The 202,104-nt window shown below is 38.5% G+C and overlaps 7 protein-coding genes across 18 annotated transcripts; 4 read left to right on the forward strand and 3 right to left on the reverse strand.

The window, feature by feature from the left end:
• Positions 1 to 2,614: 2,614 nt before the first annotated feature.
• On the reverse strand, positions 2,615 to 10,592 carry LOC117963630 (N-acylethanolamine-hydrolyzing acid amidase-like). The gene is made up of 11 exons (XM_034904437.2): positions 10,254 to 10,592; positions 9,114 to 9,278; positions 7,944 to 8,070; positions 7,335 to 7,425; positions 6,150 to 6,226; positions 5,664 to 5,836; positions 5,376 to 5,438; positions 4,649 to 4,715; positions 4,210 to 4,238; positions 3,767 to 3,882; positions 2,615 to 3,126 (listed from the first exon to the last, which is right to left on the reverse strand). The coding sequence occupies exons 1-10, from the start codon at positions 10,466 to 10,468 to the stop codon at positions 3,807 to 3,809; spliced, it is 1,083 nt and encodes a 360-aa protein (XP_034760328.2). The 5' UTR covers positions 10,469 to 10,592; the 3' UTR covers positions 2,615 to 3,126; positions 3,767 to 3,806.
• A 1,547-nt stretch (positions 10,593 to 12,139) lies between these two features.
• On the reverse strand, positions 12,140 to 25,478 carry LOC131698596 (protein SDA1 homolog). Its single transcript, XM_058991003.1, has 22 exons — positions 25,217 to 25,478; positions 24,493 to 24,597; positions 23,839 to 23,937; positions 23,161 to 23,271; positions 23,001 to 23,072; positions 22,750 to 22,850; positions 22,204 to 22,261; positions 21,432 to 21,506; positions 21,193 to 21,294; positions 20,229 to 20,298; positions 18,933 to 19,036; positions 18,283 to 18,340; positions 18,105 to 18,163; positions 16,932 to 17,008; positions 16,466 to 16,563; positions 16,020 to 16,096; positions 15,658 to 15,778; positions 15,233 to 15,330; positions 14,209 to 14,393; positions 13,530 to 13,614; positions 12,959 to 13,120; positions 12,140 to 12,453 (listed from the first exon to the last, which is right to left on the reverse strand). The coding sequence occupies exons 1-22, from the start codon at positions 25,304 to 25,306 to the stop codon at positions 12,403 to 12,405; spliced, it is 2,058 nt and encodes a 685-aa protein (XP_058846986.1). The 5' UTR covers positions 25,307 to 25,478; the 3' UTR covers positions 12,140 to 12,402.
• LOC117963632 (flavin reductase (NADPH)-like) lies at positions 25,433 to 31,864 on the forward strand. Of its 2 annotated transcripts, none has more exons than XM_058991031.1 (5): positions 25,433 to 25,540; positions 29,357 to 29,499; positions 29,585 to 29,786; positions 30,345 to 30,512; positions 31,449 to 31,864. In XM_058991031.1, exons 2-5 carry the CDS (start codon positions 29,365 to 29,367, stop codon positions 31,604 to 31,606), a joined length of 663 nt encoding a protein of 220 aa, XP_058847014.1. In that variant the 5' UTR covers positions 25,433 to 25,540; positions 29,357 to 29,364; the 3' UTR covers positions 31,607 to 31,864. The 2 variants fall into 2 exon arrangements, with proteins under 2 accessions (XP_058847014.1, XP_034760334.1); XM_034904443.2 differs by lacking the exon at positions 25,433 to 25,540 and adding an exon at positions 28,054 to 28,222.
• A 6,701-nt stretch (positions 31,865 to 38,565) lies between these two features.
• LOC117963615 (kelch-like protein 8) lies at positions 38,566 to 53,157 on the forward strand. Its single transcript, XM_034904357.2, has 10 exons — positions 38,566 to 38,662; positions 43,864 to 44,083; positions 45,091 to 45,639; positions 45,947 to 46,133; positions 46,586 to 46,729; positions 47,675 to 47,786; positions 48,933 to 49,101; positions 50,029 to 50,188; positions 50,747 to 50,948; positions 51,601 to 53,157. The coding sequence occupies exons 2-10, from the start codon at positions 43,886 to 43,888 to the stop codon at positions 51,722 to 51,724; spliced, it is 1,845 nt and encodes a 614-aa protein (XP_034760248.1). The 5' UTR covers positions 38,566 to 38,662; positions 43,864 to 43,885; the 3' UTR covers positions 51,725 to 53,157.
• A 2,290-nt stretch (positions 53,158 to 55,447) lies between these two features.
• LOC117409185 (macrophage mannose receptor 1-like) lies at positions 55,448 to 96,928 on the forward strand. Its single transcript, XM_059006998.1, has 50 exons — positions 55,448 to 55,559; positions 57,217 to 57,374; positions 57,815 to 57,930; positions 58,116 to 58,249; positions 58,736 to 58,959; positions 59,424 to 59,539; positions 60,057 to 60,175; positions 60,636 to 60,771; positions 61,529 to 61,611; positions 62,151 to 62,270; positions 62,423 to 62,524; positions 62,972 to 63,130; positions 63,787 to 63,869; positions 64,069 to 64,216; positions 64,823 to 64,867; positions 64,964 to 65,131; positions 65,983 to 66,102; positions 69,739 to 69,849; positions 70,422 to 70,457; positions 71,165 to 71,299; positions 71,655 to 71,801; positions 73,160 to 73,294; positions 73,733 to 73,881; positions 74,681 to 74,825; positions 74,947 to 75,001; positions 75,219 to 75,285; positions 75,735 to 75,868; positions 76,417 to 76,460; positions 76,629 to 76,802; positions 77,375 to 77,529; positions 78,334 to 78,447; positions 78,913 to 79,028; positions 79,798 to 79,952; positions 80,508 to 80,713; positions 81,386 to 81,560; positions 83,595 to 83,813; positions 84,776 to 84,945; positions 86,309 to 86,379; positions 86,662 to 86,762; positions 86,931 to 87,050; positions 87,845 to 87,991; positions 88,290 to 88,444; positions 90,070 to 90,169; positions 90,668 to 90,912; positions 91,628 to 91,811; positions 92,262 to 92,510; positions 92,879 to 93,061; positions 94,067 to 94,129; positions 94,525 to 94,643; positions 96,534 to 96,928. Exons 1-50 carry the CDS (start codon positions 55,448 to 55,450, stop codon positions 96,576 to 96,578), a joined length of 6,567 nt encoding a protein of 2,188 aa, XP_058862981.1. The 3' UTR covers positions 96,579 to 96,928.
• Positions 96,929 to 99,153: 2,225 nt separating this feature from the next.
• LOC117400839 (AF4/FMR2 family member 1-like) lies at positions 99,154 to 189,007 on the reverse strand. Of its 10 annotated transcripts, none has more exons than XM_058991078.1 (20): positions 188,776 to 189,007; positions 177,389 to 177,453; positions 138,970 to 139,090; positions 137,238 to 138,104; positions 124,530 to 124,571; positions 123,405 to 123,491; positions 122,963 to 122,999; positions 122,404 to 122,458; positions 118,903 to 119,074; positions 114,442 to 115,353; positions 113,073 to 113,170; positions 111,567 to 111,783; positions 111,088 to 111,182; positions 110,745 to 110,808; positions 110,262 to 110,398; positions 109,542 to 109,613; positions 107,751 to 107,844; positions 107,605 to 107,648; positions 107,226 to 107,449; positions 99,154 to 105,048 (listed from the first exon to the last, which is right to left on the reverse strand). In XM_058991078.1, the coding sequence occupies exons 2-20, from the start codon at positions 177,421 to 177,423 to the stop codon at positions 104,927 to 104,929; spliced, it is 3,495 nt and encodes a 1,164-aa protein (XP_058847061.1). In that variant the 5' UTR covers positions 177,424 to 177,453; positions 188,776 to 189,007; the 3' UTR covers positions 99,154 to 104,926. The 10 variants fall into 10 exon arrangements, 8 of the variants coding, with proteins under 8 accessions (XP_058847061.1, XP_058847111.1, XP_058847081.1 ...); XM_058991128.1 differs by having other exon boundaries at positions 107,226 to 107,446; positions 118,909 to 119,074; positions 188,656 to 189,007; XM_058991098.1 differs by having other exon boundaries at positions 118,909 to 119,074; positions 188,656 to 189,007.
• Positions 189,008 to 189,027: 20 nt separating this feature from the next.
• Positions 189,028 to 198,747, forward strand: LOC117406819 (uncharacterized). Of its 2 annotated transcripts, XM_058991054.1 has the most exons (4): positions 189,028 to 189,600; positions 189,919 to 196,466; positions 196,785 to 197,663; positions 198,676 to 198,747. In XM_058991054.1, exon 2 carries the CDS (start codon positions 190,207 to 190,209, stop codon positions 196,111 to 196,113), a length of 5,907 nt encoding a protein of 1,968 aa, XP_058847037.1. In that variant the 5' UTR covers positions 189,028 to 189,600; positions 189,919 to 190,206; the 3' UTR covers positions 196,114 to 196,466; positions 196,785 to 197,663; positions 198,676 to 198,747. The 2 variants fall into 2 exon arrangements, with proteins under 2 accessions (XP_058847037.1, XP_058847044.1); XM_058991061.1 differs by lacking the exon at positions 196,785 to 197,663 and having other exon boundaries at positions 189,028 to 196,466.
• Positions 198,748 to 202,104: the final 3,357 nt, after the last annotated feature.

Consider the following 202,104-nt stretch of genomic DNA (forward strand, 5'->3'; position numbering starts at 1 on the left):
GAGGCTTTTTTGAAGGCAGAGGGAAAGATACCAGAAAGTCGAGTGGTGTTGAGGAGGGAGGAGATGAAGGGGAGTAGAGCAGGAGCAGCAGCTTGAAAGAGGTGAGTGGGGAGGGGGTCCAATGCACACGTGGTGGGTTTGTGACCCTGGAGCAGGGAGGAGAGGTCAGAGTCTGAGAGGGGCAAGAAGGTGGAGAAGGAGGGCGAGTTAGTAGGGGATGTAGTGGGTGTAGGGGTTGGAGCAGGAGGGGGTGCGGGGGAGGGAGAGGTGTTAAAGAGTTTGCGGATATCTGAGATTTTAGAAGAGAAGAAGGAGGCGAAGTCATCAAGGGAGATAGAGGAGGGAGGAGGGTTTAGGAGGGAGGAGAAGGTAGAGAATAGTTTACATGGGTTGTTAGTGGAGGCTTGGATTACAGATTGGAAATAAGCACATTTAGCAGAGGAGAAGGAGGAGAGGAGAGTGAGGTAAAGGTCTAGGGCAGCAGGGAGTTTGGTTCTCTTCCATTTCTTTTCAGCAGATCGCAGTGCGATTCTTGCCGAGCGGAGCGCCGAGGAGAGCTAGGGATGGGGAGGGGAGGGGCGAGCAGGTCGGGAGGTGAGGGGACAGAGGGAGTCAAGGGAGGAGGTGAGTGAGGAGAAAAGGGTGGAGGTAGCAGAGTCTACGGAGAGTTGTGAAAAGGAGTCGATAGGAGGGAGGTGAGAGAGAGCAGTGGAGGCAAGGACAGAGGGGGAGAGAGATCGGAGGTTACGGCGAGAGGTGACAGTGGGGGTAGGAGGAGCAGGGAGAAAGGGGAGAGACAGAGAAAAAGAGATGAAATAGTGATCAGAGAGTTAACATCCTGACAACTTTTTACACTTATAAGTTTAAAGTCTGTTTCAAAGGTCTTTTCAACGTCAGTTCCAGTTTCTTTTGTGCTCCATACGGCATCAGCCATATTATTATTATTATTATTATTATTATTATTATTATAGTGAAACAGACTTTAAACTTATAAGTGTAAAAAGTTGTCAGAAATGAAAAGGGCAGACCCAACAGAGCTCTTTTCAAAATGTCCGCTCTAGTGCACTGGGGGTTGAGATCTGTCCTCTAAATCACTGCAGGATGAGCAATAAAAAAAAAAAAAAAACATAACAGGTGCTCTGGCTTTTCTGTTCCGTACCACATGATGGATTGTTATTGCTGTGTTACCTGTGTCACTCACTATCAGTGCACTAGAGCGGACATTTTGAAAAGACATTGAAACAGACTTTAAAGTTATATGTGTAAAAAGTTGTCAGGATGTTAACAATGAAAAAAGAAATGACAGGTATGTTATTTAAACAGTTGTAGCAACACGTGGGGACGTGTAATGCTATATTTTTAGGAACCCCGCTACTTACTCTTTAACTTGTATCATGCATTTCTCCAGGAGGTTACTGTATAAGGATGGATTTGATACCATCACTACTTACTCTGTATCTAAAAATGTCTAGGTCAAATGAAAATTGTGTACCAAAGGAAGCAGTAGTCCTACCTTTTTCCCCTTGCATAATCTTATGTAGTGACCTCCCCTAAAGACTGACATTCTTTGCAGCCCAGGAGACACTGCTGAGGCGAAATGACCCAGGAAGTGAAACAGTAACAGACTACCTGACAGTAAGGCATGCAAAGATGATGTGGTACAGATATCACAATTCTGAAATTAACATACATGTGTGCTTTAACTTTCAGAGGGATGCTGGCAGTTTCAATATTGAGTTGGAATTTCCATCAAAGTTCTTTGGCATTCCAAGACTTCTACTGACATCTGGTGGAATAATATTGTTAGAAATAATAAAGATAAACTCCTGCATCGCTAGCATTCTATCAGCACCATCAATCTACTGAGGGCACACTGTGTACTGAACATGATATAACCGTATTATATATAGTAGACTGATATATACAGCCATTTGAAATGTATTTGTATTAGGTTTCTTGCATAAGATCATTTGTATCAGAATGTCACAATAATATTAGTGTCAAACTAGTCCTCAAGGCCCTCAGGGTCTTCTGGTTTTCATTCCAACTTACAAGCTCTCAGTTAACTTCACTAATTGTTCAATTGGACATATTTTTTTCAAAGGTCCTTTACAGTTGATGATTTAGAAAATGCACTTGAGTCCAGGTACCCTACCTATAAAACATTTTGAGGCCTGGAGAGAAGTGTTAAATTTGTCCAATAATCAAATAATTAGACCAATTCATAGTAATTCAGAACTCGGATGGAATGAAAGCCAGAAGACGCTGCAGCCCTTGAGCCATACTGTTTAATTATATATATGGTAGGTTGCTGTAAGATCCTCGCTGATTTTCATCCCACTCAAGGTCAGACTGTGAGCCCATCTGAGCTAGACTGGATCTCAGCTTGGCCCGCACGGCCGCTTATACAGTATTCTATATCGGGTATGCTTGTTGTGTATACCCTGCTATATAACAAGCATTGAGGATAGCCGTATACTGGACCCCTTGAGGGGCTTGTGGGTTATCCTGCATATCCTCATTCGTGGAATAACTACAGTACTTTATTACATTTCATGGTGTTTCCTCTATATGTTGCATATACCACCGTACAATAATATAAACTACATTCATATTTGGTAAAAAAAAAGTATATTTTTTATTGTTTTAAAAGTAAAACAAAAAGAAGAAAGCAAAACTGAAGTAATCAATGTTATTCTTGTTATAATAACAGAATAAGTCTTATTACTTTTGGGACATGGAGATCTTGACACAGCTAGCAACACAAGAGAAACATTTCAGCTTGATATGCGGGTTGTATAGAAACCCAGTTGTTAGATGTGGCCGGGGTCCAGCCCAAGCAGTGAAACATTAGAAAACCTGGTCATGACAATAACCCAGTAAGTTAATGCAATACTGTATGGAAAACTGTAAGCACTGAAAAAATGTCTTTATACAGAGTACGAAAAGGGGCATAAGAAAAAAGTGGCCTTAAAAAAAGCCAGATGCACAATAACTATTTAAATGTGCAATGGTTTAACACAAAAAAATAATAATAATAATAATTGTTTTAGCATAATAAAAATAGATGATTTCCTATATTTCTAACCAATGATTAGTCTTCATTCATCAGGTCTGCTCAATGACCTATAAAAAGACCAGAAAATCAAATAGCTCATTTAACATACAGAGTTAATAAAAATGAAAGTATGTATCTTAAATTAGACAGTGTCTAGTGTCCACATTTTTGGATATTTTAAGTTTATTCCTTTAATTGTACAGTTTTACTTGTGCAACAACTGTAAGATAATAATAAAACGCACGGGCCTCCTTCAGTTAATAAACACAAACGACTTCACCCACAGAACTGCTGCACAACAACAGCATCAAATACTGAGCAAATCAGACGGACCTCCAGATTTCAAATTGCTCTGATTTGTGAAAAGCAGATACTGGGCTTATACAGCATGTCACCAAAAATTCGCTCTATAAATGAGCTTTATTGAGATTACATTATCTCTCTGTAAACACAGGAGAAGGTAGGTAAAGATGTAAATGCATGACTTGGCATTTTAAAGGTTTTTTTTTTTTATAGTGTTTTGTTCTGCAAATGAGTTTGAATCTTTGCATGTGACTTAGTAGATGAATAATTCCATGTATGATTGAGTCTGTGGTGTGACTGCAAGGTGAAGCACGGAATTCAGAGAGAAGATTTTATATACCGGGGCTGAACTTGTAACCTTTGAGTAGGATTTGTTACTCACAGATTTATTTTTTAAATACATACCTTTTTGTTCTTTTTTTAAAACAGCAATAACTAAAAAGCACTATGTTTTCTTTCTAACTTCTGTCCGGTACATTTCTGGGAAAGCTGCACTCATGACAGTTGTATAAATGGTGATACTAAATGCAAGAATAAAGAAAAAACAAGGTTTTATTATACATTAATATAACGAGAATCTATAGAATTAAAACTAGCTTCTTGTTTGGGTAGAAAAAACAGTATCACAGCACAGATGATACAGACTGAAGTGATAAAGCACAGCACACTCTTTTATATAAAATCATTACTTACAGATACGTCCCTGTGCAAGCTCTCTTATCTGTCATGAGGTGAATCTTAGTTAAATTACAGTGATGTATGCTCTGGTATCTAACTGTAACTGTACATAGAGTTTATTTAAGAAAAACTACATTATTCTGTATTGCTTTCAAAAGCTTTATACGCACCTGTTAAGGGTTGGCTTCACAGACAATACCTGTAAAACACGCACACATGTCATTATTTTTTAAGATCAATACAAATGTCACATAGTTCTACTAAAATAATTTTAACAAGACCAAAACATGACCACATGTGCCCAAGAAAATAACAGCAGTATGCCAAAGCAAATGTTCTACCACACTCGATGAAGTGTAATCATCTGCGAGCCTCTGGAAGTTATTCTATCATTCCTCATCATTCATGGAATAAAACTGATTCAACGCAAGATTCAGGCAGTAACCTCTATTCCTAACACAGTTTCAACAACAAAAAAGCCCCAAGATACATGTATAGCCTTCAACCACACAGCTAATCAGGGCTCAAGAAAGAAGATAAAATGATTTTTAGAATTGTTATCTGTCAAAAAAAAAACCATACATACAAATAAAAAAAAAAAGTAATTACTTTAAAAAGAGTATCCAAATTGATATTCTCTTGCCCAGTAGCATTGAGTGCCTTGATGGCAGGAGTCCTATGAAAAACACAATGACAAAGAAAGTTGTGTTTATATCATCAGTGTTATTTTCTATTCAAATTTTGTGATCACATGTGGCACTCAAGAAAGCTTTTGGATTGGCAACAATGGGTTAAAGTTCTCTGTGAGCTTCCCCATTATTGCAGTTTTGGAACTCAGGCCAAGTGCAATAACTCACTGCACGAGCCAGACCAACCACACTTATAGATACAGTACATTTTTAAGCAACAAGATCTGACTAGTAACACAAAGGTAGCGGGGATGTTAGGGGTGCTTAACAAACAGAACAAACACCTGCTGGCTATGAACATTAACCCTTGAACTGTACCATATGGTCACCATTAGTTTCCAATTTACACTTAACACTTCTTTATATATATATATATACACACACAAGTTTTTGCTCAAAAGAGCAAACTTCCCAACATTTCAGTACATTTATCATACCTTTGTCGATGGAAAGTGTGTTTGAAAACAAACAGTGGAGGTACTTTTGATGCCATGGCAACTACATTCACTTATTTTTATTTAAATGTGTTAGACTTTTGTCTGTGACGGTATATGTATGTATATATATTCTCCCCATAGTAGCACATACCTGGTTTTACAGCCCCAAATGTATTTACATTATATAGTAACTGTCAGGAGAATAAATACCTTCGGTCATCAAACGGAGGAGGGGTGGTCCAGTGGTCGTAGTTGGTCTCCACTTGGTACCAGCTGTATCAAGACAGAAAGAAAATGAAATGAACAGATGTGCTGTACTTTAACTTCTTCGTACACAGTTATCAGGTTTAACATGAGTCCCTTTATTATACAACATACTTGGCTGTAGCTTTCAAAACAGCCCTTAATAAGCAACGGCCATGAAAACCCATACTTACACTAACCACAGCCTACTCACCTCTTAATATCGGTTTAACAAGAATCTGTTACAGGACTTACCGTCCATTCACAGGATCAAGAGGCCAGATATCAGCAGGTCCTTCCCTGTTTCTGGTCACCACCACTCCTTGGTTGGGTCTGGCACCTGCGACGATGTAATAGACATCTGCAATGATGGGGATCTTGGCCAGTTTCATTACTGCGTCCTCAAAGTCTTCAGCTTCCTCAAGAGTCTAAAGAAAAAACATGCATCAAGATCAGTGACAAGACCTTCTGTATTTAAGTGGGGTTTTTTTTTCCCAAGATTAACATTCAAGGCACTTTCCACCAAGTTCAAAAGAGAGCAAAGGACCTTCAATTTACTGTAGAGAACAACCCCAGTAAAAACAAAAGTACAGCGTGTGACGATCAGCTACTGAGAATCTGCATTCACCCTCTCACTGCCAGATCCATTTCACATCTTATAATGTACACACTTGAAAGGAAACAGGGGAAGCTGTGAAGAAATAATGAAAAAGTGGAAACAGGAAATGCACGCCGACTTACATTCCTCATAAGCCAGCTGACAGGTGTATTTTTCCGCACAAATGCAGCAAACGCATTCTCCCACCAATAGCCTTGGGCTGCAAACAAAACAGAAAGGTTCAGTTCTAAGTAAACCCAGGTGTCAATTTCAAGTAATTTGTGTCAATACAAATATACAGGGTTGTTTGTAAACTACTCACTATAGGAAACAAAATATTACACGACATTATTAGACAGCAAGTTCCGGACATAACACCATTGGATTTCTTTCTATGGGGCCACATTGAAAAGCAGAGTGAATCATGGAACAAGATAATGAACTCATTTGGGACAGAACGTGCAAACACTCGGTATTCTGGAAAATGTTCCAGAAATATGTCCTTTAATAATGTTTTTTTTTTTTTTTTTCATGTGGTGTGTTGTTTATGTATCACTCTGTATAACCAAAGCTGCATGTTTTTCATTTGGCAAACCAAGACTGTTGGCTATTAAGTTAATGTATCTTTCACCTGCTGCTTTGGAACAAAAAGAATCCAGTGTGAAAATGTCACAGAAATAGAAAACTAGATACAAATAAGTCTACTACAGATACTAGCACCAGGAACGGTAGAACAAGACAAAAGCATGATTTTTTAAAAGCAAGATTTAATACAATGATCTAAGTATCACTTTCTCTTACACATACACTGTGTGGTCCAGTGGTTAAAGAAAAGGGCTTGTAACTAGGAGGTCCCCTGGTTCAAATCCCACCTCAACCACTGACTCATTGGGTAAACCTGAGCAAGTCATTTAACCTCCTTGTGCGCCATCTTTCGGGTCAGACATAATTATAAGTGACTCTGCAGCTGATGCATAGTTCACACACCCTAGTCTCTGCAAGTCACCTTGGATAAAGGCGTCTGCTAAATAAACAAATAATAATAATATTATTATTCTAAGTAGAGGGCAGGATGTCCAATCACAGGTGTCACAAATGCCTGTACCTCTCTTATCAACTTTGCAATCACGGACTTATAGTAACTATTTGTATGATTTTCAGTTGCTGATGTGATTGATGATTAATGGTATGTACTGACTGTATCTCTTGTAACAACAAATAAATAAATACAAAATGGTTAAACAAGTATAAAAACAGGCCATAGACAAAGAAAAAATACAATGATGGAAATGATAAGAATCATTGTAAAGATTAGCTGAGATACCTACCACGTTCATCTCCAGAAATTGTGAACTTGTTGGAACTCTGTCCAGTCCACAGGCCTACTAAGCCAACGAATGTCGTTCCTTTGTAAGCCACCTGTTAAATATATTGGCTATGATAAACAGAGATGAATAACAGACTAGCCAGTTAAAATATCTAGATTATACCTATATTAACTGAAAATGTTACAACATCTGGTCCTTTTGCCACTTAGTCAAGATGACTATTTCCTACCTCTCTATCCCAGTGGTTCTCAAACTGGCATCTGGGGAGGTTGCCCAGGACAAGGTTGCATTGGCTTGGTGTGAGTTTTTCTGTTGGCCACTGGATACTACTGCTTTGTATGTCTTACAGGTAGAGGCAACACATGGTGAGCAATAAGACTCTAGCAATACCACTATGGGTAATAGCCTGTAACAAGTGCAGTTGAATTAACTGCTGAACCATTTGTCTTGAAATACCACACCTCCACAGTACTTTCCACAGCAGCAGTTAAACGTTAAATGTGACCACCTTGTTTGCACTTCTTCTAACTGATACTAAAAAACACTTCTGAGATGTAACGATTCGGGTTTGGCATGGCTGTAGGAGCATGTCATTGGGCTGAAAGGTACCTGTCCATTTCGTATAAACTGGACATCAACTGTAATATTTCTCAGAATATCATCATGTTCGTAATCCAGGTTCCTGCCATGGTAAATGTTTCCTTTAGTATCCTGAGAAACAATACTGGTGCAGAACCTGTGGGGAGAGAACACAGGAGAGATGTTGCAACCCGGCAGTCCTGTTTCATAGATTTCAATAATGAAGCTCCATTACTGGGGCATTCTGATATGCAGCCTTAAAAGCAATAAAAAAGGGAAGGAGAGCATTGCATTGAAAAGCAATAAATGACAGTAAAGACACAGTTTACTGGTTCTGAACACAATGAAGCCCTGCTTTAATCCAGGGGCGTCCAGTCATGGTTAATGAGTAAATCAACCACTTCACTTTCTGGAGGCAGGTTTAATTGGTTCAATTAAACAATTTAGAACAGGGTTAGACAATCAGATGAGTGTCAATTGGGCTAATTTAGCATTTCAAGTGAAGAAACAGCTGCTTGGCTTTGTGATGATTGCTGCTTTTCTTAAACTCTGTGGGGAACAGCAGTCCACACAAATCCAAGCAGCTGGTTCTTCAGTTGTCTCTCTTGGAATGGTAAGTTAGCACAATCAACACTAATGACCCTATGAAGAGCTTGATCTGATTTTATCAAGTAATCGGTTGGTGCTGCACTATTTCTTATATAAGAAATAATTTAAAAAAAACAACTAACACAGTTTTGTTTATTTGTTTGTTTGTTTTTTTAAATACAGGCCTACTGATTTATTATGATGATGTTAAAGTTTGTGTTTCAAAGCAACAATAAACTCTCTTTAGCAAAATCCAATGATTATTTATTTATTTATTTATTTATTAGGGTTCATAGCCTTAATTTCATAATTAAGTAAATGTATAGATGTCATGTAAAAAAAAGAACTTCTCTAAAAGTGAAGTTCCCCTTTTACACAACACTTCTGGTAACTCATTCACTGTCATTTATTAACCACAAGAAGTAGAATTGAGCAAGACTTTCTTGTTCCTATGTCTTAATGAAAACGTTCTTATGTTTTAAACTAATTAAAATGAAGTCCCTTTACTAGCTGTTAAGTACCTCAGCTGTGCCCTCTGTGCACACTACACCATGTATTCTGATGTCAAAACAGTGAAAGAATACAAGCTCCTTCCTTAGTCTGTATACATACGCAGTTGTCTCGTAGGCAAAATTCAAGAGAACAACGTCCCCAATGCTCAGTCCGAAGCCTGTGGCCACTCCACGGATCTCCCCTGCATAGGGCTGTGGGAAGAACTCCTCTAGGGCAGCTGCTATCGGCTCCACAGCACGATGAACCCACTTTGGAACTGTGGAACTGTAATACAAAACAAACACACTACACCGTGGCTGTACAGAAGGTACACCTCTACAGTAATCACTGCGAACAATCCCTGTTATTTAGCCTTTATATTTCCTATGTTAAATCCCCAGACCAAAAGTCCTTAAAAACAGTCCCTTGTAAGGAATTTATGCAGCTGGCTGGTTGAAAATTTATGCCAGCGATACAGGGCATGATATTATAAGAGCATTTTGCATGACAGGAATGCGGAAGAGAACTGCCAACAACACGACAGGTTACTAGGAAGAAGTTTTTTATATAAATCAAATTCAGTACAAAGTTGAATTCAGCTGAATACTGTGTTTTCAAACGCTGCCTCCTGGATGATGCTGATGTTGACCACCCAACATTCTCTTTGGTTTTGCTAAACTTTTCTGACACCAAACTATCAATTCGCTTCCTGTACAGTATTTATTAGGACTCCCCAGGTGGAAGGATACATAGGGTTTTCAAAATGAAAATAAAGTTTGGAAAACAAAACGCTCTACAGAAAATGTATTAGAATGTTGTGCAAATTGGATTTTTTTTTTTTTTAAAAGGCTTGGTTCTAATAACCCCTTTAGGTAATGCTGTTTATTAAAACATATATTGACATGTTTGTCTGAGATTTTAGTTCTGCTTTTAGGCAGCACCATTTCTTAATTAATGTTGTACTGTATACTTTGGCTCTCCACTCAGAAACCAAGTCATGGCTTATATGTCAACGTAAAAAAATGTATTACGCTCTGCAAGTGTGCAAAACTTCCTAATAATAGATATGAGTTCCTAGTATGCTCTGAACCGTATATACTTTTCATTGTCGGTAAATTTACAGCAGTTATACCAACCGTATTTTTATTTATTCAAGCTGTAGTACAATGACAATGCACTTTACGTGACAATACCGCAGCTTTTAGCGAGACATTTATCATAAAACACATATAGATTTTTTCTTGTCCTGTAGCTACTTACTCTATTACTTGAGCTGCAGCTTTCCTCATAAAAGCTCCATCAAAATGTTTCGTCAGTGGTAACCACCGCTCTTCTGGCGGCTGATCCAAGCTAATATTAAACTGTGGAGGAGAAAAGTCTGCATCGCTGACCCTGCTAAAGCCGAGCAGGACCGCCGACCACAGTAGCAACATTCTACTGTAGCAATTACACAGGTTTGACAAGCAAGCTGACATGGTATGGCCTTTTCTAAATACAGTAAATAGAAGTGAGTGAGCAGAAACGGTAGTGACCGCCCCTGTGAGGGCGGAAGTAGTTAATGCGCCTTGCTTTTTGTTTTCTTTTACTCCATGTTAAAATGGAAAGGGGGAAAAAAAATATTAGGTGCTTGACACAGCGAATAGATCAAGACAATAGCATTAGCATACTATATATTTTAGCATGCACTCCACTCCATAAAACCTATTAGGGGATTTACGCTGTTGCTTACGTCACTCACTTGAGCATAATGACATATAGGTGGTATATGGCCAGCCAGAATTGCATTTTAAGATATCATGAATTATTTATAGATATCTGAAAATCCAGGTATCTTTAAATGAATGCGAGATATCTGGAAATAGCCCCTTTTGAAATATCTAAAAATGAAATAAATATATCTCAAATTGATTTACAGGTATCTTTAAATAATGTTTTGCTAGCATGGTACGCTAAACTGTATGAGATATCTCGAAATAACTTCCCGTTCATTTAAAAGACATCTCAAAATCATTTTAAGATATCTTAAAATATTTAGTTATCTGAAATGATTTAGAGATATGTATAAATTAATTTTAGATATCTCTAAATGATCATTTGGCTTGCCATAATGCGGGAGCTTAGGTCCTAGGGGCTGACGTTGTTCAATTGACATCATGCAACTTTACAAATTCTTATATAAGTACAGGATAAATAACTGTGTTGTCCTACACGTGTTTAATGCTCAATGTTATGTATATAAGCAGAGCAATTTGACATATTTGTACACAATATTGAATAAAAAAATAAATAAACAGGTAAAAATGTAACGGGAACTATTTATGGAATAGAAGTTGGATAGCATCTTTAGTCTCCGCAATGACCTATGACCTCCTATAACTAGTTAAGTGTTTAATGCTACCCAAACTGTTATATAAATAGGCAGATCCTACAGCATATGCAAAACAGCTTTCTAAGGATAAGTTTCTATTGTGACTATCTTGTGGAAGAAAACTCTTCAGTGCTTTAAACATTACAGGGTCAATACACCTGATCTAAACAGTGGCAGATATAAATACCACCACTTTTTAAACATTACAAATAAGTCCAAACCTGGCATTTAAAATTACCTTTAAAAGACAAACATTCTTGAGACACAGTTATAGTAGTTTGCTTTTACAAAATGTGCTTCTTTTACAATTTAAAAGCGGTGCGCCACAGTTCAGATCAACTTAATAGACATTTGTTTTACAACAATATCTTACCTTTTACCTACAGGGCACAGCACGGCACCAGTGTAATTAGTACTGAATCCTGTGCCCCCCACACCCAAATAAAAAGTTAGTAGAACTTTACGGTACAATTATAAAGAAAAAATTCACAGACCACCTCCAATACAGAATAAAATGCTGGCTGGTGCATATACATGGTGTAAATGGAAGCAGTGATACTCCGCAAGGTGCACTGCTTGTTCAATATATATATAAATATATAAAATCTGCTTTGCATGCAATGAGGTGAACTAACAATGGGAGATTGTCACGATTCAGCTTAAACTTCTTGCTAACCAAAATAAATCATCCTTACTGAGCACAACAATGTATTCAATATACTGTACGTGCGGTAATATGTATTATACAGCATATACAAAATTGTAAGCAAGACAAACATTAACTGAAGTTTAAATCTAGATTTGTTTTTGTTTAATAGAACAGTTTTTGGAACACCTTTATGATACAACATACTGGTACAGTCAGTCTAACTCACACATTCAAAACTGTGTATAACAATCACAGATAGGTATACGCTGGTATCAGGGTGAAAGTAGAAAGTTCCTTAAATAGAATAATGTAAGCTACTCGGCTTCTATTTCATTGTCCTCTCAGCAGTGCACAGAATGTTTTAATTGTTGCTGTTCTGGGTAGAATGGCTGTTATTTCATATGCATTCTTTTCTTTTTCAAGAGAGCATCACGTAGAGCAACCTGAAAACAAACAAGCAAGGATACAGTTAGAAAATATACAACAAAAGCAAAAAAGACAACAGTAAGAAAACTATTCTATTACAGACGCTAGAAACTATTCGGGCTAGTCAAATGTGTAGCACAAACCACCACTGAAAACAAATACCAGGGAACACCACAGTGGGAGCAGAGGGCATAAAAACCCTACCTATTTATTTATTTTATTTTAAACTGATAAAGGCACTAGGCAAAACATTTGTCTACTTGACCTAATTTCTAATAGCATTGACCTTATAATCTATGATTGAGCGTTATTGTAGTTAAGAATTCTGTTTAAATAACAACCACCATCTAAGACTAAAAATGCTGTTACTATGGGATTACAATATCTATAAAGAGTTTATGTTACTTAATTTACCTCCTTGCAAGAGTTCAGATTTGCCAACTGTTATCTTAACACAGACAGTCCACATATTTGCCTTTGTATGTAATGTACATACTAAATGACGCTTGAATTCAGGGTTACCTGCTTATCTCTAAATGAGCGCTTGTTTTTAGTCCGCACGTTCTGGCTGTATCTCATCATCATGAAACTCTTATGCTTCTTCTTGTCCTTGTTAGTGGTGCTGGCGTAGGGATTCAGTTTACCCCTTTTCTTCCCAAATTCGCTCCTGTCGGTTCTTCCAGCCTGATTAAAAACATAGGAGGCATTATAACCCACAGGATATGCTTCCAATACCAGATGTAGTTGATGGTTTATCCAAGTCAAATAAGTAATTCTTCCACTCAGGTATCCTAGAGTATGTTATTGAGAAACTGCCAAAATGATGAAAAAGGACAGAGCAGTCTCTGGAATTCTGGAAGGTTTGAGATTTTAAGTTCTGGGTTCTCCTGTACAATGAAATTCATCTCCACAGTTTTAGGTCGAATAAATTTTATTTGTTGTCTATAATTCATTTTTTTTCATGATTAAAGTCAACTTATTTAACTGCCTATCACAGAAACGATTTCTACTTAATAAAGGAAAAATACACATTAGTGAGCAGGAAGCACTGAACTCTAAATTGATGTTCAAATCTACAGGGTAAATTTCTCACCATTGCTGTTGCCAGTCTTGTTTCCTTGTCAGATTTGGGTTTCTTATGCAGATACTCAATATCTCTCAAAGTAAGCAGTTCCCCTCTGAAAAAAATAAAACAAAAAGGTAATACTATATTTACAGTTCATTATAATATATATATATATATTTTACTTGTATGTGTATGAAACACAAGCAAATTCAGCAATTTTGTCTCTGGACTAATGCATTAAAAGAACTGACAGTTAGGTCGCTTTATGAACTGCAGCAGAGCAAGAAAAATATTTCCCAGAAGCCTTTGCACAGGACTCCATACATGGTTTCCAAACAGGAAATATTCCAATGAATCCACCTGCTCTCCTGCAATCACATTCCTACACACACCCTGACATTTAATTATTCTTTCTTGCTCACAGATCTCACGAAGAGTAACAAAACAAATGACCTTACGTGGGAGTGGGGCGAGAGCAAGATATGCTTTGTTCTATATATCAAAAGCCCTGTCTATGGATAATGCATACCCTAAATTAACATAACATAGTAAGTGAAGAATCTAAAGATCTTCAGCACAATAAAAGCACTGATTAGACCACAGACAGGAAAAATCTACAAACATTTGCAACAGTTTTATCCCATGATGTGTGATTTTATACATTTCTTCAGTGACTTAACCTTTGTCCAAATTCAACACTATATACCTGCTTTCGTCGTCACTATCCACATTCTTTCTCTTCTGACCTTTTCCAGGGGCGGCATTCACCTCTTTGGCCATTTGAGCGAGGCGGATTTTCTTGAAATCCTCTTGTGTTAGAAGCCTGCTCACAGTGACAGCGGCTGCTTTTGCTTTTTTCTCCTCTTCAGGAATGCTCTTTAATTTTTCAGCCTGAAACACGGGATTAGATCAGGTCACTGTAATAACTGGACCCCCAGTTTAATTCAGTATGAACTTCCTTAAACTCAGTCCAACAGACTGAAGTCTAACTAGTGGGAACCAATGTCAAGATGTAATCACATTACTCTTATTTTAGACCACTTTAATAATAAACACTGAATTTTAAACATCATGCAAACACAAATTACACGTTTTCTCTGTTGGTTTTGCAATTTAGTTAAGCGACAGGGTGCATTGAGTGTACCAGGAGGCAAGTGTTTCCGAGTGGATACAATCAAAGATTTTTAAACCAGAAAGGGAGACGTCTACCTCCAAGTACACCTGCATCGTCTAGTTATAGCCATTCTCATGCTTTGATCTTTACTTTAAGGTCCTTCTGCATTTTAATAAAATTATTAAATCTGCTTTTCTGCAATGAGTCTGACTTCAGCCAAATCAGTCATTTGGCTTCAGGCTGCTGTGCTCTGCTGTTAATGAGAGGGAGACTGTGAGTTCTCTTGTATATCAAAAGTGGACAGTGCCCTCTATCTCATGATATACAAATGAAATCCTGATGAAACCACTAGGTTTCAAGGCTTGAAAATGTACATGCTAACTAGAATGACATATGCATGCAAAGTAAAGCAAGTTTCCTGTTAAGCAGAAAACAGTTAAAAGAAATCAACAGGAGCACAGTGCCACAGCTCCACCGAGTAGGCACTATGCTTCTAAAAGTGATCAAATATATGTGCGAAAAAGTAATAAGTGCACTGCATACATGTATCACCTCAAACCCTAACATAACCCATTTGACAAGATACTTAAAAAAAAAAAAAATTGAGGACACCAACCACTTCCTGCTGCATTTCATCCGAGGAATGCTGCACATGGATCCATTCTCCATCGTCCTCTTCCTCTTCCTCGCTCATACTGGCACTCTCCCATCCGTCTGAATGTGTGTGGTAAGGAACACATGAGTGAGACAAGCAACATCCTTGCATGTAAAAGACTACACTGCATACATGTTACTGTTAGAACAGATTCAAAAATAATATAAATTAGGTTTTTAATTCTAAAAGAGGGGGAGGGGGATAATATTTGTGCAATATTTCAGCCACATTCTTCTGAAAGATTCAGGTATGCATACTGTAGATTTTAAAATTCATAGCAAGTTTTTTTTTTTGTTTTAATTTATTTTCTGGTTCTACTGTTGCAGAGAAGAAAGGTATTAAAACAATGTTGAAAACTTTGAGGGGACAGAGAATATAACAGGTACCTTCATCAGCGCCCTCCTCTTGTTCGACCTCCAGTACTTCTGCCCCAGGAATGTAGTCTTTAGATTCCAACTCTCCATAGCCAAGAATCTTGGCTTCTATTGAAGCTTCAGTGGGCTTACCCTGAAACCAGAGATTCAATGCAACAGAATAGAGATTTACTGGATTGGAGTGGATTGTATTGGGATATTTGTATTATCAATCCTCTGTCAACTGCAATTAATATACAGTATATTGATTACAGTATATTGCTTTTGAAAATGTGTGTTGAAAAACACAACACATGCTCAACAAAAAATTTAATCTACACCAAGTTTATAGTTTTGTGTTACTGATAGAAAGTTTCTGTGACTCATTTTCTTACCCTATCCCTTTTGTGTAACATCTTGGGATTCAAAGTTCTGAAAAGCTGTATCAGAGCTCTTGCAGACATCATTACATCTAGAACAAAGGAAATAAAGGTTTTGTCTAAACTAACTGTATACAAAATCATATTAAAAACAAAAAACAAAAAAACAACTGTTATTCAATAACTAATTATGAATTAATGCCCATGGTTGGTGGCAGAACGAGGCAAAGGTTTTAAAATCATTATTTACCAATAATGAAGATTTTAATTTTCAGACCTGATTTGGCATGTTCAGCTCATCAGTGCTGATGTGAATCCATTCAAAGACAATGGCCTGAGTTAACCAGAAGTGATAAGTGAAATGGATAGACAAATACTACTGTTGAGTTTGAGGCCAATAAAGGCCAGACAGCCGCACTCATTTTACTGATCAAAAAGAAACAATGAACAGACTGTCTCACTTTTATCTTTATGTCCTTTATACTGCGCCAGGTCCTGGAGAAGGTCCTCTGTCATGGCGAGGGGACACCTGCCAGTCAACTCCTTGATGGCATTGATCCTACAATTAGAAACAGCTTGGGAATGAAGAAACTCAACTTGAAGAATGTTAACCCATTCACATCAAGCCAAACACTGAACTTGATACAGGTACACTACTAGGGTGAAATACGACTCCTTAACCTTGAGTAGATTCATGTGGGCCAACATGTAGAAAATCCCTTTGAACATTTACAGTACATACTGTTTGTGGGAATACTTGTGGCCCTGGCTTTTAGTGACTTACTGTTTACAACTGTGGAAGATAAATTGTATTTAGTTTTTGTATTTTAAGATTGCACAACAAAAACACAAAAAAGAGACACACACAAAATCTGAGTCCTTATTAAATGGGTAGTTCACATAAAAAAAGAATCAATAAATACATACCCCACTGTCATAACTTCTCCAGAGTTTCGGTCTGTGACAAAATTGTTTGCTATGGTCATCATCACTGGCTGGATAATCTGAAAGAACAGTCTGTGTGTTCATTTCAAAAGAATGCTTATACATTAAAGGGCACTAATGAGACAGTGCTGGGTGCAAAACTAACAAAGCAGAGTACAGTTTCTGCTATGGCCAAAAGTTTTTCATCACCCTATAAAATTAGAATGAAACCTGCTAAATAATGTTATGTTAACATTTTTTTATATAAATTTAGTCCAATTATTTTTATTATTTTCTCCCAATTTAGAATGGCCAATTATTTTTTTTAAGCTCAGCTCACCGCTACCACCCCTGCGATGACTCGGTAGGGCGAAGACGAATGCACACTGTCCTCTGAAGAGTGTGCCGTCAACCGACCGCTTTTTTTCACACTGCGGACTCACCATGCAGCCACCCAAGAGCTACAGCGTTGGAGGACAATGCATCTCTCGGGCAGCTTACAGGCAAGCCCGCAGGTGCCTGGCCAGACTTCAGGGGTCGCTGGTGCGCGGTGATCCGAGGACACCCTGGCCGACCTAACCCTTCCCTCCCCCCGGGTGACGCTCGGCCAATTGTGCGCCGCCCCCTGGGAGCTCCCGTCCACGATCGGCTGTGGAATAGCCTGGACTCGAACTCGCGACGTCCAGACTATAGAGCACATCCTGCACGCCACATGGAGCGCTTTTGCTGGATGCGCCACTCTGGAGCCCCTGTTACGTTAACATATTGAATTGCATACCACTTTGTAGTTTTCCACATACTTAACAAAAAACTGACATATTAATAAATGTGACATTTTGAAATCTAACATGAAATACTGTACTACCGGTACTATTACTGCTTCCGGTAGACTTTTGAGATATCATTGTGTAGTTTCCAGGTGATGCAAACCTGGCCACAGCTGTACTCTCGCTAACCCAAATCATGGAGAATGCATGCTAAAAACAGCTGAAAATAACAGCTTCAATACCAATAATAAAAGTATAAAAAACACTAAAAGACTAATACAATTAGGATTAATATTCTGCACAAATCACTGATCTCAAAAGGGTCTGGTCCCAACAACATTGGATTAGTGAAAGTCTATTGCACTAAAGTGACTGAAGTTGTCTTGCTTTTATATAAAATAGTATTTACCTCTGGGGGCACAAGATGATGTGAGGCTTGAGCAGCACAGAGAAGAATTTTTGTAACTTCTAAAAGACATGGATTGAAAAAAAAGTTTTTAAAATCAGATATTTTTGTTAGCATGTTCAAAAAACTATATATCTAACTATCTATATATCTAAATCAATGTTGTAAACAAATACTGTACCTCTCTGGTGTGGCTGAAGGAAACGCTGTATAAAGGGATAGAAGTTGAATAGGAAAAGCTGTAAAAAAAAAAAAAAGAAGTGCTTAATATTGGCAAACAATTACTGTTCAATTCATTCTTCTTACCTCTTAACTGTGCAGCAGACTGCTGGTGCAGAGTAACTCTACTGACACAAACTATTTAATTAGGGGTTTTCTGCAAAGTAGTACTTCACAAAGGTGAACAAAAATGTAAGACTACTTGTGTTGAAGAATGTCCTTACCAAGTTGCATCACTACCTTACATGTAAAAACGTAAGTGTAACATACACTCTTACACTTCCACTATATGCCTGTTGTTGGGCGTACGTACCCCTGTGGTGAATAATAAACACCAAGGGACAATATTTAATAAAATCATTTCAGAAATACTAAAACAGTGTGTAACTGTTGATTTGATATCTAGATAAAGAAGACAATTTGAATAGATGAATCCCCCTCAAAGTACCAATTATTACCATACTGTGTGCTAAAACCCACATTACAACAATTGTATAATACTGTACTATGTTAGATTTATTACTAAACTCCACACATTGATACAAAAGCTATGACTATTCCGGGCAATATTTTGATAAACCAGACTACAGGAAAACAAGAACAACTGGTTACCTCATGGATTCCAACTAATCTTGAAATGAGCTCCATCATCATTATCTTCACCTCAAATCGTTCTTTGGAATTTTCCAGTTGCTTTAAAAGTTTTTCAGCAAAATCTGGAAAGAATAACAGGCAATATTTTCATGAAGACTATCAAGGCTGAATAGTCAAAATATTAAGTTTGAGCAATGAAGACCATTGGGTTAAAGTAGAGTTTGTTTTTGTACCAAAGGCTAATGACAAACGTTGAAAGAGCCACATGGTTTGGGTATGAAATATCAGTTACCTTGACTAATGTATTTTTCTCATCTACATTCACTTCACTTTTTAAACTTTAAAAGGCACCCCTGTGGCCTCGAGAGAGTTCTCAGATTCATGTCTAACCTCAAAGTACACCAAAGTGCGTTCATTATTCCAGTGGTTCCCAACCCCGGTCCTGGGGACCCCCTGTGTCTGCTGGTTTTCATTCCAACCAAGCTCTCAATTACTTAACTAGACCCTTCATTGAACTGATCATTTGCTTAATTCGACCTTTTTAATTGGTTTCAGCTCTTAAACAGTTATATATTTCAACTTGAACTCTGCAATTGTTCAAGAGCTGAAAACAATTAAAAAGGTCTAATTAAGCACATTATCAGTTCAATTAAGGGTCTAGTTCAGGGGTGGACAACCCTGGTCCTGGAGAGCTACAATCCAGCTGGTTTTATAGGTAACCCTTAATCACCAATTTCTAAAGACTTGGAACAATTACATTTTGACTAATTAAGCAGTATTTTTTTTCAATTTAAGTAGTATTTGTTCAATTAAGTAATTTAGAGATAATTTGGAATAAAAACCTGAACACCCTGCAGCTAGTTAAGTAATTGAGAGCTCAGTTGGAATGAAAACCAGCAGACACTGTGGTTTGGGAACCACTGCTGTAGCGGATTCAAATACATCAGAAACAAATATCACATCGAACAAACATGGTATTTCTTACAGGGTTTCCCAATCCTGATAAAGTAACTTGTAATCGGCACCTTTTTAGGAGCTAAGAACAATTTAAACGGTCTAATTAAGCACAATAGTTCAATTAAGGGTTCAATTGAGTAATTGAGAACTCAGTTGGGTTGAAAACCAGAAGACACAGTGGGTCCCCTGGACCAGGATTGGGAAACCCTGCACTGGAGGTACATTCTGATGAACCTCACGTAGGGAGTTAAGACAGGATTCTGAGAGGTACATTGGGTGCTTAAAACTTGTGAGATTGAGAAACATTGAAATCCAATAATCAAGTCAGTGAGCATAACCTTTAGAATGGTATCCTACCTTGAGGATCGTGGATCAGATGGATGGCGGAAAAATTAAATACTTCTACCCTCTTTTTCTTTTTCTGTTTCTGAAGTTGAAAGAAAGCATAATAAATGACCATTATCAAGCTGCTGTGACAGAATGCGAATCCAACATACATGGGTAGCTGAGAGCTTTTTAATATGTATTCTAATTAAACTATACTATACAAGCAGCATGACAAGTGACTGATTTGCCATGTGAAAATCCACGGAAATAACCAATTTCAAACCAGATACTGAGCAGTGATAAGAAATAGCAATGTGACCTGTAATGGCATGACTGTCTAGAACAGGGGTAGGCAACCCTGGTCCTGGAGTGCCACCGACACTTCTTGTTTGTTTTACCCAAGCCCTAATTGATTCAATGATTGCCTTAATTGGTCAGAATTAACATGTGTTCCAGGTATTTAGCGATTGATGATTAAGAGATACCTACAAACCTTCAGGATTGTGGAACTCCAGGACCAGGGTTGCCTACCCCTGAGCTAGAACAGCGGTTCTCAAACCTTTTCAAACCAAGACCACCTTTGAAGCAACTTGGATCCACTGCGAGTCCCTAATAGAACCCCTTAAATATACTAGAATAATAAATCTACAAGTTGATTATTAACAATTAAAAAACATGGTATTCTTAATTAGATGGACTTTCAAAGAACTGAGTCTCTTGCTTGTGATGTGGTTGTTTTGCGACACCCAGTTTGAGTCAGCTTAATCCTGTTCCATTAAAACAACTTTATATTGCTATTTCGTAGTTATAAAAAAAAGGTCCTACAATGGGTATGTACTTTTCACATACTGTACATTTCCACATTGTATTCAATATTTGCATATTTAGTTATACAGTTACAGTGGAAGAGCACCAAGTAAGAATGCTCTCATAAGAACTTGTACAACTGCTAGGAGAACATCTAAAATAAATAAATAAATAAATAAAAACGTACTTTGAGAACTTTCATGGCCTTCTCCATCTTTTTCTTGTTTTTTGTTGTTTTCTTCCCCGTTGAGTATCTTACGATGAGGTCTCGTGCCGACGGCCCTTCTTCCTATGAAGAGACCAGAGAAAATCAGATTAAACAGAAAGAATGCAGAAGCAGGTCACAAGGGTCTCACTTCATTCCCCGGCGGCCACTTTTTCAATCAGCTCCTGCCCACAAACACACACACACATTCCAGGCTCTACCTCGGATTCTGAATCGCTGTCTTTCTTCTCATCTTCATCTTTACCCAAGAAAAATTTTAAAGCACCCACAAGAATCTAAGAGAAAAATAAAATACATAAATAAATATTTTGTATTTTATCCAGAACATTGAGTTATAGGTCAAATTAACAATGGTTAGCAAACTGCAGACTGTTGAAATGGGCGCTGGGAATAAAGATACACATACTGATTGTGTGCAGATGTATGATGGGAGTAGAGGAAATAAACTGTGACGAAAAGATCACTTAGAGCTACAGATAGCACTTGTACTGTGAAAAGACTTCTGGCACGTCCAATTTCCTGAGAAATCCTGGGAAATTCCACCACGTACAGTACTTTCATTGAGATGCCCTCAATTGTATTTTCCTTTAAAAACCTTATTAACTTAGTGTATGAATATACAACCAGTTCCTACACACTGCTCCTAATCACGAAAGGAATGCGAAATGCAGGGATTAAAAATGATGCTGGTGCTTTTTTTCCGGCACCGCTAGATGTATATTTAGAATCTGTGATTGTTACATTAAAGTAAATTAGATCACACGAGAGCTGTAGGGCTTTAAAATCTGTAATGTTTCTACATTTGTTGTATAATGTATACTCTTACAGTTGTGGAAGTGTTGTCTCTTCTGGCACAACCAGTGACCTGCCACCAAAACACTACCCTGGCCTTCCCTAATCGTGGAGAGCATATGATTAATTTTAAAAGAGTTTGAACTTCACATATTTCAAGGGCTGAGTGGTACATCCCACCTTTGTCACTTTTGAGAAGCTTGCTGTTGTTATGACATTGACAGTTTTGGCATCATTCCTGAAAAAGAAGAACATAGGTCGGTTAAAGAACAACATTAACATGTCTAGTCTCATTACACATACATAAAGCGTTGCTCTAGTTTTACTGACATCCTACCTATCTATCTACCTGAACAACAAGACAATACATTTACTTTGTTGATCATCTTTTTATAGTTCGGATACCATGGTTTACTTCAAATCCATGCTGGGTAAAACTTAATAAAAAAAATTATGCAAAAGAAAAAAAAAAAAAAATCATTCTGGGGCATAAAATACAAATGTGATAACCTTTTGTTTTCCATTACAGAATGGGTGCCTCAGTTCTAGTTGTGTGCCTAGAACTAGTTTCAGCTACTTCATAGTGGACATTCTTTATAAAACACACAAACACGTGTTTTAACTAATTCACACTTCAATCCTATCGCACCTGACGTTAAACTTCGGAGCAACATCTTATCGAGGGAAGGAATATTACTGCGAAATCCAGTGAAGATGTTGACTTACCAGATGTTTCTCTTGTAAAGCTCCATCATTACATCAAGCGATATCTTTGCGGCAACTGCATTGCTGTCTCTTAGCATTGTGTACATAAAGTTCTGTAAAGTCTAGAAAGATAAAAACATAATTGGAACCAACAGCCAGATAAATGTGCATGTACTGTCCAAACTAGGGGTGTTGATATGAGACATCACCATTTTCAGGTTCCACGAGTCCTTTGATTATTCAGTAGCTTATTTGCAGGAAAAAGCACTTACTGTGTTAACTTTGTTGTTCTTATGTTTTGCATTGATATTCTTGATGTCAGTCACAATATGGATATACAAGGTCTGCAAGGAAAAAAATGGAAAACGTTCATTTTACAATTTAAAAGAGACCCAGGTTTGATTCGCCAAATTTAGTAGTAAGGGGGTTTACCTTTCTAAGAAGCTTGTCGTGACATCGTAGAAGCTCAAAGAAGAGTTCCAGCAAGCTTGTGGGGTTTAGGAGGTCTTTGTTTCTCAACAAAATCAGGGCTTTACAGAAAGTCTAGGGGGGCAAAATCAATCAGAAATGGTCTGAAGTAAAAGAAGAAAAGCACTTTGGCTTCATAAAAAGCACATTATATGGAACCAATCTAAATATGTCAGTGGCGCTTTTGCTAATTGCCAATAATAATATTCTTCCTCAGCGTAACCCGACAGTCCTTTGCACCGCCTACCACAAGACTCTCAACCCTAAAACCACGATGGACTTGAACGCACATTGTATGCTGCGGTATTTATGTCTGAGTTGCCAACCAATACATTTCTGCTTTTACCAGGCAAACTGTGTTATTGATTCAATCCCTAATTTTGATCTCCAGATTGTTGAATTCACTGGGGCCTATAAAACTGTTCTAAATAGTGGTGGATCTACATATCTGCATTGTGATCATTCACAACTGAGGACCAAGGTTATAAAAATCAAACATCTAACAGAGCAGTAGAGTCTCTGTAGTGCATTTCTGTCTATAAAAGCATATATAACAAAATGCCAACAGGATCCGATTTGGGGATTTAGAAGGACAGTGGTATTTAGATCTGCCAACGTTGATATTAATAGACACGACTTTACCATTCGCAGGTCATGCGCCAAGACTGTGTGGTGGCAGAAAAGCAGCTCCTTCAGCTCCTGGGGAAAGTTGGTGAGCTGCTCTCGATAGCAGTGTCCAACCTGGAAAACAAATCGGATTCATACATCACTTTCACTTACCTTCAAAAGGGTTAAGCCAAGTCACGACTTCAGCTTTAGCACAGAGAGTAGGACGAGAGGGCATAACTGGTAGCTCAGTAAGTTTAGAACACTGTACACTTTCTTTCATGCCTGGAACAGCCTCCCGGGTGAAGTGGTAACATCCAAACCAATAAAAACATTCATTTTGATCCCCTTAGCAGGGGTGAATGATGTGATGGGAAGGGACAGGCCTTGATGGGCTGAACTCTCTTTGTTCCTAAATTTATCATGTTTAAAGCTTACAGGACAACAAAAATGATGGTCCTGTCTGAAGCCTGCATTAAACAATGTATAAACAATGTACATGGCGATATCTTTATTAACATGCGAGTTATATTTACCTAGTACCACTTTACCAAAATGTTTTGTGAGGAATTATCCTTTTAATGAATATCGTATTACTATTATGTAATTAGGGAAGCCACAAATGTTGTCTAGGATTAAGAAACTCATTTAAAGACAACACAGTTGGGAGTACAAATCCAGATTTATTACCTGAGCCAAAAACATGACTAGTTCAGCCAGTTCCTTGTTTGGCTTGTCCGGCTGAAGCTTGAAGATCTGCACATTGGATTGGTAGTGCCTATACTGCTGCAGAAACTGGACAATAAAACAAAAAAGAATAATACCGCGGTTGATACATGATTGGCATAGCAAGAAAACGTGACGTTACCTCCTGTACAATAAACAAATGACACAATGTGTATCAACTCACTGGTAAAGGGATACTGTAATGTAATGTCCCGAGGACAAGACACATTACTGTACAACTTACGTTCTGTGCACTGGTACAGTTTATGGTCAAGACGTTTCCATCCAACCAACATAACACAGAAGCATTCAACAGACGTCTGTGGTTAATTGCTGTTTAAAGGTTGTTTTTTCTTTTTTTTAAGTCTTAACAACCTGATTGGTTCAGGTGATATAACTTTTGTGACTAGATGTAAAATGTACTGAGTAAAAACTTAAAATGACGTTCCATCACTCACATTTAAAAACGGTATCTTTTATTTCAAACACTAAAATGTATTATCTGAAAAAGAACATTATTAGTTGGTTTGTAAACATTATGTAAGAATACAAAACAAAAGTATATTTAAAAAATGACAATAAATAATATTTTCAAAACATTCTGAAATTGAATGTTCTTGATGACACGTCGCGCACCATAATTTTGTCACTGCAATCTAAATGAAAGGTTGATAAAAACACAATTTACCTCTTCCGTGTAGGACTGTGGGTCTCTTTTGATTAAATTCTGCAATTGTGGCAGATTGGTAGGTAGTTTGTTGTTATTTCTTCCCGACATTATTACGGTGAAAGTGCTGTCTGGTGTTAAAAATGTTTTTGTTTTTTTAAAGTTTTTATCTGCATTTCCAACGTGCTCACAAGAAAGACGCCATGTTGCTACGGTTCAGTTTACACATCTACGGGTCACGCACAGAGACAAGCAACAGTATAGACATACGGGTGCAGAATGGCGTTTAGAAATCAACTTTCCAGTTCGAAAATAAGCAGCGCAAGCCAGAGGACACACTACTGGGTAAATACGTTTTTTTAAGGAACAGTGAAATTGTTAAACCGAGAGATGTTTGTATGTACTACCCATATTGTAAATACAACTGGGCAATCGAAGGTATTTATATTCTAAATTAAATTGTAAATCACGCCCCCATTGGAACCTTATTTCACTTCGAAATGGTGTTTCATGTAAGGGTGTAAGCAGTCTAAGTAACAGCTAACAAAAATCGTTTCACAGCAAAAAAAAGATAACCCTTATATTGTATTTTTTATAATGGCTGTTCCATTTGACATATTTTATACATACAGGCCTATTTAATATTTTTGTAAATGGCAATTATTTCCAGTGATTCAAGTAATCTCCCATATCACAATGACATGATTTAGTGTTGTTTTCACGTACGAGGTAAAAAGTGCATGCCTAAACAACTTCAGCTAAGAAAGCAGGGAAGCGCCCATTCAAATCTGATACGTTATGCTGTTTTCGGTCTTTTACATCTTTTTAAAATTGAATTTATCATGTTTGTCCACCATTAAGAAAATAGTATGCAGATATTTATCACATGCAATACATTGGGTCTTACACATATTTTTTTACTTCTGCAACTTTGCGATGGATATTCTCATTTTGTCTTGTTCGTTAAGAATTGTTTTTTTTTTTCTTTTTAGAGAAATTGAATGCCTGTTTCCAGTTTAAGTTTGCACAAGTAATGTATAATTAATGGTAAATGTACCTCTGTTGGACAATAGGAAAACACCCATCAGATTGCAATTGATTGTGCATGTACCAAAATCTGACATCGTACCACTTTCAGTGTGACGATGTACCACTTTCTAACACTACACCTGTGTTTATAAAATGGCTTGGAAATGTTCTGCATCCTGATTGGCTGCTAACATTCCAATGCTGTATTGCAATTTATTTATTTATTTATTTATTTTTTATTAATTAGTCATTTAGCAGACGCGTTTATCCAAAGCTACTTACAGAGACTAGGGGGTAGGGTATGCATCATCAACAACTGCTGCTGCTGCAGTGTCACTTGCAATAGGACCTTGGTTTTACGTCTCATCCGAACGACAGAGCACAAGGAGGTAAGTGGCTTGCTCAGGGTCACACACTGTGAGAGTGGCTGAGCCAGGATTTGAACTGGGAACCTTCTGGTAGCAAGTCCTTTTCTTTAATAACTGGACCACCAATCCTACCTAGTGTTGGGTTATGTCAGTTACACCAGATTTATAAGAAGTATTACTGTAGAAATAGACTTTATATGCATATTGTGGGTCTAGTAAGCTAAATATTTGATCCAATTCATGATGGGATTCTCAGCTGAGTTGTGTGTCTTTTTCAAAGCCGCAGGAATCCATCTGACTGCAGGTTGCTCATATTTTTATTTTGGTGCTTAATTTTATAAAATGAGAAACGTTTTTTGATTATGTATGCCAGGTAGGCCCTACTGCTTAGAAGGTAGACTCATCTTCTTAACATAAGAGGTAATGATTGAGGACCAGGTTCACAGACAAAATCACAGACACATCTATTACTCAACACACTGAACCAGCAAAGAGATTTCATAACACCAGACTACTGTATTGAGTTCGGAGTCAGTCACAGCTTTGTGTTTTATAAGTGGCATAGTAAACCAGATATAATTTTGTTTTCAACTCCAGTTGTATTTTGTGAATCAAAGAACAACGGCCATATTCATGAAGTTAGTGCAGTATACTGATTTGACAGATTGCCAGTGTTACACTTTATCGACTTTATAAAGCTGCTTTGTACATTAAGGGCATGCTAATTTAATGCTGTAGCTGAAGTCTAAAAGTTCATGTCAGAAGACGAAATTCGTTGCAGAGATATTGATCAAACTCATTGTAACCAGTTTCATAAAGTTGAATGCGTCATGTTTTTACGATGCATTTAACTGGTTTGGCATGTTTATTAATATGTTTTTCCATGCCTCGCTATTCATTATTACATTTTGCTCTGCCTTTACTATTGTGCACTTTTATAAGGGGTTTTCTGATTAGATCGTTAATTTATTCCTTCTTATCTATTCTTGCATGTATAAAGTATCCCTTTAAATTTCAGCTGACATAAAAACGCAAAGTAGATCCCTTGACATTAATACAAGTTTACTTAACAAGTTTTGAAAAGCAGACCCTAAATGCCAGCAATATTTGTTCAATCAATACATTAAAAGTAGTAATATCATTTAAAACCTTGGTTAGCTCTCCCTTAAAGATTCCCAACTACTTGGCTTCAGCAACACTTTCATTTTTAAATCGATCACCCACCCTGATACGCGACAGTGGGTTTCCAATGCAATGTGCCTGCGAAGCTCCTTTCCCTGCTAAAGTACTGTACATATTAGGAAGAAAACGTAAGCGCATACATTGAAACACATGCCTACTGCATCCTCATTTGTGCTATTTACATTTTAAATTACATTGCACCATGTGGATATCATACACACTGTCCTTCTTTGAATTCGCAAAGAGCATTGGGTAGCTCTGACAGGAATGGAAACGCCTTTCAAAGTCAGGAATATGCTTTTCCGGGATTAGTACGTCTTTGCTTTCATAACGTTAACTTCTGATTGCTGTATCGTCTCATTTATGTAATGCTGCTCGGTTATTGCTGAGCTTCCGTTAATAAGGAACGAGTGTCTGCTGTACCGGTATCAACTTTAAACGTTGAAATGTAAGTTCCTTTAAATCATATATTTTCTTATGCAGTTGCATTGAGTTTTGTTTGCGTTGTATGTAGCAGTTAAGGTGAACTTCAGGGTTCTGAACAGTAAAATAAATAAATAAATAAATAAAAACCTTCTTGCTATTTTATTTTGTGTTGGTTCATTAGTCATGCAACTGATTTAGGTATGAATTTGCTATACACAATTACATTTTTTAACGTTCTTTTCGGTAATTTAATATGTGTAGATGTTGAGGTTGAGATAACTTTCTATATAACTGACAAATGTTGAACGATGACAGGTGTTCATCAGTCCAAAACAAGGACAACAAAACGAAAGTATATACTTCAGTAAAATGCATGTTTTTTTTCTTTTTTTTCTAAGTATAAACGTGTCAATTACAGTTTATTTTTGACAGAAATTAAAAGTCTTTGATAATTAATGGTTTTTTTTTTTTTTTTAATAATCGGTTTTATTAAAAAAAAAACATAACAGTAACAGTACTCACTGGAACCGGACCCTTGATATTTGTATCCGGTTGTTCCAAAGCTGTCAGATTTTGGTACAAGTGCAATCAATTGCGATCTGATGGCTGTTTTCCTATTGTCAAACAGAGGTACATGTACAATTAATTATACATATATATTTTTTTGCAAACTTAAACAGGAAACAGACAATGAATTTCTCTAAAAAGCAAAAATAAATTCACGACGAACAAGACAAAATGAGAAGTCCACCACAAAGTTGCTCAAGTAAAAGAATGTATTAGACTCAATGCATTGCATATGATAAATATCCGTGTACTATTCTCTCAATGGTGGAAAAATATGATAAATTACGTTAACAACGCTGTAAAAGACTGGAAAATATGATAAATTCAATTTTAAAAAATATGTAAAAGGCTGAAAACAGTATAACATACCAGATTTAAATGGGTGCTTCCCTGCTTTCTTAGCAGAAGTTGTTCAGGCTTTGTTTAGGCATGCGTGAGCAAAATCTTTACCTGAAAATAACAGTACACCGGGTACCTGGTTTCAAAGGAACCAGTTCACACATCTCTACTTTGAACTTCCTGTGTAAATGTTCTGATTCTTGTGAATAAGGCTTGTTTTTTATTGTCAGTGTATCCACTGTTTTTACAGCTTGAAGGATGAAGCTTGCTGTGCTGGGCGCCACAGGGCAAACTGGTCAAAACCTGGTGAAACAGGCATTGCAACAGGGCCACGTGGTCACCGCACTAGTTCGGACTCCAAGCAAACTGACACTTGAACACGATAACTTGAAGGTACAGTACATTTGTTATTTACAAAGCCAGTAGTTAGATTTACTTGAATTATACTGTTAGCTTTTTACTGTATTCAATGTTTCAGGTCATCGAAGCAAACATTTTCTCAGAGGAAAGTCTTACCGCTCACTTCAAAGATCACGATGCTGTAATATCCTGCCTGGGGTTTTCTCCAGCCTTCTTCTCCTACATCACAGGATATACTGATTCCATGAAAGCTGCAGTGAATGCCATGCGACAGGCAAAAGTTAACAGAATGATTGCCATGACATCTTGGTACACTGAACGTAAGTAAAGCTGTATTCAATATAAACAACTTTAACATCAAATTGGAATAAAATCCTTAACGGCTGAAGGTAGAACGTTTGTGAACTGGACTAAGAAGTTTCTTAGTTTTATTGATAATTGAATGTAATGATGTGCCGACCAGTATTAATCAAAACTGAAAGAAACATGTTATTTGTCCAACAACAAAACATCATTATCATCTTGTAGCCTTTTTGCACTTGACCTATTTTATTTGAGCCAATCATATTGTATAATAATGTAAGTTTCCATGCTGTTCAGGGGTTCCGAGACCTGTATGCCTGACTTCCAGGTGTCAGTTTGGTTATATTTCTGTATCTTGGGTTTCCGGACCCTAGTTTGTAAACCCAGGCAAACATGCAAGAAGAGGCCAACACATTTCTCTTTGATGGGATAAACATTGGCAGGGTGTTTGTTTTTTTATCAAGATCAAAACCGCCATTGCGTTGACATGAAAGTACCTTCCTAAATGATTCAGTCCCCCATTTTAAATTGATGGTTATTATTGTATTTTGTTGATGTATTGTGTCTATTCTCAGCTAATTCTGGGACGCAGTCCTCTTACCTGATACGCTTTTTTCTGCTGCCAATGATTCGAAGTGTGCTGACCAATATGCATCAGATGGAAACCTTTTTACAGCAGAATTGTGATGATATTAACTGGACTGTGGTGAGACCTCCTGGGCTTATGAACCAGCCAGCATCAGGTAAAATGTTTGTCTATTCACAGTTGAAAACGACCACTTCACCTTTTCTACTAAAAAGATGTTTTAGGTTATATTTCAGGAAACATCTTGTTAATTTAAAGATGCACTAGGTGTACAATAGGCCCCTTTATCATTTTGCTGTTGTTATCCGTCATTATTTTAACTGTGACCCGAGTGAACCCACTACACTATACATGTAGTTCCTCTGAACCGATTGTTCAACTTGTGACTCTGCATACTTTCATACTATAATGCAGGTGGAGTCAACAGAGTTGAAAGGTCAGAATCACATGGTTTCTCAAGTACAGGAAAAGCACACAGATCAGAAGTCAGTTAAATTGAGCAATAGAGAAAAATGATAAATAATCTTTATTTTAAAACAACAGAACTATTCAGAATGACAAAGAATGCTAAAAAGTGATTGTAGCAAACAAACTAATTTCATAAATCTTGCCAGTTGTGCACTTTCTTCCACTATACAGCTCTTAGATGTGCAGTTTTGAAATAAAAACATATTATATACAACATGCGTTTTCATTTTAAGAAGACATTAATCCAAAACCATGTTGATGGACAGAGTTTCAGGCAATGCTGCACTCCCTTGGAGAGGGACCTTTAATGCCTCTCATTAACCAGCCAGTTGCTGCTTCCCCTATTCACTGACATGCTTTCAGCCAGTAACATGCTTTGATGAGAAGACACTGCTGGGCTGAAAGGACTTAGGAGTGAAGCAGTAGAAGACTTCCTGAGAGTAAAGCATAGGAACTGAGCACTATGTATTACCCAGTGCAGAACCAGAGCTCATGGTTTGAAAATGAAAATACACAAACAGTAAACTCCAGCCTTGCATTGATCTGCAGCAACAAAACAGACATGAACCAAGTTTGTTTGATTTTATATATGTATGTTTAAATTGACCTTATTGATTACTTGCAGCCAAAGAATTCCTAACCCACGAAGGCTACTTTGTCCCTGACTCCAGTGGATATCCAGTCGGAAACTCAGTAGGCCGAGGGGACGTGGCTCGTTTTATGCTGTCGCTTCTCAACAGTAATGCATGGGTCAAAAAGGGTGTGGCTATGACCACAAAATAGCCAGTCTGAAAATAACAGTACACCGGGTACCTGGTTTAAAAGGAACCAGTTCACACATCTCTACTTTGAACTTCCTGTGTAAATGTTCTGATGTCTTAAGAATAGTTATTGTTTTCACACCTTCTGTAAACAATGAAATACAAATACATATTTTTTTTAAAGAACAATTCATGTGTAAGACCATCTCCAACCCAGTAATTTTTCTGTAATGTATGTAACATTTGAAGGTTATTAATTATATACAGATAAATGTTGTAATTATAATTTTCCATGTTGTACTTTTTTTTTGGGGGGGGGGGGGGGTTACGAGTCATAAAAGAGTGTTTCAATATTCCCTGGATGTCTGAAGCAGACCTAAAAGTTAATATACATGGAGCCTTTATTATTATTAATTAGTCATTTAACAGATGCTTTTATCAAAAGCAACTTGCAGAGACTAGGGGGTGAACTATGCATCACAACTGCTGCTGCTGTTACCTTGAATGCAGTACTGTTTGATAGGTCTGTCTGTAATGTTAGGTTATGAAAGAACCACACACACTAAAGGTTATGAAAGAACCACACAGCAATAAGGCATAGAAAGGGTTTTCCTGCTTTGAAACACACGCGGGTGGCATTTGCTACTCAGTACTGTATATTTAACCTACGTGAGCTAAATCCTCAGCATGACTCAACCAAGCAAATCTGGGTCCTGATGTTTTAAATGTGTGTACCTACGTCTCTTGTTATTGCTAGAGACCTGGCAGACACAGAGCTGTAATGCACTGATCACTCAGCACTGCTGTATTGCATTGCCATTCAGCCCTCCTCCAGGGTGTGTTCTCTAGCTAAAAGGGTTCCAAATAGGAAACCTGGCAGTGTTTGAGTTATACACAGCACAACCACCGGCAGTGACTTGGGTCTCATTCCAGTGCTAAGTGTGACGGTCTGCTTGTACAGTATATGAGAATTCCACCCAGCTTGGATGTTGCACACAACATGACAGAGGTGTTTGTAAAATGGAAGGTAATAGAATAGCTATTGTACATTTTATTAAATTAAAAAGAGTTCATACAATACTTTTAATAATTAAAGAACTGAGGTTTGGAATAGGCATCTATCTGCAGGTCTGACATTTTTCGATGACTGTGTTCTGGTTTTAAAATCTGAACCTGATCTAATTTACTGTATATGTGCCTATTTATTACTAGGGACATCCCCTACTATATACACTACTGGTCAAAAGTTTAGAACACCCCCATTTTTCCAGTTTTTATTGAAATTTAAGCAGTTCAAGTCCAGTGAACAACCTGAAATGGTACAAAGGTAAGCGGTAAACTGCCAGAGGTTTAAAAAAAAAGTTTAGGTTACCAAAAACTGAAAAATAATGTACATTTCAGAGTTATACAAAAAGGCCTTTTTCTCAGGGAACAAGTAATGGGTTAACAACTTACAGCTGTTCTGCAGCAATGGAAGTAAATTAAGCCTTGAAAGTTGATGCTAACAATTCCTACAGGTGTCCCAACTTTTGATGATTACTTACAAACCCTCTGTCTGTATAAAAGCAGTGTTGGAACAGACTGTGTTACTACACCCTCTTAAGCATTATTTGGACACTATTGTACTGCAGGAATTAGTGTATTGCTCTCATAATGGCGAGAAAAAGGCAATTAACAAAGGAAGACATACATACCATTATAACCCTTAAAAGTGTAGGTCTTTCCTTTAGAGAAATTGCAAAGAAAGCCAAGGTGTCATTGAGTACAGTTTCCTACACCATCAAAAGGCACTTGGAAACTGGAGGAAACTCTGACAGGAAGAGGTCTGGCAGACCCAAAGCCACAACAGAATCAGAAGACAAGTTTCTGAGAGTCAACAGCTTGCGTGATAGGCGGCTGACAGGACAACAGCTTCAAGCACAGCTTAACACTGGTCGAAGTAAGCAAGTCTCAGTTTCAACTGTGAAGAGAAGACTTCGAGCTGCAGGTTTGACAGGTCGAGTGGCAGTAAGAAAGCCATTGCTAAGATGGCAAAATAAGAAAAAGAGGCTTGCCTGGGCCATGAAGCACCGCCAGTGGACTACTGAAGACTGGAAGAAGGTCTTATGGACCGATGAATCAAAATTTGAAATCTTCGGTTCATCACGCAGGGTTTTTGTACGCCGTCGAGTAGGCGAAAGGATGGTTCCTCGGTGTGTGACACCAACTGTCAAACATGGAGGAGGAAGCATGATGGTCTGGGGCTCTTTTGCTGGATCCAGAGTCGGCAACTTGCACAGAGTGAGTGGCACCCTGAACCAAAACTGCTACCACAGCATTTTGCAGTGCCATGCAATACCCTCTGGTATACGCCTAGTTGGTCAGGGGTTCATCCTACAGCAAGATAATGACCCAAAACATACCTCCAGGCTATGTCAGAACTACCTTAGAAGAAAAGAACAAGACGGTAGGCTTCAAATCATTTATTAACTGGTTTGATCAAGGAGGTGCAGTGGATCAATAAAAAATGTATTGATAAAAGTCAATATTATGAGATCTAACAATCCTGTCTTAGTTGGCAACAATAATAGAAGTCAGGTCTCTTTTAGAGAGTATTCATCAGGTAAAAGGCTAATTCATTACAGTATGTCTTTCACATATGGGAGTCTGGGTTAAAACGGACTTAGATCACAAGTGCAAATGGACATTTTTAAGAGAGCAATGCAATAATTTAACATCATCAAACTAGAAAGATAATTAATGGCTCCTTCCTGCAGATACGTTGTTTCTTTCTAATACAGTGACAGTTACTCCTCTCTGTAAATTTGCTTTGGTGCTGGCTTCCTGTGACAGAGACAGAATGATTCTTGGTGATAAATCTCCCTCCCGACCTGCGAGGGCGCTGTGTAAAGGGAACAGAGTGCTCTGGACTGGATGGCCAGACAATTCAATCCCATGGTTGTTATGGTTAATGCCAACCCGGAAGGAGAATCATATTGTGTATCCTGAGTGTTTTGTTTGTTTTTGTTGTGTCTAATTGTACTTATTTGTTATTATTAGACGGCTAACATGATCTGGAGCTGTCACTATTGGCCAGCACAAAACCCGGACAACACTGCACTTGTTTCACGGTAAATTGTATTTGCACCACAAGCACTACAGCACTCACTTTGGAGTGGTGACCGTGTTTGTATATTGTGTGTGTATTTAATACCGTGTTTATTGTTTCGGGACTGAACCCCTGGGTTAACCTGTGTAGTACACAGCCTTGTGTACTACCATTCATTATTATTTATAGTGGTCAAGTGATTTTGGATTATAAAATAAAACAACATTGCACCTGGATTATCGTTGCCTGTCTGTTATTGATCACTGCATCACTCCTGCACTTGCACACTGCAAACCACTTTGCCACACTTCCAAATAGGGCTCAAGTGTTAACAGTTTAAATAAAATAAAACAGTACCTGACTGGAGTGCAGTTTTACCCACCTACTGGTAAAAATGCAGATTGCATGAAACAGATAACCTGGAACTAAGTTCAGCACAACAGTATAAGCAAAATTCCCTTTCCAGTGTGCCTGCAATTTCAGAGGGGTGTCAAGATGCTCCCTGAGTTAACTTGTTCCAACCGTTGTTCATTCCCAAAAACAACTTTAAAAAGTTGACCCCTTGACCCAATTAGCTATGAGGACACTGAGGTCATGTCCTTGGTTGGTTTTTTGCATCATAAATGCTGATGCTCATATAAAAATGATGGTAAAGTACAAAAGACTCCTTAATTTTCTCTGTTGGTTTGCCATGAAACATAGATTTGTAGGTTGAATAGTAAATACCAAGCAGTCATATAAATACTGCCAGCTATAGCCTGAAACCTAAGTGTGACCTCGGTAGAATGTCAGCTCTGGTTATGGCCCTGTGTGTGGGTGATCAGCAGACAAACGGATGGTACATCAATGGTATGTTAAGAGTGACTATAAAACGTGTACCCAAAATTAAATACAACAAGGCAAAAAGAAAAGACAAAACAACAAGTTGCCATGAACACCACTGTGCGCTGCAGCCACTACCAGGGAGGTCCTGCTGGCACACTTCCTGTCTAGACGTTTTAAATGGGACTAAAAATCCCCCAAACTAATCTTTGCTCTGGATAATAATTAAAACCCTGATCCAAGTTCCACACACGGTGGGCAGAAGTTTTTAGTTTCTCTACACAAGATAGGTTTTGTTGTCCTAGTCCTTGGCTCCTAACCAGCCAGTCAAGGAACCCCAGCCATCCAATCCTCGGCTGCGATTCCCTGTAAACAAGCTCTTCTGGCAGCACGCCTCAGGCAGAACGTCTTGTTCTTAAATAACTATTTACAAAAACACAACACACCACAGTATATACATGTGCAGGGCCTCAGCCATTTAGTTTTCTCTCATTAACAAGTAGTGAGTTGAATATAGGAGGATGTTTTACTGATAATAGAAAAGAACGGTGTGCTAGGTGGAATTTTAAGAGAGCAAATTGGGATTTGTATGCTTTTAAATGTGAGGAGGTCATTAATGATTCATTAGTTTCTAGTGGTGTGGATGTTTTTTTTTTGTGAAAAGGTGACTGCAGCAATTATTAATGTGGCAAATGAGTCAATCCCAATTAATAAACCTAGGAGCGAGGATGCAGTTAGCTAGAAGTTAGAAACAGGGCCTTGGTTACAGTTAAAAATAGTAGGAATTTTGAAGACTTGATGGATTATAAAAAAAGAAGGCCATAGCACAGAGGGTTATTACAAGGGCAAAATAAAAGTAGTTGGAGAAAATGGTGTGGTGAAATCAGTGACACAACATCCATGGGAGATGTGTGGAGGAGAATACAGTTGTATGTTGTATTTCTTGGAAAAAAAAATCAGTTGTTGGCAAAAATTCAAGGGGGATTAAGAAGTAACAGATGTACAATGGACCAGATTTTATGTTTAATGTCAGAGGTTCAAAAGGGGCTTGTTAATAAACAGTATATGGCAGCAGCGTTGTTGGATATTGATAGAGCATTGATTAGGCCTATACTGGATTATGGATGTATGATGTACAAGGAGGTGGTCAGTAAGGATTTGGGAAAACTGGATGGGGTACAAGCTATGGCTCCTAGAGTATGTAGTGGAGCTCTGTGTTCATCTCCGGTTGCAGCATTGCAAGTAGTTACTGGGGAAATGCCACTCTATTTAAGAAGGAAAATGCTGAGAACTGGATGTTGGGTTAAGGTAATGAATGGAGATGGAAATCCTGTGCAAAGTATTTTTGAGCCTTTTTGGGAATATGAGGGAATGAAGAGAAAAAGGAATGTGTATAATAAAACTATTGGGGTAAGAATTGAAAAATATATAGAGGATGAGGAAACACTGAGATACTGTTTAGGAAGGGAGAGATTAAAAAGAGCACAATCTAATATTAGTCTGTGGTGTTTTAAATCTCCTCTGATTGATTTAAGTTTATTGAAAGAAAAAGAGAAGGCAAAGGGCAGAGGTGGATTTTGTAAATGGGCATTGAGATGGGTAAATAATGATTATTGTATATCTTTTACAGATGGGTCAAAAAATACAGATAATGGCAGGATTGCAGCAGCTTATTATATACTGGAATTTGAGGTGGGAAAGCATTTACGTATTACAGATGATGTGTCAATTATGACAGCAGAATTGATAGGGATTATATTGGCATTGCAATGGATTGTAGATGTCAAGGTGAATAGAGCAGTCATCTTCTCAGATTCCTTATCAGGTTTACAGGCAGTTAAAAATGGAGGGGAGGGTGATAGAAGAGATTTAGTGCAGGAAATAATGTATTTATTTTCGGAATGCTGTTTTTTTTAGGTTTGTATATAATTATAGTTTGGATTCCGGCTCATAAATGATGGCATGTGGGCAGCAGTGTGGAGTAGTGGTTAGGGGCTCTGGACTCTTGACCGGAGGGTCGTGGGTTCAATCCCAGGTGGGGGACACTGCTGCTGTACCCTTGAGCAAGGTACTTTACCTAGATTGCTCCAGTAAAAAAAACCCAGCTGTATAAATGGGTAATTGTATGTAAACATAATGTTGTAACAGTTGTAAGTTCCCCTGGATAAGGGCGTCTGCTAAGAAATAAATAATAATAATAAAGGAATAGATGGGAATGAGAGGGTGGATATGTTAGCTAAAATAGCAGTGAAGAAAGAGGAAGTGGATATGGATGTGCAGTGTGGTTTAAATGACTATTATAAAATCACTGAGAAACAGATTATTAATGAATGGCAGAATATATGGGATAAAGAAAAAAGGATAGGAAGTTTTATAAGGCCTAAAGTAAGGTTACAGTTAGGGAAGGGTGGTATGGGTGGAATAGGAAGGAGGAGATAGCATTAATAAGGCTTCTTATACGACATTCAAGACTTAAAGAACACTTATATAGGATTGGAGCGCATGAGACTGGGTTATGTATGGAATGTAGTGTAAAGGAAACAGTAGAGCATATGATGGTTGAACGTGTTAGAAATTGGGAGGTGAGAGAAGATATGTGGAAAGAATTTAGGGCTTTCAATATTTCCAGTATTTTTTTAAAGGTGATGGAGGTAAAATAGATCAAGGTATCGAGTATTGGAAAATATATTAGAAAAAACAGAAGATTTAAATATATATAACATGTAGATATTTTAAAATAAGTGTTCACAGCAGTTTTAATTGACATACCTGACCAGTAGGTTGCGACAATAAGTTTCGACAGAGACTTGTTGGACATAAACTAAATAGAAGTAGTGATCGGTTGTAAAAAACAAAAAAACAAAAAAAAAAAAAACAAAAAAAAAAAAAAAAAAAAGCTCTTCCTAATTACAATTAAAATACTGGTCTGTATTCATAAAGCACGATCGTGCCAGTAAATGCTTAAGGTTGCATTGCATCGTGAATTTAATTCCACTTAAATATTTAGTATAATTGTTTGACACTGTAGCTTTAAAAGAGAATGGCGCGTAATATCTAAAAATAACTACATTACCCAGTGTTCTGTGCACCATTGGCAGCTGTGCGCCGGCGCAGTCAGTGTACAAAACTGGTGAAGTCGAGTGTTCAGTGTTTGTAAGGGAGGATGAGGTAATGTTTAAAATTATTAATTTGTTAGTGATTGTTTAACTGCATGTTTTCTACGAGTAGGAAGAGTAACAACGCATAGGTTTATTGAATGATGATTATTTCACGTATTTTCTTTGCTGTTATTGAAGCAGCCGTGTTGTACTTACTGTGTATTCATTTCCTATTCCAGTATACGGCTGAAACTTGCCAATAAAACCCGACTGTGTTGCAGTTAGTGAAATGTGCAGTTCGTAATACCAATACAATTATGTGGTGTATAATGTATGTTTCTAATTAAAGCCCTTTGTAAAATCGTCTTTATAATTGCGGGATGTTAAGAAAGAAGTGACTGATTTGACCGGTTAAAGATTGCATATTCCTGGTAGTAATTTCAAGGAAATCACAACGCATTATCATTAACGTCCAATTTGTTTTAGTCATGGCAGCTAAAGACCACCCTGTGTGTGAAAATATGTCGATGGTTAGGAACAAAATATGCAGCAGTTCAAAGATAACACTGACAACAGCGATTCTACTTTCTGTTTTGCATTCTGTACTAAATTTGGACGATTATGAATTATTGGTTATGCAATTTATAACCTGCTGCTGCACAGCTAAACTAAATTTGCGTGTAAACAAACAATGTGGTTAACGATGTGTTCAACAAGGTCTACCTTCAGAAAAGTATAATGCGCAAAATATATGGCAAAGGAAGAAGTTACCACATTGTAATGTAAAATTGAATATGAATGTGCAACACTCGCTAGCTCAAAAATTGTTAATGTGTTTTTGTACTGTCTGTATGATATGTATGCATTGCAGAAGACGCATCTTTATAAAGTATTTAAAAGCCAGTATTTTCTCATCACTTCATTATGATACTTGCACTGTGGGTGCATGGAAGGTGTTCGCTTACTGTACCAGAACTTTGAAGACACACTGTGTTCTGTAATTGATCAGCATTCTAATACTATATCTTCAGTGTAGCAGACACTTTGAGGTGTGAAATCTTTTTTTATTTAATTCTGAGAAATAGTAAAACAGACTATACGTCTTCAAATTGCAGTGTTAATACAAGAATCAATAACTCTTAATTAAACGATCTTGTGGACACCCTTGTAAGTTGTATACATTGAGACAAATTAGGATTACATGTAGTAAAGCAGAATATGTAGTCTATTAAAGAGGGCAGAGATGAATTTAAAACGTTGCATTGTAACCTAACAATGAAGAAGTCAGCTCTGTAACCTTACTGATTAATGCAAGGTTTTTCACTGCAGTCAGCTGAAATAGTTTTGCAGAGGCGTTCTTGTTAATAATGTGTTTGGAAATTGTGTACATGTAGCCTACCCTTCCAGATAGATAGTGCTTTTCTGACTCTGCTCCAGAGAGACGGCATTTCTTTGATATTTTCAACAGCATTCACTTTAACTTGTTTCCCTGGATGCTCTATTAGAAATATTTCTTGCAGCAAATACTGCAGGTATGTAGTCTGCTTTATTTAAACCATCATGCACACCTGCTGTAATATAACAGTTTAGTTTACTGTACAAAAATGTAAAGTTGCTGGAAATGCTGCCGTGATCTTGCCTATCACAATGGAGGGGGACTGGTTTATTTAAACTCAACCCTGCCCTTGTTTACAGGCATGCATTTAATGGTACGGTACATTAAACTGTTAGCTGTGTAACACACTTTTTTGCTTCGTAGGAAAGAGCTTGTAGCTGATGGAGGATACATGATAAAATATTTAATGTGTATCGCCAAAATGTTCCTGTGTGGCTTGTGGAAAGTGGTAATCCGGTCTCAGTCCTCAAGCTGCATCCACACTGGACGTGATCGTCACATCTCTTTGGCAGAGGTCGCGTCGCTTTTTTCTCTGATCATGTTTGACTTGCCCTAGATGCATAAAGTACAGTGGCAATGGGGCAAGTCAATGACAATACTATCTACAAGGCTGTGTGATCATGAAACCCACATGACTGGAGACAAGCATATATTCTCTCTCTCTCTCTCTCTCTCAATACACACACACACACAACATACATACACACACAAGGTATTCCATTGGTTTGTATATAATGTCTGAGCCGATATCTTTTGAAAACAAGCCCTGACAACCAATGGAATACCGTGTGTGCATTTAAATGAAAAATGTGCACTTTTTCTGGCTTTTAAAAATGACACAAAAAAGGTCCCGCATTCACACAACCTGAACATGTGAAGTTTTGTGGCGATTCACCAACAAACAAAAATATTATCGAAGTCCTACTACACTATACGTTGTAAAACAAAGCCAGCAATACGTTTGTATTCTATGTGACACATCCCAACTTTACCAAGCTCACAGTTTGGACTATTATGAGCCATATGTGTTCACCGGACTGTTTTAAAAGGAAAAACAGTCCGATCGTTTCCAAGTCGCGTTTGGTGTGGATTGACATTCGGCAATTTCGCTTGCTCGCGTCGAGTGTGGATGCAGCTTCACAGCTAAAACTATCTTTGTGAAATTTAAGCCTAAACTATATAGAACAATAAGGTAAATAGACAACAAAATCACATTTAGGTTACAGTTGATGCTGAAACTGAATAAGGCATTTTCTCCACTGAGCTTCAAGTACTATAGTTTCTGTGATTTAAAACTAAATGAGATGTATTTAATATACAATGTGTGTGTTTGTTTGGCTGGAGTGATGGTAGATTTTTACAGTTGTTACAAAACAGACTGCCTTTGTGTACATCTTGGGCTTTTATTATGTCTGTCAATGCAAGATCAAAAGTCAAGGCAGTTTTCTTCGTAGAGGAATAAATCATTTTAATGGAATAAAACAACTACCCAGAAAAATAATTCCTTAAACTTGGTTCTCTCTAGTGTTTCGTTGTCCTATCCAGAAATGTGTCTTTTGCCTTTATCGTAACTCTGGGGGCCGGGGAAAAAGGAAATGGAACATTAACAGCTTCACCTGTTTCTCTGAGGTTTACGCTTTTGGTAAATCTGACCGTGTGTGTGTGTCTGTGTGAGTAGAGGTCATTTCAGCTTGCCAGCACAAACAAAGGGGAATACAATGTGCAATCTGTTTCACTGCAAATATTTAACAAAGGGAATACTGTAATGTAATTTACATTACTGTAGTTTTAGGATCTTCGATTCAGAACAGGTACTTGGGAAGGAGGAATCTGGCTTCTGTAACTTTTCCCTCAGCTGTACCTTTTTGGCATCTACCCCCTAAATTTCCGGAAAACAAGAACAGAATTCTGAGCCTTTTTTGGGGGGGGGGGGGGGGGTAAATGTGGCTAATAATACTAGCCTAAATATGTGTGTTATCTTGTTTTGACTTGTGAATTCAATGGCTGGGCTGAAGTTTACTGTACTTCAGTGAGATGGAAACATTTAATTTTCTCATTTGTACTGTTTCTAGCATTGAAAGTTCCCACAATTTCGCCCCACTGGGAAATTGGCCCGGACAACTAGAAGTTTATTTTTTTGTTGTCTGGCCATATCTTCTATAATAGATGTTCTCAGTGTAACACTGTTCTTGAAAACAATACCCCTACTGTTGTAAATGTTGCCTGATATAACGCAGAATACATTCGACAGTACAATATGCAGTTTTTTGAGAACATGCATTTACTGTGTATATCTTTTCTAACATTTTCTGCTGTTTTTATACAGTAGTATAATTTAATTTCAAACTAATTATTGAATAGAAACCCTAATTGTAAATAAAAACCTTAAATGTTGAGCATTTTGTTGTTGCTGGTATTTGCAAGGGGTTGCAGTAAGCAACAGATACTGAACAGAACCTCCACATGTCAAGTTTCTTACCTTGGATATGCCAATGAAAAGATATATCCGGTAAATCAATTTAATACAATGTAATTAGATTGCTCAATACCCCTCCCACATGCCCTGTAACTAAAATATTGTACAGTGGGGTTGGATATGATAAGGGGATTTCATTGCAGTTGGGCTTGGCTGTTGTCATGTACTGTGTTTTTTTTTTAAATGTATATGGTATACTGCTACCTCATTAGTGAGTACAGTGATTAGTTTGTATAAAGATAACTGTTAATTGTCATCTTCAGTCTTCCCCTGTGACAGTTACTTGGCAGATCTTTCACACTCAATGATGTCAGTCTTGTTTCCTATCACTCTCTGTGATTACAGTAGATTTATTGAGCTTGAAAAAAGCTGATCAGTTAAGGTTTGAGATATACTCCAGTTTTCCTCTATTCTGAACAGGGACTTACTGGCTACATATCCTTTTTTCCCTTAATCTTTATCCCAAAAGTTTTGAGACACAGAATTTTCTCGTTAATGGATAAGCAGAAATGGGCAATAAATTGTGCCTGCGTCCTTAAGAATCAGAATCTGTTTTCTAGCTAGGAGATTACGAGTCTAATAAATAGTCTGATGCAAAAATGCCAGTTCAGATTTGTGGACTTGCTCTGAAGTTTTCCATTCTTTTAAAAGGGCTGCACAAAGGCAAATCATGGTTTTACAGTACTCGCAATCCATTGTCTTGTGTTTATTCCATCCCTTTCATTGACGGAACAAAGCTAAAACAGTTGCAAACGTTGTAACAAATAAAATCAAAGTGCTCAGCTTGTTCTATACAGACCCTGTTGGTTTACAGTCGGATCACACTCTGGAAAAGTCTCCAATGTTAAAAGCAGGCTTTTGAATTGAAGGAGAGAGGATGTCTTAAAGCCATACTTCTAACATGCTGCAGTTGTACCTGTTTTGTGCAACAGTTTTTGCATGCTGCAGTTGCTTCCATCACACTAATACAATTCTGTCAGTTAGCTGAGTAACATGCACCAAAATGGACCTGTTATGATGCTGCAAGTAGTCCAGGTGTTGCTTAAAACTGGTGTTGAAATCACTAAACCGCACAGCTTGCACCTTTCACCAGTTTCTCAACATGGAGCCAGTAAGTGCTTTGAGTGTTTGATGCTCAGCAGTTTCAATCTTATTTGTTAGTGTCTCGCCAGTCTTCTTGCCGTCTGTCTGTCTTCGCTTCCACAATTAGCTTAGCTATTTTTATTGCTTAAAAAATAGTCACCAAATGCAAGTGAAAAATAAACTGTTGTCATGCCCTGCATGAGGTGACTGGTGTTTTTGTTTCGTTATCCTCCTGTCTCGAGGGAAATACAGTAGCATGCTTTTACTATCCGGTTAGGTAGTTGACTGTGGCTCTCCTTTCTCTTTTTCTGTGAAGGTGAAGAAACCGATTGTTGGAAATGGCTTCAGGTGACATGGTACCTGAGCATGCCAAGCAACACAAGCTGAAGGAAAAGAAGCCGCAGGCAAAGTCCCTGGAAGGGGAATCGGAGGCCGATGGCGCATTCACTTTCGAGGCTCACGAAGCTTGGAAAGATTTTCACAACTCTCTGCGCCAATTTTACGAAGCAAGGGAACTTTGTGACATCACGCTAAAGGTAATAACAAAAGAACCTGCTTGCCACATTTGCTTTCACCATAGCCATGTGGGTTAGAGGTGCCTGACCCTGAAAGTGGTTGTAGTTTGCCTTTCAGCTTTACATGTATCATATCTTGTTGTCATGAATTTTATTTATACAAAATGTACTGTAACATTAAATGCATGCCCCCAGGATATTGTGGTTTTAGTGTGTTGAGCTACCTCATTTTGCTTTCTAAGTTGCTAGAGAGGGCTGTATATTTAGTGCAATGCAGGATGTTGTGGTTAAACATTTCTATAACAAATGTGTTTTTCTGTTTTGATTTTATTGAAGTTGCTGTCATAGTAAGTATGCAGTTCTGTTGTAGCATTATGTTATACAGTAGGCGAGTAAGATAATTGTATAGAAAAAACCATTATGGAATACTGGTGAGCGCAGAAACAGTTTTTGTGCCTCTGTATTAGGGATGGGAATTTTAAACGTTTAAATGTATAAACTCTAAAGAAGTGGTTAAACGTATATTAATAATATGCTAGACTTTTAACCGGTCACGTGATAAATGTCACCAAACTGACCATTACATTTGTTATAATAATGGCATAGAATGATAACAATACAGTGATTGAAGGGCAGTTTGTTGTTTTCATTGTGACAACCTTGGTATTTTTTCTCACAGTTCTTCAGGTTCCAGTAGGAATGTGCTGGTGGTAAACTATGTATATTAAGTTTATTTTTTCCCTTGTCATATGTACTGGGATCTGTAAATAGTTAGTAATGTAATACCTGAATGTACAATGCTGTTAAAATAATTGTCAATTCACCTAAGCTGCAATATTACTATGTTATTTTGTTTGTCATCATTTCTCATACCTAAACCTCCTGTAACAAAAAAGTACTGATCGTTGCTTAATTACAAGAGTCAACTTGAGTGCTTATACACTACCCTCCCTTTTATTGGTTTCTTAGTATTTATTGTATGTATAGAGATGCCCGCTTCTCATTTACTGACCCATTGTCTCATACAGATCGGCAGTAAGCTGATACCATGCCACAAGCTGGTACTGGCCTGCGTGATCCCCTACTTCAAGGCAATGTTCCTATCTGACATGGCTGAAGCCAAGCAGGACCTGGTTGAGATCAAAGACTTTGACGCAGATGCCATCAGGGACTTAGTGAAGTTTGCCTATTCTTCCAAGCTCACCCTGACTGTGGACAACGTGCAGCCGCTGCTCTATGCAGCCTGCATCCTCCAGGTGGAGCTGGTGGCCAGGGCCTGCTGCGAGTACATGAAGGCCCACTTCCACCCATCCAACTGCCTGGCTGTGCGGACCTTTGCCGAGAGCCACAACCGGGTGGATCTGATGGACATGGCGGACCGCTACGCCTGCGAGCACTTCAACGAGGTGGTGGAGTGCGAGGACTTTCCCTGCGTCTCCCCGCAGCACCTGCGCACCCTGCTCTCCTCAAGTGACCTCAGCATCGACAACGAGAAGCAGGTCTACAGCGCAGCCGTCAAGTGGCTCAAGGCCAACCCACAGCACCACGACGCCTGGCTGGATGAGATCCTTTCACAGGTAAATGCCACCTTTTGATTCCAAACACTGCTTCATTCACAGTACTTTAAACATCCATTTAAAAACTCTTGAGATACAACGGTAAGAAACTGTGTCAAAGAATTACGTGTTATTTCTCGCACAGTCCTAAATTTGCTATTTATTTTTAGTTTTGATCTTTATAGTTTTGCCTCAGTATTTTTGAAAAGCTGGATTGACAACATTTAGTAGATAGCGTCTGTCAGCTACCACTGATAACGGCAAAACACTCTAAAAGAAACTTATAGAAAGAATCAATTGTCAAAGAGTTAAAACGTGTTACTCACAGGTTCGTTTGCCTCTACTGCCTGTGGACTTCCTCATGGGAACTGTGGCCAAAGAAGAGATGATCAAACAAAACCTGAACTGCCGGGACCTGCTGGATGAGGCCAGAAACTACTACCTTCACCTGAGCAACACAGCTGTGCCAGACTTCGAGTACTCCATACGCACCACCCCCAGGAAACACACAGCCGGTAGGAAGGCTGGGTACTAACGAGGGGAGGGGGCGGGGAGGGAGTTGTGAGAAGGAAAAGGATTGAGACTATAGAAATATACTGTAGAAACCATGTGCTGTTGTGGTTAGACTTCAGAAGTACCTCATGAAATGCAGATGGTAAAATACTGTCTTGCAGTGTTTTCTTTGGAATGCTTAAGACAATCTTTGAGTACAGTACAAATTAGTTGTGTGGTTTGAGTTTCTTTTTTTTAAATAAACGGGTATTTTTCTCCTTTTAAAATGGGGTGTTGATTAGACTGGAGTAAGCATTTTTTTTTTTTTTTTTTTTTTTTTTTTTTTTTAAATATGCCTGTGTTTCTTCCTGTCAGATTTGTATTGATCAGGGTGATCGGCTATAGGTTCAGTGCTAAGCTTTGGGTCTGACAGTATCTATTTCAAGCTTGTTTTCTCTGCTCTCTCCCCCTGCAGGCGTCCTGTTCTGTGTGGGCGGGAGGGGGGGATCTGGGGACCCTTTCCGCAGCATCGAATGTTACTCAGTCAGCATGAACAGCTGGTTCTTCGGCCCAGAGATGAACAGCAGACGGCGACATGTGGGCGTGATCTCAGTAGGAGGTGGGTGGTCAGAATAAGACAGCTATCAGATCCCATCTCCTGAAGATTGCTAAGTTTTAACTTCAAGGATTTATTTGTACATCTTATTGCACGTTGCTAGCTGTGTTTTCTATTTTGTTTTGATTGCTCATCTAAAATTGAAATTGCTGTGCAGGGTATTTCTAGACTGTTTCCAGACTTGCCAGCTGAGGGCTCTTCTAAAGCAGCTGCCGCTTACAATAAAATATAATTATGTAGTGTCAGTTTAGTGTTGGTTTTTCAAGCTTCATTTGATTTTCATAACATTTTATTATCTCCATGCTGTTATATAAAAAAAAAAATACAAACTTGATATTTATATTTAAACGTGTTAAAGTAAAGAATACAATTTTTGTTTTTATTTATTTTGTAAGTTTTCTAAACCTACCTAGCTAATGGCAAGCCCCCTTTTTTTATATATGTATTTTGTTTATTTATAAATGGGTCTAAAATGCAAGTTTGATAAGACAATTGAGGAAGCTGACTCAGATTTTGTTATACGAGTTCTGGGGGAGTGAAATGTAATCTCTTTGCTCGTCCAGCTAAGTCACATTGAAGAAAACACTAACTGTGTGACGGGCAGAACTTCATTCAAACAACTGATTTAAATGTACTGGTCTGCAGTATTTTTATATGTAAAGAAAAAGAACAGATATGTGTTCTTGTTTAAAGTATTTGCTTGTGTTTGATGTTACTGATTGTGTAGGGCTGTGCTGTTTATTTTCTAGTACAGTAGTCTCCGTGTATAGGAACACCTCCTAAGAGAACACTTGGCTTGCTTCCCGAGGGGTGTTCTCTTAGCCGGACACTACTGTAGTATCTTGGAGCAAAAATATCTCAGTAACATGCATTGCTGCACCTGGATCAAATCTGCTTTTGTGATCATGATTTATTAGACTATTTTAAATGTATTGTTTATTTTCACAGGTAAAGTCTACGCGGTCGGGGGACATGATGGCAACGAGCATTTAGGTAGTATGGAAATGTTCGACCCGGCGAATAATAAATGGATGATGATGGCTTCAATGAACACAAAACGGTAATTATAAAACTGAAGCAATAAAGTACAACGGACACTGTACACATAGCCCTAGCTGCAGCTGAGAACCTTTAATAAAAGACTAACGCAGAGATAGTGGCGTATTGGCAGGGGCTGAGTCCCTTTACACATTTGTTCTAAGTTTGTGTTTTCAGCTGCTGTAGTTCTGCTAGGTTTATACTGTCTTGCAGCTACATCACCAGCTTTAAACAGAAGGCTTGGTAAGTCTGGCTGTACTCCACACACGAGTGATGATACTTTAAAACTATAGCAAATAAACGCATTGAGTTATAATTAGGGCTTCTGATTTTCAGTTTTAACAAAAAAAAAAAAAAATGCTGAAACACTCCAGGTACAAAAAAATGAAATCGGTGTATATGAAATAAACACGGGGAAAACACTGGAAACGGTTACTCAGTTAATTGACTTTACCCCTTTCCCTGCGAAAATAAAATAACATACAGTAACCTACAAAAAAAAGAATAATCTTTCAGTGCAGTTGGGCAATGTCCCGCCTTCCTGACTTGTATCTATCATTAATTCGTTCTAAATACTTTAAACCCACCCCAACTACTGAGTGGCAGCACATTCCTACATTTCTATTGGAGGATGGTAACACGTGTGCAAGATTTAAAACGAGATTACAATTACTAGAAGCTGAGGATTGTTCTTGCTCATGAGATTTAAAGGTATATTACAGTTCCAGCATAGGGATTATTTACACGCTTGTGAATTCAAAATGGTGTCAATGTAAAAAAAAAAAAAAAAATGCCTAAAACACACACAAACTCCTGAAGAATATGCCAGTGACCATAAGGATTTTGTTGTGGAAGACAGCGAAGGAAAGAAGGTACAATTGAAGTGTGGAAATACTGTTGAGTTCATACATATTGTGACAGAAAAAAACACCCAAGAATTTTAGAAAGTAACCGAAAACAATAATTTCATACAGTATTAAAAAGCGAAAGCCCCGAAAAAACCTGATTTACATTAAACTCGAAAATAGCTAAAAACTGAAAAACATAAGCCCTAGTTATAATACAGAGAACAGTGTTTTGGAAAAATCTGGGAATGCAGCATTATATGACAAAAATTCTAAATTCCACTTCAGTTGAAAATCTTCCTCCCCCACACTTATTTGAACAGGAGAGGTATTGCTTTAGCTGCATTGGGAGGACCTATCTATGCAATCGGGGGACTGGATGACAATTCCTGCTTCAATGACGTGGAGAGATATGATCTTGAGTCTGACCGGTGGAGTGCTGTAGCTCCCATGAACACTCCCAGAGGGGGAGTTGGCTCTGTGGCACTGGGGGTAAGCCAGTTGATTTTAAGCAATTATTTTGACGCGAGCATGAGTCTGATGTATCCATCAATTATCCCCCTAATTATGGTGTTCAGCATACAGCAAATTGGGCACTAGACAGTGAAGAGATTATCTCTGCAATGAATGCCAAAAACTGCCCTCAACACTACAGCAAAAACAGATTTCAAAGCAGTTGCTTTGAAAACGTAATGGTTTAGCTCTATACCAGAGTGTGATTACTCTGGATCTGTTACTAGACATTTAAAATGGCATTTATTCAATAAAAAAGTTGTTTAAAAAAAAAAAAAACATACAAAAAAAAACCCTTCGTTTCATTCAGATTATAACTTTGAAAGCCAGTTTTTTGGGCAAGTGAATGAACATGAGCGAGCCTTTAATATTGCCTTCTGTGTAAGGAAACTACATTTATGTATGCATTTCTCTGTATGAAGGTGCACCCAACAAGGATTTAAGCAGAATTTAACAAGTTTCCTTTATTGATTCCAATAATCAAGTCACACTTTTACAGCTTAATCATTATACACAATAATGAGGCCATTCGTTATTAAAAGACATTAAGCAATGATATATTAGTTACCAATTTCTGGAAGAAGAATCGGACATGGCGCTGGTGTGTGATCATGGAGGATCTGGTTGTCTCTCAAATGCACCTCCAAGCGTCTGCTGTTTTTATACAGTTTTTACACCCTTTTGCACGCAAAGCTTAATTGCTGGCTTATCTCTGTGTGTCAACCATATCTTGACCAGACAACTCTTACTTGCACCAGGTCAGGTGAGGTCAGTTCTGCTCATTTTATTGCCCATTTCTCAGGTAATAACACATTCTAGCAGCATACACTGCCCACATGCATCTGCACTCTGTCATAGTTTTGTACTTCTAACCTTTAACTCTGTATCTTGTGTATATTAATATAGACCCATGTGTATGCTGTGGGAGGAAATGACGGTGTGGCCTCCTTGTCTAGTGTAGAGCGGTATGACCCCCACCTGGACAAGTGGACAGAAGTGAAGGAGATGGGGCAGCGGAGGGCTGGCAATGGAGTTGGCGAGCTGAATGGCTGCTTGTATGTAGTGGGTAAGTGTTGACAGGGAAAGTAATGGACTCTGTTTTAAATGCAATCAAACTATTAGTTTAGATAAAAATGTGATACTTGTTTGTTAAAAGCTTTTAATGAAACACCAGTAACTGCTTTCTAAGTAAAGCATAGGTTAAACTAAATGTAGTTATAAAAAGTGTGTTGAGCAAGGAGTCCTAAAACTGATAAATATTAAACCATTTTAGATTTTCCAAGTTAATGCTATTATACTGCAACTGTTGTAAATCAAGAAAAATATTCTGTCAGATTTATGTTTTATGCCTTCTTATTATTGCAGCAAATTTTAAACATGCTTATGTTTTCATAAGCTGCTCAGCTTGCCTTATAATTGTATCCCTTCATGTATGAGCAAAATCCCTTTATGAAGGCATGTCATACAGGGAAAACATGAAGCGCCCATTATTTATCTGTAGTGCAGACCGATGACTGAAGTTAAGCTATGTAGGATTTTTAAACTTTGAGATCGCTGTGCTTGTAAGAAGACTGTCCTTCAGTGCTGGTGAAATGCTGTAACTAGGCATCTTGCTGCCCTTTAGGCGGGTTTGATGACAACTCCCCTCTGAGCTCCGTGGAGCGATTCGACCCTCGCACTAATTGCTGGGAGTATGTGGCAGAGCTCACCACGCCACGTGGAGGGGTTGGAGTGGCCACAATAATGGGGAAAATCTTCGCTGTGGGGGGGCATAATGGAAATGTCTACCTTAACACAGTGGAGGCCTATGATCCTGTACTTAACAGGTAAATACAGACCAGAGCGATTCTTAAGCATGCTTCCTAATACGTACATGTGCCTGTATTAACTGTATTGCCTCTAAACTGTCTATCTTAAGTTTAATATTATAGTCATTCTGCTTGTGTTTTCATCCAGAGGTTATTCATTGATCATCTGTTTTTAAGATGTCTGTTTAAGGGCGTCAGTATTTAGATCATAGTGTACTGCTCAAAATATTCTAAGGTTCATGTGGCTCAACTCAGTGGTCTCTTGATGTTGGGATGACCCAGCCTGTAGAGTTCCCTTACAACTAGCCAGCTTCTCTAAGTTTTAAGGTCATCTGTAACATTGTTGCCATGACAAAACAGATTTTTGAAGTGAGTTGTCACATGCAAATCATCTACCCTATCATCTACAGTGTAAATAAGGATTTGAGATTGGTTCCATTGCTACAGATTATAAAAGCGATCCATATAAAAATAATTACAAATTGTTTACATGTGTTTCTTTGTCCAGGAGTAAAATAAAAAGTTATATGAGCAAGGAGTGCTCCTCCTTTGCTCAGTCACAGACCTGAAAAAGCATGAATATAGACTATGATAAGTTTTTTTTTTTGTTTTTTTTTTTAAAGCTTTTCTGCAGCAGTTCCTTCTAACGGGGCTTCCCTTTGCATTACAGGTGGGAGCTGGTTGGCTCAGTCTCTCATTGCCGGGCCGGGGCTGGCGTTGCTGCGTGCTCCTGTCATGTCAGCCAGATCCGCTTTGTGGGTCAAGGATCCAGCAATGTTGCTGACTGCATGTGAACCGGCATCCACAACCATGTCTGCTTCAGTCTTTGTTGGGGAGAAATTGCATAGTAGGGCATATCGTAATCTTTAACAACGCAATATGCTTGCTGTTGCAAAAACGAAAATAAAACACACCACTTGTAGTTTAACATAGGAAAACTCTCCACCACCTGCAAAGCGAGAGCTTCACAAATATAGAAGACATTTTGGTCTTCTGTATGAAATATGATGCATTGATTAGGAACCTAGTGAAAAATATGTGTTCTTACAAGGACATTACGCTGGTAGTAATCGCTGCCTTTTAGATGCATGCCAATTCAGGATTGCTGGGATATTTGGCTTGCAAAAAGAGCACATTTCACAATGTGGGAGGAAATATATTTTTGTATTTTCCAAATAGTCAACACATACTGTATATATTTAGCCTGTTTGTTTTATTCTCAGAATAGATTCAGGGTCACAATAATATGTGTTTTTAAAACAATGGAAAAACTCTTTTGAATGTTTAAAATGTTTGCTGTTTTTGCCACTGCTTTAGATCTTGTATACACCCCATACATTTTTTTTTCTCTGATCTAATTCAAGCTTCGTTCCTGATCTTGCCTCTACAGTGAGACCAGTTCTAAGATACATATGAAGTGATGCTTTTTGTTTTTATTTTACATCAGCATTTTATTTGAGACTGAGAAAAGCAGGCTTGTCTATGTAAAAGAAGCTCAACACACAATGGCAAAAAGAGTATTTTTGTAAACTGCTGAAAGTGTTCTACACAATGGCTTTTGTGCTGTTTTATTTGCTGTTAGTGTTCAGGAACAGAAGAATATTTAATATATGCTTAACCTATTAATGCCACTTGCAGACAAGAATTCCATTATCGATCCTGATTTGGAATGTGTGATTTAATGATGTGATTGGGGTGATTTACCATATACTTAGGGAGATGCTGGACACCAGAACTGTAGATTATTTCAGCACAATTCACCATTGAGTTGGTTATGTCACTTTAAACAATTCCTAATTTATCAGAAAATGAACTGTGTGTGACTCAGTTTTTAGTTAGAAAACTTTCAGTTGGATTGAGTTGGTTGGGTTGGATTCAGTTCTGGGTTTGATAGTTCAGCTAAAGGATTCATATATGATACACTAGAAATATTTTAATAGTAATAAATACATTGTGGCCTCTGGCTGTAAATAAATACAACACGGTTCTTCAGATGCACTATTCCCAGTTTATTGTTTTTTTTAAATATGTAATTAGTTTTGTTTTTGCTTTGTGTGTGTTTTTCTTCTTTTACACAAGGTTTGGCAATGTTTTACAAAACCGGCAAATTAATTTTGGCACTAACCAGGGCACTTCTTCCCTGACTGCTTTACTGTTTGAATGGGATTGGCAGGCAGAACAGGGTGTTGTATCATGTTTTTTATGTAATAAAACCATTTCTACTTGTTGTCTTTTTCATATTCATTGGATTGATTTTTTTGTATATGTATAACTTTTTTGCAGGGTTGTGTCTTATTAGTAGTGCCGGGACGAACACAGGATTTTCATGTTCAGATATTCGCTCATAATTTAAGTATTTGTTCGGATATTTGCTCATAATTTAAATATTTGTTCAGATATTCACTCATACTTTGAATATTTGTTCGGATGTTTGTTCATTTTCGAGTAATAAAAGCCATTACATTGCTCTGAACACAGGCAGAGACGGCATAGCAGCAGGGTGTGTGTGTGCCTTTATTTTTACAGAAAGACGTTACAATATGTCACGTGTTAAAGTAGAAAAATATCCCAGGAGTAAAGAATAAGTTGTGTAGGCCTTACTTTACACCAGTGAATTAACTACAAAACAAAGGATGCCAAATAGCAGTTCAGGTTAAACGTTGTTTAGTTTATTCCTGAAATAAATTAGTAAATAAAGTTGACACCACATTTTATTTATTTTTAACTATTTTCTTTTTCTTTTCAACCATTTCTCAAGCGGGGCATGATCGTATCTTTTGCTGTTTTTTCTCTCTTCGAATGGATATTTATACAGATTCTTAATCAACACCTTTTGGCAATTTTAGCTCAACTCAAATACCAAGCACTGAGCACTGGTGTTTTTTTTATGAAATCACATGACTTGAGCTCAGTATTTTGTTATCCTAAGGAACAATACTAGTCAAACAATCAACAAACCTATCTGCTCACTATTTAAAATGTAAATAACATTATGTATGTGCCCAATGAGCTACTGATGTTAAACTTAGTTGTGTTTTCACTGTGCATCAGTGTGTGTGTGTGTGTGTGTGTATATATATATATAGATAGATAGATAGATAGAGCTATATATATATATATATAATTGCAGACAAAAGTATTGACACACTACGCTTAATATACAATAATAATTCAAGAAAACATGTTCCATACAAGTATTAAGTGAACATTAGCCACTAATTAATATGACAGACCAAAATACACCATTTCTGGTAGTTTAACAAACACTATTTATAATAAAACAATAGCAATTTCAAATAGTTTACTTTAAAAGTCTGTAATGTAATAGAACGAATTTAAAAACATTAATTGATTGAAAACCATTACACAGTACCTAAGCTGCATTATAAAGTCCATTGCCAGAAAAAAAAGACCATTATTTCCAACATCTGTTGGTGGGTAAAAAAAAAAAAAAAAATGTTTTGGCAACACAGCAGATGATAGTCAAGATATTGGGAAGTAGGAGTCCAGCAACAAGCAACCAAACTAATCCAGCTGCCAAAAAGAATGAGTTATGAAGATCGGGTGAGGTAACTGAATCTATTTAGCCTAGAACAAAGGAGGGTTAAGGGAGACTTGACTGAATTTTTATCAAATCCAAAACAGATTTACCAAAGTAACCTTTGCCAGTACTTGAAGCACAGCACAGAGAACAGAACCAGAGGACATGGTTGGGTTTGAGTGGCGACAGAATAGACAGTAGTGGTGAGAAACTGGAATGGGTTACTATGACGCCACGTTGATGAGTCAGTAGAAGCAGGGGAGGTGACATGGACTACCACACTCGGTGGTACAATGCAGCAGTGTTTGTTTATGATTTTTCTAAATAAGGTTGGGTCTCATTCTGCAATGCCAGCCCATGTCTCCCAATTTTAACAGAGAATTCGGTGCAGGAGCCTCTTTAATCACAGCTTATTTAGATATGCCTCGTTATTCATTGATGATTCTTTTTTTATTTGATCTGCAGGTGACTTTTGTTGCGCTTGTTACCATTAACCTAGCACTCATAAACACAGAAAATAAAGTTAAAAAGGTAACAAAACAAGATGATAGATCCTCTATATAAAGTTTTACTGTGTCACACTATGCAGCCATGTGACCTCTTTGGACTTTGTGAAGTGACACTGTCATTCACCAAAGGCAAAGAGGGCCCATATAGTTCTTAATTCTGTACCTTAAGGTAAATATTTTACTACCAGGTATTTTTTAACACGTAATTATGTAAGCTACATGTTTGTTTGTTACCGTTATCTAAATGTAATACATTACCTGTTTTTAGAAAAACATTTTTTTTATTATTATTTTTATGGTTTAAACTATCATACTGGTTTTCAATAAAAATAAAATCGACCCAATTATGTCCACAGTTGCAACACATTCAACCACCCTCAGAATTAAGTCCATGTTCTGCAAGTGTGGTGCATTTTGGGTTCAAACAAAACTGCCTGGTCAAACAAGCAGCTTTTGTTGCCAGCAGCATGAGGGAGACTTGTGTTGCCAGCGGGTTGCCTTGTGTGACCACGCTGGTCAACATGCTGTCCACAACTCCACGACAAGACGGCAACGTGCTGCCCAGTTTAAGCCACTCGCGTATGACACAGTATTTACAGGACAACATGCAGGCAACAAAAAATTCCATCTTGTGGCCGTCATCGAAAGTTGCTTGTGTGGTTAGGCCTTTATGGTTCAGTGAGTGTGAATCTTCTATCTAGCCCAATGTGTGGTTTGGATAAAAGTGTTATGACCATGTCTGTGTGCAAAGATTACACAGGTTTGAATGAAGGTCATACCTTTTTTACAGCCCCCACTCTTTGGACTTTCTGTTGTTTAAGAAAAGTCTTAAATCCCCTGCAAGCTGCCCAGTTTTGCTGAGTGGTGGCAGGGTTGGTCAGAGCACTGTTATAATATTGCAAACAGTGGGATGTACAGAACGTATATATTACTATAGATCTGGAATTTGATGATACACAATGCAAAGTCTTTTCATTCTCTGCATGTTTTGTAGTTTGCTTAGATCTGGTAAGTGCATCATTAACTTGTACACATTATAATGACTCAGATTAAAATGTCTTTATTTTCTTATTATCAATGGTTCTATTACTTTGGGGGAAAAAGTGTGAATTCTTTACATTTCATGCTTGGTCAGTTGACATAATTGGAAAAAATATGGTTTTGTAGAAGAGACATTGTAGTTGGACTGTGCAATTTCTGTATTTTAATTTGCAACAAAATAGTCAATAGTTTGGTCATATATGGTATTTAAAGGATAATGGTAGAATGTGGCTTTTTTGTTTAAGTTTGGAAACCAGTTTTACACTTAACAATAAAACTGTATATCTAGTGTGGGGTACTTTTTTTATTATTCCACTTAAGTGGGATAACATAAGTGGAGTATACTGGACTAGTTTCGTCTTTGCTTACATTCCAATCCAGTGGTGTGTATGTATATATATATATATATATATATATATATATATATAATAACTTAGATAGTTAATATACTTGTATTTTGAAGTAAATTCTAGATTCTTAACATAAAATGTTACAAAAAACTTATTTCAGACTTGTCATGTGACTGTAAAATCAATTTTGTCCTGGATGTTCATAGTTTTTTTTTTTTAAATCCAGTAGGAGTTTACCTATTAAGAGTACCACATAGTTAATGTGTAAAAGTAAATCTGTGACTCTTTCTGGCATCAGTGACAATGATGACTCAATAAATGCTCTTTCCATTTTTTCAAGTCCCATGTGTGTGATTCAGCAGTTCCTTGAGTTTATAATTCTTTTTTATTTATGGTCAAGATTAAATGCTCTTGGACAGATTCTCCAAACTTTTACATTTTTCTGAAAAGAAAAAAAAACCCACCAATTACTTCTGAAACCAAAAAGAAACAACAACTTAAGAATACTGACAAGCCATTGCATAACATGTCTCAGCTGTTTATTTCTGGTTTGCTAATGTTATTGGATGTATTGTTCAATTCTGAAAAACAAAAAAGTGCTACTAATGACAACAGATGTCCTGAGAATTTAGCCCAGTCCCCATTAAATATTTTAAAATGCAATTCCCAAAACCAAATGACTGTACCTTATTGACATTTTCAGCTACGGGGATGATCACATATTTTGGGTCAAGACTTAAAAATGAACATATTGTACTGTATCAGAAAAAAAAACAATAAATCCGAAAAAATACCCCATAAAACAAAAGCTTTATAGTGATCAAAAAAAAACTCTTTGCCTTTAGCACTTAGTCAGACCGAGGGGCAGTGTCAAGATCCTTGGAGACCCTATGATAACAAATGCTACTACATCTCAAGTGACGTGAAATCATGGCCGGACGCAAGAAGCGACTGCGAGATGAGAGGGGGTGATTTAATGAGCATCAGCACTGTGCAGGAAAGGGTACGTGGAAATCTCAGCACCCTTTTTGTTTGCCAAAACCCAAATTACAGAATGAATTATGTTAACCCATAAGCAAACAAAATGAATACATTGACACACACACATCTATCTATCTATCTATCTATCTATCTATCTATCTATCTATCTATCTATCTATCTATTGAAAACTCAATTTTAGCAATGTCCTAAACCAGTCATTGTAATCTGGTAATATTGTCTGTATTATATTTATTATGATGCTCTTATCTGTTGAAAATAAATATTGATACAACTTATATAATTATAATTTCATAGCATTGACAGAAACTTAGCACTATATGGGAAAATTCAATGTTACTTTTGTATTATCTGTGTTTGTATTATTATTATTATTATTATTATTATTATTATTATTATTATTATTATTATTATTATTATTATTTTAACATATTTACTTGCAGACATGGATTAGGACTCAGATTGGGGTGTCTAATATCTATTGGATTGGTTTGAATGATGTCGTCTCTGAAGGAGTGTGGGAGTGGTCAGATGGTTCTCCTTTTCTTGAAGAGCTACAGTAAGTGAAAAGCATGTGCCGGTCTTACTTGCCAAACCCAGCGAGGGGTTTATTGTCCTTACATACACCAGTTCACCAGTTAGGACATTTGAAGGCCCCATGTGTGAACTGAATGAGATAGCTTGGTGTTGGATTCCACTCTACTCCTGGGGGTGTAGATCTTGTGATGTCACTCTATTCCACAGGAACTGGCGTCCCGGGCAACCTGATAACTGGCAGGATAACGAGGACTGTGTCCAATTTGCAGCTTCTGACTCTGCCAGGTGGAACGATGAATTCTGCACTGTCGCTCGCAATTATATCTGCAAAAGACTGACCCGTATGTTGTAGTTTCTTTTTCTTTTTTTAAAAAATAAAGCTTCGTAGTACCTTAGTCCTGACCAGAACACTGTGGTACCAATGGCTCATTCAGTCTTTCCTTCCCAATTAGAAAACCTTGTGTTGTCCTTTTAGAGCCACGACTGCTTTGCCGTTTGAAGATTATGTGGTGGGGGATGGGGTCATATCTAATGAAACACAGAAAATTGCAGAAAAGGCTCACTTGACTAGTTCACACATTGCCTAACAATTTGTTTTAGTTGGATTGGTACACATCATCTCTGTTGGGCAAATCCTACTTTAACACAATACAGAGAGTAATGTATACAATACATACAAGCAAGATGTGAACATTGTACTGTAATTCTTGAACATTGTACTGTAATTCTTGATATGTATTTTATTTAGTATACAACTGTAAGTCGTCCTGGGTAAGGGCGTCTGCTAGGAAATAAATAAATACAAAATAAAACATGTTTCCTTTCAGCAAACCCACCTACACAGTGCGATACTGCTAACGGATGGGAACTGTTTGGTTCAAACTGCTACAAACTGAAGAATGAGCCTTATAAATCCTGGTTCTCAGCAAGAAGGGACTGTGTTACAGAAGGAGGGGACCTTGTGTCCATTTTAAAAGAAGATGAGGAACACTACGTTATCAGCAAGATGGACGCTTCCTCCTTTGATGTCTGGATAGGATTTTCAACTCTGGTAACTGTTTTATCAAATGATACATACATTCTCTTTTATACAGTATACCTATATGTTTGTAGTAATCACTGTGTATGGACCTCTTAGACATAAGGTGCCATTTCTCAACAGGTTTTCTATTGTAAATTAGAAATGTACAGACTGGTAACGGCACAAAACAGCTTGAACAGGTTTTGCTGAGAGTTTCTTTGATGTCAATGCATGCAGGTTAAAACACATGTTGTAATACAGTAACAGCTAACTAAAGAAAAAGTGATATTTAAAAAACTGTACTGTTACTGAAAACTCATCAGCAATCCTCAGCATCACTAGAGCTTATTTTAAATACATGGAAAAATCAAGCATTATCTTTAGAACACAGTTTCCATCAAAAACTGGTACAAACATTATACTGGAGTAAATGCATTGTGAATGTGCTCCATTGTTATTTATAGAATTAACGCCCATCTTGTGTTTGGTGACAGAGCTGCACACCGTTCTCCTGTGAAGTTCAGCCCAACAATGTGAATTTTCTTTGGTCAGATGGATTAAGTTCCAGTCCCAGTTTTACCAGCTGGGCAGCTGACCAGCCTGACCTAAGGTAACATATACAAATGCAGTTCTCAGTGTTATTCATTTACAGGGCAATGTAGTGGAGCTATCAGCTGTTGGAGTTTCGTTGAAGCTGTTGGATGATTTGTTAAAACCTTTGTCAAGCAAAACATCTCAAATTCAAAGCCTGGTTTGTAATGCCATTTGTTCTAAAAAGCTATTTTACTGTAGAATACTACATTTGTTTCCCAATTTAGGCAGGATTTGTTGTTACTAAGGAACAATGGCATACGACAAAGTCAGGAAACATTATTGCTGACAAAAAACCATAGTTACTGCCAGGGAAAAGACCACTTTAATTACTCCTTTTAAAACATATGTTTGGCCATCTTGACTGAAACAGAATTGTCAACCCATACCTGAATTCAATTAACTTTATGGCACCACCAAAACAATTATAAAAGTATAACTGCAACATGGCAGCTTTGCCATTTTCACTTTCCAGATCGACTATGGGAACAGGAGTAACCGGAGTGATCCATTTTTTAAAATGTGTTTCTTAACAGCTTTAAGGAAACTGGGATTTGCTCTGCTGTCGTGAAAGACGAAGGGGCCGATTATGGAAAATGGAAATCCCACCTTTGCCGTCACGAACAGCCATACATGTGCAAAAGAGGACTTAACAGTAAGTTGACTGAAAAAAAACATGAAAGCATGTTCTGCCCCCAGACCACATAGAAGATCAAGCTAATTAGTTCATTTTGGGGCTACAAAGTATTTATTTTATAAATGTTGTCCCTTTCCACAAAACTTTATTTCAACATTGTTCTTTTTAAGACTGCACTTAACACAGACTGTATTACATTAACCAAAACACAGAAGGGTATTTGAGTAATGGCAATGAGAACCACTCTGAATGATTGCAAACATCACAGACAGGTAACACAGAGAAGAGGACACTAACACATACTGTATCTACTTTGAAGCTACACTACTTACTGTGTTTTGAGAAATGAGAAAAAAAATACAAACCATTTTCGAAAGCAGTCGAGGAATGTGTAAAGTATGCATTGTTATGTTTTTAATTTTGTGAATAGGGTTCAGTACTTAGATTACTTCTGCTTTCTTCTTTTCTTGTCTGACAGCGATTTGCCCTCCCGGATGGATCGGCTTTGACAGTCACTGCTACTGGGTTGTTAGTAATCCTAATCTCCTCACCACTTGGTCTGAAGCCCAGGGCGAGTGCTCACGTTTAGGGGGCAATCTGCTGATAATAAACAGGTAAACAATGCTTTAGTCTCTTTCTAATTACCAGACTAGGGCTTTGTGTCATAGAGCTTCCAAGGCACTATTGAAGACATTTTATAGCCTAGATAATTTTGTCTATCAAAGAACTACTGCCAGCACTCATATCCTGGATATGTATGGCTGATCCTAAGGGACATCTGGTGCTGCTCTTCTGGACCTTTTACCCTGCTGGAGTCAGGAGACGCTAGTAGTCTTAGGGGACGGAGCGAGACAGCTGTGGAGGGTTAGCCTTTATTGCATTTAATTTGTGTACATAATACAAAACAAGAGTTCAGGTGCAGTGGTGGCTAGGATGTGCACATTTGAATGCAATATGCAACAAAGAATTGTATATGTTCTACTATAGAGACCCAGTGCAACATACACATTTTGATTAACCTTCATGTATCCTTCAGACCAGTTCTGTTGCAGAAGCACTCAGTAGGCAAGGGAAATCTACAGATACAGTTATTTCAAAGCCATTGTTCTGATTTTGTAACCCACTTTCTTTCTGAAAACAGATGGGTTTTTTTAGCTAACTTTTTCTAATAGTTTCAAACCTTTTCTTGTCTGAATTTTGGCATCCCTGCTGTAATAAAAGATACAGTTTTAGGTACTAGTGTATAAATTACATTTGTAATGCTGGCAAAGTGTCAAAGACACCAAGTCATGTCTGCAGTGGTACAAATGCAAGCTATGTTTATTGAGCCAGTATTTCAGCATCCATGCTCCAGTGTGTCTCTTTTTGCAGCCAAGCTGAACAGTACTTCATTAATGGGTTTCTGCCAGATCTACTGCAGAGTGAAGTGCCTGACATCTGGATCGGCTTATCTGGTAGGGTGCTATTTAGGGTAATCGTCCAAACTCTAGCCTCCTCACCTATGTAGCAGATCAGTGCTTCCATGTACTGTGACTTGTAATGGAGGAGGAGCGGAAGTAGGATTTCCTAAACTCTGCAACTGTATTTGTTATTCTTATGGCAATTTGTCAAATCCCTCTCCTGAAGTGAAAACGAATCATCTGATAAGTGGATTAGCCTGATGTGTTGACGTAAAGGCTGCTTTTGCTTTTATGGATTGAGACTCCTGAATCACTTCCAGTTTTCTCACATGTTTGTTCACATACTGTATGCCTATGGCAGGCAACTAGACCTAAAGAGCAGCTCCTCCGCTCATACTCAGAGCACTTAATACACAGATTTAGGAAAATAATAAAACACGCAATACATGCGTACCTGCAGTAAGAATCATTAAGAATGATTGCAAACAGTATAAAAAGGTAAGGGGACAGTAAGTTACTCTTTAAATAGTTGAAATTGTTACTTTGATAGTCACCAACGCGTACAATAGCACTGTTTCTTTGTCTGGTTTTAGATCAGGATGCAGATGGCACGTTTAGATGGGTGGACAGAAAGGACATCACTTACCAGAACTGGGCTGTTTCTCATCCACACAACGTTCCGCATCTCTGGGACTGTGGGCAGATTTATACCGGTGCGGATGAATTGAATACCAGCTGTACTGCCATGCATTATAATTCACTTCATTAAGATAAGCACTTCATGACATGTGATAATACCATTCTGTTTGCTCTAGGGTTTGGGGATTTCACAGCAGACAGTTATCAGACCTTTTCTTATTCACAGGTAATGTCGAGGGAAAGTGGGAAACAGCCAACTGTTTCAGAAACTTGGGGTTTGTCTGTGAAATGGCTGGAGGCCAAAACATCCAACCCACTTCAAAGCCAGGTAAGAAGGCTTAGGGGTGTCAGTAAAACACATCCCCCCCCCCAAGGCTGTACATTAGAGCTATCAATGTGACACAGAGGTTGATTACCATGAAGTATATCAGAAATATAGTATAGTGTAGAATAAGAAATGGCCATTTGAGACTTGAATATCATTAGGCAAGCAGTTGTACAGTATATTAAAATGATTAATTTACAGTAAGTGTTCTAAAGATACAAGTTAAAAAAAAAACTGTAAGGGGGATATCCAGAGGGACAGAAGTATACCCGACAATAACCAATAACTTATGATAAGTAATGTTAATACCAAATTTTGGATAAGTGTTTTTTTCAGATATATGCAAATGAATAAAGCAATGAGCATATTACACAAATACCTATGTCTTACCATGTCCATGAACTTACTTACTGTACTGCATGTTGTCTGTATGTTTGCTTTTTTAATCAGATAAGCACTGTGACCCAGGGTATCTTCTCTTTGGTGATTCCTGTTATCATTTTGAAAGTGATTTTGCCAAGAACTGGCAAGATGCCAAGCAGCAGTGCCTTAATGATGGAGGAGACTTGGCAAGCATCCACAGCCCAGAAACACTGAGTTTTCTGACAGGTAAGTTCATCTCTTGTAAGCAAGCTATTTTGTATGTCTTTCAATTACTTAAATAACTGTACAACCTCATGTATAATTACAGATTTAATAATAGAAATAAGTTCAGTACATGCTTCCATAGTTTAGCCTTCTGCTGTGTACTCTACGGTAGAAAGTACTGTATCTATAGTTTCAGCAACAGACACACAAGCTGAAACAAAAAAAAGCTATTGAATTCATATCATATGAAATAAACATGTACATATTTGTAATATTTAATGGAGTTAAAACATTCTTTAACATGTGACAAAAAATAGAAACTATAGGACAGCTACAGTATATAATATTTGTGCTGCTAGTATAGTGTTATAGGATGGTGAATGTCTGTGTATGTGGGTAACATTGGCACAAGTAAAAGGGAACTTGAATACAACTTAAAAAATCAAGCTATATTAGTTTATTTAGTCCATTGTCATTTTTTGAAAAGAGGGAAAAGGTTGATGAAGAGAATACCGTTAAATGCCACCGTTTTGAACTGCAGTGCCTCGGGTTGATGTCTTGAATAGGGCTTCACCATGATGTTTCATGGAATACGGAAGGTGAACTATGCGCCTGATTGGATGAAAGATCATGAGCAGTCTATACATTACTATAATCCTCACTTCTTGTCTTTGTAGCACACATGTCAGGTTCTTCATGGGTGGGGCTGAACGACAAACAAGCTGAGGGAACCTATGTGTGGTCCGATGGGAGCCCAAAGGTTGGTAAACACAGACAATACAGCATGTCTGTCTAACCGGCTGAAAACCCTTTTTATCTTTAGTGGGGCATGAAGTACAGTATCACATTGAATTGAACTAAGATGCCTAAAACCAAACTTCAAGGTTATTAATGTCTCAGGGCCCATTTAATGACCAGCCCCTGTATTCTGATCATGTTTGGTGTATATTCCTTCCAAGGATTTTGAAATGATCTGGTCTGAGGGTCAGCCTGATAACTGGGAGGACAATGAAGACTGTGTGCAACTCTATGGCCCTGATGCATGGACACCGGGATTCTTCAATGACCAGAACTGTGACTACTCTTACCCCTTTATATGCAAAAAAGGTGACTGTTTTATACCATCAATTAGGGTGAATTCATAGCTAACTTACTCAATCTCTTTCACAGTCTTCAGTCTTTCATAAAACTTTACTGGACATTATTGGGGTTAAGACTTTTGGTCAGCCATGAGTGTGATTTGAATTGAATAAGTCAATATGCTGTTTATAATAGCCCAATTCCAACAAAGTACTGTATCACCTAGAAAGAGACATTACAATATCCAAAAGATACAGGTAGGTCAAATGACAACAAAATATGTTTTTCAGGTAAAATACACATTATATAAAACAAATGGTTTTCAATAGAAAAGCAGAGGTTTTACTCTATGGACCAATAGCAGAGCAACAAGAATGGTATGTAATGTGGAACCAAAGTGGTTAACTTACATGTTAATATTTTGACAAAACAATGGTACCACACAATGGAACTACAGTTTCAGAACCACTGTGATATATAGATTCCAAATCCATTGTGTTATGCCATTCCTTGGAATTCTGTGATGAACTGTTACATGTGTTATGGTTTGTAATATGGTATCCTAATTGTATTTTTCCAGTATAGGCTATGACATCTTGCTTCGCTAACCTTCACTTTCATTGTATTTTACAGGGGAAGGGCATGGACCAAGACCAACACCTCCACCAGGCCGCCCAGGTCATTTTCAAATGTAGCTCCCTTACAATGTGTGAATTTGTGTGTTTGATGGTAAAAAGTCATATCAGTTCTTAATATTTTTCCCCTATTATCCAGGTTGGACCCAGAAATGTGGGTATTGGGACTCAGATCCATTCAATGACTACTGCTACCTGTTCCAATCTCTGTCCTTGAAGACCTGGGCCGATGCTCGCAGAGACTGTCAGAATCAGGGTGGAGATCTGGTTAGCATCACTGAGCCTTTCGAGCAGGCTTTTATCCAAGGTAATGTACAAGCAGCTACACAGTGTACAAGCAGCTACATAGTGTACAGGGAGCTACATAGTGTACAGGCAGCTACATAGTGTACAAGCAGCTACATAGTGTACAAACAACTACATAGTGTTTACTACAACTAAATAGCTGACTTAACAGTAGGCATTTAAAAAAAAAAAGAGATAAGGTTTAACAAGTGTCGTGTTTAAACAAAACATTCATAAATAGTATTTGAACTAAAACAGGAATTTTTTGCAGCAACTTAATTTCACTAATGGCCTTCAAGGTCCATTTTTGCTGCAATAAATGTTTGTGCTTCTTTTTCTTTTAATGTACGGCACATGTATGCACAATTTTGCAGATTTTTAATAAACGCTAAATTAGCAAACATTTCTTGCTTGCGAAATGTTCTTGTTTTACAGTATACTTTCTTCTACCAAAGACTACCCAATAGCCCTGGTATTATAGTCTTTTCCAACCCATTGGGAGCTGTGAATGGGATATTCCACTTCCAAATCCGAAGAGTCCTATTGGGGAGTTCAATGAGCCATTTATGGCTCAAGTGCCAGCTATTGGACAGCCATGTGCTAGTGTTCAACTGTTAAAGGCAATGTAAATTAACATATCCAAGCACAGCAAATACAGCACACATGTACCTTCCTCTGGTGAGTGAGGAACAACATCTTATAGTCCTATTAATCTCTGTCAAATAGAAAGTTAATTTGTTATTACCTTAACACATTCTGCCACAAAAGCTTGAACGGTTATATACTGGAAATGTGGGTGTTACTGTATCTACACACTGTGTAATTACTAGTTCCCCCAAACACAGAAACATGTTCTAATTTTGTAATCCACAGCAAAAATATCGACAGTACCAACAGGCGTGGCACTGTGGATGGGTGGCCATGATTCAGTCAGCGAAGGTGGATGGCAGTGGACGGATAATTCCCCCTTTCGTTACATCAACTGGTACACAGGTATGACTGGACTCAGAATGGCAACCATTTTAAACATGTTGCTGCTATCCTATACTATAATACTGAATTGTACTGAATTACTCCATAATTATTTAATCCTAGCCTCATGTGGCACCCAGCCTATAGGGCTATTCATTTGACTACGCCACCCCTCAATTATACCAGGAGTAAGGGGAGCTCCGAGTTACCAGATCTCCTATACTGTGATCCCCGCTTGAGTCCCTTCCAATTAAATGAAAGAATAAAGCAATACAAGTGCCAACAAATCATAATTGTGCTCAAAAACCAAATCGTGAATAACTATTGCCACACAAACACCAGAAGGCAGTGTGATCTGCGGACGCTGAATACAGACTTCCTAAGCTTTAGTTTAGAGTTTCTTTACAAACACAATACTATAGCGTCAGATAGTTGAAGCTTTTGTTTTTACCGCAAAGAGTTGCACTCAGATTTATTCGCATAAAATGTATTAAACACTATCACTCAATCAATCTGTATTTTATATAGAGCCTTTCATAGTGGACCACCATCACAAAGCACTTTACAAGATGCAGTAACAACAAGAATTCATAGTACTTTAAATACAGAGAAATGCATGATACATGATATACAGTAAAAAAAATGCATAATACATTAAATACAGTGGAAAGTGCATAATACATGATAGTAACATAATACATGAAACAGCAGCAAAAACACAGTAGCTAATAGCAGATATCAGGCTTAAAGAGCATGGAAAGCAAGAGAGAACAGGTAGGTCCAAGCACAGAGGGAGCACCAGCATCAGCATTGAGCAGGAGATCATTCACAATCCGGAGCAGAGCAGTTTCAGTACTGTGATGCGGCTGGAAACCAGACTGTAGAGATTCAAGCAGATTGTTGTCCGTGAGATGATTCATCAGCTGACTGGCTACAGCCCTTTCGAGAGTTTTTGAGAGAAAAGGGAGATTGGAGATGCGACAGAAATTAGATAAGTTAGCCAGGTCAAGGGAGGGTTTTTTTAAGTACCGGCGTAACTCGGGCAAGTTTAAGGGCAGCAGGAACCGAGCCCAGGGACAGGTTGAGAGTGTGCATAATGGAGGGAGAAAGATCAGAAGCACAGAGACGGACAAGGTTAGTCGGCCAGGGGTCCAGGGGAAATGTGACAGTAGTTGATTTCAACAGTAAGCCAGAAGCATCAGCAATGGAGAAAGGAGAGAAGGAGGAGAGGGCAGGAGGGGCAACCAGAGGAGCGTCAAGGTGGTCAAGTAGTAAACTGTGTTTGTGGTGGGACAGCGTAGAATAGATGTTGTCAATTTTGTTCCTAAAGAAGGAGGAGAAATCATGACAGGTAAGAGAGGAGGATGGACGGGAGTTGGATCTGTCAGTGGCTGGATGTAGGATTTGGTCTTGAAGAGAACATTGGGTTTAGCATGTCCCATAGTTATGATTTCAGAGAAGTATTTCATCCTGGCCGTGGCAAGGGCACGACTGTAGCTCGCGAGATGATCGGTCCAGATCTCTCTGTGAACCGTTAGTCCAGACGACATTCACTTGTGCTCAGGCTTGTGGCAGGCAGACTTAAGCAGTCAAAGTTTGAGGGTGTACCATGGGGGGTTTCAATCTTTCTTGACCGTTCTGGTTGTAAGCGGGGCAACAGTGTCGATGATATGAGTAAGAGTGGCGTTGTAGAGGGTCACTGCATCATCAACTGAAGACGGGAGAGTACCAGTTAGAGGGGATGCAGAGACGCATTTCGAGAGTTTCAGAGGATTCGGCAGATTCTTGGGACGGAAGGAGACAACAGTATCAGTAGCGGAGGAAGGAGCAGGGAGATTAATATTAGCAGTGATTAAGAAATGGTCAGAGAGAGAGACATCTGAGACGGAGAGATTGGAGACATCAAGGCCCCTGGTGATGAGCAGATCCAGGGTGTGTCCTCCGGTGTGAGTGGGGACGTTGACAGATTGAGAGAGTCCAAGACAGTCCAGAAGCGTGTTGAAGTCGGTCATTAGGGGGGAGGAAGGCAAGTCAACATGAATGTTGAAGTCACCTAGAAGTAGGATTTTGTCAGTAGAAGTGCAGATGAGGGAGAGGAATTCTGAAAACCCAGCAATAAAAGCAGAGTTGCTCTTAGGTGGACGGTAGATAACAGCAAGGATGAGGGACATGGGAGAGGGCAGCTTGATGGCGGGATGTTCAAATGAAGAAAAGGCAGGCAAAGAAAGAACTGAGGAAGCGAGCACAGAATTTGCAATAACAGCAGTGCCCCCGCCTCGGCCAGTGAAGCGAGGTTTGTCAAAGGGAATAGAGCTTTGGGGTGGCTAGATGCATAGATGCAGCGAGTGCATGTCGTTTGCAGAGTGCCAGGTTTCAGCTGGACAGAGAAGATCAAGATTGGTATCGGTTATAAGTTTGCTGAGAAGCAAAGATTTGTTAGTCAGAGAGCGACAATTTCAAAAATGAGATTTTCAAGTCTGTAGCGGGCAGCATAGGAGGGAGAAGGAGTTAGTAAGTTCAAGTTTGTAGCGGGCAGTGTAGGGGAAGAAGGAGTTAGTAAGGGTATGTGCAGCAGGTACTTACCAGTGTTCATTCTGGGAGTGGAGAACGAGTGAGCCTGCTTTATCCAGGGGATCCAGAGGGATTTGGAAAAGGTCCTCGCTCCGACTACCACAGCTCAGACTGCCCTTGGACTTGTGGCCCTTAGACTGGCTGGCGCTCAGAACGGCTAGCGTTCTAAGACACTGATTGCCAATTTATACTATCCTGTAGGCCTGGAGCAGTATACTTTACAATAAATTTGCATCAACCTCACAATTCAACACGCCCCAAACACAGTTTGGATCACTTGATTCATTTTTTTAATTTTTAATTTAAGTGCAGGCTGCTTACCTAAGCAAGCAACGATTATAACAAATATACTACAATCCACTTACCTATTTAAATGCCGATTCAAACAGCAACACGAATTCCAGCTAAGGGAAGAAGCAGATACCACACGTGTTTGCAATTATACCACTAATAGGGAGTAGTATAGTCAAGTTGGGTGTTTTCCTTTTTTTTGTAGCAAGCATAATAAAACACACAAATACTACGCTCATTTTATATATGTTAAAAAAACAAGTAAACTGCCTAAAATCATTTAAAACAAAAGAAAACAAACCACACATTAACTCGGGTGAACCGAAACGATCAGTCTCCTTTCCAGACTGTTCATCCTACTAAATAAAACAAAAATAAAGAAGAATAAAAGCATTTAGAAACAGGGGAGACCAGCACACAAATAAACAAAGCGGGAGAGAAAGAGAGCGATAGATCTTTCTCACCGTTCACAGTAGCAGCCGGGAGACCAAAAAGTGTAAACCGAAGCAACCACAGCAGTCTTAATTCACGAAATGAAACTGCCGTGCGTTATATAGAGATGCGCAAATTGTTAGGAACGTTGCAACAATTTGATTATTGATAACAATTAATAAAATGGTCCCACCTGCTACACCTCTTATGAGGGTGGCTGTGTCAGGACAGAGCAGGTCTCTGAGGCCTCCCTTCCCACCACAGCCTCCCCCTGCCTCTCCTCTGACACTGACCCGCCTGGTGAAGTTAGTATTTAAGGGCTCACAAGATTATCATCATTATTATTTCTTCATCTCCACCCAGGCAATCCCGATGACTACTATGGAGAGGACTGCACTACAGTACGAATACGGGATGGGTACTGGAATGATGACAACTGTGATTTCCACCGAGGATACATTTGTAAACGTCGAGGTATGGAGCTCACTTTCCTCCCATTTGTTTTTATTAGAGTCGAGAGGGTGATACTTCATCACTATGTGCTATGAAACTTTATTTCATTGCTAAATTTGATAAACTTCAGTGCATGAGGCACACCTAATCACTATATAAGGAGCTTCCAGGTGCCAAGTGTGCAAACACACTGCCAATCATACTACTGCTAATGTATAATAAAAAGCACTGGGAGGTTCATCGGAGAGACAAGACTATAGCATTGCTGCCAAAAGACTATGGGAAGAACATCATTTAGTCTTGATAGATGCTGTGTCATGACTAACATCATGTAATCAAAGCAACTACAAAATGATATCGCAAAAGTTTACATTTTTCAATTTGTCAGTTTTTCCGTTAAGTATATGGGAAAAAAACAAATGCTGTATACAACTGCCATCGAGTTTTAGGTAAAAGGCCCTTTGGTTAGCTTCCTTATCAAAGTTTTGCATTTTGCATGGCAAATTCTAGCAAATACTTTGAATTGTGAGTAAGGTTTTTATCATACTAATGAATGATCTTGCCTTTGCTTTCTATTTGTTTTTCTGCTACAGGAAATTCCCCCCCTCCTGAAGATCATCCACAAGAAGGTAATATATAATCATATACTGTGTAACATATAGTAGCAGTACTGATGGGCAGCCCCTTTAATAAAAGCATCTAAACTGGTAGGGTGATTTGGCTGCTGTTCTTGGGCATGTTTGGTGGTTTCTTGCTAAATTCCTGCAACGTTCATTTGGGTTAGGACTGGTTGCTACAGGGGGCTGGGCCTGTGATGTCAATGAGATTCAGGCTTGGAAAATAATAGCATAAAACTCAGGATACAAAGAATAGGGTATTCTACAGTAAATGGGCTAAGCTGTTGTAGTTATTATATCCTTATAACTATAAAACGTTTAGTCATAAGATATGTATAAATGCTCATAGATGCAAGTTTAAATTATTTGACAAACGTTTCAACGAGAAGCTTTTACTGGTGTCTTCTGTCACATACTGTACTACTGACTGAGATTTTGACATAGTTATCATATCTGAATCTACTGTATGCCACTTCTTCATTTGGAATGTTCCTTGTATTTATATTGCTCTATGTCTGTTGATCAGGTGTACTGCAGATATGTGTAAGCAATACTCCTCAGGTGTAGTGTGAGGCAATAATGAGGTTTTGTTCGGCAGCCACCAGAGAAACATTGTGCTTGAAACTGTCCCTTCAACCACCAGGTCAAGGGGGTGGTATCTGTGCAAGTGCAAATTACTTCACAGAAAGCCAAACGTTTATTCTCCCATTTTGTTCCAGGCTACACAACTGTCCACATCTGCCAGGATACCAGCGCCACAATCACATGCCCACACAACAGTGTGATCCGCATACAGGCTGCCATGTTTGGGAGACAGAGCTCCACAATTTGTCCACTTGAGTCTGGAACATCAGGTATGGCAAACAATGCAGTTCTTGCAGTGAAGTTTATGAGGCTTTATGTTATATTAAAGGCAGTGAAGCCATTTTTGTGCACTGAATGGACTGTAGAGCATTACAGCCAAGTGCCAGTGTGGAGAAATAGAGCCCATGAATGCAGTTACAACACTACAGGCTGATATTTACTGAACTAAGCTTTTTCAGTGCAAAATTCAAAGTAAAGCAAATGTTTTAACTGGGAAAAAGAGTTCAGCCCCATATAATCTAAACCCCTAACATTTTATAGGCTAGGTCATTTTAGTCACAATATTCTGTTTTAACACATCCCTGTTAATAGGAGATTTCTAATTTTATTGAATTCTTTCTCCAGGTTCCTGTATCGTGGAAAACACCCTGGCAACAGTCCGGCAGTTTTGTGAGAATCGCAATCACTGCTTCCTCCTTGCTCATGTCGAACACGACCCCTGTCCTGAGGTCTCCAAGTACTTGGAGGTGGTCTACAGCTGTGAGCAGAATGGTTAGAGAAATGTATTTGGTTTCATTTGTACTGTATTTTAATTTGAGGAGCAATGTACAGCTATTTATAGAGTTACAATACAGTGTGTACCACGTTATTATATTCAAGCATCTACATTGCATTCATCTTTAGTGATTTTCTATGGAAGGCCACCTGGGTCAAAAACGTGTTATTTAGCACATGTTTCAGATATTTAGTACAGGTATTGATTTGAACCAATCAGAATACATAAAATAGCACTTGTTCTAAATAAATGTAAATGAACTACGCATTTTCTACGTAGGGGCTGGTCATTTTACAAGTACCTACATAGGGGCTGGTCATTTCTCAGTACTACCTACATAGGGACTGATCATTTTCCAGTCATGCAGCGTAATTACAAGAGTAGCCAATCATCTTCAGGATAACATCTTTTTAATTTCAGACATGAAATACACTTTTAAAAAATCAATAAGGAAAATTGCAAATCCTGGCGGCGAGAGATTTTTTTCTACGGTGCAAACATAGATTTGCTGAGTGCTGCCGACTTCTTGAGACAGACAGTGTTGACCGTGACACAGTTCAGTTTGTATTAACAATGTACACAATCGTTTTTTTATTTTCTGATTACATTTATTTCAGTTTTACACTAATATATTGAGTTACCATAGCTAATATTAGATTCAATGCCAGATCTTTCAACACTTGTTTAAAATTACATATATGTTACAGTGGGGTTACCACGGAATTAAATCGATTTCTAAGGCTCTGAAACCGCCAGTTGACACTCGTCTCGGAGGATCCGGGTCTATCCATCTTTCACTAGACTTTACCCAATGCCAAGTCGACATATCGCAACGAATTGGAGGGGAATGGCAGATGTAAGGCGACTTTTAGTATGCGTAATAATTACAATAACAGCATGTACTAAGTCAAATTAGAACGTGTACTAAATATTTGAAACATGTACTAAATAACGCGTTTTTGATGGCCTTCCATAATTTTCAGGTTCCTATTTTATGGATTTAAACAATGGTAGTAATTATGGTTGATTCACCACCCTTTAGATAAATTGCATCAACTCCACTGAGCTTGTGCAACTTATTAAGTTATTAAGATACAAACAGTGCTGCAGCTAGGAGAGTATTGCATTGTATTGAGCAACAGCTTGTCTTGCCATTTAGAAACTTTCATTCCCTTTTAGACTTTATCATTCATGTTCATAGAAAGCCAAAACGTTTTTAGAAGTGTTGCATTTACAACAGATAATGTGTAAACCAGCTTCTGAGTGAAATACTGCTGTTTGTATGTATAATCTTTACTGACATAATTTACTATCTTGTGTACACTAATTGCTTCTCTGACTTTTGCCCATTTAGTTTGTGTGAGAGGACTTGGTATGGAAGATGGGAACATCACTAATAGGCATCTATCAGCATCTTCTTCTTCCAGTAACCATGGACCAGACCACGCCCGCCTCAATGGGAACTCTTGCTGGATGCCCTCCAGTGCTGGTATACCTCCGATTGTCTTTGAATTATAAAGGTTAAAAAAACAAACAAAAAAAACATGCCTGCATTTCAGTCTCAAATGGAAATAAAATGAATTTCCAACTTTTCCCTAATTTCCAGAAAGGTTTTCCCCATTACTGTATTCTGAGACCATGTGCTATGTGTAGTGTGCATAAGCTGCCCTGGTTATTACAAAGCATCTTAAACACTGCTACGAATCCAGGGATAAGCAAAGGTCAATACTTCATTGTGAAGAAATCCTTCTGGTATATCCCCACAGAAATGTAAAAACAGATACTATACTGGCTCTGACAGTGACTATAATCAGTGACACTTGGTCTTGGTCTTTATTACTGGTAAAATAATATATCTATTACTGTACTTCGGCTTTTAAAAAGACAGAGTTCATCAATACAGTTGCTACCGTCTCTTCCCCGATAGCGAATTCCTGGATCCAGGTGAATCTGGGTGAGGTGAAGAAGGTGACTGGAGTGGTGTTGCAGGGGTGTCCTACAGATGACCACTGGGTGAAATCCTACAAAGTACAAATCAGTGCTGATGGCTCAACATGGACAAATTACCAAGACACGGTAATCATACATGCAAAGAAGTGGTATTTGCTCATTGGCTTTTCTTGAATGGGAAATGTTCAATCAATAACAAGTGTAGTAAGGGGTCCCCAGTGGCTCACCAGGACCAGGCAGAAGTGCAGGGTGAGACATATAATCAGGAACAAATTGGCAGGGCATTGTTATCCTCATTGTGCTTCAGCGACCTCTACTGCTCAGACACCCAGTGACTTCAGGTGGATATTTCCCAGTTTGGGCCCTTGCCTCCAGGGTTCAGTAGTCTGCCACAGCAATGACAACACACAGTTTAGAGCTCACCTTTAGTAGAATGGTTCTTAATAAAGAGTATTCAAAACAGTATCCACTCCAAGACCAACCTCCAGTTCCAGTTGAGGTCAAGTTTATTTTGTGGTGGTTCACTTTTGTATAGCTGTAATAAGGAGTGTTTCTCTTGTTTACTTTATGATCTTTCATTAAAAATAGCTCAACAAGGCCACAAGGAAGAAGCCATTTATTTAATACAGAAAGTGTCAGATGTAGCTTTCCTGATATGATTGTGATATTTTGCCACTGTGAATTTCCAAATGTACAGTTATCTAGCCATGACCTTGTTTTAACTGTAACGCAAGCTGATATTATTTGGCATGCATGGTGCTTATTAAGTGTAAATAAATTATAACACACTGTACAGTATTCCTATCTTGTATTGTAGGATGTACAATTAGATAAGTACTATACAATCAAACTAAAATGCCCCTTTTAAGTATTTTTCAATTCAGTGCAGCAAAATTATACAGGGAAATCATTTTTTTCTGTTCAGGAATTCACTGGTAACACTGACCGCAACACTGCAGTGACTCACCTGTTTGGGCAACCTCCTGTAGTCCAGCACATCAGGATTCTACCACAGACCCACAACATCCAGCTTGGCCTTCGCATGGAGATCCTGGGGTGCAGAGCAAACTGTAAGCCACCAAAATATCCATTTATTTCCAAGCTCACATTTAAATAAAAAGGGTAACATTTGTAAGAGACCTGTTTAATTTAAAACTGCTTCCATCAATGTATTTATCTTTTAATCCACAGATACTTTTACGTGTGGGTCCATCCCTGCATATAGCTTTGTTAGCGATAGAACGACGTAAGTATGGAACTCCCTGTCAGAATACAATGCCCCTGGTGTAACAGCATGTACAGCATGTCTCCTTTCGTAATAAGGTCATTTAATAACTGCTAATGTCTGCTACAGAATTTAGCAGGAAAGTTAAACTCAACACTGTGTACACTGTTAAGAAAAGTCAAGAAAAATTGATGTACTTGGAAGATATTCCTAATAAGAATACTACATTCATTTTCAGGTTACACTGCCCTGCTGGATGTGCAACACAATACTACAGCGTGTATGGCTCCCATGTGTACCGTGGGGTAGGTAGAAAACCTAAATATATCTATCTATATATCTATCTATATATATACTGACCAGTTTTTCTACCTAATTTGAAATGGCTAGTTTAAATGTCATCTCACTGCTGCAACCCACTCACCAGTGTTTAGTGCTGAAGATGAGCAATGGGCAATGTCAAGTCAATCCCCCTAAGTACTGTGAGCAACAGATGTTACTAAGCTACTGCACCCTGGAGACAAGCGCCTAGCCTGGGTAGCCTTAGCCTGGATTCATCAGGCAGCTGAACAGTTGTTTTCACTGAAATGTATCCCCAGCCCATTTTCTTCCATAACCCTCTAGGAGCACAGACAGATGCTTCAATGATTCAACTAAGAAAAACAAAGTCAAGATAAGAATGTGCTTGAACCTCTGGTTCTTGGTTATCCAAATGATATGGACCGGTACTTAGTTATTTGGTTTCTCCTTTTAGGACTCCAATATCTGTGCGGCTGCTATTCATGCTGGAGTAATCCTCAATGAGAATGGGGGAGAATGCACAATGCTGAAAGAAGCTGGGCTCTCGCATTATTCAGCATCCACTAGAAATGGCATCACTACCAAGCAGTAGGTCACACAGTACAGTCTGAGACTGAGTAGAATCCTGTATTCACAGAGCGTGGTGGTGCACAGATTGAATGGATTGTGGTACAGTATAATGATGGAACCTACAGTATCAATCCAGCCATGGCAGGCACTTTGGAGCATGGTGTGTGTCCCAGTTCTATCCTCCAAGTCTTTGCTTACAGCCTATGATTGCAAATTCATTAAACACCCAGATAAGTGGAGAAAAGCAGCAGTTTACTGTCAGGATATTTGCGTTTTCTATTTTGTGCAATGCTCAGATATTGACTGAACTACATACCTTACGCATTAACGATATTTACATAAGTCCCTTGTTTTTTCTGTAAAAAAAAAAAAAGTTTTCCTAATTTAAATTTCACTCAACACCTGAGCCCTACACTTGCTTTCCTGTAACACAGGAAATGCAATTATACAGTAGCTTGCTTGTTAAATACAAAATTACCTCTTTTTTTTTTCTTTTTTTAAAGAGTTGTTACAGGAACCTACAGTAGCAGTCCTGCTGTGTAATTATTACATTTATGTGTTCACAGGTATGATGGGAGTTATTCACACTCTTTCAAATTCGCTGATGGAGGTATGTTGCATTTTACCACAATAGAGAATATCTAATACAATACAATAAACCTATAAACTGTAGATTATTATGGCGCTCCCCAGTCTCTCCACGGGTCGAGAGAGTTTCTAGTACGTTTTGGGAGTTGCACAGTAAGGTCCACAATGAACAGTTGTGTGTTTTTTTCAGAAATGCGGTGTGCGGGTCCAGACTGGTATGAATTTGGAGATTTCTGCTACAAACCGTTTAATGACAAACAGACCTGGTTGTCTGCCCGCCAAGAATGCAGGAAGATCGGAGCAGAGCTGGTGTCCATTCTCTCCCAATCAGAGCAGAGCTGGATTGAGAGCTACCTTTACATGGGTAAGAGGGGGGAAATGTAACTGGGGTTGGGAATAACTCGTTGATCAAGGACAGAACTAGTACGTGTGTTGCTTTTTAACTGCAATGCTGGTTAAAGAGATGATTCTGCTGCAAGGTTTTTATTAACTGGAGACGGATACAAGCAAAATTGGTTGGGTTAGGCGGTTTGATTTCCGTCATCCAAAAAAAAAAAATCTTTGTCATCTTTAACCTATTTGTCCAAGGCCAGTCAACAATACCAGTCAAAAATCTTTGTGACATGTAAACTATTCCAGTTTATTTTATGTTAAAAGTATGCTTGAGAGGAGTTTGATTTATTTCACAAAAAAGATGAAAATTGCCAGAGGACCTTTTTAGTTCAAACTTTATTTTAGTGTTTTAAAACATCAGATTAATTTACTTCCATTTAAAAGTCAAGTAAATTTCTTCTTTAAATTAACTGAATAGTCTTTAAAAACACAAGAAATAAAAAAAATGAACAGTGACAAAAATGACAAAAAAGTTTTTGACAAAAATGACAAAAAAGTTGAATAGAAGTCTTTTTAAATGTCTTCAATGTCTTTTTTTTTAAGCTACCAGTGATATGTGGATTGGCATGAATGATCTGGAAATGCAAAACTACTTCATCTGGTCTGATGGTCAGCTGGTCAGATTCACTTACTGGGATAGCGGGCGACCCACCAACCATAATACATATAATAAAAACTGTGTAGAAATGTTGTACAAGGTATGGCAATGCCAGATAACCATAACTATAATGACCAAAACAGTGGTTTAACCCGGGTGATTTATAGACTAAACTATTAGCAATACCACATGCAATACAAATAAAGTGGGGGTTATAAATTCAGAACGGTGGTGTTAGGATCCGCCATGTCTAGATCAATAAAATAGACCTCCTCAGATGCTCATGGGGAATACAATTAGTCCCTAGTAGATATTTATTTTAATGATTTTCATTGTTCACATGAATATCCGAGAGAGAGAGAGAGAGAGAGAGAGAGGAGAGAGAGAGAGAGAGAGAGAGAGAGAGAGAGAGAGAGAGAGAGAGAGAGAGAGAGAGAGAGAGAGAGAGAGAGAGAGAGAGAGAGAGAGAGAGAATCCTGCCATGCACACTATAGATCCACTTACTGTGCAGCAGGTATTAGGATCTTATTTAAGTGCAGCTAAAAAAGCAAGGACGAGGCTCAGGTGAGTCCCTAACATGAAGTATTACAGTAGATTGTGTTGCTGGAATGAACTCCTTCAGAACTGCCATATGTAAGACAACCCCACTAAAACGAATGTGTTATATAGAAATGTGTCTTACAAAAATGATATTGGGCCAAGATCGTGGCTGCACAATAGGAACACAGTGTGCTTTTTGTCCGAGTTATTTTTACAAGACCTATTTTGAGGTCTCCAGTGCTGAAGACTCCTCGGACGTAGTCTGTACATTTTACACATTTAGTTTTACATTTATTTATGGAGGACAACAACACTGCAACTTAACAGTTATAATTGAACTTAATAATGAATCTTTTTTTTTTAGAATGGAAGATGGAATGATGTCTCATGTTCGGAACTGAACACGTACATCTGCAAACACTCCAAAGACCACTACCCAGCTCCATCCATTTCACCCACTGTCTATGGATGCCAAGAGGTAGGGGCTGCTGAGGCTGAATAAAGAAACCCAAACTTAGTCTGTATCACTGACCATTATTACTTCTCACCAAGACAAATTCACACACAAAGTCCCTTTTTAAATTTATTTTTAAATCTTTCTAGGAGAACGTTTAATTATTTTAACTTTATTGCAAGAGTCGTCAAATGTATATATTACAATGATATCTCTATTATTATTATTATTATTATTATTATTATTATTATTATTATTATTATTATTATTATTATTATTATTATTATTATTACAGATAATAAACTAACTACATATAAAATATTGAAGCTGGGAAGCGAGACCCTCTACATATGGTACCAGGAACTGAACGAGGCCGTTATAAACAAGGCCTTCAGAAAATGGGCCTTTTCTTTTGAACTTCAAAATCGGTTCAGTAATTGAGCTTTGGGTGAACAGATTTCAAAATGCCTTGGGTGTTGTTGTTTCCAGGGCTGGGAAGGATACCGTTATTCTTGCTACTGGCTTGAAGAGACTCCTCTGACGTGGTCTGCCGCCAAAACTTTTTGTCAGTCAAAGAGCAGCACATTACTTCACATCCTGGACATGTAAGCCCTTAACAAGCTTTCCATAGGAAAAGCAAAGCAAAGTCTATAAAACTTAATGAAAGCATGACAAATGATATCTGTATGGTAAATTAAAAAGAGGGCGTACCATGATAAGCTGGAGTAAATGCATAGTATAACCATGGCAAAAAATGCAATTTTACTCTACCAATTTATCATGGCAAATTTTTGTAAGGGACAATAGTGGAATGCATCAAAGAAATCAGATTGCCCTGCTGCTGGTAACTGCTGGCGAGCTGATTGCCAGCTGGTTTCTCTATATGTATAAAGCATAGGTTTACAACAGTTAGATTAATTTATGAGTGCAGATAACAATAAGTGCAGTTTAGATATTGATTTCTTAACCAGAATAATCGACTGAATCAGACCAGTTAAAAACCAACACATCTACCAGCTCTGCCCTTGATAGACCAGTTATTCCCAACAGTAAATGCATAACAACAACACAATTACGTTTCCATAGCACAAATCATGTGACAGCTGATCTGCCTGTCTTTTTACATATAATATTCTTTTTGTTGAAAGAATGGGTTCATGCAAGGGCTGATTTTGGACCTGCACTGTGTGTTTTATCAGGAAACTGTTTGAGCATTTCTCCTCAGAATACTTTGTAAATGAAAACACTTACTATAAAAACAGTGAACGTGTTAACTAGGCATGTCATGTTGCAAAGCATGTATGTTGCTTTAATTAATTAAATGACTTTTATCACTATCAGTTAATTTTCTTCTTTTTTTTAATCTCCTTCCAGCTTTGAGCAGTCGCACTTCACTTACAGGCTGACAGAGTACTCTGGTTTCTGGTGGATTGGCATGCGGGCAAAAGGAAATGCTTTGGGGGGCGTCGATTATGAGTGGGACAACAAGGCCCCAGTCACCTTCACACACTGGGACCGAGACCAGCCAGGTAATGATGGTGGTCGAGGTCTACTTACATTTGTTATTGAGTTTTTCACCAGGTATAATACAGGATCATACCATCTCATTTTAAAAGGGGTGTCCTGCTCTGTTTAAAATCAAAATATTATTTTCTTGGAAGACTTGAAGGTGTTAAAACAGAATGATTGTTTTTATGACATTTATGACCTCATATATATATATCTCTATATATATATATATAGAGAGAGAGAGAGAGAGAGAGAGAGAGAGAGAGAGAGAGAGAGAGAGAGAGAGAGAGAGAGAGAGAGAGAGAGATTTGATTTCACATTCCCAATAGTCCTTCAATGGGAAAATATGAATATTTTTTTCCAAAGCAATTTTTTAAAATACACATAAAAAAAAAAATTAAACTTCACACTTCAAACATTACATTACCATAAAGAATGAGATTTCATCCAATTGCTAAGGAGCTCATTTTTATACTTTAAAAGCATCACAGAAATCCAAGTACCCCCCCACCCCCTAAGTAACCCAGTGCATGTGCTCGATAATACTAATCATTAATGGATTTGGACTTTTCCAGATAACCAGGAAGGAAGTTGTGTTTCCATGACATCAGGCCCAGCTGGAGGGTTCTGGGATGACCAGCCTTGTGATTCCTCATTCCCTTTTGTGTGTGAGGCAGAGAGGAACGGGATTTCTCCCCCACCTCCCATCACCACTGAGGCTCCGTCCGAAGGCTGTGCGAATGGCTGGAAATCAACCAACGGGCTCAGTCACTGCTACAAGGTAAAACTGTGTATATGTCAAGGTGCAGGCAATAAACAATACAAATGCTTTTGAAATGATTTCATTATAAATTACATCTGATTTGTACTTTATAAAAATACATAAATACTGTGCCTCATTACTGTTTTGGAGGTATTTATTTTCAAACTGTTCATAGCAAAATCCGATCAACTTGAATTGCTAGTAATTCTTATAAACTGCTGAGAACACTTGTGAGTTTTGCAGATACAGACCAGATAAACAACACAATGAAAGGATACAGTTAGTAGAACTTGTTTTAAACCATGAAATCTGGTATTACACTGGGTTAACAAAAGTTCTCAGTTTGCTTCCTTTATTTCTAGGATGTTAAAGATCTGGCATGAGTGTAGTAACAGCAATCATAGTTAAAGAAAATACATGTTTTCTGTAATGCGTTTCTTTCAAATGGAAGTGCGCGACGGGTAAGACTTATGGAATGACGTTCTGAGCTACAACCACTTTATAATAAACCTCTGGTGGCTTTTGAGGTGGGCTTTGAGGTTCAACATTTGTCCAAAGTTGTAGTTTTTTAAATAGACAAAGTCTTACTAAATGTTACACCTACTGTAGGACTTATAAACCTGTATTGGATGTAATGCATTCTAGACCAGTAATACTTTCTGTGAACTGTGAATATGCCTTGTGCTGCAGTTTTTCCTAAATGACCACTCCAAGAAACGTAACTGGCAGAGCGCCCGCCAGGACTGCCTTTCCAGAGGGGCGGAGCTGGTCAGCATTCACAGCTCGGGAGAGCAGCGCTTCCTCTCCTCTGGGGACGTTGGCAGGACCGCCTGGATCGGACTCCAGAACGACCCCTTGAGTGGAGGTAACACAGCATTCAGTCTCTCTTACCCATCTAGGTACTAGAAAACTCCATTGCATTCATGTCAACAGCCCCTATATGGTCGGGACAGTCACGATTTCCTAGGAAATTTCCCGTGTCCCGATACTTATCCTTGGAAATTCTTCACAGTTCTTCAGGGCATTCACTCTCGTGCCAGTACTGCTTTCTCTCTCTCTCTCTATTGGAGAAGCGCATTGTTTCTTCACTGTTGCTGCAATATGATTTGATGTATATGATTATAAGTAAAATGTGGGAGCCAATGGAACTTGAAGGACTGGAGTTAGCCACACCCTTCATTTTTGTACAGCATTCGTAGGTTCTGAGATATATAGTAAATAAAGTCAGCCTGTCAGGTCCAGCAAATGAAAATGGCATCAAAGCAACAAAAAAAGAAAGTGCTCCTTTAATAGTGACTGGAGTAAAAAATATTCATTTATTCTGCGCAGTAGAGTTAGTGAAAAACACGTGTTCTGCTCTCTGTGCAGCTGACAAATCTGTTGTTTCATTATGTCTATTTTTACTATCACGGTGGTCATGTGGTGTTTGGTTGATGGGGGGAAGGGGGGGGGCTATTACTTATATGATGATGAGTGGTTGCGTGGATGTGTGTTTTTATGCATATGGCCCAGCATCCTGTCCTGCTGAACAGTTTCCAAATGTTGGCAAGTATGCCATTGTCTTAGTAGGGGTGTGAGAATCTGCTGCAAGTGAGTGAGAGAGTCAGAGGGATTGCAGTCAAACACCACACAGCCAACCAGGTTTATTTACAATATTTACGAATTTAATTCACTTGCAGGTAGCCGCCACTAGGGTACCAGCAATGGTGTTCCTGGGGAGGGATCAGGCAGGTGGACCCACGTAACTTTACCAACATAGTGCACAGGCGTGAATACACAAATAAGAGTGTAAACAACAATACAAAAAAGAAAAAACAAAACACTGCTAGAAAATAAAATAAAAGCCACTGCAGGATGCCTCTCCTAACACTCCACTGTACACTTTTGGTGGGATAAAATCCCCTAACTATTCACTCTTCTAAATGTAGTCCCAAAATCCCTGGTTCCACACACATGTGCCGCTTCAGCCAAGCCGTCTCAGACTTGCAGAGAACAAAAGAACAGGATTTCGAGCTCCTTTATATAGCATGTGGCCAGGGCTAATTGATCATCAATGAACCAATGGCACATGGCCACATGCCACACATGTTTTAGCATGGAGGCGATTCTAGCTTGTTTAACACATAATTGTTTTTGTTTAAAAAAAAAAAAAAAAAACTAAAAGAACAACAAAATACACTATTTACAAGTGAGGGCCACAGCCCTGCCACAAGTGTGGATATGTTTGCTTTCTAAATCAATGTCAAACACAAGAATGCTTTGGTCTCCTTATCTTTACAATTGAATGCAATAATAAAAATCATATACGTGCTGCATCCAACTGATTTTCTCAGGCAACGCTCCTACCATGATGTTAATCTGTGTGATTTCGAACCTCCACTTTGAACGACACTCTGATGCACTGACACATCTCTGAGAGAATTGGTTACAGGAATGGGCATCTCCATGGGAGGAGGATAATATTGCTGTTGTGTAGTTGGACTGGAGACATCTGGAGCAATATTGACATGGTTTCTATAAACTCCTAGTTATTATAGCAAATTGATTCCCTTGTGTTCCCTTGTGCAAAACGAATCCATGTATATGATTTATTAAAATGTTATATATTAGGTTTGCTGTAGTTATATAGCGTCTTTCCCTCTCAAGGTCAGCTGTAAATAGAATAGCTTGAACTACAGCAACCACTTATATATGAAATACACTCTACTCAATTACAATTAATTATCAGAATAATTAACATGTTCAAGACTGATAATTCGCTCAGGTTCCAATTACATTTGTTTTCGGTCTTTTGTCTGTTTTTTTTATCTCTGGAAAACAGTAGATACAATACATATATGCTTATGTTTTACCACCCTTACATCGCCATTCTCTGTATGTGACATTCTTTGTCTTCCAGGGTATCAGTGGAGTGATGGTTCTCCTGTTGGCTTTACTAACTGGGGGTCTGGAGAACCCAACAACCACCAGGGCAGAGAGAACTGCGTGGAGATGGGGATCAGGTCAAACTACTCCTACTGGAACGACCTTAACTGTGATGCCGTGAAAGACTGGATCTGTGAAATCCGAAAAGGACAGGCACCCATTATCCCACCAGTTCCTCCCCCTGACTTACCAGGTGTGTGAAGCAGGCTGTTAAAAACACTGCTGTCTGGACTTTTGACATGAATTTAAAGAAAAATCTTACACAGAAAAATGATTTGAAGAGAGTTTGCAAGGTGTTTAAATTGTTCGACATGACTCTGTGATTATTTCCTTCAGCCTTTCTACACAAATGTGTGTACTACTGGTGTTTACATTTAACATTTTTACATTTTTGGTTATTCTATATTTGCCAGGATTGTGGTTATACTGGCCCTATACATAAACTTTAATTGACGAGTTGTTTAAATAAACTATGGTTTGAGTTAAGTGTAATATGCAGGACACGTCTAGAATGTTTCTAATGCAGTCTAGAACGGTTTTATGAAAATCTAACTTTTTGTAATTCATCAAAATCGAAAGAACCTCTTTAAACAACCCATGACATAAATCTGTGTTATTAAAGTGTAGTCTATTTCAAAGTTAGTCTTTCTCATGAGAACAATTTGGTAAGAACATTAGAGGTGGTTTGACAAACACAGTATTTTAAGCTGTTCTCTTGCCTCTCAGGTCTTAGACACAAGTACATCATTTTATTACTACAGCTCTGGCCAAAGGTTTTGCATCACTCTAGACTGAACTAATTTCGCTTCATAAAGTTGATGAAACCTGCTGAATAATGTTACGTTAACATATTGAATTGCATACCACTTTGTAGTTTTCCATACACTTAACGAAAAACTGCCAAATTGAAAAATCTGACATTTCGAAATCTAACATGAAATACTGTACTACTTTTATGGCTTCAGGTAGACTTTTGCAATATCATTTTGTAGTTTCTTTGATGTTAAATAAAAGACCACAATATTGTTCATATAGTTTTTTTTTTTAAATTGTCTCAGTCCTAAAATTCTAGGTAATGCAAACCTTTTGGCCATAGCTGTACAGCCCATGCTTAATTGAGAAAGCAGTTACATACAAACCGGTTTCTTGTTTCAGCCATTGAGTGTGGAACAAACCCAGGCTGGAGAAAAAATAATGGCATGTGTTACTATTACAATGACACGGAGATCACTGACCTGTACACCGCGGCTCTCCGCTGCTATGAAGAGAATGCACGGCTGGCCTCCATTGCTGATGAAGAGGAGCAGAGCTTCCTCACCAGCATGGTGTGTATACAGTATCTAGTGCTTGACATCCCCCAGTTTGAATTTCCCTGGACTTGTGCACCCTACAGTTTAATAGGAAACTGTGCAAACCTACAGTATAGAGGGGTTATAGCTACCAAGATAATTCTATACATTCATCTCAATTATATACATTTATAATGGAATACCTACAGTACTCTATGACTGTTCAAGGTGTATCCTCTATATGTAAAAGAAAAATGACAAGAAATAGCCAAACAGTACTCTGTGCTCTGGAGTTTTTGTCTCATCTCATCTCACTTACGCCCACTTTAGAGGCTTGTTTTGGAGCACTGGGATGGTATTACTTAAACAGCAATCTGCGGCAAATATCCCTAAGGTGTATTATGCTTTTACAAGGTCTTTACTTGCAGTCAGTCTGAGAGCCTTGTAATTGCCGACCGCAATGCATTTTCATTTCACGGAACAATTACTTTACAATGAACCTTTTTATATTGCATTTAGTGACCCAAAATGAGATTTTGTGAAGCACAGTTAACATTTAATATCTCTGGAGATGGACTGCGTTTTCAAATACCCTTCACAGTGAACAGACTCAAACATTGATCAAGTAATGGAATGGTTGTGCTGCTGGATCTTGTTTCACACATCACTTAACAGTGAATCGCATGCCAGTACGTCTTGCTGGTTCCCCATTGCCTTACTGTATACCGGGAGCCATTTCTCTATTGAAAGTGTTTTTCACCCCATTGGAAGATTTTAGCAGGAGTCACCTTTGAAAGTCCAAGTATTAGAGTAAAACTAGCCTCTTACCTGTAGTTGTAATGTTACTGCTAGGTATAGAAAGCTGTTAGAGTTGTTGCAGCTAACTAAATAATGAATCACTTGTTATGCACCTCTGTTCGCTATAGGTCGGTTTGCAAAGACATATCTGTTTGCAAGCCTTGCTCTCAAGTAACCTTTCACCTCCTTGGTTATTTTATTGGACAGTTAAATTCTCCCCAACTCCTTCCAGCTGCTATTGACTGACATGCTTTTCAGCCAGTAATATGTTTTGACCCCAAAGTCACTGCTGAGATAAAATGACCCAAGGAGGTGAAACATACAAGTGAGGCAAACAAACTTAGAACTTTCTTTAATCTAGGCTAGTACCAGATATCATGTTTTTAAAATGAAAACACACGTTTGCTGTAATACATGTTTGCTCAAAGCTGCACATTTGAGATGGAGCAATTGAAGTGCATGACAGGTAAGAGTTATGGAATTTATTAGTTTACTATTTTGATTATTACTAAAATACTACAGCTACTAATGGCCAGAGGTTAAACCAGTATAAGTAGATCTGGGTTCACTCTCAGACTCTAATTCTGGTTTGTATTTCCAGGTTGGAACAGGAGCAGTTGAATATGCCTGGATTGGATTAAAGGAAATGGGTGTTGTGGGAGGAGAATACCAGTAGGTTAACTACAGTATGCAGCATAACTTCAACAACGATGACAGTGAAACTTAAAAGCAGCTATAGTCAAGTTTCAGCTTGTGCCTTCATACCCACTTTATACCAATACACTCAAATATTGAAAAGGGAATCTTTCCTACCCTCTTTATAGTCAGTGCATATCTGATATCTTAAAACTAAATCATGCTACTTGTATGTCTTTAGAAATACTAAAATACATTTTATATTAAGTGTTTAATGGATATGGATGAACCTTAATGTCTATCCACATTGTATTGCAGCTGGCTAGACTTTTCACCAGTCACTTTTGTCAACTGGGCACCAGGAGAGCCCAATGACGCTAATGGAGAAGAGCAGTGTGTTCAAATGAGCCGGCACGCAGGTCTGTTTTTTTTTTTAAGAATGCCACCCCTTGAATTAGTCATTCTACATGTTTGTGCTGCGTGCCAATTACAATATGTAAAGCCCAAACCCATTATATGTTCAGGTACCTTGGAAATTGCTTTGAATTTTGAAATATGTCTTTGAATCCCTGTATTGGTTTCTATAGGAACGTGGTATGACATGAACTGTGGCAAAACGTCAGCAGGATATGTGTGTAAGAAATATCCAGGAGATAGTCATACTGCTCCCCCTCCTACTCAGCCATGGAGTGGACATTGCCCACAAGGTAAGGGCGCGGGGGGGGGTTGATACAATGTTTGGTTTTAATACCTTGAAATAAGCAGATACAAGTTTTTCAGACAGCAGCACCTCCTGTACTTCCACTTTGTCCCTCTATATAATTTCTTGGTCACATGGAAAGAGACATGAGCACACAAGTCACTAAGAGTAGGAGAGCCAAAGCCTGAACAGCTCAACTCCTGAGGAACTAGTCAGTGCTTTTACAGTGACTCCAATGTTTTCAAATGTTCAGTAAAGTTTCTGCTTTTCTTTGTGTCACTTTTTAAAGTAGAATGCAGATGAAGTACAGCATTGAAATCTGGGAGCGATTTAGTCCATTAGTAGCTTTAAAAAAAACATTGAACAATCTAATTCAGGTTTACCATAATGTGGGCATTGTTTATATAGGAAGGTGACTACAAAATGCTTGTAATTCTTATCAGGCAAGTATTACAATTTGTTGGCATGTACAAAGAAAATGTAATCACTTTACAAAAAGGAATCTCTCTGTCTTGTAATTCACATTGCTAGTAGTGTAGCTCTACTGTACCAAATCAAAAGCTATATAAAACAGTATATATTATAAAAAATAACATGACAGAAAGTGGCATGGAATGGATTCTTACTCGGGTGGTGTCCGGTGGAAAGTATAGGTTTGTTACACAGTACAGCTAATCATAAGAAATTCTTCTTCTTTAACTTATTAATGTGTTGCAATGTTTACTGGAAAGTACAATTTAAAATGATGTTGATGGTTTGTTTTCAAGCAGCTGCTGTACTGTGTGTGTTTGGTTCCCACAGACTGGCTGCTCTTTGGGAATAAATGTTTCCTATTTAAGGGAAGACATGATGGGAAGGATGAATTCCATGCTAACTGGACCTTTGCTCAGACATGGTGTGGAGACCAGGGAGGAGACCTGGCTGTCATTGATAACCAATATGAGAATGGTAACAATATTAAACAAAATAGCAACGGCAGACTCCGTTTAACATGACAGTGCTTTCTATTTCTACATGAAAGATCTGTAAACCTTTCATCGGCGGAAAACTAATGCCCTATTCTATTCGCTGTCTCAATGCACATCGCTTTCCCCTTACCTCGTAAGACTTGACTGATGTAGTTATTTTAAAGGTATTAATAAAGAGACAGCATAGTTCTGGAGGCCAACTAGCTTGTAAAAATAAACATGGTAATATCATGTTACTGCCTTCGTAAACCATAAACTCATATTGCTGTCTCTTGCAGATTTTGTTGCAAGCTACTTGGAGGATATCCGAGCCCCCGTGTGGATTGGCCTGTCTGATGTTCTCCATGAGGGGAAATTCACCTGGAGTGATGGAAGTCAGGTGCTCTACACCAACTGGAACGCTGGGGAGCCCAACAACTTCGGAGACTCAGGGGTGAGATTGGGGTGTTTACAGTACTGGCAGTAGAGGATTGCTACAGTAGAAATACCAGTGAAATAAATGTGCAGTACCAAGAACAGCATAGAATTACCTATTGGTGGGACAACTGAATGTGAGACTGAAAAAAGTTTCAAACTCTGCTCAGGATTCTTCATGGTTTTCTCATCATACTAGATTCTCAAAGATATTTGCTGGTCAGTTGTTCCAGCAAGGAAAAATAACACCCCATAAAATAACCTGAATCGTAACTAAACAACTCGTTTAGTGGACTCTAGGTAGTCTTATGATGCTCTGGTTTGCTTTAGAATTGTATTTGATGTGGTATTTTTTCCTTTCAGAATTAAATAGCTTTGATAATCCTAGCCCAAAGTATTTTATTACATTTCATCCAAGTTAACACATTTTGGCTCATCTTCTTCTTTGGGACAATGGTAGAATCCGTAGCAGTAGCTTCAGTTTCAACTCGCTGCTAATCAGTCATTTTCTACAACTAGGCAGTAAAAGTTCCAATATTTGAAGTTCTTGTAATTGTCACTTTTGCTTGCCCCAAAGAGGAGCCTCTGCTAGCTGTATAGATAGCTGTATCTTGTTTCTAAGGCCTTGTACACACACAGCCTAAATGCAGTAGCGAGTTCACCTTTTGCTCTTAATACAGTTTAAGTACACACACAATTTGGCTGCAAAAGGCAGTGACAACTGCATTAGTTAATCCTGTTCAGAAGAAGTAGTGAGTCTGGTTATTAATTCAATTTGGTTAGTTAATGTGCAGTAACACTGTGTGTGTGTATTAAAACTTCACGAAAACAACCACAGTAGGTGCTCTGTGGATTTCTGCTCAAGTAATGCTGTCATCGTTTATCAGACATTTCCGTGTGTGTATATGTGTGTATGGGACAGTTCGTATCCCCAAACGCCACAGTGCGACCGCAACTCGTTTTTCCATCGATACCGAACGTCTCATCTGTGTGTTTCTTTTGGCACTCCAGGAAATGTCTCAGTAAATGACAAAGACGCATATACCACTCCTTAGACATGCAGTCATTTGGAGACCATTCAAGTCATTCCCACCAGCCTTCTGGTCGGAAGATTGGCCAAATGTTTCTATCTCCCGTCACGGTACTGCAGATCGTAACCACTGTATTTAGCAGTGCAGAAAAATCAAAACGGCGTCTCCGCTGGTTTTGCGGAAAAGACCATAGCTGCGCTTGACGAGCTCTCGATTGATTACGTACTGTACTTTCTTCCAAAAGCATAAACAAAAACAAAGCCTCCGTGCTGCCGCCACACAAACCTAACGAAGGTCGTGTAATGATGGTCCGAGTTCAGTTGTTAGTTTAAACAGGAAGAACACTCACTTCAGTAATAAAAGGCTTGTGCTGTTTGTAATACCAACCGCAGTGTGTGTAAGAGTGAGGCCTTTGTTGGGAGTAGGAGTTGTAGTGGCAGTGGCTGTATTATTATCATTCTAGATTATAGAAACTGTATCTTGTTTAGCGTCGATTTAAATAACGGTAAGGATTTAATGGAATAATTAGAGTCCAATAGGGGGTGAACAGTGCCACGTGGTTCTGTTCTGCTTGGTATCATTTCCTATAATACATTGCTCTCCTCTGCGGCAGGAACACTGTACCATGATTGCACATAGCCACCGGGAAACAGGGCGCTGGAATGATGGAGGGTGCCAGTCTAAGTTAGGATTCGTCTGCTACAGGAAAAAATGTAAGAACTGAATTCTCTTTCTTTGCTATAATTCTCTTTTTGTGCTATAAATATTTTCTTCCTAGCTGTGCTGCTAACTGTTCCGAGGGCAGGCAAGGCACTTACAGCATGTTATACTCTTTTAAGGATTTTAGCAGCTAGCATCTTTAGTGATATGTGAGCTGTCAAGCTAAAAGCGTTTCTCACTATGCATTTATCACAAATACTTCCATGAATTGGGTTTGTGTAGAATTTGTACCCATCAAATCAGGAAGACTTAAAGTTAACTGATCCAGTGCACACGTCACTGATTTTGTATCATTACGCATATGCTAATTTCTAGACTTACTGGGAAATATGGATACAGAATACAGTGCTATAATCAATATGACTCAGTTTAAAAAGAAGCGTGCAGCAGTAGGAGACCGTAACGTTACAGGGTGTTCTGTTCTATCGTTCTCATGAAATCTCCTGCAGTGGGACTGAAATTCTGTTAAACAATCTGTTTTCAATACGTAGCAAACAGCATACCGCCACCGCCCCCCACAAAGAGCCCATGCCCACATGGTTACACCTCTTGGAAGAAGAACTGCTACAAGCTGGTGGCAGAGCCTGAGCTGCAGGCCAGCTGGCAGGATGCTCAGGCTGCCTGTGAGAAGGAGAAGGGCAGCCTGGCCAGCATCGACCACAGCTATGAACAGAACTTTGTGGCTGGGGTTGTGCTTCAGGGGAGAGTTGATGCGTGGATCGGACTCAGGCGCCAAGTAAGCACAGTCCTGTCATCGTTAACCACATATCACTAAGCATTGACATTTATTCCAACCTTATCATACAAGTTAACAGTCTGAGCACTGCTGGTACTTTTACCAGAAGAGCTACAAGTCATTTCCAGAATGCATTTCACATGCGTAGACCTGGAATGAGAGCTAAAAAAAAGCAAAAAACTGTGTGCTGATTTTAGAAGTTAATACACTTACAGTGCTTTGCTATGTAATATTTATCGAATAATTATTTTACAAAGCATTGCAGTCTAATTAGAAAATAAGTAATAAAACAAAGAATAGTGTTAACTCATAGACAAACAATCCTTGCTGGAAAGCACAAGCTGAATGTGAGGTTTAACATGACGTAAGTACTGTACTCAACAGAAGCCGTGACTTGGCATGTATTTGGCAGGCTGATTAACCTTAGACTAGTCATTTAATGCCAAGAATAGTGTTTACATATTCCACCGAGTTTCATAGGAATCCCTATTTTTTGAAACATGGTTTTAAAATAAATCTTTAATTTAGTATTAATGAAAAAATGAAAACGACCTAATGTCCTAATCTGCGAAGCAGCATATTCTGAAGTGTTGTATGTTATGCCAGAAGAACTGTGATTTTCCGACAGGACTCCATTGAGTGAGAATCTGAATTGGCTGGTTAAATAAAGGACTGATTGAATCCATAGTGTAATGAGGTGTCTTTGGTATTGCAGGGGGATGGCTCTTACACCTGGGTGGATGGCTGGCCGGTGTTCTATACACACTGGGGTCCAGGGGAGCCCACCAATCACAATGAAGAGGGCTGTGTGACCATGCACAGCCCACCACTGTTCCACGGCACCTGGAACGACACCTCCTGTAGCCAAAAACAAGCTTACATCTGCAAAATTACCTCAGGTAAGTTTACACATGTAGCAAATTAAAAACTCATGGAGGTTGTGTTATTAGGATTTAAGAGAAGCAACATGCTGTATTTAGCTGCTTCTTAAAGTGCTGGGTGCAGGCAAATGCAGAATCCTAATACATGCTGCAGTCATGTCAACTTTATGAACATAGTAAGAAGCCTAAATAGTATGAACTGGTATCCAGCATATATATAACACAGGTTTACAGCTATTAGATGCATTTAGTGTAGGCAACATTTGATTGGCTTTAGAGTTAAAGTGATTTTTAAGTTGACTTATTGTTTTCTTAAACTTGCTTAACCAGCTCTTCAAACCAGCATTACTGTCATTCTCTTGAACCAGCTGAAAACCTGCAAACCGTCATCCCAGTGCAGGTCAAAACAGAAACAAAATGAAATCATTAGGCCTGTAAGCTTCATAATCTCTCCTTTTGGCGTTGCAGAGAAGCCTCCCCCCACTCCAGCACCAGGAGACGGTATGTGTCGACAGGGCTGGCACACCTATGGGCGTTACTGCTATCTTGTTGTCAGTGAGAAGAAGGGTTTCTCCTGGCCGGATTCAAGACATTATTGCCAGATGGGAAGCGCAGAGCTTGCCTCCATCCACAGCCGAGCAGAAGTGGAGTTCTTAGTGAAGCTAAACTACACCAGATACCACAACCTCTGGATCGGACTGACCAAGGATAGCTCATGTACGTATTGTCATGTGTGTGCTACTTTGGCGTGATCCGATTTATAGTCTGCTTGCAATATTCCTTCTATCAAATGAGTCCTTACAGAGTGGATTGAGAAATACCATTGTGGTGCCCTCATAATACCAGTGAATAACCCAGACAAAACCCTAGCAGAACGATCAGTGGCATTGTGATACTATTAGTACTGTGTATCACAATATAAACCCCAGTGGTACCAGTCTACAAATGGCTCATATTGTTATAGCTACCCAGTTAATGAAGGAAACTAGAGCATTAACCCATTAAGGCATTAAACATTGTCAAAAATACTATGTGATGTATTAACATTGTATTATACCAAGAGTGTCACTGTATGTCTTTCTCAGATGGATGGGCTTGGACAGATAAATCATCTTTTGGTTTTGTGAACTGGGCCCCGGGAGAACCCAATGAGATATTCCACCCTGGAGGAGGCGCTGAGAAGTGCGTGGAGATGTACGTTCAGGACGGGAAGTGGAACGACAACAACTGCCTGGAAAAGAGAGGCTTCATCTGCCGCCACCGCCAGTGTAAGAAACCAGTGTTCTGTTCCTCGAAATACCCACTTCCTTAGGCACAAAGACACTCGTCCCCGGGAGCTGCTGGTGGTAGGGTACTGGAGTGGAGGAGTTCAGAGATTTCTGCTCTGCCTTTTTTTTAATTTTTTTTTTATAAATTTAGTCGTTGCCAATTATTTTTATTATTTTCTCCCAATCTGGAATGGCCAATTATTTTATTATGCTCAGCTCACCGCTACCACCCCTGCGCTGACTCGGGAGGGCGAAGACGAACACACACTGTCCTCCGAAGTGTGTGCCGTCAGCCGGCCGTTTTTTTTCACACTGCGGACTCACCATGCAGCCACCCAAGAGCTACAGCGTCGGAGGACAACGGAGCTCTCGGGCAGCTTACAGGCAAGCCCGCAGGCACCCGGCCAGACTACAGGGGTCGCTGGTGCGCGGTGAGCCGAGGACACCCTGGCCGACCTAACCCTCCCTCCCCCAGGGCGACGCTTGGCCAATTGAGCGCCGCTCCCTGGGAGCTCCCGTCCTCGGTCGGCAAAAGAATAGCCTGGACTCGAACTCGCGACGTCCAGACTATAGAACGCATCCTGCACTCTACGCAAGTGCTTTTACTGGATGCACCACTCGGGAGCCCCCCTGCTTTGCCTTTTGTATTAATTTTGGTTGAGATACTGTAAAGGTTTCTTTGACAGTCTGCCATTGCTTCCTGCTAGTATTTCCCAGAAGCACTGCCTGTAAGTAACCTGTGTGAAGTAAGCTTGTTGAAGCCACTCACTTCACCCCTAAAAATAACCCTACACTGTTTCCCACCTAGAGGAGCAGGTGATGGGACTCAAATTCTGTAACACTTTTACTTAAGCCTTATAAAGGATCCATATTTTTTTCTTCTTGAAAAACTAAATAACTCTAGCATCAGTTTTATAATAACACCGTAGTTCAGATGAATGGTTCTGCATGTTAGTATTTTTGTGAATTGCATATCAATACACATCTTGACATTTCTGCTTTCAGACTACCAAACTGATGGGAATGGTGGCATTATAATCCCTACGGACTCCCCAGGAAGCAGCACCGGTCAGTACAACTTTCAATATGGTTGTAATTGTTGTTTTTTAAATATATCATGGCCTTTGTTCACAAGCAAATAAAGAATAAGCAGGGGACCAGGGTGCTATCAGCTTATGTGTATCTATTTAAATACTAACTTTTATGTGTATGTGTGTGTGTTAAATCTGGTCCCCAGTTAAGCTTATTTTCACGGGCTGTAATAATTTAATTGTTATAAATGTGAAACATTAAAGCCAGTTTTGTCTCTATTAGCAATACAAATATTTACTATGAAAACCAAAGCAATTCAAATTGTTTACAACTACTGTAATTGTTAAAAACAATGATTGTGGCAGCTTGTGGATTGGTGACATCAGTGCCCATGGTTAAATAGTGATGCCCCTGTTTGCCCTTTTTGTCAGATGCTGGACTGATTGCAGGAATCTTGATTGGGGCTCTCTTGCTCTGTGTGATAGCTGGCCTTTCCTACTATTTCTTCAAAGTGCGTGGGGTGAAAATCACTAATTTTAAGATTGATGTGGTAAGTCAAACATAACTGTTTATTACATAATAACTGAAGAGCCTCAATCTGTATGTCTGAATACCTTTCTAAATACATAGTACATACATGGAAGCCTGCGTTTGTACCCAATATCTGTATTGCTCATAACATTTGTTCTTTAAACATTTTATTGAAGTAAAGTTGAATAAAGATTTTTTTTTACATTCAAAGTTAAGGAAGGTTCAGCGAAGTAGAAACTATGCAGATTGTATGGGGTTTGGGAGTGGAGCAGAACAGACAATTGCTGTGCACTTTTTTTCTCCAAACCATTTCCCCCAGAATAAACAGAGAATGCGTAATTTAATTTAATTTGCAATACTAAAAATAGAGTACAGTACATTTCACCATTCAAAATCTGTTCACTTTTGTATATATATATATATATATATATATATATATATATATATACACATATATATATACACACTGTGCATCAAAAAAACTCATTACTATTATAACACATTTATTAAAAAAAAAATAAGGTATATAAATGATGGACATTGTCGAAATGTTTTTGGTTTCTTTTTAATCACTTGTTCATTCATCCTTGCCTATGACTGAAGCACATGCACTTAATCACACTGGATATGGAGTGATTCAGCTGTTGAATTGCAAGCTTGAATAAAAGTAATAAAGAAAATCACAGAAAAAAAAACAAATGTGCCACGTCTGTCAAGAGAGCAGCGCCTTCATGCAATTGGCATGTTGGAGGCTGGACTAGGGCAGAGTACTGTGGCTCACAGTCTTGGGTGCTCACAGCCAGCAATTTCAAACCTGGCGAGACAGTATAACCAGACACACACTGTCAATGACAAGCCACAAACTGGGAGACCAAGAGTCACCTGCCCAAGATTGACAGATCATTTTGCAGCATCTTTTTGATGTCAGTTGTTAATCAGCACAATAAATAGTCACTGCACCGGCTCTAAAACAGAGATTGTCATTTTCCGATCACTTCTAGTGAATTTTATCCAAATATGAGACAAGTTTCTTTTGATGCTCAAATATAAATGATAAGTTTCTTTTGATGCTGTGTGTGTACATATATATATATATATATATACACACACACACACACACACACACACACACAGAGCATCAAAAAATAAAATACATATATAACAAACATACCACTCCGAAATAGGCAGCAAGAATTTAGAACCATGGCTAGCCACCATAATACTGTACACATAAGCACACGTGCCTCAGTAAGTGCACTGTGCTGATTTGCTGTACATTAGTACAATATCTTGATATGTCAATAGCCCAGTGTACAGGAAAATTGACTCCTGACATAAAATGTTGTTTTTTTTTTTTTTTTTTTTACTCATTCAATATAGTGGCGACAGCCTTTGTTTACCAATTGCATTTTTTGTGGAGTTGATTTGTGGATCTTGTCAGACAAATTTTGCTCCAAGACGTCTGTATTATGTAGATTCCACATCAGAAACCCCACATGCTGGCAGATACCGTACATATAAAGTGCCACATAAGTGACAGTTTACATGAACAATGCATGTCCAGGGTCAGCTCCTGCTTACCTGTGTTTAATTCATACAGTAAAAATGAATAATTCTGGCTTGCAGCATTCATGCGTGACTTGCTGTGAGAGGGTCTGCATTTGAGTTACAGAAAGTTACCACTACACCAGTCACACTAGGCTTGAGCGTTGTTTTTTTTTTTTTCTTACAGGAGGCTACATCATTTTTCATGTGTTTGGCTTGCTCAAGGAACCTTTTTAAGCTGTGCCTAATGATCATTAAATACTAACAATAGTTATCTACAGTACAGTGTGCATATTCTTACTTCATTTGTTTAAAATGGTTTAGAAAGAGTGACTAACTTTGGCTTTCCCGTTTTTAAACACAGCCCAGTTTCAACAACCCTAATTTCAATGGAGCTTCGGAAACATAAGCCTTTAGATCATCATCAGTGGTATCAGCCATGAGAAGAATCAACACCGTAAATACATATTGAAATTCAGCTCGTCCGACTGAGCGGCTTCTTCAAATGACTGACTAATAAACTATGAGCTACAGGTCCTGAAGATTATTGTGAATTAACTTTGTCTTCTAATAATGTGCAGTAACACTGTGATTTGACATACAATTCAGAGGAAATAATGTATAAAGTAATACTATAGTCTTCTGCCAGTTGTTAATGAATGTATTTTACATTAAACTGTGTGTTTTGTATTTGGAGATGAATATAATTTCATAATGCAATGAACATGTGTAATGTACAAATAAACCTTTTCATTTGTATGCAGAGTCATTTTTGTAATTTATTTACACAATGTTGAATTATATTTCTATTAGATTGTGGTCCTTAAATGCACTGCAAAATGAAAGGCACCAATACTGTGACCCACAAATGTACTTGTAGTTGATGAATCCTTTTGAGTTAAAAAGCATTAAAAGTAATAGTGAACATCCCTAGACTCTCACTACTTACTGCACATCACGGTTCACTGTGTATTGTAGTGTGCTGTTGAAAATGTATTTTAAAAAACAATTTCAGTTGGTTTGAAGATGACCCCGCCCTCCGCCCTCCGCCCTCCGCCCTCCGCCCTCAGCCCTCAGCCCTCAGCCCTCAGCCCTCAGCCCTCAGCCCTCAGCCCTCAGCCCTTAGCCCTTAGCCCTTAGCCCTTAAAACACCTCCTTTCATAGCGTCTTACAGGCCCACTGCAGTTTGGCAGTCGCGTGATGAACAGTACCACAAGCTACAAATCACGTAATTGAGGAAAACATGTAACCTGATTGTCAGGATAAACATCACTAAAAGTTAACAGATGATTGCAATAGCTAGCTCAGTGACAATTTCCCTGGATTGGGACTGGCATGTGACCCAGTTTGTAAAACAAAATGTAGCAGTATTGCCTATTCAGAAGGTTTATAAAAAGGAGTTCTGTAACATTTGATCTAACTGTTTTAAAAGGCAGGTGGTTACCAAGCATGAGCTCAAAGCAGAGTTCTGCGATGAGGCATATATATCAAGAACATTAGATTTCCCTGCATGTTAATGTGCAAGTAAAAAACGGTTTAGATTTTTTTTTTTTAGAATAAATCAATCAGTGTGTTTTATCCCAGCAGGGCTCAATAAAACCAGATCTCTGCAGGCACCACTAGACACAGCATCAATTAAATCAGTCCCATTCTTATCAAAAAAAGTTTAGATTTACTTTGGTTATGAGTATTATGTTTTTTTTGCATTACTATATAGAGTATACTGTATATACTTAAACCCATCCCAAAATAGAAATACAGATGTGGATAACAATCATTGCTTGTATTTGCTCACAAAGTAATATTTACTTCTAGGTTTCAATCCAGTTTTTACTTTTTTTTTTTTAATAAAGAGAAATGTTCTCCAAAGATAAGAATCTCAGACTTTGTTCTCTTTTATTGAAATGTGCCCATGCTGTGAATGGCTCTCAATGTCTTTGGGCAAAGCGTATATTCCTTTAGACTTCAGTCTTATTGCTGCAGTCAGGCTTCTTTTTTGTGAAAAACATTGCGCTTCCAAAGGTTATGTTCGGATGAGTATTTTGGCTAACGATGAGCATCCTTGATAGGTTGCATATTATCTGCATGAGAGGCTACACCGGTCAATGATCCTCTCAAAGCAGTAAACAGGGATGTGTAAAATAAATAGCACTCCGACGACCTTTTTATCTTTATGTGAGCTTTTATTATAATGCAGAGCGAGTACAGAGGTTTTTTTTTTTTTTTATGGAGGATCAGTAATACAGTGATAACGAATGTGCTGTGGTATTGATTCGAGAGATGTGATAAGATAAAGAGTAGGGCACAGAATCCTCGACTGCTTATTGCTTAAGTAACTAAAAGAATGCAGGTGCATGAACGGATAAACCGGCAGAAGGTTGCCTCCCCAGGTTCTGCTACTCTTGAGGTTAATGGAAGTTAACAAAAAGCTGACTGTTAAACAAAACTTTAGTGGCACAGTGCCACCTGGCGGACAAAGAACAAATTACTTTTAAAATGTACTATTATCTGATCCTCTTTGTTGAGCACTAGCAATGAATACAGTTTTAAAGCATAATCAGACTAATACAGTTTACAAAACCTTGTTTATTTTTTTTTGTTTTTCAAAGCACTTTTTAAATCTAAGATTTTTTCTAAAATACTTTCCTCGCAACAGAAGCCCTCTGTTGATATAGTTATAAAATGAAAAGTGTTTTGCGCTGTTTCCTTTTGTTTTTTTTAAGGTCAATGATTTAATAAAAGAAGTCAGTTATGTGCAGCTCCTGCTCGGAGTCAGTCATTCAGCGACAGGCTGATGATTTAGCTGTGGATCTTTGTGCTGTTCGTTTATCCAAACTGCACGGTATCACAGGATAACTGGATTTTGAGTCCCAATGGAACTGAAAGGCACAGATTCTACTTGTCACGTGTGACAAATACTGCTGGCACTCGGAATCCAATGGCTTCAGCCATTATCTTATTTCCCCCAAAAAAGTGAAGCAAAATGATTTGTGTGTCAGCTTTAATGTTTACATTGTACAATTTTGTTTACATTTAGGTCTGGTCAACAGGGCTGAATTTTACAGTCGAACCATCTACCAAAATGCATTTACAACAGTTCATCTTCATTTACAGATACTGAACAAATGCTCTGCAGGCACAGCTTCTTTGAAAAGAAAAGAAAAATAAATCTTCAGCAAATTTTCAAAGTAAAAGAAACAGCCAATCAGTCTTTCTACATATCTGTACAAGACGGCTCAAAATAGTATTCACACAAGTTCTTGAATGCAATTTCCTGAAAGTAGCAAAAACAAAACTTATTTGCACATTTTCCCACTATAATAAAAGTAACTGTGTGACACCGAAAGCCCTTTTACATGTGTGTGCATGTCTCTATGTATGTGTACAAAAGCATTTACATTTATAGAAATATACAGATACCTGCAAATACACAGAAAGCACTTCATATACTTGCTTCTGTGCACAAAACTGGTAAGACAGGCTGGCAACTTCATTTGGAATTCCTCAAGGTCTGCCTAACTAATGCATTTTAGTATTGCTGAATCTGAAACAGCGGATTGATCTCAATAGACTTCGCAGCCCTTTCTCAATTTAAACTTAAAATTGGATTATTACTTAATATGTCAACTACGGTTTACCAAAAGGTGAGGGGTGTGGATAAAACCTGTACAAGAACTAGCAAGAAAAAGAGGCTGCTACAAGTTTTAAAAAAAAGTTTTAAACATGCAGCCATTTGTCTTGTCCCAACTTTAGAATCTCAAGTGTATTATTGCATGTAGTGTATATATAAAGGCTGGTCTATAAAGCCAAGAACAGTGTGTTTACCATAACAAATAAATGAGCAAGTAATGCACAAAATCAAAACACTGGAATACACTTTAACTGGAAGTACCCAAGAATCTGCAGATTAAAAGGAAAATACAATCTAAATAAATACCGTCATAAATATCTGAACACCATTTCATACCATACAGTGCCATTCTGTAAAAATATATACCATGAAAACAATTATACTTCTGTCTTTTGTGGTTCAATATCCTTGAATCACTTTGTGTTTTAAAAAACAAATGACCTCCCCCTCACCCTAAACCCTGTAAAAAGCTTAGATTCTTATTAAAATGAAGCCTCAGCATGAGTTTGAACTGAGTAATTAGTTCAATTCAGTAGCTTAATACAGAGCTTTCAAACAACATAAGCTTTACTGGCTTGCTGAAGCCTTTTGGGCACTACACTAATTTTTAAGTAAACTTAATGAAATCTCATCAATTTTAAATGGTAAAAAAAAAGACTTGTTCACAAATACTTCCTGCTCAGAACACCTCAGCTGTTTGCTAAATAGAAACTTAACGAGATTAGTTAATAAAAAAAATAAAAAATAAAAAAAAAGCCAGAAAAAGGTCTGAGGTCTTTAACTAATTTCTGGAGAGAGAAGGCTAACATACTGTTCTAAATTCAGAAAGTGCAACAGATCCACAAAAAAAAGGTAATAGGGAGCAAGTAGTAATCAATGCTTTATAGTCTATTGCAACCTAAGGCATGACAACCATGTTTAGTACTGGAGAACAGAACAAATGGAATATGTAGCTATTATAAAGAAGAATATATTGACAATAATTCAAAATAAATAATAAATGAAATTGTTTGAGCAACAAAAAAAGACAATAAATATATCTACAAATACTTCTACATTTTATATTATATATATTAGTATAAATATATAATATGCAAATGAAACAAAGGCCAATATGGACCCAATTATCTCCTAGCAACCAGCCAAAGAATTTCCCTGAACCTAGGTCTTTGCGTCACACACAGATAGAAACCACAAATTAAGCTGTTGCATATACCACCATTACTGTTTTTCTTTTTCACACAAATCTTCCTGAAAAAGAGTATCATATTATATATATATCTAGTAAGGATTATAAAATCAGTGACTTGACAGCATAACAAGTGTCTTTAAGTGTGCTGGCACGGGAACTGCCTTCTTTGGCAACTGAGAGAATTGTATCTCTCTGGGGGTTGGAAATCTTAACTGTAGGTTTGCTGCTGAATCAAGCATGTCTTCTCATAGCAAGGGATACTAACAGGAATGTGTTTTTTTTTTTTAAAAAAGGTAGTAAGATCTAATTAGAACTAGCAATATGACTGAACAATTTGAAAACAGCACCAGGAGTGGCGCACAATGATCGTATTCTTGCTAAAGCTTAAATAAAACAGGGTGATTGTCTTCCCTGTGAAACAGTCATGTGCTGAATTAGGTATGTACAATAGAAAACAGCTCACAAAGCTGCTGTGCGGTCAGGCTGAAGAGAGAAAAGGCACAGATGACTAAGCCACGTTTGAAGGACTTCATTATTGAAGCACAACAAACTAAGCAATAGGTACCCCGATGTCCAGATTTGAAAAAGACAAGATTATTTTTCAATTGGCAGCACAGACTAACACAGCATGCATGTTACACAGTGCATTGGGGTTATTATGAAACATGTTACAAAGGCTTTCGCTAGTTTGTCTTTGGTGTTCCTTGTAAGAACATGAGTAAAGAAGTATGTTGTTTTAAAAAGGTGACTTAAAAGCATATTTATCCAAGACCTTTTTCATGCAAATGCCTAACACTGAAAACTATATATTAGCAACTAGCAAAGAATGACTACATAGAACTGGAACCATGTGGTCATATTTTGAAACATGTGTTCTTGTAACTTAAATCTTACAGTTTACAGTGCACAGGAATCCAACACTGGCAGCCTGGCTGGCACCTGTGAGTGCTACTTCTGAAACTGAAACCCATGGGATGGTTTTCACCTCTACTGCCTATAAAGAGATCTAGCCAGCAACAGAATATTATTGTCAAATATAGGAACAGTGAAACTGCATTCAGTAACTGAGGGGTGAAAAAAGCACACGCACACAAAAATCAAGTACCTGAATTTTCCTCTGATATGTATTTAACACCTTTCTTGAATTTGGCAATCCTGAAGACCAAAGGATATATCAAATGCCTATTAAAATATCCAATAAGTAATACTGTGCCAGAAAGGCTTCACATATCTGGACGATGGGCTTTTGAAATTTTGGCCACATTGTTCTAGTATTTGCTCAAATTGATAAATCTTGTTTGTTTATCTTTTTCTATTTTGTACACAAATGTGGTGAAAAACAAGTTAGTGTTTTGGACAAAGCTTTACAAACACACTTTATATTAATTCTGAACTATACAACTCTGCACCTATGTATACAATAACACTAGTGATCAATGCAATCCTAGTTCATGTTTAAATATCTGAACTAAAAAAACAAGACAAAAGAAATAAACAGAAGAGGCAACATTCTTAAACAAAACATTTCATCAAATAAAAGTACAAATAGAACAAAAATTGCACATTGGGCATGGTTATGCTTTTTATTCCAAAATAGACTTTTCTATTTTAATATGCTTTCCTTATAAATTAATTTGATTAAACTGCAAACCATTTGATGATTATATATATATATATATATATATATATATATATATATATATATATATATATATATATATATATATATATATAAACACATAATTCCTAGCAGATGCTTCTCAACTGTAATCTAAACTACTGGGAAAGAAGTAAATATCAGTGATTCTAGATGTTGTCGATTTATTCCCTAGTCCTCTGGGTCTTGCTTTTATACATGCTCAGGCTGCGTGTCTGCTGGAGATCAAATACTGACTGGGAATCAAATGTGTTCAAGTCTTCAAATACTCCCTACATTATTCTAATACAATGATACATTTTTATTTAGAGTTATCCCTACTGACAATGCTGCATTTCAAAATCAAGAAACTAATAGCTGATTAGCCAACCCTATAGTGTTTTAAATAGCAATGTTTGACAAATAGGATCTGCTACTTAGTCTTTGCATACCATCCTTCCATGCTGCTTTTCTGCCTCTAATACAAAGAGTATATTCACAAAAAGCAACCCAAAACAGCTTTACTTATCTAAGGCACACAATGTTTAAGACTGGATTTAAGGAGCTTCGTGATTTGTTTCATATTTAAATCAGCCAGAGCTATCCAATTCTGTCAGCATACAAGGTGACTAAGATGAATACTTCCTGACATACTGTACAGAATGAATCAAATAACCCTTGATTCGCTCAGTGCCAACACTACCAGCCCTTAAAGATGAAGGCTCTGTATGTAACCACATATAAACAGTATGTTTCATGTTGGAATCAGAACTCACTACAGAATGCATTGCAGTGCAAGCAGGGGATCAATACCTGTCTTTTCGCAGAAATAATTTAAGCATGCACCTCTTTTTAAAAAAACAAAAACAAAAAAAACACAGCAACAAAAATACATTGTTACCAGGTATGACCTTCAGTTAGAGTTCACCTGTACTTTCACCTTACCCCATTGGAATGTGCTGTGACCAAAACAGACTCCCTTGGAGAAAAATACTGCTGACTTTTTTTTTTTTTTTGATGGAGAGGTTGCAAAAGGTAATCAGGATGGTTTGCTGGGGGTTGCTAAATAACACATATGAAGTTATAAATCACTGAAAGGTGACTACTGACTGCACCAAGACTAAGACATTACATTTGAATAATGGCTGCAGTCTATTTTGTTGTTTGATACTTTAAGAAGCCGATATTAAAATGTAATACCAGCTGTGAAAGTGAAAGTACAGATTTGTCCTTTTGAACTGATGGTGATGTATAGGAGGCATGCTTTAGGAACACATTACAACAAGAAAGGAGGCAGGCGGTTCTTGTCATTGCCTTCATATGCAACAGAGAGCAGTCAGGGTTCCCCAACAATCGGCTCCATATGGCAGGCTATAAGACTGTCTATCTTCACCAGCAGGATGAGCAGCACCTGAACATCACCCCCACACCCACCCCGAGCATTCAATACCCAGCTCCAACTATATCACACAGTTCACAATAAAATGTATGGACCTCAGCCAACCAGGGTTCTGGAGAGATTTCCTGACACCAGAAAAGTTGATATGTTGTGAAAGAAGATGTGCAACTTGTAAGTACTAAACCAACACGGGCCGGTTTACTTTCAAATCCCATTTTCACAGACCCTCTTTGTTGTTGACCAGTACTGTCACAAGAACAGCCTCAGCATATGAAAGTGATCTCCATTAACAATAAAACAACTATAAAAATAATTAAAAAAAGGAAAAAGGTAAATGTTGAATGGGTGTGAGGGTGTGAAAAAAGAAGCAGTGCAGGATATGTTCCTAAACCATCCATGCATGGCACCTTTGGGCCATCAGATGCACTTGTGCTACTTGCAGTATGTAGCCATGCTCCTATTAAAATGGTTTGATGATGTGTGTTGCTTTTGAGTTGTTTAAATTGTATATTTGTTTCCGTTCAGTTAGTGTTGGAGATGCAGTCCTGATTTAGAAGAGATGAGATTTTTCCAGTGTGGTATTTCTGTCCTAATGTGCAGACCAGCTAAGCAAACTAAATATCAAGACCGCTATACGTTGATCCATCGTAAAGGGAAATAAAATAAATTGTACTTTTTTGGACTCAAGGGTTGCATTCTTGCAACTTTGTTCAGTTTGTACAAGGCAACTTCTGCCGTAGCTCTGAATCTCCTATTGAAGCTGGTCACAGAGCTTTTCCTTCCTCCACTCAGAAAAAAGTGCAGGTCTTGTTTCTGTGGCTACTAAAGTCCAAACAGAGCAGGGCTTTTTCTTGGAAAGAGAAAAAAAGCAAAAAAAAATAAAATCTTGGGCCCTTTGTTTATGGCATGTTTGTGTCCAGTCTGAGCCAATGCAAACCCTGTCTTGTGAAGCGTACTAGAGCACTCATGCTGGTGGTCAGGGACAGAGGGCCCATCGCTGAGTCGAGTTCCACAAAGAACTCTGAGGAAAGAAAGAAAGAAAACGTTAGGTTATTACCAAAACCCTGGTTCCTTGAAATAGAAATGTATCCATTACCGTATGGGTATTTACCTTCGAAAGACCCTAAACCTGAATAAGATATGTCAAAGCTGCTTGTAGAGGCTATGATGCAGTCATGGCCCGCCCCAGAGGGCACAAAAGCACTGCGGTCACAGACCTCAACATCATTTTTCCTTCAAGCCTGCTGCAATCATGGGTGCATTGACCTTGAAGGTTAATGGTTACATTTCTAATTTTAGGGAACCAGGGTTATGATAATAACCGTTCCCTTTTAAGTACGAAATGTAACCATTACCGTATGCGTAAATGTACCAAGACTGAATGTGCCTGTGGTGATGACCCCCCTTCTGGTGATACAGCCCAGTGCTACACCGAGGCGTAGCTGGGCAGGATGTTTCCACTAAGAGAGTGCCTTAGACAGTGTCAACGTAGGCTAAAAAAACCTTCTGTTGAACCAGGCCTTCAGAAGGCACATGCGCAGGAGACCCAATGGAAGGGTTTGGGAAGCTACAGTCATCAAGCCCAGAAGTTTCTGGAATGTCACTACCGTGAGTGCTCTGTTGACCTGAAAGAGCTCCAAACAGGCAGCTATTCTCTGCACTGCCAATCGAGAGAGTGGACAGCATGGACCTGGTGTCCAAGCACACTCCTAGATAGGAGGCTGTCTGAGACGGCATGAGCTGGCTCTTCGCAAGATCCATTAAGGCCCAACCATAGAAGGTGGCCGGTGACAAGTCATCCAGATAATTGAGGACACTGATGCCTTTCGGAGTCTTAATGTGGCAAGGATAGCCACATTAAGGATTTCAAAAGAAATTCCAGGTGCACTGGGAGACACACGGGAGAGATGGTAGGCTCATCAAAGATGGACTGCCTTGTTTCGCCTTCTGTAGGCCAGGGCAGCTGCAAGATTGCAGTGGCCCTCTTGATCAGCGGTAAAAGCTCTATCTGACAGGGAGAGCTTAACCACAGGGGACGGTGCTGTCAGACTCCATGTCCTCAGACGGGAACGCCGGCTCCTGTTAGCTCACCTCATCAGAGGCGGTGATGGACAGTATGTCCTCCTGTGGCCATTCTGCACCCGTAGCCCCCTGGGGCCGCAAGGGGACAGAACGCACTGAACGTTCCCGCAGTAACTCTGTGAGAACCGTTCCTTGGTGGGAAACAGCTGCCCAGAGCTTTTCTATCTGCTCAGAGTCCGTCGATCGCTTTGAACATCGACCTCTTCTTCCTTGGTGGAGGAGAAGCAGAGGAAGAAGAGGAAGACCGTGAAGACTGCTTCCTGAGGCTACTCTCCTGGGTGCGTCGTTCAGTCTCCTTTGGCACAGAGCCATGGGGTGAGGAGGCAGACACCTCTCTAAAGTGGTCACTAAAACGGCATCAAGATACTGTGGGAGAGATTGCAAGCAACCACAACCAAAGCAAGTATCTTGGTCCTACGGAGTGCTGCAGTTAGCCCAGCAGCTGCTCTCACTACACATGTGCCATAGCACCGTGATGCAGACAGGCCTGCGCATAGTTGCTGTAAAAACAGAAAAAAAGACAATGAGAAAAAAACTTCAACAAGATACAGTAATTTAACAATTACATAAATATAAAACATCTCGTAATTTTAGCCAAAGTCAAAATGAGAAATAAATAACTCCAGCCAGAGCTATTGCAGACTGGGCGGACAGCCAAAGTCAGCTGACTTACACTGCTTGATCCCTGGGAAGGAGCGAGAAGCCGCTGGCTTCACGCGGGGCACAAGGCCGCAGAGGGACGTAACAAACAGGCAGCAGTGTACAAATCCGCATAATTAGTAAAACTAATACAACGATTATTTATAATATCACATATAATTTGTGTAAAACACAATATATGCAAAATATATAGCAGAAAAAGTAACAAGTACTTATCTGAACCAATTCTCCTGTCAGTTCTTGAAAGGAAAAATGGTGTTGAGGTCTGTGACCGCAGTGCTTTTGTGCCCTCGGGGGTGGGCCATGACTGCGTCACAGGCTACGAGCAGCTTTGATATATCTTATTCAGGTTTCGGGGGAAAATTTCGTACTTGAAAGGGAACAATGAAATGAATATCATAATAAATATTGAACAGAACCCCTCTGGAGGAATGTGTAACACCTCCCCTTCTTTACCATTATTTTTCTTTGCTAGTGCATCCGCCTGTTCCCAGATATCGTGGGCAGTCAGGAAGAGGGAGGTGATGCTGATGTAGGATGAGGCCACCTGATTAATCATCTGAGGGATGGTGACAGACATTCCAGTGCTCCCCCCATTGCTGAGGCTGGATCCGGGCACGGACCCGGCAGAGCTGGCAGGGGATGGCATCGGGGACATTGGGGAAGGCGTGCCAGAGCTTCTGATAGAAACAAACACATGTTTCATCTATGAAGAAGGTTTGTAGCTTGTAGGTCAACGTTTGTAGGTAAATCATGGTAGCTGGTCTTAAATGAATATTCCCCATTTAAAAACAGCAACGTTTAATGAAAGTAATATTTATAAATGTGCAATTACCTCGCAACACAAGGGGAAGGAGCTTGTGCTGATCGGGAAGAACTCTGTAATTAAAAGTAGGAGATGCATAAGGAGGAAGAGTAGGAGGCAACTCAGGGAAAGACCAATACATTATGTTGAATAGGTAAAATATGCAAAATATTTACCTTGAAATGTTCTGTGAGGGTTCTTGAATGCTTTAACGCAGCCTCTTTTTTATAGCGAAACATTGCCATGTGGAGAAGAGACTGGCACCGCATGCTGAAAGTTACAAAGAAGCAGATTGAAAGATAACCATTGTTCCCTTTCATTTATTCTTAGCTTAAAAGAGGAAGTAGCAGGTTTCTGGAAAATATAGCATTACATGTTCCCATGTGTTGCTACAACTGTTTAAATAACGTACCCGACAACTTTTTACACTTTAACTTTAAAAGTCTTTCAAAAAGATATTTTTGCTGTAGTGCACGGATAGTGTAAGGATTATTGCCCACATTGTCACAAAGGTAACACAGCAATAACAATCCATGATGTGGTACGGAACAGAAAAGCCAGAGCAGTTAAGTTTTTTTTGTTTTTTTTTTGGTTTAATTGCTCTTCCTGCAGTGATTTACAGCAGTGTTTCTCAACCACGGTCCTGGGGGCCAAACTGTGTCTGCTGGTTTCCATTCCATCTGAGCTCTCAATTACTTAACTAGAACCTTAATTGAACTGATCATTTGCTTAAATTAGACCTTTTTAATTGTTTTCAGCTCTTAAACAGTTGCAGAGTTCAACTTAGAAAATGTTATAGCTAACTTGAAATCTGCAACTGCTTATGAGCTGAAAACAATTAACCCTTTGCGGTCCATTGTCGGACTGGGTCCGACATTGCAATTATTCCTCACAGGTCCTTTGTCGGACTGGGTCCGACATCATTATAGCAACGCAATAAACGGGTGTTTAGTCGTTTTTTCTCCGGAAAAAGCCGAGAAAACCATTCAATTGCCGAGTGGTAGCGACAGGAGCCGAGACAAGTCGGAAAAAAAAAAAAAAAAAAAAAAAAGGCGTATTTCATGAATAGTCATACATGGTATCAGGTATCAGATAATGGGCGTCCATAATAAACAAGCTGGCTAAGTGCGTCAGCGCACTGAGACTATCATGGACATTTGCAGAGCTTTTTTCAGATGTTATAGTAATAAAATAATGACTTGGATCGCATTATTGATGAGTTTGGTGATAAAACGAGTGATCTGGAGATGATCGATCGGTATGTACGACTATTATTATTATTATTATTTATTTCTTACACAGCTGAACGCTATAGCAAACAAAAGGCTGGGGAGGGGCTGGAGATGCCTAGTGTGTGCTTTGTTGATATGCAGGGCCATTTAAACCCGTTTGACTGTGAAAAAAAATACTTTTAAACAGCGCGTATAAAATTAACTGCGCGTGTGAAAATTAATTAGACCTGGCGTGCCTGACGCGCGATTAATAAATGGACCGCAAAGGGTTAAAAAAGGTCTAATTAAGCAAATGACCAGTTCAATTAAGGTTCTAAAGTAATTGAGAGCTCAGCTGGAATGAAAACCAGCAGACACCGGGGGTCCCCAGGACCAGGGTTGAGAAACACTACTTTAAACCCTAGTGCTCTCTAGCAGTCATTTTGAAAAGAGCTTTGTTAAAAAAAACAGTTTAAAGTTATAAGTAAGTGTACAAAGTTGTCAGGATGTTAATGAAAAGAACAATTACAGGTACATTATTTAAACAGTATATTTTTCAGAACTCCGCTACTTACTCTTTAAAATCAGTTAATCAGGAATTTTTAGACACTGAAATAACTGTTTAAGGAGGCCTACTAAATCAAAGCAACATCCTTCACACAGAGGTATCAGCTACTTTTTCTTTGCAAACTGCTACACTGTAGGTGCTTGAGAATTATACTACACTTCCATCATACTTAATGGAGAAATTATTACCATAAAACTGCAAAGATTCTCTCTGGTGCAGGAGCAGATGGGTCTACAAAGTTTTTTAATTTCACTATGAATCTGAAAATAAAAGAGAATGCATTTGTAATACCTGAACCAAACAATTTTTACAAACAGCATTCATCTCTTAGCAAAACAGACAAGTGGATTATATACCTAACAGTACAACAATTATAGCACAATACCTTGTTACATACCTAGTATTTTTTTTTTTTATATATATATATATTTTTTTATATATATATTTTTTATTTATTTATATATATATATATATATATATATATATATATATATATATATATATATATATATAGGGCAGCAGTGTGGAGTAGTGGTTAGGGCTCTGGACTCTTGACAGGAGGGTTGTGGGTTCAATCTGGGGTGACACTGCTGCTGTACCCTTGAGCAAGGTACTTTACCTAGATTGCTCCAGTAAAAACCCAACTGTATAAATAGGTAATTGTATGTAAAAATAATGTGTAAAAAATAATGTAATGGTATGTAAAAATAATGTGATATCTTGTAACAATTGTAAGTCGCCCTGGATAAGGGTGTCTGCTAAGAAATAAATAATAAAAAATAATTAATTATATATATATATATATATATATATATATATATATATATATATATATATATATGCAAACGTGGAGAGATGTGAAGTAATAACAAGAATGAACTGTTCTATTTCTTGATCTTATTACTTACTTGATTAAATCCACAGTTTCAGAGAACATGGTATATGCCGACTTTGGTGTCTGGGGGTTGGACTCCATGGATATTCCACTCTCAATGAACGACAGAGCAGCATCCAGGTAATTGAAAGCTTTTCCAACTTTGTCCGACTTCAAATCAATAAATAATTGTTACTACGTATTTGTACTTCTTTATGACGTATTTTTGTTTATTTTGTTTTATTTTATAAATGTGTAAAACTTTATTCCCAAGTAAGAAAGCACTGTTGATTTGCAATTTTATAACACTGAGTATTATTAAATTTGCTGTAAATGTACCAAAAAAGAACATGTGAAGTTTCTGTTGCTTGTACTCCGCGTCCGCATTTAAATAAGTTCCAAGTTTATAAGCTTAGTGGTCATCCACCAGTAGTATATAGCCTCTGAATTGTAGCAGATGCTCTCTGAGGTCTACAAATACAGCACAGGCGTGTGAATTAGTGTGCACAGTACTTACCATGACATCAGCCTTGTGTTTTAATTTTTTGGCCTCCTTAATGTGATGCTCCACAGGATACTGCCTGCAATAAACCACATACAGTATTACAATGAAGGAGGATCTCCATCTGCTGACGAGTGCTTAGATTTTAAATGAATACAAACTTGTGAAACATTTAACTGTGTCAACAGTGCCCATAATGCATGAAGTCAAATATTTCTATTAGCAGAACAATCTGCTCAATCTGTGAATACACACCAGTGTCAAATATCTTGCTAGATTAAAAACCAGGCAAAATCAAAAAACGACTAAGTTTTCATATCAGTTTGTTTTCTGAACTTAATACATTAAATGTTCTTACTTGTTATCAAACTTTTGTAATGGTCTTGCTGGCTTTGAGCTTTCATTTGGCAATGAAGGCACTGGAAAAGGAGTGGAGGAGTTCTGTGAAGATTTCTGTGTTAAACAAGAAACAGAACATTTTGCATGAAATATATGCAAGCGGGATAGCTGACTATAGTTAAACTGTATAGTGAACACATATTATTGACAACTTAATTACTGTTGTGTAAGGAAATATCATACTGTCACCCAAATCCTTACATGTTTGGCATTCCAACATCTTTTTGCTGTTACCTAATTACACTTTTACGATCACTACAAAAGTACAAAGCCAGCTAAACAAAGAAAAGAACCCCACTTTGCACATCCCACTCAGATTCCATTTCAACATATTTTGGTTCTGGACACACTTGTGCTTAACCATTTCCACCACTACTATCGCTAGTTTCTAAGATCAGCCATGAACAAACACACGCAGTGGCAGATCTGTGAACTCACTTTGCTGCTCTTGGAGTGCTCTGTGTGTTTCTGCTGGGTCTTCTTGTGCTTGACAGATGAAGGGCCGACGTGGCTGCTCTTGGCGTTGCAGGCACCGGCTGTGCTGCTCTCACTGCTGCACCGCTTGTACCCGGCCCCCTTGGGGGGCCCCTGTGCCGGAGACACTGGAGGGGGCACAAGCACTTTCTTCATCTTCTTACTGGCGCTCTTGGATACCCTAAAAAAATAAAACCAAACAAAAATGACGGGCATCAGTGACAGAATAATCCTTCACTACTCGTTTGTGAACATATATACACACAGCTGCTGAAAGCAGGAGGCAATGATCACAGAAAGTCAAGGGACTTTTTGTAAAGCGGGGATTTCTGTCCTGCATGATACCTGCTAACTGTATTACGATAACATTTGACCTAATAAAAGTAGAGTTTCAAACATTATATAACTGTGCAGCAAAGCCTTGTAAATCTGTACTGGAATGAACTAGGGTTTCATGGCATTCTTACAGCATATAAGTACAGTAAAATGAGAAAAAACACACATTTTAGATCTGTTCATTACTGAAACATATATTGCAAGAATCATATAATACAGCTGTATGTCAACTATAAAAGACACTATGACCAAGGGTGGGTCTGTATATGGCCAGATTAAAACATTCAGTGGACACCACCAGTAATTAATCTTTATTGAATGAATCAAGGAATACAGCAGTGTACCAACTACAAAAACACTATGCCAAAGCATTTGGTCTTTATCATTGACATAGCTAAAGGTTACAACAATGTGGCAACTTAACTAAAGAAAATAAAATACAGGGGTGTACCAACATTTAGAAAATAACTTGTCTCCATGTAGCAGAAATGTAAAAAACAAACAAACAAAAAAAAAAAAACACCTCACATGACTTCAATATGGCAGACACATGAAATCACCATGGAGGTTAAATACAACCCTGGAAATATAAAGTCACTACTTCAAATGGTTTCCGAGACATAAAGCTTTGAATATGGCACCATTTAGGCACAAACATTTAAGACTGGTGATTAATGGCAGTGCTTTCCCCAATCTACATTTCAAACACACAGCATAGATCAAGCTGATAAGTTCAAGAGCAGCTGACAACACGAATATTACACTGAACAGTCTGTTCTAAAAGAAACCAGACACGTTCTGCTGCGCTCATGGAGAGAACAGAAGGGCACCGCTCAACGCATGATCTGTAATGAGAGAGGATGTGTGCATGCACTGTTAAAACGCTCGATTACACTTCGGATTTTCAGGGAATCACCTGGAATTCAGGGACGTATATGCAAGACATGCACAAACTATTACAGTGCTATTCGATGAAGTTGCTGCCATGTGTTGGCAGTTCATGTGGTGTAGATCAGTCTGACACCGGCTGCGGTCTAGCTACAATTAGACCACGTGAACTACAGAAAATGTACCAGGAAGTAGTATCTAAATAGCATTGTAGCTGCATTTGCATCTGGTGTGTAGTTAACTTACTTGGATTTTCCTGGACTTTTAGGATTTGAAGATGATGGCTTGATTTCTGTATCTAGCTTTGGCCTCTTTATTCCCAGAGATTTTTCATTCTCCACAGCCTAAAAAACACATACAAAATAGGCAACTGAACATTACAGCATACGCACAGAACTGCCATGCAGTTACACCACGCAGGACGGTCAATGCCCCGACAAACATGTGACGGGTTGCAAAAATGTTGCAAGACTCCAGCCTTTCATCGCTTCCCTTGATGATGGAACTTTTCCTATGGTGTAGAAAACCACAGATTTGCCCCTAGATTGTAGCGCCTGAATGGCAGTTTCAGTCTGATGTGCCATCATAAAAACACATTCATTTATTAGGGTATTTACAAATCTGATTTATAAACCAGAACTGCAATAGTCATCCTGATTTATAAATTATTGGTTGTACTTCTGATATAAAAAGGTACTTTTAATACATAAATTTGAACATTTCTGAATTGTAAAGTTTGTAAACCAGAAACAAATTTTGCACTGGTTTATAATCTGTGCCAATGCACTGTGAGGTCTGTACAGTGAATCAGCGCCAGTATTGGCTGATGTAAAGGAGTGCCTTATAAATCGGGGACAAGCTGTGCGGATTCACTAGAATTACTGCTCCTACCAATAATAATCATCATCCCAGGGAGTACCCTTCGGTACAGAACCTGGATCTGCTGGACGCTTCCTTGTACCTTTATATTTAATTGCTGTCTGTAGACACGAGAACATTTGTGTCCATCATAATGGCACATGCTATACATTTGTGTGCTTCTGGAGTTCCTCATCTGGCACTGTTTAATGAAGCTAATGAATAAGCCTCTACCAGTGTTCAGGTTTACTTTAATGAAGCTAATGAATAAGCCTCTACCAGTATAAATGCAGTATTTGAAGGGTTCTCAGCCACTGGATCTATGGGGCTAACTTTACTCCACCATTGTTTCAATTTAGAAACCTAAAACAAGTGTGTTGCAGATTATTATTATTTTTTTTTGTAAAATGTTAAATAAATGGGAACCAGAGAATAGTGCAGTTAGACAGTTATTTAGGTATCTGTTTAACAAGGGTAGAATACTACTGGTGTCATACTGGTTGCTTTCACACTGAGCTGTCATGTAGCTAACACACCAGTAGGGGGACATTTTTAAAATTGTGTACATTGTGTACTTGTGGTGGAAAAGAGAATGGACAAGTAAAGAAAAAATTCTTAAGTAGAAATACATTTAAGGTTTGATAGGTTTGAGTATAATAATGATTAATAGTAGGTAGATGTTAAAAAGGGGAACTTAAAATCACTGGTTTTGCTAGCATCAAAAACATAAGACAAATTCAACGTAAATCTAACCAACCTGTCTCTTTTTGTGAACCTTGGGGGGAGCACTGTCAAGAGTCAATTTCCCTGCCTCCTTTTTCCTCTCCTCCGATGGCTTTGGGAGGGCAGTTTTCTTTTGGTGGCTGCCTTTGCCAGGCGGCTGTGGGACCCTAGACAGCAGGCTGAGTTGGATCTTCACAACCAGTGCCTGGGGGGCCTTGGCGTCTCGGAGCGGGGACAGCAGCCTCCCATCCCCGATCGGGGTAAGCGCTCCGCCCTTCCTGAGGCAGTCCTCTTCCTGGTTCACAGCCTTATCGGCACTAGTCCTCACTGCAGAGGGAGGCTGGCTCTCAGCCTGGGGAAGCCGAGAGCACACCGCTCTGCCCTCCCTCTCACAGTGCGAGTCCAAGGCAGGCTTAAGAGTAGCCGTTGGTTCTTTCCGTTTCTTCTTTTCGGAAGGAACACGTTTAGGGGGCTTGCCAGTCTCAGTTTTCTTACTGGGCTTCTCGTGCCCATTTTTCGTTTTAACTTTTGGCTTTTCTGTGGATGACTGGTCTTTACCTTTGGGAGGGGCAGGCTCGCTTTCTACCTTTAGGACCCCCTGGCACTCCTCCGGCCTGGGTACCTTGGCAGATTTGCAAGGCTGCTTTTTGCCAACTGACTGTCTCTGGCTGATGCCAGCCCTGTGTGCCGGGGATTTCTGCCGGCTGCCCTTGCTGTGAGAGATGTCCTGTATAACCCTAGACTCCCTGCTGCTCTCCTCATGAGGCGGGCAAGACTCGTTCGATTTCAAGCTCTCCTCTGGGTTGTCACCATTGCTGTCCTGCACTCTGCTCTCCTCAATGTGGCTCTGAGCAGGGTCGCTCTGGCTCTCTGGATGTGAACACTGTTGGTTAACCTTGACCAACCAGTTGTCCAGCTGCCATTTATTTGCTGTTGGAGCATCAGGCTGTAATAACGAAGAAAAAAATATATTGAGAAGTCAAATATAGTGCATGTTTTTATTTTCTCTTTTTCACTTTTGCAAATGTGGACAGATACAGGAACTCATTTCCTGTGACAATACCTGCAAATTGTCTGCCAGTGAGCTAGAACCCTCTATTTGAGAACTAATTCAGCAGTGTTGGAACAGTCATAGCACAGACCAGAAAAACAACAACTCTGGACAAAAGCTTTCCATTTCAATTTCAATAACAAATATATTTCAGTTATTTCAATAACATATATATATATATATATATATATATATATATATATATATATATATATATATATATATATATATATATATATATATATATATATATATATATTCCCCTTCTCTGTATGCCATTTTCTTTTGGCAAATTAATTAATACATCACAGCCCATATGAAGGAATTACCTCTGTCAATGCTGTAAGCTCAGCAGGCTATTGCAGCTGTGACATTCATTTACATGAGAAAGGTCAAGCATTTGCATTACAGCATGACTTACTGGTGCTTCTCTCCGGCCACAACCTAATCCTACAGCAAGACCGCTACTGGACAAGCACTAGTTTGAGCAGTGAGTTTTAAACTTATATTTCAGGAACTTAAAATGCAGGAGACATTTACTCTCACGTGGCAACACCTAGTATAACCATAGCAGGTGTAATCCAACTACCTTCAGATCAGACAGGGCCTCAGCCGGAATTTAATTTCCCGACATTAAACTCTCTACTTCAGAACAATGTCATGCAGACTGACCTAGTTCTTTCTGTCACACAATATCCTCAAAAATGTACCACGTCTCGGAGCTCAAAGAGCTGCTGGCTGCATTTTCTGACAAGCAGGCTGAAAATTCCCCACAAATCTGTTGTCATACTGCAGGGCTTACATTAGCGCAACAGCCTCTAGATCAAACTGAGAAACCTATGCATTTACCACAACTTTGTCTTATGGTTGCTGTCAACTTCCTTACAAGACTGTATTTCCATTTGTTTTCCTGACAATGCCAAGAGTTGCCTTTTAATATTGTGTATTCAGCTACAGCATATTTTAAAGTGGATCATCAGTTATTGTGTATTCTCTGTCTTAAGATCTGCAGTTTAATGCTACAAGTGCTTCAGTTCAAACATTAACACAACACTGGCCAAATGCAGAACGCATATTCATAACTAGATTGGGTACTTTAATACTTTATTAATATATCTGCTCCATCATGAAATGACAGAAAGCTTTATAAATTCCCCCAGCCTGCTTTGGTTTAAGACATGATCTTATAAATTCATGCAAAATGCTAACAAGTTCTTACATACTGTATGCAATATTTTTTTTTTCTTCTCTACAGATGATTTACCTAAAATGTAAATTCTACCACGCATGTTGTAGAAATTGACTATGTAAAGTAGTTGATACACAGAAATCTTCCGGCACTACTGTAAGCATACAATACTAATATACTGTATTTTGCATTAGTTTACCGGTCTGTAGTTTTGAGTGGGAGTTATTAAAAAGGTTGCACAAATAGTACATTCAGGGTTCAACATTAACCATGGCACCGGTAGAGAGCGCAGTTTGGCCGGTAGTTATGTAGCACCACAGGCCCGACTGGGCTGGTTACATTTTTTAACTGTATAATGTATATAGTACAGTGCACATGGCTTCCGTTTCATGAACGCACGAAAATGGGTCAGTGTGCCAAAAAGCTGAAAACCGAATTTACAAACCCATTTTTATAAACATACGCCATCCCCCCCACCCAATAACAGCGTAATTGAACTTGTCCGAACTTTCCCAATTTTTTTTTTTTTTTTTTTTTTTTTTTTTTTTAAAAACAGCTAAAAGCAACCAACTGTACCAAAAAGCCAAAAGTAAAGCGTTTAAATCAATAATTATAAAGAAAGAAATTATGAAAAAAAAATTGATGAAAATAGAGTGGAGTGGAAGAAAGACTTAATCTGGCTTCATGATGACAGTGAAACCCAGACTCGCAGATAAAACAGCAGCTTTTTTGTTGGGAATTCAACATTTAGTTGCCCTCATATCCAGTCTCACAGTAATAGTTTGCAAGATAGCAGGTGTTTGTCTGCTGCTGTGACTGCAGCGAAAAAAGATGCACCGATGAATACCCAGATACGCCACGTGGAAGCTGGACAACGGGATCGAATTGTCCAACGTTTTGATTTGGGGTACAATGTGTTCAGGTCAGAAATGCCGTTCACAATCTTTACAGGTCTCATTCATATCAGCAGTAAGATTGGCGCTGACTTGGGAGAGGCTACAAGTGACAATGATCTGAGAAAGATTATTTTTATTATGATTATTGTTTCAATAGTATTTATTATTAGGATTAGTATAAATCCGTTAACCTTTTAGCGTTGCTGTTACCATGGTAACAGCTTGGTTGAGGGTTTGCTTGTAAAAAAAACGAGTATCATTTGTATACACACATTTTCAAATCCTGAATACAGTATTTTCATTTTCTGACAAGCACGCTAATGTGTGCATGTTAAATGGCTGAAATAATACGGCATATATTGAAAGGCTTCGCTTAGCCTCTTTTTATTTGAGACGTGGGCTTTCTTTGGTTACCGTACACATTACTAAACATATGGAAATGAAAAACCATCATGAAAGAAAATGCATGCAAGCTAAAGTTTTTTTTGTTTCCCTTTCGTTTTTTTCAGGACTGAGTCTGTTTGTGTTCACAATGCAGTTTACAAGTGCACTCGGCTCATTTATATGGTGTGTGAACTGGATGTATACCATATCCTGCAAGGCATATTGAAAGATGGTAGCTATTAATGTATTGCTCTGGTTTTTAATAGCATGTTTTAGATTCTTACATATTTCTGTGGAAGAAAGCACTGGGGGGAGCACGTTGTTAAATTTATTGGATGCATTTCTTGAATTACTGTCGGTATTAAAGTAATTTGAGAAAAGATTGAATATATTTTACTAATTTTGTGAGTTTTTGTCAAGTTCGGCAAGATTCTGGTGTCACTGTCCCTGTAGTTTAGGATTACCAGATTTCCACAGTGAAAAACAGGGAGGTTTTTTTTTCTTCTTTAATTTACTGATGCCATAGCAACTCTGAAGCCAAAAATAACGGTATATAAAATAACACAACAATAGTTTAAAAATTAAACATCGGGTGAATTTATTCCAGTTGATAACTCATTATATTTTTATATTGTCATCTAGTCAAAACATGTTAAATGTACAAAAAGCCAGATTTAAAAAATAGATCAGCTATTACCATTTAATCATATGGTATACACAAAATTGGAATGGTTAAACAAATAATCCATAAGATGGTTTATTTTATTTTTGAATGGCGCCAACACACAACCTAATACATTACTCTGCTATTAACTTGCTGAACAGGGTGATACAGTTTTGTACTTATTATTGGGCCAGTAAAAATTGTATCTGGCCAGTAAAAACACTACCTCAGTGGCCCAAGAGGCCAGTAGTAAAAAATCTAAAATGTAGAGCCCTGACATTAATGGGAAATCAATTTTTAAACTCGCTCACCTTTACCTCAGGCACTGGCGGGCTCTTCTTTGGCTCGCGCTCCTCCTCCTCATTCTCGCTGGAGCTGCTCTCGCTCTCAGTCTCGGAGCCCGAGGTGCTGTCTGACTCACTCAAGCTCTCGGACTCGCCGTCGCTGGAATGTGCCGACGCCACACTGCTGCTCTGTGGGGCACTGGAGGGGTAAGGCAGAGAACCTCAAATCACACAGGGAGAAACACCAACTCCCAACTAGCAAACCAGTTCTACTTTACTAACAACTCAAACAGAAAGTTTAACAGTAGTTGATACCATTTTTTATTTTTTTCGTTTGGTAAAAAGGATTGTGACATACTGCAAGACACTGATCAAAGTTTCATAATTAAAACAACTGCAAGTGTAATGTATAGAAAATGACTCAAAGACAAAAAAAAATTTAACTCAAAGACAAAACACAAATTAACAGCCATATACTGCAAATAAAACTTTCAAAACCAAAAAGGGTTTACTACAAGTAGCAACAGTTTATTATATGTTGTCAGTTAAGGGGTTTAAAGTTGAAACAGTTCCTCATAAAGCAATCTTTGTGTTAGAAACCAGGTATTGCTCATGCATAATAGTTCATATCCCGCTGTGAGCAAATATTTTACTAAACTTCTGGAAAAATTGCTGATTTTACATTTGCAGGCAATGCGAGTTCTAGGATTTTGGCCTAGGATACCCTATTGCATTTTGAGTTGAAATATGACAAGCAAAGCAAAGCAAAGCATATACACAATCAGTTATATCTACTTCTTATTTGGGGCTGGTGGTTAATTTTTGCAGCAGAGCTGTCACCTCCTGAGACACCGCAGCAGTGTCTTGTGGGTCTGTGACTAATGTTGTAGTCACGCCCCAAAAAGGGGGGGGGGACCGTGCTTGAATCTTAGGAAATAGCCGGTCTGAACAGTAGTAAGCACCTAGATGTCTGTGGTTCACGTACACCAATAGTCCAGATTGCTTCCCTGAGAAAGGGCCCTGGGCCTGTGGCAGCAAACTCTTAGGCCTGCTGTTTTTATTTTTAATTTGGAATTCTATTTATTCTGGATTTAAATATTAGTAATGAAGAGTGTTTTAGGATCTCGTAACCGCTATCAAACCTGAACTGAAATATTCAAACTCAAAACTTTAATATAAATAAACTATCAAAATAACAGCACTTCAAAAGACTTAACGTTTTTTATTTAAAAATTGTTACTACTCTGCAACTATCAAAACACAAAATGCTGCGTAGTATCCAATAATTAATTAATTAATTAATTAATTAATTAATTAATTAATTAATTAATTAATTAATTAAAGCAAGTTAAACCTCAAAACCCATTTGCACAAACATACAGTAATGAGGAGTGTCAGATGTTGCGTATTGCTGGTGTTTCTTCGTACCTACGTGAGTGATATGGACGCCTTTTTGGTTAAGGTGGAATTTCAAGTTTTGTTAGTAAAAGTTCAATGTTCTCTACTAAAATCACGGAATCTGCGACCGCCGTGACTTAATCCCCAGTCTTACTGATAATCAACCAAGTAAACGTGCGACCAAGTAAACTGGTTACTAAGCAACCTGGCTCAAAGCTTTTAGTATGTCAGTTAAAATGCCACAATAAACTGTCAGTGAAATACAGTATTAAAAGAACCATTCATTCATTAAATTATTAAACAGGAAAACACACACATGGTATTGAAATAATATTTCATAAACGTTCAGGGAGTATCCATTATTATCCATTACCTCCAAAATAGTAGCTGCTAAGGCCAAATCGTAGCCGTTGGCATCACTGTACTGTACATATAAAAGTGGCGGTGTGGCTCTGGGTGTGCAACCTACCTCCTATGTATGCTGCAGTTTTCTTGTACAACACCTACGCATAAAAGCAACATTGTATTGCACAGCAAGGAACAATAAGCACAATCTAAGTATATCTGACAGAACCCTAAAAAAGCTTTATCACCTCTTGCAATTTTATTTTATAAAAAGTAGAAGTCATAGATTTCTAGAAAGACAATGCACTGAAGGGGATTCGCTGGAACTGGAACCAACATGAACCAATAAACAAGGTTCATAGTTGACGACCAACAACAACAACAACAACGGAACTGCAGTATCAGTGCTTTCCAAAACTACTTATAGTAAGTTGTTTTATTATTTTTCTTCAAGAAATGTATAAAAGAAAATAGAGCACAATAATTACCTGTGACAAGCACATATTGGAACCTAGCTATCCGAGTCTGTCCCTCTAGGGACTGGAGCCACTTTAGCTCTGAACCTCCAAGAGTATCACACCGGTGCACCCAACATCACTGTTCTATGCATTTAATGGAAGTTTATAGGAAGCTCTCTACAGATCCATAAAAATCATAACACGGTGTTCCAAATACACCAGAGAAACTGTTTAAATGTCTCGATATACTTTTAGTTCAAATAGCTTCCCAATTAGTTTCAATTGCATTTTTTAAAAATACACAATGTAAAACATTGTATTTTGTCTCATTAACCTACTGGTGTGTTTGCATATTGTTCTATGAGCCATTGTTTCCATATACTGTAGGCACACACAATATACATTATATACATGCTTATTCTGTGTGCATATATAGAGTTTATATTTATATATAAAATCCATTATCCAATTTATATACTGTGGTTTTCGAATTACACGTATAGAGGAAAAGCAGCTCATTAAAAACTGCTTGTGGCCCAGACATCTTGGCGCAGCCAGCCCCTACAGACAAAGAGATGCTTTTTCTGTCAGCATATAATAAGACCCCATGAGAAGTAAAAACTATACACCAAAAACTGTCCTTTCACACTCTTACCCTTTGTGTTTCTAACACCACGAAACCACAGGTCTACCTTTAAAAATAATCATCCCATGTAAGCAAGTGGACAAGTACAGCTTCCAACTGCAGCAGGTCTTCTGTCTCACGCTGCAGCTACAGCAAGAACTCAAGCCCCATTTCACAGGCACTAATTGAGACTGGAATTACATCCACAGGCCAAGCTTGCATTTTCAATGAATACCAAGTGATGCAGAAACGGATCCTGTACTGCTACTACATGTTGTAAGTGAGATGATCAATTGGTAAATAAATGATCAAATCAGATCACTTGGGGGGGGGGGATTCTGGTTCCAGGTAGGGGTGTAACAATACACTATGTATCATGATATGCAGATCAGGATAGTAAATGTATCACAATAGATGTGGTTGTCCCGATTGGCTGCTTGTGTATGATGCATAATAAGATCAAATGGTCATTTAATGATGGACCATTTTGTGGTACAGTTTCAAGACAAGTACTGCTGTACAGTACCATGGTCAATGTTGAAAATAAATACAAAATTACATTAGCTTGCAATACTATTAATAATTTGAGTTAAACACTTGTTTTTGTGCATATGGTAAGAATGAATATAGCATACTTGTAAAAGTTCACTTTATATTAAAACAGAGTTCTGATTTCAGGGAGCAATGACAAGCAGTACTTACGATGATCCCTGTTGACAGTTTGATGGCGGTACTTTTGAAGATGAATCATAGTGTTCTGAAAAATAAAATGCAACAGTGTAAAAGATCTACGAATCTCAATCCCTTATGCACTATAATAAATCTATAATCTTTTTGGCATTTAAAACTAAACAAAATATTTCAAAAAGGAAATATCAATCTTGTTTTCATTTTGCCAAATTGTGCTGTAAATGGACAGAGCAAAGGGAGAAGTAAAGAAATGCCAAAATTACAACAATACAAGACTTCAGGTTAGGGAGCAGCAATGATACACATTTCAGATGAATCTCGCACTATATAACGATGTTCATCCTTGTACTTTGGGTACCACAGATCAACAGCTGTTGGTGTAATTAACAGACATATCCAAGAACATAAATCACTGCCCACAGTTTAAAATAAAACAAGCTGAGGTTCCGTTGCTGCTGAATGTTTGAAATCCCAGGGCCTTTCAATAGCAGCCTGCGTGTCCCGATATGGTTCTGGGTGTGGTGTATAATGATATACGACATCTATATATGAAGTCTTTGCTGAAACTTACTTTGTCCCACAAAACCAGAATGGACATGCTGAGATTCCTAGAAACAAAAACAGGAAAAAAGTGTTTGAGGCTAAAAAGGATCTCCACATTTCCTGCTTTTTCTTTCAAATAATTGGCCTCGCAGGAATTAAAATTTTCATTTTACAGAAACTGCCTACCCAAGTGCCCTCTTCACAGCCAGGCAAAATAAATCATTATTACTTAGATACTTCATCATTAATGAGTTTTAATACAATGGCAGGGATATTTAGACACATTTAGATGCAAATACACTACTTCAGATAGTGGTCTTCACCATTGTGTTTCATCTTTAGGCAACCCTCTACAATCAAAAGCAACAAACATATACAGCTTAAGCTGCTACTTCACCAAGGAAACGTAAGATACTTCTTATTTTTTACCCACTAATAATCCTGCGGCTTTAAAACGTGGCTTTACTCACCTTTGCTGGGAAAGGAAATTTTGAAGGCTCCGCTGTGCTTGGTGTATGTATGGCTGTCAAGGGTGGAGGCCAAGAATGGGTCATTTCCTATAATAACAATGAGTCAGAAGAAAGACAGAATGAGAAAGTATCAAACAAGAGATACAATTTCATCGTTCACCCCGATCATCTACGCCCCTTATTTCCAGCTATGGACATCCTCAATAGCTCTTTTTACAAAGACGACAAATCATCCGGGACCAGCAGTGTAATCATTTGCATCACTTCACACACTTGTTGCCAAAGGTCATTCTGGTTAGAGTTTTATTTGCATTAACAAATGCATGATCCCAGTGGTTTATAAATCAACACGATAGCTACTGACAAAGTAAAACGAGACTTATTGACAGTGTACTGTAGCATAATTCTGTATTCTATTATAAAAGGACACATTTTTTGCAGTATGGATTTGTTTTCTCAAATAAGAAATTATTTGGATACCAGTTAAAATAGTCAATATACAAAGCGAAAAAAAAAAAAAAAACCAGGGAGGAGGGCAGGTCAGCAAGCTGTAGCATCAAAATATTTGATGGCAGTTCTGTGAAATAAGGTGTTTTGTAAGGCAATACACAGGTCTGTCATGGTCTGTATTTAGTAGTTTATGAAGCTGTACTACCCTACAAGCTTTTTAATCTCTCTTCATACATAAATACATAAATAAATAAATAAAATCAAATTTAAGTAAAATAAATGCAAACATTTTCATATATAAGGATGCAAATAGTTGAAAGCAGGCTGGTGTAATTTGGTTTGGTTTAGTTTGTTATGCAGGACACTGAGTCAGTCTTGATTTGTAGGCAGGAATGACCACATTTTACAGCATTTGCTTTTGCAGAACAAAATAAGTTGTGTTGCTTTTATGTTGACGCTGCCCCCCCCTCCCCCTCCACACACAGTATCATGTATATAATATCTCTGTGTTTGTCACTTTTTTGTTGAAGTTTCATTTTGCTTACCATAGTCTTTACTTGAGATAGTTTCTTTAACAGTTACAGTATAATTTGTTGAACTTTCAAAACTGATTTTTAGAGGAGCCTATAAAAAATGCATAAGGGATGAAGAAATGGATTACTGCAGCATATTTACCCTTAAAATGTCTTCTACGCAGTGGGCTTCATTGGACAGCGTCTGAAAAATGAAAGTACAAAATAAAAGAAAAACATTTAGTCAAAAGACAGGACAGACAAACAGTAGTTAAAAGAAACAAAACCAAAAGAGGCAGAAACAGCTTCACCAAATTCTGGCAAGTGGTTCAAAAGATAAAGCCTCACAATACTGTGAAAAATACTGTAGGTCACCTTGGCCTAAAGTCACACTGAAATAATTTCTTCAAATAAATTTCAATGCAAGTACAATAATAAATGTGAGCGCCAACGGGGTCGATTTAACTGGTAGTGAATCTACTGTTTACCCAAAGGGCTTTTTTTAGTCATTCACACAACAATGGTATTTAGTAGGGATGGGCGACGATATGAAAATCGTATATCTATATCGTGCATGCATTTCGAGATCAATAATATCGATGTCTTCCAAAACACAGAAATATAATAACCATATTGCAATATCAAACATATATAACTGTGAACTGATATGTACATATGGAAAGCAATAACTTATTTTAAATTTAGTGGTGCTTTGCTTCACAATATCCATGGAGAAAAACAAGGTCTTGTTATACTGTTTTACTATTTCATCATCAGCCACCACAAAACCTAAATATTTCTATACTTCACTGCACAGACTTTAGCCAATCCGGAAGCAATTGAATCATCAGCTGCTGTACATCATGCTGACTCACAAAACCTCTAAGAGTATTAAGGACGGTGTCATGCCGGATTCTGCATTATTTTGAGATATGTTTCTGTGTTTTAAAAGTACATCTCATTTATAATACCGAAAGTTCACATTTTAAAAATACATTAATAACACTATGTAACACAATTTTTGTTCCTGGGTAGTAAGTGTTATTTCCTAATTGCTTATGCCTCAAAAGTATAGAAAATGGCTATTATTCCCCACAAACTTTGCATTTGTGACCAGGAGTGATATTTTGAAATTTACCTATTTCCAATGAGAAAACAGGCAAATTTGTTCACCTAAAGTCAGAAAAAAACAACATATGAATCCAAATTAACATGTATTTATACTAAAGTAATACAAAAATGACTACAAAAGATTTAGAAGTGAGTAGTTTTTCGAGAGTTACGATTATACTGTAAATCACTTTCAGCCCCCAAATGTAGTTTCCCATCATGTTCTCGTTATACTGTCCTTCATTGACAGCTCATCCAGGAGCCTCAAAGCCGTGCTGCTCCATTATTTATTATTATTATTATTATTTATTTCTTAGCAGACGCCCTTATCCAGGGCGACTTACAATTGTTACAAGATATCACATTATACATTATTTCACATTATACAGATATCACATTATTTTTACATACAATTACCCATTTATACAGTTGGGTTTTTACTGGAGCAATCTAGGTAAAGTACCTTGCTCAAGGGTACAACAGCAGTGTCCCCCACTGGGGATTGAACCCACAACCCTCCGGTCAAGAGTCCAGAGCCCTAACCACTACTCCACACTGCTGCCCTAATGGTAACAAGTACCCATCTCTTCCCCTGGCTCACTCGGTGCACCTCAAAGAGGATTACAACATCATCAAGACCTTGCTGGACACCTTGAAGTATGAGGAGTACGGCTGGGACCCCCGGAAGGTGCTGATGCCACCACTGCACATCAAATTGGGCCTTATGAAACAATTTGTCAGAGCTCTAGATAAGGAGTCGGCAGCCTTCAAGTACCTTCAAGACTTCTTCCCTAAGCTGTCTGAGGCAAAGGTCAAAGCCGGTGTCTTCGTCGGACCACAGATAAAGATGATCCTGGAGTGCAATGAATTCCCCAAGAAGCTCACTAGTAAGGAGAAAGCGGCTTGGAACAGCTTTGTCGCAGTGGTTCGGGGCTTCCTGGGCAATCACAAGGCCGAAAACTATGTGGAGCTGGTTGAGACTCTGGTGAAGAACTACGGCACAATGGGCTGTAGGATGTCCCTCAAAGTCCATATCCTTGATGCTCATCTTGATAAATTCAAGGAGAACATGGGAGCGTACTCGGAGGAGCAAGGCGAGCGCTTCCACCAGGATATACTGGACTTGAACGCCGCTACCAAGGACAGTATAACGAGAACATGATGGGAGACTACATTTGGGGGCTGATTCGTAAAAGTGATTTACAGTATAATCGTAAATCTCGAAAAACTACTCACTTCTAAATCTTTTGTAGTCATTTTTGTATTACTTTAGTATAAATACATGTTAATTTGGATTCATATGTTGTTTTTTTCTGACTTTATGTGAACGAAAAGACACAAATTCGCCCGTTTTCTCACTGGAAATAGGTAAATTTCAAAATATCACTGTCCTGGTCACAAAAGCAAAGTTTGTGGGGAATAGTAGCCATTTTCTATACTTTTGAGACATAAGCAATTAGGAAATAACACTTACTACCCAGGAACCAAAAAAAAAAAAGAAATTTGTTACACTGTGTAATAGCGTAAGTAATGAACCGCTGAAGCATGTGCGCTTCTCAAAATAATGCAAAACGGATGGCCAATGGTGCTTATGCAGCATGCAAATAACAGAGCTACCTCTGTGACTATGAAGGGGAGTTCAGTTTAAATCAGTGTATTTATTTAGAAATTATATTTATCTTTTTTTTTTTAAATGTGTAATTAGTTTCAGCATTGCTCTATTGAACTGTTTCAGTTAGAGAGCATATACTGTTTGTGTGTCATTATAATTACATTAGCGCAGTCAGTTTATAAAAGTACTCTCCAAACTAATCCAATTATTTTTTCTGCTACATGTTTGTAGTGTCAAATAAAAGACAAGGTGACAGCAGAAATCAGCATAAGGGCCGCTGGTTTATATCCTTGAAGAATGAGAAGCCGCATACCGCAAAACTTCAATTAAATGCCTGCCGCGTTTATTCACAATATTTGCCAGCAGACCACTAGCTTCACATGCTTCACGCGGTCATTGAGAAGCCGCTAACACACAACCTTCTAGCAACATCGTAACTCAATTTAAACATTCCAGCAACTTTGTTAAAAGGTTGTGTGTCAGTGGGAACTAAGTAACAGTTTTGTTTAATAACAAAGTTACATTGTATTGCACGAGTATAAAGCAAAGTTCAGACTTTCAGTTCTGTTTTTGTTATTGCTTGTTGCATTGACAAGTATTATGTCTAACGCTTCTACTAATACATCTAATAATACACAATAATAAACAATTGTGTTTTACTTATAACAACTGTTTATGCACTAAAGTGTTATTATGCAATTGAATTATTTATGTTTGACGAGTGTTTGATAAGAAACCATGGTCATAACTGTCTGAAATTGTTTGTGTGTATGTATGTATGTATGTATGTATGTATGTATGTATATATGTATATACAGTCACCCTTGGTTAACTCAACTGGTGGATAAAAATGAAACGTGATTATAATGCGTTTGTATTTTTAGCAGTATTAACAATAAAAAGTATGTCTCTGCGAGCGTACATTAATTATTTCGATATATATATATCGATATCACGATACAGAAATTATTGATATCTTATATCATATCAAAATATCGATATTGGTGCCCATCCCTAGTATTCAGATAAGCTGCTGTTTAGATCAATTGAATAGTATTTGGGTTACCATCTGGAACCAAAAAGTCACAGGTGTACAAAACAGCATTGCAACGATATTTGATTGGAGGATAGGATGTACTGTAATGCTGTTCATTTGGATAACCAAAAGAACAACAAAAGCAGCAAATATATCAGCCTTTCAGCATCAGGTGCTGCAAAGGAAGCGAGCTAACTGTGTAAAAAGGACACAGTCATGAAAAAAGACCTTACTTTGTTGTCTTGTTTTTATTGCATCTACATACCGTGTGCCTTGAACCTGCAGATTTATGTAATACAACCATCTTATAAGGAACACATCCCAGTTTGAACCAAGTCAATACCAATACAACTACAGTACAGTACATAAAACAATACAAGCTCTGCTGTACAATTCTTATCTGTAGGATTATATAATAAAAAAACAACTTCTACTCTAGACTTACCTTATAGGATTTCCGGAATAAAACATTTTGCAGGAAATTAGTCAGGCCATTACTGTACTAAAAATGAGAAAATTACAACTCGACATTCTGTTACCCAGCTGAAAAAAAGGATTTATACTAAGCTCTACATTACAACCCCACCAGTCTCTACCATTAGCTCTTTGAACAAGTCGCTCTCGTGTAGCAGTCTTATCTTTTGTATCTGACATCGCATGACCGGGAGTAAAAAGCCTAATGCGGGACTGGTCTGTAGTTTAAAAGGGTTTAAGTACTGCAAGCACTGGATGTACTGAACTTCTGTTTTCTGTGTGGGTGAATGAAAGGAACTGAACATGAAGGAACTGAATTTATTTATATTTATATATATATATATATATATATATATATATATATATATATATATATATATATATATATATATATATATATAATAAACCAGGTACTGAGAAGCAGAATGTGTCCAGCAGGTCATATCAAATGGTATAATAAAAGTATATATATATTTTTTTACACTCTAATGAATGGACATGTACATACTGAGCTGCGCAATGGGTTCAGACAGTTTACTGTATATATCACATGCTGTACATTGAACAGCATGTGGCATGCCTGCCAGATCAGAGACAGATGGAGGGCTTTTAAGAAATACACGCTAATAGTTTAATAAGCAACTTTCAGATCGAGGACCAGGGCCTATAAATGTCTTGCAGAGCTCAACATTTATTAGTAATGTGTTTTGTTTAATTTATTTATTTATTAATTAATTATTATTTTTAAATTTATCCCATGAGGTTAAGGGGCACTGTGCTGTGAGAGAATTTCAGATGTGAACCACAACTGGTCTCTATTTTTTCTACTGTGTAAATTAAAAATTCCATGGCACCATTTTAAAAGGATAGCAGGCTTGTATACCCCAGTGCCTTGGCTAAAATCCAGTACAATTGTGGCTTGGCTTAATTCTCCCTTTGCTTGGCCATTTTCAGTTACAAAAGGCAGGGTGAATTCCACTGTATTCTTGTGTTTGTGTTGCTATGTACTAAATGTACATACAGGTATGGCCAAAGGTTTTGCATCACCCTATAGAATTAACAAATTTTGCTTCACAAAGTCGAATGAAACCTGCTGAATAATGTTACATTAACATACTGAATTGCATACCGCTTTGTAGTTTTCCATTTACGTAACGTAAAAACTGACAAATTGAAAAATGGGACATTTCGAAATCCAACATGAAATACTGTACTACTATTATGGCTTCTGGTAGACTTTTATGATATAATTTTGTAGTTTCTTTGATTACATGATGTTAAATAAAATATCTAAATTATGTTCATATCGTGCTATTTTTGCAAGCAGAGATTACCCCTCCGTCAAAAAGCATTAGTTACATTAATGATACATTTCTAAAATAGACTATGGCTTATCAGATTATAGTAAGCCCAGTTAACTAGCCCACACTACACTACAAGTAAACTGTGTATGTGCTCCCAAAGAAGAATTACATAACCCAGATTATCAAGAGAATGAAAAACAGTACACAGGAGAGGTCACGGAGGCTGAAGTTATGTGCAGTAGATTTTGATAAACACTAATGCAATTCTGATAGCAAGCTACCTGCCTGCAATAAAATCTGCTGCAGCTGGTAAGACCTGTATTGGTATAATTCCTCATCATGGCATTGCAGTAAATGTATCTGTAAACAAAGCTGGTAGCAACATGGTGTAGAATTAATTGCTCATCAGTGACAGTGGTATCTAACCAACAGTGACGTTGTGGAAAAGACTCAGGAGATGGTGACAATTGAACACATTGTGAGTTTGATGGGCTGATGTTTTAAATTGGAGGTTCTTGCTTGTGCACCACAAGTACTTCTGCTTGGAGGAATACTACCTTATCACATGAAACCACTATGAGTACCACTGAAGCCATCTACTTCAGACTTTGGTATGTTGAGATGACATGTTCACCAAGCTTATCCCAATTTAAGTGATTAATGTGATAGTTATATACCCCGAAACATTTATGTGAGCAACTTTGAAAAGTCTTTAAGGAGAGCCATAGATATAGAAATTGGTCAAATCACCAAAACCGACAACAAATGCAACTTAATGTAATCTTTAAATCTGGCCCCAAATCAGTCTGTGTCCTGTCCTTCTACAGACAGATTTATTGTCACTTCTTGTTTTAAAAACACAGAACATACTTCCAATAAAGGGTTACACCATTTTTTCCATTGGTAGGTACTACAGAAGAGCTCCACTTACGTGTAAAGGTCTTGTGTAAATACTGCACTCACTAACCGGCTCCGAGCCTCCGCAAGTGAAAGTTTACCCACATTATATCGGTGATACTGTATACTACACATAGAACTCAACCAGCAATCAAATAAACAGACAGCTTCTTAAGTTAAAGGACGCTTTAATAAATACTAGCAACTCATTTACTGTAGATTGGAGTTATTTTAAAAATGCAACTATGTTGATCTTTAGGACGATGTTTGGAATGAGGTACTGTGTACTAATTTGCTTGTAACAGCCGATGTCAGCGATGAATGAACACTCTTCTATTAAATATGTGCCTTTGTGGTGTAACCCTTTATGCACATGTACAGTTAATGCAGTTCAACACATAGGATCCACACATTTCTGTAAAAATATTCAACAAAGGGTAATGTTGTTGAACATTTCTTTGTTTTGCAGTAGCCACCTTGCTGGACAGTAAGGTTTGTGGAAGAAACTTGGAATTCTAACAAAAGCAATTGTTACAATATGCTTGTTGCGTACTGTAATTAGAGAAAAAAGCAACCATGAAAGAAACCGTTTTTTTTTCTAAATAACAGGCTGAATACTGCCTGTTACTTACAAGCTGGCCTTCATCAAAGCAAGCCTTCTACAAGTCATTAAATCAGCAGTGGTCCTGGAGGATTAACTGTACCAGGACCACTGATCATTATCTTTAACTTTATATCTTCCATTAAAATATTCCATTAGTCACAGTATTCATGGTTCCAAAACAAATATCTAAAACATCCACCAAACAAAAACATCATTACATTTTGAACAACTTCCTTTTACAGTTCAGGACCAATAAATCCTGGCTGTATTAAGTAACTGAGAAGAACCATGGAGCACCATTTTCAATGGTGCACAACTACACCAACACAGAGCTCCAGATGAACGGTTTTGCCCCGAGAGCCAATAGCTCCTAGGTAGGGCTGGGTATTGGCAGTGTCTTCATGATACGACACGGATCACGATACGATACATTTCACAATATAGTATATGAAGCACGAAACAAAAAAATATATATCACACAATTGTCTCATTTGCTTGTGCAAGTGTTTGCAATAACACTGTAAAGCACTTTTGGCCAAATAAGCTTCATGGCCTGTTTTGCTTTTGTTTGTTGTCTATTCTTTAAAATACATTCCTTTTAAAACAAAATTACAAATCAGAGCTCCAAGTTTTTGGTCTTAGGAGCCAATGGCTCCAGGTCAGAAAAAAAATTGGTTGCCAAATTTAATTGCTGGGTGCCACTTCAGGAGCAATTGGTTGCTACCATATTAAACTGCTTAAAATACAACAACTCATTAAGACACTAAAGTGATACCAAAACATTAAATGTCTGTACTGACTTGTTTGTTGCCACATTCTGCCGAGTGGTTAATCAATGCAGCTGACTGCAATGAATTCAGTCAGCATGTTTATATTTTAAATATTTTGCAAGCGTTGTGTCTGGAATTGGTGACGGCACCTCTAATTGTGTACAGTGTAACATGAGAAATAGCATGCTGCAGCTCCCATGCTCAGTGTCAGTGTGGTCCTGATCTGACAGCATGAAACACTGCCAGCTCTTATGCTTACATGTTAGTTTATTTTCAGTAAAAAAGTTTAGTTTTAGTGAGTTTGTTCTGTTATTTATGATATTAAATGCACCACAGCAAGCACATTATCATATATTTTAGATATTTCCATCCAAGCCATTATTTTTCATTCCCACAATCTGAGCGCTAAATTTAGTGCAGACCTGTTTTTCTACTGCAATCAAGTAAGCTGCAGTACTTTTAATTGTAATTCCATAAATGTTTTTATTTCCCCCCCCCCCCCCCCATAGCAGTACACCTCCCAATTACAGTCCCAAGTACTTCTATGTGTTCTGCTTTCACCGTTCTTAAAATGGTCAGTTTGAGAACAGCTGACCCTGCTTTAGTATAAAACTCAGCTACATCACTGTTTTTCATGACGGTAACATCTTAATTACCATGCCTGCTTCTTTGGCTGAAGAGATATTATCAGCTCATCATCTAATTAGGGAAGCTGCTACTCAATGAATCATTCTCAAACTCCTGACGGTAAACAATGCAACTGAATCCATTATATCTGAGATAGATGCAGCTGCTAAAGAAGATGCAACAGACAAGCAAATCTGTTCGTCTTGACTTAAAACTTTACTTAGGCACCCTACGTTTTAACCGGTGCAAAACAACACTGGTTTACTGGAATTCACAAAGATAAATTCCAGCTTGATAAGGTAACCTTTTCACTTCCGCTTTTTAAATTACTGACCTTTTTGCTGCGTTTCAGCCCTTCATTATAATGATTTTGTTTAAGTTGTTAATTTTGGTTATTGTTCTAAATTTCTTGAATGCAAGTGTTCAACAGTAGTAGCACACTTCATCATCACAAGTGCTGCATGAAACTGAGGTTACCGTATTCTACTGGTGTTAACCCTACAAATCATACTGAAGTGGGCTTCTAGGACCGCGATTGTGTAAACATGATAAAAAAGCACTTTGTTTCGATGCTTACAGGGCCACCGTACTTTGCAGTACAGGCTTGAAACAGATAAAGGGGAAACACTGTAAATCTGATGTGTTTGACTTAATTATATTAGTTATGTTAACCTATTAAATGTGGTTTGGGGGGGTGGAGCTAGGCCCCATCTATCCTATCATCTCCTTTCATCAATTTACTCTACTTAGCCATCAGTTACCCCTAAGTAGTTGTCACTAAACAAAGCATTGAAAGAAAAAACAAACATATTTAACAGAGTATGGTACAGTCACCACTCGGATAGTCGCGTTTTACCGTCCTTGTATTATGAAACAAATCAATTCCTATTTATATATATATATATATATATATATATATATATTATATATATATATATATATATAAAAATAAATAAATAAATGAAACAAATTAATGCACTTGCCCGTCACACGCCATTCCCGACTCTCACCAGTTTTCTGATACAAAGCCCATCTCTTCAATGTTACAATTTATTATCCGTCACAGCCCGCGTTTTTTTCCCCCGTTATGCGCAAATCTGTCTATTTGTGCAGTTACACAGCGCTTCTTCCAGTTTCACCTGACAAATGCAGCAAACACAAAGCAGACGAGACCAGCTAATGTAATGTAAAACAGTTAAATCATTAAAGAGTGTTTTTTTTTTTTTTTAAATCTGTGATCTTTAGTTACTTTTATGCATTTTCATTTCCAAGTGAACTGTGACATTAGGGACTTATCGAGCACTATATTCTGCAATTTTGAATACTAAATGGGGAATTTTACATACTGCTACTACATACCAGATTTTATAGTATGTAGTGTATTACAGTCCGTCTCTTGGCAAATTAAAATACTTCTTCTGTTGAAAATATAGTACTGTAGCAACAAAACCAACTACAGTACATCTAAATGGAATCCTACTTATTTTAAAAAACACAGTCCTTTCAGCCATGCATTTTTGACATTGTATCTTTTTGTGTTCCCTGAAAAGGGTTGGAATGGGCCGAGATATGCGTCACACTCTTTTAGCTGTCACTGTTGTCAGACTTTTATAGGGTTGGATACGCGAGTGCTGACTGTACTTTCGAGGACATACTCCCAACCCCAGCCTGCTGTACATTCCCTACCACGCTGGGAGAGGCAGGACAGTCACAAAGTCAAGCATAATATTTGCCTTTAACACACCTTATCATATTGCACACAGCCAGAGTGGTTTAACCTGGGTGTGTGCCTCATGGCAGAACAACATGCTTCAAGTTGCCTGAACTGGTCTTGCAAGGAGACCAAAACACTCAAGCCCCCAGTAAACATCTGACTTCAAATGAAGCAGACACATACATCTGTATCAGCCTTTACACAGAAGCATGATAAACTGCCTTTGTTTCTCTGTCAGGGCTGCCAACATTTAACAGATTAATAGGATGCGAGGGCAGTTACGATAGTTTTATAAAATCATTATGATTCAAAATTCACTGTACAGTACATCAGGACAATTTCTAATGTGCTTTATTGAACACAACAGAATAACCTCCTGATAAAACATGACATGGATCTAAAGGTTTATTTCATGTTGTTGGGAGACTCCTACCATTCGATTACAGAGGCCTGCTGAACCTGAAGCTGATGTTCCTATCAAATTCCATGACCATTACAAACTCTACCACAGCCAGCTATCTAAAAGCCAACTATCTGAGGCTTTGTTATACACAGCACAGTTGGTAAAGTGACACATCCCATGGGTCAGTCCATTTACTCATCCTTGCCAACCTTTGTTCCCAATAGTTTCTAATAAAAGTAGAAAGACGAGGCACACCCTACAGTATCTTCAATACTGAATAAACTTTCAAAACCATGCAATTAATTCATAGGATGAAAAATAACTCTCCAGGTTAGGCAGCAATGATGTGTTTTAATCTCAAAATAGTAAAGAGAAAATGTGTCAGTCTGTCAATATTGTGTAATAAAATAAAAAGCTTTAGTATTGTATAGTAGTAAAGTTAAATTGTGTCTGTGTGCGTGTGTGTGTGTGTGTGTGTGTTTTTAAACTGAACAGTGAGTCACCCCATAGCTATCTGCCCAGGATTAGTTTGCTCTTCAGTGAAAACTGCTTGCTTATTTAGCACCCAAAGCTTTAACTTGTCAGGGTTATCATGTGCAGGGACTGTCAACGACCGGTTCACAGCTGCAGGTGACACACGACTCAGGAAATGTAATTAGTTGACACACATTCAGAAGGAGAAAACTCTAATAAATGGATGCCAGGAAAAGTACCATGGGAAAATGGCTTGTGGCCATCAGGGGGAATTGGGGAGATAAAAATCACAATTTACAAGTGAATGAAAGAAGCAAACTGGGCTCCACTGTCAATGCACTGAGGAGTCCACCAAACAAACAGGTCTGCGGTAACTCCAGATAAGCTGCAGAGTAAATATGATTGACTGTTACTGATTAATGTTCTTGGAAAGGCCCTGAAACATTCAAAAACATTCATGTGTTTTTAATTAGTTTTTTCAATGAGAGCATTATTATCCATCCAGGATTAATCCAGAACATCACGGCCAACTACAGCAGTGTATTTCAGTAACAAAGAAATGCACTGCAACATCCCCAAGATTAGGTTTACACAATTCAGTCCTCCTCCATTAAACCGTACCACCCTTTTCAGATGCACTGATTCAACGCAGCATATTTTCAAAACTGATCATGCCTCTTTACCACCAACTGTACACATCATGTTTTGCTACTGTACTTTTACTATGTCAGCACATCCCAGGGGTCTATACAGACATCAGCACTTTGAAGGTAGGGAACAGGCTAATTATTTTAGCCTAGGGGGTTTTAATTGTTTAGAGCATTTAAAACACCTGGAGCAATAAAACAATACAAAACAAATGCTGGTGTGAACCACAAACTCATACACACTTCACACATATTAGTGTCCAGACCGAGGGAACGGACTGCAGTTTGTACAAGCAATAACAACTCCAGTTTGGAACAGGCTATATATTGTAACCTAAGATAGATGTGGTTAGCTCACTGATTTTACACCAGTATGAATTACACATATTTTGACCCAACTAAATTTAAATATTCTACATTATCACCACAGTTTTTGTATGATAACTGATACAACTTTTTTAAAAACAATACATTTTCCACCGTCTTGTCCTAGAGCAGTCTGCTACTAATGGGCAAAAAATGTCCCCTCTTTTAAGAGTACCACCAGTATTGTAAGATATCTCATTAGAATCACTAGCACTTATTAAAAAAGAGCATGGTATCTATTTAGGGATATCAAGATATCTAGTAAACATTTGGTCTGAGTAGTGGGGTAAAACAAATATACAGTACCACCCCAAGAACCACAAACCAGCTGGGGTAGTCCAACACCTTTTACACAAGTTTACCAAAGGGGGCTGAAAGTACAGTTATAAATGTATAAGCTGGTGTTGTTGAAAATCAAGCAATGCTTTTTTCTTCACAAAAACAGAAGGACCCATGTTTATTAATTTATCATCTGTAGAAGATATGTTTATATATGTACAACTAGTTTGCACAGGAAGTCTGTGCTGCATTTCTCAAATGTAATTTGGAAGAGGTGTCCATAAAAAGTATGGCTATTGATGTCATTTTGAAAATAAAAGGTGGCAGACTGGCACCCCAAGGGTATGTGCTATGTGGACTTACTTTCTGGTACACAATACACAAGACTTCTCCTCTTTTTATGGGGCTTGAAAATTAACTGCTAAATAAAGTTAAAAGAGGCTGCACAATGTGTAAAGGTAAATATTTTCATGTTGTCTATTAGGTACAATTACATGTGTGCATGCTGCTTTAATTCACCCCTGCCATTTAAATAAACAAATCCCATTACTAACCTCAATGGGCTGGGAAGGAATTTTCAGTTTGGACAGCTTGACCTTGGCATTGGTTTTCATGTCCGAGAAGGTTCCGTAAGACTGCTCGTGGTAGTCCTCTGGGGGAGGTTTCAGTTCTGGAGATTCATTTGGGGCTTGGTCTTGCCCATCCATTGGTCTGACATAAGCTGTAGGCTTCTGTTGCATGACTGGATTTACCTTGGATGGCAATGCAGGTAGGAAAGTCTGTGAGGGAAGAGGACCTGCTTCGCTTAAAACAGAGACGGAAGAGTGAACATCCCTTTTGTTGCCATCAATGGACACAGTGACCGGGTTCCCAAGAGGGGACTTCCTGTGGCCCTCCCTGCCCGGAGCTTCAGAATCACTTGGCTCAAAGGAATGTAAGGGGGACAGTGGCTCGGAAGGTGGGGATAGAGCAGACAGTAGCATGGGGAGCTTGGCACACTCCTCCAGATCTGGCCACCTGTCACTCTTTCTTTGGTGACCACTGCTACTGTTGCTCTGCATCTCCTGGTTACCTTGGCTAAGGTCTGGACCTTGGCTCCAACTGTGTGATGATAAACTGTAGCTTTTGGACTGCTGACTGGAGTGCCCAGAGGAAGCTGGCCTCTTCTGGTACTGGATAGGGCAGCTTCCTGGGGCTGTGGCGCTAGGAGGGCCCCCGGAGCGCTGAGGGTTATGGAATGGGGGATGTGTTCTGTCTGGGAGTGAGAGGCGGTCAGTTTTTCCTTGAGAGGTCAGGGGGAGGGCACTTTTGGGAATGCCGATTAGATTCTGGTGGGACCTGTTGCTTATCAGCTCCTTCACCTCCTCGTAATTACCCAGCATGCTCTGAATCCAACTGGACAGCTCATCTCCCTTGCTGGTCTGCAATGACATTTCAACAAAACAAAGCATCCAATATTAAAGAAAAATGCATGCATGGGTTAAACTTTAGCTAATCGCACCTGTGCTTTATACTGTGCTTAAATGTGAGGCTGAAGGTTGGATCCTTCCTGGCTGTGGTTGCAAATTGGTGACTGTGTCTGCCTGCCTGCCTGTTTGGAGGATTAACAAGTCTCATCAGTACAAAAAATAAATGCAGACTGGCATGAAAATCCAGCACTCCCTAACTGACTCCACCCTCGCCTGCTTACAGTCTGCTTTTCACCATTACTGATACAACAGTATGTAATGCAATACTAGTGTTTGCATTTAAAGGGGAAACAGTCTGTCACTATACTGTTGGTTTAAAATGTCCATCTAACAATACAAAAGTCTCAGTGCACTTGGTAGCAAATACTGTAAAATCAGGGTTATCCAGTTAGTCCTTTCCAGTGTGTAGTCTAATGGCTAGAGGAAAGGGCTAGGAGACAACAAATCAAGTTCAAATCCCCATCTTAGACACCGTGTAACCTGGGGGCAAGTCACTGAGTCATCTCTGAGTTTTGGTACCACTCAGCTTTAAAACGTGGAATTGTGGGGTTGGGTTGTAGTTGGGTTTGTAAAATCACACCTGCTCTGCTAGACTGCCGTTCCAAGTCACACAGAAGAGATAGACACTACAGCACAATGCTATAAAAGGGAGCACTCATCTTTGTGGTCATAACACACTGAAAAAACTTCTGAAAAGACTCCTAAAAGCTGAAATTCTGAAATGATTCAACCACACAGACACAGCTCCAGCTGAGTAAACCCTGGAAATTGAAAATCTAAAAAAAGAAGTAAAGCAGGTTTTAAGGTAGTACTATACCTTATATGGCTCTCCGAAGAGAGGGGCGCATTCCAGGAAAGGCTCCTTCTCCTGGTGAACTTCTTGATTCCGACGCTCCCTTTCTTTAATGCGTAGTAAATTTCTGTCTTCATTGTAAAAGCTGAAGAATTTAAAAAAAAAGGCAAAAAAAAAAAAATAGAACACATTTCAACCTGCATATTCGGTATTTCACATTTTGCTGTGTGGCAGCAAGTGCAAAAGGTCACACAGCATTTAACTGCTCTGGTGCTAATCCCAGAAGGATTTATATACATGTAGAGATCTTTTGCTTGTTTTTGTATCTGAGATTTCTAAGCCGACTGCTGTGGCTACAAGGAACAGCTGAAGTGTGATGTCATGTGCTGTGTGTTGGGGAACGGCTGAAAAACACAGTTGCTGTATAAGGAATCAACATTGACAAAGTAGTAAATGATTTTATATTGTATTAATTTAACAAGTTTACAGAACACTACAAAATGTTATGCAAGGTGTCATGAATGCTGGGTGATCTGCAGAGTCTTTACAAAGTTCTCAAAAAAACTACTGACAAAAAGGTTAAGCTGTTAAAATCAAAAGATTAAGAGTGCTGCGTGACAGAGCTATTGAAGGTTTTGCCAGATGTGGGATCACACAGAAGGAATGCCGTATGTCAGCAGAAGTGTATTGAAAACATTTCACATTCAGAAGCTAAACTCAATTTCCCAAAACAATGTGTCAGTGTCCACTGCAGATAATAATAACTCTTATTTCAAGGAGGTTACAGCCTGAGGGACCATCCAAAATTGTCATCCTTTTCAGGGTGTTCAGAGCGTTAAACGAAGAGGGGTTGTTTGTGGGCAGTGTATACTTTGATTAAAAAAAAAACAAATTACACTTTTACAGAGCTTGAAATATTCAAAATGCTTTCCTGTAATAATACTACAGCCACCAGAGATGTCCCTTTTGTCAGAGTTCATGACATTTAACAACTGGTTGAGAAAAAGGATCCTGTTACAGTAGCACACACTTCCTTCACACAGCACATGGGAGGAGTATAGAAAGGAAATGAAGCATCAACAAGTGCTGCTTATATTTCTCAGCGTTTATATTTAAAACATATTTTTGACATATCAAGTTCCTTTTTCATTAAATGTTTTTAAAAAACGTAACAGTGTATATCATGGGCGATAATTTTAATGGCAAATGGTATTACAGTAACACTTCTTAAATTAAAATACAATTAATTGTTCAATGGTGGGAAAAGGGTGCTTTTATTTGATATACTGCAAATAATTCAAACAAACACAATGTTATGAGGTACTGTACAAATAGCAACGATGGTAGAACCTCATACATACATGTAAAATATGTAAATTCAAGTACTCCCTGCTTTCCAAATTCTCTTTTGTTTGACACCCAGCAAAAATAAGGTTTGCAAATACATGCTCCAAATACAGAAGATTATTTTACAGTTGAAAGTGTGTATTTTCACAATGAGGAGGAATTTTATGCTGTCTACACTGGCTGTATTTATAAAAGGTGCTCCTTAACCACTTCAACACCATGACGTACGTCAAATGAAAACCCCACTTACAGTACCATGTCGTACGTCAAGTTTCCCATTCTATTCTATGAGCAGTTTCTCAGTCTAGCGTTTCAGGTTTCATTCCCTAAGGCAGTGCTAGTACTGTGGAATGTGCAATGAAAGTCGGGGGAGGGTCAGGTGATATTTGTATCCAATTGTTGTGTAGAGATTCCAATCTACCTGTGGGTGTTTAGAAGATATATTGCGGGAAGCCATTCAAGTGTGTGTATATTATATAATTATATATATATATATATATATATATATATATATATATATATATATATACACACAGTACTGTGCAAAAGTTTTAGGCAGGTGTGAAAAAATGCTGTAAAGGAAGAATGCTTTCAAAAATAGACATGTTAATAGATTATATTTATCAATTAACTGAATGCAAAGTGAGTGAACAGAAGAAAAATCTAAATCAAATCCATATTTGGTGTGACCACCCTTTGCCTTCAAAACAGCATCAATTCTTCTAGGTACACTTGCACAAAGTCAGGGATTTTGTAGGCAAATAGTCAGGTGTATGATTAAACAATTATACCAAACAGGTGCTAATGATCATCAATTCAATATGTAGGTTGAAACACAATCATTAACTGAAACAGAAACAGCTGTGTAGGAGGAATAAAACTGGGTGAGGAACAGCCAAACTCAGCTAACAAGGTGAGGTTGCTGAAGACAGTTTACTGTCAAAAGTCATTTGTTAATTGATAAATATAAACTATTAACATGTCTATTTTTGAAAGCATTCTTACTTTACAGCATTTTTTCACACCTGCCTAAAACTTTTGCACAGTACTGTGTATATATATATATATATATATATATATATATATATATATATATATATATATATATATATATATATATATATATATATTTTACTTGTTTAGTTGTAATTTATATAGCAGCAGTATAGGGCAGAAGTGTGGAGTAGTGGTTAGGGCTCTGGACTCTTGACCGGAGGGTTGTGGGTTCAATCCCAGGTGGGTGACACTGCTACTGTACCCTTGAGCAAGGTACTTTACCTAGATTGCTCCAGTAAAAACCCAACCGTATAAATGGGTAATTGTATGTAAAAATAATGTGTAAAAATAAATGTGTAAAAATAATGTAATTGTATGTAAAAATAATGTGATACTTTGTAACAATTGTAAGTAGCCCTGGATAAGGGCGTCTGCTAAGAAATAAATAATAATCATAATATAGTTTTTAGCGAAAGCTAAACATGGCAACGTATGTGAAGAGCGACAAAGGGAGTGATGAAGATTTCGAAGTTGGTTCGGAGGATTTCGATACCAGAGACGGTGATGCTGACTTTTCACTCAGCGATGATGATGAAGAGGATGTGGAGCCAAGAACAGCAAGGGACTGGGTGTTTATTACTGATCCCTACCATGATGCCAGTCCTCCATCATTTGATTTTGCACCTGTTTACACAGATGTGCACCCCGCCGTGGAACTTGAGAGTTTGCGTTCTCCATTGGAGTGCTTTTTGGCTTTTGTTCCCTAAAAGCTAATCACTTACCTTTGTGACTGTACAAACAAAAGAGTATGCAGCTACTTTACAGGTAAGCCAGCTGCAAACAGGAAGGTATTTGGATTGAAATGGCAGTGCTGTGACGAAATACTATCAAAACACAGTACTGGGTACAAGGCAATGAAGCAGACGTCTGCGGCAGCCAGATCCATCACAATGCCTGCGCAAAGTAGCCCTGTACACGCATTTGTGACTATCCCTCCAACACAAGGGAAGCAAAGACCGCAAAAAAGGGGCAGGGTCTGCTACGAAAATTAAAACAAAAGAAAGGACACAAGAAAAATATGCAGTGGTTGCAAAGGCAGCCCCGAGTTCTGTTGTATTGAACATTTCAATAAATGGCACAGAGCAAGTCGATAATGGCACACGTTTTCATGTTTTGTTTTTCTGATAATTACTGTTTACTGATTATTATTGTTATTAGCAGCGTTTTTGTTTTCATTGTTCAAACAAAAAATAAATTAAAAAAACAACTTGTTTTTATATCTATATTGAACATTATTATTATTATTATTATTATTATTATTATTATTATTATTTCTTAGCAGATGCCCTTATCCAGGGCGACTTACAATCGTAAGCAAATACATTTCAAGTATCACAGTACAAGTATTAATACAATTAAGAGCAAGATAAATACAATGACTTTGGTTCAAGCAAGTACAAGTGTGACAAAATACAATTCAATAATGCAGCAGATAACAGTGTCAGTGACAGTAAACTCAGGATATGATTAAATACAAAATACTACAGATTAAACACTTGGCAGATTACAGTACCTCCAGACCCTCATCTCTCCCTACACCCTCACTCGACCTCTCCGCTCCGCCTGCACTAGAAGACTAGCTCTACCTCCGCTACGCTCCCCTGCCTCCAGAGCCCGCTCCTTCTCCACCCTTGCTCCGCAGTGGTGGAATGACCTTCCTACAGTGCCCAGATCTGCCCAGTCCCTGACCACATTCCGGCGCCTCCTCAAGACTCACCTCTTCAAAGAGCACCTGTAGAACTCCTCTGTTTGTATCCTGGGACACTATCACCCTTCATGTAAATGTGCTTTATTTTGCTCTTATCTGCCCCCTATTTTACTGCATTTAATCCTGTACTTCAGAATACTGTAATCTGCCAAGTGTTTAACCTGTAGTACTTTGTATTTAATCACATCCTGATTTAACTATCACTATTTAATCATATCCTGATGTAACTATCACTATTATCTGCTGTATTATTGAATTGTGGTTTGTCACACTTGTACTTTGCTTGAACAAAAGTTATTGTATTTCTTGCTCTTATTGTATTACTTGTATTGTAACACTTGAAATGTATTTGCTTACGATTGTAAGTTGCCCTGGATAAGGGCGTCTGCTAAGAAATAAATAATAATAATAATAATAATAATAATAATAATAATAATACTCTGAAGTACAGGCTTAAATGCAGTAAAATAGGGGGCAGATAAGAGCAAGTAAAGCACATTCAAGGAAGGGTGATAAGTGTCCCAGGGGAAAAACAGAGGAGTTCTACAGGTGCTTTCTGAAGAGGTGAACATGGGTATGTATTACACAGGAGCAGAAAGGTTTAATGAAAAACACAGTTTAGGTAATTTATTTGTGTTTTATTCATCATCTGTTAACATTTTATAGCAACTACAGGTTTATAAACATTATTATTATTTTCAAAATCTGGTACCTGGGAAGGGATTTCATTTTTACATCTGGAGTTGAAGTGGTTAAATCTGTTTCAAATTATTTTATGACATTAAAAACACAAATGCTGTAAACAAACACAAAAAAGGTGTGCTATTCATAACGTGTTAATAATTCAAGCTTATTAAAATGTACAAATGTGAACTGAGCCAGCCTGTTCCACAACATTCCATTACACACAGCTGGAGCTCGCCTCCTAGAAGCCTACAGTAACTGTTTGTTTTCTTCAAAATGTACTAGCATTCTCCATTACTGCCACACTGCTAATCAGCCTCAAGTACTGCACACTGCTGCTATAAACAGATAGCATTCACAAACCTTGGTGTTACAGCCAAAGTGGCAACCACAAGGTCAACATGCAGAGCAAATTACAGGAGATAAGTCGCAAGGGCGTGAACACCCTAATCATTTTAAAAGACCAATATGTAAAAACAGTTACTGTACTGTAGCTACTCTGAATGCGCGATGGCCGTCTAAATACTGTTTTCAGAGTACAGTGTGTCTGTATCCAGTGCAATTAAAGCAAGTGGGTGTTAATAAAAAAAAAGATCAATATTGGGAACTATTCTATTTTCAGGGCACTGCTCATCAGATCTAAATGTAAAGTATGAAATTGTACAAAATATTACATTGAAGTAGAGTAAATTGTGCAAGAGCAACACAGTCGCAGGCCCTGTAGGACTGTATAATCAGTTTAAAGCAATTGCAGTTATCAAAATAGTTCCATACATTTTCTCAGTCATGCACATTCACTCATAATATAGGTCTGAAATGTTTAGTGTTGAAAGAAACATATGTTTTAGCAAACATTTATTTTAGAACAGGATATATCTGGAACTAGACTAAGGTAAAGAAAACTCTTGCACTTCGTGGGTCATTTCACCTGGAGAAATGGCCTCCACCCCTTTACTGGTGTCTTTCCTGTCAATGAACACATTAGCTGCTTCCCCTATTGACCGACATGCTTTCAGCCAGTAACATTCTTTGACCCAGAAGACACTGCTTGGGTGAAAACCAAGGAAGTGAAGCAGTAACAGACTTCCTGGGAGGCATGGCTTGTAAACAGGGGCTTGTTTAACCTGGTGAAGAACCCTACTGTATAGCTTGTTTTAAAATGAGACATATGTACAGTTGTTAATGGAAGTGCAAAAATAGACTCGTTTTAATGTTACATTGTTTTATTCCTTTCAGAAAAAGGGACAAGCTGTTCACTCGCTTTTGGTTTTTAAAATATTTCTTAACAAATTTAAGAACAACTCCCCCACACCCCAATCTTTGTTTTTGTTTTGCTTCCTTGAGCTAAATCACAGCTCACAGAAGCATTCATATAAACAGTTGTTCACTCCCTAGCAGACAGAGTTCAGTAGCTGTGCTGGATTCTTCAAAATAAAAAACAAAAAGTATGTACTTTAGCAACATTTCTACACAGCGTTCCCCAAGGCTAAAATGCGCGCATTTTTCGCAATAACTGGCAACAGCCTTCACACTCAGTTTACTAACTTTCGCAAGTTATTATCATAAATATCAACCTTAACCGAGACTCCACCATCTCGAGAGCATTCTTGCAAAGCATTAACATAAGCATATTTGCGTCTGTCTTGCAGCTGATTCTCCGATTTCCCTCTGTAAAAATGCACGTCACATTCCTGTACAGGGTGGGCGAAGCAGACGTCTGGCGATTCTGCCTCAGGCGTCTGGCGAGTGCTGCTCATGAACTTTGCAGTATAACTGAATACTAAAATCAGTGAAGCAAAATCATTCTGCATTATTTAGAAGTATAAATACTCCAGTAAACAAATAAAAATCACAGTGCTCATAATTTGATGTTTTTTTGTTTTATTTCAGAAATATCAAGCATTTGAAACACGGTACAAATTTGTGGCATAAATGTATTCAAAATATTAGTCGAAAATATATACATTTTAAATGTGTCATATAGTAATTGAAGATGAATTTTGAAGTGAATTGTTTTTCACTCCATGTCTCTGCTGAAACTCAACATGGCAGCTGCACCAACAAAGAAAAAATTGCAGCGTTTCAGTAAGACAGGGCTAAAAAAAAAATCTGATTATCTATATCAGTTTTGCTGTCATTCCATTGATTATGTAGGAGTCAATACCATTAAAAGATCAGATTGCCAGCATGTGGTGTAGTCGACCCAGAAAGGCGCTGTACTTTTTTCAATAGGCAGAACCTTGACTGAAGACTTAACTTAAGAATCTTTAACATATATATATAATTTTTTTTAATGAAAACTGTACTGCGCTCAGGCGGTGCTTTCCCGATGTAAGCCAAATTAATTGCGCATTTAATTATTGTTTTGTTTATTTCTTTACATGCTTCCTGCCTTTAATAACGCTATCATTAGCAATATTAAACCGTGGACGTTTCTTAATTACATTATATTATCTGACGATGAAGAGACAAGCTCAACGCTAGTTTTCTAGCTATACATTTAAAGGAAATGTATCGCTTTACTGTGTAAGGGATGTAGTCACTACACTACACACTGTTTGTTTCATAAAGACATTCTGTCCGGAGACACACCTCTTGTTATTTGCTAAATTTAAAAAGGCAGAATCAAACAATTGGGAGGATTAATTATGCATTTACATTAAAGGGGCACTATTTAAATTACAAATCGGGTGACACACAGCACTGAACCTGTGTAGAGCAACAAGTCTGTTAACAGTGCGCCTTTTTAAAAAAAAAAAAAAAATCAGTGTTTGATATTTTATCCTGGTTATTGTAAATGCCAGTAAAACCTAAATTTGTGCAGTACTGTCCATAGGATTGCTCTCGCATGACATTGCTGGACTGTTACTAAACTGTTTCATATTTTTTATTGTTAATGTAATGCCAGCAATAAGATAAACAGGTCTTTTCAAAACACCTTCATTTGTAGACTGAACTACATTGTTATCGGAAGACTGTAAATATGATTCTCACAACTGTGCTGGACATTTGTTTTCTGATCTGTTGTAATATAATTTCTAGGTTTTCCTGCTTATTTTAATGCCAGCAATGGGCAAGTGATGTCTATAAACATTATGACAGGTTTGAGATGTCTTCAGGTGCTTTACTTACAGAAGCAAACAAACAAAACAAAGTCTTATTGAAAATCTTGGCTTTAAAAATAAAGAACTGTGGTAATATTTATTAATTTACTTATTTTAACTATCAACATTATATTTATGTTCAAACGCCATGTTTAATTATTAATACGTTGATAAAATGTGTGGGGGGGGGGAGGGAAACAGGATTTGCTATTCCCAAAAATTGAAAAATTAGTAGCCCTAAAGATGGTTACAATTAAAGCAATTATATGCAGGCTGCCAGTTAAGCATGCAGTCTATATCTATGATAACTGACAGGGTTGCATTTATGATAATAACTCAGACAGGTTTTATAAAAATTCTACATTTAGTTTATATACTATACATAAATCGGAGGATGATTCAGAATCCGAGGCAGAGCCACAATAAATGTCTTGTTTAAATTTAAAGCAAATTGTATAATTGTTGAGATACTTGTGTTGGAATATTGTTTCAAAATTGTGTAATGCAACAAAAATAATATATTGAAAGGGTTAATGCGTGGCCGAAGGTTTTTCACTGATAATTTACACCCTCCAAGTCAAAACGGCAAGTTTCTCAGTATCTAAAAAGCTTAGAGGGAACACTGTTTCTACAGTATATCCCATGCCGAGGGTATCACATTGTCAGTACCATTTAAAAACACCCCCAAAGCATGAACAGGATCAAGTAACCCATGGTAATAAATCACGACCAACTGAACAGTACATTCACAGTATGTATAATATCTTCACGTAGCAAGTCCAGGTTTAAACTAAACTTCAGAAATTATTTCTCTTAAAAGAACTGTACAATCAGGAATAAAATGCATTCCTTGCAGGGATAACAAAACAGCAGCCATTTTACCCAGCAGGCTTTGCAACATTTGCAAGGGCAGCAACACTCCATAGCTTTTGGGTATTTTTTTTATTTACAATTTTTAAGACCTATTTATTTTGGACTTTTTGGCACTAGACAACCTATGATGGCCACAGATTAAACACAGTCCTGTACTTGTGTATTATCCTAGCATCCTGCCTAGATTACTATTGTCTGCTTTGGTAGGAAGTCCTATCAAATATTTTGCACATTACCCATGTGAAATACTCATTACTGCATCCCTTAAAGGAGACTTCAAGTCTAGGCTGGGGGACTTGTGTATGGGTGGGTTAGTATAATGTAATGTTAATTTACTGTTCTTTCTCTACATGTAACACAGCAGTGATAGAAACCCACCTCCCCCCAGCCAAAATAAACAAAAGAACTGCCTTTTCTATTATCTTTAGTAAACATTTTGAAAGAGTCATTTTAAAATCAACCCTGTTACACCATTTCCCCTATATACAGCAATATCCTTTGTCTAGCAATGTATAACATTTTATTTGCTATAAAAATAGGTCTCATTCTATACATTCCATAAGTTACTTTCATTAAATGACAACTAACTACTAGTGCTGCTGGGTTTAAGAATAGTATAAAACAAGCAAATAACCATTGTGGACAAACAAAACAACTTATCAATCCAACTCACGCAATTCTTCAAGGAAACCCAAACGTGCTGGTTAAGCAGGCACTGCTAAATGAGGTGAATGCATTATCGCTAAATGCCACTTGACGCTGCCATAGCAACTAGTGGCATAGATTGTTGACAGTATGTGGAATACAGTTGACTGCCCATTAATCACCCGTGTTGCCAACACAAGCAGTCTCAAGGGGCGCATTCTAAAGGCTTTATCACCAGTATGGGTTAACTAACTAAAAATGTAAAAAAAAAAAAAAAGTCATTTTTGTTCTGCCTAAAACTGAGCTCAGAAAAAATAGTTCTTAGAACTTAAATAACCAAAAATGCATTCAATTAAAAACAAAAGTGATTTATAGGTGTTGAATTGAACATTGCCAGTGAAAGTGCAGTTTTTCTTTAATTCGATTAATTTTTACTTGTAATTCTTGGTTTATTGTAAAATATTACTGGCCATTTTCATCATGACACAGCACAAAATGAGTCTGCCTTTAATCACGCATACCCTTCACAAGATCTGCGACAGTATCAGGCGACAGTGCTGTTTTTATTTTTTTATTTATTTATTTATTTATTTATTTTTTAAAATTGTCCTTAGTGGTTATCTGGGGAAGTGACAGGAGGCATCGATACCAATACCCGGTCACTTATCAAACTGACTTTGTGGTTTATTTCTTGACAATGTGGAGAACTACTGGGCCCGTGTTATGAAACAATTTAAAACAATGCAGGGCACAGTAGAAGAGATTATGTGAAGAGAAAAGGTACGACATACTCTGTATCAGATCACACAATTGTGCAGGGGGTGTAACCGACCAAATGGAGGAGTACAGGCATAGACCGGGGGCAAAGGCAACAAAACAACCATTTAACCACGAGAGACTCTTATGAGCCACCCATAATCTATTTTTAAAAAGCTTAAGTTTAAGATATTTAAAAAAAAAAATAAAAAAAAAACCTACGCATTTTCAGAATGGGATAGGGAAACGCTGTAGTTGTGGCACAGTTCAGGGAGAAGGGGCAGAGCGATCAGAATGGAGAGTTTGGAATGCTTTTTTCACTACTTGAATTAGAGTCAGAGTCAATGACGTATGATTCAGACTCACTCAATCTCACATACACTTCGGTTTCCCAAAAGGTCAACATTTACATAAACCTGGTTAGTTATTTTTTTTTGCAATAAATGGCTGCCGGTTTTTTTATTTATTATTTTTATTATTTTTTAATGGCTAGAGGTGTATGGATATCTACTAGTGATTGGCCCCTTTCAGAAAATAAGTTTCAACCCTTGGTGATATGTTGTAATAACACCCCCATGTGACCTGTTTTGACCAATCAGGCACTTGACCCATTTTATAAGCCATATTAAAAAGTACGCGCCTGCCTGGGTGAGCAAAAGTGAACAAAAAGAAAAGTGTCAGCAGACAGGGATTCTAGAAAATGTATTCATTTCAAATTATTTTGCTAAAAAAATTGTGCACCTCTATACTGTATCTGGAATCAAAAACTAAACTCTAAAAAGTCCTATATTTTGTTGGCCCTCTCTAAATACTGTAAAAGCAAAGTGACATACACACTTCCATATGGTCAGACAGCCAGCTGTCAATGGCGTGCTAAATAATTCCCTTAGCATGCTTCATCACAAAGGGATAAGCAGTGGTTTATGTAAAAATGCAAGCTTGATTTGCAGACCGACACCACAAATATCCCTTTCGCATGGGATATCCACACAGGGGCTAAAATGTTTATGGTTCTAAAGCCATAGAAGTAACTGGAAAACATGAATTTAAGTAAACACTGACCTCAATGCTCACCAGAGCCCAGAGTAATAAATAATGTAATATAAATGAGTACTAAACCTTGACCAAAATCTAGCATATCACGCAGAGGTTCAACGAAACATGACTGAAGCCAGACATACTATTAGCATGTTCACTTCGCAGACCACACAGGAGTCTACAGTATGACACAGCGTCATACTAGAGGAACATGGAAGATTAATCATAGTAATATCAAGTGTACTGTAAATCAAGGCTAGCGGGAGAGCGATGGCCACATACCACAAGTCAAAGACTGAAATAATAAATCTTGACTGTAGATTAACTAGCCACACATGCTTTACAAGAAGTCATTGAAATACCATGAATCTATTTATATCTCCCAATGTTTCAGATTACACTGGCAGTGTGGAAGAATTTGTTGTGGAAAACAGTTTATTTTTTCAACTCTAGGAGCAATAAAAGGTCTTTCAGTCTATCTTAACATTTGCTGTGTGCATGTGAGAAAGTGTTTGGAGAGGAGGGGGGAGGGTTAGAGACCTTGTTGACAATACTGTATCAGACAGTAGACTGGGGTTATATTTGTAGTGGTATACTGGTAGTACGATATTACTGTTATACAAAACTATACATCACCCATTATTCACGTTTTCTTACCAGTACTATTCCTTTACAGTGTATATTCTCAAGATAATGGATTGTTGCAGTGGGCCCTTCACTCAAACATGTTTCTTGAGCTTCCTCAATTAGATTAAGACTTTTAATGCATGTCACAGTGGAGATATATTGTATACTCTACACAGTATTTAACAGCACGGCTACAACTTTCCAATGCAAAAAAGGTAATATATTGCAAATACTTGCAAGGTACATTACTTGGATAACAGACACAGAATTATCTTTTAATGGAATCAGGAGGCAGTGACAATACATGTAACAAGAACTGCAACTTTTAGAAGTAGTTCATCCATCTTGAGAGTCTAAGTCAGGTCTTTAAAACAAATTGAAAATTATTTGAAATTAATAAGATTGAAATGATTTGCCAGTAAAACTAAAACAAAACAAAAAACAATAAAACTCTATTTGAGTGACTTGAGAACAGTAATAAAACAGCAGTCATTGGCATTTGCTTGCTCCCTGATGCCATCTGCTCTGGCAAATGAATTACTCGTAAAATTCCAGTGTGTACCAACCAGACCCTCCCCTATCTCCTATTCCAAAGGTTACTGAGCAGGTGTGAAAAACAGAAATGCCAATTACATTTTTTTGTTTTTTAACCTTAGGAGACCCTGACCCACTTATTACTAACTACCCTCATATTCTAAAGCAAAATGGTCTCGCTGGCAGGCTTATGATTAATCTTAAGTGAAAAGTTCCCTGCTCTCGGGCAGCTCCCACGTCACATAGAACGTCAATGGAGGCCAGCATTTACACTTGACCTGTGTTGAACCCTGGCCAGTGTTTCCTGCTGCCTTGTCAGCCGTCCTGGAGGTCAGAACCACAGGTAGCAGACAGCTCTAAGAACACTCTGTTCTGCTTCTCCAGACACTGCGGGAGACCTCTGCCAATAACAGGACAGGCAGGCAGGCAACAGCACGTGCTCCAAAAGAAGAGCACACGCAGTACTTTATAACAGCAGACTGCTCAAAGACAACGCCAGCAAGCACCTTTTTTTGAGGAACAAATGTCTGATTTCTAGTTTTTAAATAAATAAAACACATACATAAATAAATAAATAAATATTGGGTTGACTGCTTCTCTTTTGTACAATAATATTAGTAAAATCACAGTCAAACTTGATTTATTATTATTATTATTTGTTTATTTAGCAGACACCTTTATCCAAGGCAACTTACAGAGACTAGGGTGTGTGAACTATGCATCAACTGCAGAGTCACTTACAATTACGTCTCACCCGAAAGACGGAGCACAAGGAGGTTAAGTGACTTGCTCAGGGTCACACACCTGGTTACAAGCCCTTTTCTTTAATCACTGGACCACACAGTGGTCCTGGCTGACATCCTTACAATGTGTTTTTGTGGTTATATACAGTAGCATTAAAATGACATGCTTTCAGCCAACCAGAGAGCAAAAGTCTAAATTTAGAGGTAAACACACACCCTTGGTTTTCTATTAATCACGTAAAGACGTTTTATTAATCTGTAAAACTACAAGTGCACCAAACTTTGACTTACTGTAATTATATTGTGAAATTCTTACGCATGTACAGTAGACTACAGTATAAAGCTGCACAAACTGATTATTCGGATCAAGCTCTTCATAGGGTCATTGGTGTTGATTGTGCTAACTTACCATTCCAAGAGAGACAACTGAAGAAACAGCGGCTTGGATTTGTGATGATTGCTGCTTTTCTTCACTGGTTGCACTTGAAATGATAAAATGAACCCAATTGACACCAATGACCCCCATCCGATTCCTGTGGAACGCTCAAGACGTGCAGCACTACTACAGTATGGGGTTTAGAAGTTACCAACACACGTGCCGCTGCCTCTACACCAGCACGATCTTAGAGCCAAAACAAAAGGCTCAAGATCATATTTGCAAATACACAGCAACGATGGCATTTGTTATGTGGTTGGGAGTACCAAGAATATTTCACATACAGAGTCAATAATGCAAAATAAAAACACTTGAACCCTTAATTCATTTTATCTTCATCATTCTGTAACTATTTTATTAACAGGTAAAATATCCTTCATACATTTCACGAGTTAATGAAGGGGAGTCGCCATATCCACCAAGAAACGGATGCCTTTCTTCAGGCGCAGCGTTAAGCAGACAAAAAACTGGACAGTGACTGATTACAAGCAATACTTGTCTACCATGTGACGGTGAATGTAATCAGCACAAGCAAATTACACACCCATTCTTGGTGATTAATGAATAAAAATGTTCAACCTTTAAATGCCTGAGGAAGCTTTATGTTACAAACACAAACAAATAGTTTCACTTGCTCAGTGCAGTGTACTGTATACTGTATATATACTGTATAGGGCTTAGAGAAGACACAGAGGAAACAGATTGTTTAAAAATATCCCTGTTCTTTATTACTCTGTAAGACTTATGAGCATCTAGATATTTCCCCATATTCTTTCCTTGTGCTTTTACTAGGGCACTTCAAATTATCAGCCGCATCAAATCCTCTGGTAATGCAACTGACTTATTTCAGTCGGAGATGTAGCCTTATTATGCAATATGTAGGTCTATTGTGCTCAGAAAGCATACCATTTTAGATTTGTTCTGGGAACAGAAAATAGAACATTAAGTACAGTATTGTGTTACTGTTAACACAAGGGTGAAATAACAAAAAGAGGGCCGCTAAATTTTAGAATGTCTTTTTGTATGAACCTTCAGTTAGTATGCATCTGCTAATACTGAGTCAGCAAAGAGAATGAGGTTATCTTATGCTAACAAATGTAAAATGAAAACCTCTCCGAAAAATGAGAAAGGAAGAGCTTTTACTCAGATTTCCAAACAAAAAAATTGCAACATTCAATAGCAAGACATTCAAAATATTAGAAGTGGAAAATACAGCAGAGTAGCCTCCTAAACTTTCTTAGAGTAATGTAGTTATTTCATGAATAAGGATGGTGGAACGAGTACCTGAAGCGAGGGGAGATAGGAATGTTAACGACCAAATGAAATGTGAACGAACGTTCGCAAGAATATTAATGACACTTGTTGAATAATATAAAAGCAAAATACCATGCCACCACGATGACAACTTTAATTAAACTGCAATGATATTCTGCAAAACGGCAAAATACTCCAAAGACACCTCTACAGGAATTCCCCTGCACTGAATTCTTTCTCTTATCAGGTTTTGTATGCTGGTTTCTTTGTATATAATGTCTGTCTACTTTGAAATTAAACTATAAAAGTGGGCAGTTCTGGCAATTCCAATTTACTAGGGCAAGGGGGAAAGTGATTCAAACGGTCTTAATGGACTACTGTACTGTACAGAACTGTGTTATACTATAAAGCTGCGATCCAGATAAGGTTTTGGATCATAGAGTAATTTACTGTCCAATTTAAACACTGTGTGCGTAAACTGTATTTTGGGGGAGTAAGATGCAACAGTACCTTGAAGTCAGAGTACTTCCAATAAATACTGTACATACTTTAATGCTAACTTATGGGTAGGGCTTGAACTTTTCGGTTTTTATTTTCCAAATCTATACCTCCCTTTAAATGTTAATTAGTTTTGTTAAGCTGTCTCTGCATCCTAATAAGAGAAAACGACTAATTAAAAAGACTGACTACAAATCAAAGAGATGATAAAATGATGGACTTGCTATTTCTGTTGAAAATAAAATGTCAGGACAACTCTGTTAAACGAGTAAAAATAACAAATGCACAACAATAAACTAAACGACTGCAAGAATGAAATGCAATTAGGATAAGCGATGAGCAATTAACTTCATTTTTCATGTCTGTTTGAAATCAAGATTAAGCGAAACAGAAATCGGTCTCAGTCAAGATATGAATGTAAAAGCAAGCGACACTGTTTTGTAATTAACAGCTTTTTCTAAGTTTAATTAAGAAACAAAATCGGCTCAAAATAAGTTTAAAAGGCAGCCATGTTATCAAACATAAAACCCCAAAACTTGAAGACCTACTTATGGGGTATACAACTACAGCCTTATATTGTAACTAATGTTAATTTGAACTACTGCATAAAAACTTGGGTCTTATTTAGTCCTGCCTTAATAAATAGTCAGAGAAGTTGCTATTCTCGGTGTAGTTTGCTGCTGCATTCACCGAGTCTCCTCCCACTACTACTAGGCTGTTAAAGTTGTTTTGTTTTCTGCAAATCTTCCTTTCTCTGTCTCTTGTGCTTTCCCTTTCCAAGTCGACAGACTATTACAAAAATAATAAAAATACTGCACTAATGCAAATAAAGAAACGACAATACTGTTTTCCTTATTGATCGCCTTGCTATAAAGCATCCTAACTCTCTCCAAACACAGAATATTGTATTTCTTATATAGATGTTTTCTTGCATTGCAATAAACTTGGATAACAAACTATTTTGTGAACAAGCACTTTCGTAAAAGTCAAAGAATAACACAGTACAGTATGAAATAAATTGTCCAGTTTTGTACAGTAGGACGAACTGTACTCTGCTCTACTACAGGTTCTATGGAGGAAACACTGCCGACATTTTAGCTTCTCATGTCCAGCAGGGAGAGATAATAGTCCAGTAAAGCCCTGGACACACTGCCCGATGCGATCAATAGTGACGCGTGCAGCATGTTATGCTTTACGATGCAATTTTATAGGATTTGTCAATCGATAGCACAAAAAGTTTAATATTTTGCAATGTGATTCGCTCACATTGGCCAGTGTGCTATACCCACTCGCAAGTCTCAAAGTCAGCAACCAATGAGTTCGCTGCGTTCAGACACGCATGCATTCTCTCACTATAACACACACAAGGTATTCCATTGGTTTGTATATAATGTCTGTGCTGATACCTTTTGAAAACAAACCCTGACAGCCCCATAGCATTGTACTTTTTAATTATTAGATGAAATGATTAATTTATTATTAATAACGTTTTAATTAAATTATACCTAATCACATTTTCATTTACAATGAAGGGAAAACATAACACTGTACATGTTTTCATTATAAGCATTTGGGCGACACAGTGTGTTCCCTACATTGTAAATGAAAACGTGATTTGGTATAATTTAATTAAAACGCTATCAATAAGAAATTAATTGTGATTGTAGCAGTAATATTTTGTCCAACAGTTAAAAAGTACAATGCTTATGGGGCTGTCAGGGCTTGTTTTGAAAAGATATCGGCACAGACATTATATATAAACCACCTTGTGTGTATGTGAGTGAGTGAGTGAGTGAGTGAGTGAGTGAGAGAGAATATATGCATGTCTCCAGTTATATGTGGTTTTCACGATCATGCTGCCTTCTAGCCAAAACTGTAGATGGTACTGTCATAGCCTTATGTTTTTGCTTATTGTCATTGATTTGCCCCATTGCTGCTGTAGTTAATGCATCCAGGGAAGGTCCAAACATCAGAAAAAAATTACAAAAATTGTGTGATTTCAAAATTCGGGCAGTGTGCGATGCCCGCTCGCAAAGACTTTTTTGTGACGCGACCTCAAATGATCACGTCAGAATGGAGAGGTGCTCGTCAATAAACATGGAAAGTCTGCCCTCCTCTTTACATGCCGAGGATACCTTTTCGTTGTCAAAGGGCTTCAAGTCAAGGTGCTTCTGCTTCGGGTTGGAAATGGCTGAGCCTTCTGTACATGCTTTAAGGTAAGACTGTGCTTTTTTATATCACTAACCTTTACAGACAGTTCAGCTTTGCAGTAAACTACAATAGGCCTTGGTCGACTTGCCTTCAACAGTTTTATCCATCTCAAATTGCGTCCGAGACTGCCACCCCTCTCGGAATCGCTGAGGGTATTGTGCTTTGTCTTTTGACATCTCTATTTGAGACAGACTGCAAAAATGATTTTAAAAATGAGACAAAACGACCACTACTGCTTTTCACGTGTTCCTTTTCATAAACTACCTGCTACGAGTACGTAACGCAACAACGTGCATAATCATAGGAGGCAGTTTTTTTACACAGAGAATTTTTGAGGGTCTGGAACCAACTCCCCAGTAATGTTGTTGAAGCTGACACCCTTGGATCCTTCAAGAAGCTGCTTGATGAGATTCTGGGATCAATAAGCTACTAAACAACCAAATGAGCAAGATGGGCCGAATGGCCTCCTCTTGTTCGTGAACTTTCTTATGTTCATCAGGACATGTAACATTGTGTGGACGTGATGATGTCTCCGTGGCGTGCATCAGACTGTACTACTTCAGGACGGGAGAAGCGTGATGTATTGAGCTGCTTGCGACTGATGTTGTGACTATACAATCTGGCGACTTCTTTCTCTGAAAAGCCCTGTTGTCTGCAGTGAAAGTTGCTTGATTTGTCTCTTATTGCTTTGACAATGTTTTTTGTCACTAGGGAAACCCAAAAAAACGCTAGATCTTGCGACAAAATCGCTAAGCTGGCAACACGCCCTGGAAGCTCTTTGTATTAAGGTTGGGTTCACTGTGTGACAGGAGTTGCATCCAATGGGGGGAGCTGAACAGATCTTTCAAATTCCAACACACTGGATCTGTACAGAAGTGGATCCCTTATAAGAAAATGATTTACTTCGCCTTCCAATAACAGCGATTGTTGCACAGGTAAAAGCACTTGCACTACCAGAGCACTCAGATTTCACATTCTGCTGCCAATTTATTATATTCCAGTATCTCTGCCCATAGACTAGCCTACATTACAAGAGCTGTCCGGATTAGGCTGCTGATAAATAATTGGTTAAGTTTATATATTTTACAGTACTGTTCATACTGCTCTTAAAATGAACTGACACAATATAAAAAGGAAACTTCAGGCAGTAGGCCTAGTTGACAATTGACGAATTTTAAAATCTCAAAAACTTCAATATAAAGTGCTAAACCTGTTTCATCCGTTCATACTTTCCTGTTAAGGATTTGTAACTGCAAAAATGAGGTAGGAATCCATTGTTATATACTGTGCTAGTCGGCGCCCCTTTATCAGGACGACCTGAAGAATTAAATATCCCCAATTAAACGACAGGCGTCTGAGTCATTAGTCAATTTTTTTTGTTTCTAAATGTAAAGCAAAAATAATAAATCACAATTGCATGTTAAATACAGAATTAAATACGAGTCATTTTTTTTTCTTCTTTTTTTCTTTAATTCCTAGGAACAAAATTAATCGCAGTTTTTTTCTACATGAAATGAAAAATAATAAAAATCACATCTTATCAAAAGGCGAGGCACCTGCGATGTTGACACGCCAACTTTCTTTTGCAACAGCTGCCTGAGAAACCACAGGAGATTCCACCTCCTCAGAGTTCAGCGTGCTTTACGCAATTTACGCAAGTCACAGGGTAAATCACGTACTCACTCCACTGTGCTAGCGAAACCGTCTTGCTCAGAAAAGCGATCTCTGTTCATCATTTGAAAATACTGTATCACAATTAAACGAAATGGCATTCCAATTAAACGACAGGAGTATAATTGGGAAGAACCGTCTTCCAGAGTTGAATCCCAAGCAGACATCCCGATTATCAGTATCCCGATTAGGCGGCGCTGACTGTTCTCCTGACTTGCTCCGTCAGCAGAATCATTAACATAGCCTGTCTGAATGTTGCAGAGTTAACACACACACACCTTGCCTTACTGATAATCAAAGTCAAAATCAGCTAGTTTTTGTTTGTACAAACGATTGACTAGGAGTAGAAACACTATTGTTTAAGAGTTGTGTATTTGTAAATGTTACTGTTTGACATGAACAGCATTTAGATATATCACTAGTACGCACGCCGTAGACAAGCTAGGATTCTTCCAGAAATTAACCCAAAAGATCCATAAATGAGACTGCAAATAAGTTAAATGATTTACGCAGTGTTACGAAATTAACAACTGACCAATCAGTACTGTAGCTACAATAGTACTAGTAGCATGTGAATTACTATTCACATTTAACTTCGCAGTCAGCTATGCCAGGTATAATTCTCTGTCCTTTTTCCAGACATCATCGATTTTCTAATGATTTTTATTTTCTTAAATTAAGATGGACGAGAAAATAAATGTGTACATCCTACTTTACATTCATTTAAACAGTTGTTTTTGTTTGATAACTCACAGTATACATTTGTTTATATATATATAAAAAAAATAATTAAAAACCCTTACCTTGACCGAGCAGCCATGGTACAGTTTATAAACCTAATTTTAAATAGTTTGCCATGAGCTTCTGTATAACTGTTCCGTTACAATGGGTCCATCGTCTGTCTTCACATAATTTCCAACAAAACAGTAACCCTAAACTAAATTCCTTCCCCGTACTAAATCGTAGCTTCACCAGCTGGATCCTTGGGACAGTACTGATTACTCGAATTCAGATAACCATCCGGGAACTCGGCCTTCTCTAATGGTAAAGTCCAAAGAGGCAAGTAACCCTAGTTAATCCATCATTTAAAAAAAAAACACTTTGATGTCACTCCTACTAGTTATACTCTATTTGAAGAAATGTATTTGACAACATCACACCAACGATTGCATGTATTAATTATTTTTTAAGACTGTCTGCTGAACACGAACACCCCTACATTAAAAAGTACACATGGTATGGTCGCCCTACCTCCTATTATGGGCATGTTATTCTGTCTAAGCAAGCAAAACCCAATGGTGTATTTGGAAAAGAACAGCTTTGGCGTGTGTGGTCCTCAGCCTATCAGAAAATGCATGAGAACTGAATGGCCCTTTTTTGCCAGGGAACCTGCACGCTCACACGTATGGTGCCAAATCCATAACAATGTACAAACATCCAGTAGGCCAGAGAGTTCCTGCATACTTGGCACTTTTTCATCGCTTTACAGGGCTACTTCTTTTTAAGAAATATTTAGCATGGAGGGCCAGGGGCATGCACAGTATATATAACATACCACCTAGTCATTCTGCATTAATGGGATGCATTACTGATGGATCTAACATTTTTATGTATTGTACAAGACTTGTAGTTAGTAAGAAATAGTGTCTGTCATTATATTTTAACCACCTTTTTTGAAGGATAGGTCCAAATGCACCAAATGAGCAATGCTTGGTATTTTGCATGAGTACCATTACCAGGCATTAGAGGGAGACAGTTACCTTTACCCTTCACCTCTTGAAGAAAACCTGGTCCCCAAGTCTTTTTTTTACCCCAATTTTAGCATATTATTGCAGGGGCTCAGTTTGCAAAATCAAAAAGCACCAACTAGTCAGCTTTAACATTCACAGAACAGAAATGGTTCAAGCTGCTGTCCAATGGGAATCTCGTTTCCTTCCCTGGCACATGCAATAATTGACAAGATAACCACAAGAGTGTCACAGTGAGCAAATAGAATCTGGTCCTCTTGGCTGTTTAGTTCTTTGCTCCATGGCCCGGAGCAAACCACACTGCTGTCTTTGTACTGAAGCTTTGATGTTTTGTTTTTTTTCCCCCAGATTTGATTAAACAAAATGCCAGTTCAAAGCTTCAGGGTCCTTTAGTGACTTAAAGTTCACTGGAGTAGAGGCCAAAATAAAATGCCTACATTTGTAACAACATAAGAAGCCTTCCAGACAAACAAAAATTAAATACTTGCCAAATTTAAAAATATCATCAAGATCTGAAGCTCTTAGCATCCTGTGGCTAAACTAAACGCAACGCCTTCCTGTCTCCGGGAGTTGTTTGGACACCAGGTACTGCCAAAAAGCTGTTTAATTTTTTTTTTTTTAAAAGTCTGACTTGCCTTTGAGGTGTAATAAGAGTACCGCATTGAAAACTAAAAGATGTAACCTTTTATTGCTCTACTGAGGGCATTTCAGAGTGTTGCAATCAACAAAACTGGCTTTGCTAGATTACCGTTCTGGCTGCAGTAGATGTTATCTCCCAGCATTATACAGTAGGCTTACCCAGACCAAGTAGCAGCAGCCCACACATATACATGCATCTAAACATTAAAACCTCCAAGACATGACCCAATAAATTAACTTAAGATTAAAGTAACAAGGATACAATGCAAAATTAAAACTATTGCAAGAACCTAGCTTTGCAAGATTTAATTAAAAAAACAGACTTCTGTATTCTGGGTGGGGAAGCCCTATAGTCCAGTTTGTCTACAGGTCCCAAAGGGTGTTTTTTTCTTGCGTTTCACAAAAACTACTCGGCACGCCACTTGCTTTACCGATATTCTAGCAAACATATCCATTACTGCAGTCATTTTTTTTTTTTTTTTTTACCAAGTACTGTATCCAACAGCAACCTGTATATCAAATAGTATGCCCTTGTAAAAGCATTAGTCTATATACAGCTTCCATAATCCCCAGATTCTAGCACTCAATAACTTGTTAAAGACTCCTAACCAAGAAATAGAAGTGTAAGGGTGCCCCAAGTCCCTATGGTCCCTAGCAAACTTCATCACAACTTGACAAGCAGTTCTAGAGATACATGGAAACTTTACAGTGTGACTTACAGTCGACTCCACTGCTTCAGAAATACAACTCCTGTTGTGAAAAATATATTTAGTGGTCAAGGTTTTGATACTGAGGGTATTGCAAATTAGGTTTAAATTAAACCCTCCAGGGCTTTGTAGAAAGCCTTCTGAAACGCACATGGATTTAATATCCCAGTTGCTGACAGTACAATTAATAGGCAATTACCTGCAGTGTTATTTGCAAATTTAGTGCCTAGCACTAGCAGCCACAAAGATTTCCTTTCAGCACCTGAGGGAGGGAGGGGGGGTATAACTCCTAAAACAGATTAACTTGCCGTGTATTCTCTAAAGCACTCTTGAACAATTCACTTTATACTGCGTAGTAGAACTATATGCTTCAGCTTCCTGGACATGCTTCTATTTCTATAGTAGCCATATATGACCAACATGTAAATTTGTAATGATACAATCAATTAAATCAATAAACAACTTTTCTTTTTATTGATTATAATATTTGTCTGTGCAACAGTAGTAAGTTTTTGTTGAGTAGGACGCTGTTCTCTATAACACAGGACGTGAATTGCGTGTGTTCCAGACAAGCCTGGAAATATCTGCAAGCTCTATTAATAATGACAAACCAACGACACAGTAACCAAGGAAAACCAAGCTCATGTCATCTGCAATTCAGATCAAGAAACTCACTCTGCAGATCATGAGTGTGCCAGCTTGGGGCTTCCTCCTCCTGAATGGGGACTGCACTGGTATTCTCCAATGCTGAAGACAATGCAAGGTACACTGCCTAACAAGGAGCAGCTTGCTCACAGAAACTCCTCAACGGTTAGTGAACAGGTACATTTAGGGACTGAATCTAAAATCTTAAAAACAAAGGCTGTTTTTATAAGCTTTTACAGCAAAAATCTTGGTACTACCAAAAAACAAAACAAAGCAAAACAAACAAACAACTGTCATTACAATTATGAAATATATGAACTCCATTCTTTACCATAACTTCGAGGAACACAATATGCATGGATATGAACAGGTGATTCCTTGGATATTGCTAGTGTGTGGGTTCAATGTTCGACTGCATATCCCCCTTCCAAGAACATTTTGGACTAAATTCTTTGGATTAAATCTGACCTAAATTACTATTTACATTTCAAAATCAATAAAAGAAAAAGAAAACATTGGTTCATTTAAAATGATATAAATTTGAATTAATAACCCATCAATGAATGGAGTGTACATACAATCACATGTTGATAATAACAAACTTCAGTGTTTTACACCCAAACAGTGATCTTGCAATGATTGTTGCGGGTCTGCAGGTTTTCAATGTCAATTTGCGAAATGCGAGTCACTTGGGTAGTCTTCACTGTGGGGGTCATTGGACTGCACAACACACAACCCCCCCCCCCCCCCCGGCCCCCCGCATTTCCTGCCAAGGTTCATTTTTGTCTATTTCTTATACATCTAAAACTGCATCTGCAAACAGTCTCACGGTGGCATGCACTGTGTAATCACATTTTTAACTTATTTTATTTTTAACAAACTGCAGAGCCCCATTGAAAAAACAAACAAACAAATAAATGCAGCCAGCCACAAGCTGGTGAAGCACTGGCCCTACTCCAATTTGAACATCCTTCCCTAGTGGGTATCAGCTATTTTTAACTTCATGTCTATCTGAACTTCAGTGTAAGACCAGGTCAAATTACACTCTCAGTGAGAAGCAGCATTGAGAGCCTCAGAACGCTTCCAACCATCAACTTCAGTTCAAAGACAGCTGTTTTCTAGCTGCACCGAAGCTTTAAGAACAGCAATTAGCAAACAGTAAAAGGTAATATATTTAATGTTCATTAACAAAATGCAGCAACACTTGTTGGCAAGACACCGTTTAAAATATTAACAAAAATGTCAGACAGGTTTTCATAATCCTCTGTGATCACCGTAAATGGCTTCCTTCACTTTTAACTACATTGTTGGCCAATATATCTTGACAGCTTCCATTCAATTAACATGGCCATTGCCAATTTTATAAAAAAAAAAAAAAAAAAAAAATCCAAAAATCCATTTAGCTAAAAAAACAGAAGTAGCTTCACTCCCACCCTTAACTCACGGGCAGCCTGTAATTAAAATGTCATTCTCTTGCATCAATTGGAGGTAAATATGCTTAAAAGCCAGTCCCTCTGGCCTCTGGAAAAACCGCTACAGTTGCCAGAGCAGGGATCAAATGTGTATTGAGCATAGGATTGCAAACAGGCAGAACACACCGAGCTGACCTTTTCATATGCAAACCGAGTCTGTGAAGCAGCAGATACAAACAGGCAGCTCCAACCTACACAACCTACTCTCTCCATGTGGATTTACAGGTTGACGTGCACCATTATCCCTTGAAACATTTGAACTGAAGTGCTAATCCGGCATTGCCAACTCAACGATAAACTAGGGGATGGATAGGCTTGCTGCAGGGCATCCCTGTTCTTGTTGATATGCCCACTAAACGGGGGCTTGTGGTTTAACAGTACTTCAAACACTAGTTCTGTTGATTAGTGTTATTCACAGTCATACTTCACACAAACTGGGTGATGGGATGCATAAGAAATAAATGATCCTCTCTGTTCAGCTGGGGCACAACCATTTTCAGGACCCTACTCTGAAACAAGTAGGATATAATTAGGGATGAGTTGGTCAGTTTTTCCAGCCCTAAAACACATCAGGTTAAGATCAAGTCAGAGTACCTAATGTAGCTCAGATCGACATTGCTTTTAAAACAGATTCAAGAATAAATTTGCTTCCATCTTAAGAGGAAGAAAGTTATTAAATAATGTAATAACTATATTTTTTATTCTGATCAACACCTATACAGTATAACCTGCTATATGTTAACTTTTTAGCTCACAAACAATAATCAACGTCACAAACTGTTAAGTCTAGAACTCTTACATTGTGATTTGCATAGTGTTTTTGGTACAGTACCGGATCAAATGAGCTGGCGAATCAAGAATTGCATTTTAAAATGCACATCTAAACAGGTTTCCCTCAAAACATTCCTTGAACTGAACAAGGTTTTAGGAAAATGTGCATTTCATAGACACAGCGGGGGAGTTGGATAACAATCCCAAGGATGGGTTGAAGTCAGGGATTGTTGAAAACATACTTACAATATGAAAACAAAAAGTTAGTCATGAAGATCCAGGGTGTTAAATTATTTTAGACCATCAGCCCCCAAGTTTGTGCAAAGGAGTATGGTTGTCTCAAATTACCTGGGAAATCCAACCTCAATAATTGAAAAGTTCAAATATATGACGAAGCTGCATCAATAACAATATAGAACAACTCTGGTAACGCAGTTTACTGAATACAGAATAGCTAGATAGGGAAGAAGTGATTCAGTTATGCAGTTCACAAAAAGTTACATAATGGCATTAAATCAGAGAAAAACAAAAAACAAAGGGCTAAATCAAACAATCAGTTTAACGTCCTAGAGTACTCCAGTGTATGGTAATGTTATGTAAACCTGTTTATACTCATCAAATCAATTCCTTGGAAGTTGGTTGAAGATTAGGTCCTTTAACGGTGGAGCAGGAACAGTGGCGAGCTTGTCAGTGCATCTCTGTATCTTTTTCCAACTGCAATCACCAGCAGGCATCTGCGAGATTGTTATTGTATCCAAGGTCATAGTCTAGCTGTTTAAACACAAACCCACAGCTGCTCTAAGACAAGGCACAGGCGATGAAACACAGATAAAGTGTTGTCGGTTCCAGTCCAGTTTCACTGGTCCACTTGACTTTGTACTGTAGATCAAACATCTTCCAAACTTATTCTCTCTCGGGTTAATTATTCCAATTAAACCTCCTTCAACTAAAGCTTGACATCAGCACACTCTGCTTTGTTAATGGAGGGTCCTTAGTTTTATAACCCAGTAGTGGGGTCTCAAAGGTATCTATTGTACAATAAAGTTAAAGGTTAACATATGATGATTTACACAGCCGCTGCAACGCTTAATATTAACGATATTGAAAAAAATGTTAGAGAAGTTTCTTACAAATCCATTGTTTGTCAAGACATGGTCCCATGCTTTAGAAATAGCGGCTCCAGTTTTCAACACCATCTCTAAAGACAACCAATCAGCAAGAAGTAACTTGTCCTCAGACCTAGATTTAGATTTGTTTACAAAACATGTGGGATATAATGTTCTAGAAACATTCTCAAACTCTGCATTTTTATTTCTTTATTTCTTTTTTTTAAATTTAGTCGTTGCCAATTATTTTTATTATTTTCTCCCAATTACGGTCGGCTCACCGCTACCACCCCTGCGCTGACTCGGGAGGGTGAAGATGAACACACGCTGTCCTCCGAAGCATGTGCCGTCAAGCCGACCGCTTTTTTTTCACACTGCAGACTCACCATGCAGCCACCCAAGAGCTGTGGCTCTCGGGCAGCTACAGGCAAACCCCGCAGGCGCCCGGCCAGACTACAGGGGTCGCTGGTGCGCGGTGAGCTGAGGACACCCTGACCGATCTAACCCTCCCTCCCCCCGGGCGACGCTCGGCCAATTGTGTGCCGCCCCTTGGGAGCTCCCGTCCTCGATCGGCAAAGGAATAGCCTGGATTTGAACTCGCGACTTGCAGGCTATAGAGCGCATCCTGCACTCACGTGGAGCACCTTTACTGGATGCGCCACTCGGGAGCCCCTATTTCTTTATTTCTTTATCTATTATTAATGTTTTTATTTATTTATTTATTTTTTTAAGAACTACTGAAACATTAGCAACATATTTGAAACCTAATTATTTTCAGAAGTGCAGGCAACAGCCGTTTTTGGAGACCAACACACCTTAGACTGATTACATTATATTAGGATGGGAGTATCATCAGCCCCTAAACAAAATTCACAGCAAGAAAAAAGCTTCTCCTTTATCGGAATACAAATGCAGGTGTAATACACTCTTCCTAGGCCGATTCCAAGAGCCAACCCAAAACCCAGTAAGGATTAACTTGTATCTTAAATCATATAAAAACAGGTTGTCACAAAATACCAACCTCTCACCTGAGTAACAATAAAATGGAAAATATGGAAAAAAATGGACAGGGGTTAGGTGACTGTTCCAGGTGGCGATTTTAGACGCAACATTAAAAATTACTTAATATTTCAAAAGTAATTCCGCAGCCCCAACATCAATCTGCAATAGTGTACGCTGCTGCATGTGGACAGGTGTTGAAATGCCACAAAAAATGCCAAGGAATTACCCAAAACGTTATTAATTAATCACATCAGACTATTCCACTTCCACACGGCTTTCTCAAGAAACAGCATAAAAGCCATTTGAAAGACTGGGTCAACTCTCAAAACTAACTCATGAGTTACTTAAAGTTTGTCTGGACGAATTAAAACAAGTGTTCGAGTACCATATGCCATGCCATGGCTACTGTACACATTAAAATAGAGACTGCAGTATTATGAAAAATGAGGTACACTGTACAACATACAATTTTTTTTTTTTTTTTTTTTTTTTTTTTTTTTTTTAAACAGACGGATTGATAGACAGGTTACTCCAAATACTGATACTCTCAGTCACTTGTGCTAATCAACCTCCTTGCCAAGAAGTTTCAGTTAAGTGATTCTCTAGATATTTGTAAAACATGCAGATGGACACAAGCACTTCCACTAATCTCCATTGGTGGAAACATCCCCATGGAGTGTAAGAAGGTTTCAACAGTCTAAAAACGTTTCAATAAGTTGGTTCCCAATAGGAATTCACAGTCTATATTTACACTACCCAACCCAATTAAACTAACAAGAGAAGTCTAGCCAAGCCTCAGCAGACTACTGTACTGCACCTTTGCATCTAATCCAATCCAGTCCAATCCAATCCAATCCCCTGGCACCAAAACAGTCCCCGATTGAATTCTATTAAAAACGCAGGTAATCGCTCGGAAGAGCAATTGATTAGAGAGCAGTTTTGTACAGACCTGGCTCAAAAATAATGTAATATAAGATTCTCTCGATTTGTGTTCCCAAAAACCTCTCTCAATACGACTTACCTGGACCTTTTTTTAAATTAAAATAAATAAATAAATAAATAAAATTCCAGGTCTCTATTGTCCTGCTGAATCACTGTGGCAATGCAGTTATATTGCATATAAAAATAGACACTCAAGCAAAGTTGCCCCAGGAAATGTTTTGTTATGAATGACTAAACCCAAGTCAAAACCTAACTTTCAGCAGCTGTAAACTGAAATGAAGAATAACCCTGAGCACGGTCTTGGGATTGCAGAACAGTAAAAGGAAACCATGCCAGATCCACACACAACAGATCATTCCCAAACACTCATGTATCTATCTAAAAGAAAGTTTTGGGGTTTACCTGTAAACACACAGGGCAGCTAACACCCCAAATGGGAGCTTACTGTACTTCCCCTGTCTAAGAGCAGAATTATGTCAAATCAGCAAGGGAGTGCACCATCTGATCTAGTCTTTGGGGTGGGTTCCATGGCTAAATTAAGCCACTGTTTTTGTTTCAGTTCATTGTTTGCTACTGTCACAGGGAATTGACAGCAAGGCGTTGCAATAGCATGTGTTTAGGTCCTATACATCAGCACTGAGCAACGTAAGTGGGTTTAGTTTAAATAGAGGCGGCAAGATCTCCTTAGATACTCTATACAGTGTATACAATGTAAACAATCCTGCCTGCACAAAGTGCCATCAGCCTGGGATTTTTTATGAGCAATAAACAGATTTTTCTTTAGGACAGAATAGTAATGAAAAACATTGTCAACTGAAAGATTCTGGGTACAGTAGGTACAACTTCTGTATGGTTGTTCCTATAAAACCATAAGAATATGTAGGAGGAAACCAACTTTGACAAGCAACTTGGATTGAGTACGGACAATTTAACAGGTTGTCATCAGCTGTTCTACACTAGATTATGGTACTTTTGATCTTTTATTCCTGCCTTCTGTTTTCCAAAAGCAATTTATTGTTTGAATTATTTTGAATCAGACTAGAATTCTTAAATAAATATATGTTACTTGATGGCAGTTTGCATTTGGGGTGGAATTAATGTGTGATTTGTACTAAACCCATATCATATTACAGTAGTCGTAGGCAGTGCTCCTACAGCAGAGACTACTGTATTACCTTCTCCTTCAGAATTTTGATCAAGTGTAATTAAACACCCAAGTAGATTGATTGTTATCTTGACCTTTTTTTTCTTTTTCCTTTAATAATTACAACCTAATGGCTTAGTTAATATGTTGGAGACTCGGCTAACAAACAAGTGCATTATTCTTGCAGTGGCCGTCTGTGTGCCCCAAGGGAAGGAGAAATCTTGCCTGGTTAGTTAGTAAAGAAAATCTCACTGGAATCTGAATTGGCATCTGAATACAGCTCACCTGGTCAAATAGGGTATGGCTACCTGTAGCAAAGTGGTGGATTGTGTACAGGTGCAGGAGTGATGCAGTGCACAATGAACAGACAGAGAATTGTAATCCAGCTGGAAACAGTTTTTAATGATTATAATCCTGGTCTGGTGACCAAACATTAACTCCAGGCAATACACAACAATGTGTAATGCACTGGAAGTAAATAAATGGGTTACAGTCCCAAATAATAAACACACATATCTTTCCAACAATGCACAAAACACGGTCACCAGTCCTGGGTGCATGCTGTAGTGCTTGTGGTGGGTGATACAAGTTTATTTGTGACAAAAGTGAAGTGCTGTTCAGGGTTTTGTGCTGGCCCTTGGTGACAGCTCCGGAACACGATAGTCGTCTAATAAATTACAAACAAACAATTCTAGACAAACAAAACGAAACACTCACGGTACCTCTATCACTGGGTCTCTCACAGGTCCTTACAGTTTAAAGAATTAAACCAAATGAAGGAACAGATTGCAATTCTCTGTCCCCTTTTTATGCTGTCACACATGACCCCTTGGTAAACGAGTGCAACCACCTCTCCAATCTGCGGCTGCCACATAGTTTACTTTCCGGATCAATGCGTTCTTGCAACGGAGTCTCGCCTTCATCCAGACTGGACGGCTTCCCGACCCTGGGAAAGAACTCTCAGACCAGCCCGTCCAAAGAACTCTGTTCTCGCTGCTTAGCGCTCCCACAGGTTGGGAGGGAGATTTACAACCAAGAATCATTGTCTTTCTGTCACACTGCCAAAAGCCAATTCTCCTCACTGAAATTCATCAATAGTTCAGAATTGCACGAAGTGGAATCTATAAAACGGCACATTGCAACAGTGCTTGTTGATAAAACAGCAGGATAGGTCAGGTGTTAAAATCCCAGTCTTGTTCTCCACATGGTCAATGATTTCTGGTGCATAGCCCTTTATTATCAGCAACTGTTTCTCAGTGCATTGCTTCCACAGTTGTAGATGTAATCTCCCGGTAACTTTTTTTTTTTTTAAGCAAGTGTTCAACAGATACCTGAGACACATATAAAACACCATTTTGTTTTTTTTCTGCAGCTAGTTACTGTATTTAGTTGCTTAAGGACCGGATCTTAAAGCACAGGAGGGTCAACAAACCTACAGAAAATTTTGAAAACTTTGAATTTTCAGTAAGAGAGGGACTTGTAAATTCTTCCACCTTATGCATTTTAGTGCCTCATTATGATCAACATTGGAGCACTAGCAAAATATGCTTACTGTTAATTCTGTATTAAAACTCGGCTAATTGCATATTATACTCTAAATTGTTTTTATGATGACCTCAAACTTAAGTGTTGTGTGCAAGCAGAAGCAGAGCTGTGAAACTCATGGCTAACATGAGAAAGTGTCAGGTGATGGTAAAAACGCCTGTATTGAAGCCCCATGAACATGTTTCTCTACGTGGGGGGTGAGCTAGACAAGTAACGCCGGTGGCATTTTAAATACTGCTTCAAAGACTTTCCTACAAAAAAAATATTAATTTATGTAAAACATTGACATCAGAGGTCGAGCAACCCCCACTATTTATGTTGTTATAAAAAGAGGACAAAAAAAGACATGAAGAAATGTGTCCCGATTCCTGATATACACTAAAGATGCTTTTAAAAAAGGAGTCCAGTGAAGACTTGAATACTGTATTACTCCACCTTTGACCTCCAGAACCTGACACCTCACAGACCGGCTCTGGACTAGGGGCTGGTGTACAATACACTCAATCTCGCCCGCTCTTTAGAAGTATCTCCTTACACCCAGAAAACACATTCTGCAGTCTCTGTAATTCCATGAAACTTGAACCAAGAGCAGAGCATTGGCTATTTGACTGCTCCACTTGGTCCAAAGAACTCGTTAGGTTAATGCTTCTTAAACTGCCGACCAAATGACACTTCTGTAAATCTGTTGCAATTCAAGTGGTGTTAAACATTTTTTAAAAGCCTTAGCTTTCATATTAACCCTGTAATGCACTTTGTTACAGAGAAAGGCTATTTATGTTACTAGCTGCTATTTATTACTAAGGAAGGATAAAAGGAAGGATTCAAAAAAATTGCTTTTTTTGTTTTGTTAAAGTATCAAGCTCTGCACCCAAGTGTTTTTATACTAATTTTCATTAATAACATTAATCCCAAAGCAGATTACCAAAGGGTACACCTTTAATGTTTACTGTGTGCAGTGTAAAATTCCCTGAGCTCCTACAGTTCCCCCCTTCCATCAGATTATATCGCTAACACCGTTTAAATCAAGAAACAAATTAATAAAATATAAAATACGCTAGAGGGTGTAAATGCTTCAGATGAGGGGTTGAATCATGTTTACTGGGCACTGCATGACAGATGTTAGATGTATCAAAGCCATAGCTATCGTGCACATTTTGGTTTTATTCAGTATCAGTCTCATAAAAGATGTGCTATAAAAACAGTTATTTAATCTCCTGATGGGAAACCCATAGAACTTAATTTGGATCTAATGTTTTCCTTTTTAAAATGGAAAAAAAAACAAAACAAACAATATAATCTACTCACTTGAGCTCACATTCCAAGGTGTAATGAGAATTCAACAATATGGGATCATTACTTACTGTTTTGGAAAGTGACTTCATTGCCAACCTTCATATTGAACGTTCTGAGTTTATGTAGAATTCAGATGCATGTAAAGATTTTTGCCTATGTATTTCCATGACCTTGTAGCTCTTCAGTTTGGCATGTGGCCCAAAATACACCCATGTCGGAGTGACTGGCTTTTCATACCTCAGAGTGCAGCTGTGGCCTTGGGACAGATAACACTTGTTTTCGCATAAATTGTTTCTGCTTAAGCTGTTTTGAGCCTATATACAAACCATAATCAAATCAATTGAAACTGGTTCTAAAACCATTTACTTTTATTAAAAGTGACATGTTATAACTTTAGGCAAGTGTCACAGAACACATAATAACACACTATTGGAACACGTAGGTTTTTTTTCTGATAATCACGCAGCTTGTGTGGGGCAGTGTACACATTCTTCCAGTTAAATGGCACAAGCTCTTATTGTTTCATCAGCCTGTGTTCCTTTTCATTATACAACACAATACTTATGCTTACCATTTGAATGGTAAAGAAATCATTGGAAATGTCTGCAAACATCGTGTGATTTTCCTGTGTTTAATGTAAGCTCTGAATCAACGCAGGGTTAATGAAGTCTTGACATTAAGCTGTACATAGCTGGTGCACGTCAGCCGTTTGCCATCACCAGTCTTGTTGTTCGACCCTGTGATACGTGGGTATAGCACTTTACTGCCTGTGAGAACTGAGTAAAACTTCTCATGCTAGGGAAATAAGACCAGATTTGGTCAAGGAAATTACGTAAGCTAGCTGTATATCTGTGCTGTACGAAGCAATTTCTTTGGTCAGGTCCGGTCGGCTCAGCAACTAACATCTACACTGATGCAGCTCAGATATTACACCTACCGTATGCTGCATGTGTTCTTTTATTTCAAACAACCAGCCTTGAAAAAAAGATATACTGCAGCCCTGAAACAATGACTGTCATTCTTGATCTGAACATCGACTCTGCCACAGCCAGCAGCTACATATTCAACACTGCAGCACAACACTTCAAAAAGGGGTACATTGGAAAAAGCTTATTTTATCAAAAATCAATGTGAAAAGCTGCCTATTCACAGTGCCATATGAAATCAATGAAGTTTACAAAAAAAAGGTGATTTTTCAACCACCAATATAAAAAAGAAAGAAATCTGAAAATTGATTTGCAAGAATTAACACTCCATTATAAAAAATATTAAAAAAATGTTGTAAGAATTATTTCCATGAAAACAACAACTTCGATGCGGCAGCGTGAAACAGCCAGCATGAAACAATTTCAACACGTCCTCCCCTTCCCCTTTTTGTATTATTATTTCATTCCATTCTGATTCATGATCAGGAGGTTGGTCAGCTAAATAAAAATAGTATTGGTGATGTCAATACATGGCCATTATCAGGCTTCATGTAACAAAACAGTAATTCTCTGAAGAGGACAACTCTCGTTTTAGAAAATGTGTTAATGTAAGATGTTTGGTCTTATCTAAGGATTTAGTGATTCACTGGAAGCAGGGCAACCAAGCTCAGTGCTGTACGTTCAAACTGATCAACTGTCTACAGTCTTCTTCCTTCTAAATAAAATAACTCAAGCTTTTTCTAAAAAAAAAAAAAGTCTCATTTCCTGAGTAACAAAAAATGAGTATTACTTCAAATCACCCCTAATTATTTTTGCAAGGTTATGGAATGGTTAGGCAAAACAATTTTTCAAGATACAGTAAAGCAGCCTTTATTCAGCATTAAATGAAACACACACAATAACTGAATCTGTCATAGAACCAAAAGGTTCCAGGGTCGTCAGATAGGTGCCATGGAGCCAGCTTTATTCTCACAATACAAAAATAACTTGACACCTGGTACCAAAATGTTGTTTCCATACTCCCCCTCCCCCCCCACAAAATACGATTGTACATCAGATTTGGCAACATTTACAACACAGTATATCAGTTTCTTATCCCTGGACCATGAGGAGAGTGCGAGAAGTGAAGGTCTGTGTGCGGATTTTAAGGGTGTGCATCTGCATCAGAGACAATTTATACAGTAGAGCCGACATCAGGTGTTTGCAGACAACCTTTGAGTGTTTAATTTATAGCGTGAAAAAGTGTGCGGTCTTTTTGAAACAGCAAATTATAAACTCCCAAAATGATTAACTGGGGTGGAAATCAGTTACAACAGATACATTTGATTTGTATTACACCCAAATTGTTATTGCCAGAAACTTGTTTCCATGGATTCCCATTATACTCTGGCAGGGGCATTTCAATTTAAACTTAAGACTGGCAAATAAACTTTGCACTGGTAATTGAATAAAATGAAGGACTTTGTATTAGAAAGTATTTGAAAAAATGTCAAAATGAGTTTCTTAAATATAGGCCTATAAAAGAAACAAATCTATCCAAGTATGTTTACAAGTACTGTTAAGAAGCCATGTACAGGGGCTCCCGAGTGGCGCATCCAGTAAAAGCACTCGCTAGAGTGCAGGATGCGCTCTATAGCCTGGACGTCGCGAGTTCGAGTCCAGGCTATTCCACAGCCGACCGTGGACGGGAGCTTCCGGGGGCGGCGCTCAATTGGCCGAGCGTCGCCCGGGGGGAGGGAGGGTTAGGTCGGCCAGGGTGTCCTCGGCTCACCGCGCACCAGCGACCCCTGTAGTCTGGCCGGGCGCCTGCAGGCTTGCCTGTAAGCTGCCCAGAGCTGCGTTGTCCTCCGACGCTGTAGCTCTGAGGCGGCTGCACGGCGAGTTCGCAGTGTGTAAAGAAGCGGGCGGCTGACGGCACACGCTTCGGAGGACAGCGTGTGTTCATCTTCGCCCCTCCCGAGTCAGCGCAGGGGTGGTAGCGGTGAGCTGAGCCTAAAAAAAAAAATTGGGCATTTCAAATTGGGGAGAAAATAATAAAAACTAATTGGCAACGACTAAATTTAAAAAAAAAAAAAAAAAAAAAAGAAGAAGCCATGTACAAGAAAGGAAAAACCTCAATCACTATAGAAAAATGAAAACGAAGTTCCTTGAATTACTATGACCAGTGGCAGATTACTTGATCAGATGGAGGGAACTGAAAGCTAACTGCAATAGATCAGTACACACCAGCAGCCTACTGAAAGGGAACAATGATTTGAAATACTGGAACAATAATCGGTTTGCAGGCTTGCTTGATTAGGTGCACATCAAAACACAAAAAAAAGCAGATTAGATTTCCTTAGAAAAACTTGCAAGCCTTGTGCAAGAATTCTTACTAAAAATAGAAGGCATTGCAACAGTCAACTTCAAGCAGTGAGAAGGAACATACACTACTGTTATTGCGTTATGCAATGTTGCAAGCGTCCAGGGTTCATCTGACAAGATCCATAATCCTAAAACGTAACCAGTGAGGCTGTGTGGTCCAGTGGTTAAAAAAGGGCTTGTAACCAGGAGGTTCCCGGTTCAAATCCCACCTCAGCCACTGACTCATTGTGTCTTTCGGTTGAGACGTAGTTGTAAGTGACTCTGCAGCTGATGCATAGTTCACACACCCTAGTCTCTGTAAAATCGCCTTGGATAAAGGCATCTGCTAAATAAACAAATAAACCTAAAACAATGCCTACTTCTTTTACTGAGATTCGCATTTCACATGCTCATCCACAGTTTCTGCCAAACTAGACAGCTGCATCCCAAGTTGTAAAGTCCAGTATCTCACGACATACTTATTTTGTTAACATAACTTTATATAAAAAATAATTTAAAAAAAAAAAAAAAAAAAACAGTTATGAAAACAATCATTCTAGTATGTCTTTGACAAATGTTCTCTAGATTTATAACAGCTTAACATTTAAGTTTGACAAACTGGTTCTAGCAATATTATATTTCCCTGTCTTCGAGTCTATGTTCAGTTGAACTAGTCAGAACTCCAAATCAACAGCTTGGTGGGGGTGGTGATGTAGAGTAAAGCCAATATAAACAAACATTCAAGTTAAGCAGAACTCCTCCCATTATGGAACAGGATTAAAAGGGATCAAATCCACTCACTGCCAGTGTTGCCAGATTGGGTGGGTTCACGCCCAATTGGGCTTGTATTTTTTGTATTGTGCGTGAAAAAAATGGCATTAGGCAGGTGCCTATTTTTTGGGCTAGTTTTGGGCATTTGTGCGGACATTACATTTGGATATATTTTGAAAAGTTTAGATATTTTAGATATTTAGTAATAACCCATTAATAACCTGATATTTAGGTTTGAGTTCTATAGTTAAAATTACCCGACAGCATAGAAAATCTGTGTTTTTCCGCAGCAAACCGATTCCTAGGATCCCTGGTAATTAAGCACATAAAACACAAAAGAGTTGCAATTGCAAACAGTGTAGTTGCTATTTGTTACAATGGGGAACATAAGAGGTGATTGTGATGTCACAACTTACGCTACTGATTGGGTGGGTTTTCAGGAAGTGGGCGGGTTTTTGTAAAAATAGTTGGCAATCCTGCTCACTGCCCCCAAGCACACGAAGAGCCCACAGCAAGATAGTTGTGGTAATCATCACTTCAAATGATAGATTCAATTTTTATTGGTTTGCAGTTCTGCGTCAAAGAAAGCTTACAGAATGCAGATTTGAGAGTCGTAAAGTGCTTTATCAGGAGGCAGACAGAGAAATGAAATGGCAATTAAGAAATAAGATGCGATACTGGTTTGACATCTTTATTCGGAGAAGGTAATGGGATGGATCACAAACAGATGGAAACAAAATGCACTACTAGTCAGTTCAGAATGTATCACTGGCATATTTTGAAATGGACAGCACTGCAAACAACACTGGCAAAAGAAGCCTCATGACAGAAAAGGCATGCTGGTATCAGTGCCTCTTGAGGTTACTCTGCAGCTCACATTAACTTCTGAGCACATAATGGGCCCTTTATAACCTGGGATTGTTGTTGCATTTTTTTCTTTTCTTTAACAGTAGTGCCCATCTGACTTTCTAGTGCTCTTCTCTCTTTTGGTTCTTTGCTTGTTGTTTATAATTGAATTATAAATTGGCACCTGGAAATATTTTAAGATAAAATCTTGCTGCTGCTTCCTAGTACCTAAATCACTTCAGAAAAAAATCCAAAAGAAGAAAACGGACAGTAACACACAGCTGCACAGGTTTGTGGACGCTGTCCTGTTTACTGGCGTAGTTCAGTACCTCTCTTACAAGCGTGTCATCAGCGACTGCGTGTTCAAGGCAGTGCTAAGCCGTATATATGGGCAGCAGTGTGGAGTAGTGGTTAGGGCTCTGGACTCTTGACCGGAGGGTTGTGGGTTCAATCCCCGGTGGGTGACACTGCTGCTGTACCCTTGAGCAAGGTACTTTACCTAGATTGCTCCAGTAAAAACCCAACTGTATGTATGGGTAATTGTATGTAAAAAATAATGTGATATCTTGTAACAAATTGTAAGTCGCCCTGGATAAGGGCGTCGGCTAAGAAATACATAATAATAATATACACAATCCCAAAGGAATGCTGCAATTAAGAAAATTGGTCGTGGCCTTTTTTTTCATCACCACCTCAGGTAATGATGCTACTCCCTTTGTGTGGGATCTATCTTTTTTCCCCTCTTATGACTACATAATTCCACTGTGCCAGAAATGTTACACTTGTAAAAACGTACAATAGAAGCCCAGCAGTGCTGTTTAAAGGGAGTTCTGAATATAGATTTGTTTACATATTGAAGGAAGTTATTAGCTAATAAAGTCGATGGACAGTAGTGAACAAGAAGCTTTAAAATTTTGTTTTATTTATTCATCTTTCCTTTGTCTTTTTATGATGTTCACATTGGGAGTGGTTCTGGGTTCTGTTAGTTAATATTGAGTTATCAGTGAACATACTTCCTCAAACCATGTGACCTTTCAACTCTGCTGACCCAACCTACTCTACACATATAAAGAGAGGGTGAGGAGGCGAGACCAGACAAGTTGAAAGAATGCTTTACTACATGATTTTAAGGAAGTAGGTTCAGTTGTAGACAGGTAAAAAAAAAAAAAAAAAAAAAGGATACCTCTGTATTAGACCAACAGCACTCCCAACCAACATAATTTAAAATCACCATGAAGCAAAACGAAAGGAGAAACAATAAATAAAATGGTAATTGAAGCTATATACTCCTTAAGCTCATAAAGACTCATAATAAACAGCTATGGTGAAGGTATGTAAACACATTGGTGTTATCCTACCTGCTGCTGTTGCTCGGCACGTCAGTGCATGCCATCTTGACCGCATAACAGAGGTGTCAGCTCATCTGCAAGGTTAGAAGAACGTCATTGACAAACAGAAAAGCATTTGTTCATTTCATTAACATCCTGCCAATTTTAACTGAATCACGTAATGCCAACTAAACTAGAGGATGTCAGTGGCTACTAATCATTATTATATCAACACAGGCACACACCCCTGTATGTAATATCCATATATCATCCGCTGATACAGTAGGAGTGTTTGTTAAGCAGTGTGTTGGTGACAAACATTTTCTATAATTGATTGGTCCACAAAATCTCCACCAGATTATGGAATGCAGAAATTCCATTTTTATTAAAATATGGCACATTATAATTATGCCATCAAAGAAAAGAAAAAAAATCTACCATTGGACAAATCAATGCATGCATCACTGCTCTTACTTTTACTTGGTGCGAGTGGCCCAGAGGTTTAGTCTACATGTCTGTGCTGTGAGCTTTCAACACAATGCCAGGTCCTCTCACACACCAGTGGTTGTAAGGTATACTTGCTCCGACACAAAGTATTGCAATACAGTACATTACAGAACTCCACAAAGCTACTTCATCTTTAAGAATTCTAATAAGCTGTAGTATCATGAACAGTAAAATAAAAATACATTATATTATAAATGATTGTAATCATTGCAAATCGCTGAGGCTGTGTGGTCCAGTGGTTAAAGAAATGGGTTTGTAACCAGGAGGTCCCCGGTTCAAATCCCACCTCAGCCACTGACTCATTGTGTGACCCTGAGCAAGTCACTTAACCTCCTTGTGCTCCGTCTTTCGGGTGAGACGTACTTGTAAGTGATTCTGCAGCTGATGCATAGTTCACACACCCTAGTCTCTGTAAGTCGCCTTGGATAAAGGCGTCTGCTAAATAAACAAATAATAATAAAAAATATGTATGTCTGTGTGTATGTTGTATCAACACTTGTCTTGCATTTTAGTGTAGGTATATTTTACCAGGATATTCGTGCATCATTAAAAAGGGTCTGACCGTATGCACTTCAACACAGATTTGCAAAGTACATTTCAGATGGAAACAACAATACTTCCTTAGACATTGAGAAATGTGTTTTGTTTTCTTTCCATACATATATACATTATCTATCTATATATCTATATACAGTGCCTTGCAAAAGTATTCAGACCCCTGACCAATTCTCTCATATTACTGAATTACAAATGGTACACTGAAATGTCGTTCTGTTTGATATTTTATTTTAAAACACTGAAACTCAAAATCAATTATTGTAAGGTGACATTGGTTTTATGTTGGGAAATATTTTTATGAAAAATAAAAAACTGAAATATCTTGCTTGCATAAGTATTCAACCCCCACACATTAATATTTGGTAGAGCCATCTTTCGCTGCAATAACAGCTTTAAGTCTTTTGGGGTAAGTATGTACCAGCTTTGCACACAGTGTCGGAGTGATTTTGGCCAATTCTTCTTGGCAGATTTGCTCCAGGTTGTTCAGGTTGGTTGGACGACGCTTGTGGGCCGCAATTTTCAAATAGTGCCACAGATTCTCAATGGGATTGAGATCAGGACTTTGACTGGGCCACTGTAGGACATTCACCTTTTTGTTCTTGAGCCACTCCAATGTTGCTTTGGCCTTGTGCTTGGGATCATTGTCCTGCTGAAAGGTGAATTTCCTCCCAGCGTCAGTTTTTTAGCAGACTGAAGCAGGTTCTCTTGCAGTATTTACCTGTATTTTGCTCCATCCACTCTTCCTTCAATTTTAACAAGATGCCCAGTCCCTGCTGATGAGAAGCATCCCCACAGCATGATGCTGCCGCCACCATACTTCACTGTAGGGATGGTGTGTCTTGAGGCATGGCAAGTGTTAGGTTTGCGCCACACATAGCGCTTTGAGTTTTGGCCAAAAAGCGTCTCATCTGACCACAAAACCTTTTCCCACATCGCAGCTGGGTCACTCTCATGCTTTCTGGCAAACTCCAGACGTGCTTTCAGATGGTACTTTTTGAGTAACGGCTTCTTTCTTGCCACCCTCCCATACAGGCCAGTGTTATGCAGAGCTCTTGATATGGTTGACTGGTGCACCATTACTCCACTCCCAGCCACTGAACTCTGTAGCTCCTTCAAAGTGATTGTTGGCCTCTCTGTGGCTTCTCTCACAAGTTTCCTTCTTGTTTGAGCGCTGAGTTTTGAAGGATGGCCTTTTCTTGGCAGTGCCTGGGTGGTGTGATGCAGCTTCCACTTCCTGATTATTGATCCAACTGTGCTCACTGGGATATCCAAACACTTGGATATTATTTTGTACCCTTTCCCTAATCTATGCATTTGTATTACTTTATCTCTAACTTCTGTAGAATGCTCTTTGGTCTTCATTTTCCTTCAGATTCACAGCCTGACCAATGATCCTTCAACAGTGGGGTTTTTATCCAGAAAATGTGACAGCAACTTTAATGGTTCACAGGTGAAGGCCAATGGTAAGGTAATGGTGTCCTCGTTATGGCAATTTCTTTCATCAGTTTTTTATTATTCTTAAAAATATTTCCCAACATAAAACCAATGTCACCTTACAATAATAGGATTTTGAGTTTCAGTGTTTTAAAATAAAATATCGAAATTTCAATGTACCATTTGTAATTCAGTAATATGAGAGAATTGGTCAGGGGTCTGAAAACTTTTGCAAGGCACTGTGTATATATATATATATATATATATACACAGACGTGCTCAAATTTGTTGGTACCCTTACAGCTCATTGAAATAATGCTTCATTCCTCCTGAAAAGTGATGAAATTAAAAGATATTTTATCATGTATACTTGCATGCCTTTGCTATGTCATAGAATAAAGCAAAGAAGCTGTGAAGAGAGATGAATTATTGTTTATTCTACAAAGATATTCTAAAATGGCCTGGACACATTTGTTGGTACCCCTTAGAAAAGATAATAAATAATTGGATTATAGTGATATTTCAAACTAATTAGTTTCTTTAATTAGTATCACACATGTCTCCAATCTTGTAATCAGTCATTCAGCCTATTTAAATGGAGAAAAGTAGTCACTGTGCTGTTTGGTATCATTGTGTGCACCACGCTGAACATGGACCAGAGAAAGCAAAGGAGAGAGTTGTCTGAGGAGATCAGAAAGAAAATAATAGACAAGCATGGTAAAGGTAAAGGCTACAAGACCATCTCCAAGCAGCTTGATGTTCCTGTGACAACAGTTGCAAATATTATTAAGAAGTTTAAGGTCCATGGAACTGTAGCCAACCTCCCTGGGCGCGGCCGCAAGAGGAAAATCGACCCCAGATTGAACAGAAGGATAGTGCGAATGGTAGAAAAAGAACCAAGGATAACTGCCAAAGAGATACAAGCTGAACTCCAAGGTGAAGGTACGTCAGTTTCTGATCGCACCATCCGTCGCTTTTTGAGCGAAAGTGGGCTCCATGGAAGAAGACTCAGGAGGACTCCACTTTTGACAGAAAAACATAAAAAAGCCAGACTGGAATTTGCTAAAATGCATATTGACAAGCCACAATCCTTCTGGGAGAATGTCCTTTGGACAGATGAGTCAAAACTGGAGCTTTTTGGCAAGTCACATAAGCTCTATGTTCACAGACGAAAAAATGAAGCTTTCAAAGAAAAGATCACCATACCTACAGTGAAACATGGAGGAGGCTCGGTTATGTTTTGGGGCTGCTTTGCTGCGCCTGGCACAGGGTGCCTTGAATCTGTGCAAGGCACAATGAAATCTCAAGACTATCTTGAATCTACCACACTCTCTCCCTCTTCCTCAGCTAAGAACCTTGGAGTCACCCTGGACCCCTGCCTCTCTTATTCCCAGCACATCTCCACTCTGGCACGCACTTGCCGATTCTTCCTGAGCAACATCCGAAGAATCCGACCCTTCCTCACCAACTATGCTACCCAGCTCCTGGTACTCGCCCGCCTAGACTACTGCAACTCCCTCCTGGCTGGCCTCCCTGCGTCCGCCACCCGTCCACTCCAGCTCATCCAGAACTCTGCTGCCCGCCTGGTGTTCTCTCTGCCTCGCTTCGCCCACGCTACTCCACTACTCCGCTCGCTCCACTGGCTCCCGATCACCGCTCGCATCCAGTTCAAGACTCTTGTACTAGCACTGACCAGACTGCACCCAGCTACCTCCAGACCCTCATCTCTCCCTACACCCCCACTCGACCTCTCCGCCTGCACTAGAAGACTAGCTCTACCTCCGCTACGCTCCCCTGCCTCCAGAGCCCGCTCCTTCTCCACCCTTGCTCCGCATTGGTGGAATGACCTTCCTACAGATGTCAGGACTGCCCAGTCCCTGACCACATTCCGGCGCCTCCTTAAGACTCACCTCTTCAAACAACACCTGTAGAACTCCTCTGTTTGTATCCTGGGACACTATCACCCTTCATGTAAATGTGCTTTATTTTGCTCTTATCTGCCCCTATTTTACTGCATTTAATCCTGTACTTCAGAATACTGTAATCTGCCAAGTGTTTAACCTGTAGTACTTTGTATTTAATCATATCCTGATGTAACTATCACTATTTAATCATACCCTGATGTAACTATCACTATTATCTGCTGTATTATTGAATTGTGGTTTGTCACACTTGTACTTTGCTTGAACAAAAGTTATTGTACTTCTTGCTCTTATTATATTACTTGTATTGTAACACTTGAAATGTATTTGCTTACGATTGTAAGTCGCCCTGGATAAGGGCGTCTGCTAAGAAATAAATAATAATAATAATAATAATAATAATAATAATAATAATAATAATAAGGCATTCTGGAGCGAAACGTACTGCCCAGTGTCAGAAAGCTCTGTCTCAGTCGCAGGTCATGGGTCCTCCAACAGGATAATGACCCAAAACACACAGCTAAAAGCACCCAAGAATGGATAAGAACAAAACATCGGACTATTCTGAAGTGGCCTTCTATGAGTCCTGACCTGAATCCTATCGAACATCTATGGAAAGAGCTGAAACTTGCAGTCTGGAGAAGGCACCCATCAAACCTGAGACAGCTGGAGCAGTTTGCTCAGGAAGAGTGGGCCAAACTACCTGTTAACAGGTGCAGAAGTCTCATTGAGAGCTACAGAAAACGTTTGATTGCAGTGATTGCCTCTAAAGGTTGTGCAACAAAATATCAGGTTAGCGGTCCCATCATTTTTGTCCATGCCATTTTCATTTGTTTTATTATTTACAATATTATGTTGAATAAAAAATCAAAAGCAAAGTCTGATTTCTATTAAATATGGAATAAACAATGGTGGATGCCAATTACTTGAAACTGACAAAAGTTATTTCAGAGAAAATTGTGCATTCTTCGTTTTTTGTGGAGGGGTACCAACAAATTTGAGCACGTCTGTAATTATATATATATATATATATATATATATATATATATATATATATATACACACACACACACCTTCACCATGCAATACTCGACCTATGGTTGAAATGGAAACCCCAGCATCCCCACTTGCAGCCAATTCACTTTGATTATCTTTGGCAGTCAATCTCATATTTTTATTAACCTTCCTCACAATTCTTCTACTTGTTCTTGGTAAAAGAACCTTCTTTCTTCCAGACCGTGGGAGCGCTGTGACTGTACCATGAGTATTGTACTTCTTGATAATAGAAAGTTGAAATTGGCATACTCAAATGCTCAGAAATGTTCTTGTATCCTTCTCCAGCCTTATGACAATAAATAATTTTCTGCCTTCAGATAGCGCTTTACTTTTTCCAATATTGACTTATTGGTAATGACAGCAATCATCCTATGCCTTTTATACTCTCTAAAAATGTTCACCTACAATCCAGCATTTTCTATACTTTTCTAGAATTAGGTTCTACATTATCATATTGAAATTTCTAGCACCTTGCAGACAATACTATCATAGCATCAAAGGGTATGAATACTTTTGAATGAGCATTTTTGGAGTTTTGCCCCCAAAAATTGCTGAAATAAATATTTGTATACATCTATTTCTTGTATCTTTCTTCTCACATCCTCAAAAGCAAAACTTTTGCTACAAAAGATTTTTCCTAAAATTCTTTGTTTGAGAAATTTCTAGAAATTATACATTTCCATTGGGGTATGTAAACTTTTGACTACAACTGTATACACACACACACACAATACCCAGGCTAAAACAGCACGTGTCTGTACAGTATGTGAAGTTTGAACATCACTTTTTTGAAAGAATCAAACTCAAAGAAATTCAAAAGAGAAGATGTATGTGATACAACATACAGTAATTCTGTAGTCAGTTTTAGTCTTTAAAAAAAAAAAAAAAGTTTCTTCAACAAATATACATTTCTGTGCTGCTCTATATTCTTTAAGGCCTACTCGTAGACTGACCTTCACATTCTTCAACAAATATCTGCTCTTAACCATCAACGCAGGAAGGAACTGTCTGTGGCATGAAGCCTACGCCTTGACCTTGACTATACATCAGACAAGGCAGCTGAAGGTACGTGCACTGTGTGAAGATTCAGACCACCCCGGAGCAGAGGTACTGAAGATTACTTTCAGCTTTGTATTATAAAACTAGACACTTAACATTTAAACTGGCTCACCGAACAGTACGAAGTGTCACATTGCTAAAGCAGGTCACAATTTTTATAGTCTTAAAAAGCAACTTGGGCTTACACTATATATAAAGCAAATGAGGCTTACAGAGAAACAGATGGCTACTTTGGACAGATAGCCCTTTTTTAAATTACTATATAATATTAAGTAAGACCCTTTCCTCTTTCAGCTTCATTTACCCAATGTTTTCTGGACCAATTTTCCAGTTGGTTTCTCTTTAATTTCTCTCAAAGGGCTGCCTAGACAGAACAGATTTTTCAATCTTTTGGCGGAGGCTGTCTGACTCTTATAAAACTGGCAGCTCAACTGATCGTTGTTTCCATTCGGTGCAATGATAACGACCAGTCAAGTAAAACACACTATAGATCAATTGTTAGTAAAATCTCCAATCCAAAAAGGGCAGAGTGCCCATACAGCACACTGGATGCTGAATTTCATATGGAGAGCTTAAAAATTGCAATGCAACTTCTTCCTCCAAATCCCCTGCTGTATCTCTCAATTATGACAAGCAGTAAAATAGTTCACATAGTCTTGAAAAAGCTACACAGTTGTTTTGCACATGCCTTGAGATATTAAAGTGTTGTTCATCCCAATTGCATCAGCACTTATATACACACATACATACAGCACTACCACTAAATTTCTCTCTCTCTGTCTATATCTAGATACATCTCTCTCTCTCTCTCTCTCTCTCTCTCTCTCTCTCTCTCTCTCTCTATTAATTATATACATTTGTGGGTCATCTTAGTATAGCGGCACCATAAACTTAATTTGACTTAATTAAATAGATTGAATTCTGGCCCTAGTAGTTTTAAACAACATTAATCACAAACTCTCTCTGCTTGGAGCAGGACAGATTTTAATGCACTGCAGGTGGCTGCACAAGTAGGGTCCATCAGTCTAAGCAGCATTTAACATTTTCTGCAGCGTAATATGATGCTTTAACACTCATCACCGTCACTGCCACTTCAACACCAGTTAGCTACATGCATGTCCGCATGTTTTTAGTCTATATGAACTTCAGCTACAGTATTTGTGTTACTAATAATTGGAAACTACTAAAAACAATATGTATTTTTTCACTCAAGTGAGCAATTTTCACAATCCTGGTCAAGAAAATAAAACTGCCAACATCACAAAACAAACCCCCACCCCCGCAAAAAAAAACAAAACAAAAAAAACACACACAACAGGAAGGCAACATCAATAATCCATTCCAGATCTTTAGTAGCAGCCATGTCCTTAATTACTAAATTCAACAAATGTGACCCTGACCAAGTCCTAAAGTACTTCATCATTGGATTGCACATGCAGTATTAAATCTGTAATACAAAAGGTAATGAGTTTATCTACTCCTAATATTAACAATCCATTACAGGTGTCATATGGAATACAAATATAAAAATCCTCAGGCACAGGTTCCAAAGATACAGCAATTATTGCAAGAACAGGATTTCATATAAATGTAGAGAAAGACAAAGAAGAAAGTCAATACTCAATAACACCTGGAAAAAAATCACTAATTCACTTAAAGGAGGCCAAGGTCACCCAGCAAATTCCCCTGGAGTGTATTTAAGTGTTACATTTAAAGAGAAAACAACAATTGCACAAATAAAAGCAACAGTTCATACTGCAAGCTATTCATATCAGGGATGGAAGAACCCTATTGCAAAACTGACTATTGATCCATAACTATTAAACACTCAATAGTGCTGAATTTAGAAATACGAAGAGACTTCTAGTCTAAACGTTTGTCATTTAATTTAATACATATCTTTTAGTACTTCTAAGATCACTACAGTATATTGCTTGCACTTGCTCAATTATGAATAATTATGTCCACAGTAAAACTTGGAAAGGACCAAAATGCAATGCAGTGGTCATCCTATTTCTTATCTCAGCATTACAGGGGACGCTCAACTAGTAGATAAGGCAATTCGCCCATTTGTAGACTAGCCAATAGACAAAAGCTCAGAAAGAAAAAAACTTTGACTATTGACTAAAGTGAACATGTTACTGGTGATCTTTTTATTTTTGCAGTTACAATTCTAGAGCTCTTAAAACCTCACGCACTATCTTAATGGGCATTAAAAATACCATATTACCTATTGGGCTGGACACGTAGGGTCTCTTTCATATCTTGCCCTGAGGAGGCCTTGGTGATTTCTGGCAGTGACTGCTCTCTATTTTGTTAAGACTCTGAAGCAACTCCCTCCCCATAGCTATTTTTTAGTCACAAAACCGTCACTATTCTTTAAGTTCTTCACAAAGTGCTTAATACAAAAAAAACTGGAAATTGCCCTACACACATTTTCTCTACAAGATATAAAACAAAGCATATTAGGGTTACATAGTTTGGGATAGTTACTGTATTAAATTGTGAGACTTTTTGTCTTAACAAAAGGTCATAAATACATTGTCGAAGAAAAAAAAAATTACCATATAAAAGATAACGTGTTCTAGCTGTATCAAGGACAAAGCAAATGTCTTCAAATGTGAAACTACCTGTACTCTGGGGGACTGGAATATATGGACTGGAAGTGGAATGATACATTTAGAAAAAAAATGATTTTGATACAATAAAACAGCTAAGCAAAGAAATTAATATTTGGCCTGTTTTTCTAGTATTGACCTCTGATATTGTCAATATATTATTGGCTTAAATAGATTTATAAACCTTCAGGGTATCAAGTTAATTGGCAGAGAAATAAAACATGCTTACTGTGCAAATGTACAATCATACAATTTCCCATAATCTGTGGTTAAGATATCTCATTAGAAGCTATTTTCTTGGCATTTAGGAAGTGTCCTAAAAGAAATGACATGGTGCAGTATTTTGAACCCTGATGCTTTATGTTTGTACAAAAGGCCATATTCATAACCATTATTGTGCCAGTAAATAGAGGTAGCACGTACTGCCGGTCTCATGAATGATTTATGGATATGATCTGCTGTAATGTGTGTCAGACAGTAGGTAGGTGTTGTTTGATACCAATGCTTTGTCTCCACGCAACACAAAAGGATGCCACACTACAAAGTTCTCTTCTTCACACCCCAATGCAAATGTGTCTGTATTGCATTACATTTTACTTCTGAGATGACAATCATACCTGCTTGAGTAATTTCACAGTAGATCTATTTGCCAAGCTTCCTGCTGCAGGTAGTCGTTAACATAACGCCACGCAATTAGAAAAATACTTTAGGTTTGGGACTGATTAACAACGTCTTGTTTTGATTCTTGCGCTGCAAATCCCCACCCCACCCCCGGTCAGTTTTTATTGTAAATTCAATCTCCTGCATTTTCTTCTTTGATCAATCTGCATGACCAACTACAACCTTTGCCAATGCTTTTGCTACAAATGAGAAACACCCATGCATCCGAGCAAGCGCAGGCTAATAAAAGTCAAGTTATTTGTATTTTCATCACAATTAAGAGTGCTGCTGCATTAGTTTATTTGGTGCTTGCACATGTTTTTTTCTATGAGGTTATCAGTACTGCAAATTGACAGATAAGACATACTTTACATATTGACAAACAACTAAACTTTTAAATTATATATGTAGACTATTGTATAGGGTGGGTGTGAGTGGCTTGTATCTTCATAGCACTTATATATTTTGTATGATACACACACACAGAGAGCGCTAAGGCCAAATGTTTTGCATCTCCTAGAATTTTAGGATAGAGACAACATTTAAAAAAAAAAATGAACATAATTTAGATATTTTATTTAACATCATGTAATCAAACTACAAAATGATATTGCAAACGTTTTTCATTAATATATATATATAGACACACACACACACACACACACACACATATATATATATATATATACATACACATACATACACATGGTATGTAAAAGATTAATTATTCAAAATAGCTCATTTCATCTGATACAAGTTACAAAGACGCCTGTATAATATAAATATCAGGGTCTACTGTAAATGACATTTTAGATGTCTGCATCACATATCATGGTATATAAAATCTTAGTAAATTAGTGGAACGAGAGAGCGAGAGATGGGTTAAGAGATAGAATATTAATGAGGGAAGGAAGAGAGAGGGCTGGGATATGAACAATGGTGGAGTGATGGATGTTTTACAACGGCACACTGCCACAACATTAGCATTTATAAGGTATTTGAACATGTACGATTGTTTATATCATACTTGTAGCACAAGAAAAACGCGTTAAACACTTTGTGTTATGGTTATATTCTACAAACAGGCGTCGTTAATCAAACAATCACTGTACTGTGTTCATTTTAAACACTGCATTTTGCAGTGAATGTTTGCTACGTACGTAAATGTGAACTGGTTTGTTTTTATTAAAATGCACTATAGAGACGTTTGTTTTAACCATACTTAAAATGAAGCATATTAAAAGTATTTTGTACACTGAACAATAAATATACAAGGAGAAAATGTGCTGTTATTTAAAAAAAAAAGTACACAAAACAATACAATCGTGTCCCACGATAAGTGTTTTGTCATCTAAATGTGTGAATACAGCATTTAAAGATATCCTTAACTTACCCAGACCAAAAACTTCCCTTCACTTATTTATAAAAATTCACGACAGTACTTTTTTTTTCATTTTCTTAACTGTTACGGTGTAAAACTTACCAGCAAGCGCCCTTCATGTTTTCTCTTGCTGAATATGTGTACTGTTATAATCAAGCAAATTTCGATGTGCACGTTAGACCATTCACCGACTCAAACTGATTGATTTACTACCAAACTCACTTCTCCATTTACAGATACCACAGTCAGCTGCTCTCTCACTCCGCCTGCTGACTGCACTCACACCTGGGAAATACTCGAAGAGGAGCCGATAGTTTACGGAAATTAACGAACTACGTGAGCCAAAAACGTAGGCCTGCACAGTGTAAACACTGCAGTGGATCTTTTTTGAAGTGGAAAGTAGAAAAATCCCATCCTATCATAACTACATTTCTAAGCGCACAGGGCGGTTTTATGTATGTATGTATGTATGTATGTATGCAAGCGCTAAATATTGTACTGTTGTTATAGGGCAGTCATTGCTATTAATTCTCTTGAATCAGCTGCACCTGTTACTCTCCTTCTGTTTTGCTTGCCCAGCCGCCCAGCCTTGCTCCTCATTATCACTTCTTCTGCCTGTTATGTGCTGAGATTGCTTTGTGTCTGTTAAAACTTTACATCAAGCTGTACAAATTTACCAAATGCTTTACCTGCATTGCAATGGTTTTCCGTGTTTTTACTATGCTTTATTACACTTGGCTATACTATGGAGGACTTTTATAAGGGTAACTGCAGCAATAGGAGAATACCCCTTGAAATCGGGATTAGTCCTGTCATGTTATATGTAATTACTGCTTATTTTTTTAGAGCCACCTAGTGGTCGTTTAAGGACATTCAGGTTATTTCTATTACAATTCATTGCATTTTCTTTATTGGCCAATTGAAGTCATGTGACTTAGAGGTCATAGTTCAGACCTGCCATTTTTATTAGTATTTACAAGTAAACATACAGTAAGCATTGCAATCTACTGCCATCTGACCGTGCTGAGCCTTGGAGAAGCTTTGCTTGTAAGTTTTAATGTTTGTTCAAGTCATCTAGTAATAATTTCAAGCATATTTGTTAGATTGTGAAACATATTTGTGAGGCTGTGTAACATAAGCAGCTCACCCCTGTTAATTTGCATGTTTCTGTAAGCGATGCTAGCTAATGATAACTTTCCATGTGCTTTGTTAGCTGGTAGCTATGTAGCCTGCATAGCTGTTTTACTAGCCTTCTCATATGCATAACCAGCTGTATTGAGTTACACCTTTTATGTGGTAAAGCACATTTATGTTTATGTACAGTATTGTTTATTAAGCACATACTGTTTTGTGTGTGTATTTCAGTTTCACATTGTCACGGAGTGGATAATGAGAATCAAGACATTCAAGTAAAGACATCTTTATTTTACTTCTGCGCCTGATTCGTCATTTAAGCTCCTCATGTTTAGCTATCTGTCGATTCATGCCAAGTTACGCATGCAAGGGACAGAATAGTGAAAAAGCAGCATCACGGCGGGCTCTGCACAGTAGTTTCAAGGAAATCAGACCACAGTTAAAAACAGCTACCACTCGTTCTCCCTCTGCTTCCAAATTCATCACGCTCCTTTGACCTAAGAAAGGTCAACAAGTAAGATGACAGACAACGGGGGTAAAAAGGAGATGCAGGAAGCACCTCAACTCAAAGATACCGCAGATCTGCAGCAGTCACTGGAGACCAGGTCGGTTGTATCTGTTTCTTCCAAAGCATCTAGCAAATCAGTCATATCTAGTTCTTCCAGAGGATCTAGCAAGTTATCTGCTTCTATGACAGCAGCTAAAGCACGCGCTAGAGTGGAAGCTGCACGCGCTCGCTCTGCCTTTGTTAAGAGGGAAACAGAAGTTATGGTAGAAAAGGCCCAATTGAAAGTACAAGAGGCTCATATGGAAGCCGCTTTAGCTATTCTGCAACATGAAAAGGAAGTTGCTGCAGCCACGGCAGAGGCCGAAGTTCTCGAAATCGCGGCAGCAGAACTGGAGCAAGGAGAAGACGGTAGGAAAGTGGACATTGGATTCACCCCTCACGATTCAAAGAAGCTCACCTCAGATTACGTTGAGCATCACTCCAAACTACATTCAAGTCAGCTGTCGCTGCATAGCCTGGAACCATTCACACCGCCACTTCAACTACATGACGACTGCAGTGATCAAGTCCAAACAGATGCACTTCACCACATCACTCGTGCCGGTGACAGACCAAGGCAGAACCCCAAACCAAACAAGCTCCCTTTAAGAGACGTAAGCGGGGATAACATGCACCTGCCAGCAGCCCATTTCGACCCTGCTCTACAGCCACGCACGCCATTTCCCAGCAAGGCAATACCACAGGTACCCACTCACAACACAACAGGTATGAATGACATTGCAATGTACTTAGTGCGCCGTGAGCTCGTGAACTCTGGGCTCGTCAAGTTCGATGACTGCCCAGAGAATTACTGGGCTTGGAAGTCTTCTTTCACCAATGCAATGGAAGGTCTGCATTTAACCGCCAGCGAAGAGCTCGATCTCCTAACAAAGTGGTTAGGGCCTCAATCTTCAGAACACGTGAAGAGGATCAGAGCTGTTCATGTCAGTCAACCGGCCGCTGGGCTTAAGATGGCTTGGGAGCGCTTGGAGGAGTGCTACGGCTCACCTGAGGTAATAGAAAAGGCTCTTTTTGAGAAGTTGGAGAAGTTTCCCAAGATCAGCAATAAAGATCCCCTAAAACTTAGAGAGCTTGGAGATCTGCTGCGAGAATTAGAGTGTGCCAAGTCAGAGGGCTACCTACCTGGGCTCACCTACCTGGACACTGCACGGGGCGTCAACCCTATTGTAGAGAAGTTGCCATATGGGCTACAAGAGAAATGGATGGCGCGGGGATCTCAGTACAAGCGACAGTTCCATGTTCCATTTCCTCCATTCTCATTCTTTACCAGTTTCGTTTGCAGAGAAGCTCACACCAGAAATGATCCCAGCTTCAACCTTTGCTCAGCTAGTGCAAGTCCATTAAGGAGTGAGCTGCCTGGTAAAAGGTACGGACACACTAAGAGCCATGTCTCTGCACACAAGACAGAGATCACCCCTACACCTACCTCCAGTCGTACTGAGAGCCCTAAAGGTAGGCCAGATGTGGACAGACAATGCCCTATTCACAAAAAGCCTCATCCTCTGAAGCGTTGCCGAGGCTTCCGAAGTAAGACCCTTGAAGAGCGGAAAGCATTCCTCAAAGAAAATGGAACCTGTTTCAGATGCTGCTCATCTAATAATCACTTTGCGAAGGACTGCAAGGTAGCTGTCCAGTGCAAAGAATGTAACAGCGATAGACATGTCACAGCCCTCCACCCTGGTCCAGCCCCTTGGACCTTAAAAGGCCCAGACTCAGAGCATGGCGGGGAGGAAGAAGGAGAGAAACCCCCATCCGATGTCAACTCCAAATGCACAGAAGTCTGTGGAGAAGGCCTAAGCCCTAAGTCATGCTCTAAAATCTGCCTGATAAAGGTGTTCCCAAAAGGTAATTCAGAGAGGTCAGCAAGAGTATATGCAATCCTCGACGACCAGAGCAATAAGTCACTTGCCAGGTCTGAGTTCTTTGACCTATTCAACCTCGAAGGGACAGACTCTCCCTACACTCTTCGCACATGTTCAGGAGTCACAGAGACGTCTGGGAGAAGAGCCACTGGTTTCCTTGCTGAGTCTTTAGATGGAGGGACGAGTGTGCTACTTCCCACGCTCATTGAGTGCAATCATATGCCGGATGATAGGTCAGAGATACCCACTCCAGAGGCTGCGAAACACCACTCCCATATGAAGTCTATTGCTCACCTTATCCCGGCACTAGACCCGAATGCCCAGATTCTCCTCTTACTGGGGCGTGACATCCTGCAGGTCCATAAGGTCAGAGAACAGCGCAATGGCCCACACAATGCCCCATATGCTCAAAGACTCGACCTTGGATGGGTCGTGGTCGGCGACGTCTGTTTGGGTACAGCGCACAAGCTAGGAACGGTCAAAACATATCGGACAAATGTTCTCGACAATGGTCACCCATCACACTTCAGTCCATGCCCAAACCATCTCTACTTGAAGGAGAAGTTCGCCGCAAAGAATAGCTATCAAACTCTTCCTTCGTACAGCCTTGCCTTGGACTCCAAAGACAGCACACTGGGAACCACAATCTTTGAGAGAACGAAGGACGACGAAAAGATGGCACCTTCAATCGAAGACAGGCTATTCCTAGAGTTGATGGACAAGGAGATGTTCATGGATGACAGTAACAGCTGGGTGGCACCTCTTCCGTTTAGATCACCTAGGCCTCACCTGCCTAACAACAGAGAGCAAGCTCTCAGCCGTCTTGCATCTCTCTGTCGCACGCTGGAGAAAAAGCCTGAAATGAAGGACCACTTTGTGGCTTTCATGCAGAAGATCTTTGACCGTGACCACGCTGAGCAAGCTCCACCACTGAAAGAGGGTGAAGAATGCTGGTACCTGCCGACATTTGGGGTGTACCATCCACGTAAGCCAGGTCAGATTAGGGTCGTGTTTGACTCCAGCGCTCAGCATCTTGGCGTTTCATTAAACGACGTGCTGTTGACCGGCCCAAACCTGAACAACAGCCTACTAGGGGTCCTGTTACGCTTCAGATGTGAACGAGTTGCCATTACTGCAGATATCGAGCAGATGTTTCACAGCTTTCTTGTCAGGGAAGATCACAGGAACTTCCTCAGATTCCTATGGTACAGAGACAACGACTCCAGCAAAGACATTATCGAGTACAGGATGAAGGTGCATGTATTCGGTAATAGCCCCTCACCTGCCGTCGCAGTCTATGGTCTCAGGTGTGCTGCAAGTCATGAAGAAGTTGAGTATGGCGCGGATGTCAGGCACTTCGTAGAGAGGGACTTCTATGTTGACGACGGGCTCAAGTCTTTGCCCACTGCTGCTGAGGCTATTGACCTGCTCAAGAGGACACAGAAAGCACTTGCCATCTCCAACCTGAGACTCCATAAGGTAGCATCAAATAGTGCCATGGTCATGGAAGCCTTTCCCTCAGACGATCATGCGAAGGATCTAAAGGATTTAGATCTTGATGTTGACTCACCCCCCGTACAGCGCAGTCTTGGATTGAGCTGGAACCTCAAACGGGATGCATTTACATTCTGCGTAACAACAAGTGAAAAGCCATTCACACGTAGAGGTGTCTTAGCGACCATCAACAGCCTGTTCGACCCTCTTGGCTTTGTGGCACCCATTACCATTCAAGGTAAACTCTTACTACGAGAACTCACTAATGTGGCCCTTGACTGGGACACTCCTCTCCCACAGGAAAAGGAGGCTGAATGGAATGCATGGAGGGACTCCTTGCAAGACCTTCAACAGTTTGAAACACCTCGTGCTTACACTGCAACCTTCCTCTCGAAAGCTCAAAGGAAAGAAATTCACATCTTCTCAGATGCTTCAGTAAAGGCCATAGCTGCTGTAGCATATCTGAGGGTAATGGATCACGAAGGAGTATGGCATGTTGGTTTCATCCTAGGAAGGGCAAAGTTGGCTCCGCAGTCCGTCCACACAATCCCAAGATTGGAGCTAGGTGCTGCCGTTCTGGCAGTTGAGGTCGCAGAGCTGATCGTATGCGAGATGGACATCGAGCTAGGTGCTGTGGAGTTCTATACAGATAGCAAAGTGGTGTTGGGGTACATCTGTAACCAAACCAGAAGGTTCTATGTGTACGTCAGCAATAGAGTACAACGGATCAGAAGGTTCTCACGTCCTGAACAGTGGCACTATGTTCATACAGCCCAGAATCCAGCGGATATTGCTACACGGTCTGTGCCCGCTGCTCACTTGTCCCAAACTACATGGCTTACAGGACCTGCTTTCCTGTTGCATACTGGGGAGACTCGTACCACAGAAGAGATGTCGTACGAACTCATCGATCCTGAGTCGGACGTAGAGGTACGTTCACATGTCACTACATGTCAGAATATTGGTCTCGGAGCCTATCGCTTTGGACGGTTTTCCTCTTGGAAATCCCTCACACGCGCCGTGGCTTCCCTCGTCCATATCAGCCATTGTTACAAGACTACTGACCACGAGCAGAAAGAGAACTGCAATGGCTGGCATCACTGCACCAAGCCTCATACAAGTGATGAGCTTGCCAAAGCCAAAGCTGTCATTATTGGATGCACCCAAAGAGAGGCCTATAAGGTGGAATTTACCTGCTTGGAAAAGGGAAAGGAAATTCCAAAAAACAGTCCATTGAGAAAGCTCAACCCCATCATTGATGAAGAGGGCCTCCTGAGGATTGGAGGACGGCTAAAACATTCTGCCCTAAACACAGCAGAGAAACACCCCCTCATCATACCTGGCCGCAGTCATGTTGCTACTCTACTCACAAACTACTACCATGAAAGAGTCAAGCATCAGGGCCGCGTTTTCACAGAGGGAGCTATCCGAACAGGAGGGATCTGGATTGTCGGAGCAAAGAGGTGCATCAACAGTAACCTCCGCAAGTGTGTCACTTGCAAAAAACTAAGTGGAAGGACAGCAGAGCAGAAGATGGCAGACCTCCCCTCAGACCGCCTTAGCGCAGAACCACCCTTTACATACGTCGGACTGGATGTGTTCGGCCCCTGGACCATCGCTTCTCGCCGCACACGAGGAGGTCAAGCCAACAGTAAAAGGTGGGCAGTGCTCTTTACCTGCATGAGCGTTCGAGCTGTGCATATTGAATTGATTGAGTCCATGGACACGTCTAGTTTTATCAACGCATTGCGACGATTCTTCGCTCTTCGTGGGCCCGCAAAGCAGATCAGGTCAGACTGTGGCACAAATTTCATAGGGGCTTGCAAAGAACTGAAGATTCTTCTGGCTGACACCAACAAACCCAGTGTGAGAAAGTACTTAGGTGAGGAGGGCTGCACCTGGATCTTTAACCCACCGCATTCATCCCACATGGGCGGAGCTTGGGAACGTATGATTGGGATCTCAAGACGCATACTGGACTCCATGCTCCAACAAATTGGTCCCTCTCGCCTCACTCATGAGGTGCTGTCCACCCTCATGGCAGAAGTTACAACAATAATGAATGCCAGACCCTTGACGCCCATTTCCACGGATCCAGACTCACCTTTCCTGCTGACCCCTGCTATGGTTCTCACTCAAAAGGTCTGCACTCCTTTACCACCTCCGGGAGCCTTTGACAACACAGATCTCTACCGTCAGCAGTGGAAGAAAGTTCAGCATCTCGCTAACACCTTTTGGGAGAGGTGGAGGCGAGAATACTTAGCAACTCTCCAGAGTCGCAGCAAATGGCAAGAGGATCGTCCCAACATTAAAGTGGGCGACCTGGTCCTGCTAAAAGATAGCCAAGTAAAGCGGAACGAGTGGCCCTTGGCGCTCGTCACAGAGGCATTTCTTGACAGTGACGGAAAGGTTAGGAAGGTTGAGCTGAAAGTCACTAAACATGGAACGCCAAGAACCTTCTTCAGGCCAGTTTCCGAAGTGGTACTTCTCATGTCACCATAGAGATGGTCTTTATGGGACTTTGCATCGCCTCATCTTAGTTTATGCCACATTCCCTACTACCTTACGGTATATGTTGAAAAATTAATAGTGGTATTTGTTCAATACCAGGCGGGGAGTGTCATGTTATATGTAATTACTGCTTATTTTTTTAGAGCCACCTAGTGGTCGTTTAAGGACATTCAGGTTATTTCTATTACAATTCATTGCATTTTCTTTATTGGCCAATTGAAGTCATGTGACTTAGAGGTCATAGTTCAGACCTGCCATTTTTATTAGTATTTACAAGTAAACATACAGTAAGCATTGCAATCTACTGCCATCTGACCGTGCTGAGCCTTGGAGAAGCTTTGCTTGTAAGTTTTAATGTTTGTTCAAGTCATCTAGTAATAATTTCAAGCATATTTGTTAGATTGTGAAACATATTTGTGAGGCTGTGTAACATAAGCAGCTCACCCCTGTTAATTTGCATGTTTCTGTAAGCGATGCTAGCTAATGATAACTTTCCATGTGCTTTGTTAGCTGGTAGCTATGTAGCCTGCATAGCTGTTTTACTAGCCTTCTCATATGCATAACCAGCTGTATTGAGTTACACCTTTTATGTGGTAAAGCACATTTATGTTTATGTACAGTATTGTTTATTAAGCACATACTGTTTTGTGTGTGTATTTCAGTTTCACATTGTCACGGAGTGGATAATGAGAATCAAGACATTCAAGTAAAGACATCTTTATTTTACTTCTGCGCCTGATTCGTCATTTAAGCTCCTCATGTTTAGCTATCTGTCGATTCATGCCAAGTTACGCATGCAAGGGACAGAATAAGTCCTGTGAAATAGCGCATACCTTGTCGTTACGTGACCAACAGTGTGATTTGTACACACTACTATATGAAATATTGCTTTCTATGTATCGGTGTCAATATTTTTATTTGAATGATTTCAAAAAGCGTTTATATTTCATCTTGTTTTCAACAATACTGAATTAAACAAAACAAAGTATCGCTAATTTCATTCATGTGTTCGTGTTTACAAGGATTCCGACATTGTCGCTATAATCAAATAAGTCTGAACAACAGAATAGAAAAGGAGGTGGAAGTCTTTGAAATTATGTATGTTCGCGCACAGACCAGTATACATTCCTCATGTAAACAGCAACCGAGTTTGATTCATGAAACTACCAGGTGGGGGACGCGAGTCCTGGTGCGAGCTGCGCAGTTCAACTGCGCAGAATCAATCCGAAAGCACCTTTGAAGTTTACAGTCCTGTTCGGCTTCTTTCAATGACCGAAAAACTAGAGCAGAGTTTAGGCATATGTTTTGTGACAAAATGAACATAAGTAAATAACAATAATTTTTAACAGCCTACTAATTCGACTGACAGTGCTATATTAATAAAATGAAATGACATTTTAAGTAAAGCAGCTTATAAATCATCCTAGTAACAGAGCTTTACTAGAAAACAAAGGGTTTGTACTATGCGACAATTCGGAAGTGTTTTAAAAGTCAAAATCGTTTTGTTGATCCTGTTTCTTCTTTCTTTTATCACACCATTGGTAAGTTCCGACAACATTGTTACCGGTACAAAATATATTTTTGATGTTAATGACTTTTCTGTATGTTGTGATTTTTAACAGAGATACAATCAAACAGAGTAAGGTCATTGGAACCCGAATGTTCGCTGTCAGGTGCATCCGCACAGGCGTAGGAAGCTACACTGACTGTCTTCTAACTATGTGATAGGCCGACTGTACTTAAATGTATTCAATTATAGTTTTTTTTACATGAATCAATAATGCCATTATTATTTCTTGCTGAGTAGCCAGTTATATACATTATTAAAGACCATGGCGATATGCCGACATTAATACTTTTAATATAAATGCATATATACCATAATTGTTTTACATTATACATATAGACATTTGCAGATTCATAGAGAGTGTAAATGACCTTTCTCAGCCTGTGTTTAGATGTTTTTCTTTGGTCTGCAGTATTTTAAAGATTTGAAATGTTATGTTACAGGACAGCAGCTAAACATATTAGATTGTTTGTTTGTTTTTCTGCCTTTATTTTTAAATCAGTGTTATACATTTCCATGTCCTTCCATTCTGAACTAAACAATAAACAAACAAACAAATAACATCCATAATAATGAAAATAATAACTTCCTAAAGTAGTTTTTTGACTGCACGTTACAGTAATACACTTTCACGTGTACCAAATAAATCTATGTTAGAATTGACTTGACTTGGATTTTGCTTTTTTATAGCAATACATAAATAAATAAATAATACAAACTGTGGTTCCTGTGCACAGGTTTTGTGGTTTTTGTTGAAATAATCCATTAAAACCTTGAATCAGTAACAAAGAAACCACTGTATTACAAAAGTGCATCAGAAGGTGGCAGCACTGAGAACAAAACAAAACTGAAGTTAAATATTTGCTGTTGGCTGTTATTTACTTTTCATCAATCCGATTTGTGGAAAATACAGCAATGATACATTTCAAATAATTATGGAATAGCCCAATTTGTTAATAACTAACTGTATGTATATTTATTTTCAGATCTATGTATGGTTAATTGAAGATAGGATTGTGATCCCTATGCAAGTTCATAAGGATTTTGAACGAAGTGTGGTAAAGTAAACATATTGTTGGTTTATGTCTTTAATTAAAAAATGTAAAGAAAGCTGTTTCACCAGCTACTTAAAAAGTATTTCCTCCCAGTTAAGTGAATTGAATCACCTGCTTTTGGACAAGTTTGAATAATTTCTGCAATGCATTATACATTGTGAGTCAAGCAAAAAAAAAAAGGATGTACATAATATTGCAGATTAACTGTCCTGGTTTATAAATGGTTGGTTTGCCTCACAGAGCCACAGCAGCTCCTAGTCAGGCACCAGACAAGGCCATGTGCTGTGTTTCACCTCCAGGGATCAGTATGTGCCGTTTAGCTTCACAGAGTGAAAACAGGTAATTAGCTAGACAGCAGCAATCCATTTAATTTCAGATGGTTTGTAGGTTGCAACAGTGAGATGACATTCAAATTTAGTATTTAAAGTTGATAAGAGAACAATAGAAAAAAAAACATATTAACTCTTTCATACTAACATATATGTATATTTGTTTAATAGAATAAAGTTGTATTGGACAGAACAGAAAGCAGGAATGAAGCCCAGTTTGACACTTGCCCTGTTTTTAAACTGGACCCCAGCATCAATGCACCCGACAAAGAAGCAGTGAAGTGTCGCAGAGCAGACTTCATACCGGGGTCTTGCAACTTGATGAAAAAACTATTCACCGACAGGCCTGCAAACTGTTCTCAAAAACACCCGGACATTATTTGTGCCATTAATGTAAGTCTCAAAATGTAATAAAGTGCTACTACCGTACTATCTCTGTTATGGTCACAAAATAGACTGTGTCAGTGGTCTTAAATGGATACTTTGTACTATATTAGTCTCTCATAGCTTGCAATCTGTACTGTATGTGCTGATGTCATAAACATCTTTCTGTAATGCCCTTTTTATTTAGAAACATAACAGGGCAGTATACTGAGAGAGTACTGTACAGTACTTCATTTATAAAGGGTACCTAACAAAAATCGAATCTTCACTGAATCAGTTCAGACCTGTGTTAACAACATTTTTCATTGTTTTTTTTTTCATTCAGAAATACAATCCAAGTAACCCCAGAGTTACATGTCACAGTGACCTGTGCACAGGACCTTTGTTTTTAGGGTTATACCGAGAAGACACAGGAGATTACCAGTGGGAATCCTTTAACTCAGCAGACCTGCTTGCAGCTTTTATTAACGCAAAACTACTGGTGGATTATATGGTCTATCATCATGGATACTGCTTACTCAAGTGCAGAAATCAGAAAGGGAGGCTGGTCAAGCAGCTTCTTATTCTCCCTCCAGTTTTGCGCTCAACAGAAGAAGCCAAGAGGACTGCAACTCCAAAGCAAGTTCGGCTTAACGTCAACATTTTGCTGCTGGATTCAGTCTCCAGACACCATTTCTTTTGCATTCTTCAGAAAACAGTCGGTACGTTTAGGACATTAAATGAAGACGTCTTCAAAACAGGTCGGGTGTTTGATTTCGAACTGGTTCAGGGAATCAAAAGCAGGACTTTTGAATCTCTTCAGGCCCTGTTTGCTGGCAAGGCTTTTGATTCCGCTGTGCTTCACCTGAAGACGGTGGATCTCAATGAAACCCTGGGCAAATTCAAAGCCTTTGGATATGAGACTCTCTATGTTGAGGATATGTGCTGGGAGTGGGAGTGGGGTCTAGTAAAAGAGCAGAGGGCTCTCAATTTTTCCGCGCCCCATTCAACAAGGACGAAACTTTTCGTAGAAGCAACCAAAAGGGCTGGAATTGACAGGACAGATGTCTCCTACAGCAGCTGTGAAATACTTCAGGAAAACGGGTTTAAAGATATGTTCCATGGACCTGATGCCATTTGCTACAATGGAATACATCAGCATACTTATCTCCTTCAGTACATGGAGTACTTCCTAGCACGTTTCTCCCATTTGCAAAGCCTGCATTTTCTTTTCTTATCCTGGATACAGCTCACGAAGACACTGGGATCAGGCTAAAGCAACTAGATGAGGACCTGGCAAGACACGTCACCTTTCTGGCTAATCAGCAAAACACTGTGACCTTCATTCTCTCAGATCATGGCAATAACTACGGCCGCTTTGTGGCAGCCTCCCGAGAATCTCAGGTGGAGTTGTTCCATACTCACCTGTTTGTCATTGTCCCAGATCAAGCGGCCATTCTGTTGGGCAAGGACAAGATGAGGTCCCTGCTTACCAACCAGCACAGGCTGGTGAGCCTCATTGACGTCCATCACACTGTTAAGAGCTTGCTGCCATCAGCAAGCCACCTCACAGACACCAAAGACCTCATATACAATGTGAACAGGGATGGGCTGCTGAGCCCTGTTTCAGCCAACAGGACATGCCAGGACATCCCTAGAATTCAGCCCAATTTGTGTATTTGCCAAAATCACTACACACCACAGCTGAATGACTCCTATCATGCCTTGTTTGCAGAGTTTGCTTTGGCTCAAATGAACCGGCAGATTTTTCAGGAGCAGCAAAATTCCATACAAGCCTGTCAGAGACTGGTAGCTACCAGGTTTGATGATGTGAAAGTAGAAGATGTGTCTGAAAATGAGGTAATGGTCAATCTTGACCTATATGTCAGGGCACCAAAGTCTACCGGTCGCACAGAAGAGCAGTTCACAGTGAGCATTCACTTCAGCAACCAAGAAAACCTTGAGACAATGTTGTTTTTGGGGTTTGACCGCATTACATCCTATAGTATTTATCGGAAGTGTTCAAATACTGCTGTGGATCTCAGGCTTTGTATCTGTGATCTTCAAGCAGCTGATTCAAATGAATATCTGAACCAGTCAGTTCTGTGGCAGGACACTACTACCAGTGTAATTCATGAACCATGTCTCTACCTGCTGACACGGAAGTATCCTTCTGGGGTTGTCTTAGCAATAAGTAATGTCTGTTTTGATGTTCAGTATAAGGTTGTGTTTGATTTCCTAACACTTAATCTGCACTCATCAACTCGGATGCCTTTAATTCTTCATGTTGAGCCCCAATCAGAGGAACATCTTGTGATTGGAATTCAAAAGAATAAGCACAAGCCTTGGAAGTACAAGTATAGGTTAAATTATAACACTTTTACAGTTTAAGTATGTTTCTATTTTATTTTTCTTCTTTTCAGGAACCGTGTGTCTGATAAGAGATTTGTTTTCTCTGGGTACAGTTGTAAGTGTTGGTATTTTAAAAAAATGATTGGTTACTGGCCACCTCATTTAAATTTTTGTTTTAGGAAATGTTGTATTTTTTTATATTGTAATACTTCTTAATGTTTATTTTAATATTACATAATTGAAGTAAAATGTTTGCAATTTTATTTTAAAAAATGAAATAAAATAAGAGTTTTTTTAAACTCTTTTGTTTTTTTTT

This window comes from Acipenser ruthenus, chromosome 2 (genome assembly GCF_902713425.1).
Source record: "Acipenser ruthenus chromosome 2, fAciRut3.2 maternal haplotype, whole genome shotgun sequence".
Classification (NCBI taxonomy): Eukaryota; Metazoa; Chordata; class Actinopteri; order Acipenseriformes; family Acipenseridae; genus Acipenser; species Acipenser ruthenus.

Coding starts and splice junctions, on each gene's coding strand:
- LOC117963630 (XM_034904437.2), bottom strand. CDS start 10,468: ATGTCAGCTTGCTTGTCAAACCTGTGTAATTGCTACAGTAGAATGTTG. Junction 8,071..9,113: donor TTTGCCTACGAGACAACTGC/GTATGTATACAG, acceptor CTCTCCCCACAG/GTTCTGCACCAGTATTGTTT. Junction 4,239..4,648: donor ATTTGGATACTCTTTTTAAA/GTAATTACTTTT, acceptor CGTGTTTTACAG/GTATTGTCTGTGAAGCCAAC.
- LOC131698596 (XM_058991003.1), bottom strand. CDS start 25,306: ATGTCGGGAAGAAATAACAACAAACTACCTACCAATCTGCCACAATTG. Junction 24,598..25,216: donor CACAGTCCTACACGGAAGAG/GTAAATTGTGTT, acceptor TTTATTGTCCAG/TTTCTGCAGCAGTATAGGCA. Junction 14,394..15,232: donor ATGAAATGCAGCAGGAAGTG/GTTGGTGTCCTC, acceptor CCCGTGTTTCAG/GCTGAAAAATTAAAGAGCAT.
- LOC117963632 (XM_058991031.1), top strand. CDS start 29,365: ATGAAGCTTGCTGTGCTGGGCGCCACAGGGCAAACTGGTCAAAACCTG. Junction 29,500..29,584: donor TTGAACACGATAACTTGAAG/GTACAGTACATT, acceptor TCAATGTTTCAG/GTCATCGAAGCAAACATTTT. Junction 30,513..31,448: donor TATGAACCAGCCAGCATCAG/GTAAAATGTTTG, acceptor GATTACTTGCAG/CCAAAGAATTCCTAACCCAC.
- LOC117963615 (XM_034904357.2), top strand. CDS start 43,886: ATGGCTTCAGGTGACATGGTACCTGAGCATGCCAAGCAACACAAGCTG. Junction 45,640..45,946: donor TGGATGAGATCCTTTCACAG/GTAAATGCCACC, acceptor TGTTACTCACAG/GTTCGTTTGCCTCTACTGCC. Junction 50,949..51,600: donor TATGATCCTGTACTTAACAG/GTAAATACAGAC, acceptor TTTGCATTACAG/GTGGGAGCTGGTTGGCTCAG.
- LOC117409185 (XM_059006998.1), top strand. CDS start 55,448: ATGAGGGAGACTTGTGTTGCCAGCGGGTTGCCTTGTGTGACCACGCTG. Junction 65,132..65,982: donor CGAGCAGGCTTTTATCCAAG/GTAATGTACAAG, acceptor TGTAATCCACAG/CAAAAATATCGACAGTACCA. Junction 87,051..87,844: donor GAGTGGACATTGCCCACAAG/GTAAGGGCGCGG, acceptor TGGTTCCCACAG/ACTGGCTGCTCTTTGGGAAT.
- LOC117400839 (XM_058991078.1), bottom strand. CDS start 177,423: ATGGCATGCACTGACGTGCCGAGCAACAGCAGCAG. Junction 107,450..107,604: donor CCTTCCCCTTGTGTTGCGAG/GTAATTGCACAT, acceptor TGTTTCTATCAG/AAGCTCTGGCACGCCTTCCC. Junction 105,049..107,225: donor ACTAGCAAAGAAAAATAATG/GTAAAGAAGGGG, acceptor TTCTTTCCTCAG/AGTTCTTTGTGGAACTCGAC.
- LOC117406819 (XM_058991061.1), top strand. CDS start 190,207: ATGACAGACAACGGGGGTAAAAAGGAGATGCAGGAAGCACCTCAACTC.